This window comes from Theropithecus gelada, chromosome 18 (assembly GCF_003255815.1).
Source record: "Theropithecus gelada isolate Dixy chromosome 18, Tgel_1.0, whole genome shotgun sequence".
NCBI classification, from domain to species: Eukaryota; Metazoa; Chordata; class Mammalia; order Primates; family Cercopithecidae; genus Theropithecus; species Theropithecus gelada.
Window position 1 is genome coordinate 9,974,713 of NC_037686.1, and position 240,532 is coordinate 10,215,244.

Here is a 240,532-nt window from a genome sequence, read left to right on the forward strand (position 1 = left end):
AAAAAAAAAAAAAAAAAAAAAAAAAAAGACATTTAATTTGATGAAAATATAAGGTTTCTGTTTAGCTTAAAAAAAAAAAATGACTCAATATAGTTTTAGAAAACAAGCAACAGGCCAGGTGTGGTGGCGCACACCTGTAATCTCAGCACTTTGGGAAGCTGAAGTGGGTGGATCCCTTAAGCCCAGGAGTTCCAGACTAGCCTGGGCAATATGGTGAAACCCCACCGCTACAAAAAATACAAAAAATTAGCCAGGTGTGGTGGTGGGTGTGTAGTCCTAACTACTCAGGTGGCTGAAGTGGGAGAATCGCTTGAGCCCGGGAGGTTGCAGTGAGCCATGATGGGGCCATTGCACTCCAGCCTGAGCAACGGAGACAGACTCTGTCTCCAGACAAACAAAACAAACCAGGGAAGTAGTTGCCATGCACATCACTGAAAAGGGCTAATTTCATTAATAGATTTAAAATTTCTTATTCAAAAAATATTTGATAAAATTAAGTTTGTGGAGTGTGTGAGTAAACACATTACAAACTCCTGAAAACCTTTTGTTTTATTTTTAAAAATTCTTTATTGAGATAACATTGACATGTAAAAAACTGCACATATTTAAATGATTTGATCAGTTTTGACATATAGATAAATCTGTGAAACTACGACTTGCATGAAAATAATGAAGATACCTGTCACCTCAAACTGTCCTTGTGTCCCTGCAATCTTTCCCTCGCTGACTCCTCTTTTCCACCCCCAGTCCCTAGGCAACCACTGATTTGTTTTTTTGCTCTTATGGATTAGTTTGCATTTTTATCATTGTATATAAATGGAATTATACAGTAATACTGTTTTTTTGTGTGGCTTAACTCACATAAATACTTTGAGATTCATCCATGTTGTTGTATATATCAATAGTTCATTCTTTTTTCTTTTTTAATTTTTTTTTTTTTTTTTGAGATGGAGTCTCCCTCTGTTACCCAGGCTGGAGTGCAGTGGCATGATCTTGGCTCACTGCCACCTCCACCTCCCAGGTTCAAGAGATTCTCCTGCATGAGCGTCTGGAGTAGCTGGGATTACAGGTGTGCACCATGCCCAGCTAATTTTTATATTTTTAGTAGAGATGGGGTTTCACCATGTTGGCTGGGCTGGTCTCAAACTTCTGACTTCAGGTAATTCGCCTGCCTCTGCCTCCCAAAGTGCTGGGATTACAGGCGTGAGCCACTGTGCCTGGCCAATTCATTCTTAATGGTTGACAAGTATTCTATCATCAGAATGTTCTACAATTCATCTAGCCAGTCACCTGTTGATGCACACGGGTTGTTTCCAGGTTGAAGTTATTGCAAATGGAGCTGCAATGAGCATTGCGTACAAGTCTCATAGGGACGTATGCTTTTATTTCTGTTGATGAATACCTATCTTGGAGTGGTATATCCTGATATGGAAAAATATCCAAGATATGTCACTAAATTTAAAAATTAAATATAGCATGTGTACTTGAGTCTCATTCATGTACATTTTTAAAAGATACACAATTTTATGTGTGCTTCATCACTAACTCCACAGTTTGGCTGAACTCCAAATGTCTGGCAATTAAAATCAATATTTCATTAAAACAATGACTAAAGCAGATTATACCACCGTAGAACGAAACTGCTGGGTTACAAGAATAAATCTGGAATTAATTTAAAAATTCAAATATTAGTTAAAAATTTACTAGTCATATTTTTATTAAGTCATATTTTTATTAATAATGGTGTTTGTTCAATTGGTTAACCATTTAGGGAAAAATATAAGTTTCAATTCCTGTCTTATTTCAAAATAAATTCAACATAGCGTTTCACGTAAAATATAAAGTAATCAAAATGGTTGAAAATTTTGTGTAAAATGTGAAATTTTAAAATATAATTTTGAAGTAAATTTTAAATATAATTTTGAAGCAGAGCACAACCCACAAGTGAAAAAATAAAACATGCAATTAATTTGTGGAAAATATAAGGGTACTGTTTGGCTAAAATAAAAATTACATGTAGTTTTTAGAAAACAACCAATAAAACTAAGGAAATATTAAATACCAAATAACTAAATAAAACTCTAAAGGTGCATTTGGCTTACCTACTTCACCAAACAAGTCTCCAGGAATTTGAATTTTGATACTCTCTGATCTCAATTATTCTTCCATGTATTAATACTTTTTATAAATACTTGTAGATCCAAAAAAGAATTTTGTATTTTTTCTTAAAGTTATCAAACTATTTTAATCTGTGCACTGCCAGTCTATTGCCTTATTTATTTAACTATTTGAAAACTCTTAATATATCTAAATGAATGAGTGTGGTGAGTTGCAATAAATCTTTATTTACAAAAGCACAAGGGAGACCAGATTCGGCCTAAGAGCTGTAAATTGCAGATCCCCTGACCTGGATGATAATTGATCATGCTCTGAGAATGCTAGAATGGATGCTGAATTTGGCATTTGACTATTAAGTCGACTCCAGGTCAAATATGAAACCAAATAGATTTTGGCAGAACATTGAGACCAAGCTGAACTACAAAGCTTCCATAATATACACCAGTAGAATCATCACGACATTTTTAGAAAGGTAAATAATTGTCTTGGTTATGTCTGGGGAGTGGAGAGGAGGCTGGGGTAGGGAGACTTTTGCTTTTCATTTCATTTTGTTTAGTTTGAAATTTTTATCATGTGCATTTATTACTTTAAAACAAAGTCAGCCGGGCGCGGTGGCTCATGCCTGTAATCTCAGCACTTTGGGAGGCCGAGGCGGGCGGATCACGAGGTCAGGCGATCGAGTCCATCTGGCTAACAGAGTGAAACCCCCGTCTCTACTAAAAATAAAAAAAAGTTAGCTGGGCGTGGTGGCGGGCGCCTGTAGTCCCAGCTACTCGGGAGGCTGAGGCAGGAGAATGGTGTAAACCCGGGAGGCGGAGCTTGCAGTGAGCCGAGATTGCGCCACTGCACTCCAGCCTGGGCGACAGAGCGAGACTCTGTCTCAAAAACAAGACAGACAAACAAAAAACAAAGTCAAAGGACAGTTCGTTACTGAAGGACAGGACACACAGAATCAGAAAGTTTGCTGTTTAGTATCAAATAAATATTTGTTGTTGTGGCATTTTCTTTTTCTTTTCTTTTTTTTTTTTTTTTTTGAGACGGAAAATCTTGCTGTCTCCAGGCTGGAGTGCAGTGGCGCGATCTCGGCTCACTGCAACCTTCACCTCCCGGGTTCAAGCGAATTTCCCCCGCCTCAGCCTCCTGCGTAGCTGGGACTACAGGTGCACACCACCATGCCCGGCTAATTTTTTGTATTTTAGTAGAGACAGGGTTTCACCGTGTTGACCAGGATGGTCTGGATCTCCCGACCCTCGTGATCTGCCCGCCTTGGCCTCCCAAAGTGCTGGGATTACAGGGTGAGCCACTGCGCCCGGCCGCATTTTATTTTGAATGGAAGATTAAGATTAGCAGACCACTTTTCTCTGCCATCCTGGTGTGTGCTTGACTTCGCTTCTCCCCATGTCTCCTCACAAGACTTTCAGGATTAAGCAATTCTTGGCCAAGAAACTAAAGCAAAATCGTCCCATTCCCCAGTGGATTCAGATGAAAGCTGGTAATAAAATCAGGCACAACTACAAAAGGAGACATTGGAGGAGCAGCCAGCTGGGTCTATAAAGAATCGCACGTGAGATGGCGTGGTGCCAAGGTCAGACCAGCTTACCATATCAAGCTGAAAATGTCACTACTATCTGGACAGTTGGACATGTTTTATTGGGAATATATTTTTTCTATATGTGCTATGAAGGGATTGGTTGGCTGGGTTCAGTAATGAATGTGTGAGGCCTTTACCTAAAAAAAAAAAAAAAAAGAGATTAGCAGACCTCTGAAATGCCCGTCTGATGATGATATATGTCAATTCCTGTATCAGGATAATTGACTTAGTTGTGTTTTGGCACCCCAAAATCGTTGCTGATTCAATCTCACTACTTGTGATTGGTTTGCTCAGGATTCCTGTTTCTTCCTGATTCAAACTAGGAGGGTTGTATGTTTCCAGGAACTTATTCATTTCCTCTAAATGTCCTAGTTTTTGTGCATAGAGGTGTTCATAGTAGTCTCTAATGATCTTTTGTGTTTCTGTGGTGTTGGTTGTAATGTCTCCATTTTTATTTCGAATTGAGCTAATTCGAATCTTCTTTCTTTTTGGTTAATCTGGCTAATGGTGTGTTGATTTTATTTCTCCTTTCAAGTAACTTTTTGTTTTGTTAATCTTTTGTAATTTTTGTTTCAATTTCATTTAGTTCTGCTCTGATCTTTGTTATTTCTTTTCTTCTGCTAGTTTTGGGTTTGGTTTGTTCTTGTTTCTTTAGTTCCTTGAGGTGTCATGTTAGGTTGTCAATTTGTGACCTTTCGGACTTTTTGATATAGGGATTTAGTACTATAAACTGTTCCCTTAACACTGCTTTTGCTGTATTCCAGGGGTTTTGATACCCTGTATCACTATTTTCATTCATTTTGAAGAATTTTAAAATTTCCATCTCAATTTCATTGTTAACCCAAAAATCATTCAGCAGCAGATTGTTTAATTTCCATGTATTTGTATAGTTTTGAAGGTTCTTTTTGGAGTTGATTTCTAGTTTTATTCCATCATAGTCTGAGAAGATACTTGACATGATTTTGAGTTTTTAAAGTTTTTTGAGATTTGTTTTGTGGCCTGTCATATGGTTTATCTTGGAGAATGTTCCATGTGCTGATGAGAAGAATGTATATTGTGTAGTTCTTGGGTAGAATGTTCTGTAAATGTCTGTTAGGTCACTTTGTTCTGGAGTGTAGTTTAAGACCAGCATTCCTTTGTTGACTTTCTGCCTCAATGATCTGTCTAGGACTGTTAGTGAAGTGTTGAAGTCCCCTACTATTATTATGTTACTGCCTATCTCTCATCTTAGATCTGGAAGTAATTGTTTTATGAATCTGGGAGATCCAGAGTTAGGGGCATATGTATTTAGGATTGTAGTATCTTCTTGTTGGATTCATCCTTTTATCATTGTGTAATGACTTTTTTTGGTCTTTTTTCTACTGTTGTTGCTTTAAAGTCTGTTTTATCTGATTTAAGAATAGCTACTTCCACTCACTTCTGGTTTTCTTTTGCACAGAACTTTTTTGCCACTCCTTTACCTTGAATTTATCAGAATCCTTATGTGTTAGGTGAGTCTTTCGAAGACTGAAGATATGTGGTTTGTGATTTTTTATCCATTCTGCCAATTTGTACCTTAAAGTAGAGCATTTAGACCATTTACATTCAACATTAATATTGAGATGTGAGCTACTGTTCCAGTCATCATGTTGATTGTTACCTAGATATTTTGTTTTCTTCACTGTGTTATTGTTTTATAGACCTTATGAGCTTTATGTGTCAAAAGGTTCTGTTTTGATTTATATCAACCTTTTGTTTCAAGCTTCAGAAATCCTTTGAGTATTTCTTGTAGGGCTGGTCTGATAGTGACAAATTCCCTCACCATTTGCTTATCTGAAAAATACTTTATTTTGTCTTTATTTATGAGACTTAATTTTACTGAATACAAAATTCTTGGTTGAGGGTTATTCTGTTTAAGAAGGCTAAAGACACTTTGGGAGCCTGAGGTGGGTGGATCATGAGGTCAGAAGTTTGAGACCAGCCTGACCAACATGGTGAAACCTCGTCTCTACTAAAAACACAAAAATTAGCTGGGCGTGGTGGTGTGCCTGTATTCCCAGCTACTCAGGAGGCTGAGGCAGGAGAATCTCTTGAACTTGGGAGGTGGAGGTTGCAGTGAGCCAAGATTGCACCACTGCACTCCAGCCTGGGCAACAGGGCAAGATTCCGTCTCAAAAACAAAAAAAAAAAAACAAAAACAAACAAACAAACAAAAGGCTAAAGATAGGATCCCAATTCCTTCTGGTTTGTAAATTTTATACTGAAAAGTCAACTATTTGTCTGATAGTTTTCCCTTTATACCTTATCCGATGCTTTTGACTCACTGCTCTTAAAATTCTTTCCTTCACACTGACTATAGATAGTCTGATGACGATGTTCCTTGGTGATATCCTTTTTGCAATGAATCTCCCAGGACTTCTTTGAGCTTCTTGCATTTGGATGTCTAAATCTCTAGCAAGGTCAGGGAAGTTTTTCTCAATTATTCCCTCAAAGAAGTTTTCCACATTTTTTTTTTCTTTTTTTGCTTTTTCTTCTCCTTCAGGAACACTGGTAGTTCTTATACTTGTCCATTTTACATAACACCATATTTCCTGTACACTTTTTTCATTTCTATTAATTCTTTTTTCTTTATTTTTGTCTGATTGGGCTAATTTGAAAACCTTTCTTAGAGCTCTGAAATTCTTTCTTCTTCTTGGTCTAGACTATTGCTAAAACTTTCCAGCTCATTTTGTAATTCCCTAAATCCCTAAATGTGTCTTTCATTTCAAAAAGTTCTGTTGTTTTTTTTTAAATCTGTCTCTTTAGAAAATGTTTCATTTATATCCTGAATTGATTTTTAAATGTCTATATGTTGTTTTTCACCTTTCTCTTATATCTCCTTGAGTAGCTTAATGATCAACCTTTTGAATTCTTTGTCTGGTAAAGATTTCTCAAATGCCAGTAGTAGTAGTAATGAACTGGTCATGTGGACAGACTCAGAACCCCCTGGTTAACCAGAATGATGCAGGCAATGGTGATAGCTGAGGTCATGCACAGGTTTTCTCTTTCCTTGGTGCAGTGTGTTATTCTACTTGGAGATGCTGTAATGGACTGTCAGTTGGCCTCCAGCCAGAAGGTTGCACTTGCCAAAGAGCACTAGCTGCAGTAGTTGCAGTGGGATTTGTGCTTGCCTCAGGTTACCCAGGAGAGGTACTCTGGTGGCTCAGGTAATGGGTGGCGCCATAGACCTCCAAAAAATTTCTGTCCTTTGTGTTAGGCTACCAGAGCAAATGAAGGAGCAAAGCCAAGTGGTGGCTGGGTCAGGCCGGTTCATGCTCTGGCTCCCCATATGCGGGGTAAGCATATGACCCTGTGGAGGTCAGAGAGCATTTCTCTGGCCGCAGGGGTAATGTTGCAGGGAGGGGTGCAGCTGCCTCTGCTGCACAGAAGTCTCTGTACAGGGGTTAGGGAGTAGCAGGCCCCACCCGTTCCCATGTACTTGGCAAGTCAGGACCCTCACCCGCAGTGTTCTGCTTGCAGCAGCTCACTAGAATCCAGGCAGTCTGCATTCAGAACTCAAGACTGCCCCAAGCCATAAACCTTCCTCCAGGAGACAGCAACCAAAGCTTTCAAGCCACGCCCCTCCCAGTCCACCCTTGAAGCAGGGGCGCCCAGCTCCTGCACCCGTGGCTGCAGCACATTTCCCATTCACTCCTTGGTTCTGTCCAAGGGAGTTTGTCCCCATTCGAGATTATATTGTGAATCTCAGTTGGGAACTTCTGTCAACCTGTGACTGCTGCCTGAGTTAGCTGGCAGGTTTCTGCACAATCCTCTGTGAGGTAGGATCAGGAATGTCTTCCTTCCTTCCATCCTCACCGGAGCCTGGGAGTGCATGCAAAGCCCATCCCAGTGATGCTTTTTCTCATAAATTACCCAGTGCTCACTAAAATCATCTCCATTGCTGGATAGGGTGAAGTTCTTCCCTCATGGGCCTGGATTGCCAGATTCCCAAGTGGGAGTGTATGTTCCCGATGCAATTTATTCCTGTCTCACACTCTGGGGACTTAGTTTTTCCACTGGCTCATGGTGTAGGCTGCAGCCCAATGCTTCTTTCAAAGCGTCTGTGGTTTCGTTCAGTTCTCCTGTTAAGTTCCTGTGTTGCTTCTAGGAGAAAAGTTCACAGTGTGAGTCTCTACACACTGTCTTGTCTTTCCAAGTGGAAGAGGCATGCTAACACTGCCTCCAATCTGCCATCTTGGGAGCAACAGAGTGAGACCTTGTCTCTTAAAAAAACGTGAGGAGGCCGGGCGCGGTGGCTCATGCCTGTAATCCCAGCACTTTGGGAGGCCAAGGCAGGCAGATCATGAGGTCAGGAGTTTGAGACCTGCCTGGCAAACATAATGAAACCCCGTATCTACTAAAGATACAAAAAATTAGCTGGGCATGGTGACGCATACCTGTGATCCCAGCTACTCAGGAGGCTGAGGCAGGAAAATCACTTGAACCTGGGAGGTGGAGGTTGCAGTGAGCTGAGATAGCGTCATTGCACTCCAGCCTGGGTAACAGGGTGAGACTGTCTCAAAAAAAAAAAAAAAAAGGGGGAGGGTGGGAGGGGAACGGTCTTTTCTTTTAGAGATATCTGCTTTAATATGTATGAACAAATATCAGTGATTTGCTGACAAAATGATTTGTCAGTGATTTACTTCAAAGTAACCCAGTGATGCAAGTAAGAGGGGTGAGGAATAATGATGAAAGGAGATAGGAGGGGTTATAGATGAAACAAGTTTGGCCATGAGCTGATTATTATTGAAGCTAGGTGATGCCTACATGGGGATCCATATATTATTTTCTCTTTGCAATACAATCCTGACCTGGAGTAAAGTCAAATTTCACAGGTTAAGGGGACAGCCACTCACAGGATGCTTCTTACCCCAGATACCAGCTATTATATGTTCCAGGTTTCCTGAGCCACCTGTGTTTCTGACCAACTGACTACAAATGCAGGGATTCCCACTAACTCCTCAGGTTTAATAACGCACCAGAACGACTCACAGAATGCAGGAACGCACTATACTAAGGCTTAGAGTTTCATTATAAAAGACACGTATCAGGGGCATCCAAATGAAAAGGTGCAGAGAGCAAAGTCTGGGAGGGTCCCAAATTCAAAGCTTCTTTATGCTCAGGGACCTGTCATCCTCCTGGCACACTGATGTATGATTATCAACCCGGAAGTTTCCCTTAGCTTTCATGTCCAGAGTTTTTATTTGGGTTTTATTTCGTAGGCATGATTGGTTGAATCATTGGCAGTGTGATCGAGTTCAGTCTCCAGCCCCCTGCTCCTTCCTGGGTTAGAGGTCAGAAGTCAGGCTGATATCCACATTACTCAAAGCCCCAACCCTCTAGTCACATGGATGGCTTTTCTGGCATGTCCAGCCCCTATCCTGAGTGGTATCATTAACATAAACTCAGGCATAATCTGAGGGTATTATTTTATAGAAATACAGCCTTCCACAAATGTTGGAACTGGTTAAAGAGTCTCTGTAAGACTGTAGTCCTTTCATCTGATACTGGAGCTTGAAGTCCAGAGGGCAGGGAGTTAGAAAGGGACAATGGATATAAAGTGAGGAAGATCAAGGAAAGCCTGGAACCCACAGCATGAACTAGAATCCAGCAGGACAAATTGAAACTCATGTCAGTTCATATTCCTTCTGGTGTTGATAGTGGGAACCCATCCTCATGGAAACACACACACACACACACACACACACACACACACACACACGGCCCAGGAGTCAGGGAAGCTGAGGGAAAACCCAGTGGAAGGTAGAGCAGGCCCAGCTGCTGCTTCATGCTGATGAGGTGAGTCAGCAGATCAGCAACAATGTGGGTGAGTTACAAAGTGACTGCAGCTTCCCATCTGCTTTCTGAATCTCACAAGAATCTCCCTTGTGGCCCACCATAACCAGAAACATGCAAGAAACAAAAACTGTGGAAAACGTAGTTCAGCTTAGCCAAGTCAATACATTACAAGGCCACCATACTACACTTAATAAAAAGTAAACACTTGTAAATCAATCAACCAGTGCCTAGAAGTACTATTTAAGAGCCAAGTTATTTCACAAAGTAAACTGAAACACACCTGGTGAATCCCACCCACCACTGGATACATGTTTGCATTGCCACCCATTATTCTTCCCTCTTCTCCTGTAAGAGAATACCATCTCCTACCAATTCTCCTCCACCTTTTTTTCTCTCTCAATAGTCATGCTTCATCAATTAACTTCTGTCTCTGGCTGTTCTATATCTTCAACTTTTTTTTTTTTTAAACTTCCTCTGATTCTGTAAATTCCTATAGCAAATAGCCTTTTTTTTCTCTTTTCCATTACAGCCAAGTGTTGAGTACAAAAAGCCTATTCATGCTATCGTTACTTCTATAATATGATTTTTCTATAGTATTTGAGAATATTCAATTCTTCTGTAAATAACAAGAGAAACAAACAAGTAGAATAAGTGACACTCATAAAACATGTTGAGGAATGATAGCAAACGTAATAAGTTAGAAATCTTTTAAATTAAACATAAATAGCATATACAGAACATATGTTTGATAAGCATAGATTAAAAGAATGGAAATACCAAGTGTGCTACTTGTAGATAGGAAAGGATAGAAGGACCAAGTAAACCTAAAATATTAGTAAAATCACAGATCATGCATCCTCCTGAATGACAGCTGTCATATTTAAATCAGCTGCTAAATCGTGACAACTATTCTTGCCCCATGTGAATTCTGTCCAAGATATGCAGATAAATCTACAGCTCCTCAGCACTTTGTTGGCGAGTTTCAGTTATGCACAGGCTGCTTGTCCTCCATTTCTTTGAAAGAGGAAGCATGTGTTGGCTCCAGGCATGTTCAATTTGCTGAGTCTCCTTGCTCACTTTTGACTCTGGTCCCTGCATCAGACCATGCCATCAGTAGGGAATTCTGATGTGTCTTTGTATGTGACAGAGATAGGATATGAACATTGTATGGCACAGGATTTTGTTTGTATGACTCTTACATCCAACTTGGATCCTATCCTTAGTGTGATAACTTATCTCAGTTTCCACTTGCTTCTTGCTTTGTGTTTAAAATTTACGCAATAGGCTGGACATGGTGGCTCACACTTGTAATCGTAGCACTTTGGAAGGCTGAGGTGGGAGGACTGCTTGAGCCCAGGAGTTCAAGACCAGCCTGGGCAACATAGTGAGACCTTGTCTCTAAAATAAAAATATAAACAAAAAATTAGCTGAGCATGCTAGTGTGTGCCTATAGTCCCAGCTACTAGGGTGTTTGAGGTTGGAGGATTGCTTAAGCCCAGGAGGATGAGGCTGCAAAGAGCCATGATGATACCACTGCACTCCAGTTGGGTGACGGAGCGAGACTCTGTCTCAAAAAAGAAAAGAAAAAATAAATAAATAAATAAACCTTGTGATTTCCCCATCTTAATTTTCTCTCACCCTGTCTCTTTTGTGAACTCTAGAGCAGCCTGCCTGATAGTGTACTTGGAGGTAGCATGACCAACTTGTCCTGATTTGTAGTTTTTGCACACAAATCCAGTATCCTAGAAAACCCCTCAGTTCTGTGCAAATGGGGACAATTGGTCACTCTATTTGGAAGTAATTATTACATCAAGTTCATTTCCCACTGAAGCAGTCCCCTTACCTCTCCTTTTCTTCTTCAATTATTGTAATCTGGTTTCTACGGACACAAATTGCTATGGGTTGAATGTGTTCTCCAAAGTTCATGTGTCATACACTTCATCCCCAATGCAACAGTGTTGAGAGGTGGGACTTTTAAGAGGTGATTAGGTCATGAGAGCTCTGTCCTCATGAATGGATTAATGCCATTATTGTGGAAATGGATTTCTAATAAAAGGATAAGTTCAGCTCTCTTCCCATCTCTCTCTCATGCTTTCCTGCCCTTCTGCCTTCCATGATGGGATGGTGCAGAAAGAAGGCCTTCTTCAGATATAAGCCCTTCAACCTTGGACTCCCCAGCCTCTAGAACTGTAAGAAATAAATTTTTGTTCTTTATAAATTATCCAATCTCAGATATTCTGTTATGGCAGCACAAAATGGACTAAGACAGCATTCTACCAAAAATGTTTTCACTGGGAGCACTAGTTACTTCCATATTGTCAAAGCAAGTGGACATTTATTTGATTTCACTGAAGCAATTGACATTTTTGTCACATTTTCTTTCTTGAGACTCTTTTCTCTCAGGTTCCATCACATCTCTTGCATAACTTAGATGCTTTTCTGGATTTAACGTGGACCAGTTGGACGCCAAGCATCTGTAATTCAGAAAGTTCAAATAAGGGTTATAGGCCTTAAAGAGGAGGTAAAGAGAGAGATCAGAATAGAAAGTTTATTCAAAGGAATAATAACAGAGAACTTCCCAAACCTAGAGAAGATATCAATATTCAAGTACAAGAAAGTTATAGAACACCAAGCAGATTTAATCCAAATAAGACTACCTCATGACATCTAATAATCAAACTTCCAAAGGTCAAGGATGAAGAAAGGATCCTAAAAGCAGCAAGAGAAAGAAACAAATAACATACAAATGGAGCTCCAATACATCTGGCAGCAGACTTCTCAGTGGAAACCTTACAGGCCAAGAGGGAGTGTTGTGACATATTTAAAGTGCTAAAGAAAAAAATCTTTTATCCTAAAATGGTATGTCCAACAAAAATACACCTTAAACATGAAGGGGAAATAAAGACTCCCCCACCATACCCCAGACAAAAAAAAAAAAAAAAAAAAAGCCAAGGGATTTCATCAATGGCAGGCCTGTCTTACAAGAAATGCTAAAGGGAGTTTTTCAATCTGAAAGAAGGGGACATTAATGAGCAACCGGAAATCATCTGAAGGTTCAACACTCACTGGTGATAGTAAGAACACAGAAAACCACAGAACATTATAACACTGTAATTGTGGTATGTAAACTAGTCATGTCTTGAGTAGAAAGACTAAAAGATGAGCCTATCAAAAATAACCACAACAACTTTTCAAGACATAGTACAATAAGACATAAATAGAAACAACAAAAAGTTAAAAAGTAGGGGATGGAGTTAAAGGGTAGAGTTTTTATTAGTTTTCTCTTTGCTTATTAGTTTGTTTATGCAATCACTATTATCAGTTTAAACTAATCAGTTATAAAACTAGTTATATTTGCAGGCCTCATGGTAACCTCAAATAAGAAAAACACACACACAAAATGAAAAGCAGAAAATTAAAACATACCACCAAAGAAAATCACGTTTACTAAAAGAAAGACAGGAAGAAAGGAAAGAAGGAAGAGAAGACATGAAACAACCAGAAAACAAACAACAACATGGTAGAAATTCATTCTTAACATGGAATGTAAATGGACTAAATTCTCCAGTCAAAAGATACAGAGTGGCTCAATATTAATAGATCTTAAAAAGCAAGACTCAATGATCTGTTGCTTACAAGAAACACAGTTCATATATAAAGTTGCACATAGACTGAAAATGAAGAGATGGAAAAAGATACTTTATGCAAATGGAAACCAGAAAAGAGCAGCGATAAAAAAAGAGATATTACAACTAATATTGCAGAAATTCAAAGGATCATTAGAGGTTACTATGAGAAACTCCCTGCCAATAAATTGGAAAACCTAGAAGAAATGGATAAATTCCTAGATGCATACAACCTGCTAAGATTGAACCATGGGCTGGGCGCGGTGGCTCAAGCCTGTAATCCCAGCACTTTGGGAGGCCGAGACGGGCGGATCACGAGGCCAGGAGATCGAGACCATCCTGGCTAACACAGTGAAACCCCGTCTCTACTAAAAAAACACAAAAAACTAGCCGGGCGAGGTGGCAGGTGCCTGTAGTCCCAGCTACTCGGGAGGCTGAGGCAGGAGAATGGCGTGAAGCCGGGAGGCGGAGCTTGCAGTGAGCTGAGATCCGGCCACTGCACTCCAGCCTGGGCGACAGAGCTAGACTCCGTCTCAAAAAAAAAAAAAAAAAAAAAGATTGAACCATGAAGAAATCCAACAGCTGAACAGACCAATAACAAGTGTTGAGATCAAAGTCATAATAAAAAGTCTCCCAGTAAAGAAAAGCCTAGGACCTAATGGCTTCACTCCTGAATTTTATTAAACATTTAAAGAAGAAATAATACCAGTCCTACTCAAACTATTCTGAAAAATAGGGGAGGCAATATCTCTGAACTCATTCTACAAGGCCAGTATTCCCCTGATACCAAAACTAAACGAAGATATATCAAATAAAGAAAACCACAGGCCAATATCCCTGATGAATCTTGATGCAGAAATCCTCAAAAAAAATACTCACAAACCAAATTCAACAACACATTAAAACTTCATTCATCATGACCAAGTGGGATTTATCGCAGAGATGCAAGGATGGTTCAAAACATGCAAATCAATCAATATGATGCATCATATCAACAGAATAAAAACAAAAACCATATGATCCTTTCAATTGATGCAGAAAGGCATTTGACAAAATTCAACATCCTGTCATGATAAAACCCTAAAAAAACTGGGTACAGAAGTAACATATCTCAAGATAACAAAAGCCATATATGACAGGCCCATAGCTAGTGTCATAGGGAATGAGGAAAAACTGAAAGCCTTTACTCTAAGATCTGCAACAAGACAAGGGTGCCCACTTTCACCACTGTTATTCTACATAGTACTGGAAGTCCTAGCTAGAAAAATCAGATAAGATGCAGAAATAAAGGGGATCCAAATTGGAAAGGAAGAGTTAAATTATCCTTGTTTGCAGATGATAGAATCTTATATTTGGAAAAACCTAAAGACTCTACCAAAAAACTATTAGAACTGATGAACAGCTGGGCGTAATGGCTCCCATCTGTAATCCCAGCACTTTGGGAGGCCGAGGCAGGTGGATCATCTAAGGTCAGGGGTTCGAGACCAACCGGGCCAACATGGTGAAACGCTGTCTCTACTAAAAATGCAAAAATTAGCTGGCTGTGGTGGTGTGTGCCTGTAATCCCACCTACTTGGGAGGCTGAGGCAGGAGAATTGCTTGAACCTGGGAGATGGAGGCTGCAGTGAGCCGAGATCACACCACTGCACTCTAGCCTAGACAACAGAGCGAGATTGTGTCTCAAAAAAAAAAAGAAAAGAAAAAAAGAAAAAAGAACTGATGAACAAATTAAATTCAGTGAGGTTGCAGGATACAAAATCAACATATAAAAATCAGTAGCATTTCTATATGTCAATATTGAACTATCTGAAAAAAGAAATTAAGAAAGTAATCCCATTTATACCAGCTACAAATAAAATAAAATACCTAGGAATGAACTTAACCAAAGAAGTGAAATGGGCATGGTGGCTCATCCCTATAATCCCAGCAATTTGAGAGGCCAAGGTGGGAGGATCACTTGAGCCCAGGAGTTCAAGACCAGCCTGGATAACATAGCAAGATCTCATCTCTACTAAAAGTAAAAAAGTTAGCTGGGTGTGGTGGTGCACACTTGTAGTCCCAGATACTCAGGAGGCCGAGGTGGAAGGATCGCTTGAGCAAAGTAGTTTCAGGTTGCAGTGAGCTATGATAATACCACTGCACTCCATACTTCAGCCTGGGCAACAGAGAGAGACCACGTTGTCTCAAAAAAAAAAAAAAAAAAAAGAGGAAGAAGAAGTGAAAGAGCTCTATACAATGAAAACTATCAAACAATGATGCAAGAAATTGAGGACACACACAAAAAAATGGAAAGATATCTCATGTTCTTGGATTGGAAGAATCAATATTGTTAAAAATGTGCATATCACCCAAAGCAATCTACAGATTCAATGTAATCTCTATTAAAATACCAATGACATTCTTCTCCAAAATAGAAAAAAAATCCTAAAATTTACATGAAACCACAAAAGAACCAGAGTAGCCAAAGCTATCCTGAGCAAAAAGAATAAAATTGGAGGAATCACATTACCTGACTTCAAATTGTACTACAGAGCTATAGTTATCAAAATAGCATGGTAATGGCACAACAGATACATAGACCACGGAAAGGAATAGAGAATCCAGGGTGGGCACAGTGGCTCACGCCTGTAATCCCAGCACTTTGGGAGGCCAAGGCAGGTGGATCATGAGGTCAGGAGTTTGAGACCAGCCTGACCAACATGGTGAAACCCCGTCTCTACTAAAAAAAAAAACAAAAAAAAAAAACCCACAAAAATTAGCCGGGCATGGTGGTGCATGCCTGTAATCCCAGCTACTGGGGAGGCTGAGGCAGGAGAATCGCTTGAACCCAGGAGGCAGAGGTTGCAGTGAGCCGAGATGACGCCACTGCACTCCAGCCTGGATGACAGAGTGAGTCTCTATCTCAGAAAAAACAAACAAAAAAAGAAGATATACAATCAACAGGTATATGAAAAGGTGCTCAACATCATTGATCAACAGAAATGCAAATCAAAACAGCAATGAGATATCTATCACTCACCCAGCTAAAATGGCTTCTATCCAAAAGATAAGCAATAATGAATGCTGGAGAGGATATGGAGAAAAAGGAGCCCAAAGGAGCCCTTGTACACTTTTGGTAGAAATGTATATTAGTACAACCACTACAGAGAAGAGTTTGAAGGCTCCTCAAAAGACTAAACAGAATTACCATAAGATCCAGCAATCCCACTGCTAGGTATATGCCCAAAAGAAAGGGAATCAGTATGTCAGAGAAATGTCTGCACTCCCATGTTTATTGCAGCACTATTCACAATAGCCAAGATCTGAAAGCAACGTAAGTGTCCATCAACAGATGAATGGATAAAGAAAATGTGGTGTATATACATGATGGAGAACTATTCAGCCATAAAAAAGAAAAAGATTTCCTGTCATTTGCAACAATATGGATAGAACTGGAGATCAGTATGTTAAGTAAAATAAGCCAGGCACAGAAAGACAAACTTCACATGTTCTCAGTCATTTGTGGGAGATAAAAATTAAAACAATTAACTCATGGAGATAGAAGAAGGATGGTTACCAGAGGCTGGGAAGGGTAGTCGGAGGCAGGGGAAAGTGGGGAGGGTTAATGGGTACAAAAGTAAAGTTAGAGAGAATGAATAAGATCTAGTATTTCGTAGTGTAACAGGGTGACTACAGTCAACAATAATTTATTGTACATCTTTAAGTAGTTGAAAGAGTATAGTTGGAATGTTTGTAACACAAAGAAATGCGAAATGCTTGAGGTAATGGAAACCCCATTTACAAGGATGTGATTATTATGCATTGCATGCCTGTATCAAAATATCTCATACACGCCATAAACATATTTGCCTACTATGGAACTACAAAAATAAAAAATTAAAATTAAAAAAAAAAAAGTTTAAAAGTGAACTCGTCATTTTCTCCCCCAAAACTTTGTCCTGAACTCTCTCTCTCTTGACTATACCTCCACCCACTCGGCTACTCCGTAGGCCTGAAAGTGAGTGATCCCAGACTCCTATCCATCCCCATACATGTGTTCCCTGTTGTCTCCTTTAGGGTTCCTAGCATGCTCACCAGCAGCTGCAAGTGACCCACAAAATCAGGCCACTCTGGCATCTACTTGCACTTTCTCCCTTCACGCTCCATCCCACCTGGCCTGACCCTTTAGCTCCCTCCTCCTGGCAAAGTTGGATGCATTTGATACTGCCTTTGCGTGAGTTCCCTAGGCCTTGATCTGATATACACTTGGATGCTGATATGGTTTGGCTCTGTGTCCCCACCCAAATCTCCTGTCGAATTGTAATTCCTAGTGTTGGAGGAAGGGTCTGGTGGGGGCGGATGTCCCCCTTGCTGTTCCTTGACAGAGCTCTCACAAGATCTGGTTGTTTGAAAGTATGTAGCACCTCCCCTTTCGTTCTCTCTCTTCCTCCTCCTCCCACCATGTAAGACGTGCCGGCTTCCCCTTCAGCCATGATTGTAAGTTTCTTGAAGCCTCCCAGCCAAGCCTCCTGTACATCCTGCAGATCTGTGAGTCAGTTAAACCTATTTTCTTTATAAATTACCCAGTCTTAAGTATGTCTTTATAGCAGTGTAAGAACTGACTAATACAGATGCTGTCTGTCCATGTCTACTAAGTTATCTTCAGGTAGACCGGCAGCGACATCCTGATCCCTGTCTTCCAGGGGAGGGAAATCACGGTGTCACTCCTGTCATTTCTGCAACTATCCCCTTCTTCAACATCTCACTCCTTTTTGACCGAGGTGCTGCAGGAGCTCCTTAACTAGTCTCCTATAATATAATATTTCCCACCTATAGTATTTTTTTTTCTACTGTTGTCAGTGATCTGTTTTTTTTGTTTTCTGGGGTTGCTTTTCACATTTGTATTGGGGGCCACAGGGAAGGGAGCTCTTCCCTGAATAGAGGAGCTCACAGATTCTTCAGCCACTCCTGCTTCTTCAGAATCTCCTTCCAATTCATTCATTTTCTCAATCTCCACCACTTCAGCTCAGATCTTTCTAAGAATATGGGTCTCCCAATGACAGGGCCAGGAAGGTGGCATCCAAGCCCAACCAACACAAACACCAAAGTTCTCACCGTCTTTGCAGTAGCACTGCTATCAGAAGCCCCCAAACCCATGGTACTCAACAGCCACTTGCTTACGTGGGAACATATGCTTGGCCCTTCAACATCTCTGTAGTAAAGTCATAAAGGAAACATAACCCACTTTAACCTCCCTTCAAACTGAGGTGACAACCAGGATTTTATTCCCCTTATGCCAAGGAAGAAATTGCTCAATGGGACTACTTTGAGATTTTCCTACTCTTGCCAAGAATATATCCTTTAGTTAAGATGAGTATCAGATGTTTTAGTTTTAATGGGAAATGCAAGCACACACTCTAAAATTTTTAAAAGAAAGTGTTTACAAGGTAAGTAAGTTTTCCTCTCACCCCCGGTCCATGGCTACTAAATTCCCACCACAACAGAAACCTGCTTTTGGTGTGTCTTTCCAGAGATGTTTGCTTTATGGCTGCATGAACACACACATGCACACATGCATGGAACACACATATTACACATGAATTGATTTCTAAATACAGTATGGACTCTACCTGGGCTCTACTTTAAACCAAAGCCACAGACTTCCCTATCTGCTTGTCATTTCTGCCCTCTGTGACACAAGCACAAAAGCTGGAACACATACTTGTCCCTGACTCACACTGCCCTGGCCTGGACAACCCCATCCCGCACCACAGGTCCTCACGGCCAGCCCATCCTACCCCCAATCTGTTATCAGTGTCTCTTTCACAGGTGAGGAGGTAGCTAATTTTGATACCTATGTCCAATTTAGCCCAGGTACAAAGAAAGTAGGACAGTGCCTTTGGATTTTCTAAATGCATCTTTTCAAATAAAAGAAAAATGTGCCATGGAAGAGTTTCCAAATCGAGGTCTGTTTTCACATATTCAGGGAAAGTAGCAAAGTGGTAGCAGTGGCATAACAGACACGTGCAACATACGAGGCCAAAAAGAAAAAAATCACAGCAAAAATCATATGCATAAAAACACAGATTTGCACTGAAAAGGTAAGCAAGAATCTAACCTTTTCCATTTCCATCATTATGGAGAGTAGAAAAGCTTATTTTTCATCTCTTTAAAATTAGCTTGTCTGTTTCCTCTTGGTAATAAGCTGGTCACATCCATTTGCCTTCTGTTTTACTTGATTTACTCAGCCCTGGCCAATGCTGCCAGCCTGACAATGAGCCTGGATTTGCACAGCCAGCCCAGATTTGCACGGCCAGCCCGGATTTGCAGTTCTCTCCAGTGTGGCTGTTGTGGACTGGCAGTAGGCTCTCCTCCAGCCCTCCCCTCCACAGGGCAAGGTGGGCTTGCTTCCCATCCGCCAGGCAACTCAGGGTCCGCAGCTCTGCGTGGCAAGGCCATCCGACAAAGAGGGATTCTTGCTCTTGTTGGGTTGGTGTTCTGTGAAGAGGTTGGGGTTGCAGACCCTTTTTGTCTTTTAACAGGGAAAGAAATAGCCAGACTCACAAACAAGGGAGGGACAAAGTTATATAAATGTGATAGTGTTCAAGGAGTATGCTGTGAAGATCCCCTAGCTACCTTAGACCTGGGAACTAAGACCAGATTTGGAGCAAGGAGAGAGGCTCACCCCAGAGAGACACAAGCCTTTTTTTGCTTGGGAAGAGTTTCTCAGCACCACTGATTAAAATTTGCCGTTATGAATGGCAAATTTTCTAGGATTGCTCAGTTTATTCCCATGAATGCAGGCCTTGTTTCCTGCTTGCTTCTCTGTTTACAGACCCTTGTCTTTTTCTGTTGACATCCTTGGTGTTTTCATACCCATGGGGAAGAGGAGAAGAGGGTGCAGAACTCAAGGGCAATTTAAAAACAAAAGGAAAAGCTCTGGAGTTGGGTAGGGCAGGCTGATGCCACTGCCTGATAAACTGGTGAGATCACAGTGGCTAAGAAGAAGCCTGGATTAAGAGGCTAGTTCTGGAGGCTTTGGGGCCTTAGTCTTCCAATCTGAGAAGTGGGAGTTTATCTCTCAAGATGCCTTTCAGCAAGTGGCTCCTGCTCCCAACTGTTTGTCATCTGGCAGGATGAAACACAGATCATATACTGAATTTCTTTAGCTTATCTGTAAAATAATCAGGAAATCCTGGATATTTTCAGTACAAAACTCTTCAAATTGACGTTTTTCTTTTTCATGTTTGCTTGAGTTCTCAGCTATGTGATTGGCTGGTATGAAGGCGATCAGCAGTAGCACTGAGAGAACAAGCATCACTGTCAGAGCAAGCGTTTCTAAAAGCTCTCTTTGACCTCTTCAGTGAGCTGTTAGACACCTGTTGCAGCTCCTGAACAGCTGTTTGGCACCCTGGTAACAGAAGAGAACTCACATTCATTACGTGCTTCCGGAGTGCTGGGCATTAAAACACTCCCAGAGAGAAGGGTCCTAGTTTTGCTATCACCCTTGGCTCTCAGATGTAATGTACACTTCAGTAAGTAAGAACTGAATAAATAGATTGTATAAAAAGATTACTTGAAAAAAGTACAGTAAGCACAACCTCCCAAATGAGCCAATCTCAATTTACACTCGAATTGTTAAAAAATGCGAGTAGACGAAGGTCTTCAGATTGGTTTTTGCTGTGCTAGTTCCCAGTGTCCACGGGGAAATATGAATCATCATCAAGTTCATTCAGAATGAGTGTCTGAAAGGAAGCCTGTGTCCTGGCAATACTGCAGTCAAGTGCGGCTGGTAAAAGATTAGGCTGGTCTAGAAGACATGTTAGAACAGTTTTATATTTAAACACACCCATTCATACACATCTCACAAAATACTTTTGTACCTTTTGAGACCAGCCTGGCCAACATGGCAAAACCCTGTCTCTACTAAAAATACAAAAATTAGCCGGGTGTGGTGGCACGTGCCTGTAGTCCCAGCTACTCGGGAGGCTGAGGCAGGAGAATCTCTTGAACCTGGGAGGCGAAGGTTGCAGTGAGCCGAGATCATGCCATTGCACTCCAGTCTGGGTGACAGAGTGAGACTCTGTCTCAAAGAAAAAGAAAAAAATGGAAGCTGTCTTATAGTCATTTGTGCTAGAGCTGTTTTTAATCAGTTTAGGTGCCTTATTAGAGTATATTATCTAGAACTATAATAGATACAGTTCTCAACATTCCTGAGGTGGTAATAATAGCATTCCTATATAAAGCATAATTTTACAAAGTATTTTCATACATACCCACTGGCTCTGTGCTTTAGCCTTCTCATCTCTAAAATAGAAGTAATGGTAACAAGAACGACTTGTTCAAGTCAGTAAGTGGAGGAAGTCTGGTCTTTTCAGTGCAAAGTCTGGTCTTATGTTCAATAAAGGTCGTTATTTCTGTGTAAAAGCAGCTGGAGCCAAGCTGAGATTCTGGCACTTTTTCCAAGCACTCAATAAATACTTGTAAATGAATGATGGAAAGAGGAAGGAAGGAAGGAAGGAAGGAAGGAAGGAAGGAAGGAAGGAAGGAAGGAGAGGAGAGGGGAAGGGGAAGGAAAAGGCAAAAGGGGTGGAGAAGGGGAAGGGAATTTGCCATTGATATTTGTAAAAAGGAGTCCTAGAGATTGTTCCCTACATTTGGGGTTCATGAAATAATAGTATGAACCTAATAGCGTGAACTTAATTGTAAGACTTTTCATCAATTATTTAAGAAACAACTTTGACAAAGTTACAGCATTACTGGCAATATAGCATTACTGGCAATACATACTACATACTCATGATTTGGCTGCTCTAGCTCACATTCATTAGGGAATAGGTTAAGACAGTACTATACTATAGGTTAAGACAGTACTGTACATTCATTAGGGAATAGGTTAAGACAGTACTATACTAAGAACAATCGTGCCACCTAGTGACACTTCTAGTTATTGTCTCTAAAATTGCCTATGACAACCGTTCTAAAAAAAAAAGATCCACTTGAGACTGTGATGTGTGCAATCCGTCATCTTCATCATTTTTCTATACAAGAAACCTTTTCTTGATATTTTAGTATGTGATAATCCTTTACATCCTTATTCAGATTTCCCAGATGATGTTTCTAAGGGACCATTTTATACCCGATTTTTCAGCAGTTTGTTTCTATTTCAAAAACTGTTTCTTATAATTTAAGAAATATAAATTTATTTTATATTTGTTTCTTATATTTTAACACATATCAATTTTGAGATGCAAATCGGTGTAACTGCTGCTTTTCAGGATAGACAATATTAAATATATTCATTGTGAGACATTCTGATCAGGCTACAGGTACTAATTATTTAATTAGGAAATTACAGGTTTAATGAGAAGCACCCACCTTGGTCAAAAAGGTTAGAAGTTGGACACTCCTCTAGCTTCTTCAGTTATACAAAGTTGAGCAGGTCAGGTAACTTCAGTAATCTCATCTGTGAAATGGGATGACAATTCCTACTTTATCCACTGCCTAGAGTTCTGAGGATTAAACACAGTAACATGCTTGTAAAACTAGTTCATGACCGTAAGAAACTAGTGGTGGTGTTTCCATAATCATTTTCTTGGCAGGAGTGCAACTGCCTGGGCTCAGGTGACTGCCCCGCTGCTTATTCCCTGTGTAACTTTGATAAGTTACTTCCTTGCCCCTTGACATTTCATTTGTAGAATAGGGATAATAAAAATACCTACCTCAGACCGGCCGCGGTGGCTCATGCCTGTAATCCCAGCACTTTGGGAGGCGGAGGCAGGTGGATCACTTGAGGTCAGGAGTTCGAGACCAGCTTGGCCAACATAGTAAAACCCCATCTCTACTAAAAATACAAAAATTAGCCAGGTGTGGTGGTGCACACCTGAATTCCAACTACTTGGGAGGCCGAGGCATGAGAAGCACTTGATTGAACCTGGGAGGTGGAGGTTTCAGTGAGCCAAGATTGTGCTACTGTACTTCAGCCTGAGTGACTCTGTCTCAAAAAAAAAAAAAAAAAAAAAAAAAAAACCTCAAAGGGCAGTTGTGTAACGTGCTTAGTACATAGTGAATACTCAGTACATGTTCACTATGGGACCGCACACACACACACACACATTCTCACTGCAGTGGCCATGGGATCAACCAACTTAGGAGATTGTCACTATGTGGTTCTCAAGAGGAGAAAGATATTAAGTAGGCAAAGTTTTCATTGTCATCATTAATAATATTTACTGGACACCAAAAAGAAACAAGGTCTTGGCCCAGGTGTCTTCCACTACTGGATTCCACAACACTCTTCACAAGTAATATAAATGAAACAGAACAGTGTGTCAGGTAAACATAAGGCAGTTGAGAAACAACTACTTTTTTTGTTTTTAATCTTCAAAACTTTTCTCTCAATTTTTCAAATCTGGCTTTAAGCAGATCAATAAAATAAGCACAGTTACAATTATGCCAGAGATGGAAACAAGGCTGAGCTGCAGGGGAGGAAACAGGTAGGACCTGGAGAGGCATTTTATAACCATCTGCCCCGCTGAGTCCACGCTGCCCGCTCTTGCCTGGACAAATGGCAACAGCCTCCATACTGGCCTTCTTGCTTCTCTTTGTGCCCCTCCATTCTAGACACAGCGCCAACACTGATTTTAAGAATGTACATCACCTTTCTTCCCTGCATTTCACACTAGGATTCTGCTCCAAATACCCTCCCTGGACCCATATCATCCATGTGCTCTCCCGATGCTCCTGCCACACGTGCCCTGGAGTGGACAGCCTCACTCTGATCTTCACAGGGGCCCCGGACCTCCTTCCTGTCATTCAGATCTCAGCTTACCACCCCCTCAGAGGCCTTTCCTGACCACCCTGTCATGCCTGCCCAGTTCTCTGCACAGCACTGACCTGATCCTGCACATGGATCGTCTCCCAGCAGAGAATGCAGTCTCACAAGGGCAGCATCCTTGTCTGTCCCATCCCCGTTATCCCCAACCCTTGCAACAGTGTCGGGCACAAAACAGGTGGTTGACAGTGGTTCAGTGATCATCAAGATTATCCCACCATGTTTTCCTGTTTCCTGTGAAACACACAGCAATTCTCCACCTGGTTTTGTGACACTTTGTGGTGACTTTAAGCTTCTAAGTGGAAAAAAGAGCCAGATGTGGATTCTTATATTTGTTAGATCTTGGGCAGGAGCTTCAGTCTAAACCTCAGGTCTATTAATATAAAGTAGAACTGATACCTCAGAGACCGAGATTAGGTAATGTAAAAGTTCATGAGCTGTCCCCACATTCTGATGATAAAAGGAAGCCCAGGCTAACTGTTAGCAAGTGAATACAGACCGGCCTACTACCCCAAGTTGTAAAGCACCCATATTAAACAACATATAAATGCTCTGGTGCTAAGCAGATAAAATACCATCACAATACTTTTAGGAGGAGAAATCGGTGTTGAACAATGTTGGTTAATTTTTTAAAACTGATTTTTTCCTTTTTTAGATTGTTCTCTTTATTCTCATACTTTGGCCTTAAGGATTCTAAATGCTCAGAGCAACCTTGTCTTTCAGCTTTCTAGTCTGTGTTACATGAACTGCTTTCAAACACACGATAGTATTATTTATTTCAACCTGGGATAGAATTTTCTGAAATTCTGTTCCAATAATCAATTACCCCAAGATTATTTTAAATTTCAATAGTGACTACCGAATTGTATCATGATAGAACAGAAATGTCCTGACTCTTTTAGGAATTTGGGGCTTTTCATAGACAGTACCGTGCTTCCAGCACCGCGAGCTCTGAAGTTAGGTGCCCTAGGTTGGAATTCCAACTCTCATGTCCTAATAGTTACCCTGATCAACTACTCAACTATGCTAAGTCCTCCCACTTGAAATACAAGGCTAATAAAAATCCCACAAGGCTGCTGGGAAGATTCAATAAAAACTGTGTAGGCACAATGCTCCACATACAGTAAATGTACAACAACTAATCTTCAGAATTTTGCCTCTTCTCAGAATCTTAGATGAATGCAATGTTTAATGTTTTCCCAGATATATTTATATTTATCATTTAATAAACATCTGACTAGAAGCATGAAAAAAACAATGGCATAACTAGTTTGCACTGCATAATAATGTTAAAGGGTACTTAAAAGTTCTGAAGAACGCTGTCCCATACATGTGAAAAATCAATTTTACCATAAAACCTGAGTCATATGAAGTTGAAAACCTGAAAAAAGGACTACCCGCACCTATCACTCATTTGTTTAACTTGCCATTACACTGCATTTGAGTCAGCATAATCTTTATTTCAAAATAACATTTTTATTATATAAAAATGTAAAAATCCAGCAAAACCAGAAATAAGAATATATTTTTCTGGGCTTTCACATTTCTTGATTTTTATTCGCGATCTCTTTTTCAATACAATTTACACCCTCATCCCCATTTCCAGTCTGATTATACAAGTGCTAAGTGGCAGAAAGGTCTGGAATAAATACATCAAAAAGAGGCAAAGCTGTGAAACTAAGCTGCATGCAACAGGTTCTATGAGGGTGGGGAAAGTGTCTGAGAAATAAAACAGAGTAAGACAATGTAATTGGAAGGTTTTAGCTAAAGTTCTTTCAGTCATCTTTGTCTTTTGCTCCGTGTTTCAGGATGCGCGTGAACTCGATGTAATTGAAATTCCCCTTTTTGTCGATAGGTGCTTCTCTGTACAGCTCATCCACTTCCTCATCCGTAAACCGATCCCCCATGGTTGTCAGCAGCTCTCTCAGGTAATCTTCCTGAATGGTGCCTGGAAGGCAACAGAAAGAAGAAAGCAGTCATCACTACTTCCTGGCACTTTAACAGTTCATTTCTAAAGCTAGTCAATCTTATAAAATATTTCAGAATATCTATATCTAGAAACAAAATAAGTTAGTGAACTAAGGCTATATGAACTATACCATTATGTTTTCCAATTATTCTTAGAGTTCTGTGTTAATATTAGATCAAATCATTTAAAAGCTCAGAAACAGATCATAAACTTACAAAATTATTGTTAAGCAAATATTTTTCCAAAGGTAAAAAAAGAAAACCCTTTCTATTTCAAGAGAAGTACTTCATATAGTCTGGAATGAGGCTGGGCATAAACAAATAGTACTCACCTGTTGCTTCTTCATCAAAGCAAGCAAAAGCATTTCTGATGACATCTTCAGGATCTGTGCCATTTAACTTCTCACCAAACATGGTGAGGAACATGGTGAAATTGATGGGGCCTGGTGCCTCATTCATCATGGCATCAAGGTATGCATCAGTGGGATTCTTCCCTGTTAAAAATGCACATTTTAACATTTAAAGACAAAAAAATCTAACTTCAATAGTTATTTCACTATTATGCTCCCCAACATATTTTAAAACTTTACATCATTTGACACCAATTTTTCAATTAACTTTGAGAACATTTTAAAAAGATTATTTTTGACAACTTAAAAAATATTTGATACATCATTATAAAAATGTATTCCAGGTTTACACTGAAGGCTATTTATTCGTTTATGTGAACTTTCTCTTCATTATTTTTCATTAAAAACAAAACAAAAACCTGAAGTCAGGCAGTGCCACATTATTACAACTTTTTTTTTTGGGGGGGGACTACAGACATGTGCCACCACGCCCAGCTAATTTTTTATTTTTTGTAAAGACTGGGTTTCACTATGCTGCCCAGGCTGGCCTTGAACTCCTGAGCTCAAGTGATCCATCTGCCTTGGCCTCCCAACGTGACAGGATTGCAGGTGTGCATCACCACGCCCAGCCTATATCCTGAATGCTGATAACATCAACGGTTCATCAGGGGAGTCGGTTCAATAGAGTCATTCAAAACAATCTAAATGTTCACATTTCCAGTTGTGGTACGGATGTCCATGAGTTGGTATGCTTCAAAGTTGTATTTATAAGTTGGCCATTTAAGTTTAAACTATTAGCATGGTTTTGAATTGGGAGCTTATTTTGAACAATGTTAGATATCTTCAAACACTGTGTACACACGTCACTGAACTGTGGTCTTGTTTGGTATTGTTTGTAATGGGAAATCTTAATCTCCATCCCAAGTGTGAACGGTTCTTTTAGTGCAGCGGTGAACTCCCCTGACCTTTCCCTGGGAGCTGGAAGAAATCTCCCTGGAACGGCCAGACATGGTGGGAGTGTTTCTGAGGCCCCACGGTGTGGGGAAGCAGCACTGAACCAACGGTCTGGAATACTGGGTTTGAATCCCAGTTCTACCACTGGTTGTGGGACGTAGGAGGAAGTGGCAGAACTGGCATTTAAACCCAGTATTCCAGATCCTTCATTCAGTGCTGCCCTATGTAGAATTTACTTCTTTTTTAAAAAAATCTAACACTGACTGGTTAAAGTTTGTATCTCAAAGGTATCTTCCAACATTAAGTTTATATGATTTTACATGAAAAGAATATCTATTAGTCAGATATTCATATCTAAGGAAGCATCTCAAAATTACACCCAACTAAGCCAAAGCTAGAATGACAATCATAGCTACAATTATAGTTCATATGTAAGTTTTAACTCTGGGAATTTGGGTGAAATTTAAACATCATGTTGGCATCTATTTCACTGCATTCCTACCTGATTACACTTACTCAATGCTCCAATATCAAAATTAGCCCAAAATTAAACTCAAGATTCACTGAATAAGTTAAAGTAGCTAAAAAGATCTACTTTCGGCTGGGCGCGGTGGCTCACACCTGTAATCCCAGCTCTTTGGGAGGCCAAGGCGGGCGGATCACAAGGCCAGGGGATCAAGACCATCCTGGCTAACACGGTGAAACCCTGTCTGTACTAAAAATGCAAAAAATCTGCCAGGCATGGTGGCGGGTGCCTGTAGTCCCAGCTACTTGACAGGCTGAGGCAGGAGAATGGCATGAACACGGGAGGCAGAGCTTGCAGTGAGCTGACATCACACCACTGCACTCCAGCCTGGGTGACAGTGAGACTCCATCTCAAAAAAAAAAAAAAAAAAAAGAAAAAAAAAAAAAAAAAAAAAGAAGAAGAAGAAAAAAAAAATCTACTTTCCTACCTCCAGATTTAACCCAATCACTTGCAGCATTTTTTGGGGGGAAGAAAAACTGTAACCAAAAGGTGTGAAGAGAACTCTAGGGTACAAAAAGCTACAGGGATTTAAAATGAATTGGTTTAGGCTAACCACTTACGGACCCGCTCAAAACACGCAATGTAATCTGTTGATTTGAAAGGTAAATACGTATCTTTTGAAAATTCGTATTTATTTCAATTGTTATGGGTACACAGGAGGTGTATGTATTTATGGGGTACATGAGATACTTTGATACAGGCATATAGTGCATAATAATCACATCAATGTAAATGGCATAGCCATCCCTTCAAGCACTTATCATTTCTTTGTGTTATCAACATTCCAACTATACTGAGTTATTTTAAAATGTACAATAAATTACTGCTGACTGCAGTCACCTTGTTGTTCTATCAAATACTAGATCTTATTCATTCTATCTATACTTTCGTATCTATTAACCATTCCCATTCTTCTCCCCACCCTTCCCAGTCTCTGATAACCATCCTTCTACTTTCCATCTCCATGAGTTCAATTATTTTAACTTTTAGCTCCCATAAATGTGTAAGAACATGTGAAGTTTATCTTTCTGTGCCTGGCTTATTTCACTTAATATAATGTCTTCCATTCCATCATGTTGCAATGACAGGATCTCATTTTTTATGGCCGAATAGTATTCCATTGTACATAAGTACCACATTTTTTAAATCTGTTCTTGGTGATGGATACTTATGGTGTTTTCAAATCATGGCTGCTGTGAACAGTGCTGGAATAAACATGGGAGTGCAGATACCTCTTCAATTATACTACTCATTTCCTTTTTTGGGGGTATGTACCTAGCAGTGGGATTGCTGGATCACACGGGGGAGCTCCTATTTGTAGTTCTCTGAGGAACCTCCATACTGTCCTCCACAGTGGCTGTACTTATTTACATTCCTACCAATAATGTATGAAGGTTCCCCTAAAAAGTAAATATAGATGCTAAAGCAAACTAAATATGGCCTGAGAATGACTCCGTACTTCTCATTTGAGTCCCTGCGGATGAACTCTAACCTAGCTTAATAGTCCGACAAGATTGAAAACCTAACTTAGGAGTACGAGCCTGTAACAATTGCTGAGTCTTGGCCAATCCCAGCAGCCATACTTCAACCATTCATACACTGCTGAGTGTTCAAACCATGTTCAAATAAGCCATATGCCGAGCTGTAATCAATCCAGCCATTCCATACCTCACTTCCAACTTCTGTACGTCATTTCCCTTTTTTTGTCTATAAATCTTCTTCTACCACGTGGCTGTACTGGAGTCTCTGTGAATCTGCTGTGATTCTAGGGGATACCTGATTCGCAAATTGTTCATTGCTCAGTTAAACTCCCTTAAATTTAATTAGGCTGAAGTTGTTCCTTTAACACATGTCTTTAAAAGGATGGGTTTCTGCAAAACAGAAGGCCTCAAAGACAACCTCTGACTCTACCACGACTTGTTCATTCAACAAATATCTACTGAGCATCTATTATAAGCAGAGTATAGACTTGAGAGTTCAATCTTTGGAAGACGGCTAAGTTCCTCAATTTTCCTCAGAGGCCTTCTTCAGTACTGACTTGCCCAAGAATATACTCAGACATTCTGAATGTGAGAAACACTAGGTTATAATCTCACTGCAAGTCAACAAATCAGATAAAAATCTTTGATTCTACTCTCACCTTGGATAAACAAAAGTTACAAAATGTTAACAATCAGTGAATATAGCTAAAGATGTGTAGGTGTTCACTATAACGTTCTTTCCACTTTTTGTAGGCTTAAAATTTTTCAAAATCATATGTTGGATAGGAATAAGTGCACACCTAAACTTTACTTTCAATGTGTTAGGAGAAATAATCAAAATCAAAAGTTAGAAAAATAAAAGCTAGCTAATCATTTTGTAGGCATTAAAAGAAAAAAAAAAACCCCACCTCTTTCTTTGCCTTTTTGGCCAGTCAGCCAAGCAGTAGGACAGAGTGCAAAGTCTCACTGTAGGCCATCCCTGACCCGCTCCCAGCCTGCCTCACCCCCTCCGCTTTGGCCTATCAAGGTCTCCTTTGCCTGCAGTTCCTTGACTCCCAACTGTAAAACAACTGCTGACTCTGGGCAGAACATGTAGGATGCTGCCTCCTGTCCTTCTTTTTAAGATCAAAAGAAACAATAACAAAATCATAAAAGGAATATTAACACCCATATACCAACATACAAATGGCTGTTTATGTGTGCTTTAAATCCTGTATCTTTACATTTTCTTTAGTTATTAAAAAAAGTCATACAAAATATTGTGAAAGTCTTCTTCCCTGTTCCCTTTTCCAGTCGCGCTGCCCCTCCTCCGCAGAGATAACCATCATCACTTACTGTCACTCCTTGTTTATAACCCGTACTCAACCTTTATTAAGTATATTATTTAGCTATACTTATTTGAAACTCTGGTATTTTGCTGCCTAGCCATGCCTTGGCTTTCCATCTAGAGACCTAAAAAATTTAGCTAACAGGAATGTTAGTCTACCTGGGCACAGCATCTGCCAGGTCCCCAACCTTATAGGCTTATCCCCATATGACTGGACAAGCCCCAAAATGGCACCTCCCACACCTGGAAATCTCTCTAGAAGCCTTCTGAGACAAGGAGAGAAATATTTGTACATCACACACAAAAAAATGATTCATAGAGAGACAAATTATTATCTTTGGGAAAATACAAATAAAGAATATAAAGTCTACCTAGAGAAGCAAGCATATCATGCAAATCTTCCTTGTCGATGAAGCCATCTCTGTTCTGATCAATCATGTTGAAGGCCTCTTTGAACTCCTGAATCTGTGACTGGTCAAACATGGCAAACACATTGGATGTTGCGCGCTGAGGGCGCTTCTTGGTGGTCTTGGTCTTTGCCTTTTTGCTCGACATGGTGGTTGTTTAATTCTGGAGTTTAAAAAGACACAAAAACATAAAACAAAAAAAAAACCCCAAAATTATAAAACAAAGCAAAAACAGAATACATAATACCTAAAGTTAGTATGTAAAGATATCAATATGGAATTATTACTTCAATTGGATAGGAATAAGTATGCAACTAAACTTTATTTCCAATGGGACAATTAAATGACTGAGTGGAAAAAAAGCAGTTTTGAAACATTAAGGAACAGAATTTGCCAGGCACCAGTGGCTCATGCCTATAATCCCAAGACTTTGGGAGGCCAAGGTGGGAGGATCACTTGAGACTAGGAGTTCGAGACTTGCCTGGGCAACACAGTGAGACTCCCATTTCTAAAAAACAAAGAAACACAATAGAAATTATTGATGTACCTTCTCCTAAATTTCAGGGGACCTATTTTTATGAAGTGAGACTTTAAAATATCTAACGATAGCTAGCATCTATGGAGTACTTACTCTGGCCAAGCACTGTTATGAAGGCCCAGGGCTTCCTCAAAAAGAAAGTCTCCAAAGTTGATCTCTTACTCTGACAAAGACTGTCCCCATTTAATCCTCACAACAGTGGCCTATGGTAGGTACTCTTATTCCCATTTTACCACCAGTATAATATATACTCTCTGAGCCTCAATTTTTCATCAGTAAAACATGATATCTACTTCAATGCAAAGAACTAAATGAGATAACATATGTAAAAAGACTAGTCATGTTCAAAAAAGGTCTCATCTTTATAAATATCAAACCTACCCTTTCATCTTTCTAGCTATCCCTGCATTTCCCTTTTCCCTTGACAAGACTTTCAGAATACCAGTCTGATGCTGAACTGTCATTTTTCCTTCTGTTTTTTATTTTAGAGATGGGTGGTTCTCACTATATTGCCCAGTCTGGTCTTGAACTCCGAGGCTTGAGAGATCCTCCCAAACTGCTGGGATTACAGACAGGAGCCACCGTGCCCAGCCCCTTTTCTCTTCTTCCCAATCATTTCTCGATTCTCTGTAATATGGCTTTGGTAGTAGCCTCCAACACTCTACTGAAAGCCACCAATAATTTAAATATCAAGCAGAAAAGACAGTTGTCATTTCATTTTTTATGTGCAGTTTTATATAATAAATAACACACAAAAATACCATCAGCTCTGGAGTTAGGAAGTCGTAAGTTCAAATCTCAGCTCCACCATTACTAGCTACATATAACCTCTGAAAACCTACATATCTGAGCCTAACAGCTTTCAGTGAGTTCTGTGAGTCTTAGCAAATAATCAAACTCAAGGGTGGTCTTAGGACAGCCAAACTTGAAACTGCTGTCAGCAATGATGGTCTCGCAGACTGTTTCTGTAACTTCCCACAATGTGAAAACAAATGACTAGACAGGTCAATGATCGAGCAGGGGGATTTTTGGACCTGAGTCTCCAGGACTTCCAGTATTGGGATTTTTTATATAAATTTATTGTCTACTTCTATTTCTTCAAGCTAAAGAACACGCACAGGGTGTTTTGAAGCTTGACTTAGTGGTGTAGTTTTGAAGTACACCAGCCTTACAGTCCTTACTCTAACATTCCAACTCCTCACCCTCCCCATGTACAAGTCCTAAATAAATGTTAATTTTCTTCTCTTCCCTGTAACTTAGTGTTATTTGACCTTAGTTATATCGAAGGTTAAACAGAGACAGAATGTAGTCTACTAACAAGGCATTTGATTATGTTTTCGTTCCTGTTCACATACCAAAACTTATAAGGTTCATTTTAATGCTAAAAATTTTGACTCAATTTCTTCAAGATAGTCAAGTACATCTGAAGGCAAAAATGTTAGCTCTTTCTCTCTCAGTATCAGTAAGTCGTTTTTGTAATCAAGTTATTTAGAAAAAGTTCCCAATGAGTTAAATATTTATTTTTAAAAACTAATCAAGCCAGGCGCGGTGGCTCACACCTGTAATCTCAACACTTTGGGAGGCTGAGGCCGGAAGACTGCTTGAGCCCAGGAGTTTGAGACAGGCCTGGGCAACAAAGTGAGACCCTGTCCCTACAAAAAAATAAAAAAATGAGCCAGGTGTGGTGGCGCATGCCTATGGTCCCAGCTACTACTTGGGAGGCTGGGGTGGAAGGATCATTTAAGCCTGGGAGGTCGAGTCTAGTGAACCGTAATGGTGCCTCTAACCTCAGCCTGGGTGACAAGACACTGTCTCAAAAAATCAAATCAAATCAAATCAAAATCAGTCAACTGTATCATGCTACTTCTACAGTTAACCCAAAAATATACTATATTTAAACATTTTTGAAGTTTAGTCCGAGTTCTCTAAGAAGCTGATACCAAGATAGAATTAAACAACCAAGGATTTTTATTAGGGGAAATGCCTCTGAGAAAGAATATGTAGGTAGTTAGCCTGATAAGGCTAGAAGAGCCATCACCATCTGATGGTGATGCCCAAGAAAAGGAAACAGAGAAGGCAAGTTGATGGAAGAGAACAAAAAACAATTCACTAACTGGTCCTAATCAAAATACGTTAGATTAGATAAAGGCTCAATGTGGTAATACCGTATTTTAAATTTGTTTCATACTTCATTTAAAAACAGTGGTACATTTGTATATGTATATGGTACCTATAAAAACACACACAATATCAGCTGAAAAGTGAGGCAAAATTGCATCAAAATAATCAATCTGAAGGGAACTCTGGCCCCCAAAGAAATTACCACCCTCTCTCCTTCCCTTCTGAAATAAGTATCTTGGCTTCCTCCACCTTCTCACTTCCCACTCACTTTTCAACCCACCACAATCTGGCTTTCTGTTTTCTACTGCAACTGCTTTAATTGCCAAATCTGGTCTAAATCTTCTTGGATCAGTCTACTGCATCACACTATTTTATCCCTCTTTTCTTTGGAGATTCAGCCACTGTTAGCCTGGTGCTCCGTAACAGTAGAAATGAACTTTCCCAGGTGGAAAGGGTCCCAACCTTGAAGAACTTATGCTCTAATGAGGAAGACTGATTATGTACAATGGTGTATTTGACTTACTCTAGCTCAGTTCTCTTATTTCTAAGACTTCCTCCTCCATTTCCCTCTTAGATGTTTATCTCCACTTAAATATTCATGTTTCCCAGTATTCTAGCAGCACATGGTTTAAAGTTCTTTTCAGTCTTCATTCCTTGGATGATCTCATCAACTTTCACTGTTCTGACAACACCTACACCTCCCAAATCTGAACCTCCAGGCCTGACCTTTCCTTGGAGCCTCGGACTCACACATCCAAATGCCTGTGAAAGGCACCCATCTGGATGCCCCATAGACACTCATAATCAACATGCTGAAAACTCAATTATCTCCCCGCTCCTGAACTTTACCATCTTTGTTTCCAATCATCTACCCAGTAGCCAGAAACCTAGGAGTCACCCTCCCCAATCCCTCTCCCTGATGAACCAAGCCCTGCCTCTAAGAAATATTTCTCAGAGATGCTCATCTTCCTCATTCGTCTGTCACCACCCTAAACTGGATCCTCATTGTCTCTTGTGTAAAATATTTCTATGGCCTCTTCACTATCCCCTTGCCTCTCGGCTCTCTCAAAACTACCCTTAGTTTTCTAGCCAGGGTTGTCTAAAATATGAATATGACCTCATCATTCCACTTTTTAAAATCTTCTTTGGCTCTCCACTTCCTAAAAGTACCAAGTTCCTAAACATGGCGCATGAGTCTTCCTTTCCCTACTCTAGAATGACCTTTCCAGCCTCCTCTCTAGTCATTCCCTGCTTTGTACTTTTCCTTTAGCAACACCAAACTGCAAATGTCCCCAAGGTACCATGCCATTTCTTATCTTGTATATCTTTGTTCTTGCTATTTTTCCAACCCCAATTGCCCTGATCTACTTCTCTGCCTTAGGAACACAGAGAGAATTAAAGGTCTACTCAACTTACAGCTACTACCATTTATTAAGTGACTCACATGCTGGAAACATTATGTACGTTAACTGAAACATGCCCCCCTGCCAAGTGAAGAAACTGAAGGTCAAAGATATTAAATAATCTTGCCCAAGGTCACCTCGCGGCAGAGTTAGGATTCAAATCCCATTTGTTACAGGTTGTTTCTCCCTGTATATTTTCTACTTCCTACGAAATACTCTTCTAATTATTTTGAGTTTAGCATAAAATTTTTAAAACTTGCCATGCCACCAATATAATTCAACACTGATTTCTGAGCACCTACATTCCTCTAAATGCAAATCCTAGACAAACTGAGTTTTCAAACCAAGTCAAACTATACCAGAGACACCAATGTACAGAATAGAGTTGCAGTCAGTAAATGAAATGTGAATGGCACTGCCTGGAATTGTGCAGTGTAGTAGTCCTGGTTGGGTTTAGTCAGGTGGCAACTATCAGTCATGGCTTTCCTTTGAAACTCTGATCTAGGACTGTCCAATTTATTAATGTTTAACCAAGAAGCATTCAAAAACAACAAACAAAAACACAAAAAACCAACCCAACCCTTAAAGACAGAAAATAGCCATACAGAACACAGCACAAAATGAATGTAATAACCCTCAATAGCAGTAAAAACACTTCTTCCTCCCTCTGCAACACTGTTACTGATATTGCTATAAATTTCTAATATAAAGTGAACTAAAGGATATAAGTAGTACTCAGAGGTTACATCAAAGGCAGCCATGTAGGAATTGATACAGCAGTCCCTTCTTATGTGAGGGGGATACATTCCAAGACTCCAGTGGATGTCTAAAACCAGGGATAGTACCCAACCCAAACAGTTAGCCCTCCATATCCACAGGTTCCACACTCAGATTCAACCGAGAATCCATTGTTCGTTTATTTGGAAAAATACAAACAAAAAATACAACAATAAAAATACAAATAAAAAATACAGTATAACAACTATTTATATAGTATTTGCATTATATTAGGTATTATAAGCAATCTAGAAATGATTTAAAGTATTCAGGAGGATATGTGTAGGTTATATGCAAATACTATGCCATTTAATACGGGGCACTTGAGCATCTGCAGATTCTGGTGTCTGCAGGAGGGTCCTGGAACCAACCCTCTGCAGATCCTGATGAATGACTACATGCACTGTTTTCTTACACATACATACCTATGATAAAGTTTAATTTATACATTAAGCACAGTAACAGATTAACAATAATCAAATAGAACAATTATAATATACTGTAATAAAAATTATGTGGATGAGATCTCTGACAATATCTCACTGTACTGTACTCACTTATTTTCAGACCTCAGTTGACCACAGGTCACTGAAACGGAGGAAGCAAACCATGGACAGTGGAAAGCAGCATCATATAAGACTACTGTATTATGTATTATAGCTGGCTGTGGTATCAACATACTTAGTTGATAATAAAAATGTTTGTAAAGTCACTTGCAGTACTGACATGCAAACAGAAACATGGACACCATCATCATTAATAAGTAGAAACTGTCTATGTACTTCAGCATATACGGCTCTATCGAAGCCTGGGGAAGATGCTCACAGAGCACATTCTGTTAGCTACCTATGATTTCCTCACCATTGCTTTGAGGCTTCTTCCTTCAAGTATCTGAAGTCAGCTAGAGCAAGTAAATACGGCTCCTAAAGCAGTTAAATCCTCTGGTTTCAATCTTGGCTGCGCATCAGAATCACCTCAGAAGTTTCAAACAAGTGATGCCTGTAGCTACAAGGTAATGGAAGGTCTGGGGGTGGAGCCCAGGCATCTGTATTTTCAAAAATGCACCAGGTGATTTCAATGCACATTGAAGGTTGAGAACCACTTAACTTGTTAAGTTAGACCACATTGGCTGTTCATGTATCTAGCTGCCCTTAGTTTTTCAATGTTGTCATTATGGTTTAATGGAGATGTTGGAGACATGGATTCTAATTCCAGTTCTATCATTCACAAGTTGTATGATTGCTGGTCATTTCGGCTTTCCCAGGCCTCATTTTCCTCATCCATAAAGTAAGTGTTAAGTAGATCAGAAGTCATAACCCGGCAGCTACCAGACTACATGCAGTCTGCACAGAGGTTCATTTAGTAATCCGCAGGGATGACCTTTAAAATGCCTCTTTTAAAAATTGAATTAGTTTGCCAACATTTAAAAAAACTGAACATTTTACATAACCTAAATTTCAGATATTTTAAACAACTGTACAATAAGGAATCACTTGACCAGCATCCCGGAAATCCCTGTAGGTGGTAAGTGTTCAACAAGCAATCCCCTCTACTCCCTCCATCTCCTCATCCCAGCTGGTATTAGTTTGTTATCTGTCTGGCCCTCAGAACACTTCACCTTGCCCCTCTGGTCATGGTGGTAGCCAGCTTCCCAGAAAGCCCTCAACAATTCTCATGCCCTTGTCCAGTCCCCTCCAACAATGAAAAGTGTTAACCTGTGTAACCAATAAGATACTGTGACAATAAGATATTGTGGGCCGGGCGCGGTGGCTCACGAGGTCAGGAGATCGAGACCATCCTGGTTAACACGGTGAAACCCCATTTCTACTAAAAATACAAAAAACTAGCCGGGTGCGGTGGCGGGCGCCTGTAGTCCCAGCTACTCGGGAGGCTGACGCAGGAGAATGGCGTGAACCCAGGAGGCAGAGCTTGCAGTGAGCCGAGATTGTGCCACTGCATTCCAGCCTGGGCGACAGGGCAAGACTCCGTCTCAAAAAAAAAAAAAAAAAAAGATATTGTGAAATGAGGGTGTTTGGCTTTGTCATAATACACCTTGTAGCTTTTTCCCTGCTCTGTCTTGGATCACTCAATCTGCGGGAGCCAGGTCATAAAGACACTCACACAGCCCTGTGGAGAGATCCATGTGGCAGGGAATTGAGGGTTCTTGCCAACAGCCAGCACCAACTTGTCAGCTATGTGTCAGCCATCTTGGAGGCTGATCTTCCTTCAGACGACTGCAGCCCCCGCATGCCACCTCATGAGAGACCCTGTGTCAGAACCACCCACCTAAGCTGCTCTGGCTCTGACCCTCAAAAATTGTTCACTGTTTCTGAGGTGCTAGGTTTTGGAGTCATTTGTTATACACCAATAGAAAAGCTACAAAGTCACTGTCTCCTTGGCCTCTTTAATGTTAAAATAGGGCTATACCTTTATTTCAGAATTATAGTCACAGTCCAAGTTCCAAGGGACCACAGTCAAGTTTGCATAGCACAGGGAATTTTCTATTTCTGAAGAGAAAAGTTTAACTCCTTCTACTCAGTTTTCATTCAAGTTCTGTAGGTTCTTTTTACTGCACGAGTCACCCTTCCTCAACATTCCTATCACCCCCATCCTATTCTTTTGGCTGAATTCCTCTGGCTCTGACCAGCAAATCACTTCCTGATTTGCTAGTTATTCCTGCTTTCTAATTAGAGCCTCAAAGCTCTGTCCTTTTTCCTAAGTACTAACTGAAAACCTGGTAATATAAAGGCACCACTCAAAAACGAGATAATTGAGGAGAGGAGGGAGGAGCTGGTTTTGTGAGCAAAGGATGATAAACAACTCAAATTTTAGCTGGGCCACAGTAGAATGCTAGTAGAGGACAGGACTCTGAGGGGGTCTTGTTAGCAGTGCTGATGTGTGTGAGTAAAGCCCTCAGAGTAGATGAACTCACACAGAAAAGCAGAGAGTAGTTCTTGAGCTAAAACCTAAGGTCATTTTTACTCCACCTCATCTTCTTCAAGGTCTATCAGAATCTTTAGAAATTTATCATGGATTCTTATGGTTATTACTGTAGTCAAGATGAATGTTCTAATTGGAAGACTCAAATGACTGGACACATAAGCAACAGTCTGAAAACAGCAGTCATAAACAGAATTTAGTTTATATCAAGTTAAAATACTTCCGAAATTAACCTCATATACCTAATGACATATAATTGTTTTTATGCTGCATATTTAGGCAAAAAAGATAGCTCCATAAATTATTAGAAGTATTTTTTTTCAAGGAGTCAAACTCAATTTTTTCAACTTTTTTTTTTTAACACCATGAAGCATTTCCCCTAGTACTCTATATGTATTTTAACACTTACAACATACATGTAACACTGACATTTCTTTCTCTATTATAGGTTTTATGATCATTCCAGTTGGCTGCAAACTTTCTATTCTGAGCCTCCCATATCATTTTGTTTTACTGCAGTGAAATTTATATAGTCAAATGTACAAACCTTAATCAGTTTTTATAATGTGTATACCCATGTAACTATCACTCCCATTAAGTTACAAATGTTAACATTGTTCCAGAAAATTCTCTCCAAGTTAATCACCATCTCCCATAGGCAACCACTGTTCAGATTTCTTTTCTTTTCTTTTTTTTTTTTTGAGACGGAGTCTCGCTCTGTCGCCCAGGCTGGAGTGCAGTGGCCGGATCTCAGCTCACTGCAAGCTCCGCCTCCCGGGTTCACGCCATTCTCCTGCCTCAGCCTCCCGAGTAGCTGGGACTACAGGCGTCCGCCACATCGCCCGGCTAGTTTTTTTTTTGTATTTTTTAGTAGAGACGGGGTTTCACCATGTTAGCCAGGATGGTCTCGATCTCCTGACCTCGTGATCCACCCGTCTCGGCCTCCCAAAGTGCTGGGATTACAGGCTTGAGCCACCGCGCCTGGCCCACTGTTCAGATTTCTATCACCATAGATTAGTTTTGTTTTTGAACTTCTTATAAACGGAATTGTACAGTATATATTCATATATATGCCTGTCTTCTTTCACTCAATACAATGTTTTTGAAATTCACCTCTCTTACTGGGTTTATGGCACAAAGTTCACTGTAGCCTTGAACTCTTGGACTCAAGTGATCCTCCTAACTCAGCCTCTTGAGCAGCTAGGACTACAGGCATGAGCCACCATACACAGTTACTTTGCAAGGAGGGGGTGCGGGGGTAGAGACAGGGTCTCGCTATGTTGCCCAGGTTGGTCTTGAACCCCTGGCTTCAAATGACCCTCCTACCTTGGCCTCCCAAAGCACTGGGATTACAGGTGTGAGCCACCATGCCTGGCCATATTCATTCCTTTTACTGCCTTCTGCCTTTCCACTTTGGACTGTGGAACTTAGTAGTGTGCCTTGCACACGGCAGGTGCTCAAATAATCCTAGTTAAGCAACTACATATATATGTATAGTATATATAGTTGTGTATAGTGTGTATATATAGTTCCTTCCTGTAACAAACAGAATTACACATATATGTTCATTACAAGGTAGGTCCCGGATCTGAATCCCAACATGAGGCTTTTCTCTATGGTCTACCTATGGTTCCAGTCTCTTCCCCAAGAGATCCCTAAGGAAACTTAGCAGCTACCCACTGCTCCATACCTGGAAGCAGCAGTACTAACCAGGGACAATAACTGAGTGCTAAAGATGTGCCAGGCACTGATTTAAGGATTTCGTATGTATTAACACATTTAATCCTCACGACAACTCATCATATAGGTACTGTTATCATTCTCTTCTCTCAGATACGAAAATCAGGGTAAAGAGAATAAACAACTTGCCACACCGCTAGAAAATGGCAGAACTTAGAGTCAGGATCTGTACTCAGGAAATCAAGCTCCAGAGCTTGAACCACTAGCCAGTAACATCCTGCATACAGGCAGCTGAAATTCTCTGCCATGAAAATGTGGATAGCTGGGAGTAATAAGCAATGATACCCCAAAGTTAAATGTGTGGAGTGAGGAAGGAAGATCCCAAAGATGCTGGCAAAAAGGGTACGATAAACTTATCCCCAAATATACCTGGAGTCTTTGAATCTTGGGAGAAAGGGAAAACTAGCCCCATGTTGGGGCTCTACATCCTGTTATCTTTCCTAACCTTAGCAACTCTCGTCTGGAGATCTGTCCTTTAAAAGTTGCAGTTCATCTTGTCCAAGCTTAGTCTCATCAAAGCATAAATGAACATCGAGTCAGCCATCATAAAAGTTGTTGCACTCAACAGAGCCTAAACAACGCAAAAGCTGTGCTCTTAGTTATGAAGTCCAGGAGGGTCCACCACCTTGGGCAAATTACCTCACCTCTCTGGGTTTCGTTTTTCTCAGTTATAAAACGCAAAGGCTTCACAAGGTAATCTATTAGGTCCTACTGAATTCTAAATGCTTTGATTCTTCTCTTACCAAAAGACCATGCCAAATCTACCTTCAACTAAGCGGCCAAATGAATCCTCTAAACATCCCTTTCTTATTACTCCCTTAGTGAAGACTCCAAAATTACTCTCTATGGCTTCTTACATAATCTTTTCTTTCTCCTAAGTTTTCAAGACATCCATAAGAAGGTCCCACTTACCTGTCTACCCTTATTTGCTACTATAAGTCGTTATAGTTCTGTTCCATTCCCGCCGGTATGGGTTCCATACCCTACGGTCTGCTTTTCACAGGAGACAATTCCCAGCTTTTGAGTTTTGCTCGTTACCACCTCCCACACATCTAGCCGGAAACGCTAAGTTCTCCCTCCTAGGACTGAATCCAAGGCCTTCAGTGAGGTCACGATTCTTTTCCAAGTAACCTTTCCCCATTTCTGTTAATTGTCCTTTCTTCAGACAACACGAAACCTTTACAAGATGCAAGACACACTAAGCGAATTACAACTCTATGTAAATCATTACATTTGAGCCTGTATCAACCACACACTCGGCTACCGGCATGCTAATAGCTTCCTTGGAGGCTTCACCTTAGGCAAGACCGTGCACTAGGAGGCTCCTGCACCCTCCAAAGCATCTAGGACAGTGTTGGGCACAGGGCAGGTACTCCACACGAACACGCCCGGGTCCGCCCTAATCCACCGCCAGGGCCCGCCGCTGGGCCGGGAGGGCAGGCGACGACCCCGGGGCCGGCGGGCGGTCCAGGGCCCAGGTGTGTGAGGTCACCCAGGTGGTGAAGGGTCGACCCACGCACCGCCCGGCCCCGGCCACCTCTCCAGCAGGGCGTCTCCCCCGGCCGACTCCATCGCCTGCAGCCTCCCGGCCTCCGGACTTCCGGGCCAGGGCCTCACCGCCAACCCTCCTCCCTCCTCCCTCCACCTCCGGCCCCATGCCCCCTTCTCAGCCAGCCTGACAGGTCCCGCCGACGCCTGGCCGCGCTGGGGCGGGGTCCGGCCGCAGGCGCGCGACGGGAGGGGGCGCGGGGACACGGAGGCGGCCCGAGGGGTCTCGCGAGCGGAGTCGAGCGCCACTCACCCGGCGCGAAACACCAGAACCGGGGTCGCCCTGCGCGAGACGACGAGCGACAGCGAAGAGCGCTAGGCTGTGGCCGGACAGTGGCGGCGCCGACACTTCCTGCCTGAAGGGGCGGAGCGGAAGGCGCACCGGAAGGCGCGGCTGGACCAAGTGGAACGGGGGTGCGCAGAGTGTTCGCGCCTGGGCGCGGGGTCTGTGTGTCAGCCGAGCGGCTGGGCTGCTGGGGCCGGAGGCACACGGCCAGGGTCTTAACTGCCCTTCGGCCTGCTCCGATCCGCTGCGATATAGCGCCGGCGCCGCGGCGGTCGCCCGCAGCCGGGCCCTCGTCCCCCGCTCCTTTGGCAGCTCCGCGGCCCTTCCGCATTCCTGGCCCGCTGGGCGCGGCTGGGCCGGGCGCTGGAATTTGACCCGAGCGGGCCGCGATCAGCGGAGGATTTGGGGTACCCTTTGACCCAGGCGGGGCGCGATCCGCCGAGGATTTGGGGTCCCCTGGCGCCGAACCCTGAGTTTCCAGATTTAGAAAGTAAAAGTACAGTTCTTCTAAATTTGAATTTCAGACAAGACAGGTTTTATGGTTCGTCCCCTGTAATGCTGAGAAGGTGAGGGCGGCGCCTGGGCGGATTCTTTTCCGCTCCAGAATCCCTTTCTCTTTTCAAACCGCATTCCAGCCCGAGTTAAATCCTTTAACCTACTCCTCTCTGCTTACCCTCATAAGGTTTACGGCCTTATGAGGCTACGGCCACAGCCTATGGCTGTTTCATTCCTCCTTTAGCCACAAGAAAGTTTTATTCAAACTACTTTCTTAACTTTATCAAGAAAATGGCAACGCACACACATACATGCACACACAAAGAAAAACACGAAGCGGCCGGGCGCGGTGGCTCACGCCTGTAATACGAGCTCTCACGGAGGCAGAGGCGGGAGGATAGCTTGAGCCCAGGAGTTCGAGACCTGCCTGGGCAATATAGCGAGACCCCGTTCTCCACAAAAAGGAAGAAGAAGAAAAAAAAGAAAAACAAGAAGCTACGTTTTTCAGGTTTTGCTCTAGATCGTGTTTGTGGCTGTGTTCTTCAAGATATTTTTCCCTCACCTTGAGGTAATCTAGCATTACTTCATCTAGCATTACTAAAATAGCATTACTTCAGGATGGTGGAAGATTGGCAGTCTAATAGCAAATCTTTGTTGAACTCTTCTTATTGCCTTAACATGTGCTGCATGCTGAGAGATGAATTCAAAGCCTCTTAGGGAGTTTATATATTCTAGAAATCTTTGATCAGAAATTCCTAGAAGGGAGGGAGCTTGTGTTCAGCACTCTATAGCAGTTCTTAAACAGTAGCACGCCTAATAACAAGACTTTAAAAAACATTTTTGAGCCTCAAAACCGGGTATTAGGATTCAGTGAGTAAAAGGTGGAGGATAATTCCAATTTGTGGTAAGCACACATGATGCTGATGCGGTGGTCCTCATCCCAGCAGCACAGCTCTAAATCCAGTTCATGACTGTATGTATTTTCTCAATAGTGTTAGAAAAGCAATTGCTTAAAAGTCACACCTGGTTCTACAATATTTACCCTTTCCTTAACTGTAGTCTAGGTTTTGGTTCGATAGTTTAAATAATTAAAAAATATAAGTTTCTAGAATTGTGCTGTCCAATACAATCGTCACTAACCACATGTGGCTACACTTAAATTCAGTTCCTCAGTTGTATTTGATAACGTTTGATACCTGGAATGCAGTGGCTATTCACAGGTGTGATCATAATGCACTACAACCTGGAACTCCTGGGCTCAAGCGATCCTCTCACCTGAGCCTCTCAAGTAGTTGGGACTACAGGTGAGAGACACCGCACCAGTGCGTCTGGCAGTATTAGACACATTTTTGTTTTTTGAAACAGTCTTGCTCTGTTGCTCAGGCTGGAGTGCAGTGGCTCGATCTCGACTCACTGCAACCTCTGCCTCCCGGGTTCATGCGATTCTCCTGCCTTAGCCGCCCGAGTAGCAGGGACTACAGGCGTGTGCCACGACGCCCATCTAATTTTTGTATTTTTAGTAGAGACGGGTTTTCACCGTGTTGGCCAGGATGGTCTCAGTCTCTTGTCCTTGTGATCCACACGCCTCGGCCTCCAAAAGTGCTGGGATTACAGTCGTGAGCCACCGCGTCCGGCCAGTATTAGACACATTTTAAGTGCTCAATAGCCACATGTGGTTAGTGTCCTTATTGTATGGCACAGAGAGCATTTCCATAATTACAGAAGCTTCTATTTGACAGCACTATTCTGAAGAAATACTTCTAAGGTACATTGTTCTCTCTAGATGCAAAAGAAAAGCCTATATAGGCTTTATTTAATCATTAATAAAAATGTATTCACTAATAAAAATAGCTGGATAGCTAAATATCTATCATTGGAAAATTAATTATAGCATACCCACGTCAAAGATAATTGAAGTTAAGAATGGTTGAAAAAGCAATATACTCAAAACAACAGTGGCTATGCCAAAACATGAGGTACAATTTTAGTAAATGAAAAAACAAGTTGTAAACTCATTACAACTCTAAAATGTATGTGGATAAACATTGGAGAAGTCACAATTCCTGCTATTTGAGCAGACACAGAGAAATCTAGACTAAAAAGATACAGGGACTTGGAGGATGGAAGAGCGAGTGAAAATGGAATAAGCAGCACGGGGAAAACTGGGCATTTCTTCAGTGCGGGATTAGCTACAACAATTGCTTTATGGACAGAAAAGGTAAGCAGACATGACTAAGGACTTGTCAAATCTGGGGGCGTCTCATTTAAACCTTCCCATACTCCACTGTTCTGTGTTGGACACTACTAACCTTCTTACTCTTGACATTAACTAGGTTTCCGTAAAACTGTTTCTGTGGCTCCATTTACCTCTCCAAACTCTGATCATTTTTTATCTGATCCTCAAGTCTAGGTGTTAAACCTCTTGCTGTCTTTCCTCTTTTCACTTTGTAGCAAATGGTTTCCTTTCCTTCTCAATTTGCTTTTACTTGTCTCTTATGCTCAGGCCTTCCTCCTTTCCTTACCAGGAGCATTCAATTCCTGCTCTCAAGTCATAGGTTCTTCCATCAAGTAAAATTTGGGGCCTGGAATCCAAATGACCATATCATATGCAGGTAGATAAGGATGCCACCCCCATTAGGTTGGTTTTGTCCGATTTTTTTTTTTTTTTAAAGACAGGGTCTCGCTGTCACCCCAGGCTGGAGTGCAGTGGCACAATCAGTTCACTCCAGCCTCGGACTCCTGGGCTCAAGCAATCCTTCCACCTTAGCTTTCGGAGTAGCTGGGATTATAGGCACCCGCCACCATATCCGGCTAATTTTTTTTTTTTTTAATTTTTATGTAGAGATGGGGTTTTGCTTTGTTGCCCAGGCTAATGTCAAACTTCTGGCTTCAAGCAGTCTTCCTACTTCGACCTTCCAAAGTGCTGGGATAACAGATGTGAGCCAACATGCCTAGCCAGATCTTTTGAAATAGTTTGTTTCAAGTTTGACTTTCATCATGGAAACTTCTGAGACTGATTTTTCAGTCAAACACACCATTGAAATGGATGCTTTTACCTTTCTATTGGCAATCATTCTTGTTTAAGCAAAGAATGGTATTACTAAATTAGGAGAATTATTTCATTCAGGGTACATCATTGTTCTTAATGCAAGTTGGTTCTTTGGGCAGTTATCTGAAAGGGAAACAGGAACCCTGCAAGAGATCATTTTAGTAGTACCTTGTATTTCATATAGTGGAAACAATGTTATGTGTTCTTCACTGGAGATTTAACAAAGCATATGATAATTTTTTCTCTTGACATGGAAATTCAGTTCAAAAAACAAGATTTTAGCACCATGGCCATAGCCTGGAAAAAGTATTTTGGCTTAACCAGTGAATAAAATTCAGTAACAAAAGACAAAGAATGAAGGCAGGTTCTAAGATTCTAACGTTGAAGAGGACAAGAACTAGCTTTGACTAGTCCATCTATTCCTATAGCGTTGGCCTTCTCAGGTTACAGGATCTAGCTGATCTTATTGGCTGCAAAGGCCTGCTGCCCAGAAGGCTTTTAGCAATTGTTTACCGAATGAGGTAATGGTTTTGTCCAAGGAGAGTCATGATAATCATAGCATAAAACTTGAAGTTATTACAGTAATTGCCAATTACTCATGTTCATGGGCTAATTGTCAACTCTTTTCAACCAAATTTTTCTCCGTTTCAAATATTTTAAAACTCATGAATCTTTGAGAGTGGGAGTTTTGGGCTGGCCATGGTTGCTCAGACCTGTAATCCCAGCACTTTGGGAGGCAGAGGTGGGAAGATCACTTGAGTACAGGAGTTTGAGACCAGCCTGGGCAACATAATGAGACCCTGTCTCTACAACAAATTGAGAAATTAGCCAGCCACGGTGGTGCATGCTTGTAGTCCCAACTACTCAGGTGGATCACTTGAGCCCAGGAGGTCAAGGCTGTAGTGAGCTGTGATCGTGCCACTGCACTCCAGCCTGCATGATAGAGCGAGAGACCCTGTCTGGAAAAAAAAAGAGAATCCTGAAGCCCTTTGAGAGTCAGATTTTTAAAGCTGAAAAAGAATGAAACTGTCTGCCACTCCCTGATTAACTATGAAACAGTTCTGCATTTCTGCAAATAGTAGAAGTTATTTTTAGGACTGAAATAATGACCTCACTTTCCCAGGCATGTAGGTTCAGCTGTTTTGATTGTGGGAAGGTCAGGAATGTCCAAAACTCATACATGGACTCGTGGTGAATCTCTGCATAAATATCTTCCAATAGGCATCGTTGTGTTAAAGAAGAACTACATATAATAAAAAAATACTGCATTGTATTTCCAGCACTTTAAAACATAACATTAAAAAATCTCTCTTTGGTAGCATTCCACAGAACCTTTAAGGCAAAATGGTTTTTAAAAATATGAAAAATTGAAATTACACTCAGTGACCTGGTCTAATTTTAAATAATCAGAAATTACAAAAGTTTAAATAAAGCAGAAATGTTGGCAGGTATGTCAACTTAAGAACTTAAAGGTACGGAAACTATCATATGTATGCCAATTCTACAGGAAACTATTTTAAGAATTGGAAGACAAAGTGCAGAAAACCTGATTAGGGCAGTTAAAATTGGATATCCTTGGGAGGAGGAGGAGGAATGGATAGTAGAGGAGATAGGATTGTTAGGAAAATTGGAGGAAGAGAAAGCTAACAACCATATCATTTTCTAGGATTTCCCTCATCTACCTTTCTTTGGAAGATACAACTAAAACCAACAAAGGTCCAGTTTGGTAAATAAGAAGTTTAAACAAGTAAGTGTTTTATCATAAAGTTTAATTATGATTCAGAAAAAATCGAGCAAATAACTTTCTCTGAAAAAAATATATTGACTCTGTATAGACCACAGTTATTGGGGGAAAGGGCTGGTAGGTTAAATTACCCTATTTTCTATTCTGAAAATGATATCAATAGAAAGTCCCTTTTCCAGTCTGAGTATAAAGATACATATGCCCAAAATGGCTGAGAATAAATACAACAGGAAATGCAAAAGCTGTAAAGCTAAGGGCATGCAAGAGAAAATCTCAAAAATACCCAAAGTGGCAACAAGGAACGTTTGGCTGGAATTTGAAATTCTTTCAGTCATCTTTGTCTTTTGCTCCATGTTTCAGGATGCGCGTGAACTCGATGTAATTGAAATTCCCCTTTTTGTCAATAGGTGCTTCTCTGTACAGCTCATCCACTTCCTCATCCGTAAACCGATCCCCCATGGTTGTCAGCAGCTCTCTCAGGTAATCTTCCTGAATGGTGCCTGGAGAATACAGAACAAGGGATCAGAATACATACTACTCTGAGGGTCAATCACAAAGAATATCTATACTCAACTAAGCATGTTCTGTATGTTAAAAACTATAAACATGCAGATATGTGAACTCCAGGGTGTCCACCTACTTAAAACAGCCTCAGCAGGGAAGTGCCTAGAAAAATGCCCAGATGCTTAGCAGCGTCGTTCTGCTCTATCATTCTGCCTCCACATTCAGCTTCTGATCTCTTGGTAATAGACTAAACCTATGCCTAAACAAAGTAATAAAAAGTATGGTTAAAGAATCTAGCCTTGTGGTTCCTTAAAGTGGCATGAATGGTCATGTGTTATTCTACAAGCAAATAACATTGACCTGCCACTCTAAAATCAACACTACATCATACACATCAATAAAGTGGTACAGTGGAAAGAATATTGGAAACTTGAGGCCCAGTTTTAACAAGCTATTTTATTTCAGGCATTTCACTTTATCCCTGACCTTTGGTTTTCTCAGATGTAAAATGAGATTTTTACTGTTTACAAATCCAATTATTATAACAAATATGGCCAGTCCCAGCACATGCAAAAACATGGAATAAATATTTGAGCACTAACTATGTGGCAGGCACTGTGCTAGGCAGTGGGGGTGTGCAGTGGTAAAATGAAAGGTGTACTCTTTGGGAATTTGATACCAGGGTTCTCATAAAACCTGCCTGCCTACAAGAATCAGATGTCACCGAAGATTTTCTGGTATTGGTATTTTTAAGATTTCCCAAATAACTGGCATGGACATGTGGGGAGCCTTGAAAGCCACAGACCATGCTTCCATCAGCAGGCCCTGGCAACCACGCAGTATTTAAACTAGTCCCACTAATGCAGGCAACCCAAGATTGTGCCTTCCTTCACTAAACACACTTGGCTACGCCATGTTGAGTTGGGTGTCATGGAAAATATTCCCTCATTATGTTTTACACTTCCGCCAAAGGATCAGGCCTCTATATAGTTAACATTTTGTTTTTTTGAGAGTTAACTCTATGCCACACAGTATGCTAAGTACTTCATGTACATCTCACTTCATTTACTTCTCACAACCACCCTGTGAGGTGGGTAATACTGCCCATTTTACAAATAAGAAGACAGAGGCTTAGAGAAAGTCAAGCAACTTGCCCCAAATTACACAGCTATTATGTAGAAGAGGAATATGAAGCCAGATAGTCTAATTCCAGACCCTAAGTTCTACTGGGTGTATTTTAAAATAGAGGTTAAATGTCAGATTTAAACAATATGAGAGCTGACAGATACCTGGTAAACACACACAGGATTGTAGTGGTGCCACAGCCTATAACAATTTATACTTCATCAAGATTATTCTGTTAAAAGTTTTTTATTCAATACATATTTTCTGATAGCCTAACCCTTGTGGAGTTAACATGCTAGGAAAGGGGTAATACAAGTTTCCCAAAGAGGTTTCAAATACAACCTGTTCGTTGTGAACTACTACTTAGGGCAGAAGCAGAACATGAGTGACAAACATGCCAAGAGAACGCTGTTTAAAAACACAGGTGTAGTACAAACCTGACGGCGTTATCCTATTTTAAGTCACTGTATATTTTAGTTACCATAACTAAAAATTAAATCACTTTGTAATTAAAGGTTACCTCTCACTTACCAGTTGCTTCTTCATCAAAGCAAGCAAAAGCATTTCTGATGACATCTTCAGGATCCGTGCCATTTAACTTCTCACCAAACATGGTAAGGAACATGGTGAAATTGATGGGGCCTGGAGCCTCATTCATCATGGCATCCAGATACTCATCAGTTGGATTCTTCCCTAAATTTTTAAAAGGGGTCATAATTTTAATTACATTATAATACATATCAACTATTAATGACAGTAAACATTTTGGTAAGAAAGATTATCATTCATACAGTTTACTGTTTGCACTCATGACAGCAAAACTACTTGGGGGGGAAAGTTTTCTTAATGAATAGGGCCTATTAAAGAGTCTGGAAGAGTATATGATATTCCATTGGAATGTCAGAAGGAATAATACTGCTTCCATAATCTAGATTAGTGTTTTCATACACAGACACACGAACCCCAACCCAATCCTAAGACAGGGTCAGGAATCTGCTGGTGGTTCGGTGGGAAACACCGTTCCACACTTTACTCAAACCATTAGACAGGCTTTACAGAGCTTTAAGACTCATGAAATCAACATGAAAGGCACCGTGGAAATTCTATCCAATAGATTAATATTTAAACTGAGCATTACCCAATGAAGCAAGCATATCATGCAAATCTTCCTTGTCGATGAAACCATCTCTGTTCTGATCAATCATGTTGAAGGCCTCTTTGAACTCCTGAATCTGTGACTGGTCAAACATGGCAAACACATTGGATGTTGCACGCTGAGGGCGCTTCTTGGTCTTGGTCTTTGCTCTTTTGCTTGACATGGTGGTAGTTAAATCCTAATTAGGAAAGGAAATACAATAAAAACTAAATCAACATCTAAGATTACTTAAGTTTGAATGAAAACAATGATTAACAAAAGTACACAGAATCAGCCTTCCTGATATGTTTGAGCGACTCAGAAATGTGTCTTTAGAAGACACATGTCAACAAGATTACATATGACCCGTACTGCTATATAGCTAACAACAGCTGATAACCAAATCTGCTAATTTGATAACAATAAAAAACCAAGCAGCAAAAAAAATTAGTTACCTAGGAAACTCCCAAGTTCTATACTTCAGCACTATGGGGGTGCTGAGGGATACTAACTCATCTTCAGTAGGTCCACCCTTTGCAGCCTTAGCCTAAATTGGCTATTCCATAGTACGGTGGACAGAAAGGTGAGGAACAGTAAGAACGACTAACTGATGGAACAGGTCTTCATCTCCTAATCTCTATTGACAAATATTGTTCTTCCACTTTCAACTAACATTTTTTATTGTACCCTCACCTCTAGGCAAAAGTAGTTCAAGAAAACTATTTGTTGAAAGGCTAACAGTAAAGGCTAAAAAAACTGAGGGGAATTCATCTACAGTTTTTATAGACATTACACTCTATCCAAACCAGTTTCTTGTATTACAGTCACACTAAATCACTGGAAGTATCTAAGACCTCTAAACAGAAATCAGAGTACAAGCTTTTAAAATAATTTAAATGTTTTCGAAAACATCTTAAAGGTAGAAACTACCTTTGCTCTCTTATCTAAATTTATCCCAGTAAAATTTAAGTTAAAATTAAAAAGAATGTCTAGTAATACCTAAAATAAAAAGGCAACTTTCCTTTCAATACTCAATCTTTTTTAAAAACTACAAAAATTTGTTTGAAGTTCCATAGTCATCAGACAATAAAATTCTACCATACCATCGTTCAGAGTTGCAGTGAAGATGGTAGTCTGCAAAACCGCTCAGCAGCAAAAGTAAGACACTGCATTGAGTTATATTCTTCCAAGCAGGTCTAAAATAGGCACTACTGATTTCACTCTGACCAGGATAACAATTTTAAAGCTTACGTTCTGAAAACATTTAGCTATGATCTGGCAAAACACTATGCCACTGCTCTAAAAATAAGTCTGTGGACTGCAAAGAATGAACTACCACCTAGATCTCAGCACTCCACAGTGACCCTAAGAATATGTTTCCGATGTGTTTAAAAGTAATTTCTTACATTATTTCCTTGATTATAACCACATCGTCCAGACTAAATACAATTACGGAATGATCAGAAAAGCTCTGCCTCAAATTTTTAAAAGCTAAATCTGTTTTCAGATTTTAATAGGAAATTCCACAAAGGATAGTCACAAATTCCAGCCCATCCAATATAGCACCATATGGCAACTGGAATATATTGTTGAAAAGATATATCCTACACAGCACAGAAGTTATGATATATGCTGCTCCCAAATTTCCTAGAATTCTTTAATCAACTTTTAGGATGCTGCCTTTCATGACTTAAACCATTCATAAATGCATATTTTCATTCTATAACACCTTTGGAGGTAGTAAATCCCATTCATATCTAAACTACATAGGGTTGTACTTTCCTGTTTGTTGTAAGTTCTGTCTTTAAAAACGACAAAGAGTTATAGAGTATATTATTCCTCCATCTCTTAAATGTACTCAAGGACTTGCAGCAAGAGGTTGAGACCCAATGTGTGACACGTTTACCAGTCCATATCACTTTCATATTTTAGGCATGTCACGCCTTTGCAAGCCAAAGCACATCTTTAAAAATAGTCTGTTTTGTGTGACAACATTGTCTTTCCCTAATGATGCAGAAATGTCAGCTATTTTAAGAACAAAGAACTGATGAGGTCAAACGGCTGCCACAACTGATTTTTTAATCTATTACATAAAATCTCATGTTACTAAATTTATGGGGGTCCTCTAGATACCTTTTCAAAATATTTAGGTTTGGTTGTAAAGTAGTATGTTTTCTGAATTCTGATGTATTTCCTATTCTTTTAATCATGCACTTTTTTGAATTTGTAAATGTATTATAAAATAGATTTTTAAAGTAAAAAAGTTTTTTTTTTGTCAGCACTGACAGTGGCTTCATATAGAGCTCTTCTTCAGCATATAAAAGACTTAATCTTATCAATCTTATTATGAACAGTTAATTACACTAATATGTATCAAATGTCATATTAATTACGTTGAATACTACTTAAGAGTTAAGAAATGTAAGGCATGTGTCTTATCTTCAAGGAGCTTAAAATACAGTTGGGGAGGCAACTATAAAGAAATGAGATGATTGATTCAACTTATGAAATGAGTCATAGTTTTCATTCCAGAAGTATGACTCTAAACTTAAAACAATGTGTGACAATAATGAAAAATAATTTGTAGGATGGTACATAATAATTAAATGTTGTGAGTTCAGAAAAGATGTTTCTGAGTAGTTAAGTGATTGGGGAGGAGGAAGACCTTGAAAAACCCAGTGTGGGATCGTTTAGAAGCTACAAGGCATAGTTAGAATTAAGAATTTGGGTGTTAGTCTCAATTCTAACAAATTAAGGTAGTCAATTCTACCAAAAACTGATAGTGTAATGTTGAGCAAGTTACTACCTAGGCCTTTACTTTTTCAAGGAGGCTGGATTCTGATCTCTGAGTTATTTTCCACCAGAAACCTTTCAGCGATAGGGAGTTTGGCTTCAGTCACTGTTCCAAAATACAGAAACTGTGGGGTTTTTTTCCTACCAAACTAAAAGTGTGGGGGGAATAAACAATGGTGAAGGGAGTCAAATCAGGAACAGTGCTATGATCTCAAGGAGCAGATCATTTCTGATATTGTCAGGGTCCTCTTTGCTATTATTCTAGTTTGCTGTTCATTTTACTTTCCCGCAAACAATGGAGACTATCACTCTTCACGTAATAAGCCTTCAGCAAATGCACAACTCTCATCTAAGTTTAGAAAACTAGGGTATACTCCTTAATCTAAAAAAGTTGAAATTGCTTTTTGCAAAAAGCAAGCTAGGGTAAAATAAATTGAAAAGATTTCATGTCAGCGTAGTTATTTAGGATGCAAAGATCGCCAGGTAAGGACCCGAGGTTTCCAAGTTACGAAAGCTCTTCAATCATAAAGTCGAGTCTTTATTTATTTATATTTGTTTATTTATTTATTTTTGAGATGGAGTCTCGCTCTGTCGCCCAGGCTGGAGTGCAGTGGCGCATCTCAACCTCTACCTCCAGGGTTCAAGCAATTCTCTGCCTCAGCCTCCGGAGTAGCTGGGATTACAGATGCCCCCCACCACGCCTGGCTAATTTTTGTATTTTTGTTAGAGACGGGGTTTCACCCACCTTGGCCAGGCTGGTCTTGAACTCCTGACCTCGTGATCCACCCGCCTCAGTCACCCCAAAGTGCTGGGATTTCAGGCGTGAGCCACCGCACCCGGCCTGAGTCTTTATTTTTGAAGGATTAAATGAAAGATCTTTGGTGTGAAGGAGTATATGTTGTATGAAACCGTAAAGCAAGGAGACTTAAGAACAGGCTTCTACAAAATATAAGAGGATTTCAGAAGCATGAGAAAGTGGATGAAGGGCAGTCAGGAGACTGAGTTTACAGATTAATCTAAAGGAGCATAACCTTTTTTTAAGTCAGGGGAGGTGAACGCTGGTGGCAATGAATCTGTTTTTTATTTTGTGTTTTAACTCAGAATCATTATGGGCTATAACGAGATACACAACACAATTAAAGAAAATGTTAGACTAGATTAATAGGTGGCAGAAATAGAACAGATTCTCAAAGTGGCTTTCCCCACACACCAAAGGACACGAGAAGATTTTTCAGATCTCTAGAAACTATATTCACTTATAAAATGGGATTAATCCATACCAATATATACATTAGAGTGCTCTGGTTAGAACCCTAGAGTCCAGCATTTACAAACTGGCAATAAATGTAAAATAACCTAGAAACTTTTTCTACAAAACGAACACTCAGATTGATAATATTCTGAGAAATATCAGATATTCTTCAAGAAAAAACTACCATCTTACAAAACACTGCGTAGTGTGATAGCACCTATCATTTGGTCGGCTTTTTAAACCCTGAACAAATACACCGCCTCATTTAATCAATGCACTTAAAAAAAATAAGTGTTAATTTATTTTCTGGTGCTAACCGCAATTTTTAAAAAGTGTATTTTCAAGTTAGTGCTTCCGTTCCAAGTAAACCAAGTTTTCATTTCTTATGCAAACTTCCGGTTGAAGGTAGGATTCGTTCTCTAGGACTGCCACACCCAAAAGTTCTCACCACTGGACAGAAAATTGGCTGTTAGGGCTGACTTGCCAGTGAAGCCTCGCTTTTGAAAATAAAGTGCTTTTCTGATGACCGTTTATCAGAGCCCTTCCAGAACATGAAACAAATACCAATAATTTTAAGAAATATTCGCTTTATTCGCCTTTAGATATAAAACTTTTTGCACTTAAGTTAAAATCTCTGCTAAATCCATAGGTCTCTCAAGAAATTGATAGATACATTCATATACCTACTAAACTACTTTAAAAGAAAACACTTCCATGGAGAATTGAATTAGCCCAAACTTTCCCCCCACATGGGACAAGGCATTATATTTTGGAGTTTTTCCTGGAGCCACAAACTAAACTCCAGATCTCTTTGTCCAAAATTTCATCGCTTAAAGAAAAAAAGTTCTAATTACAGAAGCGGGTACTGAGTTGAAGAACTTCCCAATTTGAGTTGGTTATTCCTACTAAATGTAGCCACACAGCTGCAACAGCTGCAGCGGGGGGACAATGGGCTACGTTTTTTGCGCAAACCCTCTTGAATCGGGCAAGTTGACGTTAGAAACAAAAATAGTCCCGGGATCAGCTCTGCAGGGGTCGGGTTTCGCGGGCCCGGCAGTCGCCCAAGATCAAGGCGCCAGTGAGCGAAGCCGCATTTCCCGGGCTCCAAGTTTGGGCACAGGAGCGAAGTTCGGTCTGGGCCACTCCCAGCCATGGCCTCGGATCCCACAACCGGGGACCTGGGTGGCACACCTGCCCAGGTGCGCTGCCGGCGCCAGGAGCCTCGCCGCCCTCCAGCTGCCCCGCGGAGACGGGTCCCCGGGATGGGTGTCCCGCGCCCGAACGCGAGTGCCACTCACCCGGCACAGCTACGAGAATCCGAGTACCTCTGCGAGCCCCTCGCTGCCGCTACTACACCACCCTACTACCCAGAGAGCCGCTAAAAACCACCGCTTCCGGCCCCCGCTTAGCAAGCCGGAAGGAAGCCCGGTCACCTTTCTTGGCCCGCAGAGTGGGCCAGACTTCTCGGAGGGGCGACATGGAGGGAAGTCGCCAGTGTGGTCAGCGAGCGCGGTATTGACCAAGTGCGAGAAGGAAGCCTAAAGTGGGCGACCTAGAGTATAAAGCAATATATCATGGTTCGCTGGGTCCTGTTCACTGAGTTTCCGTCTTTTTTGTACCTCTTGTTGCAGTGTTAAGTCTTCCTCCCCCCTATCTTTTCCGCAGATGGTTGCGTCCGTGCTGTGGCTTTGCTTGGTCGCACATTCCAGGGCACGGCGAAGGGCGGGGCCCGTCGGCCCAAGTCCTTGTAGGGAAATCGAGGCGACGGCAGCGGACACACGTGACTGGCCCTCGCCCCGCCCCGAGGCCGAGCTCCAGCCTCCGCGGTAGTGTGCCTGCACTTGACGCCCCTCGCGGGTTCTGGGTCTCCGCATGAGGGCCTCGGAGCTGTGTGTGTAGCCCGGGAGTGGACCTTGATGCTAGCTCTGTGTGCAGTGTAATTTTATGAAGAGTCCCGCCTCCTCCTTACAGGAGGAAACCTGTGTCCCTGGGGCCCTCAGCCAAGCGTCCACTATCTTTTTGGCCCAGACGGATTTCATAAGGTCACATGTGGCTGGAGACTTCCTCCCTCTTGAAAAACATTTGCCGTCGTTTTTCCTTGGCAGAGCCCCTTTGACCCTGGCTAACAAAGACAGCCTGACTTGGGTCCCACTAGGCGGAAAGGAAGGCGACTCCCCCGCACCTCTTGCTACGATTAGGACTTGCGGCTTGGTGAAAACAGAAATCAAAACTTGGGCCTATTTCTCCTGAGTTCTCCTTGCCTAGAACAATTCGCAACAATGACTCTTATTAAACTCCGGGAGGACTTTCTCTTTTTCCGCCCGGAATCCGATAAGGAAGACTTGTTCTGGTCCCCTCAGCTCTCTGACCTCATCTACCAGAGGAGTGAGTGGCATCCTCTAACACTCGAGCCGTCATCCCAGCACTAGGGGACAGTGACCAGTGCGGCTCCCGTGGCCAGAACCCTTCTGAAGCTTGGGTTGCCCTGTGGTCTTCGCCTTCAAAGCAGGCCGTCACTCGAATCCTTCTGGAACGGACAGTGTTAACTGTAAACGCTGCGGAATAGTATCTTTTAAGTATTCGTAGCTTCTTTCTTGAGGGATCTCGGGAACATTCCGTATATTAACCACTAGCATATTCCAAAGTTAACTTCGTGATAAAGTCACCGGGGGAAAAAAAAAATCGCTCCAGTTCCACAGGTGATTGAAACAAACGTGATCTGTTTCCCAGACTTCCTTGATGGTAAGAATTACTTGGGGTACCAATTAAAAATAAAAATAATTGCGTCATTTCCAACGCACTAAATCAGAGTCTTTAAGGGCAGGCCCTGGGAAGCCATCCACGTAACGGGGGTCCCAAGTGGACTCTTATCAGCGAGGGCGGGGACTCAGCGAGAGGGCTGGCAGCGACGGGGCAAACCCCAGACAACTGCGCGGCTGCGTTTGTTCCTGGAGCTTGCGAGCACTTGCAGTGCATGACACCTCCACAGGGTGGTGGCCTGCCACCGCGAGAGCACCAGCTCCGCCAACGTCCTCTCCTGAGGACACTTTAGAGCAGAAGGAAACGGACAATTCAGTCTTCCCCTCAGCTTGAAGGCAGCATTCTTTTGCTTCTCTTTTTTTTTTTATTTTTATTTTATTTTATTTTATTTTTTATTATACTTTAAGTTCTAGGGTACATGTGCATAACGTGCAGGTTTGTTACATATGTATACTTGTGCCATGTTGGTGTGCTGCACCCATCAACTCGTCAGCACCCATCAACTCGTCATTTACATCAGGTATAACTCCCAATGCAATCCCTCCCCACTCCCCCCTCCCCGTGATAGGCCCCGGTGTGTGATGTTCCCCTTCCCGAGTCCAAGTGATCTCATTGTTCAGTTCCCACCTATTTGAGTCAGGTAATTGCCTTGTCTTCCTTCCACTCAGTCAGCAGGTATTAAGCGGCAACCGCATTTGCCAAGCACTGTGGTGGGGGCTGTGGCTTATGTTTTCTGGAACAGAACATAGTTGTTGCTACCTTGGGGATGGGGGCGGGGGGGAATAGAAAGAATGCGGAGTTAGCGGGGTATCAGGGAACAAGGGTGGAACAGATATAATAATTAGGGTACAATTAGTTAGGGCCTATTGAAGGAGCACAAACGAAGAATAAACTTGTCTGGGAACTAGTGGAAGGTGTCCCCCAGGGGATGTTAAAGAGCTGATTCTAGAATTAATTCAGTGGGGAAAGAAAAGGAGAGAGACATGCCAGGCACAGGGAGCAGCACGCCTGATTGTCTGGAGGTGATCAGAGGGCCTGGCTGATTGAAGATGAACAGGAATTGTGTAGTCTGTGTTCATTCATTTATTCATTCCACAACTATGGATTTAAAAATGGTTAGTCAACCAATGTGGAAAAATAACATCTCGTTAAAATGTTCTTCAAATGTCCACCTAGTGTTTTGATGTTCAGTTTTGATGACTGGACCCACCATCAAAGGCCTCTGAATCTTTCTGATATATCTACCCTTTTGGACCCTATGGGAGATCTTTACCTCCGCGTGATAATCTCCTTCTCACGTTTTTACTAAAAGTTTGGAGACTTGAATTCTGCTCCAAATAGAGTGAAACAGAGTCTTGCTCTATTGCCCAGGCTGGAGTGCCGTGGCTTGATCACAGCTCGCTGCAGCCTCCATCTCCCAGGCTCAAGCCATCCTCCCTCAATCTTTTGACCAATACTCAGAGTAAGAAATTTATTTCACTAAGAAATACTTGACTACCTATAATGTTTTTCAGAATTTTCTATTCTGTTCTTTTCAATTCTGTTACTAGTCTGCTTTAGCTGCCATACAAAATACTACACATTGGGTGGCTTAAACAACAGAAATTTATTTCTCATACTTCTGCAGGCCGGAAAGTTCAAGATCAAAGTGCTGGCCAATTCGATTGAAGGCCCTCATCCTGACTTGCAGATAGTCAGTCGCCTTCTTCCTGTGTTCTCATGTGGCAGAGAGATCTCGCTCTCTTCCTCTTCTTTTTTTTTTTACTTTTCTAAATTCTTTTTTTTTTTTTTGTTTTTTTTTTTTTTTACTTTTATTTACTTATTTTTTTGAGATGGAGTCTCACTCTGTTGTGCAGGCTGGAGTGCAGTGGCACGATCTCGGCCCACTGCAACCTCTGCCTCCTAGGTTCGAGTAATTCTTGTGCCTCAGCCTCCCGAGTAGCTGGGATTATAGGCATGTGCCACCACGCCTGGCTAATTTTTTTTTTTTTTTTTTTTTGTATTTTAGTAGAGACAGGGTTTCACCATGTTGGCCAGGCTGGTTGCCAACTCCTGACCTCAGGTAATCTACCTGCCTCAGCCTCCCAAAATGCTGGGATTACAGGCATGAGACACCACACCTGGACTTTCTTTTTTTTTTTTTTTTTTTGTACTTTTGGTAGAGACAGAGTTTTACCATGTTGGCCAGGCTGGTCTCGAACTCCTGACCTCAAGTGATCTACCCGCCTGTGCCTCCCAAATGGCTGGGATCTCTTCCTCTTCTTATGAGGCTTCAGTGTTAATGGAATTAGGGCCAACCGTTACAACCTCATTTAACCTTAATTATATTTTAATTATATTTCCAGATATAGTCACATTGGGGTTTAGGCCTTCAACATACGAATTTGGCAGGGAGGGGACACACAATTCAGTCTATAGCAAATTCTATGTCATTTAATTTTAAAAATACCTCTCAAGGCCCACTAAATGTGAGCTTATGATCCACTATTGCAGTGGTTCTCAATGGTGGAGGAGTGGTGCTTGCGTTTTGCCCTGAAGGAACATTTGGCGATGTCTGGACAGTCTTGCTCTTCACAATTGGGACAGCTACTGCATCTAGTGGGGAGCAGCCAGGGATGCTGCTAAATGTCCTACTATGCACGGGACAGCCCTCGACAACAGAGCATTATTCAGCCCAAAATGTCAATAGTGCTTAGGTTGAGGAAACCCAGCGCTAATCATTTGGAAACTCAATATTTATAGTAATCAATTATTTTGGGAGTACTATAATTTCTACAAGGACACTATCCATTGCTCCTGCCTCAGAGTAAGCTGTCGTCGTTTTTTTTTCCCCACGTCAGATCTAAAGGGAGAAAAAAATGGAACGAACAGTTATTATTATATGTGCCTATTATGTGCTAGGTATTCTGTATAAACATTTCTAGTATTTAATTCTTACAGCAACCCTGTGAGATAGATATTATTACCTCCATATCATTGATTGGGACACAAGCTCAAATACTTGAATGATCTGCACAGGTTTCCCAAAAGGCAATGAAAGAACCTGGATTATAACTCATGTCTCTGATTGTCCAGGGGTAGAATAGAAAGGAAAACAGTAAATATGTGGATATTTATACACATATCTCTAACTCCTAATACAATGCCAAATATCCACAGGTACCAGTAAATACATGGTAACTGGTCAATTGTTCAAGTGCACATAGCTCGTAAGTGGCCCAATCCAAAGCCCATATTTTATTGTACTATACTGTGCTTTCTCCTTTGGTCCAAAGTAGGAAAATTTGTTACCCAAACAACAGCAAGGAAGCATAGCACAATGGATCTTGGTATTTACAACCTAAGTCAATCATTTTATACACATCACTTGCAATTTTTATTGCATGTAAGAAACTATTGAATGTTAAGAGATATGGCTTACATTCTGGTTTTGCCTACATAAATGGAATTTTAATTCCTCATACATGAAATATGTATGATGTAACAATTAACACTAATCCATTAATTCAGGACACCAGTAGGAGGAGCTCTTTTCTTTTAAATGAATAAGTATTTACATAAATCTGTATAACTAATTTTAGAGCACCAAAACTACAAACAATATATTACAAAGATAGAAGATTCTACATATATAAAGAACTGCTTTTTAAAAAACTTTAATCAAAATTATCATTAAAGTCGGGGATGATAAATGGGATAAAAAATTATGTGAAATTGGATTAAGGGTATTTGGGGACCCTTATTACTTCCATACTAGAAAATTTGAAAAAATAAGTTAAATAGATACATGCTTAGAAAAATTAAAATACTAAATGAGATGTAAGAACAGAGAATATGAATAAAGCAAACAAAAAAAGAAATAAGGATTATATAGATAATAAATTATCTGGCTGTATTAGTCTGTTTTCAGACCCGAGGTCGGGCACAGAGGTTCATACCTGTAATCCCAGCACTTTGGGAGGCCAAGGTGGGCGGATCACTTGAGCTCAGGAGTTTGAGACCAGCCTGGCCAACATGGTGAAACCCCCATCTCTACTAAAAATACAAAAATTAGCTGGGCATGGTGGTGCACACCTGTAATTCCAGCTACTGGGTAGGCTGAGGTTGGAGAATCGCTTGAACCTGAGAGGCGGAGGTCACAGTGAGCTGCGATCATGCCACTGCCTTCAAGCCTGGGCTATAGAGCAAGACTCCGTCTCAGGAAAAAAAAAAAAAGAGAGAGAGACATACCTGAGACTGGGCAATTTACAAAGAAAGAGGTTTAATGGACTTACTGTTCCATGTGGCTGAGGAGGCCTCACAATCATTGTGGAAGATGAAAGTCACATATCACATGATGGCAGATGAGAAGAGCTTGTGCAGGGAAACTCTCCTTTTTAAAACCATCAGATCTCATGAGACTTATTAACTATCATGAGAATGGTATGGGAAATAATTGTCCCCATGATTCAATTACCTCCCACTGGGTCCCTCCCACAACACATGGGAATTTAAGATGAGATTTGGGTGGGGACACAGAGCCAAACCATATCATTCCACCCCGGCCCCTCCCAAATCTTATGTCTTCACATTTCAAAACCAATCATGTCTTCCCAACAGCCCCCCAAAGTCTTATTTCAGCATTAACTCAGAAGTCCACAGTCCAAAATCTCATCTGAGTCAAGGCAAGTCCCTTGCACCTATGAGCCTGTAAAAGTAAAAGCAAGTTAGTTACTTCCTAGATACAGTGGGGGTACAGGTGTTGGGTAAATATAGCCATTCCAAATGGGACAAATTGGCCAAAACAAAGGGGCTACAGGCTCCATGCAAGTCCAAAATCCAGCAGGGCAGTCAAAGCTCCAAAATGATCTCCTTTAACTCCATGTCTCATATCCAGGTCACGCTGATGTAAGAGGTGGGTTCCCATGGTCTTGGGCGGCTCCGCTCCTGTGGCTTTGCAGGGTACAGCCTCCCTCCTGGCTGCTTTCACCGGCTGACGTTGAGTGTCTGTGACTTTCCAGGCACACAGTGCAAGCTGTCCGTGGATCCATCACTCTGGGGTCTGGAGGACAGTGGCCCTCTTCTCACAGCTCCACTGAGTGGTGCCCCAGTAGGGACACCACTGTTTTGGGTCTCCCACCCCACATTTCCCTTCTGCACTGCCCTAGCAGAGGTTCTCCATGAGAGCCCCACCCCTGCAGCAAACTTCTGCTTGGGCATCCAGGCGTTTCCATACATCCTCTGAAATCTAGGTGGAGTTTCCCAAACCCCAATTTTTGACTTCTGTGCACTGCAGGCTCAACACCATGTGGAAGCTGCCAAGGCTTGGGTCTAGCATCCTTTGAAGCCACGGCCTGAGCTGTACCTTGGCCCCTTTCAGCCATGGCTGGAGCAGCTGGGATGCAGAGCACCAAGTCCCTAGGCTGCGTGCAGCATAGGGACCCTGGACCTGGCCCATGAAACTACTTTTTCCTCCTGGGCCTCCAGTCCTGTGATGGGAGGGTCTGCCATGAAGACCTCTGAGATGCCCTGGAAACATTTTCCCCATTGTCTTGGGGATTAACATTCACCTCCTCGTTACTTATGCAAATTTCTGCAGCCAGCTTAAATTTGTCTCAGAAAAGGGGATTTTCTTTTCTATTGCATTTTCAGGCTGCAAATTTTCTGACTTTTATGCTCTGCTTCAAAACTGAATGCCTTTAACGACATTCAGGTCATCTCCTGAATTCTTTGCTGCTTAGAAATTTCTTCTGCCAGATACCCTAAATCATCTCTCTCAAGTTCAAACTTCCACAAATCTCTATGGCGGGGGCAAAATGTCACCAGTCTCTTTGCTGAAACATAGCAAGAGTCACCTTTACTCCAGTTCCCAAAAAGTTCCTCATCTCCATCTGAGACCATCTCAACCTGGATTTCATTGTTGCTATCAGTATTAGCATTTTGGGCAAAGCCATTCAACTAGTCTCTAGGAAGTTCCAAACTTTTCCACATTTTCTTCTCCTGAGCCCTCCAAACTGTTCCAGCCTCTGTGTGTTACCCAGTTACAAAGTTACTTCTACATTTTTGGATATCTTTTCAGCAGCGCCCCACTTTATTGGTACCAATTTGCTGTATAAAGACATATCTGAGACTGGGCAATTTAAAAAAGAAAGAGGTTTAATGGACTTACAGTTCCATGTGACTGGGGAGGCCTCACAACTATGGCAGAAGATGAAAGGCATGTCTCACATAGTGGCAGACAAGAGAATAAAAACTTGTACAGGGAAACTCTCCTTTTTAAAACCATCAGATCTCGTCACACTTATTCACTATCACGAGAACAGCACAGGAAGGACCTGCCCCCATGAATCAATTACCTCCCACTGGATCGCTCCCACAACATGTGGGAATTCAAGATGAGATTTGGGTGGGGACACAGCCAATCCATATCACTGGCTCTGATAGTTAACTGGAGAAATGCTGTTTCAACTCTTAAAAGACAAAGATTCCTGATATCTAAGCTGTTTTGAAGTATATAGCCTAAAATAGTGATACCATAATAGTTGGTTAATGAATGAATGCAGTGATCAAATTACATTTACTAAATTAATCTTATGACACAAATATTATTTTTGAATCCCCTAATAAAACTAATACCTAAAACAAAAATTGTAGTTGATGCTTACTTTAGCCAATCTTTTAGTGCCCTTATCTGAAAAAGGGCATAATAATAGTGCCCACTTCATTCAGTGGTTGTGAGGATAAAGTGTGATAACCCATGTAAATTTCTTAAGGAGAAATTTACTACCCTGACTAATTAGTATATGAATCCTTTGTCCACTTGAGTGTAGAAAACAAGCTAAGTGATTGCACTTTAAATTAATGACCACAGACTTCAAGTGGGCCCTCGATGCCCACATTTCTCTAGTCTTTTCATGCTCCTCTCTCTCCCTTTTTTTTTTTTTTTTTTTTTGAGACAAGGTGTTGTTTTGTCACCCAGGCCAGAGTACAGTGGTACCATCATGGCTCACTGCAGCCTTGGCCTCCTAAGGGTCAATCGGTCCTCCTACCTCAGCTTCCCGAGGAGCTGGGACTACAGGTGTGCACCACCACACCTGGCTAATTTTTGTATTATTTGTAGAGACAGGATTTCTCTACGTTGCTCAGGTTTGGTCTTGATCTCCTGAGCTCAAGCTATCTGCCTGCCTTGGCCTCAAAAGTGTTGAGATTACAGGCATGAGCCACCATACCCGGCCCATGCTCTTGTCTATTTGATGTCAGTTTTATAGCTTTTGTCTCTTCACACCTCTAACACATTCTAGTCTATCCTCACTCTCAATTGACGGCCTTGCCTCTAAGTCACTGAGAAGATAATGGCTCTCACAAGTCCCCACCACATTTACTCACTGGCCAACATCTGTCTTCATGCATTGTCCTCCCCCTCCTCTCCTGTTAACTGGAGAGGAACTCTCCTTGCTCCTACAGAAAGCCAGCTCTTCTGTTTTCTCGCTCATGCCACACCAGCAATTCTGCCCTCTACTGCATCATCAAGTTCTCTCTCTCTATTGGAGTATCCGACATGAATGCTGTAATGTACCCCATATGTAGTAAGCAGACTAAGGACCCCCAAAAGATATCCCTGTCCTAATTCCCAGAACCTGTGATTGTGTTAGGTTACACAGCAAAGGAGAATCAAGGGAGAAGATGGAATGAGGTTGCTAATAAACTGACCTTAAAATACAGAGATTATCCTGTATTATCTGGGTATACCCAGTGTGGCCACAAGAGGTCTTAAAAGAAGCGGGAGGAAGAAGAGGGAGGCAGAAGAAGACTGTTAAGAGAAAGATGTGACTGTGGAAGAAGGGTCAAAGAGATACAATGTTGCTGGCCTTAAAGATGGAAGAAGGGGTCGGAAGCCAGGGAATGCAGGAAGCCTCTAGAAGCTGAAACAGGCAAGGAAACTGATTCTCCCTTAGAGCCTCCGGAAAGGAACACAGTCTCCCTGACAGCTTAATTTTAGTCTGGTGAGACCCACATTGGACTTCCAACCTACAAGATTGTAAGATGACTAAGTTGTGTTGTTTTAAGCCACTAAATGTGTGGTAATTTGTTACAGCAGCAATAGAAAACGAATCTACCATATCATAAACAACAACAAAAACTCTCTTCAGCTATTGTCCTATTTTCTTGCTCCCTTATAGAAAGCTCTTTAAATGAGTCACCTGTATTCACTGGTTCTCAATGCCCACCCCCACCCCCCACCAATTTAGTAAAATGTACATGACATGACATTTCCCATCTTAACCTTGTTTATTATATAGCTTAGTGCAGCCCCCTGCCTCCCACCTCCCCCAGGACCCAGGGAGTGAGCTTTGTCTGTATTTACAGCTGCTCCCCATTGCTCGCATTACTGTGTGAGCTCCGCCTGCTGTCAGATCAGCAGTGGCTTTAGATTCTGTCAGGAGCATGAGCCCTATTGTGAACTGTGCATGTGAGGGATCTAGGTTGTGTGCTCGTTATGAGAATCTAATGCCTGATAATCTATCACTGTCTCCCATAACCCCCGAGATGGGACCATCTAGTTGCAGGAAAGCAAGCTCGGGCTCCCACTGATTCTACATTATGGTGAGTTGTATATGTATTTCATGATACATTACATTGTAATAATAATAGAAATAAGGTGCACTATAAATGTAATGAGTTGAATTATTCTGAAATCATTGCCTCCCCGCCCCCCAATGCCACCCCTGCCTCAGTCCCTGGAAATATCATTTCTCCTAAACAGATCCCTGTTGCCAGAAAGGTTGAGGACTAAAAGCTTAGTGTATTAAATATATTTGTAATGTTGTGCATCACCACCATCTAGCTCCATAACTCCTTGCATTTTGTAAAACTGAAATTCTATGATCAATAAACAATAACTCCCCATTCCTCCCTTCCCCCTAGTAACCACCATTCTACTTTCTGTCTAGAATTCTGACCACTCTTAAGTATTTCATGTAAGTTATGGAATCGTAGAGTATTTGTCTTTTTGTGACTGGCTTATTTCAGTTAGCATAATGTTATTGAGGTTCATCGATGTAACGTGTCAGAATGTCTTTCCTTTTTTCTTTTTCTTTCTTTTTTTTTTTTTTTTTTGATACAGAGTCTTGCTCTGTTGCCCAGGCTGGAGTGCAGTGGTGCAATCTCGGCTCACTGCAAGCTCTGCCTCCTGGGTTCACACCATTCTCCTGCCTCAGCCTCCCGAGTAGCTGGGACTATAGGTGCCCGCCACCACTCCTGGCTAATTTTTTGTGTTTTTAGTAGAGACTGGTTTTCACCTTGTTAGCCAGGATGGTCTCTATCTCCTGACCTCGTGATCTGCCCGCCTTGGCCTCCCACAGTGCTGGGATTACAGGCGTGAGCCACCGCACCCGGCCATGTCTTTCGTTTTTAAGGCTGAATGATATTCCATGGTATGTATACACCACATTTTCCTTATCTGTTCATTTGTTGATGGACACTTGGGTTGCTTCTACATTTTAGCTATTGTGAGTACTGCTGCTATGAACATGGGTGTACAAACCCAATTCTCTCTTTAGTTTAGTTTTTACTTTTTTCTTCCTCAGTGATCCTTTTCTGACCAATTCCCTCTTGAATCTGCTATAATAAATCTTTTTTTTCTGACCACTCCATCAAAGGTATGCTCATCAAAGTCACCAGTGACTTCTACATCCTCATAGTCAATTGTCACTTCTCAAATAGTATTAGAAAAGGTGATCACTCCCTCACCTTTGAAATACCTTCTTCTCTGGCTTCCAGGATGCCACACTGTCCCGGTTTCTGCCTTCATTTGTGGTTACTCTTCAATCTTCTTTGCCAATTCCTCCTAATTTCGCTAATCACACGGAGTAGCCCAGGATTCAGTTCTTGGATCTCTTCTCTTTTCTGTCAATCGTCCTTCTGAGCTTACCTCATCCACTCTCATAGCTTTAAATACCACTTATACACCGATCACCAAGTGTGTATCTCCAGCCAAGACCTCTGACCTCTACTCCAGACTCACATATCTAACCTCTCACTTGACAGCTCCATGAGGATGTCTGTTGGGCATCCAAACCTTCACACTCCGAAACTGATTTAATTTTACCTCCAAAACCTGCTCATCCTGTTTGTCTTCTTCATCCTTTAAGTTGCTCAGGCCGAAATCCTTTGACTCACCTTTGCCACCTCTTTTTCTTTCCTGCCCCTCACTCAACCTTTCAGTCAATTCTGGTAGGGTTTTCTGTTTTCTTCGTTTATAGAAGTATCTCCATGGCCTAAAACCATAATTAGCACAAGCCTATTAGCGAAGTCCTTCAAAATACGTCCAGAATTTGATTAAGTCTCGCCACTTCTACTGCTACTATCCCAGTGCAAGTCATTTTCATCTCAAGCCTGGATTTTTGTTATAGCCTCCTAAAGAGGTCTAAGTAGTTTTCTTACTTCCTTTTCTTCCTGTAGTCTGTTCTCCACATAGCAGACGGAGTAATCCTTTAAATATAAACTAGAGCACATCATTGTTCTGCCTGACACCCTCCATGGTGAAGTGAAGTGTCCTACTACCTCTACTTATGTCACTACGCTGACTGAAGTGTCTTACTTCACTTAGAGTAAAAGCCCAACGCTTTACCATGGCCCGCAAGGCCCAGTAGCTCAGTTCTGGGAACTTCCCCACCCTCATCTCCTACTTCCTACCCTCCCAGTCTGCTCAGCTATATTGACATCCTGAATGCTTCTTGAACTAGTCAGGTAACTTTCCACCTCAAGACCTTTGCATTGGATATTCCTGATTTCAATGCTCTTTCTTCAGATTCTTCATTACTCATGCCCTCAACTCTTTCGCATCTTCAAGCAGATACCACCATCTCAGTAAAGCCTTCTCTGGTCATTCCATTTAAGTCTCCATCACCCAGCTTTCACCCGCAGCGTTCCCCTCTCTCGGTTTATTTTTTCCATTGTACTTATTACTTCCAACACACCAGACACTTTACTGATTTTGTTTACCATCTATCTCCCCTACTAAGTTCTATGAAGAAGATATTTTGGCATGATTTGTTTACTAAAGTATCCCAAGGCCCAGAAAAGTAGTTGGCACATTATAGGCACTCAGTGTATAAAGGTGCATATTTGAATGAATGAATCGCTGGAAGGCAGAATACAAAGGGAAAATGTAGAAACATGAGGCCAACAGGGGAAGCGGGACCGTGTCCTGAGTGACTTGTAAGCCATGTTTCTAAAGGTCAGTAGGATGCCACTGATACGTCGTAAGTATGGGATTAGTGTGTTCAGAATCATATTATTTAAAAATCACTCTAGTAATAGTATGGAGGATCAGCAGAGGGTAAGTCTAGGAGAAGCTCAGGATTTCTGACAGATGGTAAGGCCACTGACTGAAGTAAGGAGGAGAAATAGTTTGGAAGGCAGAGTGTGGTAATGGTAGGAAATAACAATTTTCATTTGGGACATTTTGAGGTAGTGGATTAGAAGACAGTACTGAGGCCTTAACCGAAACACAGTACAAAGAGACAAAAAGAAAAAAAATGTAGAAGTGCTATCAGGAATCATGGAGGATGTATTGAGATGACATGGTATATATTTGTGGATAGGAAAGCCAGAACAAGATAAAGTGAGAATGATGGAAAAAACAATATTAAAAGTATGTCGGGCCAGGCGCAGTGGCTTACACCTGTAATCCCAGCACTTTGGGAGGCTGAGGAGGGAGAATTGCTTGAGGCCAGGAGTTTGAGACCAGCCTGGGCAACCCAGCGTGACACCCCCGTCTCCAAAAAAAAAAGAAAAAAAAAAATATTAAAAGAGATAATGACAGAGTTTTCTGAAACTGAAAGACAGTCAAAATTTTTCATTCACATGGAGAGTGTACTTTGAATATCAAGCAGAAAAAATAAAATATATAAAATCTATAGTAAGTTCTATCACAATGACGCTGCAGAACATGCAGGGTAAAAGGGAAATGGTAAAAGCTGCCAGAAAAAAGAGAGTGTCTACAATGGGACAATAATTAGGCTGGCAGCGTGCTTTCCTGTAGCAACCATGCAGGCTGAAGGTGGGGCAGCAATATCTTCAAAATGCTGTGAGAAGCGCCGCCCACTCCTTGCTGTGTGTGGACTGGGTGTGGCACGCTGGCAACTCTCCCCAAACGACTCTGGATGCTGGTCTCCCTAGAATCTCTTGGGTCTAAAGATTGATCTTCTTACCTCCTATAATTCCTGAGGTGGATAACTAACTAGGGGGTCACAAAATTAATTCCACAATCTTGTAGCACGTCCTGAATAGATGTTCTGACAATGAATGTTTGCAGCTTTTGGGACATCTCCTACAATTCTAAAATAACAGGAATGTCATGCTTAACATCCTAGTACAGTAAACAATGTTACATAATTTGGGATTTTCCTCTACTGTTTCATGTACGTTTGACTTGCTTCCCAAACTGGCTTGTAAACATATATTACTTTTACATTAGCTAAGTAGAAATTTTTCAATGTATACTTTTAACAATGATAATAAACATTATATTCTTCTTCTTTATTGGGCATGTCCTATGAGCCAAGCTCTCTGCAAAGTGTTTTATTCACATTATCTCTCATTAACATTAGCTGCAAGGTAATGACTGTCACCTCCATTTTACAGATGAGTGAGCTGAAGCTTAGCGAGGTCAGTGACCTGTCCGGGATCAGATTCTAGGTAAGAGGAAAAGGCAGGAATATGACGCATGTCTGTTATAACTGCAAAGCCTGACCTTTCAGCCTCTATGCTATATTGATCGGTGAAACATAGTAACTATTGATAAGAATGACTGTGTTAATCATTTGGAGTGGGAATATTTGCTTGAAATGTTGACTTTTTTGTTGTTGTTCCTCTCAGAAAAAGAGTCTCTATGGTCTCTTGCAGAATTTCCAGCAAGGCCCAATTCCACGGAAATCAGTGCCTCTACTTTACCAGCCACCTGTAGATGCATTATGACTTTTGATTGAGTTCTTCTTTCCTCTGGAGAAGGAACGGTAGATGAATCTGTGGACAGTTTCCATTCATATGACTCGTCAGCATTGAACACATAACACCTCTTTTTGCATTACCTCGCAGAGTGTGCGGGGCTTTACCAGGGTCTATTCTTCAGTGTCCTGCCATGTGCTACACAGTTCATTATTTGCTTGAGGAAGAAGAGTAAGCCCTGATAGGAAGGGGGTAAGGGGACATGCTTCCCAAGAGTCACTTACTCTGTACTCTCAGTACCTTGCAGAGTGCTAGCCAAGTCATGTGTGCTTAGTAAAACCTCAGTTAAATCTATAAACTTTAAGAACTTTGGAACAAAAGTAGTAGAAAAAGTAAGGGAGTTTTAGCAAGTGGATAAATGACAAAAGTAATCCTGTGTTGAAACTCTACCAGATGAATGTTGTTACCAAACTTCCGTATGGTCCGCTAGGTCCAAAAAGACATTTTTGTGGTACATAGGTAATAGAAGTGGCCAGATTAGCCATAGACAGATCTTGTTTAGATATAAAGGCACAATAAAAACTATTGTCCAAGGCAGGGGAGAACAATGCATAAAATCTTTAATATATCTATACTAGTTCTTACAGTAATTCTATTTTATGCTTTTTCCATTTAAAATGCTCATTAGAGTCCATGCCTTAGCATGACTTTAAAACACTACAAAGTAACAAAATTTCAAACCTCCAGATCAGATGATGCTATGTTTAAAAACAGGAAAATTGGCCAAGGAATAAAAAATATTAATAGAAATAAATTTAAAACTACAGTGCTCAACACATGATTTTCCAATGGTGACAGATATTATTTATGAAATACAGCTGGAAAATAGATTATTAAAACTGAAAAATATAAACATATAATTAATTTCACATAGCATATATCACAATTAATTGCAGGTGAATTATAGGTAAGCATAGAACATAAAGCATAATACGTTGAATAGAATTGTGTAAGTGTCCTTGTTGGGAAGAAGAATAAATATTTTTAAAAATGGCTTTAACTAAGGTATTATTAGAACACAATAAACTACACATATTTAAACTGTACCCAGTGACAAACTTTAATATATGTATACACTTGTGAAACCATCATCACAATCAAGATAATAACACACCCATCACCCCAGAGTGCTCTCAGACGCCACTGTGTCCCATTGCTCCCAACTCTTCCCACCTGTTGCCTCCCCCAGACCCACACAACCACTGATCTGCTTTCTGTTACTATCGTTTGCATGAATGTAAGTTTTTGGCTGGTGAAGTGGTTATTGATTATATGATGGATGGTTCTACTTTGTTTTTTGTTTTTGTTTTTTCCCCGAGATGGAGTCTCACTCTGTTGCCCAGGCTGGAGTACAATGGCGCCATCTCGGCCCACTGCAAGCTCTGCCTCCAAGATTCAAGCAATTCTTGTGCCTCAGCTTCTCGAGCAGCTGGGATTACAGGAGCGTGCCACAACCCCCAGCTAATTTTTGTATTTTTAGTTGAGACGAGGTTTCGCCATATTGGCCAGGCTGGTCTCGAACTCCTGACCTCAGGTGATCCTCCCGCCTTGGCCTCCCAAAGTGCTGGGATTACAGAGGTGAGTCGCTGCTCCTGGCCAGGTTCTACTTTTAAAAAGCCAAAATGTAATGAAAAAAAGCAAGGAAGAACTGAAATGGAAACTTTTTGTGATAAATGACAAGTAAAAGCAAACATTTAATAGAAAGAGTATTTTATTTTGGTTTATTTGATTGCAAAGAACAGGGACAGTCCAGTGGTTCATGCCTGTAATCCCAGCACTTTTGGAGGCCGAGGCTAGTGGATCGTGAGGTCAAGAGATCGAGACCATCTGGCCAACATGGTGAAACCCCGTCTCTACTAAAAATACAAAAATTAGCTGGGCGTGGTGGCACACGCCTGTAGTCCCAGCTACTGGGGAGGCTGAGGCAGGAGAATCGCTTGAACCCAGGAGGCAGAGGTTGCAGTGAGCCGAGATTGTGCCATTGCACTCCAGCCTGGGCAACAAGAGCGAAATTCCATCTAAAAAAAAAACCAAAAAAAAAGAACGCATATTTTAGGAATACACATGACTGGATTACTGCTGAAAACAGAGGTAACTTGAAGGCTTGGCTCTTCAGGTTTTCTCTCAAGGGTCTCATGGGCCAAATGTTTGTTCTCCAATTGCACCTCTGCTTCTTTAAGCCCATCTGTTTAGTTTGCTCCCTACCACCTGTCTTTCTCCGCTAACTTTAATTTGCAGTCCCTCATAATTTCAGCATGCCGTGGCTCATCTGATTCCAAATACACCCGTGGCATACCTTGATTCAGCCTCTTTGACTTTCGTTCCTTCTATTAAGTGCATTGACACTCAGTCTTTTCAAATTCAAGTTCTCACGGGAGGAGTGTGATTGGCTTGGCTCGCCTTTTTGGCCCAGGCCATTCACTGTTACCTTTGGATCTGAAATGACCCATCACCTAGGATCAAAAAGTAGGGTCACCTGGTTCTAAACATCAGTAGGGCAGCTTTCCTCAGGAAGGGGTATGAAGTGCAGGCATTGAGTGCTTTCCTGTCTAGCAAAGAGAATGGTGCTTGAGAGACAGCTGGAACTGGATTCAAATCCCAGCTCTATTATTTAGTAGCCGTGTCACTTTGGGGTACTTGCCTAACCTCTCTGAGCCTTAGGTTTTTTGTACTGGTGGAAGGTGTCCAAGTTCTTGGCATTGTGAACAAAGAATTGGACAAAATGCACAAAGCAAGGAAAGAATGAAGCAACAAAAGCAGAGATTTATTGAAAATGAAAGTATACTCCATATGGTGGGAGCAGCCCAAGCAAGCAGCTCAAGAGGCAAGTTACAGAATTTTCTGGGGTTTAAATACCCTCTAGAGGTTCCCCATTGGTTACCTGGTGTACAGGTGTACCCCCTATGTAAAGGAAGTACTGGCCTGGAATCAGTCTGATTGATTGCAGGAGGGGGCCAATCAGAGTCTGAAGCAAAGTTACAAAGTTACACCCTATGCAAAGGTCTGATTGGTTGCAGAAAGTGACCAATCAGAGGCTGAAGTGACGTTACAAAGTTATATTACTATGCAAATGAAAACTTGGCCGGCAACCAGCCTGATTGTCTCCCAGAGGGGACAAATCAGAGGCACTTTCAATTTTTCATCTGCCACTCAGCAAATGGGAGGTTGCAAAGGGATTAGCCTCTGGTCCTTTTCTTACCTGGGTATGGAAAGGTGGGGTTTTCTTTGTGATTGAGTTCTAGGAAGTCAGCATGAATTCGGCCTTAGGTTCCCTGCCTTCAGACCCTGTTCTCCTGCCTCATTTTCATTTTAACTTGGGAATAATAACTGCCTTGAAGAAATTTTGTAACAAATATATAAAATAATATCTGTAAAGCTCTGGTATAGTATCTAGCACACAATAGGTCTCAATAATGATAGCTATTTTATTATCACATTAACAGATTAATAATGATCTCAGGAAAAAGATACCTCACACAAGAGGAAAGCCAAATAGTGGGATAACATTTAAGGACATGGTCAGCCTCACAATTTTTTAAACGCATTTGAGAATAGCTTTGAGATACATCTCACTTTTTTTTTTTTTTTTTTTTGAGACAGAGTTTCACTCTTGTTGCCCAGGATGGAGTGCAATGGCACAATCTCGGCTCACCACAACCTCCGCCTCCTGGGTTGATTCTCCATTCTCCTGCCTCAGCGTGCTGAGTAGCTGGGATTACAGGTATGCGCCACCATGCCCAGCTAATTTTGTACTTTTAATGGAGACAGGTTTTCTCCATGTTGGTCAGGCTGATCTCGAACTCTCGACCTCAGATGATCCACCTGCCTTGACCTCCCAAAGTGCTGGGATTACAGGCGTGAGCCACCGCACCCGGCCACATCTCACTTCTGTTAAACTTGCTAAAATAAACTAAAATTAACCATTCCAATATTGATGGGACAATGAGGAAAGAGTACATTCATATTTGGTTGATGGTATTATACATTAGCCTAATTATTCCAAATAGCAATCTCATAAAACATACCCTCCAATTCATAGTACCTTCTGGGCAAATACTTCCCAAGGAGGTAGTTAAAAAGGAATACTTCTATTTGTACAAAATATTTATAGCTTTCTTTTTAATTCAGGCTTTTATCCTTTTCGAACTGAAAGAGACCTAAGAAGTTATTTTTTTTTTCTCTTGGGTTGCATGTTAGAATCATTTCGGAGCTTTTAAAAAACACTGATGTTCATGTCTCATGCCAGAAATATGGAGTTAATAGTCCTAGAATATGGCCTAGGCCTGAGTACGGTTTAAAAGCTCCTCAGGTGATACTAATGTACAGCCAGGAAGGAGAACCACTCTTCCAATCCCACTCTATTAGGGGATCTATGAATAAACAAGAGCCCGAGAGGCTGAAAGGCCTCTCAAAAGAAGTCACAGAGAGGTGATAAAAGAGCTGGGTTGAAACTAAAGATGCTCCAAGTGCCTGCTTCCAGCTTCTAGTCCTGGTGAATGACTGGAGATTTCCAGGTGCTCAACACTTAGAGACCAGGTAACAAATTATAGCAGAGCAATACAACACATTCATTCATTGTTATTGAAAGAACACCTGTGGACAGGGTAGGACATTGGTGAGAACCAAGTGTGATACTGGTGTCTCCATTACTGCCCCTCATAGAGAGACAGCAACTGTTCCTAGCTGAAAGGGTTGAATCCTCGTGGGTGCCCTTATCTCCTCCTCCAACATCTCTGTTGTGGAGGGTGAGGTTATCAGTGTCCAGGACTGCTGAATGATGGGCTGTCTGTGCTGAGCAGTGATGAACTAGCAAGAGTTCATTTTTAAAAACTGTGATGAAGTATGTATAGCATAAAATTTACCGCTTTAACCATTTGTAAGTATACAGTTTCTCTGGCATTAAGTACATTCACATTGTTTTGCATCCATCACCACTACCCATCTCCAGAACTTTTTCATCATCCCCAGCTGAAACTTCATACCCATTAAACATTAACTCCTAATTCCTCCCACCCTGCTACCTCAGACCCTGGTTGCTATTACTCCACTTCCTGTCTCTATAAATTCGACTATCACAGGTACCTCATATAAGTGGGATCATGCAGTATCTGTTCTTTGTGTCTGGCTTATTTCACTTAGCATAGCGTCTCCAAGTTTAAAAGGCCATTTTAAAAAATAAATTATCCTCTTTCTCTCTGCTCCCCTGTTCTTTCCACCAAATGTCCTTTTCCTTCCAGGTTGAGGACCACCTATCCCTTCTATCAATCCTGGCTTACCCATTCTAGTGTACTCTGCCTTTTTCCTCTTCCTTTAGAGCTTAGTGTTATCTAGTGAGCAGGATAGGAAACGCTAGCTCTGCAAGCTCGTATGGGAGACTGCAAAGTCTGAAGGGTGGTTTTGTTTTGTTCTTGCATCTTCATTTCTGCTTCAGTGTGGACTGAGGGAAGAAAAGGGACTGTTGGGGAATGAGAGAGAAAGGAAAACAGAATATAATCACATTTATACTTGGAAATGTAGACCTGTCTCACATGAAAAAATGGTATCTACATTATTTTAGAAATTGTAGAAGTAGAATTTCATCAGAAATGCTTTGTTTTTATTTATGAGGAAATGTTGCACACTGTTAAGCATATTAACTCTGGATCTGAATTATCTGAATTTGAATCCTAGCTCTAATACTTTTTAGTTGTGTGTTCTAGAGCAAATAACTGAATTTCTCTATACTTTAGTTTTTGTTTTGCTTTTTTTTATTTTGTCTCACTCTGTCGCCCAGGCTGGAGGACAGTGGCATGATCATAGGTCACTGCAGCCTCGACCTCCTGGGCTCAAGCAATCGTCTTGCCTCAGCCTCTTAAGTAGCTGGGACTACAGGCACATGCAATCACACCCAGCTAATTTTTTGTATTTCTTGTAGAGATGGAGTTTTGCCATGTTGCCCAGGCTGGTCTTAAACTCCTAAGCTCAAGCAATTAGCCTACCTTGGCCTCCCAAAGTGCTGGGATTACAGGCATGAACCACCATGCCCATCCTGGTCAGTGCTTTGATGTTTCATTCGGTTAAATAAGGAAAAATAGATTTTAAGTTTTAAGATTTAAGTTAGCATTATTCATAATAGCCTCAAACCAGGCATAATGCAAATGTCCGTTAGTTGATGAATGGAAAAACACAATGTAGTCTATCTTTCAATGAAACACTTCTTAGCAATAAAAAGAAACAACCTGCCAAATCACACACCACCACAGACGAAACTCAAAAACATCTTGCCAAGTGAAAGAAACCAGACACAAAAGACTACATATGGTAGGATTCCATTTGTGTGAAATTTCTAGAAAAAGCTGAACTGTGGAGACAGAGGTCAGTGGCGGCCTTGGGCATGCGCGGGGCCCAGGATTCACTGCAGGCAAGCCTGAGGAAACCTTTCTGGGTGATGGAAGTGTTTTAAAACTGGATTTTGGTGATAGTTGTGTTTTAAAACTGGATTTTGGTGATGGTTGCACAATGTAAAAATTGACTAAACCTCACTAAACTTTACTCTTAAAATGGATTAATTTATGGTGTGTCAGTTTTATGGCTATAAACTGTTAAAAGGAAATTCGAAATGAATTGAAACTGGAGACTCAGATCTGCTGATCTTTATTCTGGTTCTTACTTTTAAAGAAAAAAAACATATTATTTTTGTAAAAATAACACACAGTCATTGTTGGGAGACAATTCTCCACGGTCTCTTGTGTTTCAGCACATGTTTCGAGCGAAACTCTGGCTCTCCTTTGTTTCAGCCTGTTTCTGCAGCCTTTGAAGACAGAGGAAGTATCTCCAGCCACAGCAAAAGGCAGACATGCTTACTATCCAGTGTAACAAGAATATCGCCCTCTGCGGCAAAGGGCAGGTAAGCTGAATGCTCGTGATGAAACAGTCAGGTGCTCTAAAGTCAAGATTCTTCTTCTGTAATGCAGCCCACCGTGACTGCAGGTGTCACCTGGTCTTGATCACGTTGTCCTTTGGGAACATGGGGATTGGGGGCTGGCAAACCAGTGAAGAATATGCTGACAGTCACTGCTCTTGCTGTCAGGAGTAAAGCTCTTTGTCTTGTGTCTTCTGTTAACACCCATGAAACTGTAGCAGGCTCACTTTTTAGCTTGCACGTAGGGTAAAATCTCTGACTCCTGGGTTCTTGTTTTAAAGAATTGTGGTAAAATATACATAACATTAAATTTACCATTTTAGCCATTTTAGGGATACAGTTCAGTAGCAGTAAGTACATTTACAATGTTGTGTAACTATCACCATTACATATCTCTAGAGCTTTTAAAAAATTAATTAATTTATTTTTTGAGATGGAGTCTCACACAGCCCCTTGGGCTAGAGTGCAGTGGCTCGATCTCGGCTCACTGCAATCTCCGCATGCTGGGTTCAAGCGTTTCTCCTGCCTCAGCCTCCCGAGTAGCTGGGATTACAGGCGTCTGCCACCCTGCCCAGCTAATTTTTTTGTATTTTTAGTAAAAACCGGGTTTCACCATGTTGGCCAGGCTGGTCTTGAACTCCTGACCTTGTGATTCGCCCGCCTTGGTCTCTCAAAGTGCTGGGATTACAGGTGTGAGCCACCGTGCCCAGCTCACATTGCTCTAGAGCTTTTTAATCATTCCATGTTGAAACTCTACCCATTAAACGATACTCCTCATTACCCCCTTTCCCTAGCCCCTGGCAACCACTGTTCTACTTTCTCTATAAACTCAACTACTCTAGGTACCTCATATAAGTGGAATGATACACTATTTGTCCTTGTGTGACTGGCTTGTTTCACTTTGCATAATGTCTTCAGAGTTTATCCATGTTGTAGTGTGTGTCAGGATTTCATTCCTTTTTAAGGCTGAATAATATTCCATTGTATGTATATACCTTCACAGTTCTTGATGCTAATTGTATCTTAAAATCAAGTAAAAAAAATACAAACAAGAAAGTTAAAAAAAGAAAAAAACGAAAGAAAGAAAGTATCTCATCATTTGGAAGTCATTATAATTCCAAATATCTATTTATGAATAGACAGAAAAACAGGTAGAGAAAAAATGTTAGAAAATGGGCTTTGGGGTCTTGCTTTCTAATACTCACCTCCAGCTCCCTGGCCTGGACTACAGGTGCAGGCAGTTTTCTGGCTTAGGGGTTTGTCCCACTCCCAGAGTCTACCCACCAGCTCCTGAGCCTCACAGGCAGGTTAAGAGGGGCTTGCAGCAGTTGGCCTCCCCACAGCTGAACAGCTGATCCCTGGCCACACTGACTCCTAGCCCTTGCTTTTCCCATCTCTAAGGAGTTCCTATGTCCTGAGGAGTTGTCCTATGCCACATTTCCCAGTTTTCCTCATTCAGTAATTCTTTATTAAAGGCCTGTTGTGGGTCAGGAGCTTTGCTAGGTACTGGGAGCACCTAGCCATAGAGATCCCACTCCTACCAGTGACTATCACTGCGCAGACACAGAAAAGTAAACACATAAATACTGCAAGACAAAATTCCCATCCTAGTGGAAGTAGGGAAGTCTCCCGGAAGGAGATGGCACAGGGTGTTGAAGGAGCGGGGTGAAGGTAGTGAGGAAGTGTGCGTGTGCTGGCAGGGCTGAGAGGAGCAACAGGTGTGAGGGATCCGGGGCACTGGAGTCCTGGAGTTTGAGGGCTTGCAAGGAATTACCTGTGGTTGAAACTCAGGAGGCAGGCAGGGGAATGGAGAGGGGTGGAGCTGGAGAATTACGGAGGCTCATAGGGTGAAGATGCTCTCATGCCATGCTGAGGAGGCCACCTGGGGAAGAACAGGCAGTGAGGAGCCATTGGAAGGTATGAAGCAGAAGAGGACATAGTGAGCTCTGTCTGAATGCATTCTCCCTTTGTCATAGCGACAGTCCACATTCTGTCCTCAATCCCAGTGCCTGGTTTACTGCAGCACTTGTACTCTCCATCCAGTGCACCCTTCATGCTGGCGAATGAATGGAACACGACATTCCTTAGGTCTTCAGCAAATCCCACATAATGTATGCATTAGGGTTACAAATGAACAGATTCATGAAATGGAATTTTGATTCTCCAGTAGTTTGATTCTAGTTCTAGTTGCTAATGCCATTAAGTGAAAATACTGATGGAGTCATCTGTCTTCTCAAAGTGCAAGATTTTGAAATTGTGTCGTATTTCTGGAAATTCAAACACAACATTTACTGACAATCACTGGTGAATGATGAAAGGGCACTATTTCAGTCTAAGTCAACCCAATTCCTGACAGACACAGGAAAGCAAAAAGATTAACCAGCCTTGGCTGCCTGACCTGTTCTTTGTCCTCAGCCATAACACAGCATGCAGACCATTCTTCATTAACCAGAGCGGGGCAGGGAAGGGCGTGGTGGGAGGAGGGTGTGAATCAGCATAACCACAGTCAACTTTCCATGGCCTTGGGACATATTAAATGTGGCTAAGGCTGGACTCTGGACATGTTTGGCATTTAAGATGCTGCCCATTCATCCTGACTCTGCTCTCCTTCACCTCCATAAAGGGTAGTCTAGGGAGAGAGGTGCCAAGCCTTTGTTCTGGGGTCTGGGGCTCTGGAAGAGGCCAAGATCACTCCTCCCCCTCTGTACTGGGAGCTTCAACAAAGGCCACTTGCTATCCCCGTCCTTTGGTTTATAGGGAAGTATGTTATCAGCTTCTACTCAATTATCTAACAATTCAAGGGCCAGGTGCACCTTAACAAATAAAGGGCTTCCCTCCTCCTGTGAACAGGGGAAGAAGGTTCAGATGGGCAAAATGAACTTCTTTGATGCAGGAAGGAATTGAGAAGAGAGAGAATATGGGCGACTAATGAAGAAGAAAAAGTAATCCCAGGCCGGGCGCGGTGGCTCACGCCTGTAATCCCAGCACTCTGGCAGGCCGAGGCGGGAGGATCACAAGGTCAGGAGATGGAGGCCATCCTGGCTAACACGGCGAAACCCCGCCCCTACCAAAAATACAAAAAACATTAGCTGGGTGTGGTGGTGGGCGCCTGTAGTCCCAGCTACTTGAGAGGCTGAGGCAGGAGAATGGCGTGAACCTGAGAGGCGGAGCTTGCAGTGAGCCCAGATGGTGCCACTGCACTCCAGCCTGGGCGACAAAGCGAGACTCCGTCTCAAAATAATAATAATAATAATAATAATAATAGGCCGGGCGCAGTGGCTCACGCCTGTAATCCCAGCACTTTGGAAGGCCGAGGTGAGTGGATCACAAGGTCAGGAATTCAATACCAACTTGGCCAAGATGGTGTAACCCTGTCTCTACTAAAAATACAAAAAAAAAAAAAAAATTAGCCAGGCGTGGTGGCGGGCGCCTGCGATCCCAGCTATTCAGGACACTGAGGCAGAGAATTGCTTGAACCCAAGAGGTGGAGGTTGCAGTGAGCTGAGATTACACCGCTGCACCCAAGCCTGGGCAGACAGAGTGAGTCTCCATCTCAAACAACAACAACAACAACAAATAACCAAACAACAAAAAAAAATAATAATAATTCCATTTACATAACCATGAGTGGAGCATTTCACAAAAACCAAGACCACTGTGGAATTATGTTTGTGCTTCCTAATGGCTTGGAGTCTAGTCTAGAGGACAGAGTAATACTAAGGCTTGGGCCCTGTCCCACCACTTGCCTACTACCAGTTCTGCACCATGGCAGGCATGCCCTCTTCCAGGGCTGGGCTTAACCCAGCACTTCTTCCCCCATCCACAACTGGGAAGGGAGCTCACAGGGGCCCCTCACAGTCTGTGGATTCTGATGCAAGATGTCAACTGCACTGGCCTTAATTTTGCCATTGCCCAGATACACTCAACATTCAAACTAGATCTAATTTTAGATTTAGATCTAATTTTATGTCAGGCGCAGTAGCTCATGCCTGTAATCCCAGAACTTTGGGAGGCTGAGGGAGGCTTGAGGTCAGAAGTTTGAGGCCAACCTGGCAAACATGGCAAAACCCACTAAAAATACAAAAATTAGCCGTGTGTCAAGGCAGGTGCCTGTAGTCCCAGCTACTCGGAGGCTGAGGCAGGAGAATCTCTTGAACCTGGGAGGCGGAGGTTGCAGTGAGCTGAGATTGTGCCATTGCACTCCAGCCTGGGCGACAGGGCAAGCCTGTGTCTCAAAAACAAAACAAAACAAAACAAAACTAATTTTAGTTTTAGTTCACCTAGTTTAGATCTAGTTCATTTAATAGCTAGATGAAATTTGGCTTCTGATAAGAGTCCTAGGCCCCACCCTCCAGCCACTCCCACATTCACCACTGGCTCTGCTTCCCTCCGTCTCCCCCACTCATCACACACAAAGACTTAAAAGAAACAATAACATACTGAAATATCTTTCTGGATTATTTTCAGCATAGTAGGGATTAAAGTCATAAAATGACACTCTCAGGGAGGAGTATTTCAGATGTGAGCCAGCAGGTAGAAGCAGACTTTTTGGATCAAGGAGGCTTTGTTTTATTCTTCCCACAAATTGCTCCACACAGAATGCTGCTAATCTGCTTATGAGCAAGGCAAAAATAGAACAGTTACTTTGTGGATTGATAGCACAGGTTATTAGAGCTGGAAAGCACCTTAGTGATCATCTGGCTCAAAGCCCTTTAGTTTACAGATGAGAAAATGGAGCTTCAGAGAGGTGAAATGATTTTTCAAAGTTAATAAACAGGACTAGATGCCAAATATGGTGTCTTTCTATTTTAGTGTTGCCTATAAATTAGGCAACACTGAGGTAGGAAGGATACAGCAAATTTACAGCTTTCAAAAGAGCTCACTGAACGATTTATTTAAGCCTTTCCTTCCGTGGAAAGCATCTCCACTGAAGAAATATTGCTTAGAATTTGGAAATCCCTGTTTCTGGGGCCAGTGTCAGTCATTTTTGCTTCCCCATATGTAGCATAGTGCTTTGCACAGTAGATTTGCTCCCTTAATCCCTTTATCCCTTTACTCTTTTTTCTTTTTCTTTTTCTTTTTTTGAGACGGAGTCTTGCTCTGTCACCCAGGCTGGAGCGCCATCTCGGCTCACTGCAGCCTCCGACTCCCGGGCTCAAGCAATTCTCCCTCCTCAGCTTCCCAGAGTAGCTGGGATTACAGGTGTGCACCACCACACCCAGCTAATTTTTATATTTTTAGTAGAGGTGAGGTTTCACCATGTTGGCCAGGCTCATCTCAAACTCCTGATCTCAAGTGATCCACTGGCCTTGGTCTCCCAAAGTGCTGGGATTACAGGTGTGAGCCACCGCACTGGCTAATCCCTATCTTTTAAAGGAGAGGGATTCTTTTTGTGTTTGCTTTGTACAGCTATAAAAACTAATCACATGCTTCTTCTTTGCTGTGTCCATCATTTCATCATTCACCTATCACACTGTAACATAAATAGTCTTATGTAATTTTTGTCTACCCAACAAAGACAAAGGGCTCTAATCCATCACTTTAGTGGCTACTTTGAGGGCATGAATTAGTTACTTTTGTATACTAGGACATAGTACAATGCCTGATGTCTTACAGGTTTTCAATAAATGCTTTATCAACTGACTTGAGTAAATGTGGGCCTTTTAATATATTATTGATGCATGAGTTTTATTTGTTAACTAAAACCAGCAAGTTAAGAAAAAATGTTCTTCATTTCAGTTGGAGTTTAATTTTTGTTTGTTTCCATTATATTTAATTAATGAAGACTATTTCTTTTGTTTATTCGCTCGTGTATAGATTTGTGCTAACTACCTAGTCTATAAAACAAAAATGAGCTGGAAAATTGATAGGTGGCTAAATACAATTCATACATTTATTTTGGCTTTTAGGATACACTATTGTTAGTTAAACTCATCACTTCACACTTATAAAAATATTAATGCATTTATAGTTAGTTGGAAGAGAGAATGTATCTACTTTAAAACTGTTTTTGAAAACTGGCTATAATTCTGGAAGCAAATATTTTCTGAAGTTTCCAGGCTTATATACTTTTTAAAAAGTGTTTTTTACATTAGATGGTTTTCTGGGAAATTTGAAATTAACCACTGGTTAGCACTCCATTAAGTTTTCAGGATAATTACAAATCTGTAGGTGTATAATGAGTAAGAGTAATTGACTAGAGTCCACATCTATAAAGGAATCATAACTAAGTTACAATAATTGATTCATATGAGCCCAAGTTTTTCTTCTTTAGTTTTATTATCCAGTACATCACCATATGTAATTTATTATGTAGCTAGTTGTAATTCAGATAAATTTGCTGTTAGAAAAACCTGAATCTAGATGATACCACAGCAGAAAGATCACTTAGGAGATTCTCCTGGGTCTAGCTCATGCTTCTTTTGTCTAAACTTATTTTATATTTGTTTGGAATAAACTCTGACTTTCACAGGGATCCTGAGTATCAATGAATCAATGATAATATTTTAGTTTTTCCATAGTGTGTGTGGACTTTTCCCATTTTTGTATTTTTAACAAGGATGAAGCTTCAGTAAATATTTAAATGTATTGATACTTGTAGCCAGTACATTCTGACCTAATAAATTATTGTCTGTTACATAAGAAACATAAATGAAACTCTTCTTCTGTAACAGTTCTTCCTTCTAATGGACAGTACTGGCACATGGTATTCTCTATCAACATAAATGTGTGTTTGTGCACACACACACATACACACACAAACAGGCATACACACACAGTTAAATGGTTGAGAGGCAGCACAGTGTGATATATAGGAGGCTGTGCTCTGTGTGGAACAGTCCTGGGTTCCATCCTCTGTCACATTCTGGTTGTGTGACTTTAAGGATACTAATCTCTCTAAATCTCAATTTTTTTTTTTTTTGTTTCTTTTTTGAGACAGGGTCTCTCGCTCTGTTGCTCAGGCTGGAGTGCAGTGGTATGATCTTGGCTCACTGCAACCTCGACCTCCCCAGGCTCAAGCAATTCTCCCACCTCAGCCTCCCGAGTAGGTGGGACTACAGGCACATGCCACAACACCTGGCTAATGTTTGTACTTTTTGTAGAGATGGGGTTTCACCATGTTGCCCAGGATGGTCTCAAACTCCTGAGTTCAAGCAATCTGCCTGCCTTGACCTCCCAAAGTGCTGGGATTACAGGTGTAAGCCACCATGTCTGGCTGTAAATCTCAGTTTCTTAATCCATAAAATGTTTTCATGATAATCATGTATATGATAATCAAATAAGATCTTGTAAAACAGTGTTACTTCCTGGCATATAGCAAATAGTCATTAAATATTAGCTATTATTAGGAGGACTTATATCTCCTATTTTTGTTTATTTTTCCTCTTTTCTGCTTTGAGAAGATTTGGGGCAATTTACCAATATTCTCTAGAGAAAGGGTTAACCAGGAATCATTCTAATGGCTGGTGGATAAGACTTGAGAAGAATCACTGCATTCTGTATTGGATGTTTAGAGAAAAAATGGATGCTTGGGGAACATAACACTTGGAAAACTTGCCTATGGCTTCCAGATAGCTAAAATGTCCACATGCTCACTAATAGCAGATGTATGTATATGAAGAAATTCCAGGCTGAATTTCACAGGTAACTGGATCAGAACTAGGTGGAATAGATACTTTTACATACTTTGAGTAGCTCAGAAGCTAACCCTCTATTACAAGTGAAGACCCATATTGCACTTGAAAGGCCATTTCAAAATATCTAGTTTCTTACCAGCAAAGTACACTGGAGGAGATAGCAATACATGACTACAAGTACACAGGGTTTGGAATCAAATATCTCTGAATGAAGTTGCGTTTTTGTCATCTACCAGCTGTGTGATCTTTGGCAAATGCCTTCCCTTCTAGAAGCCTTGCTTTCCTCAACGAGGTAATGGAGCTGTACTTTGCAAGGTATGATAAGAAGTCAGTGGGATCATGTATATAAACTGCCTATCCCAATGTCTGGCACTGGATAGGTCCTCAACAGTGTTAACTGTAGTGATCATCAAGAAAGTCATGATGAAGTATACTATAATATTGAGTCTGTTCAATATCTTGATAGAGGCTGGGTGCAGTAGCTCACGCCTGTAATTCCAGCACTTTGGGAGACTGAGGCAGGTGGATTACTCGAATCCAGGAGTTTGAGACCAGCCTGGGCAACATGGTGAAACTCCATTTCTACCAAAAGTTAAAAAAAAAAAAAAAAATTAGCCGGGTGTGGTGGCACGCACCTGTAGCTACTCGGGAGGCTGAGGTGGGAGAATTGCTTGAGCCTGGGAGGCAGAGGTTGCAGTGAGCCAAGACTGCACCACTGCACTCCAGCTTGGGCAACAGAGTGAGACCCTGTATCAAAAAGAAAAACAATTTTGATAGACACAAGTAACCTTTATTCAGTTGATGTAACATCACTGTCAGAACATAAGGCCAATAGATCAAAATACCAACCTACTGCATACATATAATCTAACAATGAGTTTTTATATTATTGGTGTCAGTAATAATAGCTGATATTTACTGAGTCTATATTATGTAACTGTCACTAGGTCAAGTGCTGTGTCTGCAGTATCACATTTAATCACGACAGCAATCCTATAATTTGGATATTATTATCCCCATTTTATAGACAAAAAACCTGAAGCTTAGGAAGGAGAAATAAATTGCTAGAGATTACATGGCTACTAAGTGCTATCAGTATAGTGGGATCTAGATTTGGTCTGAATCCACAACACAGGCTCTCACTACCGGGTTATACCTCCTCTTCATTGGTCACACCATTTAAAGAACGAAGAAAGGGAATCTCTTATTAGATGGACTGACCCTACTCTGAGTTAGGAAGGCTGAAACACTGAGTTGCATCTCAAAAGGCTTTAGTTAATGAACAGGGAATCAAATATTCAGGCCTGGCCAGGCGCGGTGGCTCACGCCTGTAATCCAGCACTTTGGGAGGCTGAGGCAGGCGGATCACGAGGTCAGGAGATCGAGACCATCCTGGCTAACATGGTAAAACTCTGTCTCTACTAAAAATACAAAAAATTAGCTGGGTGTGGTGGCGGGCACCTGTAGTCCCAGCTACTCAGGAGGCTGAGGCAGGAGAATGGCGTGAACCTGGGAGGCAGAGCTTGCAGTGAGCCGAGATCGCGCCACTGCACTCCAGCCTGGGCGACAGGGTGAGGCTCCATACCCCCCCCCAAAAAAAAATATATATATATATAGTCAGGCTTGAAGCTAGGACTTCACCTTGTAAATTTTCCTGAAATGAGAGAAATAGTGACCGTGATGTCAGGTAAAAATTGCCACCATGTGTAACCCATTTCTTCCTTGTTTTGCCTTTAGTTAGCTTCAAGTTCTTTTTTCACTTTGTATCTTTTAAATGTACTGTATGTGTGTTATTAACAGCATGCCCAGAACCATATCTTGGCATTAAAATTCCATGAAGTCCATTTTGAGACTCATATTACTACACCTATTTTTAGCTGTTAACACAAACCACTCTTTCCATTACACTTTTACATTATCTAATGATAAAGTGACATTGAAAATAGCTCCTGTTGCCAAATAAAAATCCTATATTTTGTTTAATTGGGCCAGACTCATTGACCAGCATTATGCAATTATATTACTGAGGCAGCTACCTGCCCGTGCGCCTCTCCTCCTCCTGGTTTGGGACTACCCTCCCCATCTGCTGCTATATTTAACTGCTTTCTTGGCCATAAAAGGCTGGTTGTGTGGCCTGACATTCGACTGCCTGACCACATGCATTATTTTTGAACTGGCCTCCAGGGTCCTGTCTTTAGCCCTGCCTCTTAACATTTTCTTGGACTCAACCTAGGCGGAGTTTTCATTCTCTCATCCAGCTCCTCGGCCTCATCGGAACATTTCCACCACCATCACTCCTTTGGAAACTGGTAAGTGTGACACTGAAGCAGAAGAATGCACTTGATAGCTTATGAGCTTAGCAGCACTGCAGTGTAAGTGCTTTCTTTCTGTCTTCTGAACTCAGCAGTTTTCTCAAAGAGATGTCAGAATAACAGAGAAATAGGAAAGTGAAGCTCCAGGGAGGGAAACCAGAACAGCCGGGTGCCAGTTGGGCTGGCACAGCTCTTCTCTCACATCACTGTATTCTTTTGAAATTAAGCTGCTGTTCCTGGAACTGTAAGGAGGTCATATTTGCCTCGGATTGAACTGCAAGCGTGTGTTTAGTGCTCCTTCCAAGTACGGTTTGGTTGAAATCTGAAATGGGTGAGAGACAGGAGGCCCTGTGTTTTCAATCCTGTGTGTGCCATACAATGCTCCCTGGTTACAAATTAGACCGAAAGAAGAAAAATTAACTCTGAAGTCACTAGTTTATAATTCAGGGATCTTGCTGTGACAATGCAATGTGGGTAAATGTGAGCGTGCACAATGATATGGCCTCAAAACCGTTAAGTAATATTTCAGAGGCAACATAGAGCCCCACATAGCGATTTTTCTGGGAATCGTTTTCATCAGCTTTTGCCCTTTAATGACTGCACAAAGGTATCATAAATTACAGCTACGGAATTTGTATTTCTTCCTAAATTCTCAAATTATTTTCAGAAAGAAAATTTAGGTCTTAAAGAAACAAAAGACACTAAAACCATCTTTCCTCCCAACCTTCTCCAGCTGTCATGTGTTGGGGCTAATCCTGGCTTTAGTTAACTTCAAGGGCTTACTTGATGAAGAGGAGGTGGTTGTACCTTTGTTCCAGAGGTCAGGGCTGTGACAACAGCAGGGAGGACTTCAAGTCAAACCCCGTTTACTTGTAACCTACTATCTATGTGAGAGGAATATTAAGTATTATTAAAAATAAATGTATTTGGGAGAAATGAAACAGTAAAAAATAGTATTGGGGCAAGATACTTAAAGATTTTATTTTGTGAAAATAACAGCACTTCAAATCATCTGGGGAGTGAATTTAGTTTATAACATAACAAGGTTCTTTATTATTTATTTGAAAATCATTAAAATAACATGTGCCATGTTACAATGTAGTATCATAACAGAAACTTCTCTAATATCTTTATAACTGCCTAATAGAATTCTGTATTAACATTTTCTAACCCCTTTTGTCTAGTAGTTATTAGTTATACATGGTAATTCTCCTCTATATTTTGTAACAGAAAATAGCCATCTATTTAAGGGTTGAAGCAAAGTTGCTTGCTAGTAGCTATTTTTTCTCTTAGGAAATGCCATGTAGATTGATATCTTCCATGAGCCCTAAGATAAATATTTCTGGAGTGAAGTTTGCTCGATTTTCTTCTCTAGGGAATACATGCTGACTTTTAAAATAGTTTAAATAAAAAGTAGTTTTAAACTTGACAAAGAATATGCTGAGTTTAGAAGGATTCATTCTTCATTTTGAATTTTTAAAAAAATGACATTTGGAGAAAACAGCTCACTTTAAAACTAATTCTACAGCATTAAAACACTTGAGGGTGGAGCTTTTATAAAACTATTACTTCATCCAGGGTTGTCAACATGGCTGATAGGCCTGCTTCAGTGGATAGACTATTCAAGAATGCTAAGGCAATGTGATGTCTCCCCACCCTATGCTAAACAAACATACCCTTTGACTTCCAGTAGAACTGTTAGCTCAAGTCCACAATGCCAGCTGCCACCCTGGGAATCGACTCTCTTACCTCTTTATGTAGGGAGACTAGAAGCCTGTATGCTCCCTATGGAGCAAACAGTTGTGGTTTTTTTGTTGTTGTTTTTTTTCTGCTTTGAGACTATACCTTTGCTTGAAGTGTTTGTGAGATTTGAGAGAGCTTATATATAAGATTAGCATACTCCAGGGTTCAGTTCTAGAACTTTATTTTATTTATTTTATTTTATCTTAGATTTTTACGATAGAGACAAGGTCTCACCATGTCGCCCAAGCTGGTCTCAAACTTCTGGGCTCAGGAAATCCTCCTGCCTTGGCCTCTCAAAGTGCTGGATTATAGGCGTGAGCCACCATGCCTGTAATTTTCTTTTCCGTGTATAATGGTTCTCACCTGTTTTCTTTTAGGACTTTCTTTTCCGTGTATAATGGTGCTCATCTGTTTTCTTGGCTTTCGATACCACCTATATGCTGTTGACTCCCAAATGTAAATCTGCATCCTGGACTTCTCCCCTGCACTCCAGAGTCACGTATCCAACTTCCCACTTAAAATGTCTCCTCTGGGAGGTCTAACAGGCGTCTCAGATGTAGAGCATTAAAATCAATCGCCTGTTTTTCCACCCCAAATTGATACTTTCCCACATTCCTCCCCATCTCAGTTAATAGCAACTTGTCTTTCAATTGCTCAGGCAAAAACCTTGGAGTCATCTCTTTCTTTCACATCCTAATTCACAACTTTCAGCAAATGCCATTGGTTCTAACTTCAAAACCTGTGCAGAGCTTGACCACCTCTCACACTTTCACTGCTACCCCTGTCACCTCTAGCCTGGACAATTGCAGTGGACTTTGTATTCTTTTGCCAGCAAAGTGCCATGGACTGGGTGGCTTAAACAACAGAAATTTATTACCTTACAACTCTGGAGGCTGAAGTCCAAGATGAAGGTGTCAGCTGGGTTGGTTTCTTCTCAGGTCTATTCTTGGCTCATGGATGGCTGTCTTCTCCCTGTGTCTCCACATGGCCTTCCCTCTGTTATATACATATTTGGGTCTTGGTTTTCTTTTCCTATAGAGACACCATCATATAGAATTAGGGCCCATCCTAATGGCCTAATTTTAACTTAACTTCCTCTTTAAGGACCCTATCTCCAAATATGGTCACATTTTGAGGTACTGGAGGTTAGGGCTTCAACCTAGGAATTCTGAGAGGATACAACTCAGCCCTTTCATAGGTCTCCTGGCTTTCACTCTCTTCCCTCCACAGTCCATCTTCAGACATCGGCAAGAATGAGTCTCAGCTCAGAGTCTTCCAATGGCTTCTCAGCCCTTTCACAGTATTAGCTGAAGTCCTTACTGCTACCTACATGACCCTACACTACCAGCCCATCCCCCATGCTCACAGCTCACCTCTCTGACATCATCTCCTATACCTTTCCCACCCCAGAACCCCTGGCAATCAGCGGTTCCTGGAGCACGATAGTCATGTTCATTCCTCAGTGCCTTTGCTCTGGTCTTCCTTCTGGAATACTCTTCCCCAGAAAGTCTCATGCTCAGATGTACTTTCTAGGGAAGCTATCCCTGCTGAGGCTGTTGAAAATTGCATCCATCCCTCTTACCTGCTTTGTTTTTCTCTGGTTCTTGGCATATTAACCTATGTCATACTTGTTTTCTCTATTGTCTTTCTCCTGCAGTAGACTGTATGGTTCTGAACAAGGTAATTACAGCAGGCATTTTGTCTGTTTTGTTTACCACTGTATTGTTTTGTTTTGTTTTGTTTTGAGACAGAGTCTTGCTCTATTGTCCAGTATGGAGTGCAGTGGCGCAACCTCGGCTCACTCCAAACTCTGCCTCTGAGTTCAAGTGATTCTCCTGCCTCAGCCACCAGAGTAGCTGGGACTACAGGTGCCCACCACCATGCCAGGCTAATTTTTGTATTTTTAGTAGAGACGGGGTTTTGCCACGTTGGCCAGGCTGGTCTTCAACTCCTGACCTCAAGTGATTCGCCTGCCTCAGCCTCCCAAAGTGCTGAGATTACAGGCATGAGCCACCACTCCCAGCCTCACTACTGGATTTGATGGGCTGGATGGTGCCAAGTGCACAGTAGGTGCTGTTAATTATTTGTTGAATGAACACCACATGACGCTATCCTTCCACATTCTTCCAGATGAAGCCCCAAATGAAGAATGAAATGGCAGAAAATTAGAAATATGTATTATGGAGAGTCTGAGGAAAAAGCACAATAGCCAGGTTAGAAAAACTTTGTTTTTCTAGGAAAACCTCCTAGATATAATTCTTTTTAAAAAGGTACAATGACAGGGCAAGCCCATCTGGGCTATGAAGTGGAGAGTTTTTTGAATATCCAGTTATGCTAAACTTCATACCCTTTTTGGTTTACTCTTTGGAAAAGATAAGAATATTAATTTTTATTTTATTTTTTTAGACAGGGTCTTGCTCTGTCACCCAAGCTGAGTGCAAGGGTCAATCATAGCTCACTGCAGCCTGGAAGTCTTGGGCTCAAGCAATCCTCCTGCCTCAGCCTCCGGAGTAGCTGGGACTACGGACACACACACCACACCCGGCTAAATTTTTCTTTTTTCTTTTTGTAGAGATAGGGTCTCACTGTGTTGGCCAGGTTGACTTTGAGTTCCCGGCCTCAAGAGATCGTCGTTGGGATTTCAAGCATGAACCACGGCACCCAGCCAAGAGTATTGATTTTTACACATTGATTTAGATGACTTGTTCTATGGAATTTGTTCCTTAATAATTCACTCAAAAAGTGTTGTTTTCCTTCAGGTGGCCCGGTTCCTTCAAGGGGCACAGGATGTCTTTGCCTTTTTATCAGAGGTCCCACCAGCACTATGATTTCAGCTACCGCAACAAGGACCTCCGCACCACCGTGAGCCACTACCAGCATGAGAAGAAGCGCTCGGCCATCTACACCCAGGGCTCCACGGCCTACAGCAGCCGCTCCTCCGCCGCGCACCGCCAGGAAGCCGAGGCCTTCCGCCAGGCGTCCGCCGCCTCCTTCCAGCAGCAGGCCTCACAGTACGCCCTGAGCTCTGACGTCAGTCGGAAGGCTGCCTCAGCCTATGATTATGGCTCCTCCCATGGGTATGTCGGAAGCACTCTTCCCACCTCAGCGAAGAGGCGTGTGCGCTGAGTCACCCTCCCAGTTACTTCTTGTTTTGTATTGGTTTGGTCTTGGTTTTCTGAGGCAGAGTTTCGCTCTTGTTGCCCAGGCTGGAGTTCACTGCAACCTCTGCTGCCTCCTGGGTTCAATCGACTCTCCTGCCTCAGCCTCCTGAGTAGCTGGGATTACAGGCATGCACCACCACGCCCGGCTAATTTTGTAATTTTAGTGGAGACGGGGTTTCGCTATGTTGGCCAGGCTGGTTTCGAGCCCCTGACCTCAGGTGTTCCACCCGCCTGGGCCTCTCAAAGTGCTAGGATTGCAGGCGTGAGCCACCGTGCCCAGCCTCTCCCAGTTACTTCTTAAATACGGCAGCCCAGCATTTCAACCAAGTGTGCAGGCAGACCTTGGTTGGGAGACCTGGGACCCATGCCTACCTATTTCCCTTTATTGTCTCTTTTAGCTTCACAAAGAGCTTGGTGTTCTCACGGGCGAGCCTTGCTTGTGTTGCCAATTTGCTATTTCTAAGAGCAGGGAAATTTTGCCACAGGTTACTTTAGCAGCAGCAGGGCCGGAAAAGATCATTTCAGTACTCACAGCGGGTTTCCTCGCACTCAGAATGTTTCTGCCTAGATGAGAAGCTGATATATAGAATTTAAAATTCACAGGTCACAGGAGACTGAACTACTGCAAAGATGTATTCTATTAAATATTTTTTCAATATCTAATAGCAAAAACTTAAATTCAGAACTATTTATGCAACAAATAGTTTCTTTAGCTCGACCATTTGATAAAAATATGGCCCTATTTCAGTCAAAGAATAATAGGAACCAACCTGTATTCTGACAAAATTAGGTTTATTGACCCAATGCAATGAAGGAGACTAAACACTAGAGGAAAAAGGGCTATTTTAGGATTCTAGGAAGAGTGGAGCTTAGATGCAGGTCTGGTCTGCAAAGTGAACCCAGGGTGCTGTTTATTTGGAAACTTAAGATAAGTGTGGACTGTTGTATCCCCAAACCCCTTATCTGGGACTTCTCACCAGAAGTGGGAATTGAGGCTGCTTCTCTGCTTCAGTGAAGCAACTAAGATCCTGCAGGCAAGAGTGAGATGTTTTGCTCTTACTGATAAAATTTTAAACAGCAAGCTCACTGATTGTCTTTGATATTAGAGAAGAGTTTCTCAGTGAGTCTATAGTCACTCGAAGAAGGGGGTTACCGTGACACTTTACAACAGCAATGTCCCTGGAGAAATGTCATTTCCTGTTCACTTTGCAGTTGGCTTATCTGTGGCTGCTATTTCAGCCTGATGAGTGATGGGCAGATATTTACTTTCTCAGTCCAAGGCAAGTTTTATTTTCTTCATATTCAGAATGATCCCCTATTCATGGAGATTAAAAAAACACTTGCAAGATACATGTGACTTTTATTTAAAATCTATGTTCCACAGAAAAAAAATTGCTGATCTTCAAAACATAGACATTTCTGGGCCATGTGGTCAATAACCACCTTCTGCCTCTAATCCTCTTCTCCAAAGTATCTGGCATAGGTTGCATTTTTTGCTATAAATGTAACATAGTTTTCAGTCTAACAAAACTTAAGTCCACAAAATATCCGGTAGGGCAACTAGAAAAGCTGTTTTCTCTGGGAATCTAAAAAGGTATTGAGAAAATAATAGAGTGGTCAGTTTAACTAGAAGTGACGCATGCTTCCAGAGGCAGAAATTCCTAAATCCCTCTTGGATTTGAGCAGCATCTGATCTACAGCTATCATTTTATCAGTGATGGTGGCCTCCTGGGAGCTTCTGCTGGGTTCAGTAACAGCCAGATTCTGCTGGGGTTTACCTGGAATGTATGATGGCAACACTCTGAAATTCCATTTAAAATGGAACAGGATCACTTCGCAATCTCAAGTTCATAGGTCATATTCTGCCGTGGGATATTCATAAGGATCATACATTGGCTGCAGATATGGAAATACTGTCACTGAGGTGAATTCATTTCTTCTAGCACTTGCTTCAAACGAACTGCCTTCCAAAGAAAATCTGGGAGGAATTAATACCAAATGCATATGACAGCCTCAATTTGTTTCCCTGAAAAACGTTCTGCAGATATGCTTAAGAACCTCATTTAGGAAAATACATGTAATAGAGAAAGATTACATTTTAAATATCCATTTTCCTGGACTGTCTGTGCTAGGTTTATAGAAGATGGGCATTTTCATTATAAGGCAGTTGTCAAGGTAACTACTTGTGTACTTATTTCATTTCCCCAGTGCTGTAGAATCCAGAGTTTTATGAATTTGTATTTTTAAAGGATCTTTATTTTCTCAACTCTATTGCAAAATTTTATATTAAAATTATTTTAATTTTATACAAATCCTTCTTTTAGCCACATATGCAATATTTATATTTATTCATAATCTGATATATCATTAGTAATTAAACCTTTGAGCAAATTTTATTATGAAAACATTTGATCTATATAATCCTCAGGAGACTTAGCCATTTTGGCCATAAAGAGCCTTAGACAATAAACTTTCTCTAGGGAATGGAACTGTAATTATTTTTCTGTGTTCAAACTCATTACTTTTTCCTTCCTACTATGTATATATTTTTGTAGGTAGGTATTTATTATGGCTTGCTATGTTTGAACAACTTAAACTTTTTGGTAGAAGCATGCTGACCTAGAAACAAGAGGGGGAAAAATGCCAATATGTTTTCCTTTGAATAATTCAATGTGAAAGACAAAGAAAGCCAACTCAATCCTGAAGGAATTTTAGTCTTTCTTTTTTTAGACCTAGAACACAGGTGCAGATAATATTTTTTGAACACTTCAAAGTCTTCATAATTCCTTTAGGTTATATTTTAGCTTGCTCAAAATGAAGCAACTTTTTCCTGCTAAATGAAAGCATTCTCTTTGGATTGTGCACAGTGTTGTTGATTAAAACCCCTGGGGTTGGAAATGCACCTCTGTGTAGTGTAAGTGCTCCGCTTGGTCTATTTTTAGCTCTGCTTTGTAGTTAGATGTCCAGGGTTAAAGTGGAAACTATGGAGAGTTACATGTGCTCAGGGCTTGGCTGACCTTAGTGAGTCTTAGGAACAATGACTAGTTTAGTGTCAGTGCGCTTGCAGTACAGATCAGTTAGCAATTGTATTTTGAGCCACGGGTTATAAAGTAAATTCTGGACGGCTTACTCTAAATGCCTTTGTTCTTGGTCACAGTGGGAAAAATAAAGAAAATAATTTAGGAAAACAAAAACTCTTAAAATGACAAGATTACTACTGTTTCATGCTAATCAACAAAATATCATCAGGATTAAAGGAGCAGTGTTACTCATGACCACTTTGCAACCATTTGGCAAGGGTTCTTAACCTCTGTCCATGAATGGTTTCAGTAGAGTCTTGGATGATCTGAAATTATATGCAAAATTATGCACAGATGAGAACTTTTCTGGAGAGAGGGACTGTAGCTTTCATCGGATTTTCAGGGAGCTCTGTGACTCACCAAAGGTCAGAACCATTGCTCTAGAAAGTCTAAAAATGAATAACAGAGTCTAGTGTATGACCGGAGGACCTCTTTCCTAATGCCAATGTTATAAGGACTTAGGATGAAATAAGGCAGATGTTTACAGAAAAGGTGGGATTATGGAAAGCAGGCACCTTCCATTCTTGCAAGTAAGCTGGATCATACATTAAGATGAAAATAATTTAAAAAGAATGTTTTCTTATTCTTGTAAGTAGAATGAATGACTTACAAGAATGAATAGCTTACAAAAACCAGAGAACAGCACAGCAGGTTTCTCAGGTTATGGGAAGATTTAGAGCTGTTCCTCAGCCTTCCATGGTAACAGTAGACATTTATTCTAAACAGACTAAAATTCAGCCTATATGACATAATTCAGCATTGCATTCTCTATACCACGGAGTCTTTAGAACAGCTCTGAACAGTAGAAATTTTTATCCTCATTTCGTAAATGAGAAAATTGGAAACCAAGGAGATTAAATGACTTTTCTTCATTACACTAGGAAGGAGCAGAGTAGTTATTTGAACCCTCGTCATACCCAAGTCCCCACCCTTTCCGCGGGCACGTCATGCCAGTTATGGTCAGCAACTCCCCTTGATCATACACCACTGGGTTTTCCTTGAAACATCAATATGTAGTTTTGCATTGTGCTTCCTTTGATTTAGCCTTCTTGTAGAGAATCTATTGAGCACCAAAATAACCAAGATTTAGAGCAGGGTACCGTAGATGGAAGGACACAAATTCTAACAAAGAAAACCCAAGGAGTGTCCATGAATGCCAATCCTGGAAACTTACAGACACTTTAACCCACCATTTAGAATCAGACATAGATGTTTGCAAAGGAGTCTCAGAGACAGCAGTTTGGGGATACAAACACTGAGGCTTGAGTGACTTTCCCTGGGCACCCTAACTTTAAACCATGCCCCTCACCTACCCCTATGTCACATTGATCAACCACCCCCAGTGTGTCACCCAGCTTATAACCTCTTGAAACTACTAGAGTTGGTGAAGACCATGCTAACATTCAAAACAGTTATAATTCTGACAGAAGATACCAATGCTAAAAATAGAGACCACTAAACACAGCAGAGAGTGCAGAGAACTTGAAAGCTTGTTCCATCTCCTACCCCAATATCCTTTCAAAATGTGTTACCAAAGAAATCTGCCTTGTGGACACTTTTGTGTCCTAACCTCAGCTATGAGCTGTAGATTCATGTCATTTTCTACATATCTATTTCTGTAAAATGAGGAAAATGACTGTCCCTCATGTTGTGAAGTTGAAAAGAGATAATCATGTAAGATGTTGAGTGTGGTGGCTGGCACAGGGGGAACACTCAGTGAGGTTTAGGCGTTCTAAGTCATTTATTCAATAAATATTTACTGAGCGCTAAGCACTGCTGTAGGTGCTTGGGATAAATTACTGAGCACGTTATATTGAATTCTGTTCTATTAAGTAGAATTATATTTTATACCAGAAGGTAATACATGTTATAGAAACAATAAGAAGCAGCAGGGTAAGAGAGCAGGAATGTGGGCCAGGAGTACAGGTTAGAATTTTCAAGAGGGCAGTCAGGCCTTGTGAGAAAGTGATATCTGAGCAAAGAAATGAAGTAGCTCAGAGAGTTAGCCATGAGGTTATCTGGGGAAAATAGACCAGGCATCAGGGACAGCCACTGCAAGGCCTTACAGCACAGAACAGCATCGAGGCCCATGCGAGGGAATCGGGGGAGTGATGGATAGTGCAGGTGGAGAGGATGTCAGGAACGTGATGGGTGGGGCAGGACTGATCATGGAGGGCCTGTGGGCCATTGAAGGGAGTTGATATTCTGAGTTAAAGAAGGAATCCATGACAGTTTTGAGCAGAATAGCGACATGCTCTGACTCAGCGGTAACGGCATCACTGTGGCTGTTGCAGAAGCAAGCTCCCTTGTTAGGAGGCTAATGCTGTGGTCCAGCCAGGGCCAGATGTGCAGAAGAGGGGATGTGTGAGCAGGTGCCAGATGTGAGGGTCTACTGGTTATGGCTGAGTTCTGAATTCCTTCAGATTTCTCTCAGACCTCCTCAGCACCCTTAACCAGGGAGTTTTGAGGCTGAAATGGTCTGTGGAGATTTTGCGCATATAACGAATCTTCTGAGACTCTCTTTAGGTGATATGATGATAGTAAAACCATTTACTTGTTCCCCATTTTCCCAGATTCCATCCACGTCATGTCTAAGAAATGCCTTATTCTTTTGTTAGTGTTTTTCTGGTATGTAATAGGAAAAGCACCTTGAAATAACGATAGTTGTATGGAGACTCAAATCCATCTGGAGACTGAAGTGGCTGAATCTGAATAACAAAAAATATTGAGCCAATTGACTGTTACTGGAAATGACATTTGCTTAGGAAGCTGCTGATAGTCTGGGCACAGTGGCTCATGCCTGTAATCCCAACACTCAAGGAGGCCAAGGCAGGAGGATTGCTGGAGCCCAGGAGTTTGAGCCCAGCCTGGGCAACATAGTGAAACCTTGTCTCTATTGTTGCTGATATATCAAGGTTTTACTTTTTTTCCTTTAGAAATGATTTTATTGCTTCTTCTCTAAATAAAATTTTAATTATTATATATAAGAAAAAAGCATCATAGTTCATGGGTAACAAAAATCAATACAATATTCTAGGGTTTGTCTTCCAGTATTTAAATACCAACAAAATGATGAGCCACATTATCTCCTATATGGTAGAAGTTCAGAGGGAAATAGCTATGAAAGTAGAAAAGCCAGAGTTACTTTGTTCAACAGGCTGTTGCATTATGTTGTTTTTATTTTTTAATAGATGGGATCTTGCTCTGTTGCCCAGGCTGGAGTGCAGTGGTGCGATCTCGGCTCACTGCAACCTCCACCTCCTGGGCTCAGGCGGATCCTCTTGGCTCAGTCCTCTCAGCCCACAAGTAGCTGGAACTACAGGCACACGCCACCATGCCTAGTTAATTTTTGTATTTTTTGTAGAGATGGGGTTTCACCATGCTGCTCAGGCTGGTCTCAAACTCCCAAGCTCGGGCAATCCGCCCACCTCGGCATCCCAAAGTGCTGGGATTTCAGGTGTGTGCCACCGCACCCGGCCTGTTGCATTATGTTCTGAATCCCAAAGACCAACCCTAAATCCAAGGAGAATGGTCCTCTCTATGTACCAGCCTCCTGCTCCAGCTTCCTCAGCTGTAAACACAGGGAGAGATAGCTAGGATTCTCACTCCTGGTAACAACAGGTTTCCATAATTGGCAATTTATAGATCCATAGAACTGTGGAATGTTAAAGCAAGAAAGGACCAAAAGTTCATATAATTTAAGCCCTTCCTTTCATAGATATGTAGAGTGAGGCCCAGAAAGACATGGTTCCTTCTTTGCCTCCTGTGCTTGACTCTTTTGTCAGGCTCTCATGCAGCCTAAATCAAGTTGAGATGGCATCAGATACACTCAGAATGGCATCATCTTCCCTAGGCAGGTGAATCATGCTGTGAGAAGGAAGGCATGTCCTTTTCTAGAGTGGATTAGAATGAGTCAGCCAGAGGAGGAGGAAGGGCAAAGCCGCTACCTCTCTGGGCTCAGAGGTGAAACATTTGCTCTGTCCCTGCAGAGCCTTGACCTCCACAGTATCGGCACTGGCCAGGTAATGGGGTGTAACTGAACGTCCACAGAGAGATCTCTGGACTCTGGAAGCCCAAGGCTGCCCTTGCAACAGGCTTGAGGTTTCCCACAGCCATCTTTTAGATGAAACAAGAAAGCAAGAGTAAGGTAACTTTTATGCAATGTCTAGTCAACCCCAGTGACCATCCCAAAGTAGAGTGGGATGTTGGCGTCTGGGCTGCATTATAAATAAGTGAATAAGACCTGCTTTGACAAACCTTGGACACCTCAGTTCACAAAGAAACAACCTTAGACTTCATAAGGCATCTCCTGGTACTATTGTCAAGTGTCTTTATACTATAATGTCTAGGAAATATGGGGTAAACTCTTTTACTCCTGCTTAAAAACCATAATCTAGTCTGATTAAATTCACTTATGGAGTAGTCAGAAGTGAATAAAAATGGAAGGATGTATATAGATAAGAACCATACGATATTTAATTCTCTCAGAGTTTTACACATTCACCTTTTCTAGAACAAATGAATATTCTGCATTCCTAGGACAGTTGTTTTTATATCATGGCTATACACTAACTGTGGAAAGTTACCGAAAAAGCGAGTAAAAAGCGAGTAAAAATAGCAATGGAAATTTAAATCATGGAAAAAATAAAGCAATAAATTAAATGAAAAAATTGTGGTTGTATTCCTATTTAGTTTTTTTTAATTTAAAAAAAGCTAAAAGTGAGATATTTCTATGACTAAGAGTAAAATGATGAGAAGAGATTAGTGTAAGATAAATAATGCAAAAAAATTAAAATCCAAGGGAAGGTTATTTATTTTGACATCATAGTATTTATTATGATGCTACCTGTCGATAAATTTCAAGGATCATGTCGATCTAAATAAATTCAGGTTTGTACCATAAGAAACTTTTCCTGAAAAACATATTAGCAAAAAGAGGACTCTTTTCAGCTTCCTACTTGTCCATGAACTTTGATGTTCTCCTGAAACCTCCGTGTGTGTCAAGATTGGGAAATGGGAGAATGAAAAATCAGTAGGTTTTGGGCCACCGGGATTGCCTGTATCAAAGGAGGAGGAGCACAAAACCAAACTGCTGTCAATCAAAAGTAGATCCAAAACAACGTTTTCACAAAAGTCCAAAGAACAGCATCATTTTTCAGGTTTTGCAAAGAGGAAATTGTGGCTGATAGAAAAGTAGAGAGTAGAAAAGAGAATGCAAATTCCCAGTGACTCTGCACTGGGTCCTGAAGATGAGAGACATAATTCAGATGCTGAAGCTCTGCAGAGGAGCAGCTAACTGGAGCAAAGACAGCCCAGAAGAGGCCCAGAAAAAGCTGACCCACAGTTTAAAAACATGGCCTCTTTCTCTCTTCCAGTAAATGACTGATCATCTTGCATATATGTGAACAGTACTGAGCTGTAAATATATGTAAAGATGAAGTTTTTAAAGGAACTTTGTTAGAATAGAAAAAATGAATTCAGCTCTTTTGTGGCCACTCAGTAAAGCCTAATGACAACACATAGATAGGTCAGCATTAAAAACAGAGCTTTTCATCCTGGGATGTCCTACCCATCTTTCAATGTCCAGCTCTTCCACAAAGGATTCCCTGATAACTCTAGACAGAAACTCGTTCTTGAGTGTGTGAATTCACATTTTGTTTGCACTGGCTTTGTGGTTACTGGCCTTCCTTCTTTGTGTTCTTCTATCCTTTCTTCCTTGATTGACATCATATATTTACTCCCTTACTAGACGTAAAGCTCTCAGAATACAAGGGTTTTACATTTATCTTTGTATCCTACTCCTACCCCGGTGCCAAACACAGTATTTTACACACAGTAGATACTCAGTAAGTTTTTTTGTCGAATAAATGAAATTGCTACAGAATGTTAAGAAATAAACCTGTGAGGATTTCAGTGGTATTATAACATATAACATGTTATATATATATATATATATAGTGAACGATTGAAGAAGGAGATTATTCAATAATGTTTGAAATAAACTTTCTCATGCACTTTCTGAAATATCAGCTGGGTTGTATGCTAAGTTTACATTTAGCTCTATAAGAAACTACCCAGTGGTTTTCCAAAGTTGTTGTACTGTTTTACATTCCCACAAAAATGTATGGAGATTCTAGTTTATCCACATCCATGCCAACACTTATTATTTTCTGTCTTATTTATTACAGCCATTATAATGTATGTGTAATAGAGGTTTGTGTGTAATGTGGTTTTGATTTGCATTTGCTTAATGACCAATTTTGTTAACCATCTTTTTTGCATTTAGTAGCCATTTCTGTATCTTCTTTAGTGAAATGCCTATTCAAATCTTTTGCCCATTTTTTAATTGGATTTTTTTCTTATTGAGTTGTCATAGTTATTTAAATAGTTTGGATACAAGTACTTTATTAGATATGTTTGCAAATATTTTCTCATTCTGTGCCTTGTCTTTTCCTTCTCTTCACCACAGTGTCTTTCCAAGACCAGAAGTTTTTAATTTTGATGAAGTTCAGTTCAACAATTTTGTTCTTTTCAAATCATGCTTTTGGTATTATATCTAAGAACTCTTTGACTAAGTCAACACCTTAGGGAGTTTCTCTGATCTTTTCTTCTAAGAGTATTATCATTTCAGCACTTAATATTTAGAACTGTGATGCATTTTGAAGTAACTTTTTGTGTATAATATTGAGTAAAGCTCTAAATTCATCCTTTCACATATGGGTGTACAGTACAACTGATTGCCCCAGCAACGTTTGTTAAAAAGATTATCCCTTCCCCCATTAAATTTCTTGATACCTTTATCAAAAATCAATTGACCATAAATGTAGAAGTTTATTTCTGGACTATCAATTCTGTTCCATTAATCTATATGCTTGTTCTTATACCAGTACCATACTGTTTTATAAAAAGTTTGAAACTGGTGAATGTAAGTCCTCTTAGTTATTCTTTTACAATATTGTTTGCCTATGTAGCTCCTTCATATTTCCATATAAATTTTAGAATCATTTTGTCAATTTCTACAAAGAACAAAGTCTACTGGGATTTTGATTAGGATCATGTTGAATCTGTAGATCAATTTTGAAAAAATGTATCATTTTAATAATGCTGAGTTTTCCATTCCATGAACATGGAATGCTTACTTATTTAGTTGTTCTTTCACTTATCATAATAATGTTTTGTAATTGTCAATGTACAAGTGTTATACTTCTTTGTTAAAGTTATTCCTTAATATCTTATTCACTTTGATGCTATTGTGAATGGAGATGTCTTAATTTAATTTTTGGATTATTCATTGCTAGTATATGGAAATATAATTGATTTTTGTGTTTTGATTTTATATCCTATGACCTTGCTGAACTCATTTATTAGTACTAGCAATTTTTGTGTGTGTATTTTTTAGGATTTTCTACACATCAGATTATATCATCTGTAACAAAAGGTGGACTTACATCTTTTCAATTTTTTAAAAATTAATTACCCTGACTAGAACCTCCAGTACAATGTTGAATAAAAGTGGTAAGAGCAGATCATTGCCTTGTTTCAGTCTTAAGAGGAAAGCATTTTGTTTTTACCATTAAATATGACATTAGGTGTAGATTTTTCATAGATGTCTTTTATCAGGTTAAGGAAGTTCCCTTCTATTTCTATTCTATTGAGAGTTATTAATAAGAATGCTGACTTTTGTCAAATGCTTTTTCTGCATCTATTGAGATGATAATATGGTTTTTGTTTTTTATTGTATTAATATGGTATATTACACTGATTGATTTTCATATGTTAAATCAACCTTGCATTTCTGGGATGATCTTCACTTGGTTGTCTATATTGCTGGATTCCATTTCTTAATATTTTATGAAGGATTTTTGCATCTATATTCATGATGGATATTGGTCTGTAGTTTCCTTTTATTATAATGTCTTTGTTTGGCTTTGATATCATGTAATACTGACCTTATAGAATGAGTTGGAAAGTGTTCCCTTCTCTATTTTTGGAAAAAAAAAAGATAAATGATTGGTATTATTTCTTTAAGTATTTGATAGAATTCATTAGCAAAGCTATTTGGGCATGGACTTTTCATTGTAGGAAAATTTTAAATTACCAGTTCGAGTTCTTTACTTGTTCTTGATCTCTTCAGATTTTTAAATTTGTTCTTTTTTTTTTTTTTTTTTTTTTTTGAGACGGAGTCTCACTCTGTCGCCCGGGGTGGAGTGCAGTGGCCGGATCTCAGCTCACTGCAAGCTCCGCCTCCCGGGTTTACGCCATTCTCCTGCCTCAGCCTCCCAAGTAACTGGGACTACAGGCGCCCGCCATCTCGCCCGGCTAGTTTTTTGTATTTTTTAGTAGAGACGGGGTTTCACCGTGTTCGCCAGGATGGTCTCGATCTTCTGACCTCGTGATCCACCCGTCTCGGCCTCCCAAAGTGCTGGGATTACAGGCTTGAGCCACCGCGCCCGGCCTTAAATTTGTTCTTGAGTTAGTTTTGATAATTTGAGTCTTTATAGGAGTCCTATTTTGTCTAAGTTGTCTAATTTGTTGGCATAAAGGCATCTACATTATTTCTTTGTGAGCCTCTTAATTCCTATAAGGTTGTTAGTGATGTCTCTTCTTTCATTCTTGATTTTAATAATTTGTGTCTTCTATTATTTGTAGTCAATTTAGCAAAAGCCTTACTAATTGTCACGATCTTTCCAAAGAACCAACTTTTGTTTCATTAATTTTATTGTTTCTCTGTTTTCTTTTTATTTCCCCTCTAATCTTTATTATATTGTCCTTCTGCTTGTTTTGTGTTTAGTTTTATCTTTTTCTAGCTTCTTTTGATGGAACCTTAGATTATTAGTTTGAGACCGTCTTTTCTAATACAAACACTTAAAGCTATATATGTCCCTCTAAGTACTGCTTTAGCTATATCCCATATATTTTAATAAGTTGTGTTTTTGTTTTTATATAGTTCAAAGTATTTTCTAATTTCCCTTGTGATTTATTTTTGACCAATAGGTTATTTAAAAGTATGTTGTTAATTTCCTTATATTTGAGGATTTTCTAAATTTTTTTCTATTGTAGATTCTTGTTTAATTCTTCTGTTATCTGGGGATATATTTTCCATGATTCTAGTTCTTTTAAATTGATTTAGATTGTTTTGTGAACTACCATAAGAACCCTCCTTGAGAATGTTGAAAACAATAAGTATTCTATTGTCCTTGGGTAAAGTACTCAAGAAGGATCAGTCACGTCAAGGTGATTGATAGTGTTTTGCAAGTATTCTATGTTCCTGATGATGTTTTAAATCTAGTTATTCTATCAGTTATTGTGGGTGGAATATTGAAGTCTCCAACTATTATTTTTCGGTTTCACATTTCTTTTAATTCTGTCATTTTTGCTTTATGTATTTTGGGGATCTGTTTTTAGGTGTATATACATTTATAATTATTATGTTTTTCTGAGGAATTGACCATTTTATCATTATGAAATGTTTCTCTTTGTTTCTAATAATATTTCTTGATGTAAAGCATATTATGTTTTATATTAATATAGCTTACCATTTGCATGGTATATCTTTTTTATCCTTTTACTTTAACAAATGTGTCTTTAGAGTGTGCCTCTTGTAGCAGCATGTAAGTGAATTAGTGGAATCTTTTTTTTTTCCATTCAGTCTGACAACTTCTGCCTGTTCCTTGGAGTTTTTTATTCCATTTGCATTTAGTAAAATTACTGATATAGTTGTATTTATGTTTGCCACTTTTTTTAGTGTATCTCATATCTCTTTAATTACTCCTTTATTGCCTTATTTTGTATTAAATGAAACTTTTTAGTGTATCGTTTTAATTCTTTTGTTTCTTGACTATATTCTTTGAGCTATTTTCCTAGGGATTGCTTTAGGAATTGCAATACACATACTAACCTATCTCTATCTACTTCAGATAATATATACTCACTGAATACCAGTAAACATAGAAACTTTTCTCTAATATAGCTTCATTTCCTTTTCCCTCCTTTGCACTATTGTCAAGTATATTACAACTATGAATGTTGTAAACCCAACAACACAATGCAATAAATATTTTCTACAATATTATGTCTTTTAAAGAATTTAAGAGAAGGCCAGTTGCAGTGGCTCACATGTGTAATTCCAGCACTTTCAGAGGCTGAGGTGGGTGAATCACTTGAACTCAAGAGTTTGAGACCAGCCTGGGCAGCATGGTGAAATCCCATTTCTACAAAAAATACAGAAATTAGCTGGGCATGGTGATGTGTGCCTGTAGTCCCAACTACTTGGGAGGCTGAGGTGGGAGGATGGCTTGAGCCCAGGAGGTCGAGGTTACAGAGTTATGATCACGCCATTGCACTCCAACCTAGTTGACACAGCAAGACTCTGTCTAAAAAAAATTAAAAAATTAAAAAAAAAAGAATTTAATAGAATATATATGTGTAAAAATTTACATACATATATGCGTATAAGCTTATATACATATAAATTTATATACATAGTATGTATAAGCTTATATACATATATGTGCATACACATGAGTGTATGTGTGTATGTACACACACTGTCTTTTGTATTTACCCAATTATTTACTTTCTGGTGTTCTCCATTTTTTTAATGTGGGTTTAAATTACAATTAAATTACCTTTAATCTTTTTATTTTTTTCTCTTTTTGAGTCGGTGTCTCACTCTGTCGCCAGGGCTGGAGTGCAGTGACATGATCTTGGCTCATTGCAACCTCTGCCTTCCCGGTTCAAGTGATTCTCCTGCTTCAACCTCCTGAGTAGTTGGGATTACAGGAGTGCACCACCACGCCCAGCTAATTTTTGTATTTTTAGTAGAGACGGGGTTGCACAATGTTAGACAGGCTGGTCTCAAACTCCTGACCTCAAGTGATGCACCCACCTTGGCCTCCCAAAGTGCTAGGATTACAGGCATGAGCCACTGCGCCCGGCCAGATACAGAATTCTTGATTGACATGGTTTTTCAGCACTTAAATATGTCATGTCAGTGCCAATTTTCCTGATGAGAAGTCTACCATTCACAGTATTATTGTTCCCCTGTGTGTAAAGAATCATTTTACTCTTGATGCTTTCAAGGTTTTTCTCTGGCTTTGACTTTCAACAGTTTGACTTCAATATTTCCAGGTCTGTGTGCCTCTTTCTGTGTTATTCTACTTGGGTTTTTTGAGTGTCTTGGATCCACAGATTAGTATTTTCATCAAATTTTGGAAGTTTTAGTCTATTATTTCTTCAAATATATTTTCCTGCCCTTTCTCTCTCTCTTCTCTTTCTGGCATTGTCATTACTCACATGTTAGTATGTTTGACATCGTCTCACAGGTTTCTGAGGCTCTTTTAATTTTTCTTTATTCTTTTATCTCTCTGTGCTTTAGACTGGGTTATTTCTATTTTCAACTTTATTGATTATTTCTTCCCTTATCTAACATCTGCTGTTGCGTCCCTCTAAGAAATTTTCATTTGTTATTGTACACTTTAACTCCAGAGTGTCCTTTGATTTTATTATTAATATAATTTATTAATATATATTAATATATTAATATATAAATTAATATAATTTATATTTCTTTGTTGACATTCTCTATTTGTTGAGTCCTTGTTGTAATACATTCCTTTAACTCTGTAAACATGGTTTCCTTCAGTTTTTGAACATATTTATAATTGCTGCTTTGAAGTCTTTGCTAAACCCAACATCAAGGACAACCCAGAGACAATTTTGGTTTACTACTATTTTCTCATTGGTGTGAGTTACATTTTCCTGTTTCTTGGCATGTTTCATAACTTTTGTTGTTGTTAAAAATGGGACATGTCAGATAATACATTGTTACAATTCTGAATTCTGAATTTTCCTCAAAGTGTGTTGTTACTGTATTTTGGTTTTGTTTTTTTGTTTTTGGGTTTTTTTGTTTTTGTTTTTGTTTTGAACTGGAGTCTCACTCTGTTGTCCAGGCTGGAGGGCAGTGGCGTGATCTCAAGTTTTGTTTAATAATTTGGCTGGACATACTTGTAGAATCTCATGTGGCTGTAGGTGTCTCTGCTCAGCTTCGTTTTGTTTTTTAAATTCTTGTTCTCATTTTTAAGCCTGAATTCCTAAGAATCACACTGTGTTTGCATAGATTAATGGCCAATGAGTGGTCAGACATTGTGCCCAGACAGCTCAAGACAGTAAATCTTCCACCCTCTGGCAGTAGATCTGTGTGTGTGTTGGGGAGCACAGTTAAAGTGTGCCGGTAATTTTTTATTTGCTTTTCGAGATGGAGTCTCACTGTGTCCCCCAGGCTGGAGTGCACTGGTGCGATCTCGGCTCACTGCAACCTCCGCCTCCCGGGTTCAAGCGATACTCCTGCCTCAGCCTCCTAAGTAGCTGGGCCTACAGGCATGTGCCACCATGCCCAGCTAATTTTTGTATTTTTAGTAGAAACGGGGTTTCCCCATGTTGGCTAGGATGGTCTTGATCTCTTGACCTCATGATCCACCCACCTCGGCCTCCCAAAGTGTTGGGATTACAGGCGTGAGCCACCGTGCCCAGCCTGTGTGCAGGTAACTTTTAAGTAAGTCTGGTTTTGCTTAATTCTAGGCTCTCTTGCCTGTCCACTGCACGTGTGCACAGGTTTACAGTCAGCCAATGATGTATGGAAAACTTGGGCCTCTCCAATCTTTCCTACACATATTTGTATGGAGAGCTTCTGAAGGCCCCTATGACTATTTTATTTTCCAGATTTTCCTGGTAAATTTCTGGCTGATCTACCAATCTGCTGCTTGTCCCAAGCCTGATTGTAACCTCAGGCTAGCTGAGCTGCTGGTCTTCCCTTGTTTGTTTGCCACCTAGATTGCTACTGTTATTGACAATGCTGCTGGATGTGGGGTTTATCACATTGTGCCCAAATCAAGTCATTCTTCCCTGGCTGCTCCTTTTCATGCCTTTTCTCATCTTGGTTGAACTACTTTATGGACTAAGCTGGGAGTAATGGATGGGAGAAGCGTAGGCAGGAATGACACACAGACTCCCGCTGCTCATACATGAAATTCAGTTGTTTGTTTGTTCTATGAATAGCCACTTCTCAGTGTAGCGTATGCCTTTGATTGATTTTCAGAGCCCTGATTGGTTATTTTTGACAATGTGTTCTATATCATCACTGCTTTGGAAAGAGGAGCTGAAGAACTATTCCTTCCACCATACTGGAAGTCCCACCTCTGCATCAGCCATTTTTAATCATTCCTCATCTGATTCTGATGTGAAACCAGGGTTGAGAATCTTTGCGCTAGGGTTGGTTACAGGAGAATAAATCTTTTTTTTTTCTTTTTCTTTTTTTTGTGACGCTGTCTCCCTCTGTCGCCCAGGCTGGAGGGCAGTGGCGCCATCTCAGTTCACTGCAACCTCCCCGTCCTGGGTTCAAGGAATTCTCTGCCTCAGCCTCCTGAGTAGCTGGGATTCTAGGCATCCGCCACCATGCCCAGCTAAGTTTTGTATGTTTAGTAGAGACGGGGTTTCACTGTCTTGGCCAGGCTGGTCTTGAACTCATGACCTCGTGATCCACCCGCCTCGGCCTCCCAAAGTGCTAGGATTACAGGTGTGAGCCACTGCACCTGGTCATAAATCTTTATTTCACTTCATTCAATAAACATTTATTGAGTTGTGTCAGGCACTGGGTACAATGCTAAGGATATGAAGATCACTGAGACCATCCCTCTTCTCAGGTAGTCACAGGCAGTGGGAAAGACAGAGAAACCAATAATGCAGCCTAACCCTGAGCACGTAAGGATGGGTGATGCTGGCTTTGGGAGCACAGTCAGTGGAGACAATGCCCACAGTTCATCTTTTCTCTGAAACATGCTGATAGGCTGTCAGAATGTTTTCAGAAAGTAACATAGCCATTATGCAGGTCTACACTTCCCATAAACGTGAATACATTTATTCATCCTAGTAAACCTGGAACAATTTCCCCAAATTATATGGTGATTATAAACATAACTTTAAGGGGCCAACATTTTATTTTATGTTCAGTTTAATGACTTTTTTTGTGCTTTATTTTAGCTGTAACTGATTATTTTGTAACTTCAATTTAGGTGAACAAATTCAGGAACAACGAATCAACATCAAAGTCATCATGGACAGTATGACATGGTTTTATGGTCTCCAAACTGGGGAGTCCACAAAGGCAAGCCACTGGGGTATAGAACGAAATAGTAACACTTCTTTTTTTTTTTTTTTTTGAGACGGAGTCTCGCTCTGTTGCCCAGTCTGGAGTGCAGTGGCGTGATCTCGGCTCACTGCAAATTCTGCCTCCTGGGTTCATGCCATTCTCCTGCCTCAGCCTCCCAAGTAGCTGGGACTATAGGTGCCCGCCACCACGCCCGTCTATTTTTTTTTTTTTTTTTGTATTTTTTAGTGAGACGGAGTTTCACCACGTTAGTTAGGATGGTCTCGATCTCCTGACCTCGTGATCCGCCTGCCTCAGCCTCCCAAAGTGCTGGGATTACAGGTGTGAGCCATTGCACCTGGCTGTAACACTTCTTTTTTTAAAAAAAAAATCAAATGCGATCTTTAGCTTTTTTCTATTGATTGAATGTTTCATAAAATTGGACTATTTATACAGTAGTATATGGATAGAACTTATAAATAAACATATGTAGGTAGTATGCCCCCAATTTTTTAAATTAAGAGTACTTGATCATAAAAGTTGGAGATCCCTGCATTTTGGGAGGCCGAGGGAGGCAGATCACCTGAGATCAGGAGTTTGAGACCAGCCTGGCCAACATGGCAAAACTCCGTCTCTACTAAAAAGTACAAAAATTAGCCGGGCATGGTGGCGTGCACCTGTAACCCCAGCTATTCAGGAGGCTGAGGCAGGAGAATTGTTTAAACTCGGGAGGCAGAGGTTGCAGTGAGCCGAGATCGCACCATTGCACTCCAGCCTGGGCGACAGAATGAGACTCCGTCTCAAAAAAAAAACGTTGGAGATGACTGGTATAGTGAAAAGAACACTAACCTAAAAATCAAGAAGAGATGAGTGCCAGTCCCAGTTCACCACCAACTCACTGTGTGAGCATGGGTGAGTTACAAACACTCTCCAGGCTTTGCTTTCCACATCTGTCAAATCAAGGGCCTGGTATAAATATCCCCAAGTCCGCTTTCAGCTCTGAAATTCTATAAATGGTTTTATTCTTGCTTTTCCTGTTATGAAGTTGAATAAGCAAGGGGTTATAATATTTTCTCTTCAGTATTTGAATTAGATGCAGGTGTAAGTCTACTTCTGAATTCCTGGAATATTTCCAGAGAGTGCATGTTGTACCTTGGCTACGTCTCTTCCCTGTGGTGCTACCAGTCATAGATGTATGTGATAGTGTCCTACACACCAGGATATGTATTTAAAATCTGTTAACTGTAGACATATTAACAAGGACTAGCATAATTGGTGGGGAGTACAAAAAGATGTACCTAGATATAGATACAGTTACAGGCTCATAGATACCTGTGCACACACACAATTAACCCTTGCCTTTTGCTTAATTTGATTGCTTTCATCAAAATTCAGAAAGCTTCAAGATTTAAGCTAAGCACATTAAAAAACACTACATCTAGTTTTAATAGGGAAAGACGGACACCAATCCATACATATTAAGTTTGGTAACTACTCAGAAGTAAGTTGTTGGCTTATTTTCAAAATTTAAATACATAAAAGCCCAAGGGGTTAGCAAGCCTTTATTTAGCTCTTTGATTTAAGATCAAAGAAATTTAAAATCTACATATTATATGTAACTCCTCTAGAAACATTTTTCAACTTTAAAATTCGATAGAGTAAGATGTTGGACTTCAGAGGTCATGGATCATGACAAAATAGACTATGGATGTTTTTCTTAAGATAATTATGCTTATTATAACAGTCACTTTCTTTAAAGTTTGTATCTCTCTGTTTTAGTTTTTTTTTTTCTTTTGAGACGGAGTCTCGCTCTGTCCCCCAGGCTGGAGTGCAGTGGCGCCATCTCAGCTCACTGCAAGCTCCGCCTCCCGGGTTCACGCCATTCTCCTGCCTCAGCCTCCTGAGTAGCTAGGACTACAGGCACCTGCCACATCGCCCGGCTAGTTTTTTGTATTTTTTTAGTAGAGATGGGGTTTCACCGGGTTAGCCAGGATGGTCTCGATCTCCTGACCTCGTGATCCGCCCGTCTCGGCCTCCCAAAGTGCTGGGATTACAGGCTTCAGCCACCGCGGCCCGGCCTGATTTAGTTTTGTTTGCTAGCCTCAATAAATAAATGTCTTAGCATTACTAAATCATCAGTTCGCATTGTATTTTAACATCTAGTTCTTCATATACTCTTTATTAGAAATCAAAGTCTTGAAGAAATATTAGCATAATAAAAGTGGAGATCTTGCATTTTCTAAGCAGTACTATATAACACATAGCATCATAATGCTTTTTAAAAATTCTTCTGTTCCAAATGAAATACGAAGTGGAAGCTGATGAAAGGGCCATGAGTCTTTAGCATAAAGTTCAACTATTAAAAAGTCGGCTCCTACATTGGAATGTAGGAGAAAAAAGAAAAAAAAAAAGCTCCTGTGATTTACTTGTGAGAATGGAGTACTCATATTATAGCACATTCTATGTAATAAATGCATTATTTTAAGAATTTGTCTTAAAGGATAAATGACAGAAAAAGGAGCAATGCAATGAAAAGAATAAGAAATCATAGCTATTTTGATGTAATAAATGTCAAAAAATAATGAACTCATGAGAATCTCCTGTAGCCACTAGAATGAGTAAAGAGAGAAAAGCAAAAGCAGAAAAATAGGAGAGAAATTAGAATCCAGCTGTTCGAAACGGGGGAAAAAGTGAAATTCTTAAGCCCCATAATTATTTTATTTTGGATGGTAATGGAATAAAGAGGTGAGGGAAAATACCACTTTAAACTTAGACCTGTATAAGCACAGCCTGTACTTCGTGACCTGCCGGGGTATAGAATGCAGTCGTTCTGCTGCTGCCCAGGACAGCCAGCCAGGAACAAATGTCACCCTGGCTTCCAGTTGGTAACCAATCCACAAGCTTGAATTCAAAGTTCTAACCTTTAGTTTTAATGCTGATCATAGAAAAAGAGATAGATATTCACCTCTAGGGGAGGGGGTAGATATGGGGAAGGAAGAGTTAGGCCATTTCCATGAGACCTCCCGGGAGGATTCGAGGTGCTGCTGCCTGCCCTGCATGTCAAAGCCCTGTGCTACTTGTTTTCTCGCATCATCATATATCCATTTTGTACCATGTATATGCTTGACCTCTCTTCTGCTTTGGATTAGGTAATCCCTTTTGCTTTTTCAAATGATTTTTGAAGATTAGGAAATGGTCAAGGTTTGGAAGGTTTTCCTATTTCAACTGGGCAGCTTGGCTTTTCCCATGACATAATACCCCTCTTCACCTTGTCTTTAGAGATCCTCTAGACCGGGGGCTTCTATAAAAAATTAACTTTTTTTTTTTTTTAAGAATAGTTTCAAATTTACAAAATGATTAAAAGGATAGTACAGAAGAGTTCCTATACAGACCCCTATTGTTAACATCTTTCCTTACTGTGTAGATTAGGGACTTTTAGTCCCGAGTTCACGGATTGACTTCAGGGAGTCCATGAACTCCTGAAGTTTATGCCAAATTGTGTATGTTTGTATAAGAATGCATTTCATTTCATTCAAGAACTATACAAATTAACACTATTCTTTTCATTTCATCAGTCCCTTTTCTCTGCTATCTCTGCTCTCATGTTTTCCACTCCCCTGGTCATTTTTTTGGTTTATTAGAACACTAACTACCTCCAAGTGCACATTTTCACCAGTGTGCATAGGAAGACAGAACTGACCAAAGGCTTCTTTATCACACCCTTGTGAATCACTGAGTCAATCGGCATCATGTGTTCACATAAAATATATTAACTCTATTATTTAATAAGCCTCACATCCCTTCAAAGGCAGGAGTCACCTATAATACATAAAGGTCTCAGTGTAAACCAAGGGTCCTACATCAGAATGGATCTATGTAGAAAAGTGTGCGTTTTAAATAAGCTCCCAAAAGAATTTGGATGCACCATGTATCAAAACCATTTATATAGTCTGCCTAGATTTCCAACATGACATTAACACAAAAGGGCATTTAGAACTATCATAAAAGCATCACTGTTTTCCCTTGAAACTTTAAGTGGGGGAAAAAGCCATGAAATTACTGGAGCCATAAAATTATTATCACTATTTTTCTTTTCTGTCTCTATAGAGTCTGTTATTTGAAATCTTTCTAACTCTACTTTGATTCTAAAGCTAAAAGATAATTGTAACATTAGAGATCTAGGATTTGGTAAAATTTCTCCCAAGTTAAAACTTCCTGTATCAGTATTTTGAATGTTGTCAATGCCTTTTTTGTGTTATTATTGTCTGATGTTAGGTGGTTTATTTCAGACTTACAGATTCCAGTCTACTGTTAGATGATTATTCATCCAAGTTGAGCCCCAAACCAAAGAGAGCCAAGCACAGCCTTCTGTCTGGAGAAGAGAAAGAAAATTTGCCCAGTGACTACATGGTACCCATTTTCTCGGGACGGTGAGTGTGCTTGTTCTTCCTGGCTTTAATTATTAAGAAGTATATAGTAAGTGCTATACGAGTAGCAGATTATAGTCATAATTGCTGTGGACAGATTATAGAAATAGCAGCTAACCTTTTATTAAGCACTTACTATATACTGACTGAGTAAGATCTGAGGAAGCTCAGAACCATGCACTGAGAGAGACGTGATACTTATGTTAAAAGGGATTTCCTTTCCAGAAATTTTGCCATTACATAGGATGGCTACATGACAAACAAGAATGATCAGAACTTAATGCTGCTTATAAAACTAGCTGGAATGGAAAGTGGATCCTGGGATGCTAGTGATTGGACAGGATAGCCAGAGTAAAAAGAAAGCTTCAAAACTATAAAATGTTGGGTGAATTTTTATTACTCTGTGTGTGTGTGTGTGTATGTGTGTGTATGTGTGCGTGTGTGTGTGTGTGTGTATGTATATATCTCTCTCTGAGATAGGGTCTCACTCTGCTACCCAGGCTGGAGTGCAGTGGCACAAACACAGCTCACTGCAGCCTCAACCTCCCAGACTCAGGCAATCCTCCTACCTCAACCTCCCGAGTAGCTGGGACCACAGGCACGAGCCACCACGCCCAGCTAATTAAAAAAAAATTATTTGTAGAAATGGGGTCTCACTATATCACCCAGGTTGGTCTTGAACTCCTGGGCTCAAGTGATCTTCCCTGCTTGGCCTCCCAAAGTGCTTGAATTGTAGGCATGAGCAACCACACCTGGCCTGGGTGAACTTAAAAAAAAAACCCAAGATGACACGTTTAGGTAGCTGAAAAATATCTTGGTTATCAATGTGGTTTTAATTATTATTCACTGGGGGAAAAAAATCTCATCATAATTTGAATGCCTTGTTCAATGGGAAATAGATTGCTATTTACTTTGAGGAAAACTTCATACAAAATAATCACTAAATCACAAGTCTGTGTGATGCCAATTTTCTATCTTTATTACATAACATTATTTTTGAGCATTAATAATATTCAAAGGAATCTTGAAAGGAGACTTGTCCTGGACACCAAGATTAAAGCTCAACAGGAACGTTCTGGCTCATCTCCTGTTTACTTCTCTTTGAACACGGAGTTATTCCCATAGCTCAGGTGACACTCAAAGTGAGGCCATCCTCTAAGAGCAAATGTCATGGAAAAGTAGATCCTCTTGGAAGTCAGGAAATAATTTGGTTGTGATTGATGGTGACCTACATCTGTTACCCGTGTTTTTCTTTCCATTGCCCTCTGACAGTTCCTTTCTGACTTGTGTCGGAGGCTAATGTCATCGTTGCTCTGAACCCAATTAGGAAGGTAAAGGGATAAATAACATTCTATTTTTGGCTTTTTAGCTGATATCTTTGCTCTCTCTGATTTTTTAAAGTGAACTTTCCAGACAAACACGCTTTCGCTGCTAAGTATGCATGTCTAGCCATTTGTCCTCTTCACAGTAGCTTAATGTAACTCGCATTCCTTATAAGTGATGGTAGGCTAGAGGGGTAAAGTCTTTTGTCTCCGGTATTTTCCCCACTCTGTTTCAAAAAATCATTTTAAAACCACATCAGCTTAACACTAGCCTACGTGACATGACTCCACCTGGCAGGGCATGAAATGAAGCTTCTTACTCCTAACATCTTCTCCCTGCTCTGTCCACACCAAACTATTTGTCTCTTCTGGGCCAGTCTCAGGAAGTGATCATTTACCAAATAAACTGATAAAAGAAGATGTGAGGCCGGGCGTGGTGGCTCTCGCCTGTAATCCCAGCACTTTGGGAGGCCAAGGTGGGCGGATCACGAGGTCAGGAGATTGAGAACATCCTGGCTAACACGGTGAAACCCCTTCTCTACTGAAAATACAGAAATTACCTGGGTGTGGTGGCGGGCACCTGTAATCCCAGCTACTTGGGAGGCTGAGGCAGGAGAATCGCTTGAACCTGGAAGGTGGAGGTTGCAGTGAGCCGAGAGATCGCGCCACTGCACTCCAGCCTGGGAAACAGAGCGAGACTCCTCTCAAAAAAAAAAAAAAAAAAAGATGTGAATAAAAATTGATTTTCTAGGCTTTATTTCTAGTTCTCCATTATATCTTATACGGTGTCATCACCTATACTCTATTACTGTGTCAAAAATAACATTTCACAACGGTTTTGGCAGTATTAACAATCTGAGAAGAGGATGGAAAAAAATGAACATTTGTTGAGTGTCTATTATTATTTGCTGGGACTCATGCAAGGTGTTTTATATAAACCATCTTGCTAAATTCTCCATACAACCCTGCAGAGATATTAATATATCAACGTTTTGGACAAGGAAATCATGGCAGAGTGACTTGCTGAAAGCTGCATGCCTGGGAGGGAAAGAATTGAAAGTCGCACATAGGCCTGGTCAATGCAGTGGACATGCCCTCTGCACTCACACTGTGCTTCTGGAAAACACCATTTCCTCTGCATGGCACCTGAAAATTCCACTTATATTCTAATAAATTGAGTAAACTTTCTGTCGGCAAGTGATTTTGAATTGAGATTGTCACAGATTCGCAGAGTACTGAGAGATTTTAAATTTAGTTTTACTTCGTAGTAGTATACTTTTGTCAACATGTTAGCCTCACAGTTTTACTTTTGTGTCCAGATTATAGAAGGGTTATCACTGATAAATCCTGACTTTTACTTAAAGGAGAATATCCCTACTGCCCTGGGTCTAACATACTTTTTAAGTGTAGTTGAGTTCTCGTGTGAAATAATTACAGGTTTTTTTTTTTCGAAGTTTGGCTTCTTTGTAAACGGAAAAGGCAAGGAGACTATCACTTCGTTTGGCCCTCTAGAGCTGTGCCAACCTATCCAGTATCAGTAGTAATGAGAACTTAAACATAAAGTTCTCTTACTTGGAGCCTGGGGCAAAACTAGCATTGAATATGATCCATCATTACATGAATTGAAACAGATCACAAAGCTCATTTCACATCTCCCTATTGTATGTTGACTTCTATAGAGAATTCCAAGCAAATTCTGCATGGTTTGCTTTGTATTCAGTTAGTAATTCATTCACTTCCTATCTTGTTCAAAAAAGAATGAGAAGTCATTATGTGAGGACACTAAGCTAAAAATCTTTCATCTTCCTCCTCCCCCTCAAATAACAATGGACATATTACTAACATCCATAGTAGGGATTATCTTATTAATATTTACAGAGAGAGAGGAAAAAACTTAAAATTTACTCACTACATTTAGTCAGAAACAACATGGACTCATCTCGTCTGCCAGATGTTTTAGGAATAGTCCATGAGAAACCCCAAACTTGGCAAATGTGGAATCTTATTCCTCAGCAAGCGACATAGATTTAGATGCTAGGAACTTGCTAACACAAAGGCAGCATTTGCTTACATCCTGAAGCAATCATTCTTGGAATGTATAATTCTGACGTAAGAGGTCTAAGGAGACTCAATTTCAAGAGAATCCTCGATATAATCAATACACTCTTTCACTAAAACATTTGAGGGGCTTTGCAACAAAAGGCATTGAAATATGTTAAAATAATTCAAATATTTTTAAACAACATGAATAAATCACAGCACAGATTCTATCATAAACTGCCACAGTAGGCATTGAACTTGAGATGTTACCACTCCCTTACTATTGTCATCAATTATGAATAATAACGAGTCACATTTATAAATGTCACCACTTCCATCACAAGTTTGATAATTTCTTAGTATATACTATAGGTGCACACATAGTATATGCACACACAACATATATTATCTTAGAAAGAAACCCAGTAGACATAAGGAACCTCATGTACATTCAGAACTTATTCATACTGCAACAACTCCAGGCAGTGCGTTACATCAGCAAAGTGACAGAATCCAGATCAAGCTCCTACTCATGTATCAGGGTCACAGGCAAACAAACTAGATCTCATTTGACAATATGGCTTTTCTGGAAAGGAACCATAATCTTTTATTGTAAACAAACTCATGTTTAAACACACTAAGACAATCCGTGAGACGACCTTGGGCAAGTTATCTAACTTCTCTGAACCTCGTTACCATATATCTAAACCAGAAATAATAATTTATCTTAGCCGGGCATGGTGGCTCACGAGTGTAATCCCAGCACTTTGGGAGGCCAAGGCTGGTGGATCACCTGAGGTCAGGAGTTCGAGACTAGCGTGGCCAACATGGTGAAACCCTGTCTCTACTAAAATTACAAAATATTAGCTGGGCATGGTAGCAGAAGCCTGTAATCCCAGCTACTTGGGAGGCTGAGGCAGGAGAATTGCTTGAACCCAGGAGGCCGAGGTTGCAGTGAGCTGAGATTGAACCATTGCACTCCAGCCTGGGCCACAAGAGCGAGACTCCATCTTAAAAAAAAAAAAAGTTTATCTCATAGGGTTTATATGGGGATGAAACAAGATCATGTATGTGAAAAGCACCAGGGCCATCATAGGTGTTATTATTACTGTTATCATTATTATTGTTATTTGTTAAGGTGAGGAACACTTCTGTACATGAAGCGTCAGCTTCTGATTTACCTGCTTTTTCTATATCGGGTTTTCTTTTGGTGCAAGATACAGTGTCTGAGGTGTGGGTACTTTGAACTTAGTAAAAATTACTCAATCTTATCACTGCCATCCACAACATCTACATTTTGCCATTATTGTGTTTTAGTCAAAAGCATGTCAGTGGAATTACAGATACGGAAGAAGAAAGAATTAAAGAAGCTGCTGCTTATATAGCCCAGAGGAATCTTCTTGCTAGTGAGGAAGGAATCACAACATCTAAACAGTCCACGGCATCTAAGCAGTCCACGGCATCTAAACAGTCCATGGCATCTAAGCAGTCCACGGCATCTAAGCAGTCCATGACATCCAAGCAGTCCACAGCATCCAGGCAGTCCACGGCATCCAAGCAGTCCGTGGTTTCCAAACAGGCCACGTCCACTCTTCAACAGGAAGAAACTTTTGAAAAGAAGTCAAGGAAAGTTGCGATTCGAGAAAAGGCAGAATGCCTGTCCCTGAGGAAAACAGTAAGAAAAGACAGTTTAACGTAACTTACAAAGGTGGAAATGCATGTCATAAGGGGTGTGTGTGTGTGTGTGTGTGTGTGTGTGTGTGTAGATGTAGATGGATTTGTTTCTTTTTTTTTTTCTTCGAGATGGAGTCTCACTCTGTCCCCCAGGTTGGAGTGCAGTGGCGCAATCTCAGCTCACTGCAGCCTCCGCCTCCCGGGTTCAAGCGATTCTTCTGCCTTAGCCTCTCAAGTAGCTGGGGTTACAGGCATGTGCCACCACACCCGGCTAATTTTTCTTTTCTTTTTTTTTTTTTTTAAGTAGAGATGGGGTTTCGCCATGTTGGCAAGGCTGGTCTCAAACTCCTGACCTCAAGTGATCCACCCACCTCAGCCTCCCCAAATGTTGGGATTACAGAATGAGCCACTGCACCTGACTGATGTGTTTCAAATGAAGAATATGTGATCTTTTGGAGAAACAAAACATAAGAAAACAAGGAGAAAGACATTAAAATATTAATATGTAGGTCAAATAAAGCAAACAGTAGTTTTAAACTCCATGGAATTTTAGGTTTTAAGGAAATTAAAGATTTTAAAGAGCCTTAAGAAATCCACCTTAGAGGAGTATTTTACTCCTGTAAGTAAAATACTCCTGTAAGTAAAATACTCCTCTATGTAAAATATGGCCAGATGTGGTGGCTCACATCTGTAATCCCAATTTTGGGAGGCCAAGGCAGGAGAATTACTTGAGGTCAGGAGTTCGAGATCAGCCTAGCCAACATGGTGAAACCCCATCTCTACTAAAAATACAAAAATTAGCCAGGCATGGTGGTGAGTGCCTGTAATCCCAGCTACTCGGGAGGCTGAGGCACAAGAATTGCATGAACCTGGGAGGAAGAGGCTGCAGTGAGCCAGGTTGCACCAGTGTACTCCAGCCCAGGCCAAAAAAAAAAGAAAAAGAAAAAGAAATCAAAGATGTTGCTTAAGCTTGGAATGTTAAATGTCAAATAACTACCTCTGTTCTTTTTTTTTTTTTTTTTTTTGAGGCGGAGTCTCCCTCTGTCGCCCAGGCTGGAGTGCAGTGGCCGGATCTCAGCTCACTGCAAGCTCCGCCTCCCAGGTTTACGCCATTCTCCTGCCTCAGCCTCCCGAGTAGCTGGGACTACAGGCGCCCGCCACCTCGCCCGGCTAGATTTTTGTATTTTTTAGTAGAGATGGGGTTTCACCGTGTTAGCCAGGATGGTCTTGATCTCCTGACCTTGTGATCCGCCCATCTCGGCCTCCCAAAGTGCTGGGATTACAGGCTTGAGCCACCGCGCCCAGCCAGTACCTCTGTTCTTAAAAGGGAGAAGGGAGTGCATTTTCTCTAAACAAAATTAAGCTTCCAAATGGAAAAATAAAACTTTTGGCTTCTACTTGTTATTTTAGCACCAAAAGTCACTTTGATTTAGTGGTATTTTGGTAATATGTTTGCTTATTTGTTATTTCAGTTAGAAGAAACCGAGGCATATCATGCTAAGTTGAATGAAGACCATCTTCTCCATGCTCCTGAGTTTATCATTAAACCTCGCTCCCACACGGTTTGGGAGAAGGAGAATGTAAAATTGCACTGCTCCATAGCAGGCTGGCCAGAACCTCGTGTCACGTGGTATGTTATCTTTATGAAAACTAACAGAATTCATTACACAAAGTTAAGTTCACCTCTAGTGAAACACACAGAACAACCATATGCAAGAGTCAGTGAAGACATCTGTAAGATTGTATAGGTTTCCAAAGAGTGAAGAAGGGTATTGAGATGAATTTGTATGTGTGGGAAGAAAAAACATTCTTGTGTATATATGCTACATGATAATACTCTATAATCCTATTATGCAAATGGGTCTTTATTTTATATGAAGTATTGCATTTTAGTCAACATATATACTTACCAAACATATGTCTATAACTGCTATGGATGATAAAAGTTAGGTAAAAATTAGCTTCCATCAATGAACTTCACACAGCAGGGCAGGATTTTGTGATTGGAAGCAATGCTGCCTTTTACAAAGTAACTAAAACTCCCATCTCTAGCCCTCGTATGAGCTAAGGCCTGAATGTGCCTGCCTTCCTTCCTTCTTTCCTTCCTTCCTCCCTCCCTCCCTTCCTTCCTTCCTTCCTTTCTTTCTCTTTCTTTCTTTCTTTTTCTTTCTTTCTTTCTTTCTCTTTCTTTCTTTCTTTTTCCTTTCTCTCTCTTTCTTTCTTTTCCTTTCCTTCTCTTCCTTTCTTTCTTCTTTCTCTCTTTTCTTTCTCTCTTTCTTTTTTCTTTCTCTTTCCTTTCCTTCCTTCCTTCCTTCCTTCCTTCCTTCCTTCCTTCCTTCCTTCNTCTCTTTCCTTTCCTTCCTTCCTTCCTTCCTTCCTTCCTTCCTTCCTTCCTTCCTTCCTTCCTTCCTTCCTTCCTCTTTCTCTCTTTCTTTTCTTTCTTTCTTCCTTTCTTTTTTAATTAATTTATTTTTTTACCAGAGAGCATAAGCAAGTTGCATCAATGTGTTTTCTGACACCAAACAAAAGAAAGAATTGGATGCCAGATACTACCCAACAGGGGGCAGGAGATACTTTCTTTCCGTAAGGAATAAGCACTCTTTCTCCTTCCATAATATATCCTATTGCAATTGTCAGTGGCTTTGTGATCCTTAAACTGAGAACTTTCCTGTCACATGTCACAAATATCTGCCATAGAGAGCAGAAGTATGAAAATAATTGAGCCAATTAAAAAAGATATTTCAGTTTTACTCTCTGGTGCAGGTATTTGCATGCTTTTTTCTTATCTTCAGGAGTGGTGATAAATGCACCTTAGGTTGCAATATAAACACTACACGAATGTCACTGTCACCCAGAGTGTCTGCCTCCTTCTCCTTTCTTTTCTATTATTTCTAATGTTGATCAGATGCCTGCATAGCAATGTGGAGGTAGCTGACAAGATAAACCCACTTATTTCTCTAAGGTTATTCTTTTTTTTTTTTTTTTTTGAGACAGAGTCCCGCTTTGTCACCCAGGCTGGAGTGCAGTGGTGTAATCTTGACTCACTACAACCTCCATCTCCTGGGTTCAAGCTGTTCTCCTGCCTCAGCCTCTCAAGTAGCTGGGACTACAGGCGTGCACCACCACACCTGGCTAATTTTTGTATTTTTAATAGAGATGGGGTTTCGCCATGTTGGCCAGGCTGGTCTCGAACTCCTGACCTCAGGTGATCTGCCCACCTTGGCCTCCCAAAGTGCTGGGACTACAGGAGTGAGCCACCGTGCCCGGCTTCTAAGGTTGTTCTTAAGGAGCACATGGTGAGTTTTTACTTGTAATCTTAATCTGTCTTTGATGATTTTGGATTTACTCACAATTTTTCTATGTATGTAAACTCTTTTCAGGGCTTCTGAATTTGAAAACCAAAGAATAAAAATCAAAACTGGCTATGAATTATCGGGGCAAATAATTTATAGTAAACAAAGATGAGAACTGTGGAAACATATTTCTATAAAAATGAAGTTTAAAAAAATCAATTTACAAGCTTTAAAATAGAAAAGTAAGTTAGCAATCACTCTGCCTTTGCCTGCCCTTCTCTGTGACTATGGAGTTGCACAGTTTGGCCTGTCAAAGGGACATTTCTTCTTAAAAAACCAATTACTTCACACCTCAAAAAAAAAAAAAAAAAAAGAAATTCCAAAGTTTTCTATAGAAATGCACAAACAATAACAAATTTTCAGCTGCAAGAAATATTAGTAAAAATATTTCTTCTTTCATGAATTAAAATGTATCAATAATAAATGAAGAATTAGAGGCCTTTGTTGAATAAATGTGTTTATTACACAGTATCCTATCTGTGTTTTCCCACTTGAAAAAATTAGAATTAAAGATGATTATCAAAAGGACACAAAGTAGCTTCTGGGAGATAAATATTCAATTCCTAAGCATTTATTTTTTCTGTTAATTACACTGCAGCTTGAATAAAAACCCAGCCACATACACTGAAGGTGTTATTAAGCAAAAGCAGTGTGATTTCACAAAAGCAGAGCTGAACTTCAGAGATTAGACTCCTCACACTGTGCTCTGTTGATCTGGAAAAAAAATAATTAAAAACTGAAAGAATGGAAAGTCTCCAGAAAAATAGGAGATGAGCAAACTGTCAACCCTTCAAATTCCAGTTAAATTCAAAAATAGAAATACTGTCCATTTCCAGTTATCCTCACTAACAGAGCTGAGAAGCGGTTGAGTTGAGCCCCAAACCCTTCACAGGTGGCTTTGAAACATTTACATCCTTTACATGTGAAGTTTATGTCCTAGGGGTTCATTTCAAATAAAAGGGAAGACACAGAGACAAGCTTCCTCTCCAGAAGTACTGGATGAGCCTCCTCTGGTCCCTGCACCCCCGTTAGTGCTCTTGCAGCGAACAACTGCCTTGAGCCTTGTGCAAAGCATCAGTCCTAGTGACTCCATTCCTTATCATACATTCTCCCATGAGGGACAGACCAGAGCATATCACAGATAGTCTCCTTGCCTTGCAAGCTAAGTGAAAAACAAATATTAAAACGAACAACAAGGCTGCAGTGAGCTCTGATCTCACCACTGCATTCCATCCTGGGCAACAGAGCTAAAAAAAAAAAAAAAAAGAACTGGGAGACAACTAAGAAAATCGTTAACTATACTTCTGAGAGCAAGATTTGCCCTGGGTAAAGCTGAAACTCGGACAATCAGTTAGCAGATAACTGACGACTGGAAATGGCAGTAAACAGGGTCAAGTTCAGGTTTTGTGGGCATGAAGCTGATACAACTCGGAGGGCACTCTTTACAAACTAAATAAATAAATTAGCAGTATAAGCTAGGACATAAGGTCTTGCAGGGATTTGGATAGTGAGAGACCCTGAAACTTAAGCTTCATTTGCTTCAAGGTAAATCCACCTCTGGGAGTTGACTTCTGGATGGGATTAGTATATATTCCTGGGCACGTTTTTAAAAAGTCATTAACTGGGCTGGGCGAGCTGGCTCACACCTGTAATCCCAGCACTTTGGGAGGCCGAGGTGGACAGATCACTTGAGGCCAGGATTTGAGACCAGCTTGGCCAACATGTAGAAACCTCGTCTCTACTAAAAATACAAAAATTAGCCAGGTGTGGTGATGCATGCCTGTAATCCCAGCTACTCGAGAGGCTGAGGCAGAAGAATCACTTGAACCCGAGAAGCAGAGGTTGCAGTGAGCCAAGATGACACTACTGCACTCCAGGCTGAGCAACAGAGTGAGACCCTGTCTCAAAAAAAAAAAAAAAAAAAAAAAAGAAAAGAAAAGAAAAGAAAAGAAAAAAAGAAAAGAGAATGAGAAAAAAGTCGTTCACTGGAGTGCTAATTGACTTTGCACCACTGGTACAGAGCATGCAATCTTCAGTAAGCAGCCTTCCCACTGAAGACCTGGGAATCCGCAACCCAAGCAGGAGCCAAGATTGTTGGTGATGACATTGCTGGCATTTATACCTTTTTGGTATCCAATTGCAGCTTCCTGGGCCTGACACTGAGGAGAAGTACAAAGGGAATATTGAGAATGCCCTTCCTGAATATCAGCAGGTTTATTAAAGGAGTAAATTTGTGATGATGCTTCATATAATCACACTGCCTCCGCTCATAGCAGTTAAGTCCTTAGCCATGTCTTTCAAAGGCACGTGTGCTGGGCCTGGTTCAGGCAAAAGCCTTTCCAAAGAGAGTTTGGCTCCAAGTTTCCACTGGACATCTTTATGTCATGGGAGTTCCTGAGGCCTATGATACAAACACTCAGCAGCCGCTCTCCAACCAATCCCACATTACTAACCAAATCTATTTATGTGGAACGGAACCTAAAGGTTACCCAGAGAGCACTGAATGACAGGGCACACACATCCTCATTAAGGTCAGGTGCAGAGACAGGATGCAGTACCGTCCTATTCCCAACTCGCTCTGACAACAGCAGGGAGCCTGTCTAAGCACTGGCCTGAGTAGAAAAGTTAGTTACAGGCCGGCCGCGGTGGCCCACGCCTGTAATCCCAGCACTTTGGGAGGCTGAGTCCGGCAGATCACCTGAGGTCAGGACTCTGAGACCAGCCTGACCAACATGGAGAAACCCCGTCTTTACTAAAAATACGAAATTAGCTGGGCACGGTGGCACACGCCTGTAATCCTAGCTACTCGGGAGGCTGAGGCAGGAGAATCACTTGAACCCGGGAGGTGGAGGTTGCAGTGAGCCAAGATCGTGCCACTGCACTGTAGCCCTGGGCAACAAGAGTGAAACTCTGTGAGAGAGAGAGAGAGAGAGAGAGAGAAAGGGAGAAAGGGAGAGAGAAAGGGCGAGAGAGAGAGAAAGAAAGGGAAAGAGAGAGAGAAAGAGAAAGAAAGGAAGGAAGGAAGGAAGAAAGGAAGGAAAGAGAGAGAAAGAAAGAAAGAAAAAAAGAAGGGGAGAGAGAGAGAGACAGGGAGAGGGAGGGAGGGAGGAAGGAAGGGAGTTACGGAGGATGCTGCTGCGCCCATACCGTGAAGCTGGCCATCCTGCAGGAGGACTCTGTCAACATAGAAGGGAAAATACATATGTAGTGAGAAAAACTAAAGTTTTAAAATTTAGTAGGGTACATTTATGTAATAACTTGTATAATAAGAGTCTTGCTGTTTAAAAGGGGCAGAAAAAAAGCATTTATGTTTGTGTTTGTTTTATTTGCATAATGAAATTCTGGAAGGATATGTATATGTAAGAACCTAAGAAAAGCTATTGACCCTGAGGGAGAACCTTGTCAAAGGGACAAAAGTGCTAGGAAGGGTTCACCAGGAAGGGTTCACTGTGCACCCTTTATTCTTTCTGGTTCTTGAACCATATAAACGTATCACCTGGTCAAATTTTAAACATTCTGTGAAATAGTGGAGAAGGAAAAAGTTTTCTTTAAAAGGAGAGAATAGTGTTAATTATATACTTTTTAGAGAGCGGGATTCAGCTGGTTTCTGGCCTGAAGCCTGGATTGAATTTGTCAGTGGAAATCTTGACTGTAGCCTGCAGTGAGATCAGGAAAGCTCTCTGGAGCAATGTGTTGGTATTAGTGTGTACTTGTCATTCCCTCACTCGGCACTCATCCTTTCATATGTATATGTTGGACACTGGACTCGATCTTCAAGCAAAACATTTACAATACGTGTTTAAAATTCTTCAGTTTCAGCCAGGCGCGGGGGCTTACGCCTATGATCCCAGCACTTTGGGAGGCCGAGTCAGGCAGATCACCTGAGGTCCAGAGTTCGAGACCAGCCTGGCCAACATGGTGAAACTCCATCTCTACTAAAAATACAAAAATTTCTAGTAGATGTGGTGTGTGGTGGCATCTACATTTAGTAGATGTGGTGTGTGGTTTAGTAGATGTGGGTGTGGTGGCAGGCATCTGTAGTCCCAGCTACTCAGGAGGCTGAGGCAGGAGAATCGCTTGAATCTGGGAAGTTGAAGTTGTAGTGAGTGAGATCGCGCCACTGCACTCCAGCCTGGGGGACAGAGCAAGACCCTGTCTCAAAAAAAAAAAAAAAAAATTATTCGGTTTCACCCAAAAGTCATTGTCAAATAGATACTTAAAGAAATTTGTCATTAAGCCCATTATAATAATTCAAAACCTAGGAATAAAATAGTTACGAAGGCAGAGATTTGGAAAACTCTTCTTCTAGTCTCACAAATTATGAGGGTTTGTAAATTTCATAATAGAATCATGCATTGAGTTTATTTTCAATATTAGAATTATTCATCACATATTCAAATTTAGCAGTTACTACCATATTATCATAGGAAAAACAACCTATATTTAAAATGGTTAACACAAATTATTTACAGTTTACAACAGTTTTCCAACATAAGGATTTCGAGTTTTATTTTGAATTTTTCTTATTTACTTAATTCCAAAATCTGTCCCAATGGGCTCGCTCTCTCTCTCTCTCTCTCAGATAATTAGTTTTTAAAGTGGGTGTAGAGCGATTTATTCAAAACAGGTTGGAGTCTAAGCAGCAATCTCATTTGTGGTGAGATTCAGTAGGTTAAAGATCATCTTTGGCCAGGCGTGGTGGTTCACGCCTATAATCCCAGCACTTTGGGGGCCAAAACAGGCAGATCACCTGAGGTCAGGAGTTTGAGACCAGCCTGGCCAACATGGTGAAACCCCATGTCTACTAAAAATACAAAAGTAGCTGGGCGTGGTGGTGCGCTCCTATAGTCCCAGCTACTCGAGAGGCTGAGGCAGGAGAAACGCTTGAACACAGAAGGCAGAGGTTGCAGTGAGCAGAGATCGCGCCACTGCTCTCCAGCCTGGGTGACAGAGTAAGACTCCGTCTCAAAAAAGAGATCATCTTGGCGTGCATTATTTGTGGATAGAAAATAATTTTCGTGAAGGCTTTTGCTTGATCATGCTTTACACTGCCAAGGAGCTTTTACTGTGACCCCATACTATCAAACTCGGCCCAACATCCAAACTGACATTTGTTGGGGGGAATTGTGTGTTTTATACACATAAAGGAAATGTCACTGGAAAAACTTATAGTATACTGAAAGCTCATTAACAATTTATAGACATTACATAAAAATGATAAGGGAGATGGTATACATCTGTATATTCACAGGGATTTAAGAAAGCTTCTGACACGTAATCCCAGGGTGTGGATTAACCTCCAAAATTAGCCGATGACTACTCAGCTTGGAATTTCATGTTCCAGAAATAACAAGCTGTGACGTGTATACAGAACAGGCCCCAAATCCTTCTTTTCTTCCCTGACTCAAAGCTAAAGACAGCCAGTCTCAAGTGACTCCAAACCTAAATGCCTCACTGGGTGAAATTGTGTGGAGAATAGTATCAAATATCTTTCTGAGTTGATCCTTGCCCACTGCTTTAAATGAAGAATTTCTCACATTGGTATCTGGAGCTCCAGAGAAAAGACTACAAACTGCAGTCAAAGTGATGTGTGGTGTGTGTGCATATTTTGAACCCATTTCTCTTACCATGTGGCGATAATAGAAAAGTCATCAGCTGGGGAAAAGGTATTAAGGTGCTAAATTGAGTAGTAATGGAAGGAAAGGATGGTGAAGCAACTATGGGAGCTGCAAAATAGCCTTCTATTTTATTTTTAAAAATTTATTTTTTACAGTCATGGAGTCACGCCATGTTACCCAGCTGGTCTCGAACTCCTGTCCTCAAACGATCCTCCCGCTTCAGCCTCCCAAAGTTCTGAGATTACAGACATGAACCACCACTCCTGACCTGCAGAATACTTTGTAATGAAAGTTTTATAGAGATACGAGCAATACTTTTGATCAAAAGCCAAATTGAGTGTCACTGAGTCATTTGGTCAAACAGCACATGTCACAGCTTTTGGTATCACAGCGCTTTTCTTAGGCAAAGAGGAACCACTGAAAACCCTCCAGCACCAGAAAGAGCAGAGCCAGAGTGAGCTTCTGAGTCCAGTGTGAAATTACCTAAACCAATTATATAAGAAGAGCATGCCAATTAATATGTTCTACCCTGTCCTTCATCAAAACGGGGAATGCTGGAGACTAGGAGTGGCCAGTAGATTTCTTTTTCCAGGCCATCTCTGATCAGATAGTCCTGTCTGCTCGAGCCGTTTTGAGACAGCTGTCTGAAGCTGCTGGCAGGAAACAGCACTGCATCAACTTGCAGGGTCTTCTGTGTTTGGAGAAGGTTATGTTGCTGCACCTGCCACGCAGCTGCGATTGTTGAGCCAGTCCCACCCTCTCCATTCCACATCTGAGGGAACTCAGACTCAGAGCATCAACTTACTTTCTTCGTGTGCATTTATTTAAAATCATCCAACTTTGGGAGGCTGAGGCAGGGGGATCGCTTGAGCCCAGGAGTTTGAGACCAGCCTGGGCAACATAGTAAGACCTCATCTCTATTCATTTAAAATAAAATCATCCATATCATGACATGTATGTTTGTCAGAACTCTGTTCTCTCAGCCAAAAAAATTATGAAGCTACAATTAATCTATTGCATTACATGATAATTCTGTTCTACCCAATTTAACCAATTCTGAGGGCCTGGTGTTTGCCCATGACTCATTCTTCCTCAGGAGTAGGAATAGAAGTAAATGTGGATCAGACCAGGTGCAGTGGCTCATGCCTGTAATCCTACCATTTTGGGAGGCCGAGGTGGGAGGATTGCTTGAGTCCAGGAGTTTAAGACCAGCGTAGGCAACATAGCGAGAGCACGTCTCTACAAAAAATAGAAAAAATTAGCTGAACGTGGTAGTGCATACCTGCAGTTCCAGCTACTTAGGAGTCTGAGGTAGGAAGATTGCGTGAGCCTGGGAGGTGGAGGTTGCAGGGAGCTATAATCACACCATTGCACTCCAGCGTGGGAGACAGAGTGAGACCCTGTCTCAAAAACAACAACAAAAAAAAGTAAATGTGGATCAGACACAATCCCCAACCTCAAAGGTTTGGCAACTTAATAGAAGAGACACATATCCAACCATAATTTTGATCAATGTTATATTTAGTAATTTGAAGCAATGAACCCTGATGCAGAGAGGCAGGAACAATTCATATTGTATCATATTTTAGAGAAGAGTTTATTGAAAAAGTTGTGTTTGATCTGAATCTTGAAGGATGAGTTGGTTTTGCTATATGGAGGAGAGTGTTTTTTTTTTGTTTTTTTTTTTTTAAGTGTAGAAAATGAATAATGTGCTTTAAGTATGTAGGGGTGTATGTGTGTGTGAGAGAGAGAGTTGGGGAAAGGAAGGAGCTGACTGAAGCCAGTATTCTTCCTTTCTCTCCCTTTCTATCATGTTCCCTACTCCCAAACCTCTTTATGATCATGTCCACAAGTCTAAAGAAATGAAATGCAGAGAGAACAATTGGAAAATGGAAGCATCATATGGGTCGGCAGCCAGGCTGCCTGTTCAGATCCCCTCTCTGCTGTTCCTGGCTGTGTGACTGGGCAAGTTCCTGAAACCCTCATGCCTTGGTTTCTTCATCTGGGAAATGAGGTTAAAAACACTATCTCATACCGTGGTTGTAAGAACTGAACTTACCAATGTATGCATAAAGCACTTAGAGCATTGCGTGGCTCATAGTCAATCTCCATGTCAGCTGTGTTTATCAGGGTTATTGACGTCATTTGTACATGCAAAGTGGGCTGTCTGAAAGGGAAACAAGTGAAACCCAGTTCCTCTTTTGGGCAGAAAATGGTTTAAGTAGAAAAGCCTGGTCCAGCACCATAGCCACTGGCTACTGAGAACATGAGGAAGTGGTGAAGAATCCAGGCACCACGTACAGACCCGGAAGACAGGGTCCCAGGGAGAGGCCCCTCTGCGTAATCCACTCTCTGAGGGCTGCGAGGCTTAACCAGATATGGAACAGTCAGAAAAGGGGAGGCTTTCAGCTCTTGTCAGAAGTTTCCTTTCATGATTTGTATTATAAATTCTTCCAAGGCAAGAGCTGTGTTTGTTTATGACACTGAATAAAACACTTAAATATAACGATTGTTCAACACAATGATATTGCAGGCTGGGTGCAGTGGCTCACACCTGTAATCCCAGCACTTTGGGAGGTCGAGGCAGGTGAATCACCTGAGGTCAGGAGTTTGAGACCAGCCTGACCAACATGATGAAACCCCGTCTGTACTAAAAATACAAAAAACTAGCCGGGCGTGGTGTCCGGTGCCTGTAATCCCAGCTACTGGGGAGGCTGAGGCAGGAGAATCGCTTGAACCTGGGAGGCGGAGGTTGGAGTGAGCCAAGATGATGCCATTGCACTCCAGCCTGGGCAACAAGAGTGAAACTCTGTCTCAAAAAAAAAAAAAGAAAAAAACAAACAATGATATTGCTTCTAACAACATGCAAGAATGTTAGCAGGAAGAATGTTTTGCTCTCATCCTTCACAGACAGCCAACGATAAAACCCCCAACACAACGCCTTCCTCTCTGTTACATCAACAGTGGTCAACTTTTTCAAAAGCTTATTTATGTATTTATTTGTTTGTTTTATTTATTTATTTTTAAAAAGCTTATTTGTTTTATTTATTTATTTTAAGACAGGGTCTCACCATGTTGCCCAGACTGGAGCGCGGTGGTGCGATCACAGCTCGCTGCAGCCTCAACCTCTCAGGCTCAAGCTATTCTACCACTGTAGCCTCCAGAGTAGTTGGGACTACAGGTTTACACTCAGCTAATTTTTTGTAGTTTTTGTAGATTCAGGGTCTTGCTTGTTGCCCAGGCTGGTCACTAACTCCTGGCCTCAAGTGATTCTCCCACTTCAGCCTCCCAAACTGCTGGAGTTACAGGAATTACATGCATAAGCCACCATGCCTGGCCTAAAACCTTTTTAATTGTAATATAACATGCACACAAAAAACCATTTTCTGCCCAAAGGAGGAACTGGGTTTCACTTGTTTCCCTTTCAGACAGCCCACTTTGTTTTTTTTTTTTTTTTTTTTTTTGCGGTAGAGTCTCACTCTGTCGCCCAGGCTGGAGTGCAGTGGCACAATCTCGGCTCATTGCAACCTCCGCCTCCTGGGTTCAAACAATTCTCGTGCCTGAGCCTCCCGAGTAGCTGGGATTACAGGTGTGTGCCACCACGCCTGGCTAATTTTTTGTATTATTAGTAGAGAGGGTGTTTCGCCATGTTGGCCAGGCTGGTCTCGAACTCCTGACCTCAAGTGATTTGCCTGCCTCGGCTTCCCAAAGACTGCACACTTTTATAAATGAATTGCTTTAGTGAATTTTTGTAGATTGCACACACCCATGTAACTGACACCCAAATCAATAAACATTATTGACATCCAAGAAGCCTCCTTCATGCGTCCCAACACACTACTGATTTCTAGTAGCATTAATTAGTCTTTTTGTTTTTGTATTCTATATAAAAGCAATCATTCTGCTGTGCACTCTTTTGAAACTGGCTTTTTTCGGTAACATTATGTTACATGACATTCAGCCATATTGTTGTGAATAGTCAACATTTTTCATGTAAGTTTATAGAGGAGGGGAAAGCACTTCATCAAGAAGTGTGATTGTATTGCTGGTACACTTCACGTAAGCTAATATTATTTACATTTATTTAATCGATGCTGCTGCTACCCTCAGTGCTCTGTTTACAGGTGTTCCTGCAAGAACAAGAATTGTATGTGTGTGTTTAATCATGAAGTTGTTTACACTTCAGCTTACTTCATTTTGTTTCTGTTCTGTTACAGGTATAAAAACCAGGTGCCAATAAATGTCCATGCAAACCCTGGAAAGTACATTATTGAGAGTCGATATGGAATGCACACTCTGGAGATTAATGCGTAAGAGAACATCAGTGTCCATGTGTTGCTCAACATTGCTCAGGGAGGCGTCTCACCCCTGCAGTTAACAGCCCACTCTCCCCACTTCATCCCAATGCTGTGTGATCACAATGAGGGACATTCATATACAGTGCTTCTCTGGGTGCACACCTGAAAGTGATATGTATGACTGATTCTTACCATGCTCACACTACCTCCCAAAGTGATTTTATATTTGTATTTAGTCAAAGATGATGAGAAAAAAACCAGTTTGCATATTTTTATTTATCTTTTTATATACTTGGGAATTTAGATGTAAGTAAGAAAAATATGTTGCATAAAGAGGCTTTTATATTCAGTAATCATTTCAGAGTCCCAAATCAATATCATCATCACATTCTCTTGTTTTTAATAACTAAAGGCCATGGAGATCCAGGTAGATGGCATTGAATGTGGTCTAAACTTGGAGATAATGTTCTTTCCTTCAGCTTGCCAGGAACCATGGGAAAGTATGTACTCTGTCAATCTGTGTATGTGAAGCAGGCTAGACATTGAGATGTTTGAGCTTAAAGTAAAATCGAAAGCAAAATTTGAAAATGAAACCTACATCAAAATTCCTAAGTTCCCAAATGTTTATTATGCCTCCCAAGATGATTTTGAAATTCAAACCTAGTTAGGTCAATGAAAAAGCTAAACAAGCTCCCACCATTTTCAGTTTAGATAAAACCATGGTGTGCATAAATGTCAAGGTTATATCTGACAATGTTATATCTGAGCCTTCTCCTCAGATCAGAGGAGTTGGCCAAGTGATGCTAGGACCCTGTGACGTTTGCCAAGCACTGACCCTGACCCAAGGTCAGGTCAGTTCTGCCAGTGGGTGGTTCTGCTGAAGCAGCAGTGAGCTGTGTGGTTACTTTCAAAATTAAGTAGTTATGAGAAGGGCAACTGTATTTGCCTTCCTGGGGTTCTATTGATGTCTGTAAAATTTCAGCAAGAAAAAAAGTTTACACAAATGAAACTAAATCCTGAGAAACAATGAAGAACACGAGAAACTGGCAATGATAAGACATAAAACAACCTGCTTTGAAACCTTAGCCTCTTCATCTCTCCATGAGACCATTCTTCTCCCTAATGGTCCGTTTTTATAAGAATTCCAATTTCTGTATTATAACTTGGAAGAACATCCAAATAGTGCTTCTTGTGTTATGCTGTGAGCTGAAACTCCAAGTATGGCCTGAACCTTAGTGGAAATGAAGTGTAAATAACTTAGATGAGCTTTGAAGCCAGAACACATAGACCAACCTGGCTCAGGGAGGTTGCGGGAATCTACACGGAGGGACTGCTTCTTTCTCTTCCCTATTGCCTGGTTGCCCCCAGACTGAAACCCACCACAAGGGCAGGACAGCAGGAAAGTCACACCCTCCAGTGTGCCTCCAGGTAGTTACTTGCTACAAAGGTTACATGCCTGCACATTTTCTCCTCCCAATGCAACTTTAGACAAGTAAGTAGATCACAATGCTGTTCACTCTGTAATTTATGTGCCTAGCACTTGGTTGCCTTTTTTTTGTTTGACATTTTAAATGAACCCAGGCTAGGGTCACAGTGAACTATAGGTGTTCTCCCCAGTCTATGCTGCTGGCAGAAAACCACAGTAGATCACGTGGACTAATATCCCACAGGTAGCTAGATCAGAGACAGTAGCTGTACCGGGAGAACCAAAGAGCCGTGTGTTAGCCGCTGATTTGCAGGGGGCTGTGATAGCAAAGAATTCCCTGATAGAACAGCTAGTAATTACAAGGATTGTCACTATGATGGATGTTCATTTCCATCTGTTCTTTCAGATGTGATTTTGAAGATACAGCTCAGTACCGGGCCTCGGCGATGAATGTTAAAGGAGAGCTTTCGGCATATGCTTCGGTTGTGGTAAAGAGTAGGTTTGCTAGATTTGTTTTCTTCAAAGTGTGTGTGTGTTTTTAAAATTTCTTCCCATTGTTTTAAAATAAATCTATCACAAAGCAGTTCACATCCATTTCTGTTTTCTTCTCTAGGGTATAAGGGAGAGTTTGACGAGACTCGCTTCCATGCTGGGGTTTCCACCATGCCCCTCAGCTGTAAGTTTAAAAATTTACTAAGTGTCATTTACTAAGTGTCACCTCTATGTAAAATATGGCATAATAAGCTAGTCCATAATGCTGAAATAAATGCATACTATATATAACATAGTATATGCTAGGTTGGATATAGTAGGTATCTGTGGTTATTTTATTTACTTTTTTAAAAAGATTTTTTGGTTACTGTTCTCTTTCTGAATTGAATTGCTTTGTGCTGGTTTTATGAAAGCCTAGATATGATGGGCTAAAAATGGCAAGTGCTTTTACGTCTTTCTGGGTTAAACTGAGAAAGATCATTATACAAACCTGGGCAGAATGACTTCACCAAACACACACACACACACACACACACGAGTCTGGACTATATCAAAGCACTCTTTCTCACCCTTAAATGTCCAGATGGGCATCACTTCCTTGAGAAAGCAGGTCTGACCCCCACTGCCACCCCTACACCCTACCCAATCAGGGTTAGGTGTCCTGGGTGAGGCCACGGCACCTCATCAGAGCGTCAGTGAGGCTGGACCCTGTTACCCGTTGTGTCAGTCTCCCTCCCTGGTCCATGAGCCACTTGAAGGCAAGGTTGGGCCTGCCACAGAGTGGGTATTCAATAATGAATGAATAAATAAATGCATTAAATTACAAAGTACAATCTAAAATGAAGTCTAAATGTGATTTCATAAAAACCTATTAAGAATATTCTGATCAGTGGTTATCTGCAAATTTGTGAATGTCAGTCATTTCATTTACATCAGAACTTCTATTTATGAGAAGCAATAAAAGCAAAATCTATGGTTGCTGAAAGAATTATATACTTACAGTGGTCAGACTGAAAAAGGTAGTCAAGCCCTAACTTAGTTTTCAAACATGAAGAAATTAGTGGTAGTTTTGAAAATGGCTGAGATCAGTTTTTCACCTGCCTGGCTAGCTTGAGGTCTGTGGCTGACCTACTCCACTGATTTCATGCAATGGCTTCTCATTTAATATCCCAAGTTGTGATCATTGGTATCAGCCCTATGGGTGACAAGGGATGACTGGTAGAGCAATGGAGAAGCACATCCCAAATCATGTTCTTCTCCTATCTCTTGATTTATGCTGAGATATAATAGTTGGGGCCAGGCGCGGTGTCTCATGCCTGTAATCCCAGCACTTTGCGAGGCCGAGGCGGGTAGATCACCTGAGGTCAGGAGTTCCAGACCAGCCTGGTACAACATCGTGAAACCCTGTCTCTACTAAAAATACAAAAATTGGCCAGGCGTGGTGGTGCGCACCTGTAATCCCAGCTACTCAGGAGGCTGAGACAGGAGAATCTCTTGAACTGGGGAGGCAGAGGTTACAGTGAGCTGAGATCACGTCACTGTACTCCATCCTGGGTAACAGAGCGAGACTCTGTCCCCTCCCCCAAAAAAAAAAAAGGAATAGTTGGAAATTCTGAACCTATGACTTGTCTCCCAGTGTCCCCAGGAGTGGCCTACTGATCACTTCACAATCCTCTGAATGTAGCTTGTCCATTTCCACAGCCATATCGTGATCCATGTTTCTCCTTTTCCCCTCTTCTCTGTCAACGCAGGGACTGAAAGTCCAACTCACTCTCACTTCTCTTATTGCTCAGTCTTATAGAGCCTCCTCTCTGATGACCCCTGAATTGAATGCAGTTGTTTCTAACAGAAAACAGAGGGCTCATATTCACGTATTTGGTTACTATTTACTGAGCACCTGTTATGTGCTAGCTAGGGGTTTAGTTGCTTGGAATGTTGGTAGATGTCACAGACAAAGCTCTCTGCTCTTTTTTCTAATACTTAACATTTATTGATCAGTTCTGCCAGACAATGTACTAAGACATTTTTGTACACATTGATTCATTTAACGTTTCCCAAAAGCTTATGAAGTAGTCGCGTTTCCATCTGTGCTATGCCGATGAGGAAACAGTTTAGAGAAGACCACACAGAGTGGTAGAATAGGGATGTGTCACTTGGTCTTTTTAATTCTAAACCATTGTTTCAAACAAGGAGTCACCAAACATTTTCTGTAAAGGACTAGACTGTAAATATTGTAGACTTTGTGGGCCATTTGGTCTCTGTCACAACCACTCAACTCTGCCTCTGTAACACAAAAGCAGCCCTAACAGTAGGAGAATGAATGAGCGTGACTGTGTTCCAAAAAAACCTCCTTTATGAACATTGAGATTTAAACTTCCTATGACTTTTCATGTCACAAAATATTGTGCTTCTTTTTATTATTTTCAACCACTAAAACATGCAAAAACCATTCTTAATGGTTTAAACAAGAGGCATTTCTAGATTTGCCCCACAGACTTGCCAACCCCTGCCCTAAACCATGTTTCCCAGGATAGTGAGTACATGTGATAAAAGATTGAGGACATGACAGCAGAATGATGTGTTGTCTTCTGGTTGTTAAACTGGGGTGCCTTCTACTGAACTCCAAAGTTATCGCAGACAGTCCGGTCCAGTCTCAAATACAGAAGAGAACCTAGAAGTTAGGTCCATTTCTAGGAGACCTACTTGCCTTTCCAGCTGGGTCTGGAATGTCTGACAGTAGCCCTCAGCTCTACCCCCTAAGGCAGCTCTGGAACCAGCCCAGCCTCCCAGCACTGTGCAAGATCTGTCAAGTTGTTTCTCTCTCTGGTCTCAATGAACATCAACACATTAAAGTGAGGCAGATGGGAGATGTGCTTCCAAAGAGAAGTTATATCACTGTTAATTAGGGTTACCTGGGAACACACAAAATCAAGACGGTACGATGTATTGGCCAAGAGCACAGAAACGGCCAGCTGGTGCGAATCTAGCTCTGCAGGGGAATGTGGTCAGTTATTTTACCTTCCTATGCATCAGTTTCTTCTTCTATAAAATGCAGATATTAGTGGTACTTACCTAATAGCACTATTATGGGGCTTGTGTTAATAGGTATTAAATGCTTGGACCAATACTTGGTCAAAGCTGAACTCAGTAAATGTTAGCTTGCATTTTCAAGTGCAATGAAAGAAGTCTTAGGAAGAGGGACAAAATATATGAGAAAAGGCCTAAGTTTTGGAATCGAGAAGTTATGAGTGTGAATTTCAATTTCACATATGCTACCTGTGAAATTCTGGCATTAGGTGTGTGTTACTTTTGTGAACTTCCATATCCCCACCTGAAAGAGAGGAAGAAAATAATATCTACGGCATAGAGTTGTTGCAAGGAATTGACGATATGTCAAATGTGAAAGTGTCTGGCATGTAATAACCCATCAATAAATAGTCATTTCTTTCCCAAGTTCTTTCTTTGGTGAAAAGAGGAAATAAAACCTAGGAGAGTTGATTATGCAGGCTGCATTTACTCAATCTATAAATAAGATATTTCTGAGAACAATGTTTTTAAAAGTTAGAATATTTTAAACTTTTCCATTTTCTCCTGTGGACATTTCTTATAATATTTATTACTCAGATCATTAAAGAAAATGAAGCAACTTATTTTAAAACTACATTAAAATTATTTAACTAAAATTATTTTTATTTTTATGGATACATAGTAGTTGTACATATTGATGGGGTACATGTGATATTTTGATACAAACATACAATGTGTAATGATCAAATCACGGTAATTGGAGCATCCATCATCTCAAACATGTCTTATTTCTTTATATGAGGGACGTTCTAATTCCACTCTTTCTGTTGTTTGAAAATATGCAATAAATTAACTGTAGTTGCACTATTGTGCTACCACACACTAGATCTTATTCCTTGCATCTAATTGTGTTTTTGTACCCATTAACTAACCCGTCCTTATTCCCCCTTGCACTAAACTTCCCAGCCTCTGGTAACCATCATTCTACTCTCTATCTCCATGAGTTCAGTTCTTTTTAGCTCTCACATGTGAGTGAGAACACATGATATCGGTTCTTCTGTGCCTGGCTTACTTCCCTTAACATAATGTCCTCTAGATCCATCCATGTTGTTGCAAATGACAGATTTCAATTTTTTTTTTTTTTTTTTGCTGAATAACATTCCATTGAGTATAAGTACCACGTTTTCTTCATTCATTCTGCCATGGATGAACACTTAGGTTAATTTCACATCCTGGCCTATTGTGAAAAGGGCTGCAGTAAACATCAGAGTGCAGATGTCTCTGCTGTATACTGATTTCCTTTCTTTAAGATATAAACCCAGCAGTGGGATTGCTGGACTCGATGGTAACTTTTTTAGTTTTTTGAGGAAACTCCATACTGTTCTCCACAGTGGTTGTACTAATTTATATTCCCACCAACAGCTCAAGAGGGTTTCCTTTTCTCCACATCTTTGTCAGCATTATTGCCTGTCTTTTGGATACATTTCAATTGGCGTGAGATGATATCTCATTGCAGTTTTGATTTGCATTTCTCTGATGATTAGCGATGTTGAGCATTTTTCCATATACCAGTTGGCCATTTGTGTGTCTTCTTTTTAGAAATGTTCATTCAGATCTTTTGCTCATTTTTAAATTGGATTACTTGAATTTTTTGCTATTGAGTACTTTGAGCCTCTTGTATATTCTGGTTATCAATCCCTTGTCAGATGAAAAACTCCATTTTTATGAATAATGGATATGGCTATTTTGTCCCAAGAGTACAGGCAGTAGAGTTTAAATTAACTCAACGTCTAAAATTACAAAGTGCATATGTTGCAGCTAAAGATTTAAGTCTAGGTTAAAAGTGGTATTAATTTGCATTTAAGACATTAAACCTGACCCTTTAAATTCTATTCATTACGATAATAAAAATAAGCGTTTAGCTTTTATAACCAATGAAGCAAGAATTTCCATACAAATTATATATGCATATGTTCTAAATACTTCTCATATAGAGTTTCATTTTGACCCAGATAAATCATTTGCTCATATGTTCATTTTTTTTTTTTTTTTTTTGCTGTGACTGCTTTCTGCCTGTGCTTATTAAACTGCTTGTGTCTCTTTGATGAAGAAAAAAATTACGGATATTTGTTATTTTTGTACCCAGTTGCTGTGACCCCGTATGGTTATGCATCCAAATTTGAGATCCACTTTGATGACAAATTTGATGTGTCTTTTGGGAGAGAGGGAGAGACAATGAGTCTAGGCTGTCGCGTAGTCATCACTCCTGAAATTAAACATTTCCAGCCAGAGATCCAGTGGTACAGAAATGGTGAGTCTTTACAATGAATGCTCACTTAGGTTCTTATTCGAAGAAGGTTGTAGACCAGATTGCAGATCTGTTTATCAGAGCTGACGGAATCTGGAAGTTAGAAGGGACTACCTTTACACGATTAAAAGATTTTTACATATATAGCAAAGTAGCAACACTTTCATATTTGTGGAGATGATATTTTCCTTTTAGCAAGTAAGATGTGGAAAGAATTATAAAGAATGTATATTATACTGGGCATGGTGGCTCATGCCTGTAATCCCAGCACTTTGGGAGGCTGAGGCGGGTGGATCACCTGAGGTCAGACGTTTTAGACCAGCCTGGCCAACATGACGAAACCCCATCTCTACTATACAAAAATTAGCCAGGTGTGGTGGTGCCCGCCTGTAATCCCAGTTACTCAGGAGGCTGAGGCAGGAGAATCACTTGAACCCAGCAGGAGGCAGAGGTTGCAATGAGTGGAGATGGCGCTATTGTACCTGGGCGACAGAGCGACCGTCTCAAAAAAAAAAAAAAAAAAAGGTATATTCATTTTGTAAGTTAATCCATTTGGTAAAATACCCATCCTCATAGACTTATTTATACCACAAAAATGGTATGTAACTTTAAAAAACATAACCTTATGAAATAATAAAATCCTGATATTATTATTAATTAACCAGAAGAGTACATTCAGAAAAATTTCAGACTCTGGCACTTTTGTTTTAATGTATTAAAGGCTTTTTATAATTTTGAAATTTTTGATAAGTATATTCTGCATGCAATATATCCAAGTTATACTGATGTCCCCTAAGGACACAAAAATAGATAAAATGATCCTTTTGTTTTACATCATATTATAACAGGCTGGTAAAACAGAAAGAAATTCCTTCCATTGTCAGTTCCTCTGACTCTGGCTTTAAATCACAATTTGATCTCACTTTGCTTCAAACGGGCCTAGAGCCATGATACTTTGGTGTGAGAAAGAAATAAGGATTTAATTAAGCACTTTGGGAGGCGGAGGTGGGCAGATGACCTGAGGTCAGGAGTTTGAGACCAGCCTGGCCAACATGGTGAAACCCTGTCTCTACCAAAAACTACAAAAATTAGCCGGGCGTGGTGGCGCACAACTGTAGTCCCAGCTACTTGGGTGGCTGAGGCAGGGGAATCACTTGAACTCAGAAGGCAGATGTTGCAGCGAGCCAAGATTGTGCCATTGCACTCCAGCCTGGGTGACAGAGCGGGACTCCATCTCAAAACAAAACAAAATAAAAAACATAAAATAAAATAACAATAAATCTTAGGTCCAAATACACTAAGTTTCCATACTAGAGTATCTCATAGAATAGACCAAGATATAGAAACTGTCTGAAGAGAATAAGGGATTGCCCCAAATCACACAGTCAAATTCTTGCCACAGGAGACCTCCAGACCTGCTGGTGTTTACTCTAAGCCTGGAGATCTTTTCACTACCATGTGCCTCCTTTTATATTGTCTGTATTAGGTCTAATATAGACAAAAAGCCTCATGCGAAAATTTGTACTTTCTCTGACCTGTCTGCCTCCCTTTATGCCTGGGTATTGAAAAAAGCATTGAAATTTAAGAAACTGAATTTGCCCCTACATACATAGTTATCTGCGAGGCCTATGCTAGCTCCTAGCTAATAGAAAATGTGTTGTGGAGAGAGCAATGAGTAAGGCCTAGGGACTTTCATCATCCCTTTTAATTTATCTTAAAGTTTTCACTATGTTTATTTATAGAGAGGATTATATTTTAAAGCTCTTAAAAAACTGTAAAATTCCAGACACATACAGTGGGATACTTGTAAGATTATCATATAATTTTTCTGTTTAATTGTTTTAGAAAATAAATTTTGGAAAAATACAGAAAAATGAAAGAAAAAATAGTTAATGATAATGCTTTGCGGTATTATCCTATAAGGTACTTTATTATTATTATTTGTATTACTATTTATTATTCAAAGTCCATTTTGTTCAGGTAAAAAAACAAAGGCACAGAGAGGTTAAGTAATTTGCCTGAAAGTTACATAATTAGTTAGTGAAAGAGATCAGACTGAGCTGGGCATGGTGGCTCAGGCCTGTGATCCCAGCACTTCGGGAGGCCGAGGTGGGCAGATCACTTGAGGTCTGGAGTTTGAGACCAGCCTGGCCAACCTGGTAAAACCCCATCTCTAGTAAAAAAAAAAAAAAAAAGAAAAAAAGAAAAAAAAAATTAGCCAGGCGTGGTGGCGCATGCCTGTAATCCCAGCTACTCAGGAGGCTGAGGCATGATAATCGCTTGAACCCAGGAGGCGGAGGTTGCAATGAGCTGAGCTCACACCACTGCACTCTAGCCTGGGTGACAGAGCGAGACGCCACCTCAAATAAAAGTTAAAAAAAAAAAAAAAAAAAAGACTTGAGATAGAAAGAGATCAGACTGAAATATAGGTCCTCTTCGGAGCTGACTTTTTGGGCCTGCGTTTAATGCTCTGCTGTCACCCTCTTGAAGTTTGTAATCACTTTATCTTTGACCTTGTGTTTTATACATGGAGTCCAATGGGACTATGGCACATGCACACGATAGGAGGAAATATGGCAATGGCAGTTCAGACCCATGTAGGTGCGGGATCCCGGGCACAGTGAGCAGTGGGTAGTGGACAGTGTGAGCACCAGGCAGCAGGCATGGTCTTCAGGTGTGCACATGAGCGCTTGGGGCAGTCTGTGGCACCATGGCATTCCAAGGTGATGGCAGAGACCAGGACCTAGGGCCAGACTGGAATTAGCAATGGTGGTGGCCCCAGCAGCAGCAGCAGCAGTGGTGATGGGTCCCATGGCTGCAGACGAGAGAAGGGGCTCGGCGTGGAGGCAGCATAGGGACACACAGTGTGGGGCCAGCTTGCCCGGCCTTCCCCAGAACTCAGGTCTGTGGGATCTGCACGCATATTAACTCCTGGCATGAGCATGGGGACAGGAACTGCTGGCGATAGGACAGTAAACTTTGTCAGTCAAATATTATAAAATAAAAGTGTACATGTAGACACTGCAATAAAGCACATAAGGCAGTTATTAGAATTCTTCAAGGAGGTTCGAATCTCTGGTTTTGAGGCTTAGAATTAGAAGTTAAATTTAAAGATGGTAGCATTTGATGGAAAAGAACATTTTCATATGAAACTTTGGATGAGCCTATTAACAAGGAAGACAGTTTTAAAATTACCACTTATAATTGAAGATACAGTAATGGAATACATAAACAGACATCCTGAATTTTATACAAATCATGAAATCATGTTTGACTTGTAGTATTACCTCCACAAGTTAAAGCCATATTGGACAAAGCATTAAAAGGAAACTGTATAAATTCACACTTAAAATTAAATTGAGATTTACATGAAACTGATTTGTATGAAGAGTTAAATCTTCTTAGAATAATTACCCCTTTATTCTAGATTCTAGATTGTCCCTTTATTCTAGATTCTAGAATCTGGAGTCATCAGTTCTAGATTACTAAAATTTATATTTTGAAATAGTTTCTCAGAAAGTTAACCCAATGTTGTCATAGCCTATATAACTTCCTTAACAGCTCCAGTAACAGTTACATCAGCAGAAAGGTCTTTCTAAAAAAATTATGGAAACTCATTCGTGAGCTTGCATTTATAAAGAGTGACTGATACTGCTTTTGATTATTTGATTTAAAATAAAGTTGCTAAAAGTATGAATTTTGATGACTAATAAATGAATTTGCAGAAAAGCAGACCAGCAATATCTTATTATCAATCAAGGTCTCCCTACTAGTAACGTATTATTATTGACTGCATATACAATTATGGCACAAAAGTATGATTTTTTGCAACTTGTATTACCCCTATTATATTCTTGTAAGTAATAAAATATTTTTTAAAGGAATAAGACATATTTTAGCACCTTTAATTGCACTTTTTCTCTGCTTTTAGAACAAGGCGCTTGTAATGTAATTTTACACCAGGCCCCTGCAGATTATGTGTCTGCCCCTGATCCCCTTACTTTTGGTCCAGTATTTTTACCAATGTAAACGTATCAGAATGGCTGAAAGTCCTAGTGACTTCCTCTAGTAGTTAAATCACTTTCAATATAGAAAAGGCTAAGGAGAGGAATGGAGGGGATACAAGAAGGAAGTAATAAAAATAAGTTAATTTGCTTACTTTTAAAATGTTTCTAGGAGTACCTCTTTCTCCATCGAAATGGGTGCAAACACTTTGGAGTGGAGAGCGGGCAACACTGACATTTTCCCATCTCAACAAAGAAGATGAAGGCCTCTATACAATCCGTGTACGGATGGGAGAATATTATGAACAATATAGTGCTTATGTCTTTGTTCGAGGTAAGTCCTAGCAAAAAACCAAACACCTCACAATATTTAGTACACTGAAGCCAAAGCAGTTTTTGATTACAAAACCGTTCAAACATGTTTCATAATGATGGAAGAGTCATTTCAAAATTCTGACTGGGTGCAATGTCTCATGCCTGTAATCCCGGCACTTTGGGAAGCTGAGATGGGTGGATCACTTGCGCTCAGGAGTTCGAGACCAGCCTGGGCAACATGGTAAAATCTCATCTCTACAAAATATTAGCTGGGCATGGTGGTGCATGCTTGTAGTCTCAGCTACTTGGGAGGCTGGAGTGGGAGGATGGCTTGAGCCTGGCAGGCAGAAGTTCTAGTTGGCTGAGATTGTGCCACTGTGTTCCAGCCTAGGTGACAGAGTGAGACCCTGTCTCAAAACAAAAGCAAAAAAAAAGTAGACCTAGTTAAAAGGTGAGCCCTGAGGGCACCAACTCAAAAGTCACCATTTTCCAGACCATGTTTCCATCATTAATATCAGGACTTTCTTCATCTTCAGGGAGCCACTAGTACAGTTCCCTATGACTGTTCAGGTGGAGATGCTAAATCCTAATGATACCCGCCATCTCAGTTTAAAGAAGCTGCTGCAGAAGAGGGATCTGTTATTTTGGGTGTAAGTCTTTAATATGTATTTCAGAGAGTAAATTTATTATTTCATTTCAGGTCCCTTGGCCCATAACTGAACTTTATAGCCTCTGTTTTGGTGAACTAGGAAGCAAGGAGTTTCAGCTTAATTCTTGAGACAAACCATAATTGTTGACTTTAGGAGTCTTTCTATTCTTTCAGTGTTTTTTTTTTTTGAGAGGGAGTCTCGCTCAGTCACCCAGACTGGAGTACAGTGGCACGATCTCGGCTCACTGCAAGCTCCGCCTCCTGGATTCACGCCATTCTCATGCCTCAGCCTCCTGAGTAGCTGGGACTACAGGTGCCAACCACCACGCCCAGCTAATTTTTTGTATTTTTAGTAGAGACGGGGTTTCACCGTGTTAGCCAGAATGGTCTCGATCTCCTGACCTCATGATTCACCTGTCTCGGTCTCCCAAAGTGCTGGGATTATTTTCAGTGATGTCTTAAATGGATTGGATATGTACACGTGGAATGTTATTCCTCCATGGGATCGTAGCACTTTGGAAGACCGTTAGCACGTTTACGCCACCAGATAGTGCTCTGTGTTTTCTTACGGGATGATTAGTCAGATGCAGTCATAAGAAGAGATCCAGGAGAGGCACAAGAAAACAACATGTATGATACTCACAGGTCCTAGAACAGGAACAGCAGGGCCACATGGGAAAGTGCCAGTGTCAGTCATGAGTCAGAAGGGGCAAGAGGAGCAAAGGAGTGCCTAGACCAAGGCCTTTATTGGAGTTTCCTTGGGAAAGGAAAGTAGGGCAATTAAGAAGTTAGGATTGGCTAGTTCTAATAATTTCAGTAGGTTGTAAGTTACAGGTGTGGTCCCTGCTTGCCTGGTACCTGGCCCCAGGGATGATTAAGGCAGAGCAATATTGGTTCCTGGGTTCTACAGGCCAGATAAAGGAGGTGTGGCTGAAGTGGTTAGTTTGCATATCAGTCATGCTCCTAAGAATCTGGGCCCTAAGAATTGGCTCGCCTCAGGAAGGCAGGCCCTCCTTAGTCAGAAAGGTGTCTAAGATGTTAAAGCATCATAATGTAGAGAAAATTGAAAATAGAAACAATGCAGGTAGACTAGCTCATTTTTATCTGTCATGCGCTAAATAGCATCATAAACTCATAAACGTTTCGAGTGCTCAGCTGGGATCCACAGACTTCCAAAGGGTCTGTGATTAGAACTGTATTTCAATATAATTAGTTTTTTTGGTAATCACATACATTTTATTTTATGTGTTTAAATGCATTACTCTCAGAAGGACCTCTAGGCTTTACCGGCTTGTCAAAGGGGTTGATGACTCAAAAAATGTTAGACTTCTCATCCTAGTACAACCCCTTAACTTTAAGATGCAGAAACTGAGGTTGAAAAAAGTACAGTAATTTACCAAAAACTTCAGTTAATTGGAAGCAGAAGTGGAACTAGGTTGTAGGTCTTCCAGTGGCTAACCCAGGATTTTAATTAGGATCTAGACTAAGCTGCTGAAATGAAATAACAAAAGGTTTATTTCTCTCCTCTATGTGAAAGTTGGGTATGATCCTGATGCCTCTTCCCAGGTCCCCTCTATGTTGTTATTGCACTGTGCCTGGGGTACTGTCCCAAGTTCCCATCCCAGCCTATGGGGAGGGGAAAGAAAGGGAGTGGAGGGGCAGAGGCCGAATTGCACTCATCACTTCTGCTTGGTGCACACTTAGCACATGCAGACACTTCACAGTGAGGGGAGCTAGGATGTACAGTCTCTTGTTAGCTAGCCATGTTTTCTGCTAACGCTCAGGGGTCCTAGTACTAAAAGGAAACCGGAAGAATGATTACTGGGGACAGTTAGCAGGCCATACCACATCAGCATTGAACAATACAAATGATCATTGAATTCTGTCCCAGACCGGCAACTGGTACAGATATCTGAATATCTGTAACATCTGAAAAGCGTGTCAGGCGTTCTCCGCCACAGAGGCATCATAAAAAAGTCTGTATCGTCAGGGAAGACAGGAGCTGGCCTTCTGGGAAAATTGCAGTGAGAACCGACACACTGCAATTAGCAAGTGTGTTCATTTAGCCAAATCACCAGGATAAACCTGGCTAGATGAGGATGAACTAAGCTAAGTCTTTGCTTCTGCTTTCCGTTGTTTTACCAGAGCCAGAGAACATCGCTGGCTATTCCAAAAATCTTTGTCATGCTCCTTCCTTTGTGAACTTTTTCTGGGAACTCTGACCTAGTCTAGGGTTCCTCAGCATTTCTCAGTGCCCACACCCAGAAAGGTGCCTCTTTGCCAGGTTTAGGCCAGACTTCATGTTACTAACTATGGACGAGGCGAAGGTGTTCCAATTTAAAATTTACACTCAAGCCAGCTTTCAAATCCACAAATTAAGGAAATGGAAAGATTCTCAGTTTGTCAGAGGTTGATGTGAGAGAATTGAAAAGATAAATGGAAAAGACAAAATTGGAAAGGTAAATTTCAGAATTGCATTGTGAATTTTACAATCTTTAGAGAAAGATTTCATTTATAAATTTATTTTAAATGATATATATTAGGTTTTTAAAAACATATTTTTGAGATATAATTTACATGCCATAAAGTTCACTCATGCTAAGTTACAATTTGGTGCTTTTTAGTTTATTTACAGAGTTAGACAACCATTACCGACACTCCACTTTTAGAAAATTTTGACCAGGTACAATGGCTCACGCCTGTAATCCCAGCACTTTGGGAGGCCAAGAAAGGAGGATCTCTTGAGCCCAGGAGTTTGAGACCAGCCTGGGCAACAAAGCAAGACCCCATCTCTACAAAAACTGAAAACAATTAGCTGGGCGTGGTGCATGCCTGTGGTCCCAGCTACTCAGGAGGCTGAGGTGGGAGGATTGCTTGAGTCCAGGAGGTCGAGGCTGTGATGAGTGGTGATTGCACCACTGCACTCCAGCCTGGGTGGCAGAATGAGACCCTGTCTCAAAAAGAAAAAAGAAAGGAAAGTCAGAGAGAAGAAGAAAAGAAGGCAGGGAAGGGAAAGGAAGGAGGAGGAGGAGGAGGAAGAGGAGGAGGAGGAGAAGAAGAAGAAGAAGAAGAAGAAGAAGAAGAAGAAGAAGAAGAAGAAGAAGAAGAAGAAGAAGAAGAAGAGGAGGAAGAGGAAGAGGAAGAGGAAGAGGAAGAGGAAGAGGAAGAGGAAGAGGAAGGAGGAGGAGGAGGAGAAGGAGAAGGAGAAGGAGAAGGAGAAGGAGAAGGAGGGAAAAAGAAGGGAAGAAAAAGAGAGGGAGAGAGGGAAGGAAGACAGGCAGGTAGGGAAGGAAGGAAGGAAGGAGAGAAGGAAGGGAAGGAAGGAAAAGAAAGAAAATTTACATCAACCCAAAAAGATTTCTCCTCCCTATTTCCCTCTTCCATACCCAGTCTAGCCTCCTGCAACTACTAATTCACTTTCTATCTCTATAGATTTGTCTTTCTGGACATTTCTGGATCTCTATGGTTTTTTACGTCGGCCTTCTTTGGCTTTACGTGTTTTGAGGTTCATTCATGTTGTAACACCTATTATTCCTTTTTCTTATTAAATTGCATGCCAATACATGGATATGCATCCTTTTGCCTGTACGTTCACCCACTGATGGAGAGTGTGATCGTTTTTACTCTTTGGTTATTATAAACATTTGTGTTCATATTTATAGGCCTATATCTTCATATCTCTTGGGTACCTACCTACAAGTGGAATTGCTAGGTAATTTGTGTTTAACTTTGTAAGAAACTGCCATTGTTTAAATAATATATGTATTTTTTAAACTTTGTATTCATTGAGCTGCACGAGGTCACTTCAGGGCATTGTTTTGGAGCTCTGATATTCTTGCAGCTTGGAAAATAGCTTCCACACCAGAATGGTCAGCGTATAAAGCACCATATGTCTGCAGAAACACATTGTAAAGAGCTGTACACATTTGGCCAAGATTTTACTACACAGATAATATGTGTTCATTGTGAAAAAATAGATAATATAAATTTAACAAATAAAAAGTAAAGCCATCCATAAGTCTACCACCCACAGGTATCCAGTGTTATCATTTTATGACGTATTCTTTGAGGTTTTGATGTATTCTTTCCTTCTCTTTCTCTTTTCTTTTTTGTCACACAATCTCTCTCTCGCTCTCTCTCATGCAGAGAGAAAGAGATAGAGAAATAATAAAGTGATAAAGGATGTCATTAAAATGTCATGAAAGAAGAATTGAAAATGGCAAATAGGTATATGAAAAAATTTTCATTAGTAATCAAATCAATGAAAATTCAAATGAGGCTGGGCACAGTGGCTCACGCCTGTAATCCCAGCACTTTGGGAGGCCCAGGTGGGAGGATCACTTGAGCCCAGGAGTTCAAGACCAGCCCGGGCAACATAGTGAGACCCTGTCTCTACAAAAAATTAAAAAATTAGTTGGGCATTGTGGAGTATGCCTATAGCCCTAGCTACTGGGGAGGCTGAAGAGGTAGGAGAGCTTGAGTCTGGGAGGTCAAAGCCACAGTGAACTATGATTGCCTCACTGCACTCCACCCTGGGCAACAGAGTGAGACCCTATCTCAAAAAAAAAAAAAAAAAAAAAAAGAAAGAAAAAAAAGAAAATTGAAATGAGATTATTTTTCCTAAAATATTGAAAAGATTTAACGTTTTTTAAAATCCACTGGGGTAAAGGAGGAACAACACTGCTACAGTGGCTGGTGAGTATAAATTGGTTTAACTTTTCTCAGGGTCTTTGCCACTAAATATCAAAAACACACATTTCCAACAATTTTAGTTCTAAGAGCTAAGTGGACAGAGGTGAAAAAAACGTTTGGAGGAAAATTGAAAGAAATATAGATATTCACCAATATGCACGTTATAGAATAAAGTATAATAGATGCTCCATGAAACAATGACATACCACACAGCAATGAAAACCAGTGTCTACCCACATGTGTTGATATGGAAATATATCAAGAAAAAGCAGCTTACATGAAACTACATAGTAAGATCACTTTGTTTCAGAAATAATCATTTCTGAGTTTATAAATATAGAAGAAAGTCTAGAAAGATTTAGGCCAATATGTTAATAGTAGTTATCTCTGGGTTATAAAAAAGGGATTTTAACATATTTTTTGATTATCATACAGTTCACATAAAATATATATAATACTTTTACAATAAAGACAATAGAATTACTTACATTTTGCAAAAGGTTTTTAATAGTCTGTGTCAGAGGTCAAAATATAAAGAGTAGTAAGCTAATCTTTGACCTACTAATCAAACTTACAAAAGTTTGGCTATTTGGAGGGCTGGGAGAGGGAAGGGCAGAGGCATAGAAGAGGATTAATGTTGTCTGAAGGGTGCTGTGGGCCCCACACTGTGTAGCAGCTGCTAGAAGCCAAATACTATGATTCCTTGCTTCACAGTTGTCGCTTGTCATCCCAAGTATGTTTTGCTTCTCACACTATATTGTAGCTTCTTGAGAAAAAGAAGGTTATTATTATTATTATTATTATTATTATTATTATTATTATTTGGGGACAAGGTCTTACTTTGTCACCCAGGCTGGAGTGTAGTGGTGCGATCATAGCTCACTGCAGCCTCTATCTCCCAGACTCAAACAATCTTCTTCTGTCAGCCTCTCAAGTAACTGGAAACACAGGCCCACACTTCCACACCTGGCTATTTTTTTTTTAATGCATAGAAACAGGATCTCACCATGTTGCCCAGGCTGGTCTTGAATTCCTAGGCTCAAGTGATCTACCTGCCTCAGCCTCCCATGGCATGAGCCACGGCACCCAGTTAGGATCCTTATTTTTTAACTTTTGCAGTTAACACCTAGAAGAGCACTGAATGAATGAACGAATGAATGAGCAAATGAATGCCTGAGTAACTTGGAAGATTGTCAAGCCCACCTCAGTTCCAAGCACTGCTATACAAATGCTGAACAATGGCTCCCTGAATGCCCGCTGTCTGCCAGGCTCCACAACAGCGTATTCCTGCCATCATGCAGCTAAGCCATGGATGCCCAGCTCACTAAACTCTGCTCTATCAATTCAGGGGCTGCTGGTTGTTGTGCTATAGGCCATTAGCAAAGGACATGGCTAGAGGTTGCCAGCTGTCCCCCTTGTAGCTGGGTGGCTTTCTAGCAATGCCTTTTTTGCAGCCCAAGCATGTCAGCCTCAGCATCCCCACCTCCTCTGCAGCTCTGCTCTGCCTTTGCCATCAGCAGCACCACCCTCTGCCATCCAGTGCTCTGAAAGTCTGGAAGGAAAGACGTGTCTCCTCATCAAAATGCTCGTTTCCCATTGAGTGCCACGCAGAGATTCTGCATTAAGTTTTAGGCACAATGATTTAGTTACATTCTCCTATAGCACTTCTGCAGGAGATATTTGCCTAGATGCTTTCCTGCTGGTTCACAGAGCAAGAGACAGAATGTTCAAAACCCAAGTGGCTTGAACTCTTCACAGGTAATGCAAACCTATTAAATGCAGTAGACAAATATTTCTGCTATGTTATCAAATGTCCTTGTAACTCATAAGAGTTACAGAATGTAGATCATAGGAAAAGAAAGTGTTTGTTTGGTTGACATGGGTGCTTTCCCTTGAGTGAGTGGCTCCCGCATGTCTCGCCCTCTTCTACTAACTCCGTTTATGAAAGCGTTGGTCAAATGCCAGGAGGAATTGGCAAATGTGGGCCTCCGCCCCCAGGGACCCTGCCTTTTGTCTTAATTATTCTCACTTAAAAGGTTGCTAACTGAATATTTTCGTTCCCCCTTTTCTCCCTCCTATAAACAGCCCTGATTCACTAATTTAACTGTGCCTGAGGGGCTGCGTGAGTCAGGGGATCCCATTTCATAAAAAGGGATTGTACTGTTTCTTGTATTATCCTGGACTTTTACTAAACTCAGATAAACTAAGCTCAGATGTGAGTATTGCATTGGAGTTCTTTCCCTAAGTGTCTTCAGTTTGGTGACAATCATTTGATTAAAACAAATGTTTTCTCTTTCAAGATGGTAGTGTCTTGCCTAGAACTGGCGAAGCTCTATGACTCGTATTTTCTTGCGGATGCCTCCAGAAGGGGCATTTGTCCCTCTTGGGGGCTTTTCTTAGTTTTTTCTTAGCAACATTGCACAATCAATGTCATGAGAACTGACTTTCTGGCACAACTGACTTGTCTGAATGCAATCTTCAGCATCTCTATATTAATTTTCTTTTGGAACATTTTGGGCCGGAAGAACCATGAGACAAAGGTCATGGGTTCTTTTCAGAGCACTTTCTATTTTCTGACCCAATGTTCTTCCTGCCGAAGGTGAAAAACACACATGTTGGTCAACAAATAGCAAGATTTGATGCTTGCTGTGTTGGGGCCAAAGATGGAGCCACTGTGATGATGTGGTAAGAAGCCTGTGCACTGAGACCTCCGCCTGCCGAGCTGACAGCATGTCTGAGAGGGTTAATGGGATCCTTCTCTCTCCACAGATGCTGATGCAGAGATTGAAGGAGCCCCAGCTGCTCCCTTGGATGTGAAGTGCTTGGAGGCCAATAAAGATTATATCATCATCTCTTGGAAACAGCCAGCTGTCGATGGAGGGAGTCCTATTCTCGGATATTTTATTGACAAGTTAGTGCTTAGGCTAATATCAGTTACAGTTATTTGATCATAGAGATGCAGTCTTGATTTCTCCCATCATTTCTAGGGGAAATATTTTCTTTTCTGGCCTTCCTCTCTGTTTTTATTTCTATATCTCTCTTCATCTTTCTTTTTCTCTATTTGTCTCTGTCTCAGTCTCTCGCTCTCTCTTTCTCTGTGTGTGTATAGATGTACACACACATACACATACATAGACACACATACATATAATGGTCCTACATATATGTATATATATATAAAATGGGTATATATACCCATTATAAGTACGTGTGTGTGTGTGTGTGTGTGTGTGTGTGTGTGTTGAGTAGGTACTTGGAAACACCAATTTCTAATTGAGTACTTTTACAGCAGTTAGTACCTGCAGATGGAGTGGGTCATTCCCAGCAGACAAATGTGACAGCTCATATCACAGTGTCACAAAATTCATCTTTGGAACTTAGGTAAATAGGGGTGTGTGTGTGTGTATATATATATATATATTTCATTTCTAAGATGGCCTCTGTTAGGTCTCTATTAGGTCTACAAATTCATAGCATTCTTGCCAAATTAGTGACATGAGCTGGTAGTCAAATTCAAAAAATTCTTCTTTGGAATTTAGGTAAAAGTTCCAAAAATGAATTAATTATTTACCTAAATTCCAAAGATGAATTTTTTTGAATTTGGCTATCAGCTTATGTCACTAATTTGGCAAGAATGTTATGAATTTGTAGACCTCATAGAGGCCACCTTGGAAATGAAATAATTGGAATTCAGCATAGTTAATGTCTATATTCCTAATATGTCAATAATTTAAGAATATTTACTTTGGTAATACTACCAAAGTCTTATTTCTACCTCAGGATGTGTTTCCAAGTTATACAAAGAAGTAACAACAAAAAATCAATAGTAGCAAATTATGCACTATCTACAAGTTGTTGTCTACATTCTCCAAAACTTTAGAGGCTCTGATATTTATAGTAATTGGGCTTTACACATTAATTATGACATGAGTTTGGACAATACAGACAGCAAGTTTAGATTATTGGCCTAAATAACATTGTTCTCTGACTTGGTTTCTATTCAGATCATTGCTCCAATTCTCTTTTCATTTTTGAGTAATGAAACCTCATTGTAGAAATCACTAGAGACGGACAATCTGTGTCGTATTAGCACAATGAGTTTGCACCAAGGGTGCGTTGAACCTCGCAGTACATAAATACAGGCGATTGTGCTCAGAACTATTTGTAAGAAGTATTTCTAATAAATTATATACTATTTAACCATCCATGTGAAAAAATGCTTCCACAACATTTCATCATTTAGTAGTGATGAATTGTGAAGGTTTAGATATATTCTTTTTTGTGCTTTATTGTCTTTGGCACATTTCCAAGGGATTTTTACACTTTGACCAGTGAAAGGCCAGGGACAATCAGTACATTTTGTTCTCCTCTGGCCTTAGTCGTAATGAAAATACCCACCTTGTGGCTATGATTTATTAGGCATTTACTGTGTGCATGGCATTGTTCTAAACACTTCGCATATATTAACCACTAACCCATAACCACCCTGTGAGGCCGTTGCTTTTATTTCAAGTAGGAAATGAGGCCCAAGACCACATATCAGTGAGGAAGCACTAACTCGCCTAAGATCACGCGGGTAATAAGTAGCAGAACTAGAATTCAGATGTGAGCCTGGCTATAGGTTTGTGTTCTTTCTGCTCCAACGTGCTGCGGACAGTGTCAGGAGCAGTGAGTTCCGCCTTTCTTTCTGCCCACATGAGGTTAGGAAGGATCCTCTAGTGTCACTGGGTCACCACAGTATCTGCACAGAGAAGAGGCTGAGTCCTGGCAGAATCTCTGGAGACAGGTGTAGTTTGAAGAATTGTCCTGGCCCTATCGGCTTCTGCCACCGCCCCACCTCCCCAAAATCCTAGCAGCTCCAGAATTTCTACCAAGGAGGATTAGGGGAAATGGATGGAAGGCAGGGATCGAAGCCACATTTGACAGACAACACTTTACATAAGGAAAGTCAGGAAGTTGTCTATTCCGCTTTACATAAGGAAATTGTCTATTGTCTATATCAAAGAGAGGAAGGTGATTGTGAGGAGGGGAGATAAACTTCCCACACCAGCCACCTCTGTCCTGCCACTGGCAACCCCCAGGCCCCTGAGAATCGTTTGGGAATTATACATTTTGGACATAGAGCCCATGTAGGGGAAATGATATGAACTAAAAGTGCAGCACTCTGCTCATAAAAAAAGTAAGAGTTGCTTAATCCTAATGCTGTAAAATTTAATCACATGTTGAGCCCCTAAAGCTTTGTTGATCAGGCCAACAGCATGATACGAGCTGTCATATTTGTCTGCTGGGAGTGACCCACTCCATCCCCAGGTACCAACTGCTGTAAAAGCACTCAATTAGAAATCAGTGTTTCCGAGTACCTACTCAATCTGCCCCTGCCAGGCCTGGGCATCTCCCCACCTCTCATCAGTCTCTTCGGTTAAAGAAACAAACATCTCCACAATAACTTCCTTACCCTCTATACAGGATGTAATGACCATCAAGTGAGAAAATATGGTGAACTAGTCTCCAAACTACAGTGCAAATAGCTATCTTTTACGACGCCAGTTTTCTCAATAATATCTCTGTTTTTCAAAGGAAATACCTAAGGAAGACAGAGAAGTCACTAATGGTAGAATTGAAGGCATCCGCCGGGGGGATGTTTGGGGGTCCTCTCCAGTGCTAAGATTGGATATATTTATCTGCTTAGCCCAGCAGCCCCCAAACCCCTCTGCTTTGTACACAAGGCCCCTTAGACGCCTGCCTTTTATGCGTTCAGGAAGGACCTGAGGCTTCTTTCCTCTTGGTAAAGAAGACACAGTGCATTTGAGTGAAACTGGGTGCCTGCAGTTCACCAGCTAGCGACCCACGCCTGACTTGGATGTTTTACTGGGAGATCTGAAACAACTGGGTGATTTTGCAGCTCTGGAGATATTCATTAAGCCATACTTCTTTTACTAGTTTTGTCAATCATGCTCATTCCTTTAGGTGTGAGGTGGGCACAGATAACTGGTCGCAGTGCAATGACACACCTGTGAAGTTTGCTCGTTTTCCTGTCACTGGATTGATCGAAGGTCGTTCCTATATCTTCCGAGTTCGAGCTGTGAATAAAACGGGAATAGGTTTCCCATCTCGAGTTTCCGAGCCCGTGGCTGCTCTGGATCCAGCTGAGAAAGCTAGACTTAAAAGTAAGCACTTTTCATTTTTCAGGACCTTCCCTAAACCTTTTTAAAATGACTGCAAGAATCAGCTTCATTGCAAGGTTGTTCCTCTCTCTTCCACTAGAGGGAGACAAGAACAAGAAATCCTTTTTTCATCAGAAAATCCGAGGGGGAAAAATCCCCCAAAAACTTTGCCTTAGTCATTCTCTTAAGGGTTTTATTTTATTTTATTTTATTTTATTCAGAAACATTTATATTGTTAAACTGAGTTCCAGGCATTGTGTGTGGAATGAAGTATGAAAGCAAAGAGCCTGGAGAACATTCTTATTCCCATTATTATACATTCCAAAAATAATTTTTTTTTCTGCCTCTAGGTCTATTTCTTTACCTTGGAGTCCTCCCTTAGAGCACTAATATCTCAGCACAGTACGTCTCTCTATATCAAAGGAAAAACAGATAGACAACATTATGTCTAATCTAGGTTTGAGTTCTCATATTAGACTGTCAAAAATCATCTTTTCAGGCCAGGCGTGGTGGCTCACACCTGTAATCCCAGCACTTGGCAAAGATGGGAGGATTGCTTGAGCCTAGGAGTTCTGAGAGCAGCCCCGGCAACATAGAAAGACCCCATCTTTACAAAAAAAAAAAAAAAAAAAAAAAAAGCCAGGCATGGTAGCATACACCTGTAAGTCCCAGCTACTTAGGAGGCTGAGGTGCGAGGATTGCTAGAGTCCAGGAGGTCAAGGCTGCAGTGAGCTGTGATCACACCATTGCACTCCAGCCTGGGCAACAGAGTGAGACCCTGTCTCAATAATAACAATAATAATAATCTTTTAATAAATTTAGTCTCCAAGTCTTAATGTCAAAACCATGGTACATGAATCATGCCCTATATTTGTTTCATGGAAACCCATATGGCATCTCCAACAATAGGGAACGTAAAATGACATTACGAGAAGTGTTGGATAGTAACATTTCAGTCTTATGCCAGGCTTCTCAACCTTGGCCCTACTGGCATTTTAGGCCAGTAATTCTTTGTCGTTGCGGGAGGTGGCTGGGGGTGTCCTGTTCATTGCCGGAGGCCGAGCAACATCCCTTGTCTCTACCCACTAGATACCAGCAGTGTCATGGAGACACTACCAAATATCACCTGAGGGGCAAAATCACCTTTCTAGAGGACTGCTGGTCTATGCTACATTCACAGTGTTATTCTTTACCTTCAGTACATGTAGTGGCATCATAAAAGTCTAATTAAAATAAAGTCACTGACTGGTTGTGGTGGCTCACACCTGTAATCTCAGCACTCTGGGAGGCCGAGGTGGGTGGATCACCTGAGGTCAGGAGTTCGTGACCAGCCTGGCCAACATGGCGAAACCCCGTCTCTACTAAAAATACAAAAAATTATCCAGGCGTGGTGGCAGGCACCTGTAATCCCAGCTACTTGGAAGGCTGAGGCAGAAGAATCATTTGAACCCGGGAGGCAGAGGTTGCAGTGAGCCGAGATCACGCCACTGCACTCCAGCCTGGGCGACGGCGAGACTCCATCTCAAAATGATAATAATAATATTACCATTTCCCCAGCAACCGTGTCACATCAGGCTCCTTGATTGCTCTTCAGTCACTTTTCACCAACCCTCTGACCTCCTGCCCTCTTTTCTGAACTTGCAAATTCCATCTCATACATTCGTTTTCTCCTCTTTTATCAATTCTATTCAAAATAAGATTTGTTTGAATTAAAAATAAGTTATCTTCTTCACCGCCTTTCCGTTTTTGCACAAACTCTGACAGAAAGTCCCCTGGTTAATGCAAGAGTAGAACCACTCTCTCTTTCTGTTTATGGGATCACACAAGTGAAATTTCCTCTTTAACTTTGTACCCGTATCATTCATTTTCCTTGCTCAGGATCTCAACTGATTTCCTTTGGAGATAATGTTTTTCAAAATGTAATGGGAAAGATTTGCTTTGCTGAGCTTTACTGCAGGATCAGCACTCCCTCTCCTCTTTCATCTTATTATGACAGATAAATAACTACTGGACTTACAATTGTTCTGGAAATGTTTCTCCCAAACGCATGCTATCTCTTCAGGGGGATGAGCAAGCCTACCTGTTCCAGGAGATTCATACTGGACAGTTAAATGAACACAGGTTACTTACCTAGCTTGTGCCAGTACAGTTCCAGAAACGTCCACTCAGCCAGTCCAGGCAGATTCCAGGCTCCAGGAGATTATGAGTACCTTGAGGACAGGGGCTGTGTTTCCCACAATGCCCTCTACATGATTGATACCATTCATGGGAAAACACAGAAGTCTACTAGTAACAACCCCAGTTGTGACTAATCTGGCCACGTTCCCAACTCATCAGTGCAGCTGATAAATTGCACACTTGTGAACGTTTGTAATTCTTCTATTTGTCTTTGTTCAGGTCGCCCCTCAGCACCCTGGACTGGACAGATCATTGTTACTGAAGAAGAACCTTCAGGTAAGAAGTCTGGTTGCCCCAGATACTATTGCTGATGTTTTGCTAAGCAGTTTGGCTTTTGTTGTAGAGGGGGCCGTGTGTATTGCTTAAGATGTTTTGGGAAGAACATTCTAAAATATATGGAGATTGTAAGTAACTTAAGTCAGAGAATCCCATTTTATTTTCAAAGCTTTATTAAGGTGTAATTGTCATACAATATACTGCAAATATGTAACATGTACAATTTGATAAATTTTACATATATGTAGCCATGAAACCATCACCATTTTCAAAATAATGAACATACTTATCACCCCTAAAATTTCCCCTTCCCCTTCGTAATTCCTCCCTTTCATGTCTCCCCATCTCCAGCCATCACTGATCTGCTTTCTGTCACTGTAGTTTACGTTGTCCACAATTGTAGATCAATTGAATCGTGTTCGTTTTTGTCTGTTTTTCTTTACTCAGCAAAATTATTTTGAGATTTATCTACATTGGTGTGTGTATCAATTCATTCCAATGTATTTATCCATTCACTGTTGAAAGCTTCTATGAACATTCTTAACTGTTTCTGTGGACATATGCTTTCGTTTATATCGTGCGTAAATACCTAGGAGTTGAATGGATGTATTATGTGGTAAGTGTATGCTTAATTTTTAAAGGAACTGCCAACTGTTTTCCGAAATGATCGTACCATGTTCCATTCTCACCAGCACCACATGAGAGTTCCAGTTGCTCCCGCCTTGTCACTAGGACTTAGTGTGGCCAGTCTTTCTAATTTTAGCCGTTCTAGTGGGTTCATAGTGGTATTTCTTTGTGGCTTTGATTTGCATTTTATTCGTAATGTCGAGCATCTTTTCATGTGTTAATTTGCCGGTTTTTGTGACATTGGGCATCTTTGTCAAATCCAGTTATTCTTCCTGTTTTTTACCCCCTGGAAATGTTATAACGTTCGTTTTTACATTTCACTTTGTGACGCATTTAAAATTAATTTTTTCTATGTTACAAGAAGTAAGGGTCTCAGTTATTACTATCATTCATACTTGCATATGGCTATTAAATTATTTCAGCAATATCTATTGAAAAGATTATTCTTTACCCAACGAATTTGTCTTGGCACCATTGTCAAATTCAATTTATTACATATTTGCAGATCAATTTCTGGAATCTCTATTGGTCAATTTTCTTTCCCCTCCATCAATACCATGCTGTCTTTATTACTACAGCTTTTCTGAGTTTCATTTTATTTCACATATAAATTTTAGCATCTTAAAATCACTGTAAGTCCTCTAATCTTATGTTGGTTTTTTTCCTCCCAAGGTTGTTTCAGCTATTCTGTCTTTACCTTTCTATATAAATTTTAAAATCAGCTTATCAACTTCTACAAAACACATGCTGGGATTTCAACTGAACAGTATTGAGTCCTTTGATTTATGAACATAGCCTGTATCTCCATTCATTCAGCTTTGCTTTCATTTCTCTCACCTTAGGAGTTTTAGTGTGCAGGCCCTGCACATTTTTATAGATTTAATCTCAAGTATTTCAGATTTCTGATGATGCTGTAAATGGTATTGCTTTTTACTTTAATTTGTTTTTGATGCTAGTATAAAGAAACACAATTGATTTTTGTATATTGATTTTGTGTCCTGCATCCTTGCTGAACTAATTTATTAATTCTCACAAACGTTAGGGTTTTTTATAAAATTTATTATGGATTTTCTATTACAGGATTATGCCATCTGTAAATAAAGATAAATTAATGTCTTCCTTTTCAATCTGGATACCTTTTATTTCTTTTTCTTTCCTTATTGCTCCATCTAGAACCTTTAGTACAATGTTGAATAGAAGTGGTAGACTGGTCATCTTTGCCGTTTCCCGATCTCAGGGGGAAAGCATTCAGGCTGTCACCATTAAGTCTAACATTAAGTGTAGGTTTTGTATAGATATCCTTTATCCAGTTGAGAAAAATTTATTATACTCCTGGTTTTCTGAGAGTTTATATTAGGGAAAAGTGTTGGATTTTGTCAAATGCTTTTCCTGTTTCTATTGAGAAGATAATATGATTTTTATTTTTCCACTTAACATGTTGAATTACACTGATTAATTTTAGATTATTAAACCTAAATAAAGTAAGTGACGCAAACTAAACCTCACAGTCTTGGGTTGAATGTCACTATGTTATGCTGTGTTATACATTGCTGGAGTTTACTTGCTAAAAATTTTTTAAGGAATTCTTGTATCTATATTCATAAAAGATATTGGTCTGTGGTTTTTCCTAGGAAAGTCTTGGCTTGGTTTTGGTATTAGGGTAACGAGTGGAAAGTGTTCCCATTATTTTAATTTTTCAAAAGAGCTTGTGTGGACTTCCATTTTTTTTTTTTTATTAAACATTTAGTATAATTTACCAGTGGAGCCATCTAGGCCTGGAGGTTTGTTTTTTGGTTTGTTTGTTTTGTTTTGTTGTGGGAAGCTTTTACACTGCAAATTCAATTTTTAAAATAAATTTAGGACTATTCAGGTCATTTACTTTTTCTTGAGTAAAATTTAATAGTTTTCATCTTTCAAGAAACTTATTCATTTATAAAGTTGTTCATATTTTCTTATTATCCTTTTAATATCTGCGGAATTTGTAGTGGTGTCACCTCTCTCATTCCTGATATTCGTGTTTTACCTCCTTTGTCCTGACCTGACTTTTCATAGTCTACCTTCCAGTAATATTACATTACTTCACATGTAGTGTAAGAATTTACAACAGTGCTTTTTTTTTTTTTTTTTTTTTTTTTTTTTTTTTTTTTTTTTTTTTTTAAGACAGGGTCTCTCTCTGTTGCCCAGGCTGGAGTGCAGTGGCATGATCATGGCTCACTGCAGCCTCAACCTCTTGGGCTCAAGCAATTCTCCCACCTCAGCCTCCCAAGTAGCTGGGGCTGTAGGTACATACCACCATACCTGGCTAATTTTTGTATTTTTTGTAGAGATGGGGTTTCACCAAGTTGCCCAGGCTGGTCTCAAACTCCTGAGCTCAAGCAATTCACTTGCCTTGGCCTCTCAAAGTGTCTGGATTACAGGCATGAGCCATCGTGCCTGGCCTGCAACAGTATTATTCCATTGCCCACTCTTACCCTTGGTGCTGTTATTGTCATACATTTTATTTGCATATTTATTGTAAACTACGTAATATGATATTATTATTTTGACTGTAGTCAATTATCTTTCAGAGATATAAAATGTAAGAAAAAAGGTTTTATTCACTCACATTTTTATCATTTCCGTTGCTTTTCATTTCTTTGTATAAATCCAGATTTCCATTTGATATGATTTTCTTTTCACCCGAAGCACTTCCTTGAACATTTCTTGTAGTGCTGGTATTTTATCCTTTGTTATGTGAAAAAAAACCTCTATTTTACCTTCATTCTTGAACTATATCTTCACTAAGTATAGAATTCTAGGTTGACAGTTTTTTCTCTCAGTACTTTAAGAGCTTTGTCCAGCATAATGCAGATCTACACTACAAGAATGATTGCTTTTATTCTTATTTTTGTTCCTCAATATATAATGTGTCTTTTCTATCTGCTTTTAATATATTCTCTTTATCACTAGTTTTTACCGTTTGATTATGATATGCATTGTGTAGTTTTCTTCATATATCTTGTGCTTAGGGTTTGCAGGTTTCTCTAATCTGTGAGTTTGTAGTTTTCATCAGATTTGGAAATTTTTCATCATTATTTCTTTAAATACTTTTTCTGTACCCCATTATTTTTCTTGACCTCTGGAGTCTATGTATTTCCAGTCTCCTTCCCCCCTGCCTGATAAGACCAACTTCACTGTTACTGTAAACTGAAACTGTCCTAAACTTTACTAAAACTATAAACTCAGCTCCACTGGGTCCTTGGCTCCTGCCTATCTGCTTAGAGGATTCAATGCCCCACTTATTTTCATATCTGAGCCAGGGTAAATCCTGCTTGTTGGGGGTTCACGTGGCTCGAAACTCTAGATGCTCTGGGACTTCTGGGATCAGGGTGCCTCTGAAAGTTTGTCCTTGCTTTCACCCTAACACTCCTGACCTGGCCTCAGAACTAAAGATAAGAAGAGTATCCTAGATTCCTTAGCTCTATATTCTAAATGAGCAATGGGGCTGGCCGCTGTGGCTCACGCCTGTAATCCCAGCAATTTGGGAGGCCAAGGCAGGAGGATCACTTCAGCTCAGGAGTCCAAGACCAGCCTGGGCAACATAGGGAGACCTCGTCTCTACAAAAAAAAAAAAAAAAAATTGAATTATGTAGGTGTGGTGGTGTGCACCTGTGGTCCCAGCTATTTGGAAGGCTGAGGTGGGAGGATCACTTGGGCCCAGGAGGTCAGGGCAGCAGTGAGACAAAATTGCACCACTGCACGCCAGCGTGGGTGGTAGAGTGAGACCCTTTCCCCCACAAAAAAACCAAAACAACAACAACTGCTCAATGGCATTTGAAGAATGAATGAATGAATGATGTTGTGGGGGAATTTTAGAGGCAAGGTATTTCTTTATACTATGGAGCCACAAAGAGAGCAGCATCTGTGGCTCTCTGAGTATCCTGGGCTACCCAGAATGTGTGCTTCTCATGTTTCCTGGTTGTTTTTCAGAGGGTATTGTGCCTGGCCCCCCGACAGACCTCTCTGTCACTGAGGCCACCCGGAGCTACGTGGTGCTCAGCTGGAAGCCCCCTCGTCAGCGTGGTCATGAGGGCATTATGTACTTTGTGGAAAAGGTAAGATTCTAGAATCAACATGACCTCATACTACCTCCTAACGATTTCTTTAGAAAAGTAGAGGCTAAATTCCCAGGGACAATGGAATGAGGGAGGAGGGGAACATTTCCTGAACTCACTAGATCTTTATAAACTGTGAACTTTCTCCATAGAACGAAGTGTATAACACAGAACTGTGCCTGAGAATCTAGGGGTTTATGGATCCCCAAGACTCACCCATAGACTCCTAAGAGATCCAGACCCAATATCATAGCCCCTACAAGAAGAGAAATGTTCCTGAAATAGTAGATTGCCTGTATGACAATGTTTTCTAGGGACCTTCCTGTCTCCCTTGCTCGGTAATGGCTTTTCATCTCTCTACCACTCCTCCTTCTGTAGCAGGGCATGAACATCGTGAGGCTAGAAGGGAGCGGGGAACAGAGAAAGGGCAATACTCTCAAATGGCTGGGAGTGTGGAAGACAGCAACCTCACGCCGCTGTACTTGGCTAGCTCCACTCTGAGTACAGATAGCGGAATGAGGTCAGGGATCACAAAACAGTAAATATTGGCAAGTTCTTTCCCCAGATAGCTTACAATTATGTTGGGAATTAGAACATTAGAGAAGGCAGCATGCAATGAAGGCCCAGAATGGGTGGAACGAATGAGAACGGTATGTGAATCAACCACGCATCCGTATTTGAGGGGAGTTCTGGGAACGAATGAGAACCGTATGTGAATCAACCACACATCCGTATTTGAGGGGAGTTCTGATAAGGATTTATGCCCAACAAATGGAGAAGAGCCAAGACCTGTACAGGACATTATTTTGGGGGAACTGACTGCCACAAGTGTAGAAACAGGAGAGCTGCCAGGCAAGGCACAGGTCTTAGAGGGGCAAGAAGTCCTTGACTAACAGGATCATGGCTACTGGAAAATGACATTTAAAGAGAATTTGCTTAAAACGAGGTTCAAAATCTATTTGTTAAAAAGGTTCTGATTAGGATATAATTGAGAAAATGAAAGAAAATAAGTTTATTTTATCCCATATGTAAGAGCTTTATATTTTTATTGGTAGCGATGCACCATTTTTTAGAACAATAAATGAAACAAGTGTTTGTACTTTAAAATTTTTTTAAATGAAATTGTGTGATAGCATGAAAAGGTATCATTTACTTTACATTTTACTTTCATAGCAAAATCATAGAATTTTTTAAAATAAAAATACGGTGCTCAATTAATTTTCCTAAAGGTCGTTCTCTTTCATCCTTAATACTGTTTTGGTCATTCGATTTTGTAACACCTATTAGGTCACCTTCCCTGATAATTATTGCAAGATAATACGTTTCATAGGTATATAGGTGTATGCAAACTTCCGCAAATTAGGTAACAACATAAAGACAATACGCAAATATCTTTGAGCTGCATTCTTCACTTCCTTTTTATTCCTAGCAAAATGGTGACAATGGATGCCTTATCTCCTCTACATGCAATATGGATATCTTCCAAGAGAGTCTTGTTTTACAGAAATAATATTAAATTTTTATATACTTTCTAGATATCAACTTCAAATATAATATAACTTGAGTAGTATTCTAAGCCTTTTTTTTTTTTTTTTTTTTGAGATGGAGTCTCTCTGTTGCCCAGGCTGGAGTGCAGTGACACAATCTCAGCTCACTGCAAACTCCGCCTCCCCAGTCTAAGCAATTCTGCTTCAGCCTCCTGAGTAGCTGGGATTACAGGCATGAGCCACCATGCCCAGCTAAATTTTGTATTTTTAGTAGAGACAGGGTTTTACCATGTTGGCCAGGGTGGTCTCGAGCTCCTGACCTCAAGTAATCCTCCTGCCTCAGCCTCCCAAAGTGCTTGGATTACAGGCATGAGCCACCACGCCTGGCTGCATTGTAAGCTTTTTAAAAGAAAATAGATGGCAAAAATAGAGTGGTGGATCGATGTTCATTTCCTAGTGTGTTTAATACACACCCCCACTGAATCTCTCTGAAACACTCCACAGGAAGAAGGTTCTGAATAACCTCTGTGACAGTAATTACCGTCTTTCCTATAATAAGGACACATAACAACGATTCAGAAGCGTTTTCTGCAGATGAGTCAGCTTTGGCTGCTGCTGAACCTTTCCTCTGGTCATATAAACTCTAATTTCTCTGTGGAAGTCTGTAACTTCCCTAGACCTAAATACCTATGAGTTTGTGATTAAAATTTTAAATATTCTTCCTCCAGCACACCTATTGGCATGGAACAGAAGGGGGCGTTTATGAACACAGTACTATGTAGAGAGGCCTGCACAGGGCACAGAACACAGAACACCCAGGATGTTGGGTCTTGAGGACACAGAACACATCCAGGGACCTGGGGTACATTTGCAGAGCCATCCAAATGTCAAACTGTTCTGAGCTGAGACTAAAATTATTTCTGATGCAGCTCTTCTGATATGCTGACCTTTCTAAAGGGAAAAGGTTTGTGCGCTCCTGTCCCTGCCGTGTCTGTTCCAGGACGCCCTGCGCCCGGCATGCTGCCCTTTGGGCCACCCCTGTGCTTGTTCTTCTTCATGGCATGTCCTTGATCCCCAGAACGGGTGAAATCGAAGGGTTTATTAGCAAGGGACTCAGATGAATCAGTCCTTGGACTTCCAGCCTCCCCGTCCTACTGTCTTCTTTTTAGTCCCAAACATTTTCCTCAGGTGTTTTACGTCCTGAGCACTTTCTCTCACTCCCCTATCAAAAATCTGATCGTGTCAGAGACAAGGACTGTATCACTCGTTAACAGCAGAAATGAACATGGCTAAGATTTGCACTGTTCTAAGCACCTTACATTAATTAACCCACTTAATTCTTAGAGTAGCCCTATGTGGTAAATACCTTTGTTTTCATCATGCCTGTATATTTTTACATGTTTTGTAGAGATGAGGTCTCCTTAGGTTGCCCAGGCTGATCTCAAACTTCTGGGGTCAAGTGATCCTCCCGTTAGCCTCCTAAAGTGCTGGGATTACAGTTGTGAGCCACTGTGCCTTCTGTACCACTCCTTCTTCTGTAGCATGAACATCGTGAGGCTAGAAGGGAGCGGGGAACAGAGAAAGGCATAACAGATCATGCCTATTTTGTAGATGAGGAAACTGACGCATAGAAAGGTATATAATTTGCCTGAGGTCACAGAGCTGGTGCAAAACAGAACTGAGATTTGAACCCCAGCAGTCTGGTTCAGGTGCATAAATCCAACAATTACACCGGGTCGCCTTTCAATCTTCCCAGGCTTGTCTTCTCTTCTGGAAAATGTTGACAATCATACAATACTACCTCCACAGTACCTACTCCATGGCATAGTTGAGAGCTGTAAAGAGTTATAATGGCTACAAAGTTTTCAGAACAGCGAAAGGCAGCTATTTTTTATGAGAGTATAAACAACTGATAATGGCTTAAGAATTTGCCGGGGCGGAATATGTCAAAAGAAATTAAAGCCATAAACAAAAAGATTAAAGGTCTGAGAGAATTTCGTCGCACAGGAGACAGCAGACACACAAAAGATATGTTATAAAAAACACTGCAAGGAACTTTAGAGGTTACCTTGTCAAATTGGCTCATTTTATAGAAGACGAAACTGAGGCCGAGAGCATGTGTGTGGCTTTCCAAGGTCACGTGGCTTGTTATTAACAGAAAGGGACCAGATCCCATCCCTTTGACTCCTCTATGCCATGCCATGTTACCTCCTTGTCAAGTCAAGGAAGATCATGCTGTGTGATGGACTCATAAAGTTAAAGTCCCAGAAATGGACCATCCTGACAGCTGGTCAATCTGTCACGAGATGTGGATTTCAGAAAAGTCTTTTGAAACCGTTAAAAATTTCTCTAGCAAAATCAGGCAAGAGTTTCTAAATTTCTTCTCTGACCAACCATGGGCAAAGTTGGAAATTAAAATAGGAGGGAAAAAGGATTACCAAAGGCTTCTGACAGTTTTCTTACAATATCTTCTACCAGAGCTCAAATATACACCACGTCCTTCATTCGAGGATTTCCAAGTCACTCTACATCATTTTCATTTTAAGAATAGAGTCTCATTAAATTAGTTTTCCCATTAATTATTCTAAGACTTGAGCAAAAAAAGAGAATATCTTTTTTTAATCTGGATTTTATTGATAAATAATTAATGCATATATTTACAGGGTACACTGAATATTTTGATATATCCTTGCAATATGTAATGATCAAATCAGAGTAATTGGGGTACCCATCACCTCAAACATTTATTATTTGTGTTGAGAAAATTCCAAATCTTACCTTTAAGGTATTTTGAAATATGTAATAAATTATTGATAACTGTAGTCACCCTACTGTGCTATTGAACACTAGAACTTATTTCTTCTAATTGTATTTTTGTGCCCATTAACCAACCTGTCTTCGCCACTGCCCCCAACCCTTCTCAGCCTCTGGTAACCACCGTTCTACTCTCTACCTCCACGAGATCAAACTTTCTAGCTCCCACATATGAGTGAGAACATGAGATATTTGTCTTTATGTGCCGTAATGACCTCCAATTCTATTCATATTGCTGCAAATGACAGGAGTTCATTCTTTTTTATGGCTAAATAGTATTCCGTTGTGCATATTTACCACAGTTTCTTTATCCATTCATCCACTGATGGGCACCTGGGTTGATTCCATATTTTGGCTATTGTGAGCAATGCAGCAATAAACATGGGAGTGCAGACATCTCTTTGACATGCTGATTTTCCTTCTTTTGGATATATACCCAGCAGTGGGATTGCTGGATCATATAGTAGAAGAACATCTTCATCTTTCATTCATTTAGAAAAAAAAAGACTGTAGTTGATTATGTACTATTTGCCAGATGGAATTCTATGCTCTGTCATAAAGCAGTGGACAAAGCTCCCTGAGCTTATGTGATTTGCTCTTCAGTGGAGGAGACAACAAATAATTTCAAATAGTGATACATGACTAAAGAAGAATAAAGCAGACTAAGAAACAGAGAGTGATAAGAAAAGGACCAAGAATTCTTTTAAATAGGTAATGGGCAGGCCAGGCGCAGTGGCTCATGCCTGTGGGAGGCTGAAGTGGGTGGATCACTTGAACCCAAGAGTTAGAAACCAGCCTAGGCAAAATGGGGAAACCTCATCTCTACAGAAAAATACAAAAATTAGCCAGGTGTGGTGGCATGTGCCTGTAGTTCCAACTACTTGGGAGGCTGAGGTAGGAGGATCACTTGAACCCAAAGAGGTCAAGGCTGCAGTGAGCTGTAATTGTGCCACTGTACTCCAGCCTGGGTGACAGGGTAAGACCCTGTCTCAAAAATAAAATAAAATAAAATAAAATTTAATTAGAAAATTACCTGACCCCAGACTATCCTTGAAATAAGACTTTTGTAAGCAGATTATTGTATTTAGTTAACAAAAGAAGCAGAGTATTTAAGTAGCATATTTTTCAAACAATACAATGCTATATTAGTCCATTTTCATGCCGTTGATAACGACATACCAGAGACTGGGTAATTTATAAAGAAAAAGAGGTTTAATGGACTCACAGTTCCATGTGGCTGGGGAGGCCTCACAATCATGGTGGAAGGCGAAAGGCATGTCTTACATGGTGGCAGGGAAGAGACAGAATAAGAACCAAGTGAAAGAGGTTTCTCCTTTTAAAACCATCAGCTCTCGTGAGACTTATTCACTACCACAAGAACGGTATGGGGGAAACCGCCCCCCCATGATTCAATTATTATCTCCCACCAGCTCCCTCCCACACACATGGGAATTATGGGAGCTACAATTCTAGATGAGATCTGGGCAGGGACACAGCCAAACCATATCAAAAGCCATGTTTGATTTAGAGAATCCTACAAACTTCAGATGCCTCATCCCCTATTTCCTCCGAATCTCTCCTCCAGTCCAGCTTGCATTACAGGGAGTGGTTTGTTGTAGATGAATGAAACTTGGAGATGCCTGGCCTGGATTCTCGCTTGGGCTTGCTGTGCTTTCAGTGAGTTTCCCTGTTCTTGCTGCAGTGTGAGGCAGGAACAGAAAACTGGCAGCGAGTGAACACGGAGCTCCCGGTGAAGTCTCCCCGCTTTGCTCTGTTTGACCTGGCCGAGGGGAAATCCTACTGTTTCCGCGTGCGCTGTTCTAATTCTGCAGGCGTTGGCGAGCCCTCGGATGCGACGGAGGTGACTGTAGTAGGGGACAAACTTGGTAAGCAACTGTAAACTTCTTTTCCTTCAAGAGAAAATTTCAAAGCAAGAATCTAACTAGTATTATGTGTATTTGGCCAGGAGTAAAAATGGTGACATATTTCTTTCATATTATAATTTTATTTGATGGCTGTACTTAACCTATGCATTAAACAAAAATTCATTGTTTTTGTTTATGAAAAGTAAACTTCTTTGGGAGTTTCAACAATATTGATAATGTGTTTTTTCTGAAGTTCATGGACATTTAGTTTATCCATACTCCCTGTTTTTAAATTTTTTGCTTTAAAAAATACCATGTAGGCCAGGCGCGTTGGCTCATGCCTGTAATCTGAGCACTTTGGGAGGCCGAGGCAGGCGGATCACCTGAGTCCAAGAGTTTGAGACCAGCCTGGCCAACATGGTGAAACCCTGTCTCTACCAAATATACAAAAATTAGCCAGGCGTTGTGGCGCATGCCTGGTACTTCCAGCTATTCAGGAGGCTGAGGTGGGAAAATTACCTGAACCCAGGAGGCGGGGGCTGCAGTGAGCCAAGATCCCACCACTGCTCTCTAGCCTGGGCGACAGAGCGCGCGACTCAGTCTCAAAAAAAAAAAAAAAAAGAAAAGAAAATCATAAAATAAAGCAGCTGTCCCTTTGACATGACGCAGTATGTAAAATACCTAGGTGTGTGTTTGTGCATAGATAATAAGGATGAATTTTTAAAACCACCTGAGTTTGATCACCATGTTCCTCTTTCTCAGATATCCCCAAGGCTCCTGGCAAAATCATCCCGAGTAGAAACACAGACACCTCGGTGGTGGTTTCGTGGGAGGAGTCCACAGATGCCAAAGAGCTGGTCGGGTACTACATAGAGGCGAGCATTGCTGGCTCTGGCAAGTGGGAGCCCTGTAACAACAACCCCGTGAAGGGCTCACGGTAACTCAACTGGGCATGCAGGGTGGGCAACCATAGACAACCATATGTCTCTGGAGCTGCCATAGACACACACAGCACGCAGACATCCAGTGAAGGAGATTTTTTTTTTTAAAAAAAATTACATTTTTTGGCTGGAAGTGGTGGCTTACACCTGTAATCCTAGCACTTTGGGAGGCCGAGGTGGGAAGATTGCTTGAAACCAGAAGTTCAAGACCAACCTGGCCAACATAATGAAACCCTGTCTCTACAAACAAACAAACAAAAACACAAGAAAACATTATACTTTAAATAAACCAATGCAGTGGCAGGCCTGTAGTCCCAGCTACTCAAGAGGCTGAGGTGGGAGGGTCCCTTGAGCTTGAGTTCAACTACAGCTTGAGTTCGAAGCTGTAGTATACAACGACCAGGCCTATAAATAGCCACTGCCAGCCTGGGCAACATAGGGAGACCCCATCTCTAAAAAACAAAACAGAACAAGGCTGGATGTAGTGGCCCATGCCTCTAATCTCAACACTTTGGGAGGCCAAGGTGGGCCGACTGCTTGAGCCCAGGAGTTTGAGACCTGATTGAACCCAGGAGTTTGAGACCAGCCTGAGCAACCTGGCAAAAACCTGCCTCTACAAAAAGTACAAAAATCAGCCCAGCATGGTGGTGTGCTATAGTCCCAGCTACTCAAGAGGTTGAAGTGGGAGAATTGCTTGAGCCTAGGAGGTCAAGGCTGCAGTGAGCTATGATCACACCACCGTATGCTAGCCTGGGCAACAGAGCAACACCCTGTCTCAAAAAACAAAAAAGCAAAGCAAAACAATTACACTTTAGATATTTAAATGAATTTAAAATTGATCATATTAGATGCAATACATCTTTTTTAAAAAGGTTTACTTGTGATGTTAAACACTTAACAACACATAATGCCAACTATTTTAAGAGTTCGTTTCATAGTGCTTTTGCTGCTTCTTCCTTTTTTATGCCTCTGATTTTATATCTAATATGCAACGTGATATTAGATTCTGAGGATCTAATATGCTCTACTTAACATAAATTACCCAGGAATTTTAAATGAAGAGAAAAAAGTATCAACATTTTACAAATTCTGGACATCAACATGATTAAACCCAGTGCTAAGTAGACATAGTAACACCAAAACAAAGACATTCAGAATAATTTGCTGCCTCTTTGTGTCTGTTTCTAATGGGGGTAGGCTTGTTTTTTTTTCTTGCTTTCAACCCTTTTATCAATCAGCTTTGCACATTGATGGTGAATTCTGGTCTGCACCCAGACCAGAGACCAATCTGAGAGGGGGATGCCGCCCTCCCAGAAATTGTCAAATAGACTTGTTCGGCACCTTCTGGCTTGGACCGCTTCTCAGTCCAAGGACCCCCATAGAATGAGTTGGTTTTGCAGAATGTGAGATAATAGAGGTAAACAGATTAATTAGGGAAGGCAATATGTTTTGTAAGAGATTCTTTTAGCCTATTGGTGCATTTCATTTTTCCTCGGAGTTATCCAGCATTTTCCTGCGACTATTTAGAAATGCTGGTGGTGTATGGGCAGGAGCTGTTGGAGGGCAGGCACCATTTTTTGTTCATCTTTTTTTTTTTTTTTTTTTTTTTTTTGAGACGGAGTCTCGCTGTGCTCCCAGGCTGGAGTGCAGTGGCGTGATCTCGGCTCACTGCAAGCTCCGCCTCCCGGGTTCACGCCATTCTCCTGCCTCAGCCTCCCAAGTAGCTGAGACTACAGGCGCCCGCCACCACGCCCGGCTAGTTTTTTGTATTTTTAGTAGAGACGGGGTTTCACCATGTTAGCCAGGATAGTCTCGATCTCCTGACCTCGTGATCCACCCGCCTCGGCCTCCCAAAGTGCTGGGATTACAGGCTTGAGCCACCGCGCCCGGCCTTTTGTTCATCTTTTGTCCACAGTACCTAGCTCAGTGTCTGGAACACCGAGACCTCAATAAATATTTGCTGAAGCAAGCTGACTCTAAGGACTAAAGGACTGGCCTAGATTGTGGCTCCTTGGTTAAATACTTGAACATGCTAATACTCACAGATTTGTTAGCAGACCTGTTATTTCCTCTGGCTGCAGTCCTTAGGATGGATTCAAATGTTACAGTGATTCATAAAACAGCTATTTATAGCCATAATAGCTATGAAAAGAGTGAGGCTGTTTTACGGATGAAGCTGCCCATGGATTCACGCCTCATTATTGGGTCTTCATATCTAAATGGTAATTCTAGAATCCATTGTTCACCTTGTCTTCAGATTCTATAGTAATTTCCCAAGTAAGTACATTCCTTGGCATGCAGGGAGACAGTGACTAGGCCTCTATGACAAGGAGCTACCAATGCCTTACAGCCATAGTTATGTACCTGAAATAGTCATTAATCATATTATTAATTGAGTATTAGGCTTAATACCTGGGTGATGAAATAATCTGTCAACAAACCCCTGTGACATGAGTTTACCAATATAACAAACCTTCACATGTATCCCTGAGCCTAAAATAAAAGTTAAAAAATATATATGAGTTGGCTGGGCTTGGTGGCTCTTGCCTGTAATCCCAGCACTTTGGGAGGCCAAGGCAGGTGGATCACGAGGTCAGGAGTTCAAGACCAGCCTGGCCAAGATGGTGAAATCCCATCTCTAGTAAAAATACAAAAAAATTAACCAGGTGTGGTGGTGGGCACTTGTAGTCCCAGCTACTCAGTCAGCTACCCAGCTTCTCAGACTGAGGCAGAGAATTGCTTGAACCTAGGAGGCGGAGGTTGCAGTGACCTGAGATTGCACCACTGCACTCCAGCCTGGACAACAGAGTGAGACTCCATCTCAAAAAAAAAAAAAAATATATATATATATATATATATGAGTTATACTCTAAAATTATTATTAAAAATAATAACATTAATACTAATTATTATTTCTTAAGTGCCTCATATATGCCAGGCCCTATAATAGGGACTTTATATACTTTATAACTAACCTCTACATGGAAATTATCATGTAAGCATCATTATCCCTATTTTACTGGTGAGCATTCAGTGAAGACCAGGGCTCCTCATTTTTTGACAGGTTGGGTTTAGAAAAGTGCCTTAGTTACCTTCTTGTCTAAAGTATATACATTACCTGAATCTTTCTACATCTTTTTCTTTCTTTAAAAGAATGAATTATTAGCTGGGCATGCTGCTTACAACTGTAATCCCAGCACTTTAGGAGGCTGAGGTGGGAGGGAGGATGGCTTGAGGCCAGGAGTTCAAGACCAGCCTGGGCAACACAGCAAGACCCCATTTCTATTTAACACAAATTACAAAAAAAAAAAAAAAATTGTTTTCATAAAGCCACATCCACTCCATTAAGCTAACAATCATCTTCCCTAATCTTCCTCCTAGGAAAATATTTTAAAACTTTTTTCCTTTTAGATTTACTTGTCATGGATTGGTGACTGGTCAGAGTTATATTTTCCGGGTCAGAGCAGTCAATGCAGCTGGACTTAGTGAATATTCCCAGGATTCAGAAGCTATTGAAGTCAAAGCTGCTATTGGTAAGTTCCTTACGCATAACTGTATGGGGGAAAAATGGATTTTTCTATGTTAGAAAGGAAGATACTATCATCTCCAGAAATTATTTAGCTTCCAATATTGCTGGATGATTGCATCCTTAGATGATCATTTTCTCTGACTCTAAGTGATGTCTAACCTTCCATAGCTGTCATTTTACAGACCTTCATCACTTATCCAGATTCTGTGCATCCGTAGCCTTTTCATCTTCACGAGCCCAGGTTTCCTCAGATATTTCCCATTGTGTGAAACTCCATTCTGACTTCGTGCTCATCCTGGGACTGTGAAGGGCCATCCCAATTCCATGAAGTGGTATATCACCCATAACACAGATCGTCTTGTCCCTAAAAGCCATTTGGTCTATGCCAGAGCCTGGCTTGTTTTTGCTAACAGAACATTAACATGCTTCTTATAAACCCCTCTGAAATTCATGCAAGGCACATGTAATTGCTTAATCATATGTTTCATCTCTGCTTGCAAAGTAACCAATGGAATAAAGCGAGTAATAAAGTAATTATATGTGTGTATGTGATGTACCTCCCAATCCTGGGTAAAGTAGAAAAGGACCCAGGTGATTAGAAACAATCAAAATAGGCCGGGCGCGGTGGCTCAAGCCTGTAATCCCAGCACTTTGGGAGGCCGAGGCGGGTGGATCACGAGGTCAGGAGATCGAGACCATCCTGGCTAACATGGTGAAACCCCGTCTCTACTAAAAATACAAAAAACTAGCCGGGCGTGGTGGCGGGCGCCTGTAGTCCCAGCTACTCGGAGGCTGAGGCGGGAGAATGGCGTGAACCCGGGAGGCGGAGCTTGCAGTGAGCCGAGATCGCGCCACTGCACTCCAGCCTGGGCGACACGGCGAGACTCCGTCTCAAAAAAAAAAAAAAAAAAAAAAAAAAAAAAAAAAAAAAAAGAAACAATCAAAATAATATTTGTGGGTGAGCACAGGGGCTTACACCTGTAATCCCAGCACTTTGGGAGGAAGAGGCAGGCAGATCGCTTGAGTCCAGGAGTTTGAGACCAGCCTGGGCAACATAGTGAGATCCCGTTTCTAAAAATAAAAATAAATTAGCCAGGCATGGTGGTGCATGTCTGTAGTCCCAGCTATTCAGAAGGCTGAGGCAGTTGGATCACTTGAGTCCCAGAATTCAAGGCATCTGTGAACTATGATCTCACCACTGCACCCCACCCTGGACAACAAAGCAAGATCCTGTGTCTGAAATAAATACATAAATAAAATAAAATGTTTGTATAGTAACACATGTTTTTTAAAAAGATGATTTAATATTGATTGTCTTCAGTTAGCATCTCATATTACTTTTTCATATTCCTTATAACATAGAGGTCGGGCGCAGTGGCTCACGCCTGTAATCCCAGCATTTTGGGAGGCTGAGGTGGGTGGATCACTTGAGGTCAGGAGTTTGAGACCAACCTGGCCAACATGGTGAAACCCTGTCTCTACTGAAAATACAAAAATTAGCCAGGTATGGTGGTGCATGCCTATAATCCTAGCTACTTAGGAGGCTGAGGCACGAGAATTGCTTGAACCCAGAAGGTGGAGGTTGCAGTGAGCCGAGATTGTGCCAGTGCACTCCAGCCTGGGGGACAGAGTGAGACTCCATCCAAAAAAAAAAAAAAAAAAAAAAAGAAGAAAAAGAAGAAAGAAAAGGAAGGAAGATTCCTTATAATGTGAACCATTGTAAACATGTCTCTTTGAGGTTGGGAGATACAGACCATTACTACTGTAGTACTGCACATAATTCGAAGTGTTATAAAATCAGGATCTTTAATGTTATGTCTCTTGTGCACTTTATCGTCCTTTTTTCATTCTGTTGAATAATAGGGCTTGTATCTCTCAAGAAATGTCTAAGATTTGCTTTTCCTTATATATACTAAAAACCCTTTGGGTTGTGCAAATTGAAATGGTTCCTATTCTATCTGTGGCTTTTTTGTTCTCATTTCTTCTTTTTCCAGAATATGGAGAAGTTGAAATGTTCTTTGGTGTACATTCTGTGAAATGTAGTCTTTCATATTTCTTGCAAATGCGAGCAATTTTCTTTAAGCCAAGATTGTTTTTGTTCTGCTTGTGGTCCTAATGTTTTTTTTCTTTGTTCTATCCCATAAGAGCAACTGATACTCTGTCCGGGCTCAATGCGTTTCTGTTGTTGTCTGGCAATTGTAGGGGGAGGAGTGTCTCCAGATGTGTGTCCTGCACTGAGCGATGAGCCTGGTGGACTAACTGCCTCCAGGGGGCGCGTGCATGAAGCCTCCCCGCCAACCTTCCAGAAAGATGCTTTGCTTGGTAGCAAACCTAACAAACCTTCACTACCCAGTAGCTCTCAAAACCTGGGCCAAACAGAAGTGAGTAAAGTAAGTGAAACAGTTCAGGAAGAGCTTACCCCACCACCACAGAAAGCGGCTCCTCAGGGGAAAAGTAAGTCTGACCCCCTGAAAAAGAAGACAGACAGAGGTGAGAGTTGAGAAAGTGAAGCTGTTCCATCCGTCTCCATCAATGTCCTCACCTCTCATCGTCTACATCACATCCTTCATCCATGTTTGCTTTCATCAGTGTCCATTCTTATTGTATGTGTTTTCAGCTAGCCGTCTGAAATGCGTACTTTCATCTGATGACGGGGAAAAGTAATTGTCTATGGGTTTGGCTTTTACACATCATTTTGGGTGCTTAATGATGCTAGAATGTTTCCAATAGTTTGGTTATAGAGCCTTTCTTGGTTTGTCAGGCAGATACACCTCTGGCCTCATTTTGCTAAGAGAATGAGATATGAGAGCAGGAAGTTCTTGGTACTGCTAGCCTGTGTGAGGTCCTTTGAAATGGTCATGTTTGGAACACGTAGAGGAGAAAGATCTCACAAAGAAGGTGACATCGTACCAGGGTCATAGTTGTTACCTTCTTGCTCATCCTCAGATTATTAAGCGGTTATTCACATTTAACTTAAATAGTTTGCAAGAAAAATCGACACTGGAAAATTAATTTTTTAAGTAAAAAAGTATATAAAAAGAGTTAAAAATTCTAAAATAATAATAATTTAAATAGCTACTTACTACTTTTTGAAATGAAAAAAGAAAAGAAAAACATAGCTATAAATATATCTTTGAGTGACCATGAAAAGTTTAAAAGTTAAAATTATAATCACATATAGCTATATTGTTTGATATATGATCCTCATTCCCAGAAGTGATTTATTGAAGACAATCTATCAGTAGGCTAAGAATGATCTGATTAGGATATTTGGTACCTGTGACTAATATATCCTAGAAGACATTGTTTTTCCTATCAAATAAAAATGAACTGACGAGCATGTGGTGATAAATTTTTAAATGCTTCTCATCCATTTCTTTTTTCTACCCCCCCCCAACTTCTATAACCGCCTCTATTTTATGACACCTTTCTTTGTCCCTCAACTCGAGAGGAGATATTCATTTGAGAGCACATATTCAACAGTGCTCTGAAATAGAGGGAGAGAGAGAAAGCTTTTTTTAAATGTAAAGAATAGAAGGAGGCTGGTAAGTGGAGATGAGATGAATGTATTTTATTTTAAAAGCCTTCATTCTTCTGATACTCTTTTTGGATAAGAATGAGATAGTTCCTTTATCTCCTATAATCCAAATAAATATTCAGAAAATTCTCTTTGATGTTATTGCATCTCTAGATAGATTTCTTTCCACCACTTCACCCCCTCTCTTCACGGAAACTGTAATTTCAGTAGTTGAGTGAAAAGCTGATCAGCAAAGCCACATAAATGAAGGAGGACTTTTGAAATATCCTCCAAATATTTTTCTAGCTAAGCACTGATAAACATGGTGACAGCTGTATAGCATTGTACCACATGAAAAATACTCTAACATCAGATTAAAAATAATGTGACAAAAGTATTATACACTAAGAGAAAGTCACATAGCAGATTGTGCCTGTTTTTTTAAAATGTTTTCCAAACGTGTCATTTAGCTGAGCTCTAGAGTCAATTTTTCTTGTGTGCAGACAGAGCTGTGTAGTTGTAAGGTCTCACAAGGGTAAGCGTGCCTGAATGGTGAAATGCTAACCATTTGAGAAATATATGGAAATTCTGGGCCAGGTGTGGTGGCTCACGCCTGTAATCCCAGCACTTTGGGAGGCTGAGGTGGGTGGATCACCTAAGGTCAGGAGTTCGAGACCAGCCTAGCCAACATGGTGAAACCCTGCCTCTACTAATAATACAAAAATTAGCCAGGCATGGTGGTGCACACCTATAATCCCAGCTACTCGGGAGGCTGAGGCAGGAGAATCGCTTGAACCCGGGAGATGGAAGTTGCAGTGAGCCAAGATGGTGCCATTACACCCCAGCCTGGGCGACAAGAGTGAAAACCCATCTCAAAAAAAAAAAAAAAAAAAGATATATATATATAAAAAATATATATATATACACACACACATATATGGAAATTCTGAATAAGCAAATCGCAGCAGAAATTGATATATACATTCCATTTTCCTCAGGGAACAAATGAAAACTAAACCACATAAAGAAACAAAAATTAAACCTTGGGAATAATATATCTACTTATGAGGAAAAAAATCATTTTCTTTCGGGGTATTGTACTATTTTGCTAGGACAGGTTCATTTTATCTTTGGAATAATAATTGTAGTGTACTTTTTCCTGTGTCCATTGCATACACCAAGTCGAATGTCAAGTTAATGATCAGCCTTGCATTTTAGTTTTATACTGCAAGGTCTAGTGCCCTCATATGTGGCATCAACGGAAATGTTTATATATAGAATCATACATGCATTTCTGCCTACTCACAAGCTATTCATATTGCCATAGCACCACCATCTCCACCCCATGATATCACCTGTCTTGAAAGTTTTCGTGACTCAATGGTTCTTGGATGGAAGCAACCAGATAAGATTGGAGGGGCAGAAATTACTGGCTATTATGTGAACTATCGCGAGGTCATTGATGGGGTACCAGGAAAATGGAGAGAAGCCAATGTCAAGGCTGTCAGTGAGGAGGCATACAAGGTAAGCACGCGACTTTCTGTAGCGTGGCGTGTCCTATGTATGACACTATGCTTGCACGCCCAGGCACGCACACACCCACCACCTTGTAAGAGACTCACGTCATTTCTCCAGAGTCCACTGTCTGCAGTGGCATGAGTTTTGTGAAAAATATACTGTGGTGAATACAAGTAGTTTGGCTAACCAGGCAGGATTTATATTTCCTGATTCATACACATAAGCATAATAATTTCCTAGAATATTTACTATGAAATGTGCGCTTACTGTACAAACTAATTTTTTTTTCAAAACTTACGAAGTATCTACAATTAATATGCCACTAGCCTCAAGAGTCCCAGGATCCTTCCAAAGCCCTCAAGTTGAGGAAAAAAAAAAAAGAGTCTTAGGATTTAATGACACTCTGGATTTTTAACTTTCTTTTTTTTTTTTTTCCTTTTCCTTTTTTTTTTTTTCCTTTTTCTCTTTTTTTTTTTTTTTTTTTTTGAGATGGAGTCTTGCTCTGTCACCCAAGCCGGAATGCAGGAGCATGATCTCAACTCACCGCAACCTCCACCTCCCAGGTTCAAGCAATTCTCCTGCCTCAGCCTACCAAATGCTGGGATTACAAGTGAAAGCCACCATGCTCAGCTAATTTTTCTATTTTTAGTAGAGACAGGGTTTCACCATGTTGGCCAGGCTGGTCTCAAACTCCTGGCCTCAAGTGATCCACTCACCTCAGCCTCCCAAAGTGCTGGGATTGCAGGCATGAGCCACTGTGGCCGGCTGGGTTTTTAACTTTCAATGTCCAAATTACAGAGGATGAAGGGATATGGGCTTGATGGCCAGACTCAGCTCACCACCTGTGAAGTGGCCCTTGTTATAGTCACTTGATGGCCACAAAGGGTGGCTTCACATATGTTCTCCTCTACATGGGGGCCTCCACTGCTCAGGTCACATAAGGGAACCAGAACAGTCTCACTGTTGCTTTAGCTGATGACTTTCTTCTCTAGAGCTTCATCAGCTACATCCAAGCTACCACCTCTTAACACTCACAGAATCCCGTGCCATGAGGGTTCAGAGCAGGGTGAGGCCAGGGATGACACTTGCCCCAACTCAACACCTTGCTCTTTCAATTTAACATTTGAAATTTATGAAATATCATACACATGCTGAGAATACATAAAACAAAATTGCATTTTTTTTTTTCGAGATGGAGTTTCGCTCCTGGCCTCAAGTGATCTGCCCACCTCGGCCTCCCAAAATGCTGGGATTACAAGCATCAGCCACTGTGCTTATACAAAATTGTATTTTTAAGATTCTTCCCTGTTAGTGCATGTGGCTATAACTCATTCTTTTTCATTACTGTGTGGTATGGTATTCCATTATGTGGTCATATCACAATATAGTCTTTCATTCAATTCTTATTGCTATTTGGGTATTTTTGCATTTTTAGCTACATCAAGCAACGTAGCTATGAACATTTTTGTATACATCTATCTGCTGGTACATAAGTGCACCAGTTTCTCTAGGTGATCACTTAAATGTCGAATGGCTGGGTTGGGGGGTCTGTTTATCTTCCTCTTTAATGGATAATTCCATACTGTCTTCTGAAGAGTGTGTGAGAATTCCCACCGCTCTGCATCCGTGCCAACACTTGGTCTAGTCACACATTTTCAGCTTTGACAGTCTGAGTGTCAAATGAGTTTGAACATCTTTTCCTATGTACACAGTCCATTTTGATATCTTCTTTTATGCCTGTTCAAGGTTTTTGCCCATTTTTCTGATGCCTTCTTGTTGACTTGCAAAGTTCTTTACATGTTATGAATAGAAATCCTTTGCAGGATTTCTTACACTCTGTAAGTCGCACACATCTTCTCCGACTTTAATTTTAACATCAAATTCATTGTAATCAGATTTACTAACATTTGCTTTGTCTTAGTGATTTTTGTGCCTTTTTGATGAAATGCCTTCTGTATTCCAAGATTGTGGAAATACTATAGTTGATTATATTCTAAAAGGTATACTATTTTGCCACTTACATTTCTGTCATTAATTCACCTTTATATTTGTATATGCTGTGAGTTAAGCATCAAAATTAATCCCCCCCCCACAGAGACATATTTGTCCCAGCATCATCTATTGAAAAGTTTGTCATCTGCCTGCTATTCTGCCAGGCTATCTGTATCATATATCATTTCCTTACATGCGTGAGTCTGTGTTTGTACTTCCCATGCTGTTCAACTGGTCTGTTTGTCTAACAGCGGGTGAATACCACACTGATTTGGATATTATAGCTTTATAGGCCGGGCATGGTGGCTCACACCCGTAGTCCCAGTACTTTGGGAGGCCGAGCTGGGTGGATCACTTGAGGTCAGGAGTTTGAGACCAGCCTGGCCAACATGGTGAAACCCTGTCTCTACTAAAAATACAAAAATTAGCAAGGAGTGGTGGCTCTCATGCGTAATCTCAGCTACTTTTATACCTTTTACTCAGGAGGCTGAGGCATGAGAATCACTTGAACCCGGGAGGTGGAGGTTGCAGTGAGCCAAGATCATGCCACTGCACTCCAGCTTTGATGACAGAGCGAGACCCTGTCTCAAAAAAAAAAAAAAATTATAACTTTATAGTAAAGTTGATGATTGGTAGATCAGGGTCTCCCAGTTTATTCTTTTTCCAGAGCTACTCTTAGCCCTTTGCACTTGATATAAATTTAAGTATTAGGGTCCCAAGTTCTACCAAAAATAATAATAATAATAATAAGTAAGACAAAACAAAAGAAAGCAACAATAAAAAAAAGCTTACATTCAACCCAACTAAACCCATTAGAATTCTGATTGAGGATGCATTGAATCTATAAATAAATTAAGGAATAATTGACATTTTAAAAATATTGAACCTTCTAATCCATGAACATGTTATTTTTCTTCATTTGTTTTGGTCTTCTTTCAAGCCTCTCACTAAAGTTTTACGATTCTTTACAGAGGTTTGTATATCATTTGTTATTTTTTAATAGAGATTATATATTTCCAGTATATTTTTATATCGGTTTTTATTGCTAGTAAAGAGAAATATAACTTTTATATATTGATTTCACATATAATTATTATATATAGTCTTTTGTTAAATTTTTTAAATAATTTGAATGTTACCTTTAAGTTCTCTTGGAGTCTCTCTATGTATCGTCATATCATGTGCAAATAGTGGCAGTTTACTTCTTCATTTCCAAATTTTATACCTTTCACTTCATTTTCTTACCTTACTTTCTGCATAGCGACTTTCATACAATGTTGAATAAAAGTCGTGATGCTGGGGGCATGATGGCTCACACCTGTAATCCTAGCACTTTGGGAGCCTGAGGCGGTGGATTGCTTCAACCCAAGAGTTCAAGACCAGCCTGGGCAACATAGCGAGACACCGTCTCAAATTTTCTTTTTTTTTTTTCTTTTTTAAAGTGGTGATGTTGGTCATTCTAGGCTTGATAGTTATCTTAAAGGGAAATTTTTCAACATTTCACCATTAAATACTGTGTTGTGTGTTACAGGTGTTTTGTAGACATCTATTATCACTTAAAGGAAGTTTCCATCTATTCCCAGTTTGCCAACAGTTAATTAAAATTATCAAAAACATTTTTTGGGACTATTGAGAAGATTATATATTTTTTCCCTTTTATTTTAATTTGGTATATTCTTGTAATTGTCTAATGTTAAAACAACCTTGCATTCCTGGAATAAATTCAATTTGGAGACTATATATACTCTGTTTGTATCACCTGGATTTTGTTTGCCAATTATCGTTTAGGATTTTTGCTTCTATGTTCATGAGTGAGATTATTCTGAGACTAGAATTAATGTAATACTGATATCCGACAAGGATAGTACAGGAAGGAAAAAATGCAGGATGATTTCCCTTTATTAAGATAAAATTCACATACCATAAAATTTCACTCATTTAAAATGTTGCTTTATGTATTTTGAAGTGATAATTTTAAATGGATACAAAGTGATTCCTTACCACTACTAATACATTTACCTTAAAGTCTATATTGCCTGTTATTACTATAGATACACTAGGGTTTTGGGGTGGGGTGATGTTTGCATGGCATGTAACTTCTCATCCTTTAACTTTCTTTCTGTAACTTTCTGCTTTACATGTGTCTCTTAAAAATAGCACGGAGTTAAATTTTGTGTTTTCCTCCCTGACAGTCTTTGTCATTTGTTTGCTATTACTGATTACTTTTTAAAAAACATCTAATCATCTTATTTTGTGCTTTCTATTTGTCCTTTCTGTTCTGTTTCTTTCTCTTATTTTTTTGAGACAGTCTCGCTCTGGTGCTGAGGCTGGAGTGCAGTGGCATGATCTTGACTCACTGCAACCTCTACCTCCTAGGTTCAAGCAATTCTCATGCCTCAGCCTCCCGAGTAGCTGGAATTACAGGCATGTGCCATCACACCTGGCTAATTTTTGTATTTTTAGAAGAAACGGGGTTTTACCATGTTGGCCAGGCTGGTCTCAAACTCCTGACCTCAAGTGATCTGCTCGCCTCAGCCTCCCAAAGTGCTGGGATTACAGGCGTGAGCCACCACGCCCGGCCTGTTCTGTGTTTCATTTTCTGTCCTTTTTTGATTATTTTTGACTCATTTTTTAAAATTATTCAATTTTTCCTTCTACACTACCTTAAAAGTTATAGATTCTGAGTTTCTTTGGTTTTGGTGACTGTGCAACTTAAAGTCTGAAGTTATTTCATTTGTTTTACCCTTATCTCAGAAACAGAAGGGCCTTAAAAACTTTACCCCTGCCGGGCACGGTGGCTCAAGCCTGTAATCCCAGCACTTTGGGAGGCCGAGACGGGCGGATCACGAGGTCAGGAGATCGAGACCATCCTGGCTAACACGGTGAAACCCCGTCTCTATTAAGAAATACAAAAAACTAGCCGGGCGAGGTGGCGGGCGCCTGTAGTCCCAGCTACTCGGGAGGCTGAGGCAGGAGAATGGCGTGAACCCGGGAGGCGGAGCTTGCAGTGAGCTGAGATCTGGCCACTGCAGTCCAGCCTGGGTGACAGAGCAAGACTCCGTCTCAAAAAAAAAAAAAAAAAAAAACAAAAAAAACAACAAAAAAAAACTTTACCCCTTTACCTTTTTCCCAACTCGTATGCTATTGTGTTTTCATGTGTCTGTGTTTTAATTCTTTTTAAAATCCAAACAGCAATGTTATTATTGTTTTATAGATTCAACTTACCAATATATTTACCACTTTATTTGCTTTCAATTAAGTGCTTTGAAGATGTAATTCCACCATCTTCTGGCCTATTGTTGCCACTGACATTCAACTCTTGATCTGCTTGCTTGTTTGAGGGTAATTTGCCTTTTTTCTTGGACAGCTTTTGATATGTTCACTTTATCTTTGGTGTGCTATACCTAAAATACTATGGGTCTAGATGTGGGTTTTTAAAAAATATATCTACCCAGGATTTTAGGGGGAAGAGGATTTTTCATCTGTGAGTTAGATGTTTCGGAAGATCTTTCTAGAAAATTCTGTGTCTCCCAAAATATTGTTGCTCCCTCATTTTCTCTCTCTCTGTACTTCTCCCAAAACTAAATTAAACATATGTTTGATGTTCTCACTCTATCTTCCATGTCTGTTAATCAACTTTTCTCTCTTTCCCATTTTTGAGTCTTTCTGCATCATGTGCTGTGTAATTTCTTCTGACTTTCTGTCAGTTTACAAACTCTCTGTTCTTTTTCATCTGATATTCTGTTGAAAATGTCTGGCCGGGCGCAGTGGCTCATGCCTGTCATCCCAGCACTTTGGGAGGCCGAGGCGGGCAGATCAGAAGGTCAGGAGATCGAGACCACGGTGAAACCCCGTCTCTACTAAAAATAGAAAAAATTAGCTGGGCCCGGTGGCGGGCGCCTGTAGTCCCAGCTACTCGGGAGGCTGAGGCAGGAGAATGGCGTGAATCCGGGAGGCGGAGCTTGCAGTGAGCCGAGATTGCACCACTGCACTCCAGCCTGGGCGACAGAGCGAGACTCCGTCTCAAAAAAAAAAAAAAAAAAAAAAAGAAAATGTCTATTTTTTTTTCTTACTGTCTTTTCCATCTCTTGTCGGTCACATTTTACATATTTTATTGTTTGCTGCTTCCTACAAATGTTTTTCACATTAATATATTCTATCACTTCTATTTTGCAAATGTTTTAACATTTATTATTTTATCATGTATATTTACCCTCAACAACCCAATTCCTACTGAGTGACACAAAAAATATTAGGTTACTCAGTAAAGAGCAGAAACATTACGATAACGTGAGCATTTTGATTCCCAGCTTAGAACTCATTTAAATTTCACCTGCACATGCCTTAGCTTTCTATTGCCACATAACAAATTACCACAGACTCAGTGGCTGAAAACAACCCACATTTGTTATATCAGTGTCCTTGAGTCAGGGCTCTGGGCACAGCGTCGCGGGGTCCTCTGCTCAGGATCTCACAGGGCTGCAATGCAGGTGTCTGCTGAGCCACATTCACGTTGAGTTCCTCTTCCAAGCCCACTCCGGTTGTTGGCAGAATTCAGTTCCTTGCAGCTGTAGGACTGATGCTTCCACTCCTAGATGCTGCCTTTCTCCAAATGTGAGTGGGTAGGCAGCTCTCAGTGTGACGTTTACCTCCTCAAGGCCAGTGGCACCATGTTTTTATTTAGGAGGGGCCCAAACCCCATTGTAAGAGTTCTTACCTGATGACATCAGGCCCATCCAGGACAATTTCCCTTTTGATTAACCTCAAATCAGCTGATCAGGGACCCTCATCTGTAATATCTTTTCTCCTTTGCCATATGGGGTGACACAATCACAGGACTTGATCTCCCAATCCCTTTGGTAGGCTACAAGGAGGTCATGGTTTCATCCACACCCAGGAGATTACAAAAGTAGTGTGACTCATTGATGGTCACCCTAAGATGTGTCTGACACGGAAGGTAAATAAATAAAATGTTCAACAAGTAGAAAAAAACAAACCTGGAACATTCACTATCTGTGATGTTGTCAATGTTGCAGATTAGCAACTTGAAGGAAAACGTGGTGTATCAGTTCCAAGTGGCAGCCATGAACATGGCTGGGCTGGGCGCGCCCTCTGCAGTAAGCGAATGCTTCAAGTGTGAAGAGTGGACCATCGCCGTCCCAGGTAAACCACAGACACCATGCTTCCACACTGCACCTCAGAATTTCCTCCAAGAGAACCTACAACCTGGAATGAAATTCAAAGAACTATATGGTCAACATTTAAGGGAAAAGAATTCTCTTGGCCGCTCGTGTTTACCTAAAATATTTTAATGATAATATTAAATAATAGATAGCAATGTAAAACTGAGTATAAATTCTTTGTGCTTGTGTTCCAAGTAAATCCTAGAGCCGTCACTGCTCAGCCTGTGTGAGTAGGATTAACAGAGGCAGCCGGATTGAGTGCAAATGAATGTTTAAAAGGAATTCCAATCTTTGCTTTTGCTTCTGAAAGGCCACTTAAAGGTCATCTAATTTATATCCCACAGCAAAATGTCTCAAACACGTCTCCCTGCACTTATTTGTTCTCATATATTGTCACGCTGCTGGGAAGGTTCTCATTTATTAGCTCCCCAAAATCAATCCCTCCATACCCAAGCTATATGGCTTCTTGGGCTCTCCTCCCTCCTTTCAGCCCTTCATCATATCACACGGATAGATTTCATACACCTGTCTACGGTTTAAGGCTGACCTGTCTCCGCTTGCCTCTCGGCACTGACTTTTCCAGCCCTTTCTCTCTACACGTTTTCCAAACTCTGAACCAAAAGAAGTTCCTGGAACCTGGCAAATACTGTCCTTCAGAGGTCACCATAGGGAGTGGCTGGGTGGGCAGGGAAGAAAGTGGGAAGTGGGGCGAGGATGGGGGTGAGGGGGAACTTACCTTGCTTATAACTCTTACAGAGCTATAAAGACAAAATGAAATAAAATAAAAATTGAATGCAAATTTACTAAGCCATTAAGATTTAAACTAGCAATAGTAAGGTATGTGGTGGGTGATTTTATGTCCCTGGTGCCACCCCCTTCCTCTGTTTGAAACCCTTTGCCCTTGAAGACCATCACGTTGCCTTTGCTGAACTCCTCTGTCAGGTGTGAATCACAAGATTCCAAGAGAAACTCAAGAGCAGTTCAGGTGCTCTCTCGACTTCTGCAAATAGAGAGAGAGAAACACTTTGCTCTTTGCTTGTAGTTCCTTGAGGCCAGGTGGTATTTCTCAAGTCCTTTCTGCCACCTGCGTAAAAGTGGGTCTGTTTTCAGATTCTTGCAATTCCTGAGTAAAGTGAAATGCAATTGACTAGAGACTAAGAAATTCCAAGCAGGCCTGTAGAAATTTTTTTTGATCGAAAGTGATGTCGTTGGCTGGGTGCGGTGGCTCATTCCTGTAATCCCAGTTTTTGGGGAGGCTGAGGAGGCAGGGGGATTGCCTGGGCCCAGGGGTTCAAGACCAGGCTTGGCAACATAGTGAGGCCTCATCTCTTACAAAATGTTTTTTAATTAGCTGGGCATGATGGTGCACGCCTGTAGTCCCAGCTACTCAGGAGGCTGAGGCAGGAGGATTGCTTGAGCTCACGAGGTCAAGGCTGTGTTCATACCACTGTGTTCCAGCCTGGATAAGAGTGAGGCTCTCTCTTTAAAAAAAAAAAAAAAAAAAAAAAAGTGATGCAGCTGACAAACAAAGGTTGCAGGTAAGCACTCTCAACTTAGAGAAAAAATGAAAGGGGCAGCCCCCCACCATCCTGACATCTTGGCTTCTCAGTCCCATCCTTGACTTACTGAGTCCTGTTAGGCAAGTCTCACTTCAAGAAAGCTCCTACGGAAGAAAACAGTAAGAATGTTTTGTCATCCTGTCTGACAGATGAAAAAACTGACACTCAGGTTAAATGATGCCCAGAGGGTGACAGAGGTAACAAGTAGCATAATTAGGGTAGGAAACTAGGTCTGCTTGTCCCTAGACTATAGCTGCTAGGAAACGACAGAGCATAGTTCCTTGTGTGTAAGGCAGGGATACTGCTCCCAATCTAGACGCCTTCCTGGGTTCTAAGGATGACACAAGATCATGTTTATAAAAGCCCTTCGCAAAACAGAACATGCCACATTCGTGTGAGGTATTTGGCATTAATATTTAAATACAGCTTTATACAAAACATCGGAAGGCAAGCATGACGCATATTTGTGGCCATGAAACCAAGGTAAAGGGTCAAACAAATATTGAACTATCAATTACAAAACACCAAAGCATGGCGTAACAGAGTATGTCCTTCTACAGGTTGGCTTTCAGGCTACTGTGAGTCACTTCAGGTGATTTTGATTGGTTGGCTAGATGTCAGTCATTATTTAAAAAACCAAAAAAAAAAGAAAGGAAAAAATAAATGAATTTTTCACCTGCATAGCAGCTGGTGGTCATGCAAAGATACAGGCAATCGCTTAGTAGTTCTGATTTGCCAAGAGTGTGAATAGCATTCATACAGGCCACATTCTGGCTTTCTCCCTGCAGAGGGTTGTCAGGTGACTTGGCCTCGCTGAGCTTTCTGTTAATTGTCTTAAGGAAGAGAGAGAGAAATGAATGTAAGGTACCTGGCAGTATTTAGTGCAGATGCAGGCCCATAGGATTGATTGTATTTACTTTGGTAAAAGGAGTTTGTAAACCATAACCTGTCATTTGTTTTTACCCATTTGCGGGCTGCACATACTCTTTAGGGGGAAGATTTCCCTCTGATTGGGAGCGATGCTTTTTCCTTTGAAAGAGCCATTACTCCGTATATTCATATGCCATCAGATAGAGCTGCTTTCTTTATACTATTTGACATTAAGGGGAAATTTTAGGCTGTCACTCAAAAATTGTCTGAAACAGGGGGCCAGAAGTGGTGGCTCCCACCTGTAATCCCAACACTTTGGGAGGCTGAGGCAGAAGGACCACTTGAACCCAAGAGTTCAAGACCAGCCTGGTCAACACAGCGAGACCCTATCTCTACAAAAACTTAAAAAATTAGCCGGATGTGGTGGTGCACACTTGTAGGTCCAGCTGCTCAGGAGGCTAAGGTGAGAGGATCCCTTGAGCCCAGGAGCTCAAGGTTACAGTGAGCTACCATCACACCACTGCACTCCAGCCTGGGTAACAGGGCAAAACCCTGTCTCTAAAAATAAAAATTAAAAAATATGAATCTGCAGCTAAATCAAACTGTTTCAATAAAAGGTCTTTAAGACTAATGCAGGCCTGAGAACGGCCTGAAGGGAAGTTTTGGGTCCACCCTTTGAGAGGCACCTCAGAGTGGCCTTACCTGCCTGCCACCCTTAAAGGGACTCGGTGGGCTGATGTAGGGCAGTGTGGAAACGACAGGAAAAGACCACAGAATACTTATTTTCTTGGGAATGCTAAATTTTGAAAAAAGAACACCGGTGTTAGATTAGCTTTAAGACTTACAAGTAGTTCTAAATGTGTGGAGACTTGAGTTTTCTATGTTCTGATTTCTCCTCCTTGGCTTCTCTCTCTCTCAGGACCACCGCACAGTCTCAAGTGTAGTGAAGTCAGGAAGGACTCCCTGGTTCTCCAGTGGAAGCCTCCAGTCCACTCTGGGCGGACTCCAGTCACTGGTTACTTCGTGGATTTGAAGGAGGCCAAGGCCAAAGAGGACCAGTGGCGAGGGCTCAATGAGGCGGCAATTAAAAACGTATACCTGAAGGTAAGAGGTTGCTCAGTTCTAAAGCTTCCCTGAAAAAATAAAAAGGGGGAAAATTGCTCTACTAATATTAACTTGAAAGTTAGCAAGATAAAACAATCTCTCTGCTTTGATCTGTTTCATATACTGGGCTCCTGGTAAGATTCCATTGGCAGAGGTTGGGGCTGGGAGAAGTTTCTGATGCTTGCAACAGTTTGGTTATATTTAACCTGAATTCCTTAGCACAGCTTTGAAACGCACCCAACAGCTCCTTCCTCTCTCCTTTCTCTCCTTGCCTCAACTTACCCACTACACGTTTTTGTTACTCATAGTCTTAAAACCTTACTGCTTACCATCCCCAAAAGGTGATTTTTTCATTCCTCTTTTTTCTGCGGGGGTTGATTTGAGGGTGCTGTTTTTATAAAGTTCACACCAGGAAGCCTGTGACTACTGGTCCTCTCAAGTCACTCCCGTCTCACGTTAGTTCCTCCCTCAGGCTGGTTCTCACATGAGCTCTCAGAGATTAGTGGAACAGGTTCACTCACCCCCCTTATCCATGTCACTGCCTTTCAGGTTCCTCTAGCGTGCTCACTGAACCATTTCCTAACTCTGTCGACCAAACACTGTTCTGCCGTAGCCACCGAATCTCTCATTCGTACCAAAAGGAAATTTAGAAAGAACGTTTCCCCCTAGTGTTAGCAGTGGCACCTGGAGACCCTGACTCCCCAACAGGGCCTCCGAAACTGTAGGAAATATGATTGCATGACTTACTACTTAGAATGAAATGTGACTGACTTCACCACAGTCACTCAGGACGTTACACACTGCGTTTGCACCGTCCTATCTTTTGGCAGCAGAGGTCATTGCCTATAAGGTGAGCTTTGGAAGATATTCAAAGTGTACCTGGCCAAAAAGATCTCTCCCTGACCTGCTTCATGAACTAAGTCCCTTCCGTCTGTCAGCCACTCTCCAGGGTTAAGGTATTTCCAGCCACTCTAAACTATGTAAATATATCCTCCAGGAGATACAGCCCATAAACCATTACACCCAACATGCCGTTAACTCAACTTAGCATATGCCAATCAGCTCTCCAGCTTCTTGCAAAACTCTGAAGAGATAAGACAGGTCATCTTTTCATGAGGAAGAGAAAAGCTCAAGGAAGGACTGGAGCCTATGATGCTTTTGCTGTCAAGATGAGTCCAGAGGCCCCTGGATTCCAAGAAACCCCCAAAGTACAGTGTAAAATAAAGGTCGGGAACATCCTAGATGATGGTGGTAGGTGTATATGGCTGGAATGAAAATTTCCAAGTCTTCAATCTGCCACCATAGAGGATGCCAAGGGCCTGAGGTTTGAACTGACTCAGGTGAAACAAAACAAAGGTGAAAAAGCAAGCAAAAAAAAAAAAAAAAAGAAGTAGAGTTTAAATGTGTCAAAGAATGGTTAATGTCACTCATTTTTAAAAAGAAAAAGAATAAAGGCAATTTTAAGAGAGAGAGAGAAAGAGACTGAGATCAAGTATGCCTAACAAACCTGGAAGCGAACTTCCGTAAGGGGAGTTCTTACACTTTATCAACAGGTTTTCTAAAGTAAAAGTAATCTTTTTTATTTTTCTGATTATAAAACTAACAATTTGAATGAAAAATTCAAACATAAGAAGCACAAAGAAGAAAGTAGGCCAGGCACGGTGACTCACGCTTATAATCCCAGGGCTTTGGAGGCCAAGGCAGGCAAATCTGGGCTTGAGCGCAGGAGTTCAAGACCAGCCTGGGAAACATGGCAAAACCTTGTCTATAAAAAAAATACAAAAAATTAACTGGCCGTAGTGGCATGTGCCTGTAGTCCCAGCTACTCAGGAGGCTGAGGTGGGAGGATTGCTTGAACCAGGGAGGCGAAAGCTGCAGTGAGCTGTGATTGCACCACTGCACTCCAGCCTGGGCAACAGAGCAAGACTCTGTCTCAAAAAAAAGGAAAATAGATCTGCATCGATGATCTCGATTACATATTTGTGGTGCTGTTGAGGCCAGTGGTCATTGCCCCTGTGGTCATGGAAGAGTGGAGAGTGCCCCTGTCACCGCAGGGACCAGACACTGGAAGGTGAATATACTGCCTGTACATGTTGCAGAAATCTGACTCAGCCGTATATCATCACCTAGGTGGCAGGTGCAGATGCGTCAGGTACCTGGTGATTACTCTATTTTTATTACAAGGAAATGTTTCTGTGTCGTTCTGGAAATCCACAGTTTCCTGACATTATTTCTAAACATAGAATTTAAATGTGTCAGACTCTATGCATTTAAGTTAAAGTTCATTTACAGAATAAAATCCATTTCAAAACTCCGTTAGTGCCAGTGAAGGCTATTACTACATAAATAGTGACATTCTGTTGTAAACACAATACAATTAGTTAGATTAAAAACCTAATAATTTAATATATACCTCATTTAAATACATGATCACAAACACTTCACCTAATTGAATGACTTTATTCTAACATTGTTTGATTTAAATCACATTTTGGATATTGGTCTCTATCACAACATTTTGGGGAAAAATTATGCCCTCTGTGTATAATAAATTCCTTCTTAAAACATAACATAGCTTTTAAAAGTCACATGTTTTTAATTTTAAAATGTTGATAAAACATTAACAGTATTGACAATAGAAATGAGATTGTTCAAAACCCTAAGAAAGTTACAAAAAATTAAGTGGGAAGCCAGGCATGGTGGCTCACTCCCGTGATCCCGACACTGTGGGAGGCTGAGGTGGGAGAATTGCTTGAGCCCAGGAGTTTGAGACCAGCCTGGGCAACATGGTGAAATCCCGTATCTATTAAATTTTTTTTTTTAGTTAGCCTGGTGTACTGGCACATGCCTGTGGTCCCAACTACTCAGGAGGCTGAGGCCGGAGGACTGCTTGATCCCAGGAGGTCCAGGCTACAGTGAGCTGAGATTGTGCCACTGTACTGTAGCCTGAGCAACGGAGTGAAACTCTGTCTCAAAAATACATATGTATACACACACACACATATATACACATATATACACACATAGATGTGTGTGTATATATATATCTGGCTCACAGCCATATGTCATCACCTAGGTGGCAGGTGCATATGTGTCAGGTACCTGGCGATTGCTCTATTTTTATTACAAGGAAATGTTTCTGTGTATTTATATATATGTGTGTGTGTATATATATATACACGAAGTGGGACTGTCATACAAAAATAAATTATAAATGCTTTTTTTTTTTAACAGCTCTTCGTAACTCTAGCTTAGTGGCACGTATGTAGTAGATTCTCAGCACACATCTTGATTATTAAAAACTTGAGGATTTAGAATTTTAGTACACTTTAATTATTCACAAATTATTCAGACTCACAATTGTGTTAATTTCGTGTCTATTTAGTAAGAAATAACTATATTAAATATACAGGAACAATTATTGTTTGTTTTGGTTCTACTAGTTTAACATGCTTTTAAACAAATGGAAAGTGTTTGCGATTCATGCTTTTAATTCTCCTCTTTTGCCAAGAATTTCATCTGAAATTATTCATGGAATATCTCAAAAGGATCGGGGGATAAGGTGACATATGCTATAATGAGCACTTTATATTTTGTCCTTTTTACCAAAGAATGCAGTGGCTAACACATGTGACTCCTACGTACACTAGTCTGTTTCTGATGTTGGTAGCCACTAAATTAACTAAAACGGAGAAACATCAGCGTGAGAATGGATATTGGAAACTCCTCTCTATCTACAGATGGTCCAGAGAGAAGATCATCTGCAACTAAAGTCACCTGCTTAGCGTTTGACAGAATCAAGTCTAGACCACAAGTCTTGTATACCTGGTGCTAGGTCACTAAATCATTACTACAGAGGAAAAGCCCCATCTGTTAAATGACATAAAACAGCCACTGCTTCATCAAACACCCATTGCTTCTACACCTGCTTCTACCAGGTTCGAGGCCTCAAGGAGGGCGTCAGCTACGTGTTCCGTGTTCGAGCCATAAACCAGGCGGGAGTTGGGAAGCCGTCTGACCTTGCTGGCCCTGTTGTGGCAGAGACCCGTCCAGGTGGGCTTTCACCTGTTCATTAAAACTAATCCTATTTGTGTGAGATGCTGAACTAACGTTTGGCCTTTCTGTGCTTTCCCCCAATTTTCAAAATCATCAATGTGTACCATCTGAATGTAATTGGTAAGTAATGATCTTAGAACATGACAGTCATTCGTCCCATCACAGGCACCTCGGGACAGGGTTGAGCCAGGTTTGATGTAGTCTAGGGGCTGTTCTGATGCGCATCTAAAAACACGGAAGTTCTTGATCAAGTTAGGCTTCCTGGACCAACTGTTCCCCACATTCATTCCTGGAATGTTATTCCTATTACACCCTGGCCATTAAGTCTCCTAAGAATATTTTCCCAATCATAGGGGAAGCTAGAGCAGCCCAGTTAGTGGGCACAATCCTTAAACAAAAGTAGGATTTATGTAATTGTGGCTATTATGTTTAAACCAGAGGTCAGCAAACTTTTTCTGCGGAGGGCCAGGTAATATTTCTCACTCAAAAAAGCCCTGTGGTCTCTGTCACAACTTCTTAACTCTGCCATGACACAAAAGAAGCCATTGAGGACACATAAACAAATGAGCATGACTGTGTTCTAATAAAACTTTATCATGCACATTATATGCATTATATAATATGATGTGCTATATGCATTCTAAAATTTCAATCTTGTATAATTTTCCTGTGTTTTAAAATAGTAATCTTCTTTCAATTTTTTCAACTATTTAAAAATATAAAAACCATTCTTAGCTTGCAGCCCTTACAAAAAGAGGTAATGGGCCAGATTCAGCCCACGGGCCATAGTTTGCTGATCCCTGGGCTAAACTAACAGTGGTCCCAACTGAATGGTTTATAGATTCGAGGCAGCCCTCATTTCCCAGTTTCAAAGATGCCGTGATTATTAGAGAAGACAGCCTTGCCCTTTCTTATGAGAACAAAGTTTGCTGTGTTCACTGTCCAACTAGTTTCAGATCATTACATAATGATTTTTTTTTATCATTTTACCTGTAAGCTATCATATATTTCAGTTCATTAAAGTTGCGTAAAGGAAAGCACCAGAGGCCAGGCACTGTGGCTCACGTCTGTAATCCCAACACTTTGGGCAGCTGAGGCAAGAGGAATTCGAGACCAGCCTGGGCAACTTGGCAAAACCCCACCTCTACAAAATTTTTAAATTAGCTAGATGTGGTGGTGAGTGCCTGTAGTCCCAGCTACTTGGGAGGCTGAGGTGGGAGGATCACTTGGGCCTAGGAGGTCAAGACTGCAGGGAGTCATGTTTTCACCACTGCCTTATAGCATGGGCGACAGAGTGAGACCCTGTCTCAAAAAAAAAAAAAAAAAAAAAAAAAAAAAAAAAACCAGCACTGGAAATGAGAGATAATAAAGTATGTCACTTTGAAGACTCGGAAGGGTAAGGGCTGAGGGTGGTGTGGATGATGAAAAATTACGTACTGGGTACCATGTGCATTTTTGGGGGGTGATGGATACCCTAAAAGCCATGAGTTAACCACTATTCCATCTGGGCATGTAATGGAATTGCATATATGCCCTATAAATTTGTACAAGTTTTTAAATCACCCAATTATATTAAATTTATATTCATTCTAGTACAAGCACTTTTGCTTTAATCTGTCCCTGTTTTCAGGCTGAAATAAACAAAGAACAGATACAGAATGTAATATTTATTTTTCTGATGAGAAAAGAATGTAAATATAGAAAACTACTTTCACTGCATATTACTTCAAAATAATATAAAATGAACCCTTTGAGAAAATATCTTTCCCTTTCATCCTATTTCTTCATAAGCTGTTTTCAGCTAGTCTTAGAACTGCTCTCTGGACGTGGGTCTGACAAAAGTGGCCTTCTTAGACAAAAGTGTGGTAGGTGTCTGTAAGAAGTACCACACTGCATGTAAATAACCTTTGCAAAATTTCATGAGAAAACAGAAAAATGCTAGGAATGTATACACCAGGTAAAAGGTAACACACAAAGACACCAGAACACATATTCCTATAGAAATCAAACCCTTCAGCTGACAATTGTGTGGATAGTAAAGGTGCCAAATGGACATCTCCAAGGACCCAAGGGCAGAGTTTGCTCTCAGAACAACGTAGATTGCTACACAAGTAAACTCTTAATCTAGTCAGGGCTACATCAAAAGCACCCTGGAAGCCATGGGTTCCAAATATGATTGTTAAAAGAACTTAAACCAATTTCTTATTTTCTCATCTATAGCCTCAGAAAGGGAGGTGACGGGCATGACATTAACAGAGCCATCACTAGGGAAATTTTGCCACCAGAAAAGGATCTGCTGGTGACCTCCTGGGTGAGAGTTTTGTTTCACTGACTTGGATTAAGGAACCAAAAGTCATTTGCATGCCATTCCATTCCCAGACTCGAACTACAGACAGCTGCAACACTGATACGCTAAGCAGCACCCTGTTAACCCCTGGACAAACCACTGGCTCACAGCCTAGAGAAGAACGCTGGATACACAAAGTCCAAATGGCATCCCATGACATCTGAGCCTGTGTTATATGCAGTAGACACACACTCATTATTGTCACATGTATTTCTTGAGCTCCTACTGTGTCAGGTGCCATTTGGGTCCCAGGAATAATATGACATCATCACTGCACACCGGGCTTGCAATCTAATGGAAAAGACAGTATTTACAGCACAGGATGGTGAGAGCTAGGAGAGGTGCTCATAAAAGATTTCTATAGCCGAATAGGCTATAAACTAGGTAGCAAGGTTTTATAAGTCCCTATAAAAGCTTTATACATAGCCTAAAATTTTCTGTATGTATTCGTTCTATTAGATATCAACATATTACTTTTACCCACTTTATTTCTTTTATGTTAGAATACATGGCAGGGGAGCATGTTATCAACTTCAAGATTTGGGATGTGAAACTTGGATTGCTATTTCAGAAGAACAACTTTTGGGGGGATGCGTTGTTAAAATTTCAGTTAGAAAATAAAGCTTATCTCGTAATAGCAAACCACAAATACATCTAACAAGATACTTTAAGTGTAATTTGAATTCCACTTTAAAAGTTAACTTAATCTCCTGGGGTTGGTAGGATCACCGGTCTCCCTTTGAAGTCAAAGAATACGTTGCAAGTGGATGTATTCTTGTCTATTTGTGCTGGGAGTAAGAATCCAGATAATGAACTAAGTGTGTCATGCTTTACCAAGAAATCCATTAGCTAAAAAAGTCTGTAAAAGAATGGAATAAAACATACTTAATGTGGATGAGTTGACACATAAAAAAGGATGGTCTCTCCTTGATATTAGATATTTTAAAAACAGCAGCTGCGGCTGATTGCATCAGGCCTGGGGTGGAGGTGAAGGCCAGGTGAGCCAGATCAGATGGAAGACAAGAGAGAGACCTGCCAAAGCCTGGAAGGTGATCTGGAGGGCACCATCGCTGGCAGTCCAGACCGCAGGTATTCTTACCAGAGAAACCGAGCAGCGGGCAGGAGAATCAGGTGGTGGGCTGGGTCCCAAGCAACCACTGGATGATGGAAGTTAGCTTGGTCACAAGGAGCCAGGCAGGTTAGGAGAAAGCATTACCAGAAGGAATGATGAGTTGAGATTGAGTTGATAACCTACTAAGCAAGAGCTCGTTACAATCCCAGTGTCTAAACACTGGTTGGTTCCAGAGCCTGCCAGGAATGAGAAGGCAAATGTGTGCTCAGTGGTCAAGTGGTGGCGTCATGAAGTGAAGGATTCTAAAGCAGGAAGCCAGACTAACTTTAAAAGATGAGCTCAGCTGGCTCATTTGGAGAACTGCACTTGGCCAGGTGCGTTGGCTCACACCTGTAATCCCAACACTTTGGGAGCCTCAGGCGGGTCGATCATGAGGTCAGGAGTTCAAGACCAGCCTGGCCGAGATGGTGAAACCCTGTCTCTACTAAAAATACAAAACAAAATAGCGGGGTGTGGTGGTGTGCACCTGTCATCCTAGCTACTCGGGAGGCTGAGGCAGGAAAATCGCGTGAACCCAGGAGGCAGAGGTTGCAGTAAGCCGAGATTGTGCCATTGCACTCCATCCCAGGCGACAGTGTGAGACTCAATCTCAAAAAACTCAAAAAAGGAAGGAAGGAAGGAAGGAAGGAAGGGAGGAAGGAAGGAAGGAAGGAAGGAAAGAAAGATTAAAAAAAGAAAACTGCACTTGTATTTGCTCGCTAACTGATCTCTTTCATCTGCTAGGACCATAGTTCTCAACCTTGCTTGTACATTAGAATCATATGAGGAACGTTTTCAAAATACTGCTATCCAGACTCAACTCCAGACCAATTAAATCAGGATCTTTAGGGCTGATGGGATGATGACAGAAGATCAGATAGTCTTAAAAAAAAAAAAAAAGAATCTTAGGCTGGGTACCTGAACATAGACTCATTGCTGTTTGTTCGTTTACTTAGCAATTTGGGTAATTCCAGTGTGAAAACAGGCTTGTGAACTGTACATTAGACCATAGCTCCCCAAAATAGGAACTGCATCTTTTCTCTACATGTGCTGAGAGTCTAACATAGTACCAGATATATAGTAGCTAATTTATTAAATGAAAAAGTAATGAATAAGTAGCATGTTTGCCAGTGAGTGTGACTCTGTCTTGAAGCCTCAGTGTGTGCACTTCACCCTAACTGTCTTGTTCTGCCTGCCCTGGTTATGATGGGTGAGCTGGGAAAGAAAGTCTGGTGGAGGCTCCGATGTGGGCATGAGGCTGAATGGTCAGACTCCGGTCCTCGTCTGAAACCCAGGGCAGCTCAGTACTACACATGACCAATTACATTAACTCACTTTCCTCTGCTTCTATTCTGTCCCGCTCTTCAGTTTTTTAAACATCACCACACACACACACCATGGAAAACAAATAATTAAAGCTTATAAAAGTGATATATTCATGCTCATGTAAAACACTTTATATGAGAAAGAATTATCATATCAGATTACAAAATGTGTAGGAAGGTTAACAGTTTACTGTGATTTTATTTAAGCTTTTAAATTTTATTCTTTATTATCATTTTTTGCAGGGAGGAGAAAGAAAAGTGGGATGAAATGAGTTAATTTCCAAATAGTTCATTTTAGTCCTGAGCCACACTTGAACCCATTAGGATACCGGGAGTTCTGGGCAAGCTTTGGAGGGACCATGGGAATGCTGTCTTGGCCCTGTAATCCCAACACTGTGGGAGTCCAGACAGGAGGGTCACTCGAGCCCAGGAGTTGGAGACCATCCTGAGCAACATAGTAGGACCTGTCTGTACTAGAAAAGAATAGGAAAGAAACAATAATAGTAATGTAAAATGAGATCTGTTACAATCAATGATCTCTGTGTCTATATGAAGGATTTGCTTAGGTTGAGTAGCTGACTAGTGACAAGTCTTCTTAAATCCTTTTTCGGTAACAACACAACAGCTCTCTCACGTTCTATACCTCAGTCTCCTGAGATCTTAGTTAAGTTCTTCATATTCATGAACAGGTTAAAAGGTTGTTTCTGAGAAAATCTAAGTTATGCCACATTTTGGTCCACTTTTCCAACCCAACTTTGTGGGAAAGCGGGATGGCCTCTCATCTGGATAAGAATAGCTACAAGGACTGCTTTACTTTGATAGCAGAACATCAGGCTTGCTTCCTGCCCATTAATGATCGGAACCACATCCCTCAATCAACTTGAGAGAATATGCCTCTTTAGGCATTGCTCAGAGTTCAACCATTAATTAATTGACAGGAGCTCAGCTCTTGGAAAAACCTCAGCTAAGTTGTGGGATATTCTAAAGAGAACATTTGGCTAGGTACGGTGATTCACACCTGTAATCCCAGCACTTTGGGAGGCCAAGGCGGGCAGATTACCTGAGGTCAGGGATTTGAGACCAGCCTGGCCAACGTGGGGAAACCCCATCTCTACTAAAAATACAAAAAAAGTAGCTGGGTGTGTGGCAGGCATCTGTAATCCCAGCTCCTCAGGATGATAAGGCAGGAGAATCACTTGAACCTGGGAGGCAGAGGTCACAGTGAGCCAAGATCACGTCACTGCACTCCAGCCTGGACAACAGAGCAAGACTCCATCTTAAAAAAAAAAAAAAAAAAAAAAGGAAAAAGAAAGGAAAATTTGAGGAGGACGTTATGGGTAGACTTTTCTCTCAGGCTTCTTCTGTGATATTGTACCAAGTTAATCTCCACAAGGCACTATCTGGTGGGTTAGCCTGGGGCATGTTAGAAATTCTGAAATGCTGTCATTGGCTGGGTGCGGTGCCTCACGCCTATAATCCCAGCACTTTGGGAGGCCGAAGAAGGTGGATCATGAGGTCAGGAGTTCGAGACCAGCCTGGCCAACATGGTGAAACCCTGTTTCTACTAAAAATACAAAAATTAGCTGGGTGTGGTGGTCCACACCTGTAATCCCAGCTACTTGGGAGACTGAGGCAGGAGAATTGCTTGAACCCAGGAGGTGGAGGTTGCAGTGAGCTGAGATCACACCACTGCACTCCAGACTGGGTGACAGAGCAAGACTCCAGCTCGAAAAAAAAAAAAAAAAAAAATGCTGTCACTGCTTTGTAGGCTAATACATCAGCTTTGGTTTTGCTAGGGCCTCTATAAAGAGAATCATCCATTTGAGCATCATGTATCTTTTGTTAAATTGCAATCGAATTTTTTGTCTGCTATGTACAGGACCCTTATTTAATTAATTCTTTAATTCCTCAAAAAAATTGTCAAGGAGGAGATCCAGCTTCAAACTCTGAGTATAAAAGTAAGTAGGAAACCCACTGCCACTAGAATATTTTCTTTGTTAGTGTAATCGCCCCTTAGGTTATCCCTTCCCACTGCATAGACAAAATCAGTCCACTGCGACCGCAGCACTGCAGTTGAGAAAGAGTTTAATTGACATGAGGCCAGCTGAAGTGGGAGACCTAGAGTTGTCAGTCAAGTCAGTCTCCCTGAAGGCTCAGAGCTTCTTTGAATAAGGGCATTTTTTAAAGAGTGACTTAGAAGACCAAGATGCCTATAATGGGAAAGTAAATTGAGTCCCAAGTCAGGAGTCTGGGTGGGGTCAGTCTTAAAAACATCTAAAAGAAAACAATCTTAGATTCTACAATACTGATGTTATCTATGGGAGCAACTGGGAAGCTTACAGATCTTGTGACCTCTGGTCACATGGCATCTAAGCAGTAAGGGATAATAGAAACTACACCTGTCTTGTAACCTCTCATTAGTGGTTTCAGCCCCTGAACAGAGAGGAGGACTATTACCATTCTTGCTTTCAAGTTAAACTATAAACGAACCTTCTCCCAAAGTTAACTTAGCCTATGCTCAGGAATGACCAAGGGCAGCTTGGAGGTCAGAAACAAGATGAAGTCAACTATGTCATAATTTTGCAAAGGCTGTTTCATTGGTAATTTGGTTTCCTCTCACCTCTTTATCAAAATGTTGGTGTTATACTTTAGCTTTAACAAGACAGTTTCCGATAAAATAAATGTCATAATCTTAAACTGGCATTTATCTTTTAAAGCTGTTTTTTTTTCATCTCAATCCAGTCCCTGGCATGTGTAAATATGTAAGGGAAATATAAAAGACATATGTAGAATTTAACCCTATTCTCAATAAACTAAACGACCAGTGCAAGTTTTTGAAAAATGAAAATCCAATCAAATAATCCTCTTAACCAGTTTTAATTTTTAAATCTGGCCGGGTGCGGTGGCTTACGCCTGTAATCCCAGCACTTTGGGAGGCCGAGGTGGGCGGATCATGAGATCAGAAGATTGAGACCATCCTGGCTAACACAGTGAAACCCCCTCTCTACTAAAAATACAAAAAAATTAGCCCAGCGTGGTGGCACGCGCCTATAGTCCCAGCTACTCTGGAGGCTGAGACAGGAGAATCACTTGAACCTGAGGCAGAGGTTGCAGTGAGCCTAGATCGCGTCACTACACTCCAGCCTGGGCAACAGAGTGAGACTCTGTCTCAAAAAAAAGAAAGAAGAAAGAAAAGAAAGTTTTAAATCTTAAGTGCCAAATATAGTTTAAACAGTTTTTGTTTCCTTTATTGTTCATTTATTTAATAAATCCACCAGTAGCACCCACAATTATGTGTGCATAAGTTGAAGAAATGCTCATGCCTCTCTTTTCTACCCACTACAAATATTGCTTATGATATACTGATTTGACATAATTAATCAAGAAAAGCTTCACAGATAAGGGAAACTCTCAGATACTGATTGATATTATAGCTAATCCTTACCTATTTGGCTCTCTCCTAGCAATTACTTAAGTTTGTTTGTTTGTCTGTTTTGGTTTTTGTTTTGCAACAGGGTCTCATTTTGTCACCCAGGCTGGAGTGCAGTGGCATGATCATTTCTCACCACAGCCTTCATCTCCCAGGCTCAAGTGATCCTCCTACCTCAGCTTCCCTAGTAGCTGGTACTACAAGTGTTAGCCACCACACCCTACTAATTTAAATTTTTTTTTTTTTTTTTTTGTAGATAAAGAGTCTCTGTTGCCCAGGCTGGTCTCAAACTCCTGAGCTCAAGCAATCCTCCTACCTTGGCCTCCCAAAGTGTTGGGATTACAGGTGTGAGCCAGTGAGCCCAGCCAATTACCTAATTTTAAATTACAATTTTTAATGTAAGACTTTGAAAAAATTTCCACATTCTTTTCTAAAAGTATAAATGATCCCATTTCTTCCGTTACAACTCAACTATAAGGTAATGATGTACGACTCATAGGTTGAAGTTGAAACACAGATGTGGCTTGGAACCTAAAAATAACATATCTTATTTAAAAAGGCAAATAAGCAACATCTTTTGTTTCATTTCATATTTTCACAAAAGATTTTGAAATGCTTTACAAAGTTTATTTTTCAGAATACAGTTATACCTCTTTATCCTGGGGGATCAGTTCCAGGACCCCCTGTGGATACCAAAGTCCAGGAACACTCAAGTCCCTTTATAAAACGGCATAGTGTATGCATATAACCTACAGATATCTTCCTTTATACTTTAAATAATCTCTAGCTTGCTTATAATACCTGATACGATGTAAATGCTATGTAAAGAGTTGGGATACTGTATTGTTTTTAAATTTGCATTGTTTTTATTGATGCGTTGTTATTTTTATTGTTTTTTTCCCCAAGTATTTTCGATCCAGAGTTGGTTGAATCCACGGTTGCAGAACCCATAGATATGAAGGACCAACTGCACTTCAGTGATTCAGCTCTATATTCTTTGCTCAGTAACTGAGGCAATTGAGACAAAAACTAAACAGGATTTTCTTTCTTTCTTTTTTTTTGAGACAGAGTCTTGCTCTGTTGCCCAGGCTGGAGTGCAGTGGTGTGATCTCAGCTCACTGCAACCTCCACCTCTCAGGTTCAAGTGATTCTTGTGCCTCAGCCTCCCAAGTAGCTGGGATTACAGACATGTGCCACCACGCCTGGCTAATTTTTATATATATATATATATTTTTTTTTTTTTTTTTTTTTGAGACGGAGTCTCGCTGTGTCGCCCGGGCTGGAGTGCAGTGGCCGGATCTCAGCTCACTGCAAGCTCCGCCTCCCGGGTTCACGCCATTCTCCGGCCTCAGCCTCCTGAGTAGCTGGGACTACAGACGCCCGCCACCTCGCCCGGCTAGTTTTTTGTATTTCTTAATAGAGACGGGGTTTCACCGTGTTAGCCAGGATGGTCTCGATCTCCTGACCTCGTGATCCGCCCGTCTCGGCCTCCCAAAGTGCTGGGATTACAGGCTTGAGCCACCGCGCCCGGCCTAATTTTTATATTTTTAATAGAGATGGGGTTTCACCTTGTTGGCCAGGCTGGTTTCAAACTCCTGGCCTCAAGTGATCCTCCTGCCTCTGCCTCCTAAAGTGCTGTGATTACAGGCATAAGCCACCATGCCTGGCCAGGATTTTCTTATTCTCTAAGTTTCATGGGTTTGGGATCAAATTTGGCCATTCAAAAACCTGAACAAATTATTGTTTTAGATGACCATTTGTTCCATTTGCCTGAGGGTTTACTGCTAAAGCATTAATACTTTAAAATTTCATTTAAGACTTTCTGATGAAAATCCTTTTAAAATAAATTATGCAATTTAATAAGTGCTTTTCATCCTTCTTGGATGCAGTATACTGAATCTTATTTACCGTTTTCTGTGACTTAGAGCCGTTTAAGTATCACCTTTATTTAACACACAGTGTTGTGATACAGCAATGTTGTTATGGGGTGAGAAGCTATCTGCCCCTATAGTAAATAATGTTTTTGTGCCTACTTTTTAGTTTTTCTCCGTCTTCTCTTGCTGTCATTTTCTTTATTCTCAATGCTCCTGCTCATAGTAGCTTCTTACCTCCCTCTTTTTCTTTTAATCTACTGAGGGAAACCAACCAACTAGGTTTGTTAGAATTGTCTCAAGCAAAGTATAGAAAGACTCCAAGACTGGGCACAGTGGCTCATGTCTGTAATCCCAGCACTTTGGGAAGCCAAAGCGGGTGGATCACTTGAGCTCAGGAGTTTGAGACCAGCCTGGCCAACATGGCGAAACCCTGTCTCTATAAAAAATGCAAAAAAGTTGGCCAGGTGTGGTGGCATGTGCATGTGATCCCAGCTACTTGGGAGGCAGAGGTAGGAGGATCACCTGGGAGGCCAAGGCCACAGTGAGGCAAGATCACACCACTGCACTCCAGCCTGGGTGACAGAGTGAGACCCTGTCTCAAAAAAAAAAAAAAAAAAAAAAAAAAAAAAAGGGATTGCACTTCTCTGGTGAGTGTGCAGCATACTAGCATGTGGACTTTGTCACATCAGAACTGGTATTAGAGGCTGATTTTCCTTATTTCTTGGTTTTGGGCAGTGTTCCAAATGGGTAAGGCGTTACAGTACAAAGTTATCTACAGCATTGAGAGAATGGCGAAGCTGATTCAATTGTTCATATTCTTTCTGTTTTGTGGTTATTTTGTTTTCAGAAAAGTCAAATCTTTCACAATCAATAAGCAATATTTTTGTTGTAAACTTGTCATACCTCTAATGTAATAAACAGCAAGCATATGGATGATTCACTTCCTTTTAAAAAGAGATTACAGATAGAACAATGAATGATGAATATGAGCAATCTGTCATGCTTCCAAAGTAGAGATTATGCAAAAAGCAAGATTACCTCACTTCTTTTCTCTCTGTAACAACACAGATATACAAAAATTTCTGTTTGCATTCTTTCTGTTACTCAGTCACACAAACTGTATATTATAATACAGTCAACACTCTTCAGTGTTAGCCTTTTCTTAAGTTTTAATAAGAGCATTTGTTCAATATTATACGAAACTAGAGTGTGAGGATTAGTCACGTGTTATCAGGAACAGAAATAAAATGTGGGCTGCAACTTGCAATGGAATACATATAGCCCTTTAAAAGTAACATATGGCAGACAATTAACTTAGGGAATCCTTAAGCCTTCTTTAATTGTTATTTCAGTTTATCTATGTAACCAAATATGAAAGTAGCCCTTTGTTTAAGAAAAAGGAATTTTAAAAAATTTTCTAGAACCAGTCTTCTCTAAGCTTTGCGTGTGCTAACAATCACTTTTTGGAAATTTATAGTTGAAGCATACACTGCCATTTGTACGGACGTAAGTTAGATCAACTGTCAGGCTCAGGAACCAAGATCTTCCTGCCAGGCACCAGGCACTGGTTTCCTCTTGGCCTTCCCTTGGGAAAACGTTTGCAATTTTTTTTCCACTAACAAGTTTTATTGGACAGTAGGCCAGGATGTTGGCCTCTTATGATACAATCTAGAGAGAAAACATTCAATTCTTTTGGAAGTTTTTTTATGCTTTTTAAAAAAATACAGCTGTACTTTTCTGGGATTGAATATAATATATTTTTCCTAATGTACTGAAACAAACTGTATATTATTTTTATTTTTTTTAATATATTTTTCCTAATGTACTGAAACAAACAAAGTTTAGACTGGCAATTGAATGAGTATAAATCTGAGTAGAGCATTTTACTCCTTTCAACTGGATTTAGGAATAGATGTGAATGTTTCATATGCTATACAAATTCTCCTAGAAGTCTCTATTAGGTGAAGGTGCAATTTATTATAACTCTCAAAAATAGAATAACTCAAAACACTAACTGAATTGGTTTTTTTTAATCCAAAAACCAATCTTCTTGAAAGAGCTGAATCTCTTGAAACTCATTTCCATTTAAATTTCCATGCAGTTTAATAATAGTCATTTCTCAGTTGCTATCACTCTAGTCTAGAGGGACATCTTTAAATTGATTTATGGTTATGTGATCCACAGAGCAGGCATCCATATATTTCTCCACTCTTAAATGACTTAAAGGCTTTGAATACGTGAATATAGGCGATTCTTAGTTTCTCTACTTTCTCCCATTCAATTTCCTTTTGGGTTCTTCATCTCTGCGCTTTCCTGATGACTGATTGCATGTGGATATTATTGAAGCAAAAGTCATGAATTAGGGCCTGATCAAAATCAATTGACTTCCCCTTTTCCCAAAGCTGCCTTGTCTCCTTATTGCAATCAAACCACTCCCATAACTATACCATCAGTCACATAACAAACACTACTGTCCATGGTGTTGACTCTACTTAAGAAACGTGGTGCAACCATCAGATTTCGTGTTATGGCATAAAAGCCAAATTGTAGAGTAGGACTGTCCCTTCACATGAGCAGTGAAACTTTTCCTTGACCTGGGCTCAGGGCCCTACTTTAGGGCTAAAGTAAAGGATCTCAAGGTAACAAATTCTTACTTGGTTGCTTTCCTCCACGAAGTATCAGTACCTTCTTTTTGATCTTACAGGAACCAAAGAGGTTGTTGTAAATGTGGATGATGATGGAGTCATTTCATTGAACTTCGAATGTGATCAGATGACTCCAAAGTCCGAGTTCACCTGGTCCAAAGATTATGTATCCACTGAGGACTCTCCACGGTTAGAAGTCGAAAGCAAGGGCAACAAGTAAGGACTATGTCAATCACAATCATGGGTTTCCTTTTCACTGTAGGAGGATGAGGTGAGCTCTTTGATTTCCACTTAAATTGCTTGGAATAAGAGGATGAAGTCACATATATTTTATATCTGGTATTGAAGAAAATAATAACCAACTTAAACCTTAAAAGTAATCATCCTAGACTGGCTCATTGACTCACACCTGAAATCCTAGCCACTCAGGAGACTGAGGCAGAAAGATCACTTGAGCCTAGGGGTTCAAGACCAACCTGGGCAACATAGTGAGACCCTGTCTCTAATAAAATAAAATAATAATAACAACCCTTCTAAAATACTTTTTACTTATTCCATTTAAAGTTCTTTCTTATTTGTCTCATTTATGCTATTAGAAACATTCGATTGACATAAAGATCAGCTTTAAAGATGATTCTCATTATCTATGAAATTTGGAAATCTTAAAGTAATGATGAGGATACTTGTAGGGGGCTAGGAAGAACCTGCTCGTTCAAGTTATGGTAAATTAAATGATTTGAGGATAATCTCTTCTGCTTTTTTCACCATCACTCATGAGTGAGCCAATAGTACATGGGAAGAAAGCTCTGTGTGGAAGCACCACATGGAAAAGCTCTAGGCCCAACTCTACCAGGAGCTGGCTGTATAACCGTGGGCAGCTATTTAACTGCCACAAACCTCGGATTTCTTTCTCTATAAAATGAGAGTAGGGAGAATGGAGGAACTATATGATCTGTCATTTCCTTTCAACGCCAAGATTTTGAGTGTTCTTTTTACTTTGCTTTATAGCAAAAGCTTACGAAGCTTTATATTTTCATCGTGTCAACCACATTGGATTGATATGATAAAGCAAAGTATTTGATAAAGCACAGTATTTTCTAAGTACTTTTTTCTATTACAATGAAGCCCAGTATATCTCAGAAATCAAAGAAAAAACTAGCAATTTTGTTGTAGAATGACAAGGAAATACTGAATATAATTAAAGGACTTTTTCTGCCCCTATGCTGTAAATTTCTTGACATGAAACACATTTGCCCCAAGAAAAGATAATTGAACGATAAATTTTTCTCCCAGTTTGTGCACTTAACATTTCAATGTTTGGTTGGTCTTAGACACTGCCTAGCAATATAGCTTGCCAAAGTTAGAAAACACAATGAACTTGCCCACTGAGCCATTCATTTACTTATTACACATATTATGTGCCAGACAAGGTACTGGGTGCGGGGATAACACAGTAAACAAAGCAGTTCCTGTCTCTGGAGGCACAGGGATTATACACTGGGGAGAATACAGATGTTCATGGTAAGTTCAGAAAAGGGGAGAGCAGGAGATCGCATAGGAGAGGCACCTAGAGTTACCAACAGCAGGTTCTGCCCTTGGCGGGGGAAGTGTCTGGCTCCCAGCAGGGGCTGCTCAGCTGGATATTTTTCTGCAGGATGTGCACTGATAAGCAACATAGCTTGGGCATGTGGGCTTTGTGCCAGTTCCACTCCCCTGTCACCACCACCCCCTGGAAGGAGGTAAGGAAAGTCCTCCCAGAGTAAATGGCATTGAACCTGAGACACCAAGAACACGTAGGCTGTAGCTCAGCGAGATGAGAGGAGGCGTCCAGATGAAAGGAGTAGCATATACAACTGCCCAGAATCAGGGGAAACACAGGCCCACAGATCCCACACACCCTCATTTCTAAGAAAAATATTTTGTTCCGAAGGACGAAAATGACCTTCAAAGACCTTGGGATGGACGACTTGGGTCTTTACTCTTGCGATGTAACAGACACTGATGGAATAGCATCAAGCTACTTAATAGATGAGGAAGGTAAGTTTAAAATCAGTGCATTCACACATCGAATGTTGCTTTGATTTCTCGATTATTCTTAAGTGGTTTTTATTTTAGTAGTTTAAGGTTTAATTGCTTTCTTTTTCCCCCTACAGAATTGAAACGTTTACTTGCTCTCAGCCATGAACACAAGTTCCCAAGTAAGTATCCACAATACACACACAGATTTGAGCAGTCTCACTAGGCAGCAGCTTCTGGAATAGATCAGATGACAGCAAAGTGTTTGGCCTGGACTCTCTTTATTCTGGACTTTCGACTCAAGCTGTGTGCCTGGGCAGCTCACTTTTATTTCTCTGTGCCTTGGTTTCTTTTCCAGGAATGGCTATCACAATGGTTTATAGCACCTACTATATAGAAATGCTGTAAGAGGGTGGGGTGCGGTGGCTCATGCCCGTAATCCCAGCACTTTGGGAGGCCAAAGTGGGTGGATCACTAGGTTAGGAGTTCAAGACCAGCCTGACCAACATGGTGAAACCCCATCTCTACTAAAAATACAAAAAATTAGCTGGGTGTGGTGGCAGGCACCTGTAACCCCAGCTACTCAGGAGACTGAGGCAGGAGAATTGCTTGAACCCAGGAGGCAGAGGTTGCAATGAGCTGAGATCATGCCAGAATTAATCCAGACAGTAGGCATTGCCTGATGTCATTATCATTTATACTGAGATATTTTATCTTGCATAAGCCTAAGAACTCTGATTATTGGTGCTAAGAGAGAGGGTAGCAGCAAACTCAGGTATCCTTTTATTAGAGACCCAGTGTCGCATTTTGGTAGGGAGAACCTGAAACTGATTAAAACTCTGACATGTGGCTGGGCAAGGTGGCTCATGCCTGTAATCCCAGCACTTAGGAAGGCCAAGGCGGGAGGATCACTTGAGCCCAGGAGTTCAAGACCAGCCCGGGCAATGTGGTGAAACCCCATCTCTACAAAAAATACAAAAATTAGCCAGGTGTGGCAGCAGCTCCTCGGGAGGCTGAGGCGGGAGGATCACTTGAGCCCAGCAGTTGGAGGCGGCAGTGAGCCGTGATTATGCCACTGCACTTCAGCCTGGGTGAGTGAGAATCTGTCACAAAAAATAAACATAAAAATCACAAAATAACAAACTCTGACATGCAAGTATCAGAGCCCCCAATCCAAGGGTGTTTTGGTTAACCCAAGGAAGCAACATTTTTCAATACTACAGCACCCACTCTTTGCTTTCCCCTACCACTCTGAGACCAATGAGGTCACAAAGTGAATATTTTCAGAGGCCTGGTGATAGGATCAAAGTAGCATATGCGATTTATTGATTCATAGGCACTCCATCTTTGTAAACGCTGGCATGTTGATGAAGCTGTCTTCATGAGATTTTGTAAAGTTTTAAACTGCCTTATTTCTTAGAGAATGTAATAACGAGTATGGTATTCCTTTATCCTTTGGCACAGTAAATTCTCCTATTTTAAGCTGTTTTCAAAAATATTTTGAAAACCACTAAACATGTGCCTTAAACCTACAAATAACATATTTCGCTGAGGCACATTAACTGCCAGAGAAAAGAGCCTAAGGAAATTTAGAGCTGAGTAAATGGAAAAAATAAAAATGCACAAAGCTAAAAATAGAAAGCGACTTAGTCTATCTTGCCAGTATTGATACTAAATTGCAGTGTGGAAAGATAGCTTATTTGAATATATATCCGTACACCCAGAATTCAAGGTATTTTGGGGGAGTGGGGGGAGGGTACACTTTGGTATTCTCAGCATGCTGCATAATAGCCCTTCATTTGCAGACACCAGTTGTTACCCCTCTTGTATACATGCACTATATGTGGGGAGACATGCACAAGCACATATATATAAATATAGATATGTTGGTGTGTCCTCTTAGGTGTCAACATATTATATTCTAAAATTAGTGGTTGTAAAAATTAACCAGGTGTGGTGGCTGTCACCTGTAATCCCAGCTACTCTGAAAGCTAAGGCACAAGAATCGCTTGAACCCGGGAGGTAGGGGTTACAGTGAGCTGAGATCATGCCACTGCCTAGATGACAGAGTGAGACTCCATCTCAAAAAAAAAAAAAAAAAAGGTGTTTCCAGGGTGTTGTAGAAGCAACTAGAGGAGGAAAGAGATACCAAAACATTAACAGCCAACATTAATACAGCATTTATTATATGCCAGGCTTTCTATAGAGTAGTTAAGCAGGATATATTTATTTGAATTCCACAATTACCTTAAAAGGGTTGGTATTGTGCTGATTTGATTTTAGAGGGGAAGAACATGAGGCCTGGAGAGGTTAGGTAACTAGATCATTTGCACACAGCTAGTTAAACCCAGGTGGTCTGCCTCTGGAGCCTGCTCCCCTGACTGTGACATGGGCTGTCTCTATGTATGCATGGCCACTTTTGCTCCGTGCCCCCGTGGACATTCAAGGTGGCCAGCATTCCCCAAACGATGTTCTCAGGACTCAGGGAGGACAGTGAACATTAAGGGAGCTGGAGGCTTCCAGGAGGGCCTGTTCCTCCTCCTCCCTCACCACTCTGGGCATCTTAGGTAACCTCTTCACTCACATAGTAAGTTTCCTAGAATGAGGTCTCCAGATATTTTTAGAAGAAATTGTACTTTCTACTCTCCTCAAGACTTACTTGTAGCAAGCATGAATGTCCTGCAAGGGAAAAGCTTAGCCTCTGCCCTTGCCGCCCTGGTGCACTCAGACATCCTGCTCACACTGGAAAACCACCGTGTGGACAACCAGGACCAAGAGGAATACAGAAGAGATGGTGACCCTGCTCTCAGCTCCACCACCCAGACGTGTTACCACTGTCTCCTGGGGTGCAGTTGAGATTTTGTAAAGAGATCAGTAAAGTGAGGGGAGGAAGAGAACCAACCTTCTTGAACACAGACCACTATTCACAATACCTTAATATGTTCTCTTACTATATTTATGTTTGTTTGTTTGTTTTTTAGAGACAGAGTCTCACTCTGTTGCCCAGGCTGGAGTGCAGTGGTGCGATCTTGGCTCACTGCAACCTCTGCCTCCCAGGCTCAAGCAATTCTCTTGCCTCAGCCTCCGGAGTAGCTGGGATATAGGTGCCCACCACCATGCCTGGCTAATTTTTGTAATTTTAGTAGATACGGGGTTTCACCATGTTGGCCAGGCTGGTCTCAAACTTCTGACCTCAAGTGATCCGCCCACCTCGGCCTCCCAAAGTGTTAGGATGACAGGTGTGAGCCACCATGCCTGGCCTTATATTTACTCTTCATAGCACATCCATGTTAGCAGGTGAGGGACACAAGATCTAAAGGTGGAGAGTAACTGGTCCAGATCTTGGTGGGACTCCAAAACCCACCTTCTCTCTGCCTTGAAACCCCCTCAATAGATGACATCTGAGCCCCCTCTCAGTCCTGCATTGGAATGAATTTATCACACTGAACTTGCTAATGAATATGGAATAATGCAAAGAAAAGCATCCCTTGAAACTTGAAAAGGGTAGTTTTAAAATAAATATAAAGAAATATGAATTTACATTTGACATAAGTTTAGGAAGCTTCTAATTTAAAATACAGCACTTGCCAACCAGATGAGGTGGCTCACACCTGTAATCCCAACACCTTGGGAGGCCAAGGAGGGAGGATCACTTGAGGCTAGGAGTTCAAGACCAGCCTGGGCAACATAATGAGTCCCTGTCTAATAAAAGAAAAAAAGAAAACTAGCCGAGTGTGGTGGTGCATGACTGTTGTGTGAGCTACTCAGGAGGCTGAGGTGAGAGGATCACCTGAACCCAGGAGGCAGAGGTTGCAATGAGCCGAGATCGTATCACTATACTCCAGCCTGGGCAACAGAGCGAGAACCTGTTGCAAAAAAAGAAAGAAAGAAAAACACCAACCAAAAGCCACAGTAGAAAGTTAGAGATACTGACTACAAGTGCCCCATGCCCCTAGAGGTAAGTTCATCTTCCTCATTTTTACAGTTGAGACAACTAATGATTCAAAGAGGATGAACAACTTGCTCTAAGTGACAGTCCCAGCATCAGAGCTGAGTCCCTCTGTCTTTAAGCCTTTCCCTGCAACTCTCACTGTCTCTGGGCTTTGCAAGAAGCAGGTGCTACATTGTCATTTCCATTGCCTGTTTTTTTTTTTTTTTTTTTTTTTTCACTTGTTGGAAAATGAGCACCAATATAATTGGTTACCAATATAATTACTGTGTTTATTTTTACTTTTCATAGCTGTCCCAGTTAAATCAGAGTTGGCAGTTGAAATTTTGGAGAAGGGCCAGGTCCGGTTTTGGATGCAGGCTGAGAAGCTATCTGGCAATGCCAAAGTCAACTACATATTTAACGAGAAGGAAATTTTTGAAGGCCCGGTAGGTTTTACACTGTTTAGCCTTTTTAATGTATCATTGTAGAAGACACTGAGGAAGCCTTATGTGGATGTGGATATGTTGTTATAAAAACCGCTGGGTGGTGGAGTGGGTGAGTTTAAATCCTTCTCACAAGTGAAAACTGTGAAATGAAAATACAGATTGACTATATCATATTATGCAAACTGGGACGCTTTGAGAATGAAAGGACAACAGTCATAAACAGTCATAAACCAAAACGGTCTCAGGCAAACCGAGATGTATGATCACCCATGAAAACAGAGAGGCTGTCCTGGGAGGCAGAGGAGCCCACACCCTTGCCTGAATTCACATCATACTCACACTGGACACCTCAGCACGGACTTGATTCGTTATATGAAGAACAGGCCTCTTGCCTAATGGCTCCGAAAAATTCAATAAAAATACCTTTCATTGCTTTTCTGGTTAAAAACACAATACATCCTTATTGTAAAAAGCATTAAAGACTCAGAAAGGGCTAATCGCACATTCTTACGGCTTTTCTTAATTTGGTGGCAGTGCTGGGGGGTCTTTCCAGCAAAAACCGGAAAGCCTGCTAGACAAATTCTAAAAGAGCTGTAACACTTCTAATGGCTTTTTGATGTACATATTGGTATATACTTTTTTAGACATTTTTCTATGCTTTTCTGTGTGTATGTCTGTGTCATATTTACATAGGTAGTTACATATATATATATATAAAAAATACTCTTTCCTTTCAACATAAGCATCGTTTTTATAGAGCTACAACATCTAAGCTTTATTTGTCCTCCCCACAGACATCAGTCAAGTCAAGATCAGGCCAGTGCCCAGTAGTACTGAAGAACTGGGGGTTCAGGGGCTCTGACCATCACCTGTGCTATCATGGGTGTAAATGGGAAACTGAAAGGGCAGAGGAGGTGTGGTTTGTGACTGTTGTTAGCAACCCTTTCCCTTTTCACTGAGATGTATTTTTAAAACATTTGAGGACTTGTTAGTGAGAGGGAAACGGGTACCATGAATATTAGGAGAGTATGCAGCGTAGTCCTTCCCAATGCCTAGAGTGACTTGCTGTGGGGCAGAACAAGTCACTCCTGACTCCTGTGTCCACTGCGACCCATCTCCTCTCCACTTTCAAAATGTTCCCTCGACTGCTGTGATCACCACCTGGCCAGGGGAGAGGAAGGAAAAGTGTTGTTGGCCTCACCCATCACCCCACAGTCAGTGAGTGAACATTCATGCATACGTGCATATAGACATACTCCCCTTCACGTGTTCAAGCGTGCACACGTGTTGCCTTGAGAGTATGCACCTGCTCTCTTAAGTCAAGTTTCTTAGAAAGAGAGTCTGAAGTTGTTTATCATTCAAATGATTTATTGTTGGGGAGCAGGATAGGATAGGGGGATGCTAAGCAAAAATGTGATCTCAGTTGGAGGCTGACTTCCTGCAGGGGAGACTCGGGAGCATGAATTGCATCACAGAGTTCATCCCAGGCCTTAGCCTTCGTTCTGTGATATTTTATATATAGCAAAAGTTAACAAATTCAAATCTATCATGGAATTTGTGCTTGCATGCCCAGAGACTAAAACTTATCTTTACATTCTGGAGAAAAAAATTTGTCTAAACAATATGATAAAATACGTATAGTCTAATAGGGCTATTTCCATTCATTAAGAGCAAATAGGGCCAGGCATGGTGGCTCACACCTGTAATCCCAGCACTTTGGGAGGCTGAGGCAGGGGAATTGCTTGAGGCTCAGAGTTTGAGACCAGCTTGGGCAACATAGCGAAGCATCATCTCTACAAAAAATTTTTAAAAATTGGTGAGGCATGGTGGTGTGTGCCTGTAGTCCTAGCCTCAAGAGCCTGAGGCCTGAGGCTTGAGTCCAGGAGTTCGAGGCTGCAGTGAACTATGATTGCACCACTGCACTCCAGCCTGGGCAACAGACTCTGTCTGTAAAAAGAGAAAAAAAGAGAGAGTAAATAGATTCAGAGGCATTTTTTTCAAGTATTAATTCAGCAGATATTTATTAATTGACTACTATATACCATGCATGTGCAAGATGCCAAGGAGATAGTGATAAATGAGCAAGATACCTGCCTCTGCTGCCTATAGTTTTATTCTACTCATTAAAAATAATGTAGGCCAGGATCAGTGGCTTATGCCTGTAATCCCAGCACTTTGGGAAGCTGAGGTGGGTAGATCACTTGAGGTCAGGACTTCAAGACCAGCCTGGCCATCATGGTAAAACTTCGTTTCTACTAAAAATACAAAAATTAGCTGGGTATGGTGGTGCACACCTGTAGTCCCAGCTACTCAGGAGGCCGAGGCAGCAGAATCACTTGAACCTGGGAGGCAGAGGTTGCAGTGAGCCAAGATTGCACCACTGCACTCCAGCCTGGGTGGCAGAACAAGAATCCATCTCTAGATAAATAAATAAATAAACAAACAAATAAATAAATAAATAAAATGTAATCTGGAAGGTAATGTGAGAGTCTAAAGACAACCTTTTGACATTTTGTCACTTGGGGTAACAAAACTTTATTTAGATTTAAGAAACTAAATTTCAGACTTTTTAGTAATCTATTCTGGTCTAGATCAAAAACTCCACATAATATTTCCCTTTTCTTGGGTATAAGAATATGAAGAACTTGTTCAGTTATGAAGAAATTGTATTTAAATTATTACTCTAATTTTTAATGTTTAATTTTTTTTTAGACATGGTCTTCTTCTGTTGCTCAGGCTGGAGGGCAGTGGCACAATCATGGCTCACTGTAGCCTCGACCTCCTGGGTTCAAGAGATCCTCCCATCTCAGCCTCCTGAGTACCTGGGATTAAAGTTGCGCACCACCATGCCCGGCTAATTTTTCCTTTTTTTTTTTTTTTTTTTTTTTTTTTAACAGAATTTTGCTCTTAATGCCCAGGCTGGAGTTCAATGGTGCAATCTCGACTCACTGCAACCTCCGCCTCCTGGGTTCAAGCAATTCTTCTGTTTCAGCCTCCCAAGTAACTGGGATTACAGGCGCATCCCACCACACCAGGCTAATTTTTATGTTTTTAGTAGAGATGGGGTCTCATCATATTGGTCAGGCTGGTCTCAAACTCCTGACCTCAGGTGATCTGCCCGCCTCAGCCTCCCAAAGTGCTGGGATTACAGGTGTGAGCCACTGTGCCCAGGCTATTTTTCTATTTTTATATGGACAAGGTCTTGCTTTGTTGCCCAGGCTGTTCTGAAACTTCTGGCCTCAAGCAGTCCTCACCTCGGCCTCCCAAAGTACTGGGATTATAGGCATGAACCACTGCACCTAGCCTAAAAATATTATTCTTTGGGGTTTATTTTTATTTCATCAAGCTTATTGTCATCCAAGTAAAATATCTGCCTTAGTGATTTCTCTGTCATTTTCTTTTCACACTGAAGAAATATAAAATGCATATTGACCGAAACACTGGCATCATTGAAATGTTCATGGAGAAGCTACAGGATGAGGATGAGGGAACGTACACTTTCCAGCTTCAAGATGGAAAAGCAACTAACCATTCTACTGTTGTTCTCATTGGAGATGGTAAGAATTCCGTGGAACATTAACCAGCAGGCTTTGCTACTCCCTTCAATCCAAATACCTCATGGCACAAAAGTTGTCGTTTGAATTGTTTCTTAATTGAATTCTAATGTTCAAAATACAATTTTCAGCTGGGCGCGTTAGCTTATGCCTATAATCCCAGCACTTTGGGAGACCCAGGCAGGCGGATCACCTGAGGTCAGGAGTTCAAGACCAGCCTGGCCAACATGGTAAAACCCCGCCTCTACTAAAAATACAAAAATTAGCCAGGTGTGGTGGCATGCATCTGTGGTCCCAGTTACTTGGGAGGCTGAGGCATGAGAATCATTTGAACCCAGGAGGCAGAGGTTGCAGTGAGCCTAGATCGCACCGCTGCACTCCAGCCTGGGTGACAGAGTGAGACTCTGTCTCAAAAAAAAAAAAAAAAAAAAATACAGTTTTCAGTTAATACCTTACATGGTATTTTATTTCATAGGAATGAAAGTTAATTTAAAAGAACACCAAATTTATCCCTAGCCCACAGGCAAGACTGCATTTAAATACTTTCATATATAAACAAATGTTTATTGCTCAAATTCTCCAGTGAGGGAGATTGCAATACAACAAAGACGGTATGTGTCTCAGAAACAAACCATGATGCTGTTTTGCCATGTGTACTTACTGTAAATTACTAAAATTGAGAATAAAAATATGTAAAAGTAGTGCATTGCGAATCTACTAATCATACATTGTAACTAGATTGTAGTAAATCAGCTGCTCCCTTCCTGCCACCCAGATTTAAAATGTGGCAGTTACAAAGGCAATGGAAAGGCTGGCCAGAGCTCTGTGTTTGCAACATCCAATATCATTTCACTGTTTCCTAGCTTTATGACCTTGTACAATTTATTCAACCTTCCTGAGCCTATTTCTTCATCTATAAAGATAAAAAATGAGCAGGGTTGTCACAATGTATGAGTGTTACAGTAATGAATATAAATCACTTAGGGGTGGTAGCTGACATGTGCATTTATACCACCCAACTCAATTTCACACTTCCTTGTTTTTCAATTTGTAGTTTTCAAAAAGCTCCAGAAAGAAGCTGAATTCCAGCGGCAAGAATGGATCAGGAAACAAGGTAAAAATAGGCAGTGGATAAAGAGAAAAATTTTAATTTTTTTGTAGAAAATATTCCAAGGTTATTTCCATAACAAATTAAAATGAATATTATTATGTTAATAATGCCTAGTAAATTAAAATAATTGAAAATATGTACAGTTAAATATGTAGACATTAAAATCTTTAAAAGCTAAATCTAGAATTTTAAAAATTTGACTTCAGATGTAAATCGCCTTAGGACTTAAGTGTGAGCTTTGATTTTGCATTTGTGATTAATAGAGTAATTGCTAATGTCATTAAAATTTTATAGGTCCTCACTTTGCTGAGTATTTGAGCTGGGAAGTGACTGGTGAATGTAATGTACTATTGAAATGCAAGGTAAGAGATAGATAAATTTTTGATATTTGATTCAAGGGAAATAGAATGTAGAGAAGAGGAAGATCAATTTTTCATCTCTTCCATCTGAGCCAAAATGATAAGTGGGACACATATTTACTGTTGAATGTTACTGTAATCATCTGTTGATAAGAAAGATTTAAAATAAAACGACATATATGAGAAGGCAAGGTGATCATTCCTAGTCACTACTAATGACCTAGTTAGTAAGACCCTCGACCTTTATCTAATTAGTAATCTCCAAAGACTCTCACATTGTTTTTGTCTTAAGCCAAATCTGTATTCTAAGTCATAGACCTATTCCAGAATCACTCTAGCTGCAGTGTTTCGTGGACCTTGCTAAGTAAATTGTGAGGCTGGCGCAACAATACTCCTGGGTGTTCCCCAGCTGTGCCACTGACTCCAAGCCACTGTGCTGGCTTGAGGGAGAGATGTGGAGAAGAGTTGGCAGCTCACAACCAATTGTCTTATTAGGACTTCGAAAAGATTCAGGAAAAAAAATTCTATATGGCATTCTAAACGAGTTTGTACTTTAGCTTGTGGTGTGTAGCTGAGTGAGTCAGCAGAAATGTTTCGGGTAAGGAACTGGTGGGTGAGGTTGGAGCGGGAGCGTGCAGGTCCTGCTGGCTGACAAGGACAAGTGGAAGCGTAGGTGTGGCATTTGGTGTGGATTTCACAACTGTCATGATAAAACCCAGAACCCACGTGCCCCAGTGTCTACTAGATCTGATAAACTCAGAGAAACAGCAGTCTATCAGAAATACATATAAGGAAAATCAATTCTAGGTTGTAGCCTCACAGGAAATGGCAATGCTGCTTGAAAAACTCTTTCTCAGGCAAGCGGAAGCCCTCAGCTTCTCTCTTATCCCATCTGCCCTGTCGTGCTGTCCCCGACTCACTTCCTCATCCACATGGCCCCTCCCTATAAACCATCCCTTTGCAAAAGCCCACACATCCCTCGCCTTCTGCGCTTGCTGTGGCCCTCTGCAGAGGAGCTCTGGTGTCCTGTGACGGCCTTCCTCAGGAGAGTCAGCCCCATTCCCAGATTCTGAGCAACCAAGGGCAGCCTGGAAATGGGTTGTGAATATTCACACAGTTCGTGCTTACGCTGTCATTCCAATGCCTGGAATGACCTTCTTTCAGCTTCTCTGACAAAATCCTTTCCAGGCCCAGCACAGTGGTCTCTAGAAGGCCTCCCACTCCCTCTGTCTCCCCATAGCTCTTTGTTCCATTATTGTGGAATTCCTGTAAATGTGGCCCCTCACATGTGGCATTACAGTTCCTGGAGTATGCTCAGCTAATCATTCAGACTCACAAGAGAATGGTGGGTCTTGCTTGGCGCTAGTCTACTCAAAAAAATGTAGGAGGGGCTGGGTGCGATGGCTCACGCCTGTAATCCCAGCACTTTGGGAGCCCAAAGCAGGCAGATCACTTGAGGTCAGGAGTTCGAGACCAGCCTGGCCAACATGGTGAAACCACGTCTCTACTAAAAAATACAAAAATTAGCCAGGCGTGGTGGCGGACACCTGTAGTCCCAGCTACTTTGGAGGCTGAGGCAGGTGAATCGCTTGAACCTGGGAGGCTGAGGTTGCAGTGAGCCAAGATGACGCCACTGCACTTCAGCCTGGGCGATGGAGTGAGACTCTGTCTCAAAAAAAACCAAAAACAAAAACAAAACAATGAACACAGGCGGAACCCTAGCTTGCACACTGGGACCTTCCTCTCCCTCAGGAGTCCACATGTGGAGCTATGACCTTTGCCATCCCAGACAACAGAAAGCTCAGATGCAAGGAGATACGATCCACTTTGGGCAGGTGCAGGAAGGGGCCACGGCAAAAAGAAAAAAAACACCTAAAAACCTTCATGCCCTAAGGACCTAGTATCTCTTGTAACAACTATCTAAGCAGAACTTCCGGGATCCACACAAGGGTTATGTCCAAATTTCAAGAGCAATGTACTCAGCAAAGCCCAAAGCTGCGGAGTGATTGTGTGTAGTGGTTTCACTGCAGTTACCAGGGTGGTTCCTATGTTTATTTATTAGCTGAAATTGTTTCGTATTTTAAAACCTGTATATTCTCATGTATAATGAGATAACACTTTCTTTGTTGGTTTTATAGTTGTATTTTCTCTTTGGGGAATGGTATGTACCTTTCACCCATTATTCAGTGGGCTCTTTGAGATAGTTTTCTTGATTTGTAGGAAGTCTTTACTTTTTCATACAATTTGAATTATACAAGAAATACATGAGTATATTCTCCTTTGAAAAAAAAAAAATCAAGCACTGTAGATAAAGCTCAAGATCCCTTTAACCACATGCAGTTGTTTAGTCCATTTGAAATAGATGACATGATGAGGAGATTAGTGTATCTAAGTGAGTCTCCTCAAAATTGCTAAGTAATTAATTTATTAATCCATGCCTCCCTTCCACATATATTTGCAATGCTTCATTTATCTTTTACTAAATTTTTAGATATAGATTGGGGCTTACTCATTCCATTCCTTTAATAAAGTCATTTGTTTTTCTAACACAGCCTGTATTTTAATCTGATGGGATTTGTCTTCCTTTGGTTTTGAGATTTCTATTTTCGTTTAAGTATGTATATCAGTATGAATGTATCTATTCTCTCTTTTCTTTCTTACCACGTGATTTTAAAGTCAAATTTTCACTGCTGGAAATAGAGATGCTATTGGTTTAGGTTTATTCTATTGGTGTCCACTTGATTGTAAACTCTTTTCTCAATTAAAATCGCTTTCCATTGATTCCTTTAGAAATCTGTGTCTTCTCACTCCATGTTCAGTGCTTTTTCTTTTATATCTTGCTGCATTAAGAACTATTTAACTTCACAAAAGTACATTTCCTTATTTTAAAAAAAGTAATTATGGTTTTGCTCCTAGGTGGCAAATATTAAGAAGGAGACTCATATTGTGTGGTACAAAGATGAGAGGGAGATATCAGTGGATGAAAAGCACGACTTTAAGGATGGTATATGTACCCTGCTTATAACAGAGGTAGGCGATTATAAATGCAAAATGTAATATATTAGCTCTCTACCCTCTGTCTTACCCCAAAACAGTGACTAGATTCTGTATTCCTTTCATGACCAGGGGATTTATATTAGCTTACTTCCAACTGCTGTAGGAACACAAAAGCTTCTCTAGCCTTGTGATGTGTGTGGATTTGGTAGACAGCAAACCAATATTAGCTGAATGCCACAACTCGCTTTTCTGAGTTGCTTTTATCCATATATGGGCAGTGAAGTGGATCCTTCTTCAGTTGTACTTAAGCCTCCTGGTCCTAAAAGTGCAGAGACACCAGACGTGGTTTCATTTAAGGATAGATTTTTATCTACTCCTTGTTTAAAAGAGCACGGCATTTAAATATATCACTATAAAGCTAGTGATCACTGGTTTTAATAAATGAAGGTAGAGTAAAAGATAAGGACTTTAAGCCTCATATCAGTTACAGCCTTAGAAGGTAAAAAGTCAGGACTGCTAGCTCACTGGTCAAATTATTACGGAGAGGTGCATCTCTGCATCTGTGAACGGTTCATCACTCACGCAGTTAGATGCTTAGTCAAAGAGTGTTTTGATCGCAGTTCTGTAAATCAAGGGCCTTTAAAAATGCAGATAGCAGGTCAGGTGCAGTGGCTCACACCTGTAATCCCAGGGCTTTTGGTAGGCCAAGCTTGAGGCCAGGAGTTCAAGGATACAGTGAGCTATAATCATACTTCTGCACTCCAGTCTGGCTGACAGAGTGAGACCCTTGTCTCAAAAAAAAAAAAAAAAAAAGAAGAAGAAGCAGCAGAAGAAAAACAATTACAGATACCATGCCCTGCGGCTATGAAAGGTGCAATGTGGTATATCTATTCCCTCTTAGTTTTCCAAGAAAGATGCTGGGATTTATGAAGTTATCCTGAAAGATGACCGAGGAAAAGATAAGAGCAGACTGAAGCTTGTGGATGAAGGTCAGTCCACCAACCACTGGTGTCTGTCTTGTGTGTTTCTGCATACAGCTTACCAGAATGATGATTTGAGACCGAGCTGACGATTGAAATCATGCTGACTTTTTTTGGTCCACAGATTTTGGCTTAAGTGAAATTCCAGCAAAGTGAACTATTTTATTCAAAAATACCTCACTTCTAGTCATCTTCGAAATCAGAAGTGTATTTTTGATCCTTAGAGAATTTATAGTCCAGAGTCCACAAGGGGTCTGTTTTCAATTTAAATCATTTTTGTTTTAACTCTATAAAAATATTCCAGGCTCAAAAACTTCTGTCAGAAGCATGACAAAAAATAGTCCACTCCAAAGGTAGCAAGCAAGATTTACATATGAAATGTGAAGCCTTGCAGTTTTTAGCAGAGCAAGAAAGCAAATTCCATTTTTCAGAGACCGCTAAGGGCAAATATATCATGATGATGAAAATCTACCTGGGACCCCCAAACTTACAATTTTGTTCCTGAACAAGATTTTAAAAATAATATTGCTAACAAACAGCAGAAATCTGACTAATTTCACCTTCCTACTTTGGGCGGAGGTGGGGCTAAATGTGTTTATTGGCGAAAAGCATTATCAGGCTGATGAAGGCCAGGAGACCTACATGGTTAATTCAGTATGAATCAATGACACGGGTAAGAAAATGTCCTCTAATGTAAACTAAGGCTTCCTGGGAATTGAGAAGAAAGAGAATCCCAAAGTCAAGAACCTTCCTAGAAATCTCTTATGGCCCTTTCTCTAGAATGTAAATATGGCGATTGTTACAAAGAATTCAAGGGGAAAAAAATCAAAATAAGCAGGGATCCTTTAAAACCTGGTAAAACTGAACTATTTCCTCAAAGAATACTCATTTTCAGTGGGTCCACAAATTCACCTTGTTTCCATTTCCTTTCATCCAGAAAGGGAAGTTTTGAGAACTAAGAATTTGCGATTTAACCTTACATTGAGAATTTTTATGCTAAAGTTTTGGCTCTGAATCTCTCTCCACAGCCTTTAAGGAACTGATGACAGAAGTATGCAAAAAAATAGGTAAGTTAAACATTTCACACCACAACAATGCTTTATGATCCTCCTGCCAGGAGGGGCATGCAGATGCAGGAAATATGCTATTTTCTTCTTTCAGCTTTGTCTGCTACAGACCTGAAAATCCAGAGCACAGCCGAGGGCATCCGACTGTACTCTTTTGTAACTTACTACGTGGAGGATTTGAAAGTTAACTGGTCCCACAAGTAAGTAAATGGGAACTTACTTGCTGTGTAGAAATTCTTTCCCTGCCAGGTGCGGTGGCTCACACCTGTAATCCCAGCACTTTGGGAGGCCAAGGCGGGTGGATCATTTGAGGTCAGGAGTTCGAGACCAGCCTGGCCAACATGGTGAAACCCTGTCTATACTAAAAATACAAAAAAAAACAAAAACAAAAACCACGAGCTGGGCGTGGTGGCGGACACCTGTAATCCCAGTTACTGGGGAGGCTGAGGCATGAGAATTGCTTGAACCCAGGAGGCAAATGTTGCAGTGAGCCGAGATTGCACCACTGCACTCCAGCCTGGGTGACAGAGTGAGACACTTTCTCAAAAAAAAAAAAAAAAGAAAAGAAAGAAAGAAAGAAAAAGAAATTCTTTCTCCAGTGGAAGAGAGGAGGATAGGGAAAAAATTTTCATGTTCTTCTCAAGTAAGGAGTCTTCTTGATTCTCAAGTCTGACACTGGTGAGCACAGGACAGAACCACCAGGGCATTCTCTTACTGGGAGGTTAGCTCGTTCCCTCAACATGTACGTGCTGAGGCCGGTAATAGTTACAGTACGTCTTTATTTGTGATTGAAGAAGTACCATAATTCACGGACACCTCTATAACGCAGCCTCCACCTCCAGACAGTCGTGCTTGGGCTCCCTCTGCTGTGCCAGGCATCTGGAGCCACATTCTTACCCTTCTCTCTATCCACACGGTTAACACATTCTGTGGTCTGGAACAGAGATGAAGCAGTGTGCACCAGGAGGCACCTAATTTCCCACGGTATGAATGAGTGGGCATCCACCAAAGAAGCCTAATCCAATGAGTGCCCAAGATTATTGTTGTTGATGTTATAGCGCCTGGCAGAGTGAGACATTAGCATGTTTCTGGTCCACCCTCAGAAGGCTTTGGAGAGCTCAAGGCGACTTTGGGGAAGATGGGTTTGAACCTCCGTGCAGTTATACAGGGACTCTATTCAAGTTCGCTTCTGGGATTCCAAGAGCTGAAATCAGTTTCCAAATCAAACCAGGCCTCCCGTTTACACTCTTGACAGTGTCCTTAACCTCCGTGCTTCCTTGAAATATCCTGAGCTGAAAGAGAACCAAGGCCTGGCATAGATAATCTGATGGAGTGTAGCCACCTTCAGTCCAACCTCAGGATGCAAATGTTCCAAACTGCAAATGTTCCTAGGAGCCCCACTGAGAAGAAGGTCCCGTGGCATCCCCAGGAGGGTACAGATAGTAAGTTTCCTCACCCTGTACCCTCAGCGGCATTGACAGTTTGGGGGGGCGCTGCTGAAAGCCCTTTACGTATGTGAATTCATTTCACATTCACCACTCTGCATGGGAGGTGCTCCTCCCTTGAGGGATGAGGAAGCTAGGGCTCGGGGAGGTGACCTGCCTAAGGTCACACAGCTAAGAGGTGGGTCAAGGCTGAGCCTAGGCAGCCTGGCTCCAGAGCCTGGTTCATCATGGCACTACCTACCACTGGCTTCCAGCTGCGTGAAGTCTAGACTAGAGGTCCCCAAACCCCAGGCCATAGACGGGTACCAGTCCGTGGCCTACTAGGAACTGGGCCGTGTAACAGGCGGTGAGTGGTGGGCGAGGGAGCGAGCATGACCACCTGAGCTCCGCCTCCTGTCAGATCGGCTGCGGCATTAGATCCTCACAGGAGCGCGAACCCTATTGTGGACCGCGCATGTGAGGGATCGAGGTTGTACGCTCCGTCTGAGAATCTGATGATCAATGTTATGTGCTTGAGTCATCCCGAAACCCTCCCCCTACCTGGTCTGTGGAAAAATTGTCTTCCACGAAACCGGTCCCTGGTGACAAAAAGGTTGGGGCCCACTGGGCTAGATTGAACAGTTAGCCAGAGCCAGGTGCCGCAAAGCAGCCATTTGTGTTTTCTTTAAGATGACTTTACTGTTACGTAAAACAGTGTTTTCGCTAGTATTATGATTTATTATTAACTGAGTCATAAAAATGAGAATTGGTAAAATTCCAGTGTAGAATGCTGGGGCTTATTCCTTTGTTCTGTTTCTTTCAGAATACATTTTAGGAAAGTAATTATAAGCTAAAATAGATCAAATTCCAGGAAATTCCTCTGTGACATCTAGGACATTCTAATATATCAGTCTGAAGTGTGAGAGAAGTAAAATTCATTGAATCATCAATCAAAAAGCTTTATATCTTCTCTAAAAGAATTACTTGTTCAAAAATGAGAACACTGAAAGGATGTTTTGAGGAAATTGCTATTAGACCAGCAAAGCATAAGCATCTTCATTATTTGGTCTAGTCAACCACTTGAGCCTCCATAAGTGTTGTTTTTGGACTGGCTTGTAAAATCTGATTTACAGCCATAGATTATCTAGATGAAATATGCAGTAAAATAATATGTAGTTTGGCCTTTTAGCTTTATAGATTACCCTAGTCCTACAAATAAATCCAAACTAAAACAAAGATAATAATACCACTGAGAAGTATTAGTATTGTGACTTGCCCTGGGCCTCAGACTGCTCTGAGGAGTTATTAATAAATAAATATTCCGACTGTCAGAACTTGGGCCTTGGAATCCCAGTTCTGTGTGTCATGGCCCATAATTTTTCTGAAGCAGAAGAATAACATATGCAGATCCCTCACTTTTTGCAAGCCTATAAAACTTTACGGCAAGAGCCTCAATAAGAGACAAAGTAAAGATCAGCCCTGGGTGGAAGCAAACGCTAAGGAAGTTTTCTTCGATTTTCACAGTGGGGCCGCCATTAGGTACTCAGACAGAGTTAAGACCGGGGTCACTGGAGAGCAGATCTGGCTACAAATCAATGAGCCCACCCCAAATGACAAAGGGAAGTACGTCATGGAGCTCTTTGATGGCAAAACTGGACATCAGAAGACAGTGGATCTTTCTGGACAAGGTAAACAGATATGTTGCAGATTCAAATTTACTCTGGATGAATGAGCCTTTTAAAAGAAATGAAGGGAGCTGGGCATGGTGGCTCATGCCTGTAATCCCAACACCTTGAGAGGCCAAGGCAGGAGGATGGCTTGAAGTCAGGAGTTCAAGACAAACCTGGGCAGCATAGTGAAACCTCATCTCTAAAAAAAAAAAGTAGCTGGGCAAAGTGGCACACACCTGTAGTCCCAGCTACTTTGGGAGGCAGGTGAATCAGTTGAGCCGAGGAGTTCAAGACCAGCCAGCCTGGAGCAATATAGCAAAACCCCGTTTCTATAAAATATAAAAATAAATAAATAATAAAAAATACTCAGTTATAAGTAAAAAGTTAAAAAATACTGGGCCATTTCTCCCTTTCCCAGAACTATACTCTTCATCCTATTCTTTCTTACAAAAGTAAAATAGTCTGCTGGTATGGTGGCCTTTAATCCTAGCACTCTGGGAGGCCAAGGTGGGAGGATCACTTGAGGCCAGGAATTTAAGACCAGTCTGGGCAATATAGTGAAACCCCAGCTCTTCAAAAATAAAATTTTAAGAAATTAGCCAGGTGTGCTGGCGTGGTGGCATATACCTATAATCCCTACTGCTCAGGAGGCTGAGCTAGGATGATCACTTGGGTCCAGGAGGTTGAGGCTGCTGTGAGCCAAGATCACACTGCTATACTCCAGCCTGGGCAACAGAGCAAGATTCTGTCTCTAAAAAAATTAAAAATAAATAAAATAAAATAGTCTATACTGTGTTAAAGTTAATAAAGACAGCTGTGGACTGACTTTTCCTCTACTCCTTCATTTTAAAATACAACCTCAGGTGGGCACGGTGGCTCACGCCTGTAATCCTAGCACTTTGGGAGGCTGAGGCAGGTGGATCACCTGAGGTCAGGAGTTTGAGACTAGCCTGACCAACATGGTGAAACCCGTCTCTACTAAAAATACAAAAATTAGCTGGCTGTGGTGGCACATGCCTGTAACCCCAGCTACTCGGGAGGCTGAGGTAGGAGAATCATTTGAGCCCAAGTGGCAGAGGTTGCCGCGATTCGAGATTGCGCCACTGTACTCCAGCCTGGGCTACAGAGCGAGACCCTGTCAAAAAATAAAAAATAAAAATAAATAAATAAATAAATACAACCTCAATATTCAGTAACTCAGGTTCTTTCAACCTCAGAGAGCAGATTCGTCATTTAGAGCATAGCCCTTCAGCCCTGCTTTGAGTGTTTTTGGTGCTGAATCCCCTTGTCTTCACCGCACCCACTCACGGTGACTAGAAGGACTCTCCGCAGGACCCGCAGTAACGGGAGCAGCCGCCCCAGAGGGACGCCGGCTTTCTAGGACACACTTGGCCTGCGTCACCAGCGCACGGCGACGGGGGATTTCTTCCACTCTCCGTCTGACAGTGTGAAACACAACCGAAAAAGGGAGGCAGTAAGGGGGTGGAAAAAGTTAAAATTTTTAAAATGTTATTTTTACTCTCTGGTCCACCAAAGCTTATTTAACTACCCCACTCTGAAATCCTTTTTAAGGAAAAGCCTGTAGATTGTCCTACCAGCATTGCCACTGCTACCAAGCACAGATTGGCTCGGCCATTCCCACCTCTCTCTCAGAGTGGTGTGGGGACAAGGGGAAGCACTGACTTCAGCCTGGGTCCGCCTAACCAGTCTACCCCTCATTTTACAGATGAGAAAAACTCAGGACCAGCAACTTTAAGCCTAGCTTTATACTTATTTTTCCCATCTGTAAAATGAGGGAATAAACTAGTATTATCTAAGCACTCTCTAGACTTAAAATATTATGATTCCTAGACCACTGAGGAGATGAAAGACGAGGTGAGAGGGATTTCAAAACGAAGCTACCTGCCCGACATGGTGGCTTACACCTGTCATCCCAACATTTTGAGAGTCTGAGGCAGGAGGATCGATTGAGCCCAGGAGTTCAAGACCAGCCTGGACAACATAGTGAGATCCTGTCTCTACAAAATGAAAAAAAAAATTAAAAATAACTAGGTGTGGTGGCACACACCTATAGTTCCAGCTACTCGAGAGGATCATGTGAGCCCAGGAGTTTGAGGCTACCTCAAGCTATGATTACTGCACTCCAGCCTGGGAAATGGCAAGACCCTGTCTCTCGGGAAAAAAAAAAAAAAAAAACAAGGCCGAGTGCAGTGGCTCACGCCTATAATCCCAGCACTTTGGGAGGCCAAAGCGGGTGGATCACGAGGTCAGGAGATCGAGACCATCCTGACCAACGTGGTGAAACCCGGTCTCTACTAAAAACACCAAAATTAGCTGGGCATGGTGGCGGGCGCCTGTAGTCCCAGAGAAGCTGCCATTTTGCCTGGATCTTTAATCAAAGTGGCTTACTCTGCAGGCACAGAGAAAAATTATTTAAGAATTATATAGATCTCATTTTCTTGTCGCACTTGCCTTTCATCCCCTCTCCATCATGGCATAAGAAACATTGCTTCAGACAAGCACCAGCGCTCTCTGTGATTACAGTAACTCATTGTGCTTTTTCGCCCAAATAGACCAGACAGCATAACAGAGACTGCCTATCTAGGAGGCTCTGATGTCTGGGATAATTTAATAAGAGAAAGGTTTTGTTTTTGTTTTTGTTTTTGTTTGACACTCAGGATGTTTACTCAACAGCCAGCTTTTCTTTGAAACAGACTTTTATGGCCGGGCGCAGTGGCTCATGCCTGTAATCCCAGCACTTTGGGAGGCCAAGGCGGGCAGATCACTTAAGGTCAGGAGTTTGAGACCAGCCTGCCCAACATGGTGAAACTCCGTCTCTACTAAAAACACAAAAATTAACTGGGTGTGGTGGCACATGCTACTTGATTAGTCCCAGCTACTTGGGAGGCTGAGGCAGGAGAATCGCTTATACCTGGGAGGTGGAGGTTGCGGTGAGCCGAGATTGCACCATTGCACTCCAGCCTGGGCACAGCAAGACTCCGTCTCAAAAAAAGAAAAGAAACAGATATTTATTCCCATGTTTTTCTTTGTTGGAGTTAATCTCTGCCTTTCCATCTGAGGGGCTGAAACCCTCTGGCTGAGTTGAAAGCTTCTAAAATCTACTATTTCATATTTTGTGCCTAGAAAGTATTTCCTGACCTTGTTAAGTACATTAAGCTGTGGAGTGAACACATAAGCACAGTCTTAATCAAAGTCAGTTTAGTCATGTCTGGACCGATAACAATGATCTCCAGTTGTGAATTTTAATATCCCTGTGTGTCGTCAATTCTGGGTGAGAAAATTCTAACTCTTCTTTTTTCGTTTAAAGCATACGAGGAGGCCTATGCTGAATTCCAGAGGTTGAAGTAAGTCCCTTGTCCTAACCAATGCCACTTGCATGCACTAATTTCCCTGGAAGCTTGCATTACTGCTTACCCCTCTGAGTGTTAGAAAGAGCCTTTTATTTCAGAAAATACAGTAGAAGTAGCACTTCCCACTGTTACATTGAACAGCAAAATGTTTCTGAGGCGATGAAAATGTCCTCAAGTTTAGCTACTTTGAAGTAATACTAACACTAAATTCTTCTTTGTTTCTCTCAACCACAGACAAGCTGCCATTGCCGAGAAAAGTGAGTAAACCATTTTCACAAGTACTCCTGGGATAGATTCAAAAGATAATTTTGTTTTGCTATTATGACTACAGATGGAGGAGAATGGAAGTGGTTTTTTTTTCTTTTTTAAATCTTAGGTGTTCTACATATGTTTTCATTTTAGTCTTTTGAGTAAGAATATCTATGAAAAGAAGGTCTCAGGTTACATTGTAAAGAATATCACCCTACCCTTGACTTGAGCTCCAACCCAGACATCCTGAGAAACCTCTTGGCTGCAAATCATACAATAGGTTGTTAGTCACTTGCAGATACAGTGTCTCATAAAAGTGTGTATGTATTGGAGAAAAGAAACATCAAGAAACATTGTAAGGGCCAGGCGCAGTGGCTCACACCTGTAATCCTAGCGCTTTGGGAGGCCGAGGTGGGTGGATCACCTGAGGTCAGGAGTTCAAGACCAGCCTGGCCAAGATGGTGAAACCCTGTCTCTACCAAAAATACAAAAATTAGCTGGGCATGGTGGCAGGCGCCTATAATCCCAGCTACTCAGGAGGCTGAGGTAGGAGAATCTCTTGAACCCAGTGGGTGGAGGTTGCAGCAAGCTGAGATCTTGGCATTGCACTCCAGCCTAGGTGACAGAGCGAGACTCCGTCTCAAAAAAAAAAAAAAAAAAGAAAAGAAAAATCCTGAATCCCTGGATCATTTTCTTCTTTTGCATATTGAAAACTGTATAGAAGAATCAGGAGAAGGAAACTGAATTGGAACTGTAGCTTCCTGGGTGGTTTTGTGAGTATGGCCACTGGCCTTGCCACTGCAGTGATTAACCCAAAATGCCTATGCTTACAGATCGTGCCCGGGTGTTGGGAGGTCTCCCAGATGTGGTCACCATCCAGGAGGGGAAGGTAAGCACGGAGCCTGCCTATGCCTGTTCCTTCTGCACTAGGAACAGGTTCCAGCACCCCAACCTTGGTTCCTTCTTTTAAGATACGCTTAACAGCCCACCACCCTCATCTTATTCCATAGCTGCTTATACTTAACCAAAGTAACCAAACACAAGGTTAAAAATCAGTTGATTTTCTGAACAGGCACGGTCGCTCAGGCCTGTAATCCCAACACTTTGGGAGACCGAGGCAGGTGGATCACCTGAGGTCAGGAGTTTGAGACCAGCCTGGCCAACGTGGTGAAGCCCTGTCTCTATTAAAAATACAAAAATTAGCCTGGTGTGGTGGCAAGTGCCTGTAATCCCAGCGATTTGGTAGGCTGAGGCAGAAGAGTTGCTTGAACCTGGGAGGTGGAGGTTACAGTGAGCCAAGATCATGCCACTGCACTCCAGCCCAGGCAACAGAGTGAGACTCCATCTCAAAAAAAGCAGTCGGTTTTCCAATCATCTTAATGTTTTATAGGTCAAGCATCAGGATAAAAGTTTGTCTCTAATAGACATATGTAGACCACTTAGTATCTTTCAAAAGTCACCCTTTAAAATTATGGGAAACTGAAAATGTTCTGTGTTAACTCTACGACAAATACAATTGAAGAAAGAAATTACCTCTAACACAGTGGAATATGGAAATTTCTATAGGCTCTAGTTCTGTTGAAAACGGGCTTCTTTCTTTCTTTTTTTATTAATTTTTTTCCCCTGTGACAGAACTCCAGGGGATCCTGAGAACATGTGCCCCTAGGCCAGGTGCAGAGGCTCACGCCTGTAATCTCAGCACTTTGGGAGGCCAAGGGGCACAGATCACTTGAGCCCAGGAGTTTGAGACCAACCTGGGCAACACGGCGAAACCCCATCTCTACAAAAAATACAAAAATTAGCCGAGTGTAGTGATACACACCTGTAGTCCCAGCTAGTCGGGAGTCTGAGTGGGAGGACCGCTTGAGCCCAAGAGGCGGAGGTTGCAGTGAGCCAAGATCACTCCAGCCTGGGTGACAGAGACCCTGTCACATACACACACACAAAAATAGAACATGCCCCTCTGGTTTCTTTCCATTTGGTTTTAAACTGATGTAACCTGTCTCTATAATGATCTCTCCAAGAGTTCACAACGTTGTAAATTTGGCATCAGGTAAATCACTGCAACTTGTCCCCAACAAGTACTGTGCATTTTCCGAAGAGCCCCTGTAAGATAAAGATGCCAAATGAGGCCTTCCTTACTTTCATTTAACTCTACACAGTCTGAGCGAATCAACACAATTTCTAACCCGGATTCACTTTTTTTATCTTTATGTTTCATTAAAAAGTTTACAGCCACTGGGCGCAGTGGCTCATGACTGTAAACCAGCACTTTGGGAGGCCAAGGCAGGAGGATTGCTTACGCCCAGGAGTTCAAACTAGCCTGGGCAACATAATGAGACCCCGTCTCTACAAAACAATTTTTTAAAGTCAGCTGGGGATGGTGGTGCACACCTGTCTGTTTCTCTCAAGAAACCCAGGAGGTCAAAGCCGCAGTGAGTCATGACATGCCACTTCACTTCAGCCTGGACCACACAGTAAGATGCTGCCTACAAAACATACATGCAAAATAAATTAAAACAAGTTTAACATACCAGTCCTAGGAGTAGAGATATTTGTAGTAGAACAAATTTTCCACTTCAAAGGGCAGTGAAGATATACAGTGGGTGACTGGAATTCGGGTAACGAAGCAAGGCATGTGGAAATGCTTTAGCAAGAGGTAGGTTTCATTCAACGGTGTTTCCTCATGGGTGGAAAATAGGATCACGGTTAATTTTAAGCTCACTCACTGCAGGGCTTCTTTTGTTCTTCAACTCTCTTTTCCATTTTCCTCACCTAATCAGGTTAAAAATATACAACTCTGTAGGTCGTACTGAGAATTAAAGAGAATGTATATGACAGTACTTTGTAATGCAGAACTCAAATCTGAAGTGTGGATGAGAGTTTTCCATGACGCCTAAGGTGTTTGGGAGTTTCATTTTTTGTTTTTTTGCATTTTTTTTTTCCTAACCACTAGACTGTCAGGGAGTGTTTGGGACTTTTTGACTTTGTTAAAAGCTTTAACTACAGGCAATCGCAGTTTCCAAAAGCATATACCTAATCTGCTCATTAAGTTTAAGGATAATAATTGGACTCCTCTTTTTTTGACTGAAATGTATTTGTAGGGTAATTCAGTAAGAAATATTAATTAGTGATGGGGGATAAACAGATTTCTTAATCTATCCAATTGTAAATGATACACCTACAAAAGGGGTAACAAATAATCATGTAAGACTCTTTAGAATGATGGGTAGATGGGCGTTTTCTCTATACATTGTGAGCCCTAGTTCTTTCCTTATCACGTCTGGATTTTAGTAAGATAAAAATACAAGAATGGAATTTTAAAATGTGAAGTAAATTCAACATTATTAGTCACCAGGCAAGTGAACATTAAAACCACAATGAAATAACACACCACACCTATCAGAATTGCTGTAATAAAGAATAGAAGCTGGGTGGGCTGGTGTACAACAACAAATGGTGGAGAGGCTGTGGAGAAACTGAACCACTTGTATATTCTGGTGGGAATGTAACCCAAAATTGTATAGCCACTCAGAAAAACAGTTTAGCAATTTCTGGAAAAAAAAAAAAAACAACAAAAACATGGGCTGGGTGTGGTGGCTCATGCCTGTAACCCCAGCACTTTGGGAGACCACGATGTGAAGATTGCTTGAGACCACGAGTTCAAGACCAGCCTGGTCAACATAATGAGACTCCATCTCTATTCTCTATTTTTTTAATTAAAAAAAATAAAGAAAAAAATGAAACATGCATTTATCATACATTCCAGCAATTGTATCCCTGGGCATTTATCCCACAGAAATGACAACTTATGCTTACATAAAAACCTGTACACAAATGTTCATAGCAACTTAGTTCATCATAGTTCAAAACTGGAAAATGCTCAGATGGCCCTTACGGGCATAAACATAGTATGAGATTCTGTTCAGCAATAACAAGGGATAAACTCTCGATACATGCAGCACCTTGGATGAATCTGCAAGTAATTGTGCTGAGTTACAAAGGTTTTTCTGAAAGGTTATAGACTGCTTGATTCTATTTATATAATATCTTTGACCTGACAAAATATTAGAAATAGAAAACAGATGAGTGGTTGCCAGAGATTAGGAACAGAGGTTGGAAGTTGGAGGAGAGAGCTGGGTGTGGTTATAAAAGGACAACACAAGGGGTTCTTGTGGTGATGAAAATATTCTGTAAATTGAATAGAATGAAACACATGCAAACACAAATAAGCACCAGTAAAATTAGAGAAATCTAAATAAGGTCAGTGGATTGCCTCAATGTCAATATACTGGTTATGACATCGTACTACAGTTTTGCAAAATGTTACCACTGGGGAAGCTTGGTAGACAGCACACCTGATCTCTTTATTATTTCTTATGGATCTCTTTATTCTTTCTTACAACTGCATGTGAATTTACAATTATCTAAATTTTTTTTCAATTAAAAAAAGTAAGGTAAAGTAAAACTGTAGACCTTGTATCTACATATATATTGAGAATATGGATCTTTTAGAATAAGGTTTCGGCACAGATGAGAATATTTTCTTTAGGAATACATTTTGGTGGGGAACCACTGCAACTGTGACAGATCGAGTGGGGTTTGAGGAGAGAAGTAAAATAATGGTGGTGGAATTTGAAAATTGGTAACATTATCTGAAGCAGCTGCCGTGATTCTGCTGCCCGGCTCTTTGACACAAATGAAATGCAAAAGGGAGCAGGTGGCAATTACAGCAATGAGATTCCTCTACTGAGACAGAACCCAAAATGCCACAATAGAGCAAAAGGCATCTATATGTTTATGAAGGAGAAAGTGAAAATGGGGAATAGACCTAAACTCTTTTGTGTGTTTTTGGTAATAAGCATTCCAGAAGCCAGAAAGCATATAAAGGCCTTGAGGAGCATTAAAAGGCCTTGAGGAGATCCCCTCAGACGTTGTTTCGAACTGTAACTCACATGGGTGCACACACATAACTACTTTAAACCCTGGTCCAGGAGGTTTTTACTTATCCTCCCTTTGGTCATGCCAAGCCAGTAGCCAGCAAGATTGTTGACATTGTGTCTATTATATCTAATTTATCTTCTTCTCTCCCATAAAACCTGTCTTGCAGGCCCTTAATCTCACTTGCAATGTGTGGGGAGACCCGCCTCCGGAGGTCTCGTGGTTGAAGAACGAAAAGGCCCTGGCCTCAGATGACCACTGCAACCTCAAGTTCGAGGCCGGGAAGACCGCGTACTTCACCATCAACGGCGTGAGCACTGCTGACTCGGGCAAATACGGGCTGGTTGTGAAGAACAAGTATGGCTCGGAGACCAGCGACTTCACTGTCAGCGTGTTCATCCCAGAGGAGGAGGCGAGGATGGCTGCCTTGGAGGCCCAGAAAGGTGGCAAGAAGGCCAAGTGACCGGAGGTGCGAGGAGAGCCAGCCGGCCTGTGCGACTTGGGTGTGAATGGTTTGGGTTAAGGATGAGACGTCTTCGTGCTTTCTCCTCCCTCTTCTTTTCCGAGTTGAGGGGGAAATAATGTCAGATCTTTCATTCACATAAAAAAGCACCAACTAGTGACACTTTAATTGTTTTTCTTTATCTACAAAATTATGTGTTCAGAAAATACCATTCATAGCATGGAGATTAGGAAAGAGTTTTAAGGAGAAGACTTGAATAAAGTTGGAGGGACATTGAGTGATGGTCAGAGGGCAGACGAATGTGTTGTGGGGCGAGTTGGGATTAGCTGCAGCTGTGAAGCCATGGCCGTGTCTTGTGTGTTGTCACAGAAGTGCTGTGCTTTTCAACGGGCGCCTTATGGCTGGGAACCTCCTCAGTATGAATAAACAGTTTTCACATCTGTCCTCTTCCCTGACACTGTTTCTCAAATTCCTGCTGTTTTGCTACTAGGTCGGGTGTTCTTGGTGCTTCTTTCTCAATGCTTCTTGTGCCACATCTTCTGATTGAAATTCCTTTTGGTGGAAGCAGTACCTTGCAACATGATCAGATAAGTCGTCTGAGCTCAACAAGGTTCAGGGGTGGGAAATTACACTGCGCCGGCGCATCGGGTGGCTCACCACACAAGCCCATTCCATTAATAAGATACACAAGGCAATTGAACGTAGTATGCCAATTACATGTGATAAGATGGTGTGAGGTGCCTCGTGCCAGAATTGGAGACTAAGGGCTCACAGCTAAGAATAAAAGGTACAAAAGAAGCCTTCATTCTAAGCGCAGAGAACTGCCAGCTGTGGAACTTGCCACTCCCTGAGGGGTTTGCTGAGAGCATCCCAGCAGCAGCTGTTTTAGAAAGTTTTGTCCTCCCTGACCCCAGCACCACACACACACACACACACACACACACACACACACGTACACATAACACACACCATTCTAGGAAAATTGTCAAGGTGAAGTTTTTCTGTTGGGTGCAGTAGCTCACACATGTAATCCCAGCACTTTGGAAGGCTGAGGCAGGAGGATTGCTTGAGTCCAGGAGCTCAAGACCAGCCTAGGCAACATAGCAAGACCCCTCTCTACAACAAATTTTAAAAATCAGCTGGGTGTAGTGGTGCCCACCTATAGTCGCAGCTACTTGGGAAGCTGAGGTGGGAGGATCATTTGAGCCTGGGAGGTCAAGGCTGCAGTGAGCCATGATGGCGCCGCTGCACTCCAGCCTGGGCGACAGAACAAGACCATCTCATAAAAACAATTTTTTCCCCTTCTTTCTCCTGCCAAAGGTAGCAGATGGGGCAAGAAATTTCCTTATACAGTTGGCAGGAACTGCTGCACACCCTCTCCTTTACAAGTTTAAGGCTGGAAATTGCTTCTCATCTGACTGTGGCCAATCCTCTTGTCCAGACAAGTGCTGGATGCTGCTGCTGTGACACTGAACACCAAGCAGGAGCCAGATGCTGTGTTCTCACTCCCAGATATGGCAAGTAGATGAGCTTCCCAAGGGTCAAGTGGACCCCGTGGAAGGTGGCTGGCCATGAGCAGTCTGCAGTTCTCCCTGCCTCAGCAAGAGGCCTACCTCTGAACAAGCCGACCCAGAAGGAAACTGCCAGTGTGTGGACACCTGCTGGGGAGCTAAAGGCAGGAGGGTGGCGGGGTGGGGGTGGGGGTGGGGTGGGGAGGGTTCAAGCGGCGGCAGACCTCCCATGCCAAGGGCCAAGGGCTATACAAGCGAGAGGCCCCTAAGACTCTCCGAAAAGCCCCCACCACACCCTTCAAAGGGCCAGCGACAGAGTTCCCAGCATTGGAGAGGTGGGGTTTCTGCAAGCAGCACCTCCCACCCCTTCCCTAATTTCCACCTGCTGGAGCCCAGACTGGGGAGAAAGCAAGAAGGATATTGAATCAGATGGAAACAAAATTTCAAAACAGTGTGTTCCAAATTCTGAAATTGTACAAAAATGTATGAAATCGAAGTGTGGCCTAAGACCCCTGCGCCCAGCAGAGGGGAGTGATAGGACATGGCAGCAGTGAGTCGGGGAGATGGCTTTTGTGTTTGGAGCTCCATACACTGAGATTTCTCAATAAAATAGTTACAAGAATCATTTCAGCCATTATAATGACCAAACTAAACCAGTGACCTCAAGATTTAATAGGTAAAAAGCTGTTATTTCTACAGGGAAAAAAATGTAACTGAAACTATAGATCCATCACTTTAATGATGCCAAAGGTACTTTGTAACACATAAGAATTTATGAACCTGTGACCTGGTAAATGTGAAGTGGTGGTACTTAAAGGATCAACTTGGAACACAGAAAAGACCATTCAGAGTTTACTTTAGTTTTATAAAATTCATATATAGATTGGGCGTGGTAGCTCATGCCTGTAATCCCAGCACTTTGGGAGGCCAAGGCAGGCAGATCACCTGAGGTCGGGAGTTCGAGACCAGCCTGACCAACATGGAGAAACCCCGTCTCTACTAAAAATACAAAACTAGCTGGGCATGGTGGCACATGCCTGTAATCCCAGTTGCTCGGGAGGCTGAGGCAGGAGAATGGCTTGAACCCAGGAGGCGGAGGTTGTGGTGAGCCAAGCTCTCACCATTGCACTCCAGCCTGGAAGACAACAAGAGCGAAACTCCATCTCAAAAAAAAAAAAAAAAAAAATATATATATATATATATATATATAGAATAGTCAAGTGACACATTTTAAACCCTAGATCTTCCTATATTCTTGAAGTTCAACTTTAAAACATTATTTTTCCATTTAAAAATCTAACCATTGAAGAACATTAAGTTTAAGGCTGCTTGTTATAGCATAACTAAATTTCCTTTAATTTGTTAAGCTTTATTTATAAATTAATATATTTTCTCTCCACTTTAAGAACTGCTATTGTCTGACCTAAACAAAACTGTCTCAAGAACTTAAATAACTTTAATTATCTACTAAACTAAGTATATACAGAAAATTTGGAGTTTTCATAAATATTCTCATGTTGTATATAAACTTAGTAAGATGAACATAAAATCATAGTCAATTAAACATTTTACATTGGAATCACAAAGCTGGAGGCTGGGTGCAGTGGCTTCCACCTGTAATCCCAGCACTTTGGGAGGCCAAGGCAGGAGGATCACTTGAGCCCAGGAGTTTGAGACTAGCCTGGGGAACATGGTGAAAACCCATCTCTACAAAAAATCCAAAATTAGCTGGGGGTGGTGGCATGAACCTGTGGTTCCAGCTACTCGGGAGGCTGAAGCAGGAAGATCGTTTGAGCCTGGGAGGTCAAGGCTGCAGTGAGCTGTGATTGCACCACTGCACTCCAGCCTGGAAGACAGAGTGATATCTGTCAAAAAAAAAAAAAAAAATTGGACTTAAGTCATTACGCTAAGACATTTCAAATACGTGAAAATCAAATATGCACAGCCTACATAATGCAGAAATACTAATTTTGCCTAGATATAGGCCCTAAGATCTGGGACTGGAGTTTTAATACCCATGCCAGAATGAGAGATGTAGACCTGGATTGTTCAAGGTAGTGAGTTGGTACCAGGATCGCTGCACAAATCTGAAATGCACAAAGAGTGGCTTAGTCAAAACAAAAATGGGAATAGTAAAAATATCACCAACTGACATAGAGAAGCTATACTGAAGCTTTCCATCTGCCTGGGGGCGGTTCTGGATAGACAGAAAATGTAATGGATTCCTCAAACTAGTACTGCATGTTTGTGGGGTGCAAATTTACAGCACCACATGGAAACAATATCAAGCCAAGAATTCCCATAAAAATGGTCGCTGTCTGGGGCCTCAGGGAAGCAAATGCAAAACTGCGCTACACGGGACTCCTCTGTCTGCCCACAAAGGATGACTGTTATGGAAATTGTCCTCCCACCATGAACAACTAGAAAAACAGGCAAAATATATGGAAAAATAACTGTTCAGGGCATTGGCCAGCAGACGTGCAGGCCCAGGATGCCTGAGAGGAGAAAAAGCGATGAAACAACTATGATTGCTCCAGCTTCTTCTTGCCTAGACAGAGTGCTCAGGCTGCAATTCAGCAGGGGGAACCTGTCAGTCTCATTGAATTGAGGGGATAGAGATTGGGGTTCACGGAGGCTGGGTCGTCTAGAATTGATGAGAAAGAATAATAGAGAGAGGAGAGTTGCACGAAGACAGGGTGCTGGAGTCTGCACATGCTCTTTGGCTGAGTACTGTTCTGCGAATGCACGGGAGAGAGAAATCCGGAAAGCCTCCGGTCAAACAGTTCTTGGAGCTCACACGGGCTGGAAGCAGATTCCATTTCCACCAGCTGGAATGAAAAGAGTTTGTAATATGTGGGCCTCGGGTACAGTCCTCAGAGGTTTCTCACCTCAGGAGTGGGGCACTCCTGAGGTCAGAAATTAATCCTAGATTAAAAGCTGCTCTGGCCCCACCCTAACAGAGCTTAAAAGCAAGCCTCAAGAGGATCGAATATCTACAACAAACCGTGTGTCACAACAAGGTGCAGCGCACTTTAAATGAACACACTCTAAGATTCACAATAGCCAGTATCCAGTCAAGAGCTAGCCAGCATACAAAAAAGCAATATGACTAATAACAGAAAAGTACATTCACAAAACAAGCCCAGAAATGACCCAGATGATTGAATTAACAGACAAGGACTTTCACGCATCCACAATAACTATGTTCCTTGTGTTCAAGAAGCCAGAAGAAAGTTTTAATACATTAAGTAGAGATACGGAAGAATATCAAGGCATAGCATCATGAGTTTGCTGGAAAACATAGATCAAGAGAAAATCTTAAAAGCTGAGAATAAGACAAATTATGTACAGAGGAGCACAAGGTAGAATAATACAGGATTTCTCGTGAGACATTATAGAAGCCAGAGGTCAGTGGAGCAAGGTCTTCAAATCGCCAAAAATAAAAACAAACGAACAACAAAAAAACTGTTCACCTACCATTCTCTACCTGCTGAAAATGTTGTGCAGAAATTGAGTAAAAGAAAATCTTCTGACAAACTGAAGATGAGAGATCTACCACCACCAAATCTATGTGGTAAGAAATATTAAGGGAAGATCTTCAGACGGAGGCAAATTATATCAGACAGGAATTCAGATCAACAAAGGATGAAGAGTGACAGAACTGGGGAACACGTGGGTAAATATACATACGTAGTTTTTGAGACAGGGTCTCGCTTTGTCACCCAGGCAGGAGTGCAGTGGTGTGAATGGCTCACTTCAGCCTCAACCTCCTGGGCTCAGGTGCTTCTCTCCAGGAACTGGCTCAGGTGATTCTCCCACCTCAGGCCCCAAAGTAGCTGAGACTACAGGTGTGAGGCACCACACCCAGCTAATTTTTGTATGTTTTGTAGAGATGGAGTTTCAACACATTGCCCAGGCTGGTCTTGAACTCCTGAGCTCAAGTAATCTGCCCGCTTTGGCCTCCCAAAATGCTGGGATTACAGCCATGAGCCACCATGCCTGGCCCAAAATACATTTTTTTAATCCCAGCAGTTTGGGAGGCCAAGGCAGGAGGATTGCTTCAGCCCAGGAATTAGAGACCAGTCTGGGCAACATAGTGAGACCCCATCTCTACCTCAAAAGAAAAAAGAAAAAAAAATGAAATACATTTTTTTTTCTCACTTCTAGTCTCTTCTTCCTGCTTCTGATGTGCCTCTGCCAGAGGCCCTCTGGCCAAGCCTCATACGCAAGCATGTACTCCCTTCATGTCAACCCTGCCCAGCACCAGGGTGCTCTGGCCTCAGGGCCAATCTCTTCAAGGGCGCTGCATAGAATAAATGCTCACCCCCACTGACAACCTGCCCCACCCCTCCATCCCTCTGTCCTCAGGAAGTCCCACTGTACCCTCGGATGGACCACTTAGGAGGCTTTTGCAGAGTCTGTGAGAGGGTTGGCTGAGAAGAGGACATGTGGATTTGAAAGATATTTCAGAGGTGTAATGACAGGACTTAAGTGTGGATTGCAGAGGGGCAGAAGGAGAAGGAATTGCTCAGGACCACTTGCCCATCTACGGGCTTGAGCAGCTAGGTGGATGATTGGATGGCTAAAAGGGGAGCCATCTGGAGACAGAGGGGAGGGGTTGCAAATGTAGCATCATAGCGAAATTGTGAGTTTACTAAAAACTCGGGGTTAGAAATTATGGCTTTCAGAAGATATCAGCTACAAAGAGCCCCGAATGTAAGAGAAGGAGGCAATGTGAGATGTGTGACCAGAACCTAGGAGAGGTGAAGCTTACATGATTACTGGGGTTGAATTCTAAGAACAAATAAAAGGGCCGGGCGCGGTGGCTCAAGCCTGTAATCCCAGCACTTTGGGAGGCCGAGACGGGCGGATCACGAGGTCAGGAGATCGAGACCATCCTGGCTAACACGGTGAAACCCCGTCTCTACTAAGAAATACAAAAAACTAGCCGGGCGAGGTGACGGGCGCCTGTAGTCCCAGCTACTCGGGAGGCTGAGGCAGGAGAATGGCGGGAACCCGGGAGGCGGAGCTTGCAGTGAGCTGAGATCCTGCCACTGCACTCCAGCCTGGGTGACAGAGCCAGACTCTGTCTCAAAAAAAAAAAAAAAAAAAAAAAAAAAAAAAAAAAAAAAGGGG

General features: G+C 41.1%; 3 protein-coding genes and 1 non-coding gene across 10 annotated transcripts; 1 reads left to right on the forward strand and 3 right to left on the reverse strand.

Annotated features, from left to right (window-relative positions):
- Positions 1–25,404: 25,404 nt before the first annotated feature.
- Positions 25,405–42,429, reverse strand: MYL12B (myosin light chain 12B). Of its 4 annotated transcripts, none has more exons than XM_025365127.1 (4): positions 42,299–42,429; positions 30,943–31,141; positions 26,266–26,427; positions 25,405–25,913 (listed from the first exon to the last, which is right to left on the reverse strand). In XM_025365127.1, exons 2-4 carry the CDS (start codon positions 31,124–31,126, stop codon positions 25,741–25,743), a joined length of 519 nt encoding a protein of 172 aa, XP_025220912.1. In that variant the 5' UTR covers positions 31,127–31,141; positions 42,299–42,429; the 3' UTR covers positions 25,405–25,740. The 4 variants fall into 4 exon arrangements, with proteins under 4 accessions (XP_025220912.1, XP_025220914.1, XP_025220913.1 ...); XM_025365129.1 differs by having other exon boundaries at positions 41,794–42,339; XM_025365128.1 differs by lacking the exon at positions 42,299–42,429 and adding an exon at positions 41,766–42,256.
- Positions 42,430–47,629: 5,200 nt separating this feature from the next.
- Positions 47,630–56,159, reverse strand: LOC112611393 (myosin regulatory light chain 12A). 3 transcript variants are annotated; one of them, XM_025365126.1, is made up of 4 exons: positions 56,048–56,159; positions 50,387–50,582; positions 49,780–49,941; positions 47,630–48,119 (listed from the first exon to the last, which is right to left on the reverse strand). In XM_025365126.1, exons 2-4 carry the CDS (start codon positions 50,565–50,567, stop codon positions 47,947–47,949), a joined length of 516 nt encoding a protein of 171 aa, XP_025220911.1. In that variant the 5' UTR covers positions 50,568–50,582; positions 56,048–56,159; the 3' UTR covers positions 47,630–47,946. The 3 variants fall into 3 exon arrangements, with proteins under 3 accessions (XP_025220911.1, XP_025220910.1, XP_025220909.1); XM_025365125.1 differs by having other exon boundaries at positions 55,727–56,105; XM_025365124.1 differs by lacking the exon at positions 56,048–56,159 and adding an exon at positions 51,487–51,599.
- Positions 56,160–86,720: 30,561 nt separating this feature from the next.
- MYOM1 (myomesin 1) lies at positions 86,721–234,335 on the forward strand. 2 transcript variants are annotated; one of them, XM_025365122.1, is made up of 38 exons: positions 86,721–87,025; positions 91,531–91,848; positions 113,445–113,585; positions 118,262–118,619; positions 120,091–120,248; positions 131,807–131,899; positions 133,720–133,808; positions 133,927–133,989; positions 138,979–139,143; positions 143,317–143,478; positions 151,570–151,711; positions 154,768–154,967; positions 157,362–157,418; positions 162,015–162,139; positions 168,143–168,326; positions 169,068–169,242; positions 172,658–172,779; positions 174,978–175,265; positions 177,620–177,816; positions 184,839–184,965; positions 188,334–188,518; positions 192,457–192,571; positions 205,366–205,522; positions 207,237–207,343; positions 207,460–207,504; positions 211,563–211,699; positions 215,112–215,256; positions 216,308–216,367; positions 216,659–216,726; positions 219,640–219,753; positions 220,622–220,709; positions 221,729–221,767; positions 221,862–221,967; positions 224,716–224,879; positions 228,190–228,226; positions 228,467–228,489; positions 229,315–229,370; positions 233,592–234,335. In XM_025365122.1, the coding sequence occupies exons 2-38, from the start codon at positions 91,559–91,561 to the stop codon at positions 233,883–233,885; spliced, it is 5,076 nt and encodes a 1,691-aa protein (XP_025220907.1). In that variant the 5' UTR covers positions 86,721–87,025; positions 91,531–91,558; the 3' UTR covers positions 233,886–234,335. The 2 variants fall into 2 exon arrangements, with proteins under 2 accessions (XP_025220907.1, XP_025220908.1); XM_025365123.1 differs by lacking the exon at positions 174,978–175,265.
- LOC112611739 lies at positions 212,239–212,301 on the reverse strand. The gene has a single exon (XR_003116720.1). It is a non-coding gene; the product is annotated as a U7 small nuclear RNA (small nuclear RNA).
- Positions 234,336–240,532: the final 6,197 nt, after the last annotated feature.

What these genes read in the sequence shown, in the direction of transcription:
- MYL12B (XM_025365127.1), bottom strand. Translation starts at nt 31,126, where the DNA reads ATGTCGAGCAAAAAGGCAAAGACCAAGACCACCAAGAAGCGCCCTCAG. An exon ending in TGATATGCTTGCTTCTCTAG is followed by an intron (nt 26,428 to 30,942) that starts GTAGACTTTATA and finishes CATTTTTAACAG; the next exon opens with GGAAGAATCCCACTGATGCA. An exon ending in CTTTGATGAAGAAGCAACAG is followed by an intron (nt 25,914 to 26,265) that starts GTGAGTACTATT and finishes GTTGCCTTCCAG; the next exon opens with GCACCATTCAGGAAGATTAC.
- LOC112611393 (XM_025365124.1), bottom strand. An exon ending in TGATATGCTTGCTTCATTGG is followed by an intron (nt 49,942 to 50,386) that starts GTAATGCTCAGT and finishes TTAAAAATTTAG; the next exon opens with GGAAGAATCCAACTGATGAG. An exon ending in CTTTGATGAAGAAGCAACTG is followed by an intron (nt 48,120 to 49,779) that starts GTAAGTGAGAGG and finishes TGTATTCTCCAG; the next exon opens with GCACCATTCAGGAAGATTAC.
- MYOM1 (XM_025365122.1), top strand. Translation starts at nt 91,559, where the DNA reads ATGTCTTTGCCTTTTTATCAGAGGTCCCACCAGCACTATGATTTCAGC. An exon ending in CCATGAACACAAGTTCCCAA is followed by an intron (nt 207,505 to 211,562) that starts GTAAGTATCCAC and finishes TACTTTTCATAG; the next exon opens with CTGTCCCAGTTAAATCAGAG. An exon ending in AGCTGCCATTGCCGAGAAAA is followed by an intron (nt 228,490 to 229,314) that starts GTGAGTAAACCA and finishes CTATGCTTACAG; the next exon opens with ATCGTGCCCGGGTGTTGGGA.